At 46.2% G+C, this 288,358-nt stretch overlaps 3 protein-coding genes across 4 annotated transcripts; 2 read left to right on the top strand and 1 right to left on the bottom strand.

Annotated features, from left to right (window-relative positions):
- Positions 1–62,435: 62,435 nt before the first annotated feature.
- Positions 62,436–262,729, bottom strand: LOC135909873 (uncharacterized). The gene is made up of 4 exons (XM_065441908.1): positions 262,469–262,729; positions 260,885–261,144; positions 63,719–64,259; positions 62,436–62,623 (listed from the first exon to the last, which is right to left on the bottom strand). Exons 1-3 carry the CDS (start codon positions 262,670–262,672, stop codon positions 63,737–63,739), a joined length of 987 nt encoding a protein of 328 aa, XP_065297980.1. The 5' UTR covers positions 262,673–262,729; the 3' UTR covers positions 62,436–62,623; positions 63,719–63,736.
- LOC135909914 (uncharacterized) lies at positions 130,913–137,899 on the top strand. 2 transcript variants are annotated; one of them, XM_070529810.1, is made up of 7 exons: positions 130,913–131,052; positions 133,869–134,063; positions 134,461–134,817; positions 136,151–136,371; positions 136,441–136,600; positions 136,951–137,047; positions 137,418–137,899. In XM_070529810.1, the coding sequence occupies exons 1-7, from the start codon at positions 131,019–131,021 to the stop codon at positions 137,443–137,445; spliced, it is 1,092 nt and encodes a 363-aa protein (XP_070385911.1). In that variant the 5' UTR covers positions 130,913–131,018; the 3' UTR covers positions 137,446–137,899. The 2 variants fall into 2 exon arrangements, with proteins under 2 accessions (XP_070385911.1, XP_070385912.1); XM_070529811.1 differs by lacking the exon at positions 134,461–134,817.
- Positions 131,041–133,986, top strand: LOC139052749 (uncharacterized). The gene has a single exon (XM_070529809.1). It carries the CDS (start codon positions 131,041–131,043, stop codon positions 133,267–133,269), a length of 2,229 nt encoding a protein of 742 aa, XP_070385910.1. The 3' UTR covers positions 133,270–133,986.
- Positions 262,730–288,358: the final 25,629 nt, after the last annotated feature.

Here is a 288,358-nt window from a genome sequence, read left to right as displayed (position 1 = left end):
GACGCCAAAGACTTGAAAAATTATAGACCGATCAGCTTACTGTCCGTTGCTTACAAAGTATTTACTAAGGTAATCGCAAACAGAATCAGGAACACCTTAGACTTCTGTCAACCACAGGACCAGGCAGGATTCCGTAAAGGCTTCTCAACAATAGACCATATTCACACTATCAATCAGGTGATAGAAAAATGTGCAGAATATAACCAACCCTTATATATAGCTTTCTCTGTTTGCGAGAAAGCACTTGATTCAGTCGAAACCTCAGCAGTCATGGAGGCATTACGGAATCAGGGTGTAGGTGAGCCATATGTAAAAATACTGGAAGGTATCTATACCAGCTCGACAGCCACCGTAGTCCTCCACAAAGAAAGCAACAAAATCTCAATAAAGAAAGGCGTCAGACAGCGAGATACGATCTCTCCAATGCCATTCACCGCATGTTTACAGGAGGTATTCAGAGACCTGGAGTGGGAAGAATGAGGGATAAAAGTTGATGTAGAATACCTTAGCAACTTGCGATTCGCTGATGATATTGCCTTGCTTAGTACCTCAGGAGACCAATTGCAATGCATGCTCACTGACCTGGAGAGGCAAAGCAGAAGGGTGGGTCTGAAAATTAATCTGCAGAAAACTAAAGTAATGTTTAACAGTCTCGGAAGAGAACAGCAGTTTACGATAGGTAGCGAGGCACTGGAAGTGGTAAGGGGATACATCTACTTAGGGCAGGTAGTGACCACGGATCCGGATCATGAGACTGAAATAACCAGAAGAATAAGAATGGGCTGGGGTGCGTTTGGCAAGCATTCTCAAATCATGAACAGCAGGTTGCCACTATCCCTCAAAAGGAAAGTGTATAAGAGCTGTGCGTTACCAGTACTCACATACGGGGCAGAAACCTGGAGGCTTACGAAAAGGGTTCCGCTGAAATTGAGGACGACGCAACGAGCTATGGAAAGAAGAATGATCGGTGTAACGTTAAGGGATAAGAAAAGAGCAGATTGGGTGAGGCAACAAACGTGGGTAAATGACATCCTTATAGAAATCAAGAAAAAGAAATGGGCATTGGCTGGACATCTAATGAGGAGGGAAGATAACCGATGGTCATTAAGGGTTACGGACTGGATTCCAAGGGAAGGGAAGCGTAGCAGGGGGCGGCAGAAAGTTAGGTGGGCGCATGACATAAAAACGTTTGCAGGGACAACAAGGCCACAATTAGTACATGACCGTGGTAGTTGGAGAAGTATGGGAGAGGCCTTTGCCCTGCATTGGGCATAACTAGGCTGATGATGAATTCCTCCAAAAGCACTGCTAGACTCGCCTCCCTAGATAATCACTAGATTCCAGAATTCCTTTCAGGGGCACGACGCCGCTGAAAGGATGGGGCGCTTACCGTTGCTGTTTTTCCAGATTACGTTCCTCGGTGCCTTATCTCCGTGGGATCTCGAACCTTGGCCGCGCTGGGCTGATCAAGCATTTCTGTCAAGGTTTCCTAAAGTGCAAGGATGGCCAAGTTTGGTTCCTTCGGCTACTGGTGGCTGGCAACATGGTTCCTTCACTGACGCCCTCGCAAGCTACGAAGCGGTATATAAAGGCCAGCAAGGCACCACTTCGGTTGGGCACGACGCCGCTGAAAGGATGGGACGCTTACCGTTGCTGTTTTTCCAGGTTGGTTACTTCAAAGATGCATCCTGTATAAAATGCAGCCATGACTGCCTTGTTGCGGTGTCGTGCCCGACCGAATTGCATGCTAAGATGCGGCGTTTGCAGCTGTTCTTTTCATTCTTGCGCAAAAATTGTGCATGTCTGTTGTTGTTGCTTTCGGGTGATGTTGAATCAAATCCCGGCCCTACCGTCGAACAAACACTTGAAATTGTCCTTGAAACTGTGCGTAGGCTAGAAGTGGGTAAGAATACATTAATCGGTGAAATTAAGAGGTTGCGCGAAAAGCAAGATGCTACCAATAAAGAAATGAAAAGCTTGACAGAGAGAGTGGTCACTTTGGAGGCAAAGCTTGTTTCACATGCCACCTCACTGTCTAACAGCTCTGATCATGCTACTGCCTCATTTACCACTCAACTTCTGGCAGTGATGTCTAGGTGTGACGAAGCTTAGAACAGAATGTGATGGTGCAATCTGTTGTTCTTTGGAATCCCCGATGAGGATAAAGAGAGTTGCTCGACTACAGAAAGAAAAATTATTGCCCTATGCTCAGATAAGTTAGAAATCACAACTGCCGGTTCTCAGTTTGAACGTGTGCACCGGCTGGGAAAATTTGCTTCAAATAAATCTAGACCAGTAATTGCCAAATTTACGTTCTTTAAGGATAATCAGGAAATTCTCTCTAGTGCACATAAGCTGAAGGATACTGGGATCTCTATGAGAGAAGATGTTTCGCTAGCTACTCAACAGGCACGTAAGAAACTGCTTCAATTTGCCAGAGAAAGTAATTGTCCTTACAAACTGAATGTCGACAAACTTCGTATCGATAATACTACGTATGTTTACGACAGTTGTTCTGATTCCGTAGCACCGGCTCGATAGCTAGTTGCCGATTTGCGCAGTGCTAAAGTCCAGCGGCTATCAACTACACGTGCACCTTCACTTTCAGTATCATTTACTAACATCCTCAGTCTGTTCCCAAAACGTGTCCTGCTTGAATCATATCTTGAAGATAGCATGTCTGATGTTGTATTGCTAACCGAGACCTGGCTTAATGCAGATGTAGGTGACTCCCAGTTATTTCATACTTCTAATCAGTACTCCAATTATCGCCATGATCGTCCACAGAATGGGGGTGGCGTGTTGGTGGCCATCAATGATACTATTCCTTCTTTTCTCGTTGACACTGACACTGCTCTTGAGGTAGTTTGGGTGGCTTGTCCTACATTATACGGGAAGCTACTGATGGGCGTTTGTTATCGCCCACCTGCCACTGACTAGTTGTTCGTGTCTGATCTTCATAAAAGTATTACCAGGGCCCTTGAACAGTTTCGCACTAATAAAATCTACCTATTTGAGGATTTTAATTTCCGTGATATTAATTGGTCTCGCTTGTCTTCATCGAGCATTGAGTCAGCTGATTTTATTGAGCTGTGTTTAGAGTTCAATCTTACGCAAATCGTTTCTTTGCCTACCCGCGGTGCCAACATATTAGATCTTATTCTCGCCACAGAGCCATATAGCATAAGCCCTCTCATGCAACTTGATGGTTTTAGTGACCATAGCCTCCTGCAATGCTCAATTTATATTCCACCGAAATTTGCTGGTGCTGAACGTAAGATTATCAGGGATTATAGCAAAGCAAATTACGAACAAATGAACAATGAATTTGAGGTTTTCTTTCTGAAAACGTTTCTTCCATCATTTACGGATAATTCTGTTGAATCGAATTGGAATTCATTTAGAAATATTATGTCACTCCTAGTAGACAAATATGTGCCACTAGTCACTATATCTAATGACAAACGTAACCCATGGTTTAATAAATCATTTAGATCACTCCGAAATAAAAAGGAAAGTTTATACGCTTCTGCTAAACGGCTATCATGTCCCTCGGCATGGTCTAAATATAAGGATTGTTTAAAATCTTACTGCCTAGCAATAAGTGTAGCCAAAAAGAAGTATTTTTCCAAAGATCTGTCCTCACTTCTACACACTAACCTAGAAAGCTTTGGCAAGCTATCTCTCATGACCGTGACACTAACACAGTAACATTACATGACGCTGACAATGTTCCTGTCCCTGCATCTGAGTGTGCTTCAACTTTCAATTTGTTCTTTAGCTCTGTGTTCCCCAATGAAGACTGCTCCTCCGTTCCATGTGTCTCCGATTTTCATTATCGCGTCATGTCCCCTATAAATATTAGTGTTGGAGGAAATTCAAAACTAATACGCGATCTAAAGGTGTCTACATCATGTCACACTGACAATATTAATTCTAAAATTCCAAAGAACACGTCAGCTATGTCCAGTCAGATTTTGTACTACATCTTTCAGCAGTCTTTATCAACAGGTCTTCTTCCTGCTGACTGGAAGATAGTCAAAGTTATTCCTATATTTAAACATGGAAACAGACACTCACCTGGTAACTACCACCCCATTTCACTAACATTCATTTGTTGTAAGCTTCTCGAGCACATCATTGCCTCCCATTTATGCCGCCATCTTGAATCTAATAACTTTATATTTCAAAATCAACATGGTTTCCGTAAAGCGTTGTCTTGTGACACCCAACTACTAGGATTTTCGTCAGATTTACATTATGGCATAAATAACAGCAAAATTATTGATTGCATCTTTCTCAACTATGCAAAAGCCTTTGACAGAGTTGCTCACTCTCGTCTAATGGCTAAAATAACTGCTCTTGGGATTGACTCATTAACATTATTTTGTCTTCGCAATTTCTTATCTAATCGGCACCAGTTCGTATCTGTGAATAACTTTAGTTCCTCCACGTTTGTTGTAACGTCAGGTGTACCCCAGGGTTGTGTGCTAGGCCCTCTTCTTTTTCTAATTTTTATAAATGATTTACCTGATTACATTACATTACATTAGAAATTACATTACATTATAAATTATTTATAAATGATTTCTTCCTGCATACGACTTTTTGCAGACGACTGCGTCATTTTCAGAACGATTAACTGCCATGATGATCACCTAATTTTACAAAATTCTCATCGCGTCATCCTTCTTCATAAGATAGTTCACACCGGCTTGAGTGTTCTGGCACCGATTTCTTTTGTTGCAGCTTCTGCACGCTGTACTCGACGATCTGATCCCCTGAACATTGTGCCCTTCAGGTCGAATATTGATTCTTTTAAATTTTCCTTCTTTCCACGGACGGTGGATTTTTGGAATAAACTTGATGGGTCTCTGCGCAGACTCGGTACTGAGGATTTTGAAAAAGAATTGCGTAATTATGTATTCTGGTAATTGTTTTCTAGTATTCTGGTGATTTTTTTTAAAACTACTTGAAATTGTATTTTTTTTTATTGCTACTCTGTACTCACTCCTGCTATGTCTCAGAAACTGAGACAGCAGTATTTGTAAATAAATATAAATTAGGAATAATAAAGGACCGAGCACTCCGTCCAAAAGGCAGCGTTCCCGATCTTCTTGTGGGGTCTTTTTCGCCATAGCCCTGTTTAAGGCCATCAGTTCGTGGGGTGGGACCAATGGCTCAAGTCCAAACTTAGGGCCTTTCTGAAGAACATTTGAAATGTTGGAGGGAATGGAGGCACGTCCCATAGCTGTAAGATTTCCATTTACACGGTCCTGCGCTTTTGGTTTTCCCATGGCTCTAAGAATGAATTTCAAATTCCAATTCCACCATATCTCAGCCATACGGGCAGCTTCGCTTCTAAGGTAATAGAAACGCCTTAGAACAATCCATTCCGGATAATGGGCACAGCAGACAACATGTAGCCAATCTGTATATAAACGAACTTGCCGCCACAGTTCAGATCGCCAGATCTTGCAGACACATTTCACATGACCCCTAGAGGGTGCCACAGGGCCAAGCAGAGCACTCACTTCTACCGGTGTAACAGAATTCCTGATCCAAGGTCGTCACAACGCCCTCGGGAGCTCCCTGAGCGTCACCACAATAATCTGTTGATGGCTGTAATTATCCCTGACCCCCTGGAATTCCATAGAAGAAACTGCAGAGCTTACCGAAGAGATTGGGCTAATTGGAGTTGATGCAAGTGCTGTGACATAATTCCATAGCTTTGTTCGAGCTAGTAGTAATGTCACAGCAAGCGCAGAGCTTAGCTTTGTATTAACGTATAACAGTACCAAGGCAAGGTAAATGGAATGGTAGAGAGGAGGCATGAAAAAGAGACAGAGAATGGATAGACGCGATGCAGTCGCCAAACGAGTCTAGCCACTCTCCGCTCAGAGCTCCCATACATAAGGAGAGGGCGGAAGAAGAAAAAGAGGACGTAAGAAGGCACTACTACACAAGACAGCCGGTTGCGGACAAACTGGTTAAATTTGAGTTTAAAGTATAGTACGGTACGTCTCAATGGTAAGAACTCGAATTAGCCTAGACCTGAGGAGGGAACGGAAGAAACTGGTACATAAGAAGCCGATCAATGAGTTAGCAGTAAGAGGGAAAATAGAAGAATTCCAGATCAAGCTACAGAACAGGTATTCAGCTTTAACTCAGGAAGAGGACCTTAGTGTTGAAGCAATGAACGACAATCTTGTGGACATCATTAAGGGGTGTGCAATGGAAGTCGGTGGTAACTCCGTTAGGCAGGATACCAGCAAACTATCGCAGGAGACGAAAGATCTGATCAAGAAACGCCAATGTATGAAAGCATCTAACCCTACAGCTAGAGTAGAACTGGCAGAACTTTCGAAGTTAATCAACAAGCGTAAGACAGCTGACATAAGGAAGTATAATATGGATAGAATTGAACATGCTCTCAGGAACGGAGGAAGCCTAAAAACAGTGAAGAAGAAACTAGGAATTGGCAAGAATCAGATGTATGCGTTAAGAGACAAAGCCGGCAATATCATTACTAATATGGATGAGATAGTTGAAGTGGCTGAGGAGTTCTATAGAGATTTATACAGTACCAGTGGCACCCACGACGATAATGGAAGAGAAAATAGTCTAGAGGAATTCGAAATCCCGAAGGTAACGCCGGAAGAAGTAAAGAAAGTCTTAGGAGATATGCAAAGGGGGAAAGCAGCTGGGGAGGATCAGGTAACAGCAGATTTGTTGAAGGATGGTGGACAGATTGTTCTAGAGAAGCTTGCCACCCTGTATACGCAATGCCTCAAGACCTCGAGCGTACCGGAATCTTGGAAGAACGCCAACATAATCCTAATCCATAAGAAAGGGGACGCCAAAGACTTGAAAAATTATAGACCGATCAGCTTACTGTCCGTTGCCTACAAAGTATTTACTAAGGTAATTGCAAATAGAATCAGGAACACCTTAGACTTCTGTCAACCAAAGGACCAGGCAGGATTCCGTAAAGGCTACTCAACAATAGACCATATTCACACTATCAATCAAGTGATAGAGAAATGTGCAGAATATAACCAACCCTTATATATAGCTTTCATTGATTACGAGAAGGCGTTTGATTCAGTCGAAACCTCAGCAGTCATGGAGGCATTACGGAATCAGGGTGTAGATGAGCCATATGTAAAAATATTGGAAGATATCTATAGCGGCTCCACAGCCACCGTAATCCTCCATAAAGCAAGCAACAAAATCCCAATAAAGAAAGGCGTCAGGCAGGGAGATACGATATCTCCAATGCTATTCACAGCGTGTTTACAGGAGGTATTCAGAGACCTGGATTGGGAAGAATTGGGGATAAATGTTGATGGAGAATACCTTAGTAACTTGCGATTCGCTGATGATATTGCCTTGTTTAGTAACTCAGGGGACCAATTGCAATGCATGCTCACTGACCTGGAGAGGCAAAGCAGACGAGTGGGTCTAAAAATTAATCTGCAGAAAACTAAAGTAATGCTTAACAGTTTCGGGAGAGAACAGCAATTTACAATAGGCAGCGAGACACTGGAAGTCGTAAGGGAATACATCTACTTAGGGCAGGTATTGACGGCGGATCCGGATCATGAGACGGAAATAATCAGAAGAATAAGAATGGGCTGGGGTGCGTTTGGCAGGCATTCCCAAATCATGAACAGCAGGTTGCCATTATCCCTCAAGAGAAAAGTATATAATAGCTGTGTCTTACCAGTACTCACTTACGGGGCAGAAACCTGGAGGCTTACGAAAAGGGTACTACTCAAATTAAGGACGACACAACGAGCTATGGAAAGAAGAATGATAGGTGTAACGTTAAGGGATAAGAAAAGAGCAGATTGGGTGAGGGAACAAACGCGAGTTAATGATATCTTAGTTGAAATCAAGAAAAAGAAATGGGCATGGGCAGGACATGTAATGAGGAGGGAAGACAACCGATGGTCATTAAGGGTTACGGACTGGATCCCAAGGGAAGGGAAGCGTAGCAGGGGGCGGCAGAAAGTTAGGTGGGCGGATGAGATTAAGAAGTTTGCAGGGACGGCATGGCCACAATTAGTACATGACCGGGGTTGTTGGAGAAATATGGGAGAGGCCTTTGCCCTGCAGTGGGCGTAACCAGGCTGATGATGATGATGATGATGATGACGGTACGTCTCTGCTACTTCTGAAAAATAGGCCTCGTGCAAAATCGCCAAGAAAACGCACGCTCAGCGTGCAGACGCAAAGCCGCGTTAGAGCACCACAGGGTCTACGTGACACTACGGAAGCAGCCACACGTCAAATCAATATTTCTGTGCCCTTCGTGGCAGCTTCACGGCTATGGCATTACTCGAGGTCAAGGATTCGATCGTGACAGCGGTAGCCACATTCCTACGGAGGAAAAGACCAAAACGCTCGTGTACTCAGTGTTAGGTACACGTTAAAAATCCCCAGGGCGTGAAATTTAATCGGAAGTCCGCCACTACGGTGCCTCATAATCCTATTGTGGTTTTGACATGCGCATCCATCATCATCATCAGCCTGTTTTTTGTCCACTGCAGGCCGAAGGCCTCTCCCTGCGATCACCAATTACCCCTGTCCTGTGCCATCTGATTCCAACAGTCACCCACGAATTTCATAATTTCATCGCTCCACCTAGTCTTCTGCCGTCCTCGACTGCGTTTCCATTCTCTTGGTATTCATTCTGTAACCCTAATGGTCCAACTGTTATCTAACCGGCGCATTACATTACCTGCCCAGCTCCATTTTTTTTAAAATTTATTTATTAATTTATTTATTTATAATACCTTACAGACCCATTTAAGGGCATCGGGTAAGGGGGGACAAAGTGTTTCAACAGGAGTAAACAATATAAATATCGATACAGGCATTCACAAGATAAGTAAAGCGAAGTTCAATAAATGTTTGTATGGGCTAAGCTTTAGAGAGCGTAAACACAGTAATATACTTATGCACACAAAAATACAAAAATACAAGTATGAGAAACAGGGAAGAAAAGCAGGTCAATAACATCCTTATACAATGTTTCTACAGGAAACTTTGCAATTCTTCGCGAAAAGCGCCACGATCTGTTATGCTCGCAATGTTATCAGGAAGACTGTTCCATACGGTTATCACACGTGGCAGTGCTGATGCGTTAAATGACAGTGTATTGCCGAATATGCGCGCGCATGAAACTATGGCTATTGTTAAGGCGACGTGACGTGCGCGCTGGTGCTTCAAGCGGCAACACATAAGGTCGATTACCATGAACGTATCTATGGAAAAGGCAAAGAAGACTTATCGTGTGACGAGTTTCAAGTGGCTGGAGCGAATTATCTGCTTTAATCTTTTTTTACGCTGCAAGTTCTGTCGTAGTTACTTGTGATGAAGCGCGATGCCCTGTTCTGAATTTTTTCTAGCATATCAACTAAATAATTTTTATGTGGTGACCATACTGATGACGCGAATTCTAACTATGAGCGAACAAAAGTCTGATATGCTAATTTGCGAACTGTAGCAGGGAATTTACGCAAGTCCCGTCGAAGATAACCCAGAGTTTTGGAAGCTCTTGCGCAGATAGCTGTTATGTGTGTACTCCAGGAAAGATGAGTTGCAAGTTCAATGCCAAGGTACTTGTAGGACAATGTTGGAGGTACGGCGGTGTTATTTAGGACGTAAAAAAAGTGAGAGTTTAAATGTTTTTGCGAGATGGACATAACTTTACATCTGTCTGAGTTCAGGGTCATCTGCCACGTACTGCACCAGAAACTGACGCGGTTAAGGAGATCACGTTGTTGGGCGAGTCGGTCGTACATACTTAAAGAAGGGAATTGCGCTAAAAAAACACGGACGAGTAAGGACATGAATGGGCGCGAACTCGCGACTGATTTTATTCAGAAAGAACACAAATATATATACCTAGATTCTTATTGCCTAATCATTGCCTAAGCGCACATGCCAAGAACGTTTTCTCTTTCTTATACAAATTGATACTAGAATCACTTACGCAATCATCACCTGACGTATCAATGTAAGAAGCTTCTGCGAGTTCACGTGCTACCTGGTTACGACTGCGCCTTAAGATTTTGGTTCTAGCTAGCAAAGGCTGGCATGCTTTATCAGGCGTAGCCAAAAGGCACGCGCCGCAATGTAAGGGCAAGTTTGACCCTTTTTCGTTAACCATAGAAAGCTTATGTTCTCTTAGTCGTTCATTTATACAACGGCCCGTCTGGCCAATGTAAACTTTTCCACATGTCAGAGGAATTTCATACACAGCCCCGACCGAACACCTGACAAACTGGGTGGCGTGACGTTTCGTGCAGTCTCGCAGGCATTCCTCGCCGGAGACAATCCGGGGGCACAAAGAGGCCAACTTGCGCGGGGCAGAAAATACCACCGGCACACCGTAGTGATTGGCTACATTCTTTAGGTTGTGGGACACCCTATGAATATAGGGGAGAACCGCCGGTCTGGTCTTCGGTTGACCGCCACCATCTTGAGGTGTTCTAGGTTTCAAGCTTTGCAGAAGCTTCTCTGCCACTGCAGCCACGACTGAAACGGGAAAACCAGCCTTCTGTAACCTGCCAATCTGATTGTTAAGGCTGTCCTTTACCAGGTGAACACATGATTTCTGCAGGGCTTCGTTTAGGCACTGCATGACAATGGCGCGTTTTACCGTCTTAGAATGAGCGGACTCAAAAGGCAACAGGTCTTTCCGGGCTCGTGGTGACTACATCCAACATGTGCGATCTGGTGTTAAAGTGATGTTAATATCTAAAAACTGCAATCTATCTTGTTCAGGTAATTCATAGGTGAAGGTTAGACCCCTCCCGTGTCGTTTAAAGACAGATAAGGTCTCTTGCACGGTAACCGTGTGCGTCAAGCCGGGTTGCTTCTTAAAAATCACCAAATAATCGTCCACGTATCTAAAAACTCTTAGAACCTTCTTGTCGTCCAAATAACACACCAGATCACGAGCAATACTGGCCAAGAAAATGTTAGCCAGTACCGGTGCCACACAAGACCCGATGCAAATGCCCTGACGTTGAACATGAAAATGGTTGTCAAAAGTTACAAAAGTGGACTCAAGATAAAATTCTAGTAGCTTCATGAAATTGTCCACGGTTAGGCCGCTAGTATTCTGAAAATCTACTACACCATTTTCGTCGATGCAAGACCTAACTGCACAAAATAGGTCATCATGCGGTATAGAAAAGAACAGGTTTTCTATGTCAAAAGAGACAGCGTAACCTAAAGATGAGGAACCCTGTAGGAAAGAGACCACATCACCTGAATTCTTCACAACGAAAGGGTCTTGTATAACTACATTCCTTAAACACTTTTGAATAAAAGAGCTGATCTCTCGTTGCCACGTATCCTTTTCACTCACAATACACCGGAACGGCCTGTCATCTTTGTGCGTCTTCACGGTAAAAAACAGTTCTAGGCTATTGCGCTTACAGTTGCTAACAGCTCTTGAAAGTCTATCTAAAGATAAGTCCTTGCACAGTTCTATGGCTTGAGCCTTTACCTTGGAAGTCTTCACGTTTTTGGTGACAAAGTTCCTTCCGACGGCCTCAACGGCTTTGTCGTGAAACATCCCCTTTGGTAGCACGGCAAATCATCCCTCCTTGTCCGCCTGTAGGAGCATCAGCTGATGTTCTTTGAAGAAAGAGACGACTTCTTCGGCGTCCCTTTTCATAGTTGACTGTCTTAGGCACGCAGACCCTTGAGGCTTGGTGGCCGTACGCAGCAGGCACTCGACCCCATCAAGAAGACACCTTTCACGGTCCTCTTCACCATCCGTGTCTTTTTTTAGCGCAATTCCCTTCTTTAAGTATGACACGGTTAAGGTCGTTCTCCAATACTAAATGGTCATCAGATGTTTTTATTGTACGGTTTGAAATGCAATCGTCGGCGAAAAGCCTTATCTGCGATGATATGTTTTGTGGAAGGTCAATTATGAAAATTAAGAAAAGGAGAGGACCAAGGACACTGCCTTGCGGTACGCCAGAAGTAAAGTCAGAAGTAAGCGACGAGTGGTTATTAACAACAGTGAACTTCTGCCGCAAGGAGAGAAAGTTTCGGAGCCAAGATAAAGTTAATGAATCCAGCCGGAGCACGGATATTTTTGAGATGAGGCGACAATGAGCGACACGATCAAATGCTTTGGAAAAATCTAAGAATACACAGTCAGTCTGTTGTTTATTATTCATGCCCGAATGTAATTCTGTAGTAAATTCAAGCAACTCAGTTTCACAAGATAAGCCTTTTCTGAATCCATGCTGGTTAAAATAAAAAAACTGATTTGATTCCAAATGGCGGTAGATATGCGAAGCTATGATATGTTCCAGTAGTTTACAGCAGATGCATGTTAATGAGATGGGACGGTAATTTCGTGAGAGTACTTGTTATCCCCCTTGAATACAGGGATAACCTTTGCGATTTTCCAGTCCAGGGGTAGCTCGCCAGATGATAAGGATTTCCTTAAAATATGACACAAAATCTGGCTTGAGCTTGTAACGGTATTTTTTAGTATTTTTGAGTTTATATTGTCTATACCGGAAGATGTGGATAATTTCAGATTATTTATTAAAGACGAAATGCCATCTGCTGTAATATCTATTGGTTCCGTAAAAGGATATTCAAAGTTGGGAACTATGGGAACAGTGGAACAGTCTTCCTGCTTAAAAACAGATGTGAAAAAATTGTTAAACGCTACTGGATAATCAGCGTCAGACAGAGGGCTTTCACCATCATCATGTAGCACAATATTGCGGACAGTGTTACCTGGTGATATGACTTGCCAGAATTTTCTGGGATTGTTGATTAAAAGAGATGGCAGGTCAAGTGAGAAATATTTGTCTTTGGCTGCGCATAGCTCATTGCAGTAAAATTTTAGAAAATCACTGTATGCTGCCCAAGATGAGGCTTGATTGTCCCTTCTGGCTGCCCGACACAGACGCTTCTTCTTGTTTCTTACTGTTTGAAGGTGCTTTGTAAACCAAGGATTGGATTGGATTGGAAAAACTTTAATATGTAAACCAAGGATTATATCTGTCATTTGCTATAACGATTTTTGGCACGTCATTTTCTACAAGAGCTGTTAATTTTTGCTTAAAAAGTTCCCAGCTGTAGTTTACCGATCTTGAATTAAAGAATGGCAGAAACACTTCATTAAGAAAAATAGCCGATTCAGCATTATATTTTTATAGTGGGCCCTATTGTTCTCTAATACTTTTCGTCTGAACCTGATAGAAAGTTTGTAGAATATAAATGCCTAATTGGAGAATTTTGTGATCGCTCAAGCCATCAATGTAAGCAAGCGGCCCGGCGCTATCAGGTGCGGAAGTTAATACTAAATCTAGGATGTTGGGACCACGGGTATGTTGATCGACTGTCTGGGTTAGATTGTAATCTAGTGTTAAGCTAATAAATTCAGCAGAGGAGCGGCATGATGACGACAGATTTGGCCAATCAATAAGTGGAAAATTAGTCTCCCAGGAGATAAACAAGAGCCGTGGAACATTGTTGAGTAGCACGTGTAATGCTTTCACGCAGTACATCGAGAAACGAGTGGTCAGTGTCGGGCGGCCGATAACATGTGCCCACTAGGACACGGGCAGAGGCTGCTGCGCACGTGACCCTAACCATTTCAGCTGGGGAATTGGTGCCTACAAGAAAGGATGAAATGCAGGTTTTTATAGCAATCAGGACACCACCACCCCTCTGCCCATTGCGGTCATGCCTGTAAATGTTGTATTTGTTACTGTTGGAAAGAAGTTCTTCATTAGTGATGTCTGTGTGCGACCAAGCTTCAGTTAAAGCTACGATATCTTGATCGCCATCTTCGAAATAAGCACTAAATGCATCACGCTTGTTTAGTAAGCTGCGAATGTTCGAGTAAGATAACGACAGCGTTGACGTTAAGGAAGATTGCGATTTCTTAGCTATACCAGCAAATGTTACCTTTATTAGCTACAGGATTGACGGCACAACTGTGTCGGTAGCGCGGTCATAAACATAAGTGGTGTCATTAATACAAACCTTATCTATTGTAAGTTTGAAAGGCTCTTTTCTTGTTTTGGCAAATTCAATTAATTTTTTCCTTGCTTGCCTTGGGGACAAAGGAAAATTTTCACGTATGAAATACTCAGTACCTTTTAGCTTGTGCGCAAGTGCGAGGATATTCTGCTTGCCTTTAAAAAGGGCTCATTGTGCTATGATGGGCCGACGTTTCTCAGAAGAAAAACGCCCCAATCTATGCACGTGCTCAAACTGTGCGTTCACCATGGTAAGCCCAAGCTGTTCAGAGCAAAACAGTATTATTTTTTGTTCAGACGCAGCACAGTTTTCGCCTTGCTCATCATCAATACCGAAAAACAGTACATTACATCGTCGCATTTTGTTTTCTGTATCATCATATCTTGAAGTGAGTGAGTGAAGTTGATCACATAAACTGCGTAACTCGTTATTTGGCTTCGAGATTCTCTTGATGTCAACTAGAATATCGTCTACACCCATTTGCTCTCTGATCCAAACCGCTCTCTTTCTGTCTCTTAACGTTATGCTTAGCGATCTTCGTGCCATTGCCCTTTGCGCGGTCCTTAACTTGTTCTTAAGCTTGTGTGTCAGTCCCCAAGTCTCTTCCCCATATGTCAGCACTGGTAAAATGCACTGATTGTACACCTTCCTTTTCAATGATAATGGTAAGCTTCCAGTCACGACCTGGCAATGTCTGCCGTATGCGATCGAACCCATTTTTATTCTTCTATGAATTTCCTTCTCGTGATCAGGGTTCCCAGTGATTAACTGACCTAGGTAAACGTACTCCTTCACAGACTGTAGAGGCTGACTGGCAATCCTGAACTCTTGCTCATTTGCTCGGCTATTCATCATTATCTTTCTCTTCTGCATATTAATCTTCAATTCCACTCTTGCACTTTCTTTGTTAAGGTCCTCAGCCATTTGTTGCAACGTCCCTGGCAGGCCTGTCTACGGGGGCGTCATCGGTGTGCGCACTGCCGTACACTGGAGATGACCCTGGCTCCTGCCATCCACCGCCCGGCGGGTGCTCGTCCCTACTGGATGTGCCGCCAGAGGAGCTGCACACACCGGAAATTGCAGTACCATGGATGGCCACATCGACATCAGCAACAATGCCAACATGTATGAAAGAGCTTCACCCGCTGACAGCGCTTCATGGGCTCGGTGACTGCACCACAGCGCAGCCACCTAATCCGCGTAATCCTTTGCGATGCAGGTCAGTACATCGTATGCCCTCTTCGCTAAAAAGTCCAGTAATTATATTTTGGTGCGGTTTCCGAGCCCGCACTGCTGTGTTGCCATTGCCGTTGAGTGTGCTCACGTAATTCATTCCTTGCTCATGCTATCAGGTGACGTTGAGACTAACCCTGGTCCTGAGGGTAACGCTGCTGGGGACAGACCCTGTTGATTACGGAAATACAGGGCCTCAAAACACAGCTGAACACAACAGACTAAACCATAGCAAGCCTAGACAAACGAATGGCCAATCTCGAAACGCATTACCAAACACTTCTTCACCTCAGAAACGGTATTGAAATAATGCAGTCAACCACAATCGACCAAGCTAAAAAGTTTAAAGAACTAGAAACACGCCTGGATGACACGGAAAACCAATCACGTCGGAATAACCTTATTTTCTATGGCATCCCTGACCCTGCTAGCGCTGAAACATGGGCTGATTCAGAAAAACTAGTCATTGATGTTTGCCGCAAAAATCTTGATATAACCTTGGAACCTAACGACATTGAAAGAGCGCATCGCCTCGGAAATCATTCAGCCCACCGAATTCGTCCCGTAATCGTAAAATTCCTATCTCATAAACCAAAGACGCACTGTTATCAAATGGCCGTAAATTGAAAGACACAAACTACAGTATTGGAGAGGACTTTTCCCGCACCGTTCGACACGCGCGTAAACAGTTACTAGTGTTTGCCAAAGCCAATTCTAACAAGTACTCCTTGCGCTTCAAAACTCTGCCCATCGGCTCAAAACGCTATGTATTTGACGCATCATCCCAAGCCGTTAAGGAAATAGCATAGCAATTGCCCCGTCACAAAACTTTAACAAATCGTCGACCCGCTCCACCGCGCAATGTTCTCTCGTTTTCGATAATATTCACTAACATCCGTAGTCTTCTTCCAAAGCGCGAACTCATATCAAACATCATGCCGTCATCCGGGAGCAACATACTAATACTAACAGAAACTTGGCTAAATAGTGACGTAACGGATACGGAAATTTTGGCCGATTTACCCAACTTCGAAGTGTATCGAAACGATCGAAAAGGCAAACGGGGGGGCGGTGTTCTCGTTGCCATTCATCGAGGCATATCATGCTCTGTTGTTGACGTCGCATCCAACATTGAAGCCATATGGCTCATCTGTCGCGCTCCCCCCGTAACAGTTCTGCTTGGCGTTTGCTACAGGCCCCCCCAGACTAATCCAGACTTCCCACGTCATCTGAACAACATCCTTCATAAACTTGTTCTCACATATCCAAATGCCCGTATTCTTCTTTTTGGTGATTTTAATTACCCGGATATTGATAGGCAGAACATAGCTAGTTCCACAATAGCGTGTCATGCAGAGGCGAAGAACTTCATCAATGTCTGTTTAAATTTTAACCTCACTCAATTAATTTCCCAACCAACCCGTGTCTCACGAGAATCAGCAAACACGCTCGACCTGATACCAATAAGCAGCCCCGAGAATGTATCATCCATCAGTTACCTTCCTGAAATCAGCGATCAGAAAGTCATGCATGCTTTATTCTCATTTACCTCGACTCAAAAACAGACATCCGATAAAACGATACAACTCTACGATAAGGGTAACTATAATTCAATAACTGAAGAACTTAACACCTTTTTTCCTGAATACGTATCCGCATTTCACACTCGCTCAATTCATGAAAACTGGCTGATATTCAAGAACAAATTAAATCATCTCACTAATATGTTCGTACCAAGGACTACCTTTCATACTAATCGCAATAAACCATGGTTTACCTAGCACTTAAAACGACTCGAAAACAAAAAGAAACGATTGTTTCGTACCGCCAAACGAAACGACACGCCGGCCGCATGGGGGAAATAATTCGAGGCCGAAAAATCATACCTACTTTCTGTTCGTAACGCCAAGTACTCATTTTATCACAATGACTTACCAAACTTACTTATAAGAAACCCCAAGCAATTCTGGCAAGTTTTAAACCCAACACATCCTCCCGATATTAAACTGACGAATTATTCACATGAAGCGGTGACTGACCATGACTGCGCAGAAATATTTAACCATGCATTCACATCTGTGTTCACTACCGAACTCGACGCACCTTCACAATTACCACCCTTTAACTTAGAAACCCCCATGCCGGCGGTCACGTTCGTCGAAGAAGGCATTTCATCCATAATTCATAATATGAAACTTTCATCATCAGCTGGTATGGACCTGATTAATTCAAAGCTATTGAAAAATGTGGAATCAATTTGTGCATCATATTTATGTCTCATTTTCTCACAGTCACTCTCCTCAGGAATTTTGCCTCTTGATTGGAAAACGGGGAAGGTCGTTCCAGTCTACAAATCAGGTAACAGAGACTCGCCCTTGAACTACCGCCCCATTTCATTGACTAGTATGCCCTGTAATATCATGGAACATGTCATCTACTCACAAATCGTAAACTTCTTGGACCGAAACCATTTTTTTCACCCTTCACAACATTGGTTTCGTAAGGGCCTCTCTTGCGAAACCCAACTAGCGCTTTTCCTTCACGACTTGCACACTAATCTAGACCGTAATATGCAGACCGACACCATCTTTCTTGATTTCACTAAAGCTTTTGGCAAGGTTCCCCACCACCGGCTATTACTAAAACTCTCAAAGCTGAACCTTCCCCCTAATATTCTCAAATGGATTGAAGAATTCCTAACTAACCGCTCTCAGTCAGTCTGTCTTAACGGCCATCTGTCTACATCTCTCCCGGTTACTTCAGGCGTCCCACAAGGTTCTGTCCTCGGTCCCCTCCTATTCTTAATATATATTAATATATATTAATGACTTGCCCCTGCATGTTTCCTGTAGTATTCGAATTTTCGCAGATGATTGTGTTATTTACCGCACCATTAATAACTGTCACGAGCAATACACGCTTCAGACAGAGCTTAACAACGTACTAAATTGGTGTAATGACTGGCCCTCAATCCTAGTAAATGTAAACTCATGTCCTTCACTCGTCGTCACAATCCATATCTCTTTCATTATTTAATTTCTAACACACAGATTGAGCAAGTACAATCATATAAATATCTAGGAGTCACCCTCTCTTCTAATCTATCATGGCAGGTTCATGTCGGTAACATCATTTCAGCATCAAACAAAACACTCGGTTTTCTAAAACGTCACCTTCGTCTTGCCCCACCACATGTTAAATTGCTCGCGTATAAATCACTTATAAGACCCAAATTAGAATATGCATCCCCCATCTGGAGCCCACATCAAGCATATCTAATCACCGCATTGGAAGCTGTGCAGAATCGTGCTGCCCGATTCATTCATTCCTCATACTCATATGACGTCAGTGTTTCATCCTTGAAAGCTACATCCGGGCTGTCACCCCTCTCTTTTCGTCGTCGCATTGCTAGCCTCACCCTTTATCACAAATTCTTTTATTCTCCTCTCAATCAAGCACCGTATATCGCCGCCGCATTACGCATATCTCACCGCACCAGTCATCCCCTTCAAGTTGCCCGCCCACTATCACGTACTACTACGTTTTCAGCTTCGTTATTTCTTCGAGCAGCCATGGACTGGAACGGCCTACCCCATGACATCGTCGCCATTGCTTCAACGCCTGCTTTTCAAGAACGCGTAACAGATCACCTTCAATGTTAAATCACCATCGCTGTTTGTTTTCCTCACTACAAATGTAATCCCACCCCTTATGTAACACCCCCTGAAATTGGGGCCTTTAAGGAATAAAACTGAACTGAACTCGTCTGCATTGTTGCTGAATAGAACAATCTCATCGGCAAACCGAAGGTTGCTGAGATATTCGCCATCGATCCTTACTGCTAAGCCTTCCCTGTTTAATAGCTTGAATACTGCTTCCAAGCGCACATAATTATAATTATGTACATTGACATAATTCAAATAAAGTTCAACATTTAGGCCCCTATGCGAGGTGCCGCGTGAGACAATGGCAATGCCAACCTACCCGTAGGTTATGAATAATGGCGCAAAGCAACGCCTCAAGTAAACACGCCTCGCAATGTGTTCTGCGTACAACGCAGACAAACATCAATGATGCATGCAAGGTAACGTTTAACGTTCTGACGTGTTTTCTAAGCTTTTGATCGTTTTGATCGTGAATTTGGCGGCAGCAGTTGCGGCGGCATGTCCTCCTTCTAAGAAAATTCTTCTTGCCAACAGGTTGATCAGTGGCCTGTGTTCCTGCTCGTCCTTGGATCCTGCGTCGTCTGTGGCCACCGTGGTTTCATTTCCACGTGCGCTTGCACTCGCTGCGAGTGCTTTCAAGCGTCTGATCCCTGTACTGCCTGCTGCGTCTGCGCGGACTGCACGTGACATCAACGAGGACCATATAAGGGCGCACACAACGGCACTGATTCAATTTGGCGGCAGCAGTTGCGGCGGCATGTCCTCCTTCTAAGAAAACTCTTCTTGCCAACAAGTTGGTTTATTACTTCTGTACACTATCTAAAAATAACTCTGCCGCAACTGCTGCCAAAAGTTCTTGTTTCACTGTACGTAGTATGTATGCTTCACTATGCCTACCACAGCGGAACTGGCGAAAAAAATTGCATCTCTTGAAGCAGTGCTGAACGAGAAGTTGGATACACTGATAGATGATTTAGAATCACGAATTAACATCAAGCTACAGAATGTAGGACTAGGTGAGCACGCTTCCCTCTGTGAAAGTGTTCAGTTCATGAACAAGGAACTAGACACGATAAAGCTAAACAGGAAGAACTCGTGACCTCTAACAAGGCGCTCTTATCGCGTAACGAAGCACTCGAAAGAAAAGTGGCTGATTTAGAGCAATATTCGAGAATGAATAATGCGGAAATTAAGTGAATCCCTACATCACAGGGTGAAGACTGCGGAGTCATTCTGAAGCGAATTGGCGATGGTTTCGAGTACACTCTCTTACCCGCTGATATCGACACGGCTCACCGTGTTGCCTCTAAATCCAATGAGAAGAGCATCATTGCTCGCGTCTGCTCACGGGATAAGAACAACGAGTTCATCAGGAAGGCATGAAGAGCTAGGCTTCGCACTGACCACATTGGTTTCACAGGTGGCACTAGCACGCCTGTCTATGTAAATGACCACTTGACCATTGATAACAAGATGTTCTCGAAGGCGCTGGCACTCAAAAAAGAAAATAAGTGGAAATACTTATGGACAGAAAACTGCCAGATAAAAGCCCGCGAAACTGATGATAGCAGGGTCTATCGCATTTTCATTGAGTCCAACCTTCGGATCTTCACGTGATTCACTGTAAATATTTTTTTCCCATTTTTTTTCCATGACCTTGCTCTAACCCGTTTACGTAAAATCTTGTCTTACCGCAAATAAACGATCACTCATTCACTTCAATGCTCGTAGCCTTCGGAAGAACATAGATGGAATTAATAACTTCATTGCCTCACTTCACCATGTCTTCACTTTCATCTGCATATCGGAGACTTGGCTTTCTGATTCCGACAACAACATGAGCGGTTTTCCGTCTTATCAGCCCGAGTATTGTCATCGCCCAACTAACAGTCATGGTGGCACCGCCATTTTTGTTTCACAAGCTGTTACCTACGCTCGCAGATTGGATCTGGCAGTTAACGTGAATCATTGTGAGTCAGTGTGGATAGAAGTCGACAGATCATCCCTTAATAACATAAGAACGTGATCCTTGGTTGCATTTATCGCTCACCGTCATCTTCCCTTAACGATTTCTTGCTTTCTCTTGATGCAGTATTGTCCAAGCTAGCTTTTGAAAATAAGGATGTGGTGCTTGTAGGTGATAATAATATTAACTTACTTGACACTGAAGCTACCTCGTACACAACTTACACAGATTGTTTTGCTGGATTCGGTTTTGAATCACTCATTGACTGCCCAACTTGGGTAGCCTCTCATGGGAGCAGTACGCTTATTGATCACGTGCTATCTAACATATCACCATCGCCTTGCTCCGGGGTTATTAATACTGACATAACCGATCATTTTCCTGTTTTTCTTACATTTCACCCGCCGTGGTTGCTCAGTGGCTATGGTGTTGGGCTGCTGAGCACGAGGTCGCGGGATCGAATCCCGGCCACGGCGGCCGCATTTCGATGGGGGCGAAATGCGAAAACACCCGTGTGCTTAGATTTAGGTGCACGTTAAAGAACCCCAGGTGGTCAAAATTTCCGGAGTCCTCCACTACGGCGTGCCTCATAATCAGTAAGTGGTTTTGGCACGTAAAACCCCAAATATTATTATTATCTTACATTTCAAAATGAAGTACATGAGAACGATAATAGCTACTTTACTTCCGTATTTAGTGCAGATACCTTTATTGAAGCCCTCAGTGAAACTGATTGGTCGCCAATTAATTCTATGTCTCATCTCGAAGAAGCACTAAACAAATTCTGCACTTTATTTTTATTGGCCGTTTCGACTAACACACGCACTGTAAAATGTGGGAAAAAGTATAAATATCCGCGCAACCCATGGATGACGGACGGTCTTCAAGAAAGTTTAAGAAAGAAGGAAAACATGTACAAGAAAACTTAACGTCAGCCCTTTAATACTAGACTAGCTAGACGCTATAGTAGGTACTGTAAATTACTGAATGTTTTACTTAAACAGGCGAAAAAAAAGTACTACGAAAATAAATTTGATCAGAATAAGGATAACCCCAAAAAGCAATGGCAGTTATTGAACTCTTTTCTTTACAAATCGTCTATTAACGCCTCTATAACCAAAATAAATTACAATGGTCTCACTCTTTCTGACCCCAACGAAATCGCTAATGCTTTTTCGGACTACTTTTCTTCTGGTTAATCTAATAACAACATACATGCGCAGTTGCATAATACTTTGAGCCTTACGACACAATCATTCTTCTTGTTACCAGCTGCACCAAACGAAGTGTGCTCCACGATTGCTAACCTTAAAAATACAGGGCCTGGCTTAGACAATATTTGTGTGAGGCATTTAAAACTGGCTGCGCATTTAGTTTGCGACACGCTCTGTTCCTTATGTTCAAAGAAGGTGCATTCCCTTCATTTTTAAAAAATGTCAAGATTATTCCTGTTTTTTTAAAAAGGCGACAAACACACAGTTAATAATTACCGACCATTTGCAATTCTGTCCTGCCTTAGCAAACTCATAGAGAAATTATTTGTTAAACGTCCTAATAACTACTTAACAAAGTTTAAATTGCTAAAGAACAATAAATTCGCTTTCCGCCCAGGAAGTTCCACGAATCTAGCTGTTCTATCTCTGACTACATAAAAATATGTATTGATTCGGGAAACTTAGTCGGATCTGTATTTTTAGACTTCAGTAAAGCTTATGACACGGTTAACCATCAAGTCCTGTTTAATAAACTTGACTCTTATGGTATAACCGGTCCTGCGCTGACATTCTTAAAAAAATTATTTACTTGACCGGCCGTACACAGTACATGCAGCAAATACTTTCTCAGTAACAAAATGTATCAACCAAGGTGTACCACAGGGATCAGTTCTGGGCCCTTTGCTTTTTCTTTTATATATTAATGATCTTCCGGATTCTCTTAACTCCACGAACTGCGTTCATTGCATTTTATATGCAGATGACACAACCATATCTTCATCTGACAAATCTGTTACTACTCTTACTTCTAAATTAAATATTGCAATAAGTAACTATGTAAAATGGTGTAGCAGCAATTACTTAGTTCTTAATCCTTTAAAAACTAAATTTATGTTATTCAAAAGTGCTCAAAGGGCCTTAAATTCTATTCCTGAAGTAAAGCTTGGAATTCATTCAATTCCTGTTAGCACTGATGTCACGTTTCTTGGCATACATCTTGACCCTAACCTTACATTTCGCTCTCACTTCCAACACCTCAAGCACAAGACTGCGTTTGGTATACGTGCATTAATCAAAGCTCGCCCTTTTTTTTTCTCATGAGGCTCTGCTAGCGTTGCATTATGCGTTCATTCATAGTCACATTAATTGCGGCATTGTTTCATGGGGCAACACGTACGCTTGTCACTTATCATCAGTTCAACATATCCAAAATCAGTCAATACGCATTATCACTTCTAGCTCCATGCAAACCAATGCCTCTTTGTTACTTCGTGCGTTTAATATCTTGCCTATTAATAATTTGTTCCAGTTTAACCTACTCGTCTTACTCCACAAGTTGCTTCATAATAACCTTACGTTTGCGTTCATTTGCAACTGACCTTTTGCAGAATAAAAATATGACCAGATTTGCGGCTAACAGCAATTCCTTATTACCCATGGTTCATACCAATTACGGCAAAAAAAACATCTTCCTTCGCTGCAATTTGTCTTTGGAATGAATTACCATCAACCACAAACTCCTGTACTTCTCTTGCAATTTTTAAAAATCACCTTAAGCATCATTTCCTGCGATGACTTATCTACGATCTGGTGGTGTATTTGACTTTTATCTCACATGTCATTTCTTGTATTTCACCCATGCTTTTTTCCGGCTTTCTTTTATAACGTGCTTTCTCGTGTTTGATTGCAAATGACATGTCTAATGATGCATTGGATCTGTAGATGTTGTTTATAATACGCTAATTTGCTGACTATTGATATCACCATCAATGTTGTTATCATTAACCGAGGGTCCCACTACAGTTCTCTCACTTTGGGACCCTCGTCTGTATATTTGTCATGTAATTAATTCTGTTTTTGGAACCAATAAATCTGAATCTGAATACGAGCGACTTCCAAGGGAGGATGAGTTTTTGCTGCAGGCGTGCCTCTCCTTCGAAGAGGTGTCGAAAACTGCTTGCGGTCACTTATCAGATAAAGTGCGGTTGAGTCTGAAACCTGTTAGGGGTAGACTGATTGCGAGGACGGTATTGAACTGGGGTGCAACAGGATACGCGTCATCCATACGACCTCACCATTCTAGTTCGCCCACGCAGTTCATCATTCACAGTTAAGCTCTATAACGTGAAGCAATCTGAGTAGCCGCCGTAAAAGCGTCACTGTTGTCTTTGAACTACCATATGAATGATCGGTGTTGCATTGACTATTGACATCGTGTTTGATTGAATTGAATTGAATTCCGGGGTGTTACGTGCCAAAACCGCGATTTGATTCTGAAGCATGCCGAAGTGGGAGACTCCTCATTAAGGTTAACCACCAGGGGATTTTAATATGCCCCTAATCCACGAGACGGGGGCATTTTTGCATTTCGCCCCGACCAAAAGGCAGCTGGCAGAGCGGGGATTTGATCTCGCGAACTCGTACTTTGCAGCGCAACACCATATCCGCTAAGCTATCTCGGCGGGTGTTTGTACTATTTGGCAAGGCTTCGTTCAGAAAGCAAACTAAAGCGTCTTTTATCGACATGTGCGGTTCAGTTGTGTTAAATGCTAGTCGCAACTGTTTGGAGCAGTGAAATGTTTCAATATCTTGATAGCATTTCATTGTGAACTTCATATGGGGAGCTTAACTGCGTAAGTAATTTTTGAAGAAATGTAAAAAGAAGGACGCCGACCACTGAAAGAATACAAGAAAAGCTGTTTGGGCTACCCTGACGGGAGCCTTCTTCACAACGAAATCAAGGACGTGCGATACAATGTTTATATGGCTTTAAAATATGACGTAAGATGGATAGATAGAATAAATTTTATTGTTCAACGGATCAGGTGATCTACCCACCCCCCGACGCGCAGGTGAGGGGGCGAGTGCCGCCGCCTCAGATGCAGGCTGGGAGGTTGTTTAGATGGGGGGGGGGAGGGGAGGGTATCACAACTCCACAAAGCCGGGCTGCTGACCTACAAGAAGTACACCAAAATCTCTTGGCATGTGGCTACCCGAGGTCGTTTGGAAACTCGGTGGAACGCCATCTCTCTCAGCCCCCAAGGCCTGACTGTGTGCTCCCAAGAAAACGCGCCCCCATACCGTATGTGCCCACTCTGAGCGAGGTGTTAGCCCGCGTTCTACGCGGCAATGGCGTCCAGGTAGCTCACGTGCCATCCAAAAAATTATGCCATCTGCTGGTAAACGTAAAAGACAAGCGTCCGAAGACAAAGTTTCCTGGAATCGTCTACGGGATTCCATATGAAGACTGCGACTGCGTACATATCGGCGAGACAGGCAATTTCGGACAGCGGTTGAACCATCATGTCAACGATGCGAAAAAGAAAACAGTCGCATCAAACGCCTCGGCAGAACATGCAGGCCACCTCGTCCGCAGGATTAATTGGGATACCGCCAAGACATTAGAAAAATAATGAAATTTGGCTTCAAGACACGCAGGGGCGTCTGCGTCAGCAGGCGTTTGGTGCGTTGCGACACCACGGACCTGAGCACATGAGGGTTGGACCCTCCCGCGTGTAGCCGTGCGCGGCTTAGCCGGGTCCGGGGAAAGGGGGATCCTGGAGGTTGAGCCGATGCCGGGTGCTCGGACCGTTACGGCCCCCAGGCGGAGGCAACACACCTCTTTGGCCTCTGCTTCACGTAGACGGCACCCCCGGACTGACCCACCTGGGGGAAATCGGTAGTTGCCTTTTCCTGTCTCTCGCTCTCCCTCAAACCTTTGTCTTTCTCTTACTTTCCATCTTTCCTGTCTTCTCCTAGCTTCCGCTCACTTCCAATTTTCCAGGCAGCAAGGGTTAACCTTGTGTGAATAACCAACTTAGGTTATCTCATATTTGGTTATAGTGATAACGTACAGCTGGCGTTTGCAGGACCTGTTCTTACAGTCCCTGTAGCGTACCCTTGTAGGACTCCATGGTGGGTGGCTGGCGTTATTGCCGAAAGCTACATTATTCTACGGCAAGTTCCTTCCCTTCAATTCCTGATCGCCCTCAAAAAAGAGGGCACACCGAAGATGTATTCCAGTTCTTTGGTCGTCAAAGACCGAAGTTCCCACGGTATCATATCATCCACTCTGAAAAATCTGATAAACAAGTCCGAAATATCTCCCCTTTTCTAGTCTACAAGTCCTTAACTGATGCCCTTGGTCCAGGCTACAAGGTATCAAGGCTGGCAAGTGGTGATCTCCTGTTAGAACTGCATGATAAGAAACAATACGAAAAGTTGCCCACTCTAGTGTCATTTGGGGATGTTCCACTGACAATAACTCCACACCGCACTCTGAACACCACCCGCGGCATTGTCTCTGATGACGATTTGCTCCAGCTGATTGAGGCTGAGCTCTTGGAGGGCTTCAGTGAGCAGAACGTAGTCAATGTCAGAAGAATTAGGATGAGAAGGGATGGCAAAGAAATTCAAACGAAGCACCTAATACTCACATTCGGTTCAAGTATCCTGCCCGAGTCTGTGGAGGCCGGGTACATTAAGCTCTGTGTCAGGCCGTACGTGCCAAACCCACTCCGCTGTTTCAAGTGCCAGCGCTTCGGCCACAGTTCGCAGAGTTGCCGAGGCCGCCAAACTTCTGCTAAATGTAGTGCCCAAGAACACACCACTGAAACTTGTGAGAATGCTCCCCACTGTGTAAACTGTGATGGGGTGCACGCCGCGTACTCGCGGCCGTGCCCCTCCTGGAAGAAGGAAAAAGAAATAGTAACGATCAAAGTGAAAGAGAATATATCGTTCAAAGAGGCACGAAGGCGGGTGGCATATCTGCCAAAGACAACCTTTGCCGAAGTGGCGCGTCAGGAGGCAGCGTCACAACGGCCTCCGGCGGCTGTCCGACCCTCAATCAGTGAGTCGGCAGCTACGCCATCTGCCCCCTCGGCGGTTGCAGCTAGCGCTGCTCCGTCAACCGAGGAGATGGGAACCACCGACCCCGAAGGTGGGCGCAGCCGAGGCTGCCTCAACCTCCCAGGTCCCTTCCAGCGCTGGCAACGGCCAGCGCAGCCAAATCCCCCAGGGAGCCCCATCGATCTCCGGGCTGGTGGGCGCAGGGGTCTTGCCCTCGAAGGCGGGATCCTCGCTGGTAACTTCCCGCTCGCAAGAGAGTGTCCGGCGCCTCACAAGAGGCAATGGACACTACACCCATCCTCAAGGCGCACCAAGCGCCTAAGGAGCGGCGAGGCTCCCTCGAACCCTCCAGAAAGGGCAGGACCCCGATTACAGGGCCTGGAATGGGCTCTGTAATTTAATCTGTAATTTCCATATTCACCACTTCTGTTTCTGTACACACAGCACCTATTTACTACCAATATGGATACACAGATAACTCAATGGAACGTCAGAGGTCTCCTTAGAAACCTTGATGATGTACAAGAACTCATCCACAAACACAATCCAAAAGTGCTGTGTTTACAGGAAACACACTTAAAATCTACACACACAAACTTTCTCCGAAAGCACGTTACGTTTCGCAAAGACCGCGAGGATGCTGCCGCAGCATCTGGCGGTGTAGCCATTATTGCTGACAGAAGTGTAGCGTGTCAGCATCTAAAGCTCCAAACGGCCCTTGAGGCCGTGGTCGTTCGAACCGTACTTTTAAATAAACTCATAACAATCTGTTCTCTGTATATACCACCACATTATCAACTTCACAGACGCGAGTTAGAGTCATTAATAGATGAGCTCCCGGACCCCTATTTTATTCTTGGTGATTTTAATGCACACAGTACTTTGTGGGGCGATTCACGCTGTGATGCGCGAGGTCGCGTCATTGAACAGGTGCTTTTTTCCTCCGGAACATGTCTCTTGAACACGAAGGAGCCCACATATTTTAACCTGACCAACAAGTCATACTCTGCCATAGATCTTAGCATTTTATGGCCGACGCTTTTACCCTATTTTAAATGGAATGTGCTTAAGAACCCGTATGGAAGTGACCACTTCCCAATAATCCTAACTACCCCGAAACAAGATCAACTTCCCCCGCAGGTCCCTCGGTGGAAGGTTGAGTCAGCCGATTGGGAACAATACCGAACTTTTACACATATGACTTGGACTGAGCTGTCCGGTATAACCATAGATGACGCTGTTATATATTTTACAGCTTTTATACTTGATGCAGCAGGTAAATGTATTACTCAAGCGAGCGGCATGGGTTCCAAATGGCGTGTTCCCTGGAGGAACCATGCGTGCAGGCATGCACGGAGGAACCAGAATAAAGCGTGGCCGATATTTCGCGATTCTCCAACTGCTGCAAACCTGGAAAACATTAAACATGTCAAATCCCAGGCACGGAGAACGCGCCGACAAACAAGACGAGAGAGTTGGCCGAAGTTCATATCAAGCATCAACTCGTACACAGATGAGACAAAAGTATGGAATAGAGTGAAAAAAGTTATTGGACAGCAAACGTATTCCCTGCCTTTAGTAAATAGCCATGGAGAAAGCCTGGAAGACCAAGCCAGCTTTCTTGCCACACACTTTGAACACATATCCAGCTCCTCACACTACACCGAAACATTCCTAAAGTACAAAACACGAATAGAGAAGCAAAAGCTAGAAAGGAAATGTGCAAAAGGTGCGCCGTACAATGAACCATTCTGCATAGCAGAACTGCAGGCAGCACTGAACTGCTGTAATACATCCGCCACCAGTTCAGACCGCGTAATATGTGAGATGTTGAAACTACCCTCCGATACACAAAAAATCCTCCTTTCCCTTTACAACGTTATATGGTCTTCCGGCGAAATCCCCTCTGTTTGCAAGGAGGCTATTGTAATTCCAATCCTAAAACACGGAAAGGAGCCTTCCTCTGTATCGAGTTACAGACCTATAGCATTAACAAGTTGCCTCTGCAAAGTATTCGAAAAAATGATTAACGGTCGCCTACTACACTTCCTAGAATCAAACAAATTGCTGGACCCATACCAGTGCGGGTTTCGGGAGGTTCGATCCACCACTGACCATCTCATACGTATCGAGGCACGTATCCGTGAAGCTTTTGTCCATAAGCAGTTTTTCCTATCAGTATTCTTATATATGGATAAAGCCTATGACACGACGTGGCGGTTTGGGATTTTGAGAGACCTGTCACAGTTAGGTATACACGGAAATATGTTCAATGTTATCGAAAGTTATCTGTCGAATCGGACATTCCCTGTTCGAGTGGGCAATGTTCTGTCACAGAAATTTGTACAGGAAACTGGAGTGCCGCAGGGCGGGGTGCTCAGCTGCACGCTCTTTATAGTAAAAATGAATTCTCTTCGTCTACACATACACCATAACACCTTCTATTCAACGTATGTTGACGATGTGCAGTTAGGTTTTCAATCAAGTTCTCTTGCAATCTGTGAGCGACAGGTCCAGCTTGGTCTTAACAGGGTCTCCAAATGGGCTGATGAGAACGGGTTCAGACTGAACCCACAAAATAGCACCTGTGTCATTTTCTCTAGAAAAAGAGGCCTGCACCCTGATCCTGAAATTGTGTTGCAAGGTGAGCGTCTGCCTGTAAACAGGGAACATAAATTCTTAGGCATAATTTTAGACGCGAAACTGACCTTTGTACAGCACATAAAATATCTTAAAAATAAGTGCATGAAAACAATTAATATCTTGAAGGTGCTCTCACACACAACCTGGAGCAGTGATAGAAAATGTCTCATGAACTTGTACAAAAGCCTCATACGCACACGACTAGACTATGGAGCCATAGTTTACCAGTCGGCTACTCCAACTGCCCTAAAGATGCTAGACCCTGTTCACCACTTAGGAATTCGCCTGTCCACAGGTGCCTTTAGAACAAGCCCAGTGGAAAGCCTGTACGTTGAATCGGATGAGTGATCACTGCATCTGCAGAGAACATATTCGTCTTTCATGTATTTTCTTAGAGTGAACGGAAACAGTCAGCATCCCGCGTATTACACCATAAACGATTTGTCCAGTTGCCAACTTTTCCGCAACCGGCCCACAGTGGCACAGCCTTTCTCCATGCGTGTTAGAGACATGGCTGAAGAAACAAGCGTTCCACTGCTTGAATACCACCTTATGTCCCCTGCTATACGGCCCCCGCCGTGGCAGTGGCAACCAATAGACTGTGATACATCTTTCGTAGCTGTTACAAAGCACGCGCCTGTCGCTCATATACGAATGTACTACCGCGCTCAATATGAGTTGCAACGTCGGAGCGTCAACCGGAGTTCGCTCCTCGGCAACACTCGCTAGGAATTCTGGGAGAAAGTGCTGTTCCGGGAAGTGACCGTACCCCCCATCAGGAAGACAGCTCGCAGTGTGGCTTCAGGGTTTTGCAGGCGGTCTCTTTCAGCAGCTTTATTGCAGAATTCATCTCAATTTGATGCAAACGGTTTAAATATGCAGCGATTCGCAATTCAAGCATCATGCACATGCAGGAAACGCTTTTCGAAGCCCAGTTTCGCTATGACTAAATGATCTCACATGGACTCACTACTGATTCCTCTCACGAGACCACATTCAGGAGGTGTTTTTTTTTTTTGCTCCGAAGACACGACACATGTGAAACGACTGGGGTCTCAACGCCCTGCTTGGCTCTGAGCATGACAAGGTTATATGACCAAGTCGCTATAAATTCTAGTCACACGACCACGTTCTTACATGCTGCCTTATTTCGTACCCTGGCTTCGTGTATGTTAACCGATACAAGTTCAGTCGAGTGCACTGCTCTTGTAACCAGGGATGATGCATATCAAACGAAATGGTTTTCGAAGCCCGGCTCTGCCACCACCATGATGGGGTTACATGAGCATGTCACTAGTGGTTAGGGACGCATGACCATCGCAACGCGCGGTGGAAACTATCTCTACATACCCATGACGCATATCAAACGACGCGGATGAAGAAGCTCTCTTCGAATACGAGAGTGAGAGAGTTGACACGGACAATTCAGTAGTGATTCAGGTCACGTGACTTCTTTCGGGCATGCTGCCATATTGTGCACCCTGGCTTGATGCATATCAAACGAAATGGTTTCCGAAGCCCGGCTCAGCTACCACCATGATGAGGTCACGTGACCAAGTCACTAGTGATTAGGAACTCACGATCACCATATAGAGCGCTGGAAACTACCTCTACATACCCATGGCGCATATCAAACGACGCGGATGAAGAAGCTCTCTTCGAATACGAGAGTGAGAGAGTTGACACGGACAAATCACTAGTGATTAAGGTGACGTGACTACTTTCGGGCATGTTGCCATATTGTGCACCCTGGCTTGATGCATATCAAACGAAATAGTTTTTGAAGCCCAGTCTGGCTATGACTAAATGAGTCCACATTGCATGATCACTAGTGAGGTGGTCACGTGACCAATGTTCAGTCGAGTGCAGTGCTCTTCTACCCAGGGATGATGCATATCAAACGAAATGGTTTTCGAAGCCCGGCTCAGCTACCACCATGATGAGGTCACATGACCAAGTCACTAGTGATCAGGGACGCACGATCACCATATAGAGCGCTGGAAACTACCTCTACATAGCCATGACGCATATCAAACGACGCGGATGGAGAAGCTCTCTTCGAATACGAGAGTGGGAGAGTTGACACGGACAAGTCACTAGTGATTCAGGTCACGTGACTACTTTCGGGCATGTTGCCATATTGTGTACCCTGGCTCGATGCATATCAAACGAAATGGTTTTTGAAGCCCAGTCTGGCTATGACTAAATGAGTCCACATTGGATGATCACTAGTGACGTGGTCACGTGACCAATGTTCAGTCGAGTTGCAGTGATCTTCTACCCAGGGATGATGCATATCAAACGAAATGGTTTCCGAAGCCCGGCTCAGCTACCACCATGATGAGGTCACGTGACCAAGTTGCTAGTGATTAGGAACTCACGATCACCATATAGAGTGCTGGAAACTACCTCTACATACCCATGACGCATATCAAACGACGCGGATGAAGAAGCTCTCTTCGAATACGAGAGTGGGAGAGTTGACACGGACAAGTCACTAGTGATTCAGGTCATGTGACTACTTTCGGGCATGCTGCCATATTGTGCACCCTGGCTTGATGCATATCAAACGAAATCGTTTTTCAAGCCCAGTCTGGCTATGACTAAATGAGTCCACATTGGATGATCTCTAGTGACGTGGTCACGTGACCAATGTTCAGTCGAGTTGCAGTGCTCTTCTACCCAGGGATGATGCATATCAAACGAAATGGTTTTCGAAGCCCGGCTCAGCTACCACGATGATGAGGTCACATGACCAAGTCACTAGTGATTAGGGACGCACGATCACCATATAGAGCGCTGGAAACTACCTCTACATACCCATGACGCATATCAAACGACGCGGATGGAGAAGCTCTCTTTGAATACGAGAGTGGGAGAGTTGACACGGACAAGTCACTAGTGATTCAGGTCACGTGACTACTTTTGGGCATGTTGCCATATTGTGTACCCTGGCTCGATGCATATCAAACGAAATGGTTTTTGAAGCCCAGTCTGGCTATGACTAAATGAGTCCACATTGGATGATCACTAGTGACGTGGTCACGTGACCAATGTTCAGTCGAGTTGCAGTGCTCTTCTACCCAGGGATGATGCATATCAAACGAAATGGTTTTCGAAGCCCGGCTCAGCTACCACCATGATGAGGTCACGTGACCAAGTCACTAGTGATTAGGGACGCACGATCACCACATAGAGCGCTGGAAACTACCTCTACATACCCATGACGCATATCAAACGACGCGGATGAAGAAGCTCTCTTCGAATACGAGAGTGAGAGAGTTGACACGGACAAGTCACTAGTGATTCAGGTCACGTGACTACTTTCGGGCATGTTGCCATATTGTGTACCCTGGCTCGATGCATATCAAACGAAATGGTTTTTGAAGCCCAGTCTGGCTATGACTAAATGAGTCCACATTGGATGATCACTAGTGACGTGGTCACGTGACCAATGTTCAGTCGAGTTGCAGTGATCTTCTACCCAGGGATGATGCATATCAAACGAAATGGTTTTCGAAGCCCGGCTCAGCTACCACCATGATGAGGTCACGTGACCAAGTCGCTAGTGATTAGGGACGCACGATCACCACATAGAGCGCTGGAAACTACCTCTACATACCCATGACGCATATCAAACGACGCGGATGGAGAAGCTCTCTTCGAATACGAGAGTGAGAGAGTTGACACGGACAAATCACTAGTGATTAAGGTCACGTGACTACTTTCGGGCATGTTGCCATATTGTGCACCCTGGCTTGATGCATATCAAACGAAATGGTTTTTGAAGCCCAGTCTGGCTATCGCTACAATGTGGCTTCATGTTGTCGCTAGTGACTCTTATCACATGGCCGTATTCGAAAGCACTGCACTCGTTCGTATCCTGGCCTGATGTATATCAAACGAAATTGTGTTGGGAGTCTGGTTCGGCTATAACTCTTATGTGCTCACACTAGGTAAACACTAGTGACTGCGATAAAAGTGCCACATAGCGACCGAGTGCACCGTGCTTCTATCTCAGAGCATGATGCATGTCAACCAATATCATTTTCGAAATCCTCTTCAACTATTAAATCGATGAACGGTAACGACCGAGTCACTAATATATTTTGCCACATGACCACTTTCGGGTGTGATGCAATGGTTTTCTACATGCATGATGTATATCAAATGAAATGGCCTTTAAAGCCCAGGTCAACTATCACTATTGTAAGCTCACATGAGGCAATTACAAATGATTAGTGCTATATGACGCCGTCCGGACATGGTGGACTCCTCATCTGCTCAGTCTTAGTACACACTTATCTGTATGGCTATAAAGCCCTGTTCAGCGATCACTGGATGAGCTAACACGCTGAAGCTTAATGACTGGTGTTACATGACAGGGCATTTTAGCATAGTGCACTCTTCTATCCACACATTATAGATAGCACACAAGGCGGCGTCCGTCTCTCTTGGGCTATCTTTACATAAAGCTCACTTTGCAAATGGGCTAACGATTCGTGTAACATGACCATGTTCGATCACAGTGCGCCCTTTTAGTAACTGGGAATGACACATATTACAGGAACGAACATGTGAACCCCTGCTAAGCTATCACTCCAATTAACTGGCAAGGCTAGTTCAGTAGGGATTCTCACTGCGTCACCATGTTCTAGTAAAATGTGCTCTTTTACTGCGTTAGGTATTCCTAGCACCAGAACCTCCCCCCCCCCGCCTACGCCCTTGAGGCTCAGCGCTATTTTTACATTGAAAGCACTTTTATGCGAATATATGAAAAGATGCTATGCCCATTTTGATACTGCGAGTCACCAAATTCAAGCAATTTAATTGAGATATTATCCTATGTAGTCATACTCTTAACAATTAAAATAAAGGCGTAAACGAAAGCAAGTGAAAGGTTTAGGATTCAGCTGTAGGTGACGCCAAATTTCAGTGAATTAATTCATATGTCCTTGCACGTCACCTCAGGCCCAGTGTCGGGTTATGCCTCCTTGGAGGTCAGTGACATCCTCTATTCGAGAAGGCAGCGGTCTGTACAGTGCGTCAAAGAAGCTGGAGTCGACATTCGCACAGTCTCACTTCCTTTCTGCCGCCTCCGAGAGCGCACTTGCCGAAATGCCATGACATTCGCTCCTCAAGATGTTCGGCTTTCTTTTGCCCCATATATGCTAAATTATGTTCATATAGGCTCTTTTGGTAGCCATCGAAGCCTTCTAACGTTAAGATGGATTTGAAGTCCATCCACTTTCGTGATGCGTGCACAGAGGAGACGTCCTGTTGAAAAAATAATATCACTGTCGGGATAGCGCGGTCTAGAACATATAAAAGCATGACGAGATTGCGTATTTCGTAGCATTTCTCTGCTGTACTGCTCCCATCTATCCAATGCAGCACACAAGGTTTCCCTCTGGATACGGCGTCCCACACATTGACTGCGCATCTTCTGTGCATAGTGAAGGTGAGACCTTTAGTAATCGGAACGTCAGATGCGCCTTTGGAAATCACTCACGGTCGCAAAGGCAGATTAATCGGTGAAGACGACTGTATTCTACCTACCTGCGCCCCACGAGGCGTGTTCGTTGGCGAAAAATAGACGCTCAGTTTTGGTTTGTGCCGATATTGGTGGTATCTGCGCCGCTACGTGGCTGTGGAGGTCGCCTTCCGCTAGCTGCCGTTTCAGTGTTGATTGGCTGGCAAACACGCTGGCACCAGTTTGGCAGTGCCAAACTAGTGATTTGGCAGTTCCAAAGCGTTTCATGTGGGTGGCAGCAAGAACGGCTTCGTCTTCGAATTCTTCTGTTACCTTAGGGCTACGGTGATGAGGAGCACCCGTGATTCAGCCATCTTCTCTCTTCGCTAGTGTGATTCTATTTACGCTCTGCGTTTACTTTCCCACCATTATCCCAATTTGTCTCTCAAAATATTGCCTTGTCCAGGGATCTTTAATTCCTACCCATTCTTTGTTCAGCACCCGTGACATGACGGCCACATCGACACAACCAAGAAGCAACCGTAGATGTTTACCGAAGTGTATCATGTATTCCACGTCTGCAATAAGCAACAACTCGGAACAGACGGCAGTTACAGACTGCTGCGTTATGTACTGACACGCGGCTCACATCATATCGATTTTAAAAAGCTTTTTAGATAATATGTATTCGCTTTTTCTTCATGGTAAAAACTCACTGCGGCTCAGCTCGGATAGGCCCAGTTATGCAAGCGAAAGCTTGTTATGCTTGGTTATGCTGTGTTGCTAAGCCGAGTTAGGCTCACATTGACAACCCCATACTTTGCATCGTTGGCATCGTTTGTTCACGGTTTAGTTTTATGGCATCTAATTCTGTTCGCTTTCTGTAAAGTAGTTTGACGCCATTTTAATCTTGGCCACGCAATGTAAATCGAGCCCAACCACTCTCTCTAGAACACGAGGTCTATTCGTGACTCAACCAATCCAGCCAAAGCAAGCAATGCTAATTGGAAGTATAAGTATCAGACGCCCCTTGCCAGCCTAATAAAAAACCCTTAGTATATGGCAGGTGGAGCCAAGAAAAAAGAAAAAAAAATCAGCTGGAAACTACTTCTGCAGCGTTCTGCAGTACGTGTCAACACGGTGACAATCACTTCACAAGTTTCCTTCCTGCTGCAACAATCGGCGCCGCAGGATTTTATACATTGTGAATCTCCGCGCATGGGTATGAAAGTGACGCTTACATATGTATTTTCGTCCGTTCCGAGCAAACAATTTCGTCATTCCTGGCATCTATTATCTTTTAAGGTGTCCGATGCACGGAGCTCCTGTGGGGTAATTGTGCTCGTATTCACTTTTGTCATCAGAACGTTCACTCGCGCAAACTGCCACAGCTGTGATCATAAAGCATTTCAAACGTGCTATAAGGTTGCTCGCACTTGCTGATGACTAAAGATGCAGTCTATTACGGTCGGTTTTCTTTTTCGCCACATCTTGTCTTAACGGGCCAGCAGCACCGGTCCCACCGGTTGGACCGCGCGCATTACTGCAACAAGGAACCGTTGCGCGATGGCGATCGTCCGGCATTAACTTCATGTACTCGAGGCATGAATCCCGCATCTGTCTCGAATAGAATGCGAGGAAGTGATGACTGGCCGACATCGCAACCGTAACAGAAGTGCCTTTATTCCGGATAAGGTCCGCAAAAGGAGTGCGCCTGGGAGCAAAGTCCACACACACATAGCGGCGGGTAAGCAGACGCAAGCTGCAAAGTATGTGTAAGCAACAGACGGTACCCGCGCAAGCCCCCGATGACGACGATCGGCTTTTCCTTATGCAACTTTTTAAGCATGTATAGGAACGCACGTCGTCGGAAGGTAACGATCGTCTTGACGGGCGGAGACAACTGCTTGTTTTCTCGGTTTCCCTCTGGAGGTTAGCCCTTTGGCATTAGCATTGGCATGCGCAAACTGTCGACGCCAAGAGAGGCTACCGGCACGATCGATCACGCAAAATATTTTGTCATGCTTGCTTGGCGAAATTTCACTGTGAATTAAAACGCTCTGTCCACGCACATGGATAAATCTCCGCAAAAGCACATGCATTTTTACGTGAGCAAGTTACATATATTCACATGCCGACTTATTTGGCTTCCCCTTCTCGCTATAGACAGCTTTACATTCCCTATTGAGAACAAAAGAAGCCGTCAACTCGAAAACGTAATCTATTGCTACTGCGACGAAGAAGTTAGTGGAGCAAACGCGGCACATTATTAGAAAGATTGACAAGCGAAGGCACCCTCGGCGAGCGTGGCTGCATTGGTTGCAAGCTAATTGATGGAAAAATTGCCCACTCCCTTACTTAGAGTAATGAATGAACATGGTGCTAACGTACTCCCTTCCTTCAGTGACACCTGTGACTCAGAAGCCATTCGATTCCTCTATGTAGACTCCGCGAAATCGTTCGTCAGCCAGACCGCGATCTCGAGCGGATATGACACGCCGAAAATTCCAAAACTTCGGTGCCATTGCTTACGGTGACTTAAACACGTCAAAACTGCTCGACGTCAAGTACTGGATGTGTTTCCCAAAGTACTGGTGTTCTCCACATAACACCACGAATACCTCCACAAGCAACACAATATATTCCCCGGCAACGAGCTGTGAGTGAACCTCCATGTGACACAATGTGGTCAGATCCTCGCTGCGCCCCCTAAAGGTGAGTTAACTCACGAATAGTAGTTGGATCCTCGTAGCCCATGCCCAGTTTCCCAACCTAACTAGTCGAACGTTCCATACTGGGAGCACTCACTACCGTCGTTTCGCCAGTTTTCGAGGCCGTCGTCGAAGTCGAAGGCGAGGCGTCCATTGCCGCCTCTAAAGCTCGTCCTGTCATCCTTCTGCCGCCTTCACCCCGCGCTAAGCTCGCCGAAGTTCCCGTTCTTCACTGGTTTCAACCTGCCATTTAGCGCGCCCGTACTCACGTCTCCGCTTTATCTCATTAGCAAGCCGAGTGACATCTGCAGGATGGTCCGACTCACCTTGTCGCTTTCGCCACTGGGACCGTGCAGACAACTTCGCCACAGGTAGACCAGAGTCCACGCTCCTTTCTACCATTGCACGATGGCTCAACTGAAGCACTGGCCTGAATATAGCGAAAAACTGCGAGGCGGAAGAGAGCACGGCACCGTCTGCCTTTCAAGAGATCGGCGAGTCGCGCAGTTATTCACTTAGACGCATCTGGCGAGGCGGCGGTCGGTGCAACGGCAGCGAGTCACGTGGTATCAATTCTTAACTTCAAAGTCTTACTCTCACACACGGCAAAACTCGCTCGACTAGGCCAGTAACGCTGTCGCTTTAAAAATAACCAGTGTTTCAAACGCGCAATATGTAATAACGACGCAGACGAACTCTCTGCTAGGCGTACTGCTCTCAGTGTCGTCTGCTACCGCGTCGCAGGCACACGATATTGAACTGAACTACGCGGTGAAGCAGTGCACTGGCGGCAGTGGCGATAAAATCGCGCTTCGATCACTGTATAACTAGCGATCTGAGTGCAGTGCTCCTGGGTCCGAGTCCAAGTGCAGTGCTCCTGGTAATATGGCCAGGGTTCCCGAAAGCGAACGGGTGAAGATTGTAGAGCTTTCTTTGCGGTGTTATTCTCAGCGGAAGATCGCAGAGATGACGGGGCGGTCTACACACACAGTCAACCGAATTGTGCAAGCATACCGCGAAGAAGGTCGCATTTCAGATGCTCCACACGAACGACGCCCACGGGCAACTACAGTAGAAGAAGACGAGGTCTTGATCGCTGCAGCGTGTGCTAATCCATTCGGCGATGCTAAAGGATTTGCCGATACTGCAGGTGTTTCTGTATCACTTGCAACGGTGAGAAGAAGACTAGCGGAAGCAGGTCTCAAGAGCCGGGTTGCTGTGCAGAAGCCAAGGTTGACTGAGGGAAACAAGGCGGCCCGTCTCCAGTTCGCAATTGATCACAGTGGATGGAGCGTTGACCAATGGAAAAGAGTGCTATTTTCAGATGAGTCAACATTCACCACTGTCTGGGACCAGAAACGTCGCGTTTGGCGTCCGGACGACGCTCGCTACGACCCTGAATATATTCAGGAAGTCGCTACAAGAGGCAGGACTGCTGTAAATGTGTGGGGAGCCGTGTCAGCCGAAGGACTGGGTCCACTGGTCCGAATCGAGGGCGCCCTGACGTGGGAGAAATACTGCGACATCTTGGACTATACAATGATTCCATATGTCCTGGATGGGCCGTTTCCCGATGGAAACTTTTATTTTATGCAGGACCTATCCCCCATCCACACAGCAAACCGGGTTAAGACACTGTTAGACGACCGCGGTGTGCCCCAGCTTCAATGGGTCCCAAAGGGTGCGGACATGAATATTATTGAACATGTCTGGGGCCGAATGAAGAGCACCCTGTCCAAGCAAGGCCTCCATAGTGCATCCCATGACGGCTTGTGGATCGCTGTCCAAGAAGCTTGGAATGCAATTCGAGAGGACACTTGCTTCATTGAAGCATTGTTCGAGTCCCTTCCTTCGAGGATGCGTGAGGTGATCAGGGCGCGTGGAGGGATGACACGCTACTGAATGTCTTCCGTTTCCCCCATTTACGTTTACTCCTTCAAAACGATGGCCTTCGTTACACCACTTTTGCTTATGTTTTCCTCGGCAAATAAAAGTGCCAATGCAGGGGAATTTTGTTGCTAAATGAACTAGAATTTTTCCTTAACAGTGCTCGCTCCCGTGACGCACTTTGGTAACTCGTAGTTATGAATAAAGGGAAAATCAGACATCCACCCGTTCGTAGCAATTGCTGCAAAGGAAACCCATACGGGTTCCTCGAAAGAAAAGCCTCATAGTTGAAGAAAAATTCGTCCTGGTCCGGGACTCAAACCCGGGACCACCGTCTTTCCGGGGCAGCCGCTCTACCATCAGAGCTAACCAGGCGGCTAGCAGATGGCAGGGCGAAGTCGAATTTGTCAACAACACGAAGCAAAGGCAAGAGTTTGACGTAGTAGTTCTGCGGAAACCCGCAAAGTGGAGAGAAGTAATGAATAAAGGGAAAATCAGACATCCACCCGTTCGCAGCAATTGCTGCAAAGGAAACCCATACGGGTTCCTCGAAAGAAAAGCCTCATAGTTGAAGAAAAATTCGTCCTGGTCCGGGACTCGAACCCGGGACCGCCGTCTTTCCGGGGCAGCCGCTCTACCATCAGAGATAACCAGGCGGCTAACAGATGGCAGGGCGAAGTCGAATTTGTCGACAACACGAAGCAAAGGCAAGAGTTTGACGTAGTAGTTCTGCGGAAACCCGCAAGGTGGAGAGAAGTAATGAATAAAGGGAAAATCAGACATCCAGCCGTTCGTAGCTCCAGCTTCTCTTCGATTCGACCTTTAGTCGATTAGACCTTTATCAACATCCTACGTATTAATTGCAGGAATGCGCGGGCTAAAAAAACTATTTCGCTAAGTGGTCGCCATGCTACTCGCCTTATCGGAACGTATGTGCGGTGCGCTCGTGCGGTGTACTCACGCACAGGGTGGGCACCGCCAATTAAACAGTATGGCGATGTGGCTTTTGGGTCCCTCTTCGCTTCAGTCCACGCTATTCTAAAATATGATATCTTAAATAATTGCTTAATTAGCAATTATAGACGAAACATTGCAATTCGGGAATTGAGGACCTAAAGCCATATTATTAACTCAACAAAAACTTCTCTACGCAATATCGTCTAAGATTCCAGAGCATGCAATGCTTTGGTAATGCGGGCGGCCCAGTATTAATTAATTAATATGAAATAATGCACCAGTGAGAGCAATGTCTCTATCCTCTCGATTGCGATTGGAGACCAACTGTAGCTCATGCTTTCGCTGGCACGGGCTTCAGCGCGGCCTTCTCACTTTTTGCGTGGTGACGCCAAGAATCGACGTTGAGCGGGCTCTACTTCTTTCCCCAACATTGAGGCAGTAGCGCAGCTATAGGATAACGACGTTCGCCAATAGCAGCAAATGAAGAAAGTTTTTATGGATCAGAATGACAGACTTCGGAAGTGTCATAGCATTGACTCCCGCGCCACAGGGAAGCATGTGCCATATTCTAATAGGGTGAGGAGATCCGCGTCACTGACACGTTATTTAATTTTCGTTCGGGTTCAAGGCTGCGCACAGCCAAAACACTGCATGCGGTAGTGCCGACGACGAATTTTGTGGAGTTGCTGTTGGGCAGCTCATGACTGTTGGGCTTTAACTGTGCAAATGCGATATAGCCTCTGAAATTGCCAATGAAAGTTTTATTGAAATATTTTTGTGACTTGTCATCCATATTTTCCACGAGGCCTTACATTCTGACAGCGTATCAACGTCATCATCAACGTCAACGCGTATCAACGTCAAGTCATCAACGTCGACAGCGTATCAACGTCAAGTCATCAACGCAGCACCCTGTGTTATTTGGTGCAGAAAATAAAACAGCGTGTATACCTGCTTCATTCTTGATCTCAGGGAATAAAAGCGAAGAGGGGGGGAGGGGGGGAGGGCGTATCCAAGGCGGCTGTGCTGGTTCTGAAACATACCCCGCACACCTCACCGGAAATTTTCGATATTCTGCTCTTCCTGAATACAGCGCAGGGGGGGGGGGGGAGTGATATAAAATCTATGGGCCCCGGGTGCCAGACGACCTAGCAACGCCACTGTTAGGGGTAAATCCCTAAGGGTGGTATCAATGCGCGAGATACCCTGGCTACAATGTTCCTTGGCCGTCTCGTCGGGCGCTCGTAACGCGATCTCTCGCGCGCAGCTAGCAGGCCGTGAGTGAAGTGGCAGTGGGGCGGGGCTCCTTTAAAGTTGTGTAGAACCCACGGCATTGGCGAAAGCGACGCGCTGCCCGTGAGGCTGAGAAAGTGGTCCTCGCGGTGTGGCGCTGGCATATTCTCCTGGAGCAGAAATCAGCGCGGATGCGGTGGTGGTAGTGAAAACTTTAATCGGTCAAATTGAGAAAGTTCGGAGAACACGAAGTAGCCCGCTACATTGTGGGCGTACCTACTCCGGACACCGCATGACGAGGCCCCGTCTCGTCTCACTCCCATTCACCAGAGCCCTTTGGGACTCAAGCGAGGAGCAGTTAAAGAGGGCAGTCTCTCATGCCTCTGGGGAAGGGTTAGGTGAAGGGGAGAGGGGGGAATTTTGAGTACATGCCCACACCTTGTGTACGATATCACAGGTCTCCCCACAGTGCACGCACCAACCTGCCGTGTTAGGATCAAAATGTTTGATGTTTGCAGGAAAGAGTAGAGTACCTGTCTGCAGGCGCCCTAATCTTCACTCCTCCGCCTTACTTATCCCGTTTGTAGGAGCCGGGAAAAAGCGGTGGTTGTCTCTATAATGTGTTATGATTTCCTTGAACTGCAGCTGCGGTTATTTTGCCTCCGAGCCAGAATAGCCGGGGTGAGGAGGATCCCGGTGCGTAAGTGCACGGGCAGCCGCGTCAACGGCCTCATCACTTCGTAAGCCCTGATGGGCCAGGGGCCCGAGTGATACGATTCGGTGTTGGATAAGTGGCAGCCAGTTTCAGAATTTGACTGGCTAAGGGAGAAATGAAGGAGAAACAATGTGGTCCAGATTGCAATGTCATCTGCATATAAAGCGCGTTGAACGCCTTCCACTCGCATTTTGGAGGCACATCATAGCTATGTTGCACAGGAGCGGTGATAACACCGATCCATGAGGGGTTCCCCGCGTTCCCAAAGGTTGCAGGGGGCAGACCGCATAGTCGCGCTGTTTGCTGTGGCAGTGTCACATCACTACCGTATTTTTTTGTTTATAACTACTAAGTTGCCAATGTAGACGCATAAAGCAAGCTGACCCTTGACATGAGTCATTTAAAAGGAAATCAGTTGGTTGAATGCGCGTTTCAGATAAAACAGCGGAAACTGCCGACCTTGGCTCTTTCGAGCTTTTTCTTTGCTCTTTTTCTTTCAGTAATCTCAGTTACAATACCCCCCCCCCTACAAACACACACACGCAAATAAAAGCAGTATTACTGTGCTATGGGTCCGGAAGTGACATCGACTGTTTAGCTTTCCGATACTCGCTCAGATTAATAACAAAAGACATCGCAACTAATTTGTCTACATTCATCCTATACTTTTTTGTCTGCTATGTAGACATACAAGCGCACTGAGACTTATTTTTCATTGTGGCGATCAAAGCAAGAGGTACAATATCAGGATTTAATAAAGTTACAGAGGATCTCGTAGGTCGCGATACAAATTTATTGCAACTTGAAAAAGACGAAAACAAATTGCGTACTGAAACGTACCCCTCAAATACATCTGAAAATGTATGATTGTATATTCTCGAAAGCGTCGAAGTTTTATGACAATATACACGCATGAAATTTCTTTTGTAATGTGCTAGTATATTTTACCTACTGTTTCATAATTCGGATACGTAATCTCAAGCAGAAAAGACGCTAGACACCTATAGGGGCCGCCGCCCGTAAGTCTGGGTGCTAGGAGCTGATTAGCTGCAAATACGACGGCCACGAGCACCCTCTAAATATCTCCAATTAAAGATGATTCAGTCATCCATGCATGGGTGCCGGATAGATCACCATTTTCCGGAGTGTTGGGCATGCCTCGCAGCTGAGTTCGCTGTGAAAGCTCATTTAAGTGGCTATTGAGCCAACCCGCGCTGCCACTAGCTCTTCGAAGATATTAATTCACACTTTATAAGCTTCACGTCCCTCCAGCACCACCTCAGCGATCGACCACTGCTAGCTACCATTCAAATTTAACATAATAAAGTACCAACAGCGGAAATAAATAAACAGACTACGCATTGATAATTGTGATAAAATTGCTACCAACTTTCACTATTTACGGATCATTGCCTTTCGGTCTTCGACGCACGTTATGTCCCCATCTAGTGGAACATTTTCACTGATATGAAAGCCACCAGTTATCTTCACATATATACAGAGTAAAGCTGCCTCCTAGGCCCACCTACATTCGACTGATTTTCATCTTGGAAATCTTATCAGCGGTACCATTCCTCAAAACGGGGACTGCAGCTGCGTGTCGTTTTCACAAATTTACTCTCAAAGTGTGAGCGGCCTTACCAGAGAACTTGGGCCTGATCGAAGCACTTCTGCCAAACAACTTTGTATCAAACATTATCATAAAAATCTAAACACATTTTTTCCCGCGAACTTCGTGAAAATTTTTTCTGCAGTGCTCACCCACATTTATTTTCGTCGTTTCCCGTAATATTTCTTGCTTCTTTCTTTGCCTCTCTTCCCTTGAATTTATTGACACTTCATTTTCTTCTCACGGATTTTTTTTCGCACCTTGCTTCTATTTTTGCCTTTTCCTGTTCATTTGTTTTCCTCTTCTTTTACACCTTTTCGCTCTTGCTGAACCGTTGCCTCCTGGGTCCTTCCTGAATGGTTTTGCAGTCCTCCCTTCCACTGTTTCGTTCCTTCCGTCCTTCGTTCGCCCTCCTCGTCACTCCACTGCTACTACGCGTTCGCTGGCCTCCTGACTTGTAGTGCAATGCTTTTTCAATGGGTTTTCAATCTATACACTTCCTCAGGATGTCCCGTTGAAGCCGCGTCTTCGCGGGCGGCATGTTGTACAATGTCCACACGTGACAAGGAACCATTTTTTGTCATAATTTGTGTAGTTTTGCAATCCCCCGGGCATACTGTTTGTGCTTTTCTTAGCCTCACAACTACAGCCAGCTGAAATCGCGCCCTTTTTTTCAACGGCAGCGCTGAACCCTGCTCAATGCAGCAACGCGGCGAAGCAGACAGCCAGCATTTCTCCTCCGCTATTCGACGGGAGAGCAACGCGCGGCCCACCGCCTATTTCACACAGCGCCTCCCATCGAAGCGCCCCGCATTCTGAATAGTACCCAGCCTTCTAGAACACTGTAACTCCGTGCTCCGCTGCGGCTTGGGAGAAACCCCAGCGAAATCCGTGACTGCGGCGAGTGGAACTAGGGCACTGAAATGATGCACTACGATCGAATTTTGTCAAGATACTGCAATCACTGGCGAACCTGCACTGCCGCGGTGGCTCAGTGGTTAATGTGCTCGGCTGGTGGCATGAAAAGACGCGAGTTCGATCCGACGGCAGCGGTTCCATTTCTATGGAGGCGAAGTGCTAGAGGCCCGTTTACTGTGCGATGTCAGTGTACGTCAAAGAACCCTACGCGGTCTATACCCCCTAGAGCCCTGCTTCACAGTATCCCTGATATGCTGAGTCGGGTTTGAGACGTTAAACCACGTAAAATGAGCAGGCAAAAGATCGCGAATTTCCAAAGTGAGCATTATGTGATGATAGCACAAGAAAGTTTAAGAAATGTCTTCTTTGCTACATATAGTATGTAGATAGAAGACCGCATTATGCTAAGACATGCTTTCACATAATGCTATTCGCAAATCTTTGCCTATGTGAGCTCATTATAGTGCTCATTTGACAAGGCTTTAAAACTATCCAGATTACTGTGCATCTACACTGAATAGTAAAGGAGTGAATCATGCCCGGTCATGTTCACATAACACCAATCACTAGCAAATGCCTCACGTGAGCTCATAAAAAGGACAGCTGACAAGGGCTTTTAAAGTAATTTTGTATGACACGCATCATACCCTGGGTTAGAAAAACAGTGCACTCTGTTGCAATGCGGCAATTTTTTCGCAGTCACTACCGATGCTGGACGTCAGCTCGGGCCAACGTTCGATACGTGTTGGCAGTTCCTGGCCCAGTGATGGCCTAAGGTTGACAGCGTGGTTCCAATATTGGCTGTGCCATTCAGATTGCTTGCCCAATGATGACCTAAAGTTAACAGCGTGGTTCAAATAGTGGTTCTGCCATTCTGACTGCCTGCCAAATGACGGCCTAAGATAAATAGCTTGAATCGAATATTGGCGGTGCCACTGTGACAGAGATCCAAGATTGTTTGCACATGCAACACAGAATATTAGCCCTGCCATTCAGAAAGACGGGAAATATTGGACCGACATTCGCATTGATTTGCCAACATGGTTTACTAAGCTGGCTTTCTTGGAACAACGCAGGGCTTGAAGTAAGCAAATGTATTAAACTTAAGTGACGTTTAAAAATGCCAATACAAATTTAAAATATGGAGTTATGCATGTGATAATCACATTGTGATAAACCACAATGTGATTATGAGGCGCATCGTAGGGGCAAGGTGGGGCGGGATTTGTACTAGCCACCTGGGTTGTTCCATATCAACTGAATGCGTGGGATGGCAGCCGTTTGTGCACTTCGCCTTCACCGACATGCGCCCCTAAACAGAAAAGCCAATGCACGACGTAGCAAGCAGCAGAAGTCGCATAACGGGCAAACTAGCCGCTGCTTTATTGGTCATGCTTGGTAACATGAGCTTTGCATAAAAAACAACCGAATTGCGCATTTGTCTGCACATTGTATATTTTGCATTACGCTCCGCGGCTTCAGAGGATCATATTTCTGAGGAGAATCGAGAATTATAGTGCCACAGAGCTGATGGAACTGTTTTAAATTGCATCGAGATGGAGCGCATATGTATTAGTGAAACTTTGTTTAGCATGCATCGTAAGTTGCAGTGATATTATCATCATATTTCTATTCCAATATATTTGTTTGTTCGCACATGTGTAGTAAGCTCCTTTGTGAGTGCCCCTAACAGAATGAAAAATTACTTGGAAGCTTGTGCTCGTCCGTGTCAACACCCTCTCGTCGTTGCCTTTCTTTGGCACGGCGCCATTCCCGATTTTTTTTGCCCCTACTTGCATCTCCGTCACGCACCCGCGTGAGCCTGGTCAATACTATCAATCAAGCGCCCAGACAGCTACAAGCTGCTGTGTCGGATTGGCTGCTCTCGCAGGCAGGGGTGAACGCGGTGGGGTTACTATTGTCGTCTCTGTCTACCTCCGTCGCTGCCGCCCGAAGAACGCGGTCGGGCTAGGTTCAGCGGGGGAAAGTGTAGCGTTTAGTGCCGTTTTCTTCATTCACCCTTTCCTTTTACCCTTTCCTTCTGTGCATAGCTAGCACCGACTGGGCACAACACCACCTGAGTGCTTGCAGTCTTGTCCGTTCTTGTCAGCGCACTCCTATCGCGAAAAATGTTCGCTTGCGGTCGTCATTCCTACTGAGAAGCCTACATATTGAAATACGCAGCAAAGTGGGCACGAATGTTTGTGAGTGTTAGAATTAATTATAAGCGAAACAACAAGCAGAAAAAAAAGACGGCGCTATTGGCCACAGTCTTCTATGTGGGATGAACTCGGATACACAGAACCGTGGATCTTGCAATGGTGAGTGCATTTGTTTTGCGCATGTTATAAGTTTTATAAGGAGCCAGACGAAGTGAATTAGGAAACAACGCATTAAGTTTTGTGTTTTACAAGTAAGGTTGTTTCAAAGGCCTCAATTTTAGGACACTTTTGTCTTTAAAATTATGTCCAGCTGCTCCCCCAATGCTCTTTGTCTTCACTTTTCAATTCCACGATTTGCGTGTATATTACTGTTGGCGTTCTAACATTTCTCATGGTTTCGCTGCGTCTTTAACGTTGAATTTTTCCCTATTCATGCTCAGCACTGCATTGATTTTGGATGGATTAAAGAACAATGTGTGGTGGCGATTGCAACGTTATATTGCGTTTGCCTGCTATAAGCTTGGGCCATTCATGTGTGCACCATAACTATAGGTTGACTAGAAATTTAATAGTTTTTATGTGCAGCGGTTACATTTCAGATATGATAATACATATTTTCTCAGCAGACTTTTTTAAATGAATACATTTTCATATAACCGCCATATCGTTGTCGAGTTCCCTGAAGTGGAAGAACGCAATTATTGCAGGAACAAGCAGGCGACATAAAATGAAATGGTGGTCTTCACAGCTGGAAAATGGTGCTATCACAGTAGGTTAGCACACAGCCCAAAGAATCTCTGAAATATGCTTTCTTATTTTGTTAATTTCTTGCCTGTGGGAATTTAGGTGCTGCTAAATTGCTCATGTCGACCCATCAACTTTTACTGAGCAGAAAAACTGTGAGCCGAATCGACAATTCTTATGGGATACTTTAGAATGAATGTTATAAACTGCTGCCAAACCAAGCGAAATCACGCGGTATATACAACACTGAAACAGCCCTGCCTAATGTAGATTGCCTGCAATTACATAGTTCTTCTTACTCGTAGCGTTTGAATGGTGCCCGATGTAGAATACGTGTAAATCAGTTTGTGAATTTCACCCAAGTTTAAGGGCTTTGCTTTTATCAAACCAAGCCATTTTTATTTTATAGTGCAAGCATCTCCTCCAAGTAATGGTGAAGTCGCTATGGGAAGTGGTAGAAAATTCAACGAAACCACCGCGTTCTCGTGGTCTTCGGGGGCCTGCCCAGCCCGCCGTCCAACAAGCACTGACCAATCTGCCTGCCGATGTCAGCTCCCTGCCCAAAAAGCCTTGTCGAGAGCACTGTGCTGGGCACCTTGCCCACTTTGACTCCTGAGGGCGTGGTCTGTAAATAAACTGTTCGAACTTAACCAAGCGTCACCCATCTAGGTCACCGGAATATGCCTGCTTGTGCAAATTTATTCACCAATGAACCGTCGAAATGTGAATTTCAGTATTATTTTATTATTATTTGCAACTACATAGGACTTCTGCTTCTTGACATATCTTTTTGTCGAGCTTTCCTGGCTACTATTGAGGAAAAACATATGGCCACTAATACTATAAAAAATGCCGCTACTAAAAGGTTCGCAGTAAGAATAGCTGTGCACTCTATAGTCGGATACAACTTTAGAAAAAAGGGGGCGTTTACTCCTCCGAGGCGAATGCACACGAGCATCCACCAATGGGCGCGCACTCTGGACCGACGTCATGCGCCGGACGGCCGGTGACTTCGCCGCTTCGGCCATCCGGGCGGGGCCTCCCCTTTTTTCTAAAGTTGTATCCGACTATAGAGCCAGTGTACCGACAATATTCGTCGTCATGAACAGGGCATTGGCTCAAAGCTGGAATCACTAATGGCAACGATATGGCTCAACACTGGTCCTACGCTGGCAGCACAATGGTTCCTGCATTGTCATAACATTGTTCCAATATTGGCTTTAATCCTGGGCCGTAATTGGATTGTGTGGCACTTTGCCAATATGCCAATAATGGTTGAAGATTCGTACCAATTTCTGCGAGGATTCGGCCATGCTAGATCAATGCTGGTGTGCTATGTGGGCAGTTTACCTAGAAGGAGCTCATAAGAGTTATAGCCGAACCAGGCTCCCAACAGAATTTCGTTTGATATGCATCAGGCCAGGATACAAACGAGTGCCGTGCTTTCGAATACGGCCATGTGATAAGAGTCACTAGCGACAACATGAAGCCACATTGTAGCGATAGCCAGACTGGGCTCCAAAAACCATTTCGTTTGATATGCATCAAGCCAGGGTACACAATATGGCAACATGCCCGAAAGTAGTCACGTGACCTGAATCACTAGTGATTTGTCCGTGTCAACTCTCTCACTCTCGTATTCGAAGAGAGCTTCTTCATCCGCGTCGTTTGATATGCGTCATGGGTATGTAGAGATAGTTTCCAGCGCTCTATGTGGTGATCGTGCGTCCCTAATCACTAGTGACTTGGTCACATGACCTCATCATGGTGGTAGCTAAGCCGGGCTTCGAAAACCATTTCGTTTGATATGCATCATCCCTGGGTAGAAGAGCACTGCACTCAACTGAACATTGGTCACGTGACCACCTCACTAGTGATCATGCAATGTGGACTCATTTAGTCATAGCCAGACTGGGCTTCAAAAACCATTTCGTTTGATATGCATCAAGCCAGGGTGCACAATATGGCAACATGCCCGAAAGTAGTCACGTGACCTGAATCACTAGTGACTTGTCCGTGTCAACCCTCCCACTCTCGTATTCGAAGAGAGCTTCTCCATCCGCGTCGTTTGATATGCGCCATGGGTATGTAGAGGTAGTTTCCAGCGCTCTATATGGTGATCGTGAGTTCCTAATCACTAGTGACTTGGTCACGTGACCTCATCATGGTGGTAGCTGAGCCGGGCTTCGGAAACCATTTCGTTTGATATGCATCATCCCTGGGTAGAAGAGCACTGCACTCGACTGAACATTGGTCACGTGACCACCTCACTAGTGATCATGCAATGTGGACTCATTTAGTCATAGCCAGACTGGGCTTCAAAAACCATTTCGTTTGATATGCATCAAGCCAGGGTGCACAATATGGCAACATGCCCGAAAGTAGTCACGTGACCTGAATCACTAGTGACTTGTCCGTGTCAACCCTCCCACTCTCGTATTCGAAGAGAGCTTCTCCATCCGCGTCGTTTGATATGCGCCATGGGTATGTAGAGGTAGTTTCCAGCGCTCTATATGGTGATCGTGAGTTCCTAATCACTAGTGACTTGGTCACGTGACCTCATCATGGTGGTAGCTGAGCCGGGCTTCGGAAACCATTTCGTTTGATATGCATCATCCCTGGGTAGAAGAGCACTGCACTCGACTGAACATTGGTCACGTGACCACGTCACTAGTGATCATCCAATGTGGACTCATTTAGTCATAGCCAGACTGGGCTTGAAAAACCATTTCGTTTGATATGCATCAAGCCAGGGTGCACAATATGGCAGCATGGCCGAAAGTAGTCACGTGACCTGAATCACTAGTGATTTGTCCGTGTCAACTCTCTAACTATCGTATTCGAAGAGAGCTTCTCCATCCGCGTCGTTTGATATGCGTCATGGGTATGTAGAGGTAGTTTCCAGCGCTCTATATGGTGATCGTGCGTCCCTGATCACTAGTGACTTGGTCATGTGACCTCATCATGGTGGTAGCTGAGCCGGGCTTCGGAAACCATTTCGTTTGATATGCATCATCCCTGGGTAGAAGAGCACTGCACTCGACTGAACATTGGTCACGTGACCACCTCACTAGTGATCATGCAATGTGGACTCATTTAGTCATAGCCAGACTGGGCTTCAAAAACCATTTCGTTTGATATGCATCAAGCCAGGGTGCACAATATGGCAACATGCCCGAAAGTAGTCACGTGACCTGAATCACTAGTGACTTGTCCGTGTCAACCCTCCCACTCTCGTATTCGAAGAGAGCTTCTCCATCCGCGTCGTTTGATATGCGCCATGGGTATGTAGAGGTAGTTTCCAGCGCTCTATATGGTGATCGTGAGTTCCTAATCACTAGTGACTTGGTCACGTGACCTCATCATGGTGGTAGCTGAGCCGGGCTTCGGAAACCATTTCGTTTGATATGCATCATCCCTGGGTAGAAGATCACTGCAACTCGACTGAACATTGGTCACGTGACCACGTCACTAGTGATCATCCAATGTGGACTCATTTAGTCATAGCCAGACTGGGCTTCAAAAACCATTTCGTTTGATATGCATCGAGCCAGGGTACACAATATGGCAACATGCCCGAAAGTAGTCACGTGACCTGAATCACTAGTGACTTGTCCGTGTCAACTCTCCCACTCTCGTATTCGAAGAGAGCTTCTCCATCCGCGTCGTTTGATATGCGTCATGGGTATGTAGAGGTAGTTTCCAGCGCTCTATATGGTGATCGTGAGTTCCTAATCACTAGTGACTTGGTCATGTGACCTCATCATGGTGGTAGCTGAGCCGGGCTTCGGAAACCATTTCGTTTGATATGCATCATCCCTGGGTAGAAGAGCACTGCAACTCGACTGAACATTGGTCACGTGACCACGTCACTAGTGATAATCCAATGTGGACTCATTTAGTCATAGCCAGACTGGGCTTCAAAAACCATTTCGTTTGATATGCATCGAGCCAGGGTACACAATATGGCAACATGCCCGAAAGTAGTCACGTGACCTGAATCACTAGTGACTTGTCCGTGTCAACTCTCCCACTCTCGTATTCGAAGAGAGCTTCTTCATCCGCGTCGTTTGATATGCGCCATGGGTATGTAGAGGTAGTTTCCAGCGCTCTATATGGTGATCGTGAGTTCCTAATCACTAGTGACTTGGTCACGTGACCTCATCATGGTGGTAGCTGAGCCGGGCTTCGGAAACCATTTCGTTTGATATGCATCATCCCTGGGTAGAAGATCACTGCAACTCGACTGAACATTGGTCACGTGACCACGTCACTATTGATCATCCAATGTGGACTCATTTAGTCATAGCCAGACTGGGCTTCAAAAACCATTTCGTTTGATATGCATCGAGCCAGGGTACACAATATGGCAACATGCCGGAAAGTAGTCACGTGACCTGAATCACTAGTGACTTGTCCGTGTCAACTCTCCCACTCTCGTATTCGAAGAGAGCTTCTCCATCCGCGTCGTTTGATATGCGTCATGGGTATGTAGAGGTAGTTTCCAGCGCTCTATATGGTGATCGTGCGTCCCTGATCACTAGTGACTTGGTCATGTGACCTCATCATGGTGGTAGCTGAGCCGGGCTTCGAAAACCATTTCGTTTGATATGCATCATCCCTGGGTAGAAGAGCACTGCACTCGACTGAACATTGGTCACCTGACCACCTCACTAGTGATCATGCAATGTGGACTCATTTAGTCATAGCCAGACTGGGCTTCAAAAACCATTTCGTTTGATATGCATCAAGCCAGGGTGCACAATATGGCAACATGCCCGAAAGTAGTCACGTGACCTTAATCTCTAGTGATTTGTCCGTGTCAACTCTCTCACTCTCGTATTCGAAGAGAGCTTCTTCATCCGCGTCGTTTGATATGCGCCATGGGTATGTAGAGGTAGTTTCCAGCGCTCTATATGGTGATCGTGAGTTCCTAATCACTAGTGACTTGGTCACGTGACCTCATCATGGTTGTAGCTGAGCCGGGCTTCGGAAACCATTTCGTTTGATATGCATCATCCCTGGGTAGAAGAGCACTGCACTCGACTGAACATTGGTCACGTGACCACCTCACTAGTGATCATCCAATGTGGACTCATTTAGTCATAGCCAGACTGGGCTTCAAAAACCATTTCGTTTGATATGCATCAAGCCAGGGTGCACAATATGGCAGCATGCCCGAAAGAAGTCACGTGACCTGAATCACTACTGAATTGTCCGTGTCAACTCTCTCACTCTCGTATTCGAAGAGAGCTTCTTCATCCGCGTCGTTTGATATGCGTCATGGGTATGTAGAGATAGTTTCCACCGCGCGTTGCGATGGTCATGCGTCCCTAACCACTAGTGACATGCTCATGTAACCTCATCATGGTGGTGGCAGAGCCGGGCTTCGAAAACCATTTCGTTTGATATGCATCATCCCTGGTTACAAGAGCAGTGCACTCGACTGAACTTCTATCGGTTAACATACACGAAGCCAGGGTACGAAATAAGGCAGCATGTAAGAACGTGGTCGTGTGACTATAATCGCCATAATCACCATTTCACTCTCTCCTACACCTCCCTGCTTCCCTTTGTCCTTTCCCACGTGATTTGGACTTGACAAGGGGCATTGACCCATGCGCTCCTGCGTTTTCAGCGTGGCGGCCTCAAGGTAGGTGCCGCTCTTTCCAGCTAACCCCTAACCCCATTGCACGCATTCCACGTACTTTGCCGACACTCCGTCTCCTGTCACGTCGGAGTACTGCGTTCCATTGAAACAACCATTCTCGTTCACAATGGCGGCCCTGTTCAGCTATTCCTCGGCTGCTTCGCCTTTTTTCCACTACATTCCGTGCATCACGCTCCCTATTTAGCTTATTTTTGAGCTCTTCAACCTCTCTGACAAGCTCTTCCTGGAAAGCCTCCATTTTCTTCTGTCTAGCATCGACATCACAATGTGTGCCGATTGACTGGATTCCCTCTCCATTCTCATCCGTCCCCTCATCTGCCTTGAGGAGCCCCCCGCACATTGCCCGCTTTCCCGGCTTCCTTACCCTGTATTGTACGGCTTTCTCTTATGCAAATTCTATAATACTATAATAATGCAGAGCACGTGCCTTCTGGCAAAAACCGATACGCACAATATCTAAGTTCTTAAAATGTCGCAATGTAATTCTCACTAATGTTTTAAAAGCAATCATTGCCCTACAGACTTAAGGTATGATACGTTCTCGCACGTATTGAACCACGCGGTCATGCTCTCACTCCTACTAAAGCAATATTCTAGATACCAACACGCACACAGTAAAACCACTAATAGCTATTAGTCTTGCCACTTCCAAGCTACTATTCAAAGGCTATAACAACTCAACGTCCCACCCGGTTGCACGTGCTGAAGCACGTGGTGCGAAACGACGCTCTGACTATCCTGCAAAAACCAAATACACGAAACACAACCGCGCACACTAAAAAAAGGGAGAGTCTAAAAAAAAACACCCAATAGTCATTCAAAGGCTAAAAAAATCATCAAATCAAAAACAGAAGCAATCTCAAAGCATGCACAAAAGCTTATGATTTCGTCGTCGCTTTGAAGCCCTAAAAAGCAGGCCCATCCACCAAAAAATCTCACCACACCATCCGAACGTTCGAGATGTCATCGCCACCTATTGCTAAAACCAGGAGATAGCAGTGATGACGGCATATGGCCTCTGAAGTCCGAAGATCTCGCAGGGCAACTAAAACTGTAACAAACGTGCGCTGCTTAGCGTGCGCTACCCTATTGGGGGCGAGGACTTACGGAGTCACCACATGTCGGAAGCGCCTCCCTTGCGTAGTGTGAGGGATCACACCGAGCGCTCCTCGCAGGTTTCGGTTACGGCGCTCGATAAACACACCACGCGGCAGTCCTCCTGGACATTTATGTAAGTACTCTCAAAACGAGGGAAATGTTTTGACTGTCGATGCAATAATCTTGGCCAAATTGAAAGCACAGAATCAGTTACAGACGCTATCTCTTTAACGAATACGTAAAGTGAACGCCACTACGCACGGTCGCCGCGATGGAGTCTCCCGATAAGTATGGACAGCTGGGCTAGTTGGTTGTGATTAGCATTACGAAACAGCGTTACAACGCACAATTGAACACGGACGAGAAGAGAAAGACAACATGAACGCCGGACTTCAACTGAATTTTATTCATGGAAAACAGGGCGTTATGTACAAATTCAGTTGAAGTCTCCCGAACCGGATTCTTGCGTGAAAAGTAGGCAAACGCTGAGAGTAAACTATGTGAAATGTTCTTATAGTGGGTTGTCTGTATAACCAAATGGAGCATATTACAATGAAGCCTCAATGCAGTGATCCGCAGCGACCCGCAGCCACCGACTGCGGGTCTGCATGCATATCCGAGCACAATGTTTCGCTTTCGCTGTGAGCGCGTGTTCGCAACGTGCCGGGAGCTTTTGGCCGCAGCATATGAGCATTTTACAGTACACTGTAAAATGCTCATATGCATTTTATTAATTTGTTGCGTAGACTCTATCAGAACTCTTCAAAAACAATTTCGTTATAGAGACTTCGATGCCTACGGCGACTGGAATGTGCCGTCACGACGATTGAATCTTTTTTTGTCTTCTAAATTTTTGGACATTTTGAACATTATTTCCTAATTTGCGTCGCACATTTCAATATTATTTCTCATTTTCCCTCTGCTTCTTTTTTGTAATCCAGTGCATAATTCATAACACTAACATGACCATATGCCACGCCTTTTGTTTAATGTGGGTCTTACCGCTCCCGTTCCGTTCCAGTGAACTAGCCAGTATCTAGCATCAACAAGTTCTTAGACTAAACACGTCATGAGATAAGCCGGGCAGCGGGCGCGGGCGCGGGCGGGCGTCTGAGTGCGCGTATTCTGTTGCTCATCGAACATCCAAGGTCGATTCAAATAGGTCGCGAAGCTTCGGGCGAAATGCGGTTCAGTACAGATTGTCATCTACATCAGCATGGGGGGTTATGGGAGCAGCGATCGAAGCGCGACTGTTTGGAGGGAACAAACATTGCGAAAGAAAAACGCGTTTTTTAATTCAAACGAGACACAGTTAGATTCATTCAACGAAAATAAAATTCCTAGAAAATTTTATATATTCTTGACGAGTTAATACAAGCTTAATTTTATTATAATTAAATGCATTTCTTTTCAGCGCCCATTGCTACAGGGGCGTTGACGCCGCTATCACTCGCAATGCAATGCACGTCTTGAAATGGGCAGAAAGGCGCACTCGTAATGTTCACCTGTTGAAATACGCCCCCCTCACAGTTTGAGCTTTCTTGCTTGTCGAAGTTTGTCTGAATTTGCTGACGCGGGCAGCTTAATTGCTTCTTAATCTGTTCAGTCAAAAGTAGTGAGTTACGACCGCCAAATAATTGTGTAGTTATTTTCGTGCGACTGCGCTGGCCGAAGGGCTTGGCATCCGACAATAGGATCAGCACTCTACACCTAAAGGTTTCGTCGGCCTCCAAAAAAAAGTATGTTTTGTGCAGGGATGCAATTTCGACAACCGTACGGCTGGCCTTTTCCTGCATCGCTTTCCACGCTGAAAGCTCGAAACGCCCATCAAGTCGAATGGCGGGGCATTCGAAAATATAGCTCGAAATGAAGGACAACAAAACAAATTTCGCGCCTTCGAAAACAAAATGACGTCACTTCTGCTTTTAACAGACATGGCGTCACATTATTTTTTCTTCCGCCGGAAGTGTTCCCACCACTTACAGACGGCGCTAAGCCCCATGAACCGCCGATCGACCGCCATGTTTTGAACGTATGGGCTCCTATGGAAGCTTCGCTACCAGGTATATTTACCTTGGAACATCGCAGTGCCGGCGCCGTAGCAGAAATCTTCCTCGCATCTGTGCTTGCGTCTGTGCTTGCTACATACCCGAGTTGTAGCCGATGGCTGTCTGCCAGTTCTAAGTTCCACGAGCCAAGCTTCACGCAGCTCCTTGTCCTGCGGCTACGTGTGAATAAGGTTGACACCAGGCTCCGTTGCGTACAGTCGCCCAAATCTTTAACTGGTGTGCGGGAGCGGCGACTTTTCCGTGCGTCAGCGCCGTTTGACGGGGCGAGGCTGGAAACAGTCTGAGGCTAAGCGCATGCATACAAAGCGCGCTCAGCTGGGCCCATCGTCTACTAGGCTGTTTCCAGCCTCGCCGCGTCATACGGCGCTGACGCCTGGAAAAGTCGCCGCTCCCGCACACCAGTTAAAGATTTGGGCGACTGTACGTCCGGCACTGCGCCACCGAGCAGTAGCCTACCATGCTGCACGCCTCCAAAGGCAGCCACTACCTATTATAGCGATTTCAAATGTTGTCAAGCAGGCACCCAAGGCGGTAAAGCCTCACCACTCAATCAGAACCGCAGTGCAGCTGGGACTTTAAACTTTCGTTTTCAGCTCGCTTCGGCGCTTCCGAAGCAGCCGACGCGGCCGCTGTGTCCACGTGATCCCTCATGCCACGTCGCGCCGACGGTGGCGCCAGCTTTTCCATTGGTGGTACTCGCCCCCAATAGCGTATACAGCGTACGCTATAGTTGTGCACGCTATAATGTAACTTTCTCATGTCACAACGTGTCGTCATAAGCACTGCTGATCCCTGATATGTGCACGCCAGTACGCTGCCACATTGTTGGGGGGCAATAGCTTTGCGTGCTACGTGAAATCTGGCCGTGAGGCAGAAAGATGGGCTAGTTGGTGCTTATTCGTATAAAGGGACACAGAGGCAGGCAACCCCTCCTCCGCAACAACCCATTAGACAGATGACCCCCCCAGCGGCACGTCAACAGCCGCAAGGTGAGGATAATAAGATGGTCACAGAGGCGTCCCTCCCGCCACCAACGAAACGCAAAATTCAAGACGCCGACCCTATTCAGGCTATAGAGAAAAGGGTCGAAAATTTGGAAAGGTTAGAGGCCAAGATGAATGAATTTATGAACCATATCAACATCCAAATTCAAGCTGTCCTCGGGGCAGTTCAGAAACAGGCCGAGGAATGCCAAAGGCTAAGGAATGAGATGGTCGCCATGAACGGGTGGCAACAGAATATGGAACAGATCGTCACGCAACTGCAAAATGGCCAGGCGCGCAAATGAAAATCAAATCTGGCAGTGGAAATGTCACGGCTTCCGGCACAAGCGGTCGATTCTGCAACAGTACCTTCCGCTATTAGATGAGACACCTTTGGCGATTGCGCTCCAGGAAACTGGAGGACCCGCAAAACTGTCAGGTTATCAGGCATTTCATAGTGGCAGGGGGGAGAAATCCTCGGTGACAACACTCGTGAAAAGAAATATCGCGGCCATTGAACACGATTTAGAGTCGAGAGAGATCGAGAACGTGTTTGTCGAAATTCTAACCGCAAAACAGAAGGACCCTAGTTTATTCCTTCTAAATTTATACAGCTCACCCAGGCAAAGGAAGGCGAGGTTCAGGGCTCTGCTTCGCAAGGCCGCCAAAATTTCAAGCAACCAGCCACTGTTGATAGTGGGGGACTTTAATGCACATCACCAGGAATGGAGGTACCCGCACCAAATCCCGAAAGGCAGACAGCTGTGGGAAGATACGCATGACATAGGGCTCACTCTGCACACGGACCCTGAGAGTCCAACGAGGGTGGGCAATAGCGTTAGTAAGGATACATCTCCAGATCTAACATTCTCGAAAAACATTAAAGATCTAGAATAGCATAATTCGGATCAAAATTTTGGCAGCGACCACTACATAATTGTTTCCATATTGAAAGTGGGCCTTCAAACGCGCAGGGCTCGCGCGCCGGCCGTCGTTGAATGGGATAAGTTTAGAGATATCAGGAGAGCGCAGGAACTGGGGCCCATCTGAAACATCGAGGAATGGACGACGGCGCTCAAATCGGACGCTAGAGGGACGACAAAAACGCTCGATGGGGATAACGCCCCGGAGATAGCGGACAGCCGTTTTCTGCATATGTGGGAAGCTAAGCAAAGCATGGAACGTCGTCTCAAAAATCAGAAATGGAACCGCAACCTCAGAAGAAGGATTTCTAGGCATTATAAGGAAATCGAAGATTATACTTTTACATTACGCGAACAAAATTGGGCCAACAAGTGTGACGAAATGGAGGGGAGCATGCACCTCTCCAAGACGTGGAACATCCTCCGGCACTTGTTGGACCCCGCAAGCTCGAAAACTCAATCCGGTATAAGATTGGCAAAAGCTAGGCACGATTTCGTAGGGAACGATGATTTATTTATTTAGTAATATTTATGAATACCGCGATCTTGTACACAAGATCATAGCAGGTGGGAAACATTGTGTGAGATACAGAATTACAGACACAAAGAAAACAGAATTGCACATAGAGATTCAACAAGAGAATACAGCGCCAAGGTCAATTAACAGCAATCAATTCAAATGCTCTTGAAATGAATGTAATGATGTCTGTCTGACAACATCATCCGTGAGGTTATTCCAATCAGTGATGGTCCTTGGAAAAAAGGAATATTTAAAACAATTAACTCTCGGATTTAATGGTGTTATAGAAAGAGAATGGCGATTTCTAGTTTGGTACCCCGAGGAATAGGTAAGGATATTGGAGGTGTCAACTTTGAGATTATTATTAATGAATTGATAGAAAAACTTTAAGCGACATATGCGATTTCTGTTAGGAATAGAGGGTAAACCGCTTTTCTTGAGGAGGTCACTGACTGATGCTCGCCCGTAAGTGTTATATATAAACCTTACTGCTTTCTTTTGGATTCTTTCAAGTTTATTTATGTTTACCTTTGTAAAAGGGTCCCAGATAATTACTGCATATTCTAAGATTGGTCTAATAATAGTGTTGTAGGCAAGGAGGCGTGTACCAGGGGTTGCTAGCTTGAGCGAGCGTCGTAAGAAAAAAAGGCTTCGGAGAGCGTTTGCTGAAACATAGTCGACATGCCTGGTCCAAGAAAGGTTAGCAGAGATCCATAGACCTAGATACTTATATTCTGTGACTTCGTGAAGAAAATTATTATTAGCAGTGTAGTAATATAGAAGAGGGAGCTTTTTAAGTGTTACTCTCATAAATACGGTTTTTTCAAAGTTAATTGACATTTGCCACTTCTCACACCAAGAAACTATTTTTGCAAAATCATTATTCAGCCTAATTTGATCATCAGTCGAACTTATTTTCTCATACAACACGCAGTCGTCGGCATATAACTTAACACGTACTGTCAGGTTTTTAACAATATCATTAATAAATATTAAAAACAGTAGGGGGCTGAGGACGGATCCCTGGGGAACACCAGAATCGACAGGAACGTAATTGGAGCAAGTTTTATGCAGTTCGACAAACTGACGGCGATCAGATAGGTACGATTGTATCCATGTTAATATCTGTTTATTATTTATAATAAAACTGAGTTTATGAAGCAGTTTCTTGTGCGAAACCTTATTGAAAGCTTTTCGAAAGTCCATAAAGATAACATCAGTTTCTTTTCCTTCGTTGATTGCTGTCGCAAAATCATGGATTGTTTCGACCAGTTGAGTGCATGTGGAATACCCTCGTCTAAACCCGTGTTAAACATCTGCCAGTACATTATGCTCGTCGAGGAAATTAGTTAGATGCTTATGAATGATGTGTTCCAATAATTTGAACGTTGTTGAAGTTAATGAAATAGGGCGATAATTTTCAATACACGTCTTCTCTCCACTTTTATGCGAAGGCTTAATTCTAGCAGTTTTCCAATCACATGGTAGAACACCTTCTTTCAATGATCGAGTGAATAGGACGCACAAATACTTTGAACACCACTCTGCATACTGTTTAAGGAAGGCATTCGGAATATCATCTGGTCCAGGTGATTTCTTAACATCCAGTTTTACTAATAGATTAAAAACACCCTCTTCAGAAATTATAATATCAGGCATGGAAGGAAGGGACATGCTAAAGGGTGGGAGACGCCCGTCATCTTTAGTGAAAACTTTCTTAAAGGTGTTATTAAATGCTGATGATACCTGGACATTGTCACTTACATGTTGTCCATTTATAATAAATGCATCGGTAGAACGACAAACTGGTGCAATTGACCGCCAAAACTTTTCAGGTGCAGTTTTTATAAAATCCGGAAGTTTTTTATTGTAGTATTTTTCTTTATCTTTCAGAATGCATTGTTTTAATTTCTCTGAAACTTCATGAATTTTTGCCTCTAAAAAGGCTGAGCTTGATTTTTTTATTCTTTTCTTTAATCGCTTTAGCTTGCGCTGCAATTGCAAAGTTTCTCGCGTAATCCAAGGATTGTGATTGTCTGACTTCTTGCATATCACTGGTACAAAACGCTGAATGCAGTCACGAACAGTGTTTATTTCATGAACAATGATTATTTCATGAAGAAATTAATTGAGACGTTCGTGGGGGAAACATCGCGAACTCCACTACCCGACTATGGTGGAGCGCCTAACGAGGTGTTGGACGCCCCCATCACAAAAGCGGAAGTGCGAGGAGAGATTGTAAGACTCAGAACGAAGTCGGCTCCAGGTTCTGACGGGGTAACGAACAAAATGCTCAGAAATTTAGACGATGATTCCATTAGTTATCTAACGAAGTACATGCAGGAATGTTGCTAGTGCAATGTCCCCTTATACGTGATACGTTAGACCCAGTGCGCATGCGCGCCTTTTACCGCTGACTACTGCGGCGGTAAGCGTAACTCGCAGCCACCGCAGATTACCGTATATAACTGAGGACCGCCTAGACCAGCCCAAACCGCCCACTACGATATGAATTCGCCCTTGATGTTTTTTTTTTTCGTCGTGATAAATACTTGGTAAAGTTAGCCATCGGTTCGTCCCATCAACGGAGTCCCATCTCACCCTGGGAACAAAGTGATAGCGATATATCTTATCTTTTAAATTGATATCAGCTGTATGAGACACTGCTAGACCCAGAGAGACCTCATTAACCCGTGGAAGTGTTTTGATATTCACCGAGTAGATGGCGCAGCATTAACGCTAATGATAATCAGCGATGCGATTGCGATACGAAAGGCATCGGGCGTTCTTAAGTACACCATTTTTTTTATTGCATGCTTAGCGCATAATAACGCGCACTGATAGATGACAGTATATTGTACACCGCCGATCACTCTGCATGTCTACCATGGTTGTACTGAGGCAGCCCAACCGAAGAGAAACTCATAGACCAGGGTAACATATCGCTCAAAGATATTTGTCCCGATTTGTCACACGTACAAAGATTAGCTGTGTACGCGAAGTGAAGCACACTTAGATAACGCATAGGTGGCACTAGCTTTCGCACAGTGCTTGCTACCATTGCCGCTGAAACCCAACGCACGTTCGATAACATGCACTAAGTTAGCGCTTCATTTGCTCTGAATTTATGTGGTCAATAATGATCCCCTGCTAAGAGTTAGGGCGGGTAGCTTTATTTTTGATGGACGCTGTCCTCGTGAGGTGTCTCCGAGCAGGACTTGGCAGGCCAACGGAAAGTGCAGCCCACGTAGTGAAATCGGTCATGGTGCCACCACGGGACTCGTTCTCCGAACCGTGCCGTAGTTTGAGCACGCTGCTGCAAAGACTTTACAGCGGGCTCACTGGATGCGTAAGTAAAGGAACAACGAAAGAGAAAATCTGTCAGGAGGGCAGGCACGACAGATACATTTGAATCAGTTTACACCCGCTAATATTCACTGGTGAAGATCGATAACAGAATGTATGATGAGATCAGAGTGTCGCTTATTTGTAATACAAAGAAAACCGAAATTGGCCGTTACCGCCGCAGTTAACGCGTTTCGCTTGATGCTATTGGCCAGAAAGTTAAGTCGGTTAAAAACAGAAGGAATCATGATGCGCGTGAGACAAGAAAGATGTCAATATCCTACCCTCGCACGTTGATAGGACAGCTGCAAAATATAAGCTGCACGCTCAAAAGATGATTTATATTGGCACCCGCTCTGCAACGTGGCAGATGCAAATAGTCGCTTCGCCTCCGTGAGTCAATTACCGTCAAGGATATCCCCATTTCCACAGTTTTCAAGTTACCTTGGCGTGTAACGGTGCCGGCTACATCCCCTCCCTGCCTTTTTGTTTCTTTGTGCCACCATAGACGTCCTTTATATGGACCCCTGTTAACGGTCCTTTCATCTTCGAATCCCAGCGCTTACGGAAGCTGGACATTCCCTATGGTTCTGGCTGCATGTTTATGTTGGCATTTTATTACAATGTGCTGAGTTGTCTCCGGACTTTTGTTAATGCGGATCTAATTCCAACCCGGGTCTCGAAAAACAAGGCGTTGTCCGCTCTGTTATTGCACTAATTTTCTAGGCTGATTTCTTCATTACGGTCTGTGTGATTCATAATGATTTTTTTGCTTTCATCCTTTGCACAAAATTCGCCCTATACCTGCTATACTTTCTTTTTGATGACTCCATAATTGATTGCCATCTTTCTTGACCTTTTTTTTTCATGCCATGCCTACGCTTTTGAGGTAAAAATAATTGTTCTCTTTAGCCACCCATTTATTTTGACCGATGTTCCTTAATCTTTCTTCAACACTAACTTTGCCTGCCTCATACAGCTGTGGTAAGCGCAGCTCGAGTAAAAGTCGACGACCAGCGCGTATGATATCATAAACTGGATTTCTCTTTTGTCGAACTGCCCTAAGGAATATCCATGCGTTGACCACGTACCTGAGGCAGGTGCTGACATCATTTGTTCGCCACCTGGCTGTCCTTCTCGGCAGGTGCTTCGTGCATGACTGCCTCTATGGGAGGACCACCAGGAACGACAGCAGGAGCGTCCGGGCTCTCTAGGGTACCAGAACCCTTGCGAGAGGCCTTCTTGGACCCTTCTGCGGAGCCAGCTGCCGATGCGCTCGCGGATCCCTTTCCGGAAGCCGAGGCAGACCCTTTGGCAGAGGCCGAGACTGACTCTTTGGCGGAGCCCGAGGCGGACCCCTTTCCGGGTGATTTTCCTGAACCCTGGACGGACTTGTGGTCACTACGATGCTCGTACGATGGTGCTGAGGATACCGCGGACTTGTCACCGCCTTCCGTGGCCGCCGCGGCCACCTCGCCGCCCGTGGCATGCGTCTCGGACACAGCGCTCACCAACACCCTCTCTGCTGGCACGCCTGACGCACTCGGCGTCACATCGTCGGGGCCCGGCTTCTGCAGTTCGGTGCTCGACGGCGGCCTCCTCTTGGGCGGCACGCCATACTGGTCCAGCGGACTGCGTGCAGAAACGCCGAAGAAATAATGTAGTACGTCCATTCTCCATGTCTCATGCAGTCATCACATGTCACCTTGTATACCTTGTATATGCGGCAATGAAGGAAGTGATCTATGAAGCACACAAACAATGAAGTGACGATGAAGCACCCGCTGCGGTGGCTCAGTTGCCGTGGCGTTCTGCAGCTGCGCAATATGTCGTGGATTTGGTTCCCGGCTTCAGCGACAACTTTTGGATGGGGCCGAAATTAGAGAAAACAAGTTTCGTGAAGGTTGATTGAGGTGTCTCAAACTACGGCGTCTCAAAGTGCCAGTAATGACATTGTTAAACCGCACAAGGCCTCAATGTGGCGCATTGCACGCCCGACTTTCTCAGCGCAGTTATACCGGCGTATTTCGAGAGTGACAGTGCTTGGCAGGACCCCGGTGTAGCTCTTCTGAATCTGCGCATAACTGGAAACCACAGCCGCTAAAAACAACGTCAAGATGTGCGCCAGTGCGCTGGGAGTTACAATGACGCACAATGTAGCGCCAGGTTAAAACATGCACTGGTATTACAGGCCGGACAAGCACTCACGGATTGTCTATTTTGATGCGTAACATGTTGGCAGACATCTGTTTTCCTTTTCATCAAGAAGAATCTGCGCACACTCTTTTTGGGTGCCGTTACATAGGGCGTGCTTTTTTAAGACCCGTAGAATTTTTAGAGAAAGGCTGAGCGTATACAAGGTGACGTTCTTGCAGACAAATTGCTTGGATAATTGTTTGTACAGGAAAACCATTCATTCACAGTGGAGGAAAAGAACTACGAAGCTTACCAGCAAGTATGCGGCCTTTAGGGTGGGCCACACAGCGACAAAGAACGTCAAGCGGAAAGTTAGAGAGGCTGAAATAATCTCATGGATGGCGGCACTGGAAAAGAAACCTGCCATGAATAACTACTTAAGAGGAAAAAACGAAATCAGGAAAGAAACCATTTATGATAACTCAAAGGGAAGCTCATTACTTTTCGAAGCGATATCGGGATGCCTTAGAACACGCACTTATGAAGCGAGATATAAGAAGGAAGAAGAAGCATGTGCTTGCTGCGGTAAATTAAGCTACGGAAACTATGGAGCATCATTTATTAGAATGTGAAGACGTCTACCCCGCGGTGTATTTAGGCACCACTGGCCTCCTTGAAGTCATTGAGTTCAGCGGGACCAGTGGAAAAGTAAAAATGTCCGCAATAGGGATTAGGAAGAGGCGATTGGAGGATTGGTCGAAGAAAAGCAGGGAAACGACAAAAAACAGAGACATTCAAAAGCACAATTCGCAATAGGGATCACAAAATTTGGGTGTGGTAGGTCATCGTGTTTTTTTTTCTTTTTTTATTGTTGAACCTAGGTAGGACATCATGCAGTAAAATAGCAAGAGCTTGTTGGCGCAACCCACCGCCCCGTTCCAAAGGGGCGTAAGTAGATGTATTCCTTTACGACTTCCAGTGCCTCACTGCCTAATGTAAATTGCTGTTCTCTTCCGAGACTGTTAAACATTACTTTCGTTTTCTGCAGATTAATTTTTAGACCCACTCTTCTGCTTTGCCTCTCCAGGTCAGTGAGCATGCATTGCAATTGGTCCCCTGAGTTACTAAGCAAGGCAGTATCATCAGCGAATCGCAAGTTACTAAGGTATTCTCCATTAACTTTTATCCCCAATCCGTCCCAATCCAGGTCTCTGAATACCTCCTGTAAACACGCTGTGAACAGCATTGGAGAGATCGTACCTCCCTGCCTGACGCCTTTCTTTATTGGGATTTTGTTGCTTGCTTTATGGAGGACTACGGTGGCTGTGGAGCCGCTATTGATATCTTTCAGTATTTTTACATACGGCTCGTCTACACCCTGACTCCACAATGCCTCCATGACTAATGAGGTTTCGACAGAATCAAATCCTTTCTCGTAATCAATGAAAGCTATGTATAAGGGTTGGTTATATTATGCACATTTCTCTATCACCTATTTGATAGTGTGAATATGATCTATTGTTGAGTAGCCTTTACGAAATCCTGGCTGGTCCCTTGCTTGACAGAAGTCTAAGGTGTTCCTGATTCTATTTGCGATTACCTTAGTAAATAGTTTGTAGGCAACGGACAGTAAGCTGATGGGTCTATAATTTTTCAAGTCTTTGGCGTCTCCTTTCTTATGGATTAGGATTATGTTAGCGTTCTTCCAAGATTCCGGTACGGTCGAGGTCATGAGGCATTGCGTATGCAGGATGGCCAGTTTCTCTAAAACAATCTGTCCACCATCCTTCAACAAATCTGCTGTTACCTGATCTTCCCCAGCTGTCTTCCCCCTTTGCATATTTCCTAAGGCTTTCTTTACTTCTTCCGGCGTTACCTTTGGGATTTCGAATTCCTCTAGACTATTTTCTCTTCCATTATCGTCGTGGGTGCCACTGGTACTGTATAAATCTCTATAGAACTCCTCAGCCACTTGAACTATCTCATCCATATTAGTAATGATATTGCCGGCTTTGTCTCTTAACGCCTACATCTGATTCTTGCCAATTCCTAGTTTCGTCTTCGCTATTTTTAGGCTTCCTCCGTTCTTGAGAGCATGTTCAATTCTATCCACATTATACTTCCTTATGTCAGCTGTCTTACGCTTGTTGATTAACTTCGAAAGTTCTGTCAGTTCAATTCTAGCTGTAGGGTTAGAAGCTTTCATACATAGGCGTTTCTTGATCAGATCTTTGGGCTCCTGCGATAGTTTGCTGGTATCCTGCCTAACGGAGTTACCACCGACTTCCATTGCACACTCCTTAATGATGCCCACAAGATTGTCGTTCATTGCTTCAACACTAATCTCCTCTTCCTGAGTTAAAGCCGAATACCTGTTCTGTAGCTTGATCTGGAATTCCTCTATCTTTCCTCTTACCGCTAACTCATTATGCGGCTCCTTATGTACCAGTTTCTTCCGTTCCCTCCTCAGGTCTAGGCTAATTCGAGTTCTTACCATCCTGTGGTCACTGCAGCGCACCTTGCCGAGCACGTCCACATCTTGTATGATGCCAGGGTTAGCGCAGAGTATGAAGTCTATTTCATTTCTAGTCTCGCCGTTCGGGCTCCTCCACGTCCACTTTAGGCTATCCCGCTTGCGGAAGAAGGTATTCATTATCCTCATTTTATTCTGTTCCGCAAAGTCTACTAACTCACCCCTGCTATTGTTAGTGCCTATGCCATATTCCCTCACTGCCTTGTCTCCAGCCTGCTTCTTGCCTACCTTGGCATTAAAGTCGCCCATTAGTATAGCGTATTTAGTTTTTACTCTACCCATCGCCGATTCCACGTCTTAATAGAAGCTTTCAATTTCCTGGTCATCATGACTGGATGTAGGGGCGTAGACCTGTACAATCTTCATTTTGTACCTCTTATTAAGTTTCACAACAAGATCTGCCACCCTCTCGTTAATGCTATAGAATTCCTGTATGTTACCAGCTATATTCCTATTAATCAGGAATCCGACTCCTAGTTCTCTTCTCTCCGCTAAGCCTCGGTAGCACAGGACGTGCCCGCTTTTTAACACTGTATATGCTTCTTTTGGCCTCCTAACTTCACTGAGCCCTATTACATCCCATTTACTGCGCTCTAATTCCTCCAATAGCACTGCTAGACTCGCCTCACTAGATAATGTTCTAGCGTTAAACGTTTCCAGGTTCATATTCCAATGGCGGCCTGTACTTTGCTGGTGATAACTTGAGTATCAGAATACTAGCAAAGAATTACTAAATGCTTTAATTAAAGCCTTGGAGGCAATTCTTCATGTGAAAAATTTGAGGACAGACATATCTTAATGCTGGGATCGTTAGAGACTATGAAATCTATTTAATTTCTTGTTTCTCCATTAGCGCTTTTCCAGATCCACTTGTTATTGGCCCTTGTGAAGAAGGTATTCATTATTCGGAGTCTATTCCGAATAATTCTGGCATCATATTTCCTCTACTACTCCTAGAATTGATGCCGTAGTTCGCAAATGCTTGTTTCCCAGCCCGTTTTTTTCCCCACTTTGGCATTGAAGTCGCCTATGACTAGAGTATACTGAGTTTGCACCTTTCTCATGGTCATCCAACAGCTTCATAAAATTGGTCAATGTCATCACCATCGTGAATGGAGGTTGTAGCACAGTATTGTACTATTTTAATTTCATTTCTGCTATTCATTTTTATTCGGATGACTGCTTCTTTCTTATTAATGCTGTAGAATTCATCAAAGTTGTCCACTATGTCCTCACGAATTACAAATCCTACACTGCATTGTCTCTCTCATATGGATGTCTCTCATATCGTTCTCTCTCGCAAATAATGTAATTACATCGTTATATGCGACTTCTGCAACGTAACAAATTGGTGATAGGTGCGAGGTACCCACGTAAAACAACGGAGTTCCGCAGTGGACATCACTTCGGAGTGGACAACTTCACGGACGAAACAGGTCCCGACATGGCGTGGTCCACATCGACGTCTACACGACCGATGGTTGTGCTGACTCTGCCGCTGCATCCAGGAACGTTCTGCGGCACCGACATATTCGACGTGGAAGATTGGATCGCTACACATGAGCGTACAAGTGCCCACAACGAATGGGAACCGACGATTATTTAAGCTAACTTGGTCTTCAACCACAAGGCACGGCGAAGGTGTGGTATACCACGAGAAAAAGCTTAACGACAGTGACACGTGTAAGCAGAAGCTGAAGGAGTTGTCCGGCCTCCCACAGGGTGGAAGAAAGAAAGAACTCCGTTAAGAAAAAGCTAGCAACCCGTGCCCAGACGTCCACAGAATCATACTTCTCTTACATGCAGAACGTGCTGGCTCTTCGCCTTAAGGCCGACAGCGATGTGGCTGTCAGACAAGGCTGGCTATGCATTGAAAAGGATCGCTGGCGATGCTCTCAACCTGCTCATGTGCCAAAATTGAGACAATATAAGACATAATAAAAGAGTGTCAACGGTATGAGCAGGCCAAGAGCAACTGCATTGCAACGCCATTCGCACCTCTGCGGAAGGCAGCTGCGTCATCCTCTTGTGACGACAGGCTAGAAATGCAGTGACCATCATCATCAGATGACTTCACACGGAGAGTGCGGCGAGAACTTGAAGCCATGGCTCCTGTACCCCTCTTTTCCCGTCCCAGTGAGCCGAACAACTTTCCTGCACCACCATCTGTACAGGCAATAGTCTGCGAAAAACTCGCTACTCTTGCAGTTTATTCTGCATGTTTTTAAGAAGGGCCCGATGACGTGCAAGTTTTGCCTGCCAGTTGCGCCAACAGGCGTCATCTTTTCCTGCAGCGCCGCCGCAAATCTCTAGACACGGCGTCACCTCGTCGCCATTGTAACTAAACGGCCTCGTCGTGATTGGGACTGAATGAGTTCGACGAAGCAGGCTTTGTGCCGCAACACGACACCGCAAACCGGGTCGGCCGCGAGTGGGGGAGTTGCCGCGAGAACGTCGTCGGGGACCCCTTCCTACGCGCCGACCAAGTCGCAGGACAATGGCTACCCGGGCACGCTACCCATGTCAGCTCCGAGTTCTACGAAGCCCCTCTGACGTCGGCTCCGGACCGTGCACCTGCGTGTGGGTGCGTGTGCGCGTGTGTGTGTAAGCCGTCCCAGGGAGAGGCGGCGTGTTTACAATGACTGGACGAACGTTTCCGTCCCCTTGGAATCAAGGGGGGACCGAGTGTTTGTAAGCCGCTGTTGTGCGGATGCTTGACACACTTTCTTAAGTAGTCATGTTGGACTGAGACACTCTCTCAAGCATTCGTGTTAGACTGACGTACTTTCTCTCGAAGTCATGCTAGACTGATGAGCTGCATGTAAATACTGTAAATAAACCCTTATTCCTCGTTCTCGATGAGAAGCAGTCCTTCCCTTCATCAATGTCCTCAGCGTGGATAAGTTGGAAGACGGCATGGGCCAGCTACCTTCTAATTCATGCCCGACTCCAATCTTGACAACGGATCATGAGCGATGGGATTGTGCCCCCAATCTTGACAGTGCGCCGTTGCAGCTTCAAAGTTATCTCATGCTACGGCTCTATCAACTGGGCCGTAGTATCCTGCACGCTACCGAAATCCAGCCGAGTGGTACAGCGCTGATGGTCGGCCAATCTGTTTTACCTGCTGGCGTATTGGTCACATTGCAGTTCCTAGGTTACTAAATAAATTCATATTTGAACGTTTTTCTCTTGAAACATCTAGTACACAAACTCTAAGAAATCATTTTTTTGTAAGCCGTTGTATTCCCTTTGCATTAAATTCTGACACGAATGACATTTGCATCTCTGTTAACACCTATACATTGTGTATTGATGAGCATGTACCAAGAGTTTATACCGACTGTTCTGAATTTCTTGCATTATATTCTGTTATGTAGTGCGTGTGGATATTGTACTTCTTTGAAAAACTTTTGATCTTGCTGTACGCCATGTAAGGGGGCTCGGGCTCCCTCAAGCGAAAATCGTTAGCTTTTTTGCCTGAGCCTACCCACATCATAAGGATGTAAATAAAACTGACTTGAATTGCTCGCCATTGTAACAACCACACTGTCTCCTCTCCTCTACGGCCGCCATTCACTAGTTATTAGCTCCCCGAACACTCGAGCGTCGTTAGCAGCCTCAATTGACACCACAACAGCCAAACAATGACACTCGTGGACCTTGGAACAGTCCCTCGTCGTCATTCCAACTAGCTCGTCGACCATCGTCCCTATCACCGCAGGCTGGTCGCCCACTGTGCACAATGCAGCCCCGACGCCCGTCCCCAGGAAAATAAGCGATGCAGCTCGCCGAGGTGACGCTGCATTGACGACTCGACCGCAAAACCATCTGATCACTTTGCCGACAAACCAGAGCTTGACGAACGTTTCAAACGATGGCGTCCCAGCACTCATTGACACTGGCGTGGACGTATCCGTGATGAGTGCCCAATTACGCCGACGCCTGAACAATGTTCTCACACCCTCTGCATCACGCACCGTCCGCGTCACCGACAGAGGAACGCCTACCGCGCAATGTGGGGCGCTTAACATCTTTTGTTTGCCGCTTTGGAACAATGTCGTTACGGTGTGATACTCGGCTTAGACATTTTGTCGTCCCATTCAGCCCTCTTTGATTGCACGTCTAGTTTCATTCAGCTTGAACTGCCTCACGGCAGTCACACAGCCACGGCTATGCTCTACCAAACACGACCTACTATCACCTCAAGCCACTACGTACGTCACTCTGTCATTTCCATCTGTTCCTGACAGCATCTATGTACTACGTCAGCATCTATGTACTATGTACTGGCATACTGCTTGAAAGAAATTTGGTCGTTCCCCACACCGGTGCTCACTGGGACAGGCAATCAGACTTCGCTCCCTCTCCTTAATTTTAACTGCTCGACTCAAACTTTCCCAGATGCAGGTCCTTGGGCGACATCACGCCTGTGAACGATTGCGACATATCGGCGCTTGACGCGAACATTACATCTCCCTCTACAGGAACCTCCGATTCACCGACTCTTACAGACGATCTTAGCAAGATGATTGTACCTTATCTTCTTCCGGCACAAGGCTGCTGACCTCCGCTGCCTCTTAGAAACTTACCGCGACATTTTTTACCTATCGTATTTACACCGGAGACACCAATCCGATATGCCGCCGGTCGTACCGTGTTTCACATGCTGAACAAGTGATAGAAGGAGAAATGGATAAGATGTTGACTAAAGGCGTTATCGAGCCATCTTGCAGTTCGTGGGCGTCCCCTGTTATCCTTGTCAAGAATCAATACGGGAGTTGGCGCTTTTATGTAATCCACACAAAAGCCCATCTCAACAAAATCACACCCAAGGATGTCTAGCCTTTGCCGCGTGTTCATGACGCTTTGGACTGTTTGCACGGAGCCAAGTACTTTTCATCGATGGACCACCGATCAGGCTATTGGCAAATCTTGGTAGATGACATGAACCTGAGAAAACTGCCTCCATAGCACCGGACGGCCTGTAACAATTGAAGGTTATGCCATTCGGCTTTTGTAATTCCCCGGCAAACTTCGAAACAAAGATGGACTCCTTACTTCGCGGCTGTAAATGGTCCACATGTCTGCGTTATCTAGACGATGTCATCGTCTTTTCCCCAACTTTCACGAGTGATCTAACGCGTCTATCGGCTATTCTTGCTGTTTTCCTGCGCGCCGGCCTGCAATTGAACTCATCCAAGTGCCACTTTGGACGTCGTCAAATTACCATTCTTGGCCATCTTGTCAGTGCTGCTAACGTTCAACCCGACCCTGACAAGATTCACGCTGTGCAGAACTTTCCTGTTCCGTCTTTCACCGCAAATGTAAAAAGCTTTGTTAGGCTATTCTCATATATTTCCATCGTTTTATCAAGAATTTTGCAGAAACCGCTCGCCCACTCATCGACTTAATTAAGAAGGACGTTACTTTCACATCGGGCTTTGCTCAAACCAAATCCTTCTCAGCCATCGTACGCTACCTCACGGCTCCCCCATTGCTGGCTTCTTATGATCCATCTGCCACAACTGAACTTCGCGCGGATGCCAGTGGCCATGGAATTGGGGCTGTTCAATGGCAGCCTAACGCAGAGGGCGTAATTTCATACGCCAGCCACCTCCTGTCAACCACCGAGAGGAATTTTTCAGTTACCGAACAGGAGTGTCTGGCTTTAGTTTCGGCGGCTGCTAAACTCAGAAGGGTTTGCGTGCGAGCTAGTTGGTAAGGATCATTCATATTTAAAACAGCGCCAAAAAACACGGACAAGGGAGGACACAGGACGAGCGCTGACTGCTAACAACACCCTTCTTTGACTCTCTTTATGCCTGTTGTAAATTGTATATATTTGCGCAGGCTCCAATAAAGGTGCTGTTGGCAGTCACCGCTCGTCCTGTGTCCTCCTTTGTCCGTATTTTTTGGCGCTGTTTTAAATATGAATGACAGCTGCTAAATTCCGCCCCTATTTGTACGACCGCACATTTTGCGTGGTTACCGATCCCCATGCCTTGCACTGCATTCCCTCCCTCACTGGACGATTGGGTAGATGGGCGCTACGGCTCCAAGAATGTTCATCTGCTGTTTTATAGAAGTAAGCACTTTTCCACAAGAATGCCGACTGCTTCGCCCGCCATCCTGTCGGCTGCCCTGAATGTGATGCGCATGACACGGAGTCTTGCATTCTGGCCGTTTCTTATCTGTACGAAATCCACACTGAACAATCGCTTGTTGAAGGCTTACGTGTTCTCATCGATCGTCTCAATTCTGGACATTCGGAGCACACGCTGCGCATGCTCGCGCTTCGTGACGACGTTCTTTACCGTCGCAGCTTACGTCCTGAAGGACCAGAATTTTCTCTCGTTGTACCACGCCATCTCCGTACATCAGTTCTTTAGCAGTTTCATGACGCCCCTACAGCAGACCACCTCGGCAATTCGCGCACTTACGCCCGCGTACGGCGCCGCTTCCACTGGGCAGGCCTATACCGCTCTATGCACCGCTACGTTGCTGCCAGTGCGCTCGGTCAGTGCCAGCATGAATAAAAATCGAAAGCGGGCTGGCCACAAGGAACATGCTTACGAGGCCACATTATTAATCACAGCATCACAAAAGGCTAGGTTCCGTCATGTTGATTCTACAGGTTTGCAAGGATTGACTGAGGGGCTAGTTGGCTCATTCTCACCAAAAGAACTGCGCTTCAAGTTGCTAGCGCCGTGTGTGCTTTCTCCTTTGTGTCCCGTCTTGAAGCGCTGTTCTTTCTGTGACTTTACAGATGTTTTTCTGCGTCAGGTACGCTTTCCAAGAGCGTTTAATTGGAAATGTTTTGTTCTCGTAGCTCCTACAGAAGCATGTTTAACCAAAATTACTTCGCACGGCTAGATAATCTCGAGGATGGGCTCCAAACTGCCCATTTTCATTAGCCACCTAAGATCAATTATTTAAAGTTTTATTAATTTAGCTTAGTTAATTACATACACAACTTTATCAACCTACTCCGCATCCAGAGGTTACCAATCTGAACACTCGAATGATAGTGTCACCAATATTCGTATTGGTTTAATAGTTTTCTATGGAGCAGTTAAAAGCAGCCGGCATATCGATGGCGCTGTAGGCTTCTTATAAAGCAAGCATGCAAGCTTGAATAGGTTTTCTTGGTGCGAATCAAGTTCATGAGCTTAAACGTGTGTGCCCAACCGTGCACTTCTGCCTTTACAATGAACTATTCTACTTTATGACATCTTAGTTGAAATCAAGAAAAATAAATTGGCGTGGGCAGGAGATGTAATGAGGAGGGAAAATAACCGATGGTTATTAAGGGTTAGGGACTGGATTCCAAGGGAAGGGAAGCGTAGCATGAGGTGGCAGAAAGTTAGGTGGGCGGATGAGATTAAGACGTTTGCAGGGACAACATGGCCGCAATTAGTACATGACCGGGGTAGTTGGAGAAGTATCGGAGAGGCCTTTGCCCTGCAGTGGGCATAACCAGGCTGATGATAATGATGGTGGTAATGACGATTCTACATTATACAAGAAGCACGTCAGCGCTAACGTGCATCACACAAGATGTGCGATAACATTGTGCGCACTCCCGATTGGACTGCTGAGCGTTGGTGGCATCAGGCTCGGTTTCCTGGCATCAGCAGGAATAAAAACAGCTGCCTGGGGGAAATCATTGGATACATTTTCAGTTTTCTGTAACATCAAACCCTTGCTATGTAATTACCTTTTTTTCTTTTGTCAGTTACTGTGGGAAAATACGGCATCCAACAATCTAGAGCATATTCACTTACTACAGAAGAAATATCTCCGACATACATACAATGCTCCCTACACTCCATCGACAATACTTTCTTCCTGAACACCGGTGTAATTCCACCGTATAATCTGTACAAATATCGATTAAGTAACGTCTATAAGGCGGAAGTCTATAAGAATATTTTTCATCTGCATAAACTCGTCCAATTGCAAAATAGAGCACCAAATTATATCACAAGACACTTCGAAGACTGGACAGTACCGACTCCACGGTCAAACTATGGGAAACAGTGCCTGAGGCATACATTACCCACACTTCTAAATTATTACGATTCGGTTCGTTTCAATCTTTTCTCTTCGTCTCTCATGAGCTTGAGTGACCATTCTATGTGTATTTTTCCATTGATGCTCTTCGTGAATTTTGAGTAATGTATATGATGTGCAATATTATGTATGTACGGTATACATGTGTATATTATGAATGAATGAAAAAAATGTGATGCTGCCTCTGCCCAAATGAGGCATGGTGGACTTGTCAAGCTGTCCAATGGACAGCTTTTTTCCGCCACCCCTTATCTGTACCTTACAAGATGGAAATAAACTTTCATTTCATATGGATCAGCGCGGGCATGCACTGTCGCGGACAGAATAAAATGGAGCACGGTGAAGGTGGCCGGAGCGGCTGCGGGGCCGGTGCTGCTATCGCGCTTCGCGCGCTCGCGACGAGAGTACCCCGAGTGACGTCAAACTTATACTCCACACCCTCGCTCTCGCGCTGGCGCTTGTCGCGCTTGATAAATTTCTAGTGCCACGTTCGGCTCCTCTGCTGCTGATGGTCTGGACGAAGGGGTGCGTGAATCGCCAGTAGTTCAGCACTTAGCCATAGAGAAAGGGATTGAACAAGAGCGACACTCGGCGAAAATTGGAAACAGGAAACACGTCACGCTAGAGTATTAACATCGACAAATTGGGGTCGCGAGCACCGAAAAAAAAAAGAAAAATGTGAAATAAATTAACAGAAATTCTTTTATTTTTTATTCTTTCCCGGAAAAATTAAAGATATCTGCGTATATATTAAATTTAACTTTGCGGCTTACTTCCGTTGCCTAGCGACAGGCGAACCGGCCAATGAGGAGCCAGATGTTTGCGTCATTCGTCAGACACAAGGTTACTAGACTAGCTTCAGTTTTAAAACTCGGCGCCGTTGCGCGGAACCGCCACCCGCCCGCGCCTTCGTGGCGCTGCAGTCGCGCCCGGCTTCACTTCCTCACTAGCCGGCTACGTGGGCGGGCCGGACTAAGTACGCGGTGCAGCGTTGGTGTATTCTGTGGTTCGTTGTTGGCGGCGAATTTCAGCAAGCATGTCATCCGTGAAACTGTAGCCTTCGCCGAGTTTCTTAAGAATATCAGCAGACGATGCCGAGGTGCTGAGTACCTGGCTGCATAGGCCGCCATCAGAACGATGTCGACAGTTCGGCGCGCGACTATTTCTGGGCTCCCAGCAATGCGACGCTTCGCTCGGCGTGAAACAGAGCGATTCCTCGTGCCGACCGGGCACTCACTGCGAAATCAACGGCACGCGCTCGTGCCACTGCTCCCGCGTTCGTCGTCGTCTTCCACAGCTGGCTGTGTGCCCGTTCATCTTTCCAGCGTAGAATTTCACTTCACTTCTGTCGTCGTAATGGGGAGGCCGCGTTTACGGGGGTATGAGCCACTCATTGTCATACGTAACGGAAAGATTTATTTTGAAGAAATTTAATTTCGAAGAATCACAAGCAGCAAATCGCAGGCGAAGGCTGCTAACCACGCCGCCGAGCAAACTCGAGACATCGAACGCAAGCGACAACTGCGGACATACCGTCAGTGAAGTCGTTCTCTCTCGCAGCCGATTGTGTGTGTAACCTCATAACTGAGAAATACTTTAATGAACCCTCGGGATTCACCCAGTGATAAACACAGGGGCCGCACGTTTCAGCTTCGCTGATTAAGCATCTTCACGGAATAAAAAATCCGACTTTTTTTGTGTGTGTACAAAGACCAACCTCATCTTTCTTTCTGTAGCGCTTCTTTGTCGTGGTGAGAAGCTTCGGTGGGGATGAAGATCATCCTACAATCACGCACTTTGGCTAGATATTCAGGCTCGTGAGCCTAAACTGCGCGAAACGTTAAGACGACAGGAAGAAACAACATTTAGAAACGCAGCTTCTGCGCTTCGCTGTATGCGTTTCTTTCTTTCGTGCAGTTTACCCTTCTTTCAGTATTAACGAACTGGCGCGATCAATATTATTGCTGTAGGTGGATACGGCTTTCTCGTGGTATCGCTAATTCGGACAATGGAGAACGCCAGCGAGCGTGAAACACGCGCAAACGGCCGTCCGCACGAGCTAAAGGCTGTGACGAGAGGTCTGCAGTGGAGCACGATGGAACTGCATTGCCCTCTGGCGGTTGTCACAGAACTGGCGACAGCGGCTGTAAGCGCGCGGGCGGGGAGTAGCTAGTCTAGTAACGTTGGTCAGACACACCACCGAAGCGAGAGAGACCGGCCGCGCATCTGAGCATTGGACTGTTCGGGCACCCGTCTGCCTGTTTTTCTATTTTGATATTTAGCCTGATTTATTATTACTATTTTCAAATACTGTTGGCCGTCTTGGCCGTAACAGGCTGGGTACAGCTAGTTTGCACATAGCGTAAAAAAAAATGTAAACACTTTACAAACGTAAATTGGACATGAAGCAATGAATGTTGGAAATACAATGCGAAACAAATAATGAAATACAAAAACAATAGTTTGGCTAAGAAATACATGTTTCTAACATTGTGACAGTGATATTGGAAGCAGCATGAAAGAAAGACTATTCTATGTATTTCTAGAATAGTGTGACAATTTTTGCACGGCACCACTAAGATTAAATTTCATAAAAGGTTTTTAACGTGTTCCTCAAAGATTTCAATGCTACTCGACTGCGAAACAGACGCCGGCAAACTGTTCCATTCCTTAATCGTTCGCGGAAAAAATGAATAAGCGTACGTGTCCAGATATGCTTTTGGAATTGAGAACATGCAATGATTGCTTGATCTGACGTTTCTAGCCTGCCTGGGAGCAAGATAGGACGTGGTTTCAATATTGAAGTGGCCTTTCGACAACAAAAAAAGAAATTTAAGTCTAGCTAACTTCCGCCGTTGAGCCAGTGGAGGCAAATCAAGCAACCGAAGCATTTCGGAAACAGAGTCAGTACGATAATACCGGGAAAGAATGAACCTTGCAGATTTTCTCTCTATGTTCTCAATGCGGTTTATAATTCCGGATTGAAACGGATCCCAAATGACACTGGCATACTCTAACGTTGGTCTAATGCAAGTTAAATATGCAAGTAGTTTGACGGGTGTCGTTGCTAGCTTTATTTTCGGCGAAGGAACCCTAACTTTTTTTCTGCAGCTCCACAAATTCTGTCTATGTGTGATTTCCAACTTAAGTCTTTCGAAATTGTTAAACCTAGGTATTTTATCGTTTCAGCTTCGGTAAGAATTGTTGAGTTCATCTCATAATTACACTCAATAACATGCTTTGTTTTGTTTGTAACTCTGAGCATGACTGATTTAGATTCGTTAATTTTCATTTTACTTTTTGCGGCCCACACTTCTACAGCTTTAACGGCTTGACTAAGTGACGCCTGATCGCTTTGGTTATTCATTTCACGATATTGACACGTGTACTTATCTTTATCGGGCGACCACGTTTCGCCGCTTAACAACTGTAATCGCACAGCGAGGGACGCGCCTGAATGTATCCGATGTTTCTGGAAAGTTATCGATGCTTCTACCTGGCTGGAAGAAGAAGAAGAAGCCGACTAGTGCGGTCGTGCAAACATCGGCTCCCGCTTCGATCAATGTTCTTGCGCCGAATTGTTGTGCCACCCCTGAGAACCTGGTGGCGATCGACGCGTCGTATCACAAGGATTACGTGGATGCCCATTTTTTACCGGTGGGTCCATTTTTCGCTTCGTTGGAAACTGTTTTCTGCGTGCCACGTAGAAAAGGTGCCAGCCCCTGGCTCGCGCTGCAGGCCTAGGCCTCACGCGCACGACGGAGTGTAGGCATGGCCTCCGGCTCAGCTGTTGAAGGCATGGAGATCACCCCGGAGGAAGATATTGGATGGATGACAGCCATCACTCGCCGAAGGAGACGCGCATTAGCCGCTGGCGGGAAATCCGTGGCTATAAAGGATACCAACCATGGCGGGAAAGGTAGTCGCCGCACGGCCACCTCGCAGAACGTGCTTAAGCGCGTCGCTACCGCCTCTAGGATCCCGATGCTACCGAGGGATCACATCAAGATAATTGTCCGCCCCCGTGGCGGCCTCGACGTTAAAAAGTTCAGCCTGGTGCATCTCTCCAGAGCGCTGGCCATGGCAGCAGCCTTAGCGCCGGAAGACACGACGGAGGACACGTACTGTCCGAACGGCTGTCAGAACATCTTGGTGGTATCAACTCCGCGGGAAGAAAACGCAAGAGCTTACGCCAAGGTACGCAAGATCCATACGAGGGATGGACCCTTCGAAGTGGCGGCCTACACCGCAGCAGGAGAAGATACATGTAAGGGTGTTGTTCGCGGTATCGACCTGGACATTAGCGACGCGGAACTGAAAACCCTTTTCGTCAATCACCGAAATCCGGGCCTCGTCGAGGTACGTCGGATCAAGCAGACTACAACGGTGGTGGTACTTTTTGAAGGACAAAGAGTGCCAAACCACGTTATTTGTGGTAACGTACTCATGCCCTGTTATCTCTACCGACGACAGATAGATGTGTGCTACGGCTGTGGTGAAATCGGACATAGATCCGACGTGTGTCCCAATCCGGCAAGTGTTAGAAAGTGTAGGGGCTGTGGAATCACTTCCCCACCTGAAGATCATCATTGCGATCCCAAGTGCGCTATTTGCGGTGGCGCACACCCAACTGGGGACCGAAAATGCAGCCGAAGATTCCAGATGCCTTACATTGTGAGGCAAAGGCGTCGTAGGCGCCAACGACAGCAAGCACGCTGTACACAGGTGGCCGAAGACATTGAAGACAGCAACAATTCCCAGCGCAAAGGGGTCATGCTAGAAAACGACGCCAACTTGCGCTCTCGCACGAGAGGACGCTCCAGCTCACGAGGGCGCTCCCGCTCCAGGGGGCGTTCTCGATCCAGAGGACAACCCAGCTCTGGAGAATCTTCTGGTGTTGACCCGCAACCCCGAGGACCTGGGTCAAGATCGAGGTCCCGTTCACAGTCGACCCCAAGAGCAACCTGGGCCGATCGAGTCAAGAACGGAGGCCTTGGGAAACCAGCACAACCGACAAGGGCAAGGTCCAGGAGTACTAATGGTAGGGCACAGCCGGAACGTGAGTCAAATCCCCGAATATTGGCATTAGAATCAGAAAACCAGAAATTAAGGCAAGAACTGTCTGAGCTCAGGGAGGCTTTCGAATCCTTTAAAGAAAGGTCCGAAACACCCCGTAGTCAGATGGACACAACGGCTCCAAAACCCTTGGCCGGCAAACCTAAACGTAAAGCCCCCCACCCCGTTCCCATTAGCGAAACAGAGGAAGAAGATTTAGAAACCTCTGAGGCAGAGGAGATGGGAGAGAGTGAGGCACCCCCCAAGAACAAAAAAGTCAGAATAGCCGCAAGGTTAGCCACAATAGACAGGACTCTGGCGAAAATCATGGAGCTCATCACTAATCTAGATGCTCGAGTGGGTCAACTAGAAAGGCCCAAAGTTAAGGCAAAGGCAAGCGCAGCGGCTGCATCGGCAGTCCACGGAGGCACAAACGGCAGCCCGAGCGCGGACTCTAGGGGTTCGGGCAATCAACCAGTGGTATCATAATGGCTTCAAACGACAACAATAACATTAAAATATGGCAGTGGAATTGTGCGAGTTTCCGAAGGCGCAAGGCTCCCCTGCAGCAGCTTATTAGATCGGCCAAAGTTAAGCCGCACGTTATTCTCTTACAGGAAACACTAGCTAAGGAGGATATCTCTCTACCGGGTTACAACTCCGAAACCTTGACCATTCCAGGGGGTCGGGGAATAGCGACTTTGGTTCGAAAGGGTACCTCCTATGAAACTCACGAGCTTCCCAAGTACAAGGTTGGTCTAGAAGCACAAATGATTGAACTCATTCTGAAGAACAAAAAAGCAGCTAACGTGTATATAGCTAACGTTTATAGCTCTCCGCAAGATAGGAAAAGGGATTTTAAGACCCTCTTGGGCCGCATTTCCAGTAAGGCAGATACAGCCCCACTTGTAGTGGCTGGGGACTTCAACGCTCCTAACAAAGAATGGGGCTATGGTCATCAGAGCGTCAAGGGTACTAATTTAGCAACCACGGCAAGTGAATTAAAATTTGCTCTTATTACAGATGCTAACTTCCCCACGAGAACTGGTACCTCTACTACCAGAGATACAACCCCCGATCTTACATTCATTCGGGGAATTGAAGGCTCATGGGACAATCTGCAGGAGAATTTAGGAAGTGATCATTACATAATTGAAGTCATCTTACAGACGCAACCACCACCACTAAGGAAATATGAGTATGTGGACTGGGATGTCTTCCGTAAGTTGCGTAAGGAAACCAGCGTAGATGACGAATCTTATGAGGAGCTCTTAGATCAACTAAAGGCAACGATTAAGAAAGCTACTAAAGCAGTCTCAACAGAAATCGAAGTCCCAAAAATGGACTCCAAGCTAGCTCACATGCTGGAAGCGAAAAATTCTCTCCTAACCAGATGGAAGAGTCACAGACTCAATAGAAGACTTAGAGCCAAGGTTGCCCAAGTTAATCGTGATATCGAGACATACGCGGCTCAGCTTTCACGTCAACAATGGGACGAAACTTGCTCAGAAACAGACGGCAGATTGCGCAGAGGAGGCAAATGGAATCTATTGAAGAGCCTACTTAATGACAAGCTCTCCAGAGGTACTACAAACCTCGCCATAAACAGACTCGTCAATAAACAGATAGCTATAGGGCGGACAGCAAGAGAGGTCGCAAACGACCTCGCACACATGTACCTGCCACTTAAAGATGAATATGAAAACGAAGAAGAAGTAAGCGAACCTTACTCCGGAATATCGCAACCGGACTTGGACAGTGACTTCACTGCAGCTGAGGTAAGGCATGTACTTTTTAATTTAAATGGGAGATCTGCCCCGGGTCTGGATGGCATGACAAATAAACTTTTGCGAAACCTGGATGATGATGCCATAGACATAATCACGGTCAAAATTAATAGTCACTGGAGATCCGGCACTGTCCCACCGGAATGGAGGGAGGCCAAGGTGACGTTTATACCGAAACCCGGGAAACCACTAACAAAGGAGAACCTCAGGCCCATATCACTTACATCCTGTATTGGCAAAGTAGCCGAACATGCTATTCATAACAGGATAATAGAACACATAGAAAACCAGGAGCTTTCCAGGCACAATCTCATAGGCTTTCGGAAGGCATTATCCACACAGGACGCCATGCTCATGATCAAACGGGCTATTATTGACGACCCTAGCAGGGACGTAAAGGGCATCCTGGGTCTGGATCTTAACAAAGCATTTGATACGGTTGCACATAAACATATCCTACATGAAATCTCAACCTTGAACCTGGGAAGCAATTTTTACAATTATGTGAGGTCCTTTCTAGCTAATCGGACAGCTCGGGTCAAACTCGGGATAGTCACAGGCGGTCCATACAATTTAGGCAACAACGGCACACCACAAGGTTCAGTATTGTCCCCACTCCTCTTTAACATTGCTATGCACAGGCTCTCGGAGGAATTGTCCAAAATTCCGAGCTTGGGGCACGTCATATACGCTGACGATATCACAGTGTGGGTCCCAAGGGGGTCACTCGCAGCAGTAGAGCAGACACTACAGGCAGCGGTAGACACCACAGAATCCTTCCTTAAGGGCACCGGACTCAGGCTATCACCTAGTAAATCTGAGCTGCTGCTTTTTAGACAGGGGAGACAAGGTGTTAGAAACCTTGTGCCTTTAGAAACTCTGCCAATAAAAATCACAGACAACACAGGACGGGTCATACCCAGAGTAGAGCAAATAAAAATTCTGGGTCTTCTCATTGACGCAAGGAGCTGTAACGCTACAGCCCTGAACCGTCTCACAGGTCAGGCCAACAGTACTTTAAAGCTCCTGGGCAGGGTTTCAAACCGAAATGCAGGCCTCAAGGAGGACAATCTCATCAGAGCATATCATGCATTTTTCATCAGTCATGTGACGTACATTGCATCATACCTGAACTGGGGAAAAGGAGAGAAGGCTAAGCTAAACGCACTTATACGCTCCGGACTCAAAAGGGCTCTGGGACTCCCGCACGGAACGAGTACCGAACTCCTCAACAAGTTAGGACTACATAACACTATAGATGAGCTCATTGAGGCGCATTCGATGTCACAAATTGCAAGACTCTCCAACACTAAGTCAGGGTGTAAAATTCTAGATGAAGTCGGAATACTGCCTCGAGGAGGAGACGTCTCTAAGCTCAAAATACCCAAGGAGGTGGAGAAACAATTAGTTGTGGACCCCATACCTAGAAATATTCATCCTGTGTACAACAAAGGCAGAAGGGACGCCAGGGCCAAATGCATTCTGGGTAAACTGCACCAACAACACAGCTCAGCTCTTTTTGTCGATGCGACTCGTTATGGATCGGGCAACCGCTACGCTATTGCCGTGGTAGATGAGAGCGGTAAATTAATAAGTGCGGCGTCACTAAGAACGAGCTCCATTCATGCCGCCGAAGAAGCAAGCATAGCACTTGCAATTACAATGAGGAGAGGCTCCACAATTTTCTCCGATTCCCGTACAGCTATTAGGAATTACTCAGCCGGCTTCATCTCAGCGGAAGCACACAAGTTACTTAAACACAGTATTAATACTGATAATTACGACCAACTGGATAGCTCACACCTAGTCTGGTTTCCGGCTCATCAGGGCCACTCGGTCAGCCCCAGTGGCTGCAATCCTAACGAGCAAGATCACTCTGCTGTGCGAGATCTCACATGCCGCGCATCAGATCAGGAACTGCTCCAGGATGACTGCGGCTCCTACAAAGACCCACTTACTACTTTTCACGAGATCACCTCACATTATAGGGACGGCAGGAGATTTTTTCCTCCCCCCCATCAGAAGCTCAACCGAGCTCAGGCAGTCACATTAAGAATGATTCAAACTAAATCTTATCCCACACCTTTTGTGCTTAACAAAATTGACCGGGACTTTCCCGCGGAATGTAAAAGTTGCGGACACACTCCGTGTCTATTTGATCATATGTTCTGGCTGTGCCCCAACCAAAGGGCTTCGGATCTCAACAGCGAGGAGGACTGGAGTCGGCGCATATCCAGCGATGTCCTCCAAGATCAACTCCTGGCCGTCCGGAGAGCTCACGACATCGGGAAAGCCTTTGGCCTACCGGTGCCTACGTGGGCGGAGCCACCAACATAGCCCGGAGGCTTGTGCCCTCGGACCCTAGTTTCTCTGGACTAAAATAAAGTTCTTGCCATGCCATGCCGTCTACCTGGCTGTCTGTTGTCGCCGAACCTTGTGTTATCTGATTTCATCGCGTAACGCGAATGGTGTAGAACTTTGTGGAAGGCACACGGGTCCGAACGATTAGTCTGGAACATTCGACGACTGCTCTATAAAAGCCGACGCACTTGACCCGCTGATCAGATTTTCGACGATCGCCGACTGTGTTCGCCGCTATCGTTGTGCTTTAAGTGTAGCCTGTTTTGTGGGCACAGGTTCGCCCAATAAAAGCTAGTTTTGTCTTTCACAGTACTGCTACTGTGTTCTTTCTTCACCGTCACTACCACGTGACATCTGGTGGAGGTGCTAGTGCGTTCATGTACCGAACGCCCCCGCAAAGCCGCGATCCAAGCCCGAAGCCCGAGGAAAAAACCGACACCGCCCAAGACCAGCGTGCTAGCCGCAGACTGCAAGGACTGCCCCCAGAGCACGGACTTCTACCTGAGGCGACAAAGAAGATCGTGGTCAAGACAACCTCAATGGCTGCCCCAGCGTCCCCCGTTATCTCACAACAACCCCGGGACCCACCGACCTTCCATGGAGCAGCGACTGAAGACCCGGAATCCTGGCTGGAGACCTACGACCGAATCGCGACATTCAACAACTGGGACTCCGACGACAAGCTGCGGCATGTCTACTTCGCCTTAGAAGACGCCGCCAGAACGTGGTTTGAGAACCGGGAGTCGACCTTAACGACATGGGACCTCTTCCGTAGCGGCTTCCTGCGCACCTTTACGAGCGTAGTGCGCAAGGAAAGGGCCGAAGCCTTGCTGGACGCCCGAGTGCAGCTACCGAACGAGAACGTTGCTATCTTCACGGAAGAAATGAAACGTCTCTTCCGCCACGCCGACCCGGATATGCCCGAAGAGAAGAAAGTCCGCCTTCTCATGCGTGGTGTGAAGGAAGAACTTTTCGGCGCAATGGTACGAAGCCCACCGAAGACCGTAGAAGAGTTCCTTCGCGAGGCCACCAGCATCGAGAAGACACTCGAAATGCGGAACCGGCAATTCAACCGCCGTACAAGCTCTACCCACTACGCAGGAATTCAATCACTGGCCACGGACGATCTGCGCGAGACCATCAGGGCCATAGTGCGCGAAGAACTGCGCAAGGTCTTGCCTTCGTCGCAGCCTCAAGTGGCCTCGATCGCCGACATCGTTAAAGAAGAGGTGCACCGATCGCTTGGATTTCCTGAGGTACAACCAGAATCACCACAGCCCCAACCGGAAGCGATGACCTACGCCGCCGTCGCACGCCGTCAAGGCCCCCCTCCGCGACCGCGCCAGGGCCCTGTGACGCCGCAATTCCGTCGTCCGCCGCCACCGCCGCCAGCACGCCCACCCGTCGCCCAGCGCGCCTACGCGAGGAAGACGGACATTTGGCGGGCCCCCGACCACCGCCCGCTCTGCTATCACTGCGGAGAAGCCGGCCATGTGTACCGCCGATGCCCATAACGCGACTTGGGACTGAGAGGGTTCGCCGTGAATGCGCCGCGTCCACAGCTTGGCGAGCGCCCACGTGACATCGCCGATTACCTCGCCGCTACTCAGTGGAGCCCTCGACGGCCGTCCCGTTCGCCGTCACCAGGCCGCTACCTGTCGCCGCAGCGCCGACCATACACCGGCCCAGCCCGGGGCCGCTCTGCGAGCCCATATCCGGAAAACTAAAAGCAGCAACCGATGGAGGTGCGGTTGCTGTTCGTCGAACTGACGAAGATCCTCCGCCGCCGACGAATACGACGAAGAAACCATCTCGACGACCTAATGACGAGACGCCGCCGTTCCGACGAAGTCAGGAAGCCAAGACTGCACCGACGAAAGACGGCTTGACGACGCGACGTTCCAGCTTCAGTTCAACACGACGCAGCCGTGATCCGACGCCGAGACCTAACTGTAACGCCAGACAAAGAACCACCGACCTCGACGTGCTTCTCGACGGCCACGCTGTTACCGCCTTAGTGGACACAGGGGCTGATTACTCCGTCATGAGTGGACACATCGCCGCCCAGTTGAAGAAGGTTAAGACTGCATGGGAAGGCCCTCAAATTCGCACCGCTGGAGGACACCTGATTACGCCGACTGGAATCTGCACGGCAAGGATAACCATTCATGACCGGACTTACCCTGCCAACTTCGTTATCCTCCAACAGTGTTCTCGAGACGTCATTCTCGGTATGGACTTCCTGAACCAACACGGCGCAGTCATCGACCTGAAGTCGAAGTCAATAACGCTGTCGGAAGATAAAGCGATACCGCCGGAGAGCCCTCGTAGTCACCACGCCTTGAGTGTGCTCGAAGACCAAGTGAGCATCCCGCCCCGCTCCAGCATTGTTATTTCGGTCGGCACCGAAATACCCGCTGACGTAGAAGGTGTCATCGAAGGCGACCAACGCCTCCTGCTAGACCGTGAAATTTGCGTCGCAAGAGGGATCGCTCGACTGCATGGAGGGAAAACTGAAGTGTTGCTGACAAACTTCAGCCCGGAGTTCAAGCACATCAACAAGGGCACGACGATCGCGCACATCGAGGAAATTGTGGAAACCAGTAATGCGTTTGTCCTCTCGGATTCCGCCACATCTACCCCGACGACCACGGTTCCCGAACCAGACTACGACATTAATCCAAGTCTCCCAGTGATTAAGCAACAGCAGCTCAGAAGTCTGCTCCGACGATACAAAGACTGCTTTTCGACGACATCGAGGATTCGACAAACACCAGTCGCCAAGCGTCGCATAATCACCGAGGAGTACGCTCGACCACTCCGCCAAAGCCCTTACCGAGTTTCGCCGCGAGAACGCGAAGCTATAAGAGAACAAGTCGACGAAATGCTGCGCGACGACATCATCCAGCCGTCGAAAAGCCCGTGGGCATCCCCTGTTGTCCTGGTGAAGAAAAAGGATGGAACCCTACGTTTCTGCGTCGATTATCGTCGTCTGAACAAGATCACGAAGAAGGACGTATACCCCCTTCCACGGATAGACGACGCATTGGATCGGCTCTGCAATGCTAAATACTTCTTATCGATGGACCTCAAGTCTGGGTATTGGCAAATAGAAGTCGACGAAAGAGATCGCGAAAAGACGGCCTTCATCACCGCAGACGGCCTCTACGAGTTCAAGGTTATGCCATTCGGACTGTGCTCGGCGCCTGCAACGTTCCAGCGCGTCATGGACACCGTGTTAGCAGGATTGAAGTGGCAGACCTGTCTCGTTTACTTGGATGACGTCGTCGTCTTCACCGGAAATTTCGACGATCACCTGAGGCGGCTTGCGACAGTACTAGACGCCATCAAGTCAGCAGGGCTCACTCTGAAGCCAGAAAAATGCCGCTTCGCTTACCACGAGCTTCTGTTCCTAGGCCACGTCATCAGTAAAACCGGAGTACGCCCCGACCCGCAGAAAACAGCTGCCATCACAAAGTTCCCGCAGCCCACCGACAAGAAGGCAGTGCGTAGATTCCTTGGCATGTGTGCCTACTACAGGCGCTTTGTCAAGGACTTTTCACGCATCGCCGAGCCGTTGACACGTCTAACCAAATGTGATGTCGCGTTCAAGTGGGAAACGCCGCAGGCCGACGCATTTGAAGAACTCAAACGACGGATGCAGTCGCCGCCGGTACTTGCGCACTTCGACGAGTACGCCGATACAGAAATCCATACTGACGCCAGTAGCCTAGGCCTCGGTGCCGTTCTAGTCCAGAAGAAAAACGGAGTTGAACAGGTGATATCTTACGCTTGCCGGTCACTGTCAAAAGCGGAAGGCAACTATTCTACGACGGAAAAGGAATGCCTCGCCATCGTTTGGGCTACAGCTAAATTTCGCCCTTATCTTTATGGCAGGCCATTCAAAGTCGTCAGTGACCATCACGCTTTGTGTTGGCTAGCGAGTATAAAGGATCCCTCAGGACGGCTGGCACGGTGGAGCCTCAGACTACAAGAATACGACATCACCGTAACATACAAGTCCGGACGAAAACACTCAGACGCCGATTGCCTATCCCGCGCCCCCATTGACCCGCCGCCGCAAGATGACGAGGATGATGACGCCTTCCTTGGAATAATAAGCGCGGAAGACTTCGTCGAACAACAACGAGCGGACCCGGAACTTAAAGGCCTCGTCGATTATTTGGAAGGGCACACCGACGTTGTCCCCAGGGCATTTAAGCGCGGATTATCTTCCTTCACGCTTCAAGACAGTCTACTCGTGAAGAAGAACTTCTCGCCAGTCCGCGCCAGTTACCTCCTTGTTGTCCCGTCAGGACTTCGTCCAGAAGTATTGCATGCCCTACATGACGATCCGACCGCTGGACACCTCGGATTTTCCCGGACACTATCGAGGATACAAGAAAAGTATTATTGGCCGCGCCTGACCGCCGACGTCGCCCGTTATGTCAGAACATGCCGAGACTGTCAGCGACGTAAGACACCGCCGACTAGGCCAGCCGGATTACTACAGCCAATCGAGCCTCCTTGCCGACCATTCCAGCAGATCGGGATGGACTTGCTGGGACCCTTTCCGACGTCAACAACCGGAAATAAGTGCATCGTCGTGGCGACAGACTACCTCACCCGCTTCGCTGAAACTAAAGCACTGCCAAAAGGTAGCGCAGCCGAAGTGGCGAAATTTTTTGTCGAAAACATCCTGCTTCGACATGGCGCCCCAGAAGTCCTCATCACCGACAGAGGAACGGCCTTTACAGCGGAGCTCACCCAAGCCATTCTGAAATACAGTCAGACAAGGCACAGGAGGACCACGGCCTACCACCCGCAGACGAATGGCCTTACGGAGCGGCTGAATAAGACCCTCGCCGACATGCTAGCGATGTACGTCGACGTCGAACACAAGACCTGGGATGCCGTCCTGCCGTACGTAACATTTGCTTACAACACGGCGGTGCAAGAAACAACACAGATCACGCCGTTTAAGCTGGTTTACGGCAGGAACCCGACGACGACGCTCGACGCCATGCTGCCCCACGTCACTGACGAAGAGAATGTTGACGTCGCTAGCTATCTCCAGCGCGCCGAAGAAGCCCGACAGCTCGCCCGCCTACGGATCAAGAACCAACAGAGGACCGACAGCCGACACTACAACCTCCGACGACGCTTTGTTGAGTACCAACCCGGCGACCGTGTTTGGGTTTGGACACCGATACGCCGACGAGGACTCAGTGAGAAACTACTCCGACGCTATTGCGGACCCTATAAGGTCATCCGACGTATTGGCGCTCTGGACTATGAGGTCGTGCCAGACGGCATTTCGCATTCACAGCGGCGCCGCGCACGATCTGAAGTGGTCCACGTGGTGCGCCTTAAACCCTTTTACGGACGCTGACGAAATTTCTTATTTTTTGTTGTTGTTTTCTTTGCTACGGGTGTTTTTATTTCGCTTGTATGTAGCATCGGGTCGATGCTTTTTAAGAGGGGGGTATTGACACGTGTACTTATCTTTATCGGGCGACCACGTTTCGCCGCTTAACAACTGTAATCGCACAGCGAGGGACGCGCCTGAATGTATCCGATGTTTCTGGAAAGTTATCGATGCTTCTACCTGGCTGTCTGTTGTCGCCGAACCTTGTGTTATCTGATTTCATCGCGTAACGCGAATGGTGTAGAACTTTGTGGAAGGCACACGGGTCCGAACGATTAGTCTGGAACATTCGACGACTGCTCTATAAAAGCCGACGCACTTGACCCGCTGATCAGATTTTCGACGATCGCCGACTGTGTTCGCCGCTATCGTTGTGCTTTAAGTGTAGCCTGTTTTGTGGGCACAGGTTCGCCCAATAAAAGCTAGTTTTGTCTTTCACAGTACTGCTACTGTGTTCTTTCTTCACCGTCACTACCACGTGACAATATAATAAACAATCGTCTGCAAATAACCGGATGGTTATGTCGTTACTTATGTTATGAGCAATATCATTTATGTAAACTAGAAAAAGAAGTGGTCCTAAAACGGATCCCTGTGGAACGCCTGAGGTTATTCTTAATTGGTTAGATTTGTTACCATTTATTTCAACGTATTGTGTCCGATCTGTAAGATATGAGCGGATCCACATAACAACATCATAATTGATATTCATTTCCATCAGTTTTTTAATTAATTCATTATGTACAACCAGATCGAAAGCCTTCGAGTAATCTAAAAATATAGCGTCGACCTGCTTTTTATTGTTCAAGGAAGCTGAAAAATTGTCGATCGTTTCTATCAACTGTGTGACAGTCGAAAGGTGCTGTCTAAACCCGTGCTGGTTGGGAAAAAAAGCTTTCTTGTCTTCAAGGTAGGTGTAGATTGACTTTGAAACTATGTGTTCAAGTAGCTTGCAGCATACACACGTGAGTGAAATTGGCCGATAGTTTCCAATATGTTGCCTTTCACCAGACTTGTGAACCGGAACCACTTTTGCGACCAGCCAGTCATCTGGGACCCATTTTTGTTTCAGCGAAGAACTAAAAATGATCTCTAGATAGTGAGCTACCCATTCCGCATATCTCCGCAGAAAGGCATTTGGTATGCCGTCTGGTCCTACAGATTTCTTATCGTTAATTTTAAGCAAAAGAGCTACAATGCCTTCATGCGAAACCTGAACATTAGGCATTGGTGATGTGTACGGGGATTCTAGAGAAAGGGGAGAAAGACCATTTGCAGAAGGGTCAGTAAAGACAGATTGAAAAAAATCATTAAAACATACTGCCATACGCAAGTTGTCCGACACAAGTTCGTCATTAGCGACAATGACACTTGGACCTTCGTTATTATGCGACAAATGGTGCCAAAAACGGTGCGGATCGTGCTTCATAAAATTAGTTAATGTCACGTCATAGTACTTTGTTTTAGCAGCAGCCATATTTGTGCGCAATATAGAGCTTAGCGCCGAAATTTTATTATGATCTTTGTTTGACTTCTGTCTCTCACGGTTAATTTTCCGCTTTAAATGTGTAATTTCGCAGGTTATCCACGGGCTCCGTTTATTTATTTTCTTCTTCCGAGTTGGCACAAATCTGTTTACGCAGTAAAAAACGATATCTTTAAACGCAATCCATTTCGCATTGACGTCATCCATTGAAGTGATTTCATCAAAACACAGCGAAAGATGATCAATAATGCTTGTGGCATCGGCTCTATCGAAGCACAGAACATGCGTAGTGCTACCAGTCTTCGGGTATACAGTGGTAGACTTTATCTCCACATAAACTAGCTTATGATCCGAGAGGCCGGTTTCAACCGATACGTCGTAGTCTTCAAATCGCCCGTCTAGGAACACCAAGTCTAATAGAGATCTTGATTTCCCAACTACGCGTGTGCACTCATGAACTACCTGTTTTAAATCCTTACTGAAATCTATTTCTAGAAGTAGTTCACAATGGGCATCTTCGCGAGGCTGAGCGCTAAGCGTGGACCAATCAATATCTGGTAAGTTGAAATCACTAGCAATGATTATGCGACAGCTGCGCTTTTTAAGGCTTTCTAAGTAAAGCTGCATATCTTCAAGATAGGAAATGGGTGCTTTAGGCGGTCTATAAACAGTTCCAAGAATTATCCTTGTTTTATCTAGCCTAATTTCACACCAGATGCTCTCATGTGTTGGAATGCCAGTAATTTGCACACAGTCAATATCGGCCTTGAATACAAGAGCAACTCCGCCCCCACGAGCATCGCGGTCTCTTTGTATGATTTTGTAATTAGGTGGTACGAGCTCTTTGTCTTGTATTTCAGGCCGCAGACATGCTTCGGTTATTGCAAGCATATGGATTCTAGAAGAGTTGACAGTTGGGCTAGTTGGTCGTCCATATTTGAAGTAGTAGCTTAGCGCAAATAAAACCACAAAAACAAGGAAGACAGACAAGGACAAGCGCTTGTCCTTGTCTGTCTTCCTTGTTTTGTGGTTTTATTTGCGCTAAGCTACTACTTCAAACAAGCACATGGGGATCGTAATTAGCCAGGATATATTCTAAGTCTCCAATTTTGTTTACTAAACTTCTAGCGTTCAAATTGATCAAGCGGAAGGCATTCGAATCACATTTTGTGTTCCGTCAGTCACCCGTACCATCAATAGGGTGTCTGTTAGGATGCGGAACCTTCACACGGCTGCGCTTTGATTGATCCCACGTGAACACGTCAGAGTCCACATGTAGTTTGTCGTAATTCAAGCGCACGCAATGCCCGTCCTCCCTTTCTTGTTTCGCGGAATCCCAGAGCATTTTACGCTTCGCCAGCGTTTCTTTCGAAAAATCATCAGAAATGGAGACGCCGCTGCCCTTCAGCTTTCTGCATTGTTTGTAAATTTTAGCTTTTTCCCTAGAGTCATACAACCTGAGAATTACAGGTCGAGGCCGGGCGCTCTTTTTTCCTATCCGATGTATTCGTTCCACGGTACTCAAGTTGACGCCAAGATTTTTTTCGAATACACCTTCTAACACTTTCGTTTCAAGGTCAGTTACGGATTCCTTCACGCCTTCTGGTATTCCAAATACCACTAGGTTATTCCGCCTCCTTCTGTCCTCAAAGCTGTCCATTCTTTCCTGCTGCTGCCGAAGTGTACTCTCTAACTTTTTTACTGTTTTAGACAGTTGAGCAATTGTACTCGCCTGTTCTTTAAATATTTTAGGGCTGTTTTCAACCACCTTCAGCCGCTTGCTCAAGCTGTATAGATCCGATTGTATTGCCTTTTGGCCATCGCACAATTCCTTCAACATCACCTTCGTTTCTGGCCCAGGGTTCATTTCTACGTCGCCAGATAGCAACAGACATAAAGATGCAAAGCCGGAAAAAATCACATTTGGGCACGGCAGCACAACAGCAAAACGATTATCATTCTTGTAGCCATCAAAATTGTAATCACTAACCTGTTCAAGCAACAGAAGGCGGTTAGGCGACATTGCATACGCTGTGCCACCGTGCCCATTGAAGCAGTAGTTTGACAGTGGCCGATTTATAGTGCCAGACGTGATTCCCGTCTCTTGCCGGTGGTCTCCGTGTCCGAGGGTAAAGTTGATAGGACGGTCCAGTTGAATGCTGGTACGGTCCAAAGGTCTGATGGCGCACTGGTTCCACGTATGCAGCTGGTATGATGCGGCGATCAGCGTCACCTGTTCAAGCAACAGAAGGCGGTTAGGCGACATTGCATACGCTGTGCCGCCGTGCCCATTTAAGGCGTAGTTTGGCAGTGGCCGATTGATGGTGCCGGACGTGATTCCCGTCTATTGCCGGTGGTCTCCGTGTCCGAGGATAAAGTTGATAGGACGGTCCAGTTGAATGCCGGTACGGTCCAAAGGTCCGATGGCGCACTGGTTCCACGCATGCAGCTGGTATGATGCGGTGATCAGCATCACCTGTTCAAGCAACAGAAGGCGGTTAGGCGACATCGCATACGCTGTGCCACCGTGCCCATAGTGGCCTCCCGGCGAATAATTGCGTTCATTCGGAACTTCGACATGGCAGCACTGCACTACTGGACTCCGGCAAGGTGAGATACATTGTTCGATAGTGTGCGACGCACTTCAAGCGACGCTTAGGCTTTCTTAGGCGAATTAGGCTTACTGCCCGGCAACTACGCTAGACTTGTGATGCAGTTAACGAAAAACAGCGTGGCCGCCGTGGAGCAGGTAATTTGAATTAAAGAATCGTACTGGGAGATGTTTGCGACGCTTCCAATATTGTTTTAACTAATTTCGATAGTTTTTGTGCACGCTAGTCGCACAGGGTGCTGGGACGCAGTTTCGCGTGTCCTGAATTTTACTGCGACAAGTTTTGGCGCTTTCTCTGACTGCCAACATTCTTGAAACTAATTTCATGACTTTTTGGGCTACCTTTCGAATGCAGTGGGCGCACCTGGCGCTGTGACTCGGTTAGCGAAAATCAGCTCGGCCGTGATGTGCGGTTTCGCGCTTTAATGCACTGACAAGTTCATGGCGCTTTTCTTTCTCTGACGCCCAACATTGTTGAAAATTATTTTCGATACTTTTCTGTTACGAGGCCCGCTCGCCGCGCCTGTTTGACGCAGCGAAAAGCAGCTCGGCCGTGGTGACATTTTGTTTGGCGCGTACTGGGGCCGTATTCTGTAGCGGTTCCTTTTGGAACCGGTTCCTTTTGGCTGTTACGTCTGGATTACGTCACTCGGAGAAAGAGTGAAACGGGGCGGCGTGAGGGGAACCAATCAACGAGCGGCGGTCTGCCGGAAGATCACATCATCATTTTTGTTTGTACTTGGGGGACGGTATAGCAATTGAAGCATGTTGCTGGTTTTATAAAAAAAACATTGGTTTGTATAGAACACTTGCAAATATATTTTCATTAACAAATGTGAGCTCGCGGCGCAGACCGCTACTGGGAGTTGTAATTTTATTAGTGTTGTTTTCTTATTTAGTCGCTAGGTGGTGTGCCATACGTTATGCAAACAAGTTGCCTCGCTTTGGTTACGTTTTAGACTTGCCAGTTTGCGTGCCGAATCCGAAACGATGTCCTCGCAGCAGCTTAGGCGGCTGAGTCTTCATGTTTCAGCGAGGCAGCGCGAGATACTCGTGTCATTTGTTCAAGAGAACCCCCACCTTGCGAAGGCGTCGTGTGTGCTGGGTCAACAGCTGACGGCGGCGCGCAAGGAGGAGCTCTGGCAGCAAGTGACTGCCTTGCTGAACGCCGAGGGCCCGGCAGTGAAAACTGCAGCCCAATGGCGCGGCGTGTGGAAGAAAGACGTCTATAACGCGCGCCGTGATGCAGCCGCCTTGCACGCCGAAAGCAGGTAAGCACACTCGTTGACGGAGCTTTTGCGCAACATATTCTAACAAACGTGTTAATCACAGAGGAACCGGAGGAGGCAGCCTGCCCGGACCGCGAGGGCGGGCGAGCGCCATCGGAGTCCGCCCGCCGTTCTTTGAGCCCGACGAAGAGGTGAACATCAGGCGCATGGGTTTCAATAGGTCAACGCCAAGTCGATGCGCTGTCGCGATTCGCCCAGTCACCGCCGTTATGGCTGATGTGTGGTCGCGCGCTAGTGTTGCCGCTCAGAAGATGGCCCGAGCATGAGCGGAAATCGTCAAGCTATTTACTATCGCTTGCGTCTTTCTCTGAAACATGCACACAAATGCTTGCTCAGTGCCTGTGTTTTTATGTAAAGGCAATGTTCTCTGCTTTTTAATGAGGCATATAAGCCATGTTGGTGTAGTCCGTTTAATTATTCTGTAGTTAGCTCATGCATGTCCGCATGCAAGTGATATGTTTTGTAAATAATTGGGGTTGAGCCGATGCAGATTTATAAAAGTGACATAATAGATAACTTCTTAGTGTAGAAACACCAGTAGCATGCCACCTTTTTACTCAGTAGGTAAGCAAACACTTAGAGTGGTTTGCAACAGGAACAAAAGAGCTTCATTTATTGAGCAGACGTGCAGCAACCATTTGTCATTTATGGTCATATAAAAGGACATAGCACAGGCTTTTATTAGTGTAGCCATTTCGAAATGCAACGGTTTGGGATGCCATTGAAATATGACTACAAAATTTCCTGTACATTACAGGTATCACAACAACAAAACTGTTATCATTAATGATGCCAATTGCCTATATGCAGGAGGCAAGCGCTGCTGACGGCGGTGCTGGTGACGCGGCAAGTGCCGAGTCCCATGTGTCTGTGGGCACAGCGCCTGGGACAAGCGGCTTAAGAGGTAAGTTGGAAGGCATTTCTTTCGTTCATTTGTTGTACACATCTCTACAGTATTTTTCCAAACGTATGACATGTACTTATTTTCCTTATGCGTCGTATTCATTCTTAGCGAGCCCACTCCAGCCCGCAACAGCGGAGAGGCGTCGGGAGGATGCAGGTGGCCCTAGCAGTCAGACACGTAAGTGTACAACAGACGTCTTCACAATTTTTGACTTACTTATTGTGAACACATACTTTTCATAAACATTGTCATTACAGAACGTGCATTGTAAAATCATAGCCATAAGTAGCGTACTAAATTCACAAACTGAAGAACAAATACGCAAACACATTCAGAATTCCCTAGAACAGTAAAGAAGGAGAGATTTAGGAGTACAAACACAAGTCGTGTTGAACATGTGAATGAGCTGTATTACGCATTGACTACAAGGACTTAATTTGGATCATGCTTGCTGATGGACAGCACGCGGAAAGTAATTGTACAAGGGGAACAATGAATGTGTATGTGTATGTATTTGCTGTGTGATTAGTGAATGGGCTCACCGTCGTATGTTACGTACTTCAAGTAACTTTGGTAATAAAGAAGTTGCACAGAGGGAAAAAGTATTTCTCATCGTTACACAAGAAGGGTTGTGAGAACAAACAGAATGGCTAGGCAACAAATGGCACTGCATTTGTGGTGCTATTTAAAAAAGGAAATTATGCAATGCCGCAAGCAGTGTAGTTTTGTTTGGTGCCAAAAGGCACAATAATGCTTGGGATTGCTTTAAAGAATAGTGGCCCCATGTGAAATGCCTCGCTCATTAACACTGCATTTTCTTGATTTTCCTTAAAGAAAACATTTTGGTATATGTGATCTCTGATTACTGAAAAGATTTTGCGCCAAAAAAACACAACACACGCAAGAAAGACGACAACACCACGGGCGCTACTTCAACTGTTTAATGAGGGTGAAAGCACTCGACATATATAGCCTTCCAAAACACCGCGCATGCGTACAAGGCAACATGGAGTACATAGTTTTATCAAAGTAGGCGTGATAGAAACTTCAGCTATACATCTATAGCCTATATAAGGCTATAGATGTCGAGTGCTTTCACCCTCATTAAACAGTTGAAGTAGCGCCCGTGGTGTTGTCGTCTTTCTTGTGTGTGTTGTGTTTTTTGGCGCAAAATCTTTTCAGTATGCAAGATCACCAACTAGCCCAGCAGTTAACTCTTCTAATGATCTCTGATACAAACTAGTTGCAATGAGCAGTGGTAAACAACTCGCAATAACGCACAAAAACAAGTTTTGCGTTGCATATGAGGAAATTAGTAATGGTGCCCCTTTTGCCCTACTTTTAGAGCCACGGCAGGCAGGGAGGGGAAGAAGGCCAGAGCAGGGAGCGGACGACCTGCTGTCCTCTGTCGTTGGGAAATATGCCGAGTCTGTTGCACTCTCGCAACAGCACAACAACGTAAGCATTCCAACTACGTTATCATTCTCATGATTTCACTCTATACACGAAAGGCATTCCTGAGTGAATTAAAATGCTTAGTATTTCTTACAGCACTTAGCTGATTTATGTTACTGCACTACTTCTGGTAGTACTGTTCCATAAATATTACTCGTTAGATTACCTATGCTCACGTGATATTAGCAGGTGACATGCGTCGTAGAACCTCTACATACCTGCCAGTTTGGCCATTGTATTGTATATGGCGTTACGCAACATTGCTAAAAAATTGGGGTGCCTCTCGCACTACCTGCTTGTGGCTTTGTAAGGGGGGGGGGGTTATTACCTTTGACGAAGTTTTTCGGTGCAGTACTTGAAGCAGCCGAAAAGGGCAACTGTATGGTCCCTGTAAAAGTTCGCGCAATCTAGAGAGAATCTTTTGCTTACGAGTCTTCACTGTTCAAAGTGTGGATTTTTCTTGTGCACTACGTCTAAAAGTGCATGCATATGCCACATAAAGTGCTTCTTCGGAGGAAATTTCTTAAGGACTTGTGCCATCTTGTTCATTGTGGTTGAGTTCAAATCTTGAGTGAGTACGTGTGTTGAAGATTGAACCTCACTATTGCATAGAAGGTACACTGCACAATAAAGGGTTAAGACGTTCTTAATTGTATGCTTGTAACCTGTCCCTTTACAGCAAATACAGTACCTCCTCCAGTCAGTGCAGCAGCTGAGAACGGCAGTCGAAAATCAAGGGGCGGCGACGTTGCACCAAGCAGTAGCCACCGAGCGTCTTGCTTCTGCTGCTGAGCAACAAGTGCAGCAGAACACTCAGCTGATGCAGGAGCTGCGGAGCCTAACACGGATGGCGCCAGCACTGCTGCTTTGCATTCAGCAGGCCATGGGGATGCCACCACAAGCCCCAGCAGGTGGACCACCTTCTTAAGAGGAAGCTTTAGCTGGGGCCCAACTCCGACTTGGCCTATTCAAATACATGTAAAACGCAAAAACTTTTTTCTGAGATCACCCTTGGGCCGATTTTAATGAAATTTGTTGCATTTCAGAAAGTTAAATTGTAGTGACTGTTTGAAGCGGAATTTCGATTTATGTCCTGATTTGTCTTAAAAGAATTTTCAAATATTCGACCGTTTGAAAAAAATAGAAGCATGAAGTTTACAAGTTTATAGCTCTGCATCAAGAATAGATATCGTGGTTCTGTAAATGGCATCCATTAGATCATTCAAAGCGGAGAAATTTGATATGCCATTTTACATCTTACATGAATTTGTTACGTTGTTTACAAGGGTCCTGCAAGAGCTTTATTTCCGTACTACAATTTTTTTTTATTTTCATGTGTAACATATCAATTTTATCCGCTTTAGATGTACTGTTAGATTGAATTCACAGAATTGTATTATCATTTTTGTAGTTGAGTTAGAGAGTTATAAACTTGACAGTTTCGTTTCTTGAAGGTTTTCGAATTTTGCCAATTTTTAATAACAAATTGACGACTTCACTCAAAAATTCGAAACCAACAGTCACTAGATTTTAAGTTTTTATTTTAAATGCAACAAACCTTGTGAAATTTGCTGCAGTGGTTGCCGAGAAAAACGAAGTCTCATTTTACATGTATTTGGATAGGAGCACCCGAGTTAAATATTCCTCTAAAGAGGAAGCTTCCGGAGTCCCCCACTACGGCGAGCATTCGTAGTGGGGGACTCCGGAAATTTCGACCACCTGGGGTTCTTTAACGTGCACCTAAATCTAAGTAAACGGGTGTTCTCGCATGTCGCCCCCATCGAAATGCGGCCGCCGTAGACGGAATTCGATCCCGCGACCTCGTGCTCAGCAGCCTAACACCATAGCCACTAAGCAACCACGGCCGGTTCTTTTCAGAAAACAGATATTGCACTTCTGTAAATTTCATATGTTAGAACCTTGTATGTGGATCAATTCAGTGTGCGTAGATGGTGTACCTGTTAGGGCTCTGATTGACACTGGTGCGCACGTATCTGTGATGAATGCTCAGCTTCGGAATCGTCTCAAGAAAGTCCGCACTCCTGCCCCTTCGCCTGTGGTCCAGCTCGCCGATGGTGGAACACCAGCCGGTATTGGCATGTGTCCGGCCCGCGCGAGTGTCGCCGGCCATCATACTTCTGTTTTGTTTTAGGCACTAGAACACTGCCCTCGCGACCTCATCCTGGGCCTTGACTTTCTGCCTACACATTCCGCTTTGATAGACTGTTCTGCTGGTGTTGTGCAACTCACTCTACCTGCTGCTATTGATCCTCCCAATAGTGCTCCGATACGGCTATGTTCCACAGAGCCTATTTGCCTCCCTCACCATGCCGTTACCTACATAGGTGTCTCCCCCGTTCCACCTGTACCAGACGGTGACTGCATCGTATCTCCTCATCCGGATGTCCTGCTCTCGCATAACGTCGTTACCATTTCGGACAACACTTCATGCCTTCCGCTTGAGAACTTTGGATTCTGTACACAAGTACTCTGGCGCGGAATATCCCTGGCGCCAAAACGCCAGCCAGATACTACCACTCGTGACAGCTCCTCGTGTTCAACTCCTGCTTCGCCCCCTATCCCTTCAGACCTGAATTCCCTAACAAAAATGATTGCCCCTGACCTTCCGCCCCAGCGTGCTCAAGAACTACGTTGCCTCCTTGCCTCATGCTGGGACATATTCGACTTTGGAGAACGCCCTCTAGGACAAACATCTGTCGTAAAACATCGAATAAACACTGGTGATGCGAGCCCGATCCATCGGCGACCCTACGGCGTCTCGCCTACTGAGCGACATATCATCCAACAAGAAGTTGACAAGAAGCTTTCTCGAGACATCATCAAACCTTCTTGCAGCCCATGGGCATCCCCTGTTGTACTAGTTGAAAAGGACAACAGTTGGCGATTTTGTGTCGATTATCGGCACCTGAACAAGGTAACAAAGAAAGACGTCTATCCGCTACCACGCGTTGACGATGCCCTGGATTGCCTGCCCGGAGAACAATATTTTTCATCCATCGACCCTCGCTCCGGCTACTGGCAAATTGTCGTCTATGACACGGACTGCGAGGAGACAGCTTTTATTACTCCCGATGGCCTGTATCAGTTCAAAGTGATGCCTTTCGGTTTATGTAATGCCCCGGCCACATTTGAACGAATGATGGAAGCCCTCCTACACGGTTTCAAGTGGTCCATCTGCCTCTGTTACCTTGGCGCCATGATCGTTTTTTCTCCGACTTTTGCGACACACCTCGAGTGCCTGTTGATGATCCTATCTGTCTTTCGTGAGGCGGGGCTACAACTAAATTCGTCCAAGTGCCACTTCGGTCGTCGTGAAATTTCTGTGCTCGGGCATCTCGTCGATTGTTCTGGTGTACGCGCTGATCACAATAAAATATGGGCAGTCAAAGACTTTCCCATGCGAACATGTGCCAAGAATGTTCGCAGCTTCTTGGGCCTTTGTTCCTACTTCCGTCAGTTTGTCCGAAATTTTGCGAACGTTGCACGCCGTCTCAATCAGCTCCTCAAGAAGGACACTGCATTCCTATGGGGCCCTGAGCAAGCTGGTGCTTTCACCGAGCTGATTGGGCTGCTTACGTCCCCGCCCATTCTCGCTCACTTTGATGCATAAGCTCCAAGAGAAGTCCGTACCGATGCCAGTGGCCACGGTATTGGAGCTATCTTGGCAAAGAAACAACAAGGGCGGGAATGTGTTACTGCCTACGCCAGCCGCCTTCTCTCCTCTGCGGAGAGCAATTATTCTATCACCGAATGCGAGTGTCTGGCTCTCGTTTGGGCAGTGGGTAAATTCCGCCCCTATTTGTACGGCCGCCAATTCACAGTCATCGCTGACCATGCTCTGTGTTGGTTTTCGTCCCTCAAAGATCCTTCAGGGTGCCTTGGCCGCTGTGCTTTGAGCCTCCAAGAATACAACTATTCAGTTGTATACAAGACCGGCCGGTTACATCAAGATGCAGACTTGTCGCGCCATCCTGTCGACCTTCCTGACGTTTCTGCGGCCGGCATACCTGTCACCGTTCTCTCTCTGGCTGCGTTTCGCGACATTGGAGTCAAACAACGTTGGGACGCCTCCTCGCAACACCTTATTCAACGGCTCACTTCAACGACGCCCGATCCTTCCCTTCGCATGTTTGAACTCCAAGATGGTGTATTGTGCCGCTCTAACATGCGGCCGAACGGCCCTGCCCGACTCTTCGTTGTGCCTGAGCATCTGCGTCAGACTGTTCTCGCCCAGCTTCATGGTGTACCGACTGCAGGTCACCTTGGCGTGTCACGCACTTATGACCGCGTTCGTCGGCGCTTCTTTTGGCCTAGTCTATACCATGACGTCTGCCGTTAGGTCACTGTGTGTGATCTTTGTCAACGACGCAAAAAGCCGACCACACTCTCTGCTGGTCGCCTTCAACCGCTTGACGTACCATCAGAACCATTGTTCCGTGTAGGTGTTGATCTTGTAGGCCCTTTTCCTACGTCTGCTTTGGGAAACAAGTGGATGTCTGTAGCAACAAACTACGCCACCCGAATGCAATCACACGGGCTCCTCCGACAAGCTGTGCAACCGATGTCGCCGACTTCCTTCTAGAAAACGTCATCCTTAACCACGGCGCCCCTCGACAGCTTCTCACCGACCGAGGCCGCTACTTTTTTTCTAAAGTTGTCAATGACATTCCACACTCTTGCACGACTAAACACAAACTTGCTACTGCTTACCATCCACAAACGAACGGTCTAACCGAGCGCCTTAACCGCACCCTTACTGACATGCTGTCGATGTATGTCTCCGATGACCATCGCGACTGGCACGTTGCGCTGCCGTTCGTTACTTTGTCTATAATTCGTCTCGCCATGATACCGCAGGCTTCTCTCCATTCTTCCTCTTGCTTGGCCGTGACCCTACGTTGCCTTTCGACACCATTCTGCCTGCTAGTCTGAATTCCACACCCGAATACGCCCATGAAGCCATCCTCAAAGCACAAGAAGCACGCCATATTGTTCGACGTCGACTTGTGGAGTCGCAGGACAATCAGCGGCGCTTTTATGACGGCCGCCATCGTGACGTCCATTGCACACCGGGCGCCCTGGTTCTCCTTTGGTCCCCATCGGGACGCGTTGGCCTCTCGGATAAGTTACTTTCATGCTACTCCGGCCCTTACTGTGTCTTGCGTCAAGTAGCTGACGTCGCACACGAAATCGCCCCTCTTGAGCCAACCGTGGCCTACCATCGCTCCGACGTGGTCCACGTCGCCTGTCTTAAGTAGTATCACACTCGCCCGCCTCCTAACCAGCACCGAGCTGGTGCTTCAGCTGCCGGGGGTCATGTGACACGCTGACGAAGATGTTTTAATCATCGTCGGATTACGACTGTGTTCTGGTCTTCGTGCGCTGTCTACCATCTTGTCAGATGTTATTATCATTGTAAATATTCTGTAAATACACATGACTGTTTTTAACCCCGTAACAATTTATTTGCTGGTTTTGCATCTGTGAACAGAGCGGGCAGTCAATATACAGCTTTCCTTGAGCTTGTGCACGAAGATATGCTCCATCAGTTCGTAAGAGACCCTTTGCGTAATGATAGCACAGGTAATGTGCTTGATCTGTTGTTTTGTGATGCACCAAGCATTGTATGAAATGTACGTGTTTTTCCTGGTATAAGCGATCGTAATGTTATTGTAGCCGGCACTATCTTTCGAAACGTGTGTGTATCAAAAAGCCTCCTAGAACTGTGTATGCATATAATAAGGGTAACTACGCTGCACTAAAATCGGCACCTGAATCTTATTTTCCTACTTTTGACACATTGGCTGATGAATTAGACGTGGCAGAGTTATGGGGGGTACTTAAAAACAAGCTTTTTGGAAGTGCGAGATGACTTTGTTCCCCTTCGAACTCTGTCTTCCAAACGTGCAAAAGATAAACCATGGTGTCACTGTTGACTCCGTTCCTTATTACGAAAAATTAGAAGAATCTATCGGCAGAATAAAACTAAGAAATCGGATAGTCATCACATACAGTTGAGTTAAAACGTAGCTTTAGAGAGCTCACTGGATCTGCTAAACGCACATGTTTTGCGAACTTGGGACAAAGATTAGTGGACGATCTTAAGGAATTTTGGAAATATGTTAAGGGAAACGGTAAGGATGACACTTCTATTCCACACTTGCACTGGTCTGACAGAATTGTTAATGACGACTCAAGTAAGGTCGACATTTCTGTTAAATACTTGTCATCAGTATTTCAGTCTACTCATTCAAACATTAATAGGGTTAATAGAGTTGATTTTCCGGTAGGAGCCGGCGAAATGTCTGAGGTTGTATTTAGTGTGACAAGCATCGAGCGATTATTACAGAGTTTGAAACAAACAAAAGTGTGTGGCCCGGATAATATCCCTACATCATTCCTTATAAATTGCTCGGGCATCATTGTACTTCTGCCGCTTATTTCAAAATTCATTAAATAACAGCGTTGTTCCTGGTGATTGGAAACTAGCGCGAGTGGTGCCAATTCGTAAGAGTGGGCAGAGGGACAGAGTTGAGAATTATGGACCAGTATCCTTAACTAGCATTGTATGTATGTAAGGTTATGGCACATGTGTATATCTGCATGATGTCTCATCTTGATAACAATAACCTTCTTCATCCTAGTCAGCATGAGTTTCAGCAGGGTTTTTCGTGTACGACACAATTGGTTGCATTCACTCATGAGCTAGTCTCAGCAGTCGACAAGAAACAAATTGTTGATTGTGTATTTCTGGATTTCAAAAAAGCTTTTGAAGTCGTTACGCATAGTCCTGATCGCTAAACTTCGACTTTACAAATTGAATGAGAAGGTTATCGCATGGATTGCCGAGTATCTTCGCTCAAGACAGATGTATGTGGCTCTAAACGGATGTTCCTCTGAATACGTACCTGTGACTTCTGGGGTACCCCAGAAGTCACGTTCTTGTTGTTCATTAATGGCACCACTTCGGGCATTACATCATCATTTACACCATGGTTTCCGAAAAGGACTTTCTTGCGAAACCCAACTACTAAAATTCACGTCAGACTTGCACTTTCATATGAGCAGTAATAAACAAATTGACTGCATCTTTTTGGATTTCTCGAAAGCATTCGATCATGTAGCCCATAGTCGCCCGATATCAAAGCTCTCAGCAATTAAACTCGACTCACTAACCCTATCATGGATTCGTAATTTTCTTACTAATCGCGAACAGTTCACTCTTGTTGCTAACTTTTCCTCTGGCCTCTCTGACGTCACCTCTGGTGTACCTCAAGGCAGTGTACTTTTAATTTACATTAACGACTTGCCGAACAATATATCATCTTCTGTACGATTATTATTTCACAGATTCGTTCACACAGTTGGCCTAACCTTGTCAAACCTGAAAGAAGCATCCTCGACGTCACAACGACTGAACAATCAGTTCAGCTACACCCGAATTTATGGCAACACACACGCTTTTAATTTTTCAACTTTGCCCCGTGCGGTCCATTTATGGAACGCACTACCAGATACCATTGCATGCCAATCTAAACACACTGCATTTCGCAATCTGCTAAACGATCAGTATGCCGTTTCAACCGTCTAAACACGTCATGTCTTTTGTAATTTTCTTGCATTTCTTCAACAAGTTAAAGAATTTCAACACTCCCAATTTTGTTACACTACTTACTACTGTATAACATGTAAAAACGTTTACAATGTTATTATGCAATTATGTTGTTTACCATTTGTTGTTATTGCTCTACATATTGCATTTGCTAATGTATTAATTTTCCATGTTCTGTGTGCACTCCTTTCATTATGCTGATGTTTATTTCTTTCCCGATTCCATACTAATGTGTTACCGTATTTCCCCCTTACACTATGCCTTCTTGAAGGCCTGTAAGGTACATGTAAATAAATACATAAACATTTAGAATGCTTGCAGATAACTGTATAGTATATAGGGTCATCAACAGCGAATCTGACCAGCAAGCACTACAACATGATTTGGATTTGATTGGCACATGGTGTGAAAAATGGAAAATGTCACTGAATGAAGAAAAGAGTGCCCACGTCACCTTTACCGGGAAGCGTTCATACGACAGCAATCGTAACACTATAAATAGTGCTGCTCTTGAACAAGTGTCAGAATATAAATACTTAGGTGTATTTTTTCTGCTGATCTAAGGTGGAACAGACACGTTACTCATGTTAGGAACAAGGCTGTCGGAGCATTAGGTTTCTTGAAACGCAACTTTAGTCGCTTGCCACTGAAACTTAGAGAGCAACTGTATTTCACACATGTGCGCAGTACACTGGAGTATGCGTGTGTTTGCTGGGATCCATATACTACAGAACTTGTAGATAAACTAGAAAAAGTGCAGAACAGGGCAGTTCGGTTTGTCCTTGGCAAATATGGTGGGCTTGGCGGCTTTGCCACTGCGCAGGCCACTAATCCTTTCGTCTTCGTAATGCAGGTGCTCGGAACATTCATCGCGTGCCTTTTCCTTCCTGGACTGGCGACTACGCCACTGACCGCACCTTCATATTTACCAACCCATCTCGTCGTGGATGTATCAGGCGCCCGTCAACGAGCCACTGCCATCGCTTCACTCGTCTTTGGAAGGAAACACCCGTCCTTGGATTATCTGCCCCTCGCAGAAGAATGGGAAGCCCCATCGCATCCAACATCATTACTAGGGCCAGCTATAAAACAGGAGCAGCCACCAGTGGCACTTTGTGGGCTTGACGGCTTTGCCACTGCGCAGGCCACTAATCCTTTCGTCTTCGTAATGCAGGTGCTCGGAACATTCATCGCGTGCCTTTTCCTTCCTGGACTGGCGACTACGCCACTGACCGCACCTTCATATTTACCAACCCATCTCGTCGTGGATGTATCAGGCGCCCGTCAACGAGCCACTGCCATCGCTTCACTCGTCTTTGGAACAAAACACCCGTCCTTGGATTATCTGCCCCTCGCAGAAGAATGGGAAGCCCCATCGCATCCAACATCATTACTAGGGCCAGCTATAATACAGGAGCAGCCACCAGTGGCACTTTGTGGGCTTGGCGGCTTTGTCACTGCGCATGCCACTAATCCTTTCGTCTTCGTAATGCAGGTTGGTGAACGTTTCAGCCTCATTGCTAAAAAGTCTAACAACTACTTCTTAGTACAGCTGCCAAGCCCACAGTGCCTTAACGCTGTTCTTGCTGATTGTTTTCATGTCGTTTTTTCGCTGTTACTCCTACTTTCCGGTGATATAGAAACTAATATCTTTAAAAAGGGTGATAAAAACCAGCTCGGGAATTACAGGCCAATATCTATCTTACCCGTGTTTTCTAAGCTACTAGAAAAAGTAATACTTAGAAACTTTTTGCAGTTTGAAGAAAAACACAAAATTATAACAGCAGCTCAGTATGGCTTCCGTAAGCACCGCTCTACTGAACTTGCACTATTAGATCAACGAGAATATATATTGAACGAACTCGAACATAATAGGATAGTCATTGGTATATTTCTTGATTTTTCGAAGGCATTCGACTTATTAAACCATACAATACTTCTTCGTAAACTTGAGCGTTGTGGCTTCCGCGGCCATGCACTATCGCTTGTGCAGTCATACCTCATGGATCGCAAACAGGCAGTAGCAATAAATGGTCTCCTCTCAGATATGCAATCTGTAGGCTGTGGCGTTCCACAAGGTAGCATTTTGGGTCCATTTCTGTTTAATCTTTACATCAATGACATTGTACATGCAACTCCATTCGTTAAATTTATCATCTATGCTGACGACACCAGTATTTTTCTTGCCGGAGATAATGCAGCCGAACTCACAGATACTGCAAACAATGCACTGAAGCAAATAGAAAACTGGAGTAGCAGAAATGCGTTGCGGATTAACACAGCAAAGACTAAAGTCGTTGTTTTCAGAGGTAGAAACAAGAAGGTCCGTCTCACTAAGAATATATTCCTTCAGTCCGTACCCTTAGAAGTTGTGCCTTCATTTAAAACATTAGGTATATTATTTAATGAAAGAATGTCATGGGATGATCATGTTAGCTTTGTAACAAATAAATGTTCACGTATTATTGGTCTTCTTTACAAGAACCGTGAGATACTACCGCGAAATGTAATGCTAATGCTATATAATTCATTGATACAATCGCATTTCAGCTATTGCCATTTAACCTGGGGTGCAACAACAGCAGGCAATCTTCAGAAACTACACTTGTTACAGAAAAAATTTCTAAGAATTGTTGAAAATGTTCCGCATACCTACCATACGGCCGCACTTTTCTTAAAGTATAACTTACTACCAATTACTAAACTTTACGACTATCGTCTGAGCAAGTGTGTGAAAAACGAGGTGTTGAAGAACATATCTTTTCTATCAAAATTAGCTGGTTTAGAAAAACGAGATGCAATGTACAGCACAAGAAACATAGCACAATGGAACGTAAAAACATACAGAACTTTCTATGGTAATCAAACATTAGAAAATAAACTACCACGACTTCTTAACAAACTCGCACAAAACGATATTGATCTCCAAAACACAACACGCCACAAACTGTTCGAGTATTTTTTACACTACACCTAACCTTTTTTTTTTTTTTTCTGTGATTTGTCTACCCAATTCTTCTTTCTTTCACCATCATTGTAAGTTTTCTTTCCAGCCAGGACAATGCTGTTGATTTTATGCTGACTACTGTAACCGGATAACAACTCTGCTATATGTATTTTTTTTTTCCTTTGTTATCTGTATTTCCTGTATTTTCTTTTCTTTTTCATGTGTGTGAAAAAAAAAAGGGAAAGAAAAACAACCACTGTATTGCTGTCAAAGTGGGGGCCCGTGGCCTTGTCAAGCTGTCCAACGGCAGCTTTTACTACGGGTCCCCGCCATCATCTGTACCATGGTGGCAAAATAAAATTTGAATTTGAATTTGAACCCCGGTCCGGATAATGCAGCTATCCTCGCAGAGCTAAAGAAGATATCTACTGGCCAGTTCAAGCTTATTTCTGAGGTTCAAGATCTGAAATCTCAGATATTAGCGACAGACAGAAATGTATCTGACCTCGGCAAACGAATGGCCGTACTTGAGAGCCATTACGAAAGCCTTAAAACACTTAAAACAGACACAGAAGTTCTCCGCGCCGACGCAACTAAAGCTACTCGCTTAATTTCAAAACTAGAGCCACGTTTTCATGATGCGGAAAACCGAACGCGACGGAACAACTTGGTATTCTACGGTATCCCTGAAACTACACCTGAATCGTACGCACAATCAGAACAACTTATCATTAAACATTGCCGCGAGCATTTAGATATACACATCGACACAAAAGAGATAGAGCGCGCCCATCGTCTCGGACGTCATTCGAACGACAAACTCCGTCCAATAATAACAAAATTCACATTTTTCAAAACAAAATAAACTGTCCTGTCGAGCGCCCGGAAACTAAAAGGTACCAATTACAGTATTGGCGAAGATTTTGCTCGTGCAGTTCGAATTGCTCGCAGCCAGCTCGTTGCATTTGCCAGAAAGCAATCTGCCCCATTTAATCAGCGCTACAAAACATTGCACATCGGACCGAAGCGCTACGTGTTTGATAGCGTATCTGAAACTGTAAGAGAAGTGCTATAGCAATCGTCCACCCGGAAAAATGTGATTACCCGCCCCCAAACCATGCCAAGGAATAACCTTTCATTGTCTGTCATATTCACAAATATTCGCAGTTTCCTACCTAAGCGTGAACTCGTGTCTAACATCATGATTTCTTCAAACAGCAGCATACTTATACTAACCCAAACGTGGCTTACCCCTGATGTCACTGATACAGAAGTACTTGCCGACTTGGCAGGTTTCCAAGTTTTCAGAAATGACCGCAGATGCACTCGAGGGGGCGGTGTCTTGATTTCTGTGGGCCCCAATTTATCGTGCACACCATTAGACATCGTCTCTGATCTAGAAATGTTATGGTTAATTTTTCGTTTTTCGCTCATCGGCGCAATCCGTTTTGCTTGGTGTTTGCTACAGGGCTCCGCATACTTCACCTAACTTTGCAAGTGAGCTGAACGATATTCTGAATGATCTCGGTACTGCACATCCAAATTCACATATATTGCTGTTCGGAGATTTCAATTATCCCGGTATCGACTGGCAGAAACTAGTTCCCTCAGGTGCGAACCACAGAGAATTAAAGGATTTTATAGAAGTATGTTTGAATGCCAATCTCACTCAGTTTGTAGGGGAACCAACGCGTGTTGCTGGCATCAGTGCTAATATCTTGGATCTTATACTAACTACGAATCCAGAGAGCTTATCACATATAACTTAGCTGCAAGAAATTAGTGATCACAAAGTTATCCACGCCGAGTTTTCGTTCTGCCTTGAACAGCACGAAAAACGTAAGAAAACAATCCTTCTATATGAACAAGGTAACTATGACGCAATTAACAACGAGCTTAGAAATTTTTTCCCTTCATTTGAAGCCCAATTTTACAGCATGCCTATCCAGGAGAGCTGGGAGGTATTCAAATACAAAATGCAGGACTTGACCAACAAATTCATTCCTAAAATTACTTTCCGTGAAAATCGCCAAAAGCCATGGTACACCAAGACACTTAAAACATTAGAAGGCAGAAAAAAGCGCTTCTTTCGTGCTGCTAAGGTAAGAGCATCGGCTAATGCGTGGCAGCGGTACTATACTGCCGAGAATGCCTACCTGATTGCTGTGAAAAATGCTAAGTTCAAATTTTTCAACAACGATTTGACAAAATTGCTAAATGATAACCCGAGAAAATTTTAGGTCATCAACCCTATCGAATCGCGCGCTATCACTCTGATCAACGAATTGGGTGAAACCATCGGGGACCTCGAATGCGCTAACACCTTCAACATTGCTTTTAGCACAGTTTTCACAAAAGAACCCAGCATACCTCTGCTTACGACACCAGCTAAAACTCTGTCTGCTATGCCTGCTATCACAATAACTCGTGACGGAATTTTATCCTTGTTAGATAACATTAAGCTTTCTTCATCGACAGGCGTCGATGAAATCAATTCCAAGCTGTTAAAGAACACCAGACATACCATTACTGCGTATCTGTGCATTTTGTTTTCTCATTCACTCTCTGTAGGTCACTTGCCAAATGATTGGAAAGTGGGGAAGGTTGTTCCTGTCTACAAATCTGGTAAAAAAGATTCGCCACTAAATTACCGCCCCACATCATTAACGAGCGTCCCGTGCAAAATCATGGAGCATGTCATTTATTCTAATGTCATGGCATTTCTCGATAAAAATAACTTTTTTCATCCACATCAGCATGGCTTTCGAAAGGGCTTTTCATGCGATACCCAACTGGCCATTTTCATTCATGACTTGCATGTTAACCTCGACACCAACATACTAACTGATGCCATTTTCTTAGATTACGCAAAAGCATTTGATAAAGTGCCGCATCAACGATTACTTTTAAAACTAAACCAGTTAAACCTGGACCACAACATTCTGATTTGGATCAAAGAATTCTTGTCTAACCGGTCCCAACACGTACTTGTTAATAATCATACCTCCGACCCTGTTCCTGTAACATCTGGTGTACCCCAAGGTTCTGTTCTCGGTCCTCTCCTATTTCTAATATATATTAACGACTTGCCTCAACACTTGTCTTGCCAAATCCGAACGTTCGCTGACGACTGTGTAATTTACCGATCAATTTCTAATCATTGCGACGCAGCAAAACTTCAGCATGATCTAGACCTTGTCCAGGAATGGTGCGACCGCTGGCTAATGACCATTAATCCGACTAAATGTAAACTTCTTTCCATTACTCCCCAAAAAGCAACCCGTTACATTCCCGTACATAATTGATAACGAACCTGTACAAGCAATAACATCGTTCAAATACTTAGGCGTTACTTTGTCCAATGATCTCTCATGGCATGCATATACTACAAACATCATAACATCGGCAAATAGAACTCTCGGTTTTCTGAAACGTCACCTTCGCAACGCTCCCCAACACGTTAAATTACTAGCCTATAAGTCACTTATCCGTTCAAAACTAGAGTATGCGTCACCCATATGGTCCCCACATCAAGCATGCCTCGTAGATGACCTTGAAGCGGTACAAAATCGTGCCGCCAGATTCATTCACTCATCTTATTCTCACAACATCAGTGTTACCTCCCTCAAAGCGGAATCTGGGCTGCAAGCTTTATCCCTCCGCCGACGCATAGCAACACTTTGTCTATTTTATAAGCTTTACCATTCATCACTTAACAGTGCCCCTTACATAACACCACCCGCATACATATCTCCTCGCACTGGTCACCAACTGCAAGTTTCCCGCACACGTACAAGAACTGTTAATTTTTCAGCATCTTTTTTTCCTCGTGAAGCCAAAGACTGGAACAGCCTTCCTCGCAATATCGTCGTTCTCACCTGTCCATCATCTTTTTCTACCAATGTGACTGAGTACCTGTTGTCACAAATTAGAGTGTTATATTTTTATGTACATCCACCCCTTATGTAATACCCCCTAGTGGGGTCTTTAAGGTAAATAAATGAAATGAAATGAAATGATGCTTAGCATGACAGAAAGCAAAAAAGCATTAAATTGGCATCTTCTTGAACACCGTCGCCGAAATCTCAGATTAAAATTTCTTCACACATATACCACTCTAATACGGGGATAGCCAGGTAATTTTTCTTCAGCTGTCCACATATGTTTCTAAAAGGCGAGATCCCAAATTAAAAATATGCGAGATTCCTTTTGACCCTCCATTGGATGAATTATGAAAAGTCATTTTTCAGCTTTCATTATTGATTGAATGAACAAACACGACTGTAATAATAAAGATAAAGCTTTCTGCTAAATATGGCACACCATGAACAAGAGTCATCTCTTCTGCAGCTCTACCAGGCACGTTTTGTTGGCTACTTCCGCTACAGTGCGCCTGTACTTTCTCGGCTTAGTACAACTGCTATACGCACGCTTGAAAGTGCTCAGGCTTGCGCACTGAGAATTCGCCTAGGTCTACCACGATGTGCGTCTACTTGGGGCACTATTGCAGAGGCACGTGCGTGCCCAGCTCGAGTTTATCTGCAACATGAGCCATTGCGAGTGCATCTAAGGCTACTGACTAGACACATATATATATCAAAACGTTTATTTAAAAGAGAGAAAAAAATGCAGAAAGCGAGTGGGTGGAGCCCCTAGTCCAGGGCCCCACTGGCTTGAGCGGTCCGCCGTGCTTGGTCGAGAAGCGCTAGTGGCATCTCCCGATCCTCGCTGGCGAGCCAAGTCTCCCACTGCTCCCTTCCGGAAAGTTTGCCGGCTATTTTTGGTGTATTAATTTTGGGTGGCCTGTTCTGGCAGTCCCACGTAATGTGGGCGAGAGTTGGCCGGCCTCCGCACCAAGGACAGCGAGCGCTGTACAGCGTTGGGTGAATGGCATTTTTCAAATAAAGGTTTGGAAATGTGTGCGTCTGTATTCGGCGCCAGTCATAAGAGTCCTGCCTGGATAGGTCAGGGTGTGATGGACTGTACTTTCTTCGCTCGCGCCGCTGGTGCTCAAGGATGTCTCGTGGTAAAAAGGGGTTTTCGTCAGAGTGGTCGGCCGCTCGGTTGACAAAAGCACGAGCTGCGCCGTCCGCTCTCTCATTGCCCTCGAGTCCTGCGTGACCCGGGCACCAGATGATCATGTGTTTCTGCGTTAGGTTGGATCCTAATAGGTGAGTGGTGCTGTGTGGTAGCCTCCCGGTGAGGAATAGTCTACATGCGACTTGGGAATCTGTAAGAGTTATCGACGATTGTCCCAGAGCGTCCTTAGTTTTAATAGCTAGCGCGATGGCTGAAGCTTCTGCGGTATTCGCAGATGCAACTCTAGCCGTGGCACAAGTCACAAGCCCTTGATTTGCGGCCGCTCCTACCACTGCGAGGGCGTATTTGTCAGCACCACATCGAGCGACATCTGTGTAGACTGTATCCGGGTTTCCATCGAATTGCTGCATTAACTTTCGAGCTCGAGCATTTCTACGTCCCTGGTGGTATTTTGGACTCATGTTCTTAGGGATTGGGGCTACTATGATCCTTTCACGAAGGACTCTGGCCAGAGATTCGAGTTCTTCTCCCGCATACTGTGGATGAGTAGGGTAACCCACGCGGCAAAGTAATTTTCTGCCAGAGGTGGTTAAGCTAAGCCGCTCCCGTTGAGATATGAGCGTCGCTGCCCGTAGCTCCTCGTAGTTATTGTGAATCCGGAGGGCCAGCAGGCGTTCAGTAGAGGTTCCCTGTGGTAGGCCGAGAGCCGCTTTGTACGACGTTCTAATCAACGCATCTAGGGCCTTTAGTTCTGTTTTCGTGGGGTCCTGGAAAGGGAGGCTATATGTGAGACGACTTAGCACAAAAGCCTGAACGAGCCGGATCGTCTCTGTTTCCTTGAAACCTTTTCGGTGATAAGTTACTCTACGGATCATACGAGAGATCTGTTTCACCGTAGTCCTAAGGGTTTTAATGGTGTGGTCTACTCGTTTGTTGCTTTGCAGCCACAGTCCGAGGATTCGCATTTTTTGGACTTCCTTTATCTGGCTGTCTCCTAGAAAGAGGTTCACCGGTTCGTGAGTTTGACGGCCGCGCCCTCGTATCCTGATAAATTCTGATTTATCGGGAGCGCAGCTCATTCCACTGCTGCGAGCGAAGGTCTCAACAACGGTCGCTGCTTCTTGCAGGATTTCTTCTTTTTGTCCTAACGAGCCGCTGGTTGCCCATAGGGTTATATCGTCTGCATATATTGCGTACCCTAGCCCAGGTATGACGTCGAGTGATTTGGCTAAGCGTCTCATACCGATATTGAAAAGAAGGGGGGAGAGTATCGCCCCTTGCGGTGTACCTCTATTGGGCATGGGAAAAGGGTCTGAGCGCGTAGTGCCAATGCCTATTGTCGCGATGCGGGAGGTCAGGAAAGAGCGGGCGTAATCATAGATTCTTTGTCCACAACATCACAAGGGTACGGCCTGTGTCCGCTTACTCAGAAGCCGTGTTGTCGCAGCAAGATTTATTGCCGTCGGACTTCGAGCCGTATGACATATCCAAAGTTCCACCCTGGATGATGGCAAAGCCAACGGTGAGACTCTCAATCCCTGGAATAACGAAGAAGTCGAAAATGCCGCTTGCTGGTCTCAAGCATTTCGCGCTATCATACGTTGCTTACTGTCAGGATTGGGGGCTCAATCCCATCGTCCGTGGTCCTTTGCCAAGATTGGAGTACGGCATGAATTCGAAGGTAGCTGGCCCATGCCGTCGTCCAACTTATTTACGCTGAGATCGTTGATGAAGTGAAGAACTGCTTCTCATCGAGAACGAGGAAAAAGGGGTTTATTTACAGAAATTAACTCAGTCTAACATGACTGCTGGAGAAAAAAAAGTATCAGTCCAACATGACTGCATGAGAGAAGTGACTCAGTCTAACATGACTGCTCAAGAGAAGAGTCCTCAGCATTCGCACAACCACAGTTTTTATACACTCGATCCGCCGGTCATACGACGCGGCGACTGTTCGTTTACTCATCACCAACTCGCCGCTGCACTGCAGATCAGTTTACGTACACAAAGGCAACCGCGCTCTGTACACAGATGCAACCGCGCGGGGTGCCGTTCCGGGAACTATCGGAGCCGATCGAGGGTCGCTCGTTGTTCTGCGCCACTCCGAAGCGTGAGAAGCACAAAAATACGTAGTTCCCGCGGCAGCTTGTCCATGCGTGTCAAATCAGCTCCGCGTTGGGGAACTCCGGAATCATTGTTCACGCACCGAACTAGTTCCGTCACAATGTCGAAGGGGCAGGAGGAAGGCGGCGGATTCCAGCGCAAAGGCCGCTTCCTCGAACGCCTCCCAGCTGCAGCGACGGAGAGGGAGAGGTGCGCGTCGTGTCGTAACTGTGTGGCAATCTTGTTTCGCAAATCGCCATTCTTGACAGCGCCTCCATGGCCCGGAAAGTCTCGACTGTCTAGCGCTGACAACCGCTAGGCAGGAAGAGAACGGCTGCTGGTCAGGGGGGGGGATTGATGTCTTGGCTCGCAGCGACCACTTGTGCATTGATGTCACCGCCCCAGAACATCCAACAAGGACAGGCAACTGCAAAATGAACCCCACAACACGGCTCTGCGCCGAGATGACGTGCATTGGCTCTCACTTTAGACTCGCTAGGCTTCAAAAAAACAACAACAACATAAGTGCAGAAACAAAAAAAATGCTTCATTTCACTATGCCAATTTCTGAAGCAAATTCCTGCTGACAAATTCAGCAATCATGGACGGAATCCTGCTAAATGAGAGGGGATCTTCTTCGCTTAATAAAAGTTAACACTAGTAACCCTAAAATTTAGGCGGGACCCTCAAACGCAGAATTCAAATTAGCCTGCTCAAACCATCCGCATTGCTATGCAACTTTCCCTTCTTATATCTAACGGAGAAGTTGTACTCTTGGAGAGTGAGGCTCCATCGGAGCAAGCGGCCGTTTTTGTGTGACATTTGATTGAGCCACGTCAGAGGACAGTGGTCGGTCTCGAAGATGAACTTCGCTCCGTACAAGTAGCACGACAACTTCTGGGCGGCCCAAACCAAACAAGCGCATTCCTTCTCTGAAGCGCTGTAGGCTTCCTCTCTTACATTTAGTTTACGGCTGGCGTAGAGGATAGGATGCTCCTCGTTATCGTCGCCGACTTGAATAAGTACCACGCCCATACCTCTGTCGCTTGCGTCGCATTGAACTATGAATTCCTTTGTGTAGTCTGGCGCGCGAAGCACAGGGCGAGAAACCAATAGCGTTTTCAAACTTTGGAAAGCGTTCTCTTTGTCCTTATCCCAGAGTACGTTACTCGGTGCTCCCTTTCGGAGGGCGTCTGTCAACGGACTTGCCAATTGCGAGTAATTCGGAATGTACCGTTGATAGTACCCCACAAGTCCCAAAAATGAACGAAGGTCCGTTTTCGTGCGCGGCTGAGAAAAATCTCCAATCGTCGCTATTTTCAGCTCAGCCGGCCGTCTCATGCCCTGACCGACAACATGGCCCAGATAAGTAACCTGCGAACAACCAAACCTACACTTTTCCGCTTTCATCGTTAAGCCGACTTCCCTCAACCGTGAGAACACCTGTTTGAGGTGCGATACGTGTTGTTCCCAGCTGTCGGAAAAAATGGCCACATCATCAAGATAAGGTAAGGCGAACTCCTGCAAGTCCTTTAGGACAATATCCATTAACTTAGAGAAGCTAAACTGCGCGTTCTTCAGCCCGAAGCTGAGTGCGAGAGGGCGAAAAGTGCCTACAGGCGAGATGAATGCGGCATAGCGGCTGGCACTTTCTGAAAGGGGAACTTGCCAGTACCCCCGCACGAGATCTATAGTTGAAATGTATTTAGCAGCGCTAACTATTTCAATTCGTTCCTCAATGTTGGGTATCGGGTACAGCTGATCTCTAGTGATCGCATTTAACTTCCTGTAGTCAACACACGGACGAGGGTCCTTGTTAGGGGTTTCTACGAGTATTAGCGGTGACGTGTAGTCACTCTCAGCGGGCTCAATAACTCCCAACTCTAGCATGCGCTGTATCTCTGCCTCCATAATCTCTCTCTGTCTTGGAGACACCCTGTAAGGTTTTGATCTTACTGGTTCGGTAGAGGTCAGCTCAATTTCATGCGTTATCAGTTCGGTTCTACCCGGCCGATCGCTGAATCTGTCGAGATATTCCCCTAACACCCCTTTTAGCTCATCTAGCTGCTCGGGTCTTAGAGCATGCGAGCTTACCGAGTGTTCTACTACTTCTTCTAGGCCGATTTCAGAGTTGGAGGTTGCCCTATACTCCTTAAACTTGGTACCAATGCCATCCGGCTCTTTGACAGTATAGTTAACGACTCCGCTCCGCTCTACATACGGCTTCATCAAATTACAGTGATATATCCTCACTTCCTTCCTGCGACCGGGCATTCTCAAAGCATAGTTAGTTTCTGAAAGTTTGTGCAACACTTTAACGGGCCCGTCCCAGTGAACTTCAAGCTTGTTCTTTCTTGAAGGTTTGAGGATCATTACCTGGTCTCCGGCGTTAAACGTACGAAGCCTCGCATTCCTGTCGTAATAGAATTTGGCGTTCTTTTGAGCTAGTGCCATGTTCTTTCCGACTAGTTCTTGGGTTGCGCTTAGCCGTTCCAGTAAATTTAGCACGTATTCAACCACGGTTGGACTCTCCCCTCTTTCCTCCCACATCTCTCTTAACATTCTCAGTGGAGAACGGAGTGTCCTCCCATACACTAGCTCTGCTGGTGAGAACCCTGTCGCTTCATGTGGAACCGTTCGCAAAGCAAACAAAGTTGCCGGCAGACAGTTCTCCCAGTCCTCCTTGTGCTCGTAACAGAGCGCACGCAAAACTCGCTTAAGCACCGAATGCCACCTCTCTACACTGTTTGACTGAGGGTGATAGACAGAACTGTGTATTAACTTTACCCCGCACTTTTGCAAGAATGTGGAAGTCAGTGCGCTCGTGAATACTGACCCTTGATCTGCCTGAATTTCGGCTGGAAACCCAACTCGTGCAAACACTGTCAAAAGCGCGTCTACTACTTCGGTGGAGCTGAGCTCTTTCAAAGGGATTGCTTCTGGAAACTTGGTAGCCGGACACAGCATGGTAAACAAGTACCTGTAGCCTGATTTTGTTTTTGGAAGAGGCCCTACCGTGTCTATTACAAGTCGTCTGAAAGGCTCTGTTATTAAGGGCACTACCTTCAGTGGAGCTTTCCAAGTCTCTCCTGGTTTACCAGAACGCTGGCAGGCGTCGCATGATCTTACAAAGTTTTCTACATCTTTGAAACAGCCAGGCCAGTAGTATTCCATAAGCAATCTTTCCTTTGATTTGTTTATGCCTAGGTGGCCGGACCACCCATTTCCATGACAAAGACTCAAAAGGTCCTCCCTATACTTAGTAGGTATGACTAATTGATCTAAAATCCTACCCTTTCGATCTCTGTAATGCCGATACAACAATCCTCCTTTCTCATGTATCGTTACGTTGCGCCTAGCAATGCCTTCTTTAGCTGTGTCACGTAATTTAGCTAAGCTCTCATCATTCTTTTGCTCAACTGCCAGTGACTCTCTATCCACGCGTAAGTGTTGGTCAAAGTTCTTTGAAGCCGGTGATAATAACGACCCTGTCTCGCTTGTGAGCGCGTCTGCTTGCTCTTCCTGCAGGCTAGAACTCTGACACTCTAGTGCTACGCTCTCATTGAGCTGGTCAACTGGCAGGCTCTCCTCAAATGTTCTTTTGTCCCTCGGGCCTAGCTCGGATTCGGGTATTGAAGCTATCCCCTTTTCTGCATCAGCTGGAGGAGCTTGAGCATTTTCAGCCGAAAGCGCCGCGATCTTACGAGCTTGGCCTCTGGTCAATGCCTGTACTATGCCCTCTCCCAGTTTGAGCCCTCTGTCACGCAGTAACTGATTCGAACGATTCGAAAAGATGTAGGGATACTGCAGTGACAAAAATTTGGAAACTGCAGCCTCAGTCTCTAGCTCCCCGAATGGTCCACTGATTTTGACTTTGGCCATGGGCAGACACACGCTGTGTTCTTCTACAACCTGTTTTATCTATGCTACTTCTCCGGTGAAGTCATCTACCATCACGTAAGACGGATGGACAATGTCCAGCGTGGCGGCACTGTCTCTTAGCACTCGGCATGGTTTTCCGTTAACTTGCAGGTCGTGGAGATATGGACTTAAAAGTTCCATATTCTCATCTTTTTCCTCCACGTAGGAAAAAACTACGCTAGACTTTTCGCAGTTTACAGCTATATGTCCCAGTTTGTGGCATTTGTAACAGCGAATTGGTCTAACAGATTCGAATTTTCTTTTCTGTTCTTTTTGTGCGGTTTCTCCGTTAAGTTTCTCCTCGCTCTTTTCTGCGGGCTTTTCCGCCATGTCTACAGGCTCGGATCGTCTAGTTTGCGCACCCTTTTTGAACGGAAATGGTTTCCGCGGTCCATTTCGACCGTCCCAGTTTCCCTCCTCGGCGTTCAACTTTCTACGGGTTGCGTACTCTTCGGCTAATTCAGCCGCCCTTTCCACAGTGTTTACATTACCTCTGTCTTGCACCCACAGTTTCACAGCTTGGGGGATGGTTTTGTAAAACTGCTCTAGACACATGCATTCAATGATCATGTCTCTGCTGTCGTACGCTTCCGCGCTTTTAAGCCACTCGACTAGGTTGGCCTTTAAGCTATATGCAAACTCCGGATAGCCCTCGCTATCTTTCTTGCCTGTGCTCCTAAACCTTTGCCGAAAAGCTTCGGCTGAAAGGCGGTATTTCTTCAGGAGACTAGCCTTAACTTTTGCATAATCGTATGCATCCTGCGCACTCAATCTGGCGATTACTTCCGCCGCCTCACACGGCAACATAGACAGCAACCGCTGTGGCCATGTACTCGGACCGAACTTCATCTTCTCGCAAGTCCTTTCAAAATTGCTTAGGAACAAGCCTATGTCGGTCCCGACCTCAAATGACTTTAATAGCCTGTCCATGCGGTACGATTCTGCCTCACTTGATCGTCCCAGAGCGCCTTCACTTCCTTGAGGCAACTCCAAACGTTTGCTTTCAAGTTCAAGTTGCATTTTCCTTAACTGAAACTCGCGATCTTTATCGCGTTCCTCTCTCTCTCGCTTTTCTCTTTCTCTTTCCCGTTCTTCTCTTTCTCTTTCCCGTTTCTCTCTCTTTTTGAGAAGTTCCATTCCCATTTCAATATCTTCCTCACTGGCCTGATTGGAAATTAGCTCCAATAATTCTGATTTGAGCATTTCCTTGCGTACATCTAGGCCCAGTTCCTCACCAACAATCAACAACTCGTCTCTCAGCAGTGTCCTTAACTCCATGACTGCTGCTTTACTGCCTTGATTCAGCTCTTATAATCTAGCTAGGAAAACACAACCTAGCTAACACACAACAATCTAGCTTCCCTACTGTTCTAAACAGAACAACCCCAAAATGAAGCCTAGAGAGTCAAAGCAAAAACCAAGCACTCACCGCAGATACAGCACCATGTCGCAAAGTCCATCTCACCGCTGTCAGCCAGTTGTCAGGATTGGGGGCTCAATCCCATCGTCCGTGGTCCTTTGCCAAGATTGGAGTACGGCATGAATTCGAAGGTAGCTGGCCCATGCCGTCGTCCAACTTATTTACGCTGAGATCGTTGATGAAGTGAAGAACTGCTTCTCATCGAGAACGAGGAAAAAGGGGTTTATTTACAGAAATTAACTCAGTCTAACATGACTGCTGGAGAAAAAAAAGTATCAGTCCAACATGACTGCATGAGAGAAGTGACTCAGTCTAACATGACTGCTCAAGAGAAGAGTCCTCAGCATTCGCACAACCACAGTTTTTATACACTCGATCCGCCGGTCATACGACGCGGCGACTGTTCGTTTACTCATCACCAACTCGCCGCTGCACTGCAGATCAGTTTACGTACACAAAGGCAACCGCGCTCTGTACACAGAGGCAACCGCGCGGGGTGCCGTTCCGGGAACTATCGGAGCCGATCGAGGGTCGCTCGTTGTTCTGCGCCACTCCGAAGCGTGAGAAGCACAAAAATACGTAGTTCCCGCGGCAGCTTGTCCATGCGTGTCAAATCAGCTCCGCGTTGGGGAATTCCGGAATTATTGTTCACGCACCGAACTAGTTCCGTCACAATGTCGAAGGGGCAGGAGGAAGGCGGCGGATTCCAGCGCAAAGGCCGCTTCCTCGAACGCCTCCCAGCTGCAGCGATGGAGAGGGAGAGGTGCGCGTCGTGTCGTAACTGTGTGGCAATCTTGTTTCGCAAATCGCCATTCTTGACATTACATGTATGGACATTATGAACATGTTTTTACAGATGGTTCCGTGACACAGACCTCTTCCGCGGCTGCCTACACGGTGCCAGGAATGGGGATCGCACAACGGGTCAAGACAGGACACAGGACGTCGTCTACAGCAGCTGAGTTGACCGGAATTCGAGAAGCAGTTCGCTGCATACTGCAACAGAGTCTCGAGAAGTGGACAGTGTTCTGTGATTCAAAACCAGCACTGCAACTCATCAGCAATTATATGAATGACAGAACCGCATATAGTTCTCTCGTTTATGACATCATGTCTCTGCTTGCTGAGGCGTCTCATTCCGGGCACACCATCGTGTTGCAGTGGATTCCTGGCCATTGTGGAATAGCTGGAAATGAACAGGCTGACGCGGAAGCAAAAAAGGCGCACACTGACGGAACCATTGCAAAAATTCATTTTTCCCGGTGTGACATTAACACCTCGCTCCATACCACCATTAAAACTTCTACAGCACGACATTGGGACAACCCCGAACATCGACAAGAGCGCCTATATAAGCTTGACGCTGGATTACAATTCCGGCTTCCACTGCGGTTGCGGAGAAGCCAGGAAACACTCATTCATCGATTACGGCTGGGTGTGGTATACACCCCCCGATACCTTCACAAGATTGGACAAGCACGGGACCCTGAATGTAGCGTCTGTCACACTCTCGAGACAATAGCTCACGTACTTTGCGTGTGCCCTCAATATGCGACCGAACGAAGAAAACTCAAGTCTACTGTTGACAGCTTGGACTCCCGCCCCTTTTCAGAAGAAAAGCTTTTGGGCGTGTGGGGGAGTGTTGACTGTGCCCAACGTGCCATAAAAGCACTTTTGAACTTTTTAAGTGAGACTGGTTTAGACGATCGCCTCTAGAAGCTGTGAGACGTGTAGTCAGTGCGAAATGTGTTTGCGCAAAAACTTTTTGTGGCAAGATTACTTTTGTAAGGACAAGATTACTCTTAGTGTAGTGCGTCTCCAGTGCGCATCCGCATATTGGACAACGTGTATATAGTATCTCATTGTACCATATCATAATCATCCGCCGCCTACCTTTCCCTGTATTTCCCACTTCCCCATTCCCCAGTGAGGAGTAGCAGGCTAGAGACACGCTCTCCAGGCCGACCTCTCCTCCTTTCTCTTCATTAAAATCGACTCCTCCTCCTCCTCCTGTAAAATACCCATTCTGTTACTACCGATAAGTCTAGCATCCTGGGCACGGTGGCACCGGTGGAATGACGGTCCCTAATCCGTTTGTTTTCATCGTGCAGCTCTTCATCGGTCTTTTCGTATCCCTGGATGGCATACGCATGCTGCCGGCGGCATCGTCCAGGGAAGCAAGCGACACAAGCTTCGTCACGCTTCACGGGGTGAAGATAACGTGTTCAGCACCTTGGAACTGTTTGCCCCCATCCGCGACTAGGCCCACGTGTGACGAACTACGTCACCAGCAGCGAGCGCCGCTTCACAGCGCGCCTATAAGTAGCCTGCCTCCTCGCATCGCGTCCACTGGGCGCAGTGGCACCGGCGGAATGACGGTCCCTAATCCGTTTGTTTTGATTGTGCAGGTAAGAAGACAACACGACTACTGTATACGTTCTAGTGCGTGCCCGCAGCTTTGTTGTATGCTTGTGAACGCAGTGACATGGTTAAAAGAGCTGCTTTTGCTAGCGGGAGACATTGAGAGCAATCCAGGTCCTGATCTAGCGCAAATCGTAAAGCAGTTGAAGGAAGTTGCAGCCGATATCAAGGAAATTAAAGAAGGACGGCTTGCCAGTATCGAAAAAAAACTAGATGCTCTGTCATGCCTGGAGTCGACGATAACCTCATGTGTAAGCCAAATACAAGACATTCATGAGAGTGCAAGGAAAATGGAAAAACGAATGGACGACTTGGAAAACCAGAGTAGACGGTCAAATCTAATAGTATACGGCCTGACGGAAGCAGAAGGCGAAAACAGTGAAGAGCTAGAACAAACTGTAAATAAGGCCATTATACAGGACACGCTTGGCTTGCAACCTATTGCTATAGAGCGAATTCATCGTCTCGGTAAACCAGCGCATAACAAAATAAGACCAGTAATCTTTAGGCTTCTGGATTCTAGACAGAAATCTATGATATTAGGAAAAGGGCGCAAGCTAAAAAACACAGGTTTCTCTATCGGGGAAGACTTCTGTAAAAGAACTCGAGAAAGCAGGAAACTGCTGTGAATAGCGCCAAGGAAAACCGAGAAAACCATGCCAGGGTTTCTTTGTCATTAGACAAGCTTTATATAAATGACCAAGTTTTCGCTTGGGACGAGGACAAGGGGGAGAGAGTTTTACTTAAAAAAAACGTAGGAGCAAAGCGTCCAATCACGCGAAGCCAAGCGCAGTCAAAGAACTGACATTATTGAACGTAAACGCGAGAAGCATTTTAAATAAGACCGACGCGCTTGAAAATCTACTCTTTGAACATAATCCTGACATAGTAGCGATAACCGAAACGTGGCTACCCTCTGCTGTCTTAAATCACGAATTTGTGCCTCCCGATTACTCCGCCATTCGAAAAGACAGACAGACACGTGGTGGTGGCGTGGCACTGCTAATAAAGAAATCCCTCCCATACGAACCGTTGCCAAATGTGAAGGATGCTGAGGCCGTGTTCTGCAGAATTACCTGCAACAACACTGCCATAATTGTAGGCGGCGTTTACCGAAGTCCTGACTCAGACGAAAGCTTCATAAAGAACATGCATGAGTCTCTGCAGTGCCACGCTCACAGCCTAAGACTTATCATCATGGGGGACTTTAACCTTCCAGAAATTAACTGGAAGAAAATGCAGTACTCATCACGTACTTCAGAAGCGTAATTGATTTAATGCTCAACTTCAACCTACAACAAGTAGTTGATCAACCAACACGCTCACATGGTACTGCATGTAATATACTCGATCTAATACTACTCTCTGATCACTTCTTTGTAAACAAAATACACACTAGTATTGTTGAAGGTATATCCGACCACGATATTCCGATATCTCACCTACCTCTGTCGTTTAGCATACAAAAAAGGTCTTTAGAAAGCACCGTTATCGACTTTGCGAAGTCGGACGACGCTAGTGTTTTGACGTACATGCACATGAATTCACGGATTTTGCGGAAATGGCTTGCAATCCTTCGGCAGACCCAAATTCCCTCTGGATTAAGTTTAAGGCAGTAGTACATGACTGCATTGAACAATTTATACCGTTAAAAACAAGAAAATCGCGCAAATACAATCCATGGGTTACGCGTGAGGTAATTCATGCCAAACGAAAAGTGAAAAGGTTACGTCGGTCTTTGAAGAAGACTAAAAATCAATCACTTGAGACATCAAAATTGATTAGCGCCAAGGCAGAACTCAAAGTCAAACTAAGCCACTCCAGAAAAGAATATTTTAATACTACCCTGCCTAACCTCGTAAAAATAATCCCCACAGATTTTGGAATCATTTCCGTGCACGCAAAGTAATCACGCCAGAAGGACCCCACGATGAAAAAGTTTCTCAAGCCAATGCATACAACAAGTACTTCCAAGCGGTATTTACTGCAGATAACGGGTTTGTCCCCCCAATAATTCCTACAGGTTTCACCATCGACTCACTAAACATAACTGACTCAGGAATCTTTAACCTCCTACTCGGATTAGACACGAAAAAATCTAGTGGCCCTGACGACGTCCCGAACGAATTCTTAAAGCGATACGCAGAATGGTGCAGCAGGTATTTTGGCATTATCTTTCGCATATCACTTTCAACCGGACGTGTGCCAGATGACTGGAAAAAAGCAAAGATAATACCAATCCATAAATCAGGTGACACAATCTCTCCTTCCAACTAAAGACCGATACCACTAACTAGTACGTCGTGCAAGATACTAGAGCACATAATTTTAAAACACCTAACAACATATATTGAAGAGAATGGCATACTAACAGCCAATAAGCATGGATTTTGGCACGGAATGTCAACAGTAACACAATTGACTGAAGTTATACATGACCTAGCACAAACTATTGACAATCGTATTCAAACAGATATGATATTTCTAGATTTTAGCAAAGCATTCGACTGTGTGTGTCACAACAAGCTAATTGCAAAATTGGAGCCAGTTATTGGAAATGGAAGCATTACAGCCTGGACTAGGGAGTTTATATCACAACGTTCACAGTTCGTTTTCCATGATGAAGCATCATCTGATACAGTTCCTGTCACATCTGGCGTTCCCCAGGGCTCGGTATTGGGGCCCTTACCATTCTTAATTTACATCAATGATATCGCCAATAACATAGCATGCAGCATAAAGCTTTTTCCAGATGATTGCATTATATGTAAAGAAATAAGAAGTTATGAAGATCACCTTTCTTTGAACAGATGCCTTAACGAGATAAATGCCTGGTGTGATCAATGGCAAATGTCTATCAACATCAAGAAATCAGTGACAATGGTAGTAACAACAAAGAAGATTAAGTCAGGATTCACCTACCTTCTCAATGGTACACCCCTAACTAATGTTCAGCAACACAAGTATCTAGGACTGACTCTAACATCAGACTTGAAGTGGAATGAGCACATTGCCAACATCACTTCAGCAGCCACCCGTAAGCTTTTCTTCCTTAAAAGGTCCCTGAAATCTGCTCCCAGTCATATCAAACTGCTTTGCTATAAAACCTTTGTGTGGCCAGTACTAGAATACGCCAACACGGTTTGGTTTCCTCACACAAAGACAAACATAGCTGAAGTGGAAAAAGTTCAAAGGAAAGCAATACGGTTTATTCACAACAAGTACAAAACCACTGACTCGCCCACAGAACTCCTGGCTTCATCCGGAATGGACACACTGGTAAACAGAGCACAGCAAGCTCGGCTAAAATTCATACACAACCTGTTGCACAACCGCTTTAACATAGATTCTTCAAAATACATCATTTTCTCTACGTCCCGTATTTCACGCAATAAGCATAATAAAATGTTAGTTGAGTACCCTTGTAAAACGGACACATTTAGATACTCTTCTTCCCCTACTGCTGTTAGGGAGTGGAACCGCCTCGACTCAGTAATAGCTGATATAGACTCGCCTTCGATTTTTAGTAACATGGTAGAAAAAAATAAGGAATGACTGCTAGAAATATTTTAGTCTTATGCAAATTTGTTTTTTACATTGTTTAGATTTCTCTTATGTTATGTTATGTTAGATTGTATTAAGTTATGCACTGTTAGGTTGTAAATTGTTGTGTAGCATTTATATTTCACGAGATTGTATTGAATGACAATTTATTGTATTTATAACTTCTGTTTTATTGTTACAGCTGACTTCACTAATTATATGCATGAAACGATGTCTTTCTTTTTTTGCATTTTGTATTTTCCAGACTGTACTGTGTAGCTACATGTAGCATATCTATTTAATTGTACTTTGTATTAACATGTTCTATGAATAATGTTGTATCAACGCTTACATCGTAACAATATGCCCACCTGCTATGGTCTCGATAAAGAGACTGGCAGTATTGAAATAAATAAAAAAATAAATAGGCGTAAAAACTCGAAAGTGCCATTTCTTCGACCTCTGATATGTATGCAGTAAAGTCCAAACAGTGAGTGCAGCAGGTCAACACCACCCATGTGCCTGTTATGGACCTTTACTACGCTGGGGCAATCGATTTCGCGAAACACCTTGGCGGAGGTAAACCAGCGCTTAGTCTTTTGGACTGGATCTCTCCCAACAAAGCTCGACAGAAATGTCACGGCGCGGTTATCGTATCAACGCACACACGATAACTCCACGTCATCTATCACGCTTGTGAGTGCCTCTGAAGCACCCCGTCCTTTACATTTCAGTTCCTTCTCGCTTTTCAGGCGGCTTTTTGGTAGACAATTTGCCCTCACCGTACCGATCGTCAAAATTCCATCTTGTGATAGAGTGACCTGCAGCTTCGGGCTATTGAATAGATGGCAGCACGTTACCATATTTTGTATTTCAAGTTCATACTGCGCCAAATATGGCACACACCGATTTCGGTTTCTCTGCTGTAGTTGCAGGCAAAATTGAGAAAACTAGTAACTGCCTTGAATTGGCGAGACCAAAAAATATGCCAAAATAATTTCTCTATGTTTCTGCGGTCGAAATTTTCAGAGAAAAAAAAAACAATTGCTCGTGTTTGCCCCCACCGAGTTTCACGTCGCATCCCGAAATCTACTTCACCTCTGTTTTGCGTATCGCTGAAGAGATGGCAGCACTTGCCCATAATAAGTGCGCATAACTATGAGATTTACTCTGACGGTATCACATTCTCAACTGGGAATCTCACACACGCGAAAAAGAATGGTAACCGGTATGTGCCAAATATGGGACGCCATGCAATAGAGGGTTAAAAGCGACGCTTTCCGCTACTCTATTTTCGAACTATAAGAGATTGAAATACTCTACCACCTGACACTGTCTGTATTTGTTCAACTGATTTCTTCCATGCTTTATGAATGTAATTTTGAGTGTTCATTTATATTAGTTGTACCCTTCCTGCTGTAATGCCTGAATGGCGAAGCAGGTACCCAATGAATAAAATAGAGAAATGATTCATTGTCATGATTTTTTTATATTGTGGTATAGCGTAGTTTCACCTTGTTAAGCAGCAATTACGAGCATTATGTGAAATCATGCGTGCAGGAAATGCAATGTTGAAGCAGCTCTTGAGTTTAAACAAAGCAGTAGTAAGCATGAGTGTCTGCTATTTAAAGAAATCTTGCTCCAAAAAGTGCTTGGCATGTCTCGTTCGTTGCTATACGTTTGAATATGTGCTATACAGATTGCTCTGAACGACATTTCAGTTGCTGTGTAACTCGTGCTGTGCTTGCGTGTCACACATGAACAGACATCTTCAGCTTTGGAACAATGCATACTGCACAGTAAAATAGGTATCGCAAAGCAATATTCAACAATGCAAGATTGGTTGCCATTCACCTTGGAAATAACCTTTATTTAAAGAAAATTTCCTGGCGAGACAATATTCAAAAGCACAGTGAACAAAGCAAAGGAGTAACCTAATGACACATGGTTATTTGTCACTGCATCTGTCATGCTCAACATAGACAAATCATGTGCTTTCCACAACCGCAGTATGCAGCATTCTTTCATTCATTCATTTATTGATACTGTCAGCCTTTTTCAGGCTATTACGGGAGTGGAAAATCTAATAAAATCACATTCTAAACAAGGTACATTTCACAAATACGATATCGACACAAAAGAAAAATCAAACAGTAGATAGGAAAATGCATGCAAGTGCTGAGGCACAAATATTACATTCGTGTACTACGGTCCAGGTAAGATTTCAGGCATTCTAGAAAGGCATCGACGGAGTTGTATTTACCATGGAATCAGGCAGCATGTTCCATTCTTTAATAACACGAGGAAAAAACTGTACTTAAAACAATCGTTATAAGAACGCGGCACAGGAATGTACATGGAATGGCCATGTCTTGATGTCTCATTAGGGTGTATTGTAAAATATGGTGATGTGCTCATATTCAAGTGGCCATGAATTAAAAGGTAAAGAAACTTCAGCCTATCTACCTTAGTGCAGTATTCTAAACTTTAAGGTTTGCTAATTTACATAATTCGGTTGGTGAATCAGTTCGGCGATATTGATTGAAAATAAAACGGGAAGCAAATTTCTGAACTTCCTCAATTTTTAATTTGTTAGACGCAGTGTAAGGATCCCAAACAATTTTGCCATATTCAATTACAGGTTTTACAAGGGTGCTATATGTGAGTGAGTGCAGCGGTGGCGTAGAGGTAGAACACCCGCCTCGCGTGCAAGAGGTCCGTGGTTCGAATCCCGGTGCCGGCAATTTTCCACCGGATTCAAAAAAAAAATCCGCGGGGTTGATAAAATTGCACAAACAGGCCTGGAGTGTGGCCTGATCCCGGTGACCAGAACCGGTAACGCACTCCCTCACCAGAGCAGGATTGGCCACCCTTGTGCAGTACTTGGCCACAACCTCCTATGAACACAACAATCAAAGCCCGGCCCTCAGTCCCCAGCAGCTGCAAAGCAACTGACCACAGCGGCGGTCAGACCTGCGACGAAGCAGAGGGTGCTAAGAATCACTGGCTCCGGACAGGCCGCCATTGGAATATGAACCTGGCAACGTTTAACGCTAGAACGTTATCTAGTGAGGCGAGTCTAGCAGTGCTATTAGAGGGAAGTAAATGGGATATAATAGGGCTCAGTGAAGTTAGGAGGCCAAAAGAAGCATATACAGTGTTGAAAAGCGGGCACGTCCTGTGCTACCGGGGCTTAGCGGAGAGAAGAGAACTAGGAGTCGGATTCCTGGCTAATAAGAATATAGCTGGTAACATACAGGAATTCTATAGCATTAACGAGAGGGTGGCAGGTCTTGTTGTGAAACTTAATAAAAGGTACAAAATGAAGATTGTACAGGTCTACGCCCCTACATCCAATCATGATGACCAGGAAGTCGAAAGCTTCTATGAAGACGTGGAATCAGCGACGGGTAGAGTGAAAACTAAATACACTATACTAATGGGCGACTTTAATGCCAAGGTAGGCAAGAACCCTAGTAGCACAGTATGTTACTGCAACGTTGCAACAACATTGCCAATGTTGTATTATGTTGCGCTAACATTCTTCAACATTAGATAATGTTGCTGCAATGTTACCAAGCAACATGCTGATAACGTTGCTCTAAAGTGGTCTTTTTCACATTGCAGCAATATTGTCAAATGATGAATAAATGTTGAACCACCTACGATGACATTGCTATAACATTCATGCTATAGGCTATAATTGTCTGCCCTCTCGGGCTATTTCTGAAGCCCAAATAGAAAAGCCGGTACCAGCTAGATCACTTCTCCTCACCATTACTACATTAATTTTTTTTATTTTTTGCTTCGAGCGCAAGCTTGCATGTGGTGTGCATACAGCTGGCGAGCAGTGCAAGTGTACTTAACTATGTCACACTGATGTAAAAATATATACCTGTATCGAAAATATTTCTAAACAGCTGAAATATCTGTTTTTTTATTAAGCAGGCGGTCTAAATAAAAACTGCCGAAAAAATTGAGTTCTGGTTTCACTGACGCTCCGCAGTCTAATGGCCATGGAGATCATCACAAATCCAAATCGCGGTACAGCCGAGAGCCCATTTCCTTCTTCCATGCCTTCTTCCATGCGACAGCCAGCCCTGCGACGCGCGCTCATCTAAAAACGTGCCACTCAGCGGCAGTCGTGTCAAAGTCCGCGTTTTTTGTTGTTCTAGCATAGTTTTTTTTGCAGTCGCCGTGCCTGTGCTTTTTTTCTTGTAGCTTCTCTGCAATTCAACTGAAATGGCGCAGGCTTGCTCCGAGGATGACCTCAGTGGTAAGTGATTTCTACTCATTGTTGTGCTGTAACACGTGTTGGTTGGCACAAAGCCATGCCCTTCGTGATGGTTTTAAGTGCTACATTCGTTGCATCATGAAGAGAGTGAAGCGTTCACTAAGTGAAGTGTCCATTCGGCAACGACGCCGAAGAATAGCAGAGGCTGTTCACGGCGAACTAGAAAATGGTTTGGCCGTTGTTGATAATGGTCGTGACAGCAGATTGTGCGCATCAGGAGCAGAGCAGGATCAATACGCCTTTTTGTCGCATAATGTCGTTTTATCCTCTTTATCAGTGCCAGGCGAGGACGCAGATGAAAGCCGCAGTTCCAACTTGTCAGATTTTGGCACCTCTAGCGGCATCTCTGACATAGGAAGTGCAACGTCAGACTTGTCGCGGATTTCTGACGATGACGAGTTGGTGGAGTGTGAAGATAGGATGACACCTGAGTCTGGTGCCGCTACTCAGTGTCTAGAGTACGACTTGCGTGTATGGGCTATTAATAGTAAATTGCCTGCTTCACACCTGAATTCCCTGCTTAAAGTGCTCAAGCCATACCATCCAGAGTTACCCTCGGATGCTAGAACATTGCTAAAGACGCAGAGGCATACTGATCTGGCAGTGATGACCGGTGGTCGTTACCACTATTTTGGAATTTCTCGTTCTTTGGAAGAACATGTTGCACATGTTCCTGCAGATTGTCGGACATTGTCACTCATTGTGAACGTAGACGGCCTTCCGCTCTCCCGCAGCTCGAGAAAGCAATTCTGGCCGATTCTCGTGCTTGTAAAGGAAAGTTCACACTCCTCTCCATTTGTTGCTGCTCTCTATGAGGGTGACAGCAAGCCTGGAGATGTGACCTTGTACTTAAGTGATTTTGTCTCCGAAATAAGGAAGCTGCTTGAGGAGGGCCTTATGTACAATGGCAAGGTCTATGCTGTGAAAATCCATGCATTTGTGTGTGATGCCCCAGCAAGGGCTTACATCAAATGCATTAAGGGCCATACAGCCTATTTTGGATGTGAAAGGTGCACTCAAAAGGGTGCATACTCTGCACTTGACAGGAAAATCATTTTTGATTCCCATGACAGTCCCTTGCGCACTGATGAAGATTTCAGGAGCTTTGCCCAAGAACATCACCACCATAGCGAGTCTCCGCTGCAGTGTTTTGGTGTTGGGATGGTCACACAGTTCCCACTAGACTATATGCACCTGGTTTGTTTGGGAGTAATGAAGAAACTACTCATTTGTTATTGGGCTTCTAAAAAGCCATCAGCTTCAAAAATGTCATCACAGTCAAAGCTTCATGTATCCACGATGCTTGCTAGTTTTAACTTGTATGTTCCAAGTGACATGAAGCGCAGGCCACGATCACTGCAATTTTTGGAGCAGTGGAAAGCGGTTGAGTTTAGGAACTTTCTACTGTACTATGGACCACTTGTCCTCCAAGGAAATTTGGAAAGAAAGTTTTACGACCATTTTATGAAGCTTAGTGCTGCTATTGCTATCCTTGCATGCCCAGATTACGCAGTGCACAACGTGGACTTGGCGGAGCACCTTCTTCAAGAGTTTGTAGCTGAGGCTGGCTCCCTATATGGAAAGGGGATCTATGTCTATAACGTGCACTCATTGTTGCATCTAGCTGACGATGCCAGAAGATTTGGCCCTCTTGATGACTTTTCAGCCTTCGTTTTTGAAAACTTCCTTTATAAACTTAAGACCCTAGTAAGGACGAAGGCTCGAGCTCTTCAGCAGGTTATCAAGCGCCTCAGTGAGAAACGCTTTCTTAGTAATGTTTCCACAGGTTCTCTCAATTCATACCCAAGACTGTCAGGAGAGCACTCTAATGGACCTGTGCCACCAGGGTTTCAAGGCAGACAGTACTCTTTGCTAGAGTTTGAAGGAACTGTGCTAAAGCTTGGCAGGCTGGATAATTGTGTCCAGCTTAAAGAAGGTCACATTGTATTAGTAACTAATATGTTGCAATCGGTGTCGGGGGCCAGCATCTGTGGGCACTATTTCACAACTTTGGCTGACTTGTATTCGCAACCATTGCCGTCTTCAGAGCTCCTGGTTTTTGCTGCTAAAGACCTTTCACAAGATCTTTCTGTGTGGCCTGTTGATGAAATTAGAAATAAATGCATGTGCTTGCCAAGCGGAGGAGATAATTATGCAGTATTTCCTCTATTGCACACATGCCAAGGTTTGGTCCACTGAAATGAATGGACTAAATGAGACAAGTATAGCCTGTGCTGGTATACTTGCTAATTTAAACTGTTCATTTCATTGGACCTGCTCTTCTCAAGGTCATGAGATTGAATCCTTGCCACAGTGGCTACATTTTGATGGAGTGAAAATGTGTGTGATGTCAGTGCATGTTATAAAGAACACTGAGTGGTCAAAAATTAATTGGCAGCCTTCCGCTTTTGTGTTCTAAAAAATCCATGTGCAGCTTCGAAATGTGAAACCTCTCATTCCACCATATCATTACCTGCAGTACAAGTGTAGCAGTTGCATTGCTGAATAATAGGAAAGGCAATATTTTCGGGGATCACTGGTTGATTTCGTAAAATATAAAACTTGCCTATCAGGGTAGATAAGGCACATGAATTGATTCACAATGACGTGAGTTTAAAGGCGGGCGAGAGGCATATAGTGGAGGGCTGCTGATAAATTTTAACCACCAGTGGTTCTTTAATCTGCACTGACATCACTCGCCACATACATGTTTTTCACATTTCACCTTCATCAAACTGCACCCACCGTGGCTAGGATTCCATCGCATTAATTCAGTTTTCTTTGTTTTATAATTTCAGGGGGGAAGACATACAGCATCGTTCTTTTTGAAGATGAAGATGAAGTTTCCGTCGTGCCCACTTCGTGGATTTCAGAAAACACAGTTAGGTGGCCACCATTTAAGAGCACCGCAAAGATAACTACTGCCATCAAAGAGCAACAACCACCATCAAGCGACTGGACTAGCTACAGATGTCGAGTGTTGTGGACATGTGGTAAGCTTCTTGCCCAAGTTTCTAAAAACATGTTCAAGTTGGTAGCTTAAGTTCGTGTACTATCAGTAAGATCGGTAAATTTTTGGCAGTATTGTTAGCTAAACTTTGAGCTTGAAAGTTATCTTCGTTGAACCTTTTAATTAAGGTATCTACAATTTGTTTACTCTTAGTACCAGAACTGGTTGCTTTTGTATTGAAACTAGTGAAGGTGGCAAATTTTGAGTAGATGAATATACTAAACATATTAATTTGGACATGTCATTTTTATATTATGCTGTTATTTCTTTCACCACTCAGTGTTCAACAGTTCTATAAATTTTTTTGTTTGTCTTTTTAAAACTAGTGCTTTGCATTTCATTTCTTTTTGGGCAATAAATATTACATTCATTCTTTTTAGGCAGCTATGAAAGTGCTAGACAAAAAGAGCAGCAAGCAGAATTCACATCAGATTTGGCCTCAGATGTTGAAACAATTCAGCAAAGGCGGAAGAGGCGGCCACCAGCGCGCCTGGAGTCTTCAGATGAAGAGAGCATCGACTTTCCTGTTCCTCTACGAGGACAGTGCTTTAATTCTTCGCAACAAACTGCGAAGTTTGTTTCACGACCACCACCGCCAAAAATTGTGAAATTGTCACGGTTCAAGCCCCAGTCACTTGCTTCACAGGATCCCCAGATACAAAAGGCCCCACCTAGCCGGGAAGTGGCTTTAGATGATGGCGATTCTTTTGCTGAAAAAAGGAAGCTTGACCAAAATGGTAGGGGCTGCTGTCAGCCTTTGGAATCATTTATTATGCTTGCGACATGAGTTGCAGGTCGCAAGAATTTGTCCAACTTTATGTACAGTCTGGTCAGGTGCTTTTTAATTCTGTAAAGGTTATAGAAGGGCTATAGTTGATTATTTCATAAGTGGAGCGTATAGATAGACGACAGCAAACCTTTATTTCTGGCCGCCATACAGGGAAGGTGCAGGTTGCATGATCATGCGAATGTTTCTACATTAGGCACTTTATAGACAGTGTTGCTCTAACATTGCCTTACTGAATGTGTTTAATTTTGGTGATGCATCTGTTGGTGTCATATGCAGGTGCCTGCCGCATTTGTGAGCTTTACCGTAGTAGGATACAATTTTAAAAAGAAGTTGGTAACACTGGGCCATGGTTCACATTCTCTATATTACTCTGCTGGCCAATCAGTACAGTAAATGAGAGCAGCTTTTAGTGTTTTAATTTATCAAGCAAGCATGAGCATCAAAATTCTTGGTCTTATCATTTCGTCTGGTGATTAGCTTCTTGTTTAGGTCACAAAAGCTTTAACAGTTGACTACATTTTTTTGCAGTGGAATTCGGTGTGGGGGTCCCAAATGTGGGCGGAGCTTCACTGCACTTAGGTTGCATCCAACCATGGTGTTACAATTTAGCATGGAAAAGTTGGTCTGTTCAGTTGTAGCAGCCACATGATCACATATTGGTCATTGCCATAAGTTAATCTTATTTAATTTTATTCATTTACTTAAATATTCTACAGCTCCATGTGGAGCTATAGCAAAAGTGGGAGTGGAATGTAAATAGTAAGTCTTCAAAGTGCAATAGGTCTTTAATTTATTTCAGTGCGTTTACAAGCAAATATGTTCACTGTTATTGTAGATCCCCTAAATTTAGTCAATACTTTTTGGGAAAACGCACTTATGTTAACAGTAGAATATTTGCATATGTTTAATTCACCATTTTTAAGTCTGACTGTTGAATAATTTGTTTTATATCTGCATTTCTTATACCTTTCATTGCAGCACGAGTACTCTGGCTGTGTTAAGGATCCTGTGAAGTTACGTGTGCATGTTTCTGCATGGTGTTCTTGTATTGGAAATGCAAAGTGTTATTCATGCAACTTAAGTTAGGCCCTTTGCAGATTATTGGTTAAAGAAAGAAATGGCAGGAATCCTTTATTTAACTGTTACTACTATTTCTTAGGTGGATTGCTTTGCTTGTAGAAAGAATGAAGACATACTTAGGTTACTGCTTACATAAGATTAAAACCATTACAGTGAAATGTTTTAGCTTGGTCAAGTTACTTTTCTCTTCTTTGTTTTAGCCATGCTTGGAAAGTTGCTCAAGGAGGTGAAGGGAATAAGAGCTCAGGTAGATGGCCTGGAAAAATCCATCCAAAGGATAGAGCAAGCCATCACAGAAAATAAACAACCGTGTGCACAACCTGTCAGCAGTGCCATTCTTGAACTGCTTCCCCTGGCAACTCATCAGAGGCTGGAAGAATTGGAGTGGCAGCTTCATGATGAAAAGAACAGGACAGACCTCGTAAGTTAAATTTTTGCTCTGCAAGTACACATGCATGAAATTTTATGTGGATGTCTTTTTTTTTTCTAGATGGCCCATTTATCGCGAATCGGTGGCACATCAGTGCAAGATTCTGTACGCAAAATTATGCGGAGATGCATGTGTGACACGTTGGCCCAGGACTTTTCTCTGACTGGGAGAAAAGGAAAAAGGCCATTTATTGGGCTATACCTGCTCCAAGTCCTCACAGGTGCTATATTTATATATCTCTCATGTGTAGCATGCATACGCACATTCGCATTTCAGCATGCCATGATTTTTAGCTGTCAGTTAACAATGCATAGGCTTGAAGCACTGAATGCATTTCCTGTGTAAGGAACATAAGCAGTATATTTTTTTATACTGATAGCATGGGCTTTTCCTGGCATGCCATCACCCTGCTGGTTTTCTGCTTTGCCTATTATAGCGAAGGGTGATGAGGCCGTTGTTCAGCACAAGCCATGAGGCTTTCTCTTATCTTACTTTAACCCTCTTCTCCAAGCCAACCAATGTAGCCTTGTCTTTGATGATTCATTCTCTTTTTTTTCATTTGTTTTTCAGAAACGCTGAAAAGCAATTTCGCACAGGCCACGGAGTCACAAATACATCTTTCGATTGCCGAATGGCTCCGTTATGCACCATCAAGACAGAAGAAACGGTAAGAGACAGTTCAGTACTTTAATGATTGGCAGTTATAGATCAGCAATTTAGAGGCGCCAACACTAAATATTTCCTAATAAATATGTGCATTTTATTGCATGCATTACTGGAGTTTAAATAACCTCTGGTTTTAAGTTGGGGGCAGACAAAATAGGAAGTGTTTTGTTAATTTGGAAGATATCTTAGTGCAAGTATATATGTTATTTTACTTTTCCTCATCCTTGATCCATATTTTTGAGCAGTGTCAGCAACCTGCACTTAATGTTGCACTTTTTGTTGTTAGAGGTTTTGCTATTGGAAGTGTGTCCACCAAGATGCTTATGATAGAAAATTTTTGGTTCTTTACATATTTATTTATTTTTTTGCAGGGATGCAGCTTCGCCTTTGATGTCATGAATCAGACCATCATCATGAGCAGCTGGAGGCCACCAGGGGACAAGGGGACAAGAAGTTTCTAGATGTGCTGAATTTTTGAGGCAAATGTTGACAGTACTTTAAATTTGTAGTTTTCCAGTGCAACGGCACATGGCCAAACAAGGGATGAAGGAGACTTGGAAGAAAACAGTGCAGCAACAGGGACAAGACAGAAGACTGTACAGGTGCTGACTAGCAACTGAAGGTTTATTGAAAAGGAAAACATAAAATATACTCCCTTTACAACCTAGAGCACGCATGGTCTACACCAACAACTCTGATAAGCTGTCAGCTTCAGTTTTGGTGGTCAGCTACAACAGTTCGCAGTGATGAACGAGGACGGATGGGGTCCGCAACACATGCAACACATGCTATTCTTGTTGTGTAAATAGTTTACTGAAGTGTTTGATATTTGTAACATGCAAGTTCAGAGGTGTGTGTGTTTTCATGCTATGATAATGCGCCTAGTAACTGTTCAAAACATTAGCTATGGTTTTTGTTCCTGAGTAGCCAAAATAGGCTGCATGTGTGCTGTTTTGTAGATTGTTGCAAGTTTCTTTGTAAAGTAATTAAATAATATAATCATATTTATAAAGTAATTAAATAATATAAATCATATTAGTGAAATGTAAGCTCACATGGCACATTTTTCAAGCTGTGCTAATGTGTTCATGTAATATTAAGTGTATTATATGTCTGCTTCCTTTTTCTAAGTTATATTTGTGAAACTAGCTGTATGCCAAGCTAAAGTGCAGTTATACAGCAGTCTGAAGCTTGATGCTAGTGTAGTTGATTCAGTTCTTGACAAATAAAATAGCGTTATCAGAAACAAATGATGGCTACTTGTGATGTGCACCCATATATATAAATCATTCTAATTGTCAGAATAACCACGTGCAGTGGTATCTTCAGGTTACGGCAGCTTGTAGCATCTAGATGATCAAGAGCACTAGTAGAGAGCTGATGAATATTACATAAAGAACTTGTTTAGAGTAAGCGGTCTGAAAAGTATGGAAAAACAATGTGTTGTGCTGTGCAGCCTTGTAAGTATTTGTATTCTATAGCACAGCACCGCATCACTGTGTAGCAAGGAGTAATGGTCAGTTGCTCATTCTTGCGACCTTAAACTGCCGTAACCGTTGTGGTATGAGGATACCATTGCAGACTGTTTAGCCTTTCACGAGATTATTTTATTGACCAGCAACCATTGATAGCTGAAATATTTCAGTGATTTAGAATGCGGTCTCAAAGTTTCTGAAATGTTATGACAGCATTGCGGCAATATTGCAGTGACATTGTCAACGTTGCATGTGTGCAAATAAAAAGGTGTAGCAATGTTGCATTTATATTGTCTCCAGAAGTTGCTTTAACATTGACTGAAAGTTGATGTAACATTGGAGCAATATTGTCTCAACGTTGTCTTATGTATGTTGCGTTAACGTTGCAAAAAGAGGACGCTAGCCACGTTAAGGCAATGTTAGAAGCTAACGTTGTGGCCACACTGAGGCAACAAAGCGTGCTACTAGGGAAGCAGGCTGGAGAGAAGGCAGTGGGCGAATATGGCATAGGCACTAGGAATAGCAGGGGAGAGTTATTAGTAGAGTTTGCGGAACAGAATAATATGAGGATAATGAATACCTTCTTCCGCAAGCGGGATAGCCGAAAGTGGACGTGGAGGAGCCCGAACGGCGAGACTAGAAGTGAAATAAACTTCGTACTCTGCGCTAACCCTGGCATCATACAAGATGTGGACGTGCTCGGCAAGCTGCGCTGCAGTGACCACAGGATGGTAAGAACTCGAATTAGCCTAGACCTGAGGAGGGAACGGAAGAAACTGGTACATAAGAAGCCGATTAATGAGTTAGCGGTAAGAGGGAAAATACAGGAATTCCAGATCAAGCTACAGAACAGATATTCAGCTTTAACTAAGGAAGAGGACCTTAGTGTTGAAGCAATGAACGACAATCTTGTGGGCATCATTAAGGAGTGTGCAATGGAAGTCGGTGGTAACTCCGTTAGGCAGGATACCAGCAAACTATCGCAGGAGACGAAAGATCTGATCAAGAAACGCCAATGTATGAAAGCATCTAACCCTACATCTAGAATAGAACTGGCAGAACTTTCGAAGTTAATCAACAAGCGTAAGACAGCTGACATAAGGAAGTATAATATGGATAGAATTGAACATGCTCTCAGGAATGCAGGAAGCCTAAAAACAGTGGAGAAGAAACTAGGAATTGGCAAGAATCAGATGTATGCGTTAAGAGACAAAGCCGGCAATATCATTACGAATATGGATGAGATAGTTTAAGTGGCTGAGGAGATATATAGAGATTTATACAGTACCAGTGGCACCCACGACGATAATGGAAGAGAAAATAGTCTAGAGGAATTCGAAATACCGAAGGTAACGCCGGAAGAAGTAAAGAAAGCCTTAGGAGATATGCAAAGGGGGAAGACAGCTGGGGAGGATCAGGTAACAGCAGATTTGTTGAAGGATGGTGGACAGATTGTTCTAGAGAAACTGGCCACCCTGTATACGCAATGCCTCATGACCTCGAGCGTACCGGAATCATGGAAGAACGCTAACATAATCCTAATCCATAAGAAAGGGGACGCCAAAGACTTGAAAAATTATAGACCGATCAGCTTACTGTCCGTTGCCTACAAAGTATTTACTAAGGTAATTGCAAATAGAATCAGGAACGCCTTAGATTTCTGTCAACCAAAGGACCAGGCAGGATCCCGTAAAGGCTACTCAACAATAAACCATATTCACACTATCAATCAAGTGATAGAGAAATGTGCAGAATCTAACCAACCCTTATATATAGCTTTCATTGATTACGAGAAAGCGTTTGATTCAGTCGAAACCTCAGCAGTCATTGAGGCATTAAGGAATCAGGGTGTAGATGAGCCATATTTAAAAATACTGGAAGATATCTATAGCGGCTCCACAGCCACCGTAGTCCTCCATAAAGCAAGCAACAAAATCCCAATAAAGAAAGGCGTCAGGCAGGGAGATACGATATCTCCAATGCTATTCACAGCGTGTTTACAGGAGGTATTCAGAGACCTGGATTGGGAAGAATTGGGGGTAAAAGTTAATGGAGAATACCTTAGTAACTTGCGATTCGCTGATGATATTGCCTTGCTTAGTAACTCAGGGGACCAATTGCAATGCATGCTCACTGACCTGGAGAGGCAAAGCAGAAGAGTGGGTCTAAAAATTAATCTGCAGAAAACTAAAGTAATGCTTAACAGTCTCGGGAGAGAACAGCAATTTACAATAGGCAGCGAGGCACTGGAAGTCGTAAGGGAATACACCTACTTAGGGCAGGTAGTGACGGCGGATCCGGATCGTGAGACGGAAATAAACAGAAGAATAAGAATGGGCTGGGGTGCGTTTGGCAGGCATTCCCAAATCATGAACAGCAGGTTGCCATTATCCCTCAAGAGAAAAGTATATAATAGCTGTGTCGTACCAGTACTCACCTACGAGGCAGAAACCTGGAGGCTTACGAAAAGGGTTCTACTCAAATTGAGGACGACACAACGAGCTATGGAAAGAAGAATGATAGGTGTAACGTTAAGGGATAAGAAAAGAGCAGATTGAGTGAGGGAACAAACGCGAGTTAATGACATCCTAGATGAAATCAAGAAAAAGAAATGGGCATGGGCAGGACATGTAATGAGGAGGGAAGGTAACCGATGGTCATTAAGGGTTACGGACTGGATCCCGAGGGAAGGGAAGCGTAGCAGGGGGCGGCAGAAAGTTAGCTGGGCGGATGAGATTAAGAAGTTTGTAGGCACGGCATGGCCACAATTAGTACATGACCGTGGTTGTTGGAGAAGCATGGGAGAGGCCTTTGCCCTGCAGTGGGCGCAACCAGGCTGATGATGATGATGATGATGATGATGATAAGTGAGTGTTTTTACATCGGGAGTTGCATTACAGATTTTGCGTTTTAGTGCCCAAATTGGTTTGCGTGCCTTGGAGCATACATTATCTAAGTGTGTATTCCAGTATAGGTCAGAAGTGAAGGTTAAGCCGAGATACTTATGCTGATGTACTATATTAACTGGTTTACCGGCAATCGAATAAGGGTATATCATTATATTTTTCTTTCTAGTAACAGACATAATTACGGATTTGTCAGAGTTAAGCACCATCTGCCACTTAGCGCACCAATGTTCTATTGCATGCAGATTAGCGTTCAGTTCTTCTTGATCAGTTGGGGTCCTAATTGTTTTGTATACGACACAATCGTCAGCGAAAAGTCTGATTGGGACCGTGATAGCTTTTGGGAGGTCATTTATGAAAAAAAAGGGGGGGGCCTAAGACACTTCCCTGTGGAACACCCGAAACCACAGGGGAAGAAGACGATTGAAAACCTTCGAGGTGTGCAAACTGTTCACGGGAGGAGAGATAGGAAGAAAACCAGTGTGTTATTTTGGAGCAACTTTGGATGGGATACCTTATCGAATGCTTTTGAAAAGTCCAAGAATAATATGTCAGTTTTGCCACGGCTATTTATTCCCTCAGAAAGATCGTGAATAATTTCTATGAGCTGGGTAATTGTAGAAAGGCCTTTTCGGAACCCATGTTGAGAAGGATGAAGTATGTTATTGTCTTCAAGATATTCCATAAGGTGTTTAAATACAATATGCTCAAGCAACTTAGAACGTGTACGAAGGAGAGAAATTGGTCTGAAGCTATTGACAACCGATGTAGAACCACTCTTATGGACCGGAATAACTTTGGCATATTTCCAAACGGAAGGGAAAGAACTCGAGGTAATGGATATTTGAAAAACTTTTGTGAGGTATTTGGCAACCCACTCTGCATATCTAAGCAGGAATTCATTGGAGATTCCATCAGGGCCTGGGCTTTTCTTTACAGAGAATTGAAGCAGCAAGTAAGCACTCCTTGCTCTGTGAATTCTAAGTCTTGAACTGGAGGGCAGCCAGGCGCGTCTGCGACTTTTGGTGACAAGCTGTCGTCAGAAGCGAAGATGGATGAAAAAAAAACGAGTTAAGGTTTTCAGCTCTTTCTGCATTATTTTTGTCTCCATTTTTTCGAGGCTTCGATGGAGTAACATAGCGCCAAAATTTGGTAGGTACCTCTATTAAACATTTTTTTAGTGTTACATTGTAGAACTTGTCTTTAGCCACCTTGACAAGATGCTTGAGTTGCTTACTCATTTGGCTAATGGCACTGCTATTGCCAGGAACAGACTTAATCCTGTTTGCCCTCCGTTTTCTTTTTAATTTCCGCTTCATGTGAATGATTTCTCTTGTTATCCAGGGATTCTTCTTCCTTGTACATTTGGAAAGCTTGGGAATAAAGTGCGTAACACAAGGTTCCACCATGTTTGAAAAGTAGGCCCATAATTTGTCTACGGTAGCACCATTATCGGCAAGATGCATAAAATCATCAAATGAACCCTCGAGGCATTCCAACACGCCAACGTCGTCAGCGGCTGCAAAGTTTAGAAACATCTTACGTTTACTATATGAACAATCTGGCACCATATCTAAAACCATTATTACAATTTTGTGACCTGATATACCTTCGCAGGGTTCGCAATCACAAAGATGTAGTAGCAGTTCTGAGGATATAAAGACTAGGTCTAGAAGTGGTGATGTTGTTTCGCATACTCTGGTATAACCTTCTACAACTTGAGTTAGGTTATAACAAAATGCATGCTCAATTAGTTCTTCACAGCTAGGCATATCCGTTGCACTAAAGGAGAGTGTATTCCAGTCAATTCTGGGGAAGGTAAAATCACCTAAAAGTAGGATTGAGTCGTCCTGTTTTAAATTCCTGTCCATGAAATTTCTTAAGCTAACAAGCATGTCTACAGGGGAGTTTGGGGCTCTGTACACACCACCTACTATCACCGAGTGGTTATTGAACCTCCATACTGATTCCATACTGATTCAATGTTACTGGACCATCTAAAACAGAAAATACTATACCGCTTTTGACCATTACTGCCACTCCACCCCCTCTTTCGATCCGATACTACGATGCTATCCCTCTTTCTATCCGGCATACTACGATTAGCCACATGTGACCACACGCAATGTGTTATGTTGAAGTGCACGGCCTATTTACTTCATGAAAAGAAAAATAAAACATGTTACACCAGCACATGTCTCCACCTCATTTGCCAGCGAATGCGCCGGCGCACACTTTTCAGGTAGGCAACGCACAAATTTCTGGGCAGCCGAAACACACCAACTATGGATTCGCGCACCACACGGCCTCTTTGAAACAAAGCTCGAGAAGGCTGTACAGGGAGCGCCTGCGGTGGCACCTGCACCTGTAGCCGCACTTGTGCCTGGGCTGGCGCCTGTGCGCTGTCTTCATGTGCACCGTCGTCATCTGGGTCGTCTGGCAGAGACATGCCTGCTGCAAGGCAGAAGTTATGCAGCGCTACACAAGCTGCAACAATAGTGGCTGCTTTCTGAGGCGAGTAGTGGAGCACCCGATACCTCTGCAGGCATCGGAAGCAGCTCTTGACGACTCCTATGCACCGCTCAACGACATTTCGCATTGATACGTGTGCCTCATTACAGCGCCCCTCTGCCGTGAGGCTATTTGGGCGACAAGGCACACGAGTCATGATCCATGGCTCTAGCGGGTACCCAGAGTCCCCTGTAAAGTGTTGCATGTCAGTGAACGAAATGGATACATTAAGGCACAATGCAAGAACACAGTCTACGCCAGGGCCCTTTTACAGCAGGAGCTGGTCTTGGATTTATTGTTGCAATATCTATCAAACATTTACCTTCCCGGAAAGTTGTAAAGAAAGTTCGACTCATATTAAAGAAAAGCCCAATTTCACCTGTTGTCTTCGCTGCAAATCTCATTCTCAGGTTAAATTGGACGTGTAATATTTATTTCATACTCGTGGTTTTCTGCTCCGTTCATCCCATTTGCCCCTCCCTAAATGTACATCCTCCACTAAAACTTATTAGCTCTTCTCTCTTCAGAAGTGTTATTTTATAAAACACTTCTAAGGTCTACTCTCGAATATGCTGCCAGTATCTGGGATCCTTGCTCTACCTTTCGTACCTCTTCTCATGAAGGTACCCAAAATCGAGCTACCCGTTTGATCCTTCCTAATCACCCCAGCACCACATGTCGCTGCACGAAAAAAAATCGCACACATTGCCACACAAAGAAAAATAGCGCCACTTGCACCATTCTACAATATATACTACACCGATCACTAACGTCGATGCCGAAAGTTTCACGCACACGCTTATTCCTTTGTTCCAAGGACAGTGACCAGGGACCAGGTCCCCGAGTCCATTGTCACCAACCCTTTTCCACCATACTTGAAAACTGCCATTTCGACGTGTTCTGTAGAATTCCACCCCTGCCTATAACGCTCCACGTGGCATTCAGTGTATTGAAATTAATAAATAAACAGCATAACATGTCAGCTGTTGTATACATGCTGGTGCAAATATCTGCCTTTTAAGAGAGACTTGTTTCTCTCGATAGTCACTGCAGCTTCATTAGGTACTGCTGCATTCACAACACATTTCTAGCAAATCACGCTTTCTTAAAGCTTGCTAGGATGCTAAGCTATCTGACTGTGTATGTTTTACATGTGGAAGAAGCACTGCTACTTTAGGTGCACTTACCAAGCAAGACTTCTCCATTAAGTAACAGGCCACGAGTGAGGCGGCGGCGAAATGCAGAGTGCCTCCAGACGAAAGACTCGTGGCACGATCCCGGAAACCGTGGGTCAATTGCCAGGATATTCAGCTTCGCGTCGCACACCTCATAAGGGAAAGCAAAGAGAAGGTGTCAGTGCCACTGCAACAAATATCTGGCACAACCTTTTGCTTACAACACTACTTGCCAATCAGTTACTGTTCAGTCAGCGAACACAATTACAGAAAAGTAGATATCAACATACGCAGTAGGCAGTTGAACTAAGGATCAGCATGATAACAATGTCATCTTGCTGATCTACAAATGCAATGTTGGGATGTGTACACATGCTCATGTATGGCGTGCGGTCACAACACAATGTGCAAAATAATTCCTTTGGTTTCTTCCGTCCATATTGTATAAGATTCTGCTAAAGAGTGCCACGTGTGTTTTTTTTTTCAGACAAAGTGCCTATTACAAGCGAAAGGACGCGGAAACAGCATGTGCCATATTAACAGCTAGAGCAAATGGGTGTCCACGCATTCTCATTCTCCCTCACACCATTTTCATTGATGGGATGCTCCTTTTCACGTTTACAGTCTGTTGACCACAATGCTTTAGTTTTACGTCGAATGAGAATCACAAGGGCTCGTCTTCTTTTAGGATCGCTCGCAGAAGAAGACTCCCTTCACTGCTACGGCGTCTATTCCGGTTTAAGTCGCGCGTAATGTGTTTACATTGTAGCATCGAAAAGGCTATTCAACTGTGATTGGAGAGCACTGAAAAAGTGCGGCCGTGTTTTATGCAAAGATCAAAGTCGTCATTACACATACAACACAAACGCTACCTTCTCTAATAGCAACGCAAGTATTACCGGCAATTGATGAAAAATAACGAAACGAAATTTTTTACATTGTGCACTCGCGCAAACACATATCGAAAATATTTGTCAATGAACAATACTCACGACCATGCAGTTGAGGGCGTAATACCCTTTACGGCTCCAGTACGATTCCGTTTCGCCGGGGCCGAGCTTCTTAGGGCGAACGATGGCTATCAGACTCCCGTCCACACATCCTAGAACTCCTGGAATTTTTCCACGGCTAAGAAAGCCTTCCTTGACGGCGGCTTTCTGTTGCGCCGTGGATGGGAATCTAACCCATCCTTTTTCCTTGCCCACAACCGCAATGGCCTTGGCGACGGCTGTAATGATCCGGCTGACTGAAGGCTACGACAGTGCAATCGCTTCTTCATTCCCGACGCACTGTTGAAAGCTCCCGGTGGCAAAAAAACCGCAGCGCGCACATCACTTTCATCGTAGTGTCGACACCACGAAATCTTTGAGGTCCGAGATGTCCTTCCAGCTCATCGCAAAGACGTCGCACTATGTCTTTGAAGAGCCTAAAATGCTTTCGAAACTCTTCTGCGGCCATGCCGAACGCGTCGCGTCGTTGCCTCTCGTCGCGTCGTTGTTTTTCGGCACTCGCCAGCAGCACATCGAAAGGAGCCGCCGTTGCCGTCTTTTTCTCGTCTCGTCTAGGTGCCGGCTCGTCAGCTGGCGCGAGATTAGCCGGCAGCCACGGTTGCCCTAGCAACCCTCGACATCATGCTCGCCCCCGCGCGCGACCCTCGAGCGAACCACTTCTCCGCGGTTCTTCTCCTAGCAGGGAACCGGTTCCTTTCCAGATGATTGGCAACCTGTGTGACGTCATCAAAATTTGTCGTCCCGCCCACCAGGGATGACGACAACGAAGCGCCGACTAATGGCAACAGCCAAAAGGAACCGGTTCCAAAAGGAACCGCTACAGAATACGGCCCCTGAATCTTACTGCGACAAATTTGTCGCAATTTAAGCCTTCTTTCGGTACCCACGCTTGTCGAAAACGTGACGAGCAATCGTCAAGAGTGATAACACGGGAGTGCGTTGCTTGCGCCTGGAGAACGCACAAGTGATAAGCCAAGGAGCTCAAACGCCAGGAACTAGTAACTCGAAAATTCTGTCTTATGAACGGCACCCACGCATTTTGCCTTGAGTGCGAGTAGAAGGAATTCTGCGAGCGTCCAGCATGCTCTGGTTGAGAGCCTGCGTTGTGGCCACCTCTGTGTATTCGTAGCGTACTATCGCGTCGGTTGTAGCCAAGTTCGCGAAACGCGCCGTTGCCCGCGCATTCGCGCTATTAAAGTGCAGGAAATAAGTATTTGGAAGAGGGGAATGCTTGGGATGCTTGGGATGAGTCGGGTGTTTTCTATGCCATGTGTGTAAATACGAACTCCTTTTGTTTGTAATGCCGCCCACTCACCACTTTCGCCTTCGCCTCTACAGGCATTATTCTTAGATGTTAATACCAAAATAACGCTTGTAATTTTTTCAGCTCACGTCGTCTGGTGGAGCTTCCTGCGGAAACTACTGCTGCTTACCGGGTGCCACAACGCTGGATGAATGCACAAAAAACCCGTGACGAGCATTTACAAAGAATAAAATAAACGTAAATTTTTCCACATTTCACAAGGTGTCTTGCGTCTTAATGAAATTGCACGTGGCACATATTCAGTGGAGGCTTGTGAAGATCGTTCGCAATCAATTTTACTTAATAAATTAATTTGCAAATATGTAATAAATAAAAAATAAATATGTAAATAAATATTTGCTGCAAAAGCAAAAAAAACGGAGCCGGCGTGACGCGCACTAGCTAGAATTCAAAACGCGCGCGCACAAAACCGAAACTGGAAGTGTGCTTCAGGTTTTAACATCCACGGCTTGGTACGCAGCAGTCAATTCGGCCGTATTTGGCCGCTGGTCTCTCGTATTCCTTTCTCTATGACTTAGCGCTGTCGCGCAGTAGCGGACGGCCGTAGCCCATCAAAGCGCCGCGCTGCGAAGGAACCAAAATCGACTTTTAGAGCGCAGCTCTTTGGCGTCCGTTCCTGGGTTTCGCATCGTCGTCGGCGTTGTCGTCGGCCTCGTAACCAGCTCGCCGACGAATCTGCTCCGCCGCCGCGCATGCGCGCTGTCGGCTCTCCGGGCGAGGGAGGATGATGGAAGGGAGGAGGAGAGACTGTGGAGGAGGGCTGGCTACACAAATGGCTCTTTGGCGTCCGTTCCTGGGTTTCGCGTCGGCGTTGTCGTCGGCCTCGTAACCAGCTCCGCCCCCTTTCATCCCCCCAGCGCTAGCAGCGACCGACTGATACCGCTTTCGTGAGTCCGCTACCGCACTCACGAAAGACGTCGTGCACTTCCTGCAACTCGCATTAACCGTCCATCGATCCACACCGATGTTAGTAGTGGGGGACTTTAATGTTGACATAAAGACAAACAGCAATTTCCTAACACTTATGCGGGAGAACATCCCGTTCCTCTCGCTCGTAACGCGTCCCACGGCTGTGACAACCTCGCGAGGCACTTGTATAGATCTCGTCTTTGAGAATCAAGCATTGGTGTACCAAGTCGAACATATATCAGTCTATTTCTCCGACCACAAAGCTTCCTTCATGACTGTCAAGAACTGTTAGTGGAGTCTTTGTTAAAGGAATACGTGTGAAAAATAAAAAAAAAATTCTGTGATAGCGCATACATGTGTTGCTCGATTTTTTTGCCTCAATCTATCGAAAAGGTGAAACAGCTTATTTGCTGCGCTCAAATTTCGCATTAGGAAGTAACGTAATCGTCGGTAATTTTTTTATTTTGTCGGCGATTTACAGTCGCGGACGCAATGAAATGAGCCATGGCTTCGGGCAAAAAACGCGGACCAGTGCCAACAAGTGAAAAAGGCGCCTGATACGTGTTGAGACGTCTGCTCTTGCATGCGCGTCCCTTTTAGTTCGCAGCCTCTTCAGACCTCTAACATCCGCTTAGCGCTCTTTAATCGTAGGGAGCAGCGCGAGGTGACGCCGCTACAGCGCCGCAACCTCCGGTGCGCTGCCGGAATGGGTTGTCGTGGGTGCACGGTTCTCTGCGCCCTAGCTCCCGCTGCTGCTGACGTCTGCCACCTCAAAGCCGCAGTCCATATACATTTCTTTTTTCTGTCGCGTGACCATGATACCGCGTAGTCAAAGGATAACTGCGGCGTCCCGTCCACTAGACTCGGAATTATCCGTGCGTGATAGGTTGTTGGTATAACGGTGCGCGACCCACTCTTTATATTTGTCCATGCTATCTCGCACTGCTAGGGTTTATTCGCAGTAGATGAAGCGACAGCGCTGAACTACTGGCGATTCACGCCCCTTCGTCCCGACCATCAGCAGCAGAGGAGCCGAACGCGGCACTAGAAATTTACCAAGCGCGACAAGCGCCAGCGCGAGAGCGGGGGTGCGGAGTATAAGTTTGACGACACTCGGGGTACTCTCGTCGCGAGCGCGCGAAGCGCGATAGCAGCTCCGGCCCCGCAGCCGCTCCGGCCGCCTTCGCCGTGCTCCATTTTATTCTGTCCGCGACTGTACATTAGAATGGAAGAAGTTGAGAGTATGACGGAAGCCCGTCTGGTCGGGATGATACATACTTAAAAGGAAGAGGTCTGGACACCGACCAAAAATGGTTTAAAAGAGTTATTTACGTTTCGGCTCCCCCACGGGAGCCTTGTTCACAATGAAAGAAGCGGCAGAGCTGGCGCCCCTTTTTATGTGCGTCTCAAAACATGATTAAGGCACCTGGCATACATGGGCGGCAGATTGCCTTCGTTGCGATTAAGAGTGTGCGCCGTGGTTTGGATGATTAAGGACTCAAGATAAAGACGCGAAGAATGATTTCGCTCCTTCGCAATCACACGAGATTTCTCCCAGTTAATCTTATGTGATGTGGCTGCGCAGTGTTCGGCCAAGGCATTTGATGCAACGTGTCGTTTCTGGACGTCATTCATGTGTTGCTTAAGTCTTGTTTTGAAGTTGCCGGTTTCACCGACGTACACATATCGACAGTCCGCACACGGAATGACATACACCACGCCTGGGAACTTGTCCTTTTCCAATGGGTCTTTCACATGCACGAGCTCGTGTTTAAGTTTCCGGGAGGGCACATGCGCATGCACAGCACATTAGAATGGAAAATACTGAGATATTAAAATGAGGCAGGTTGGCCTGGCAGACTTGGCAGCAGCGGCAGCGACACGACTGCATCGCTAAAGAGCTACTGCTGTCTTCGCAGATCCCTGGATGCACCTGTGACTGGGTCCAAGGAACACCACCCCTGCTGAAGTGAATCTGCGTACTACTGCGAAAGGTCCCCGCTGCTGTGAACTTGCGCCCAACCTGAGGCCACCGTCATCCAACTGCGTCATCGGACCGATCGGACACTTGGCGCTGTATTCGCAACATCTGCGCAGACGTACACTGGACCATCTACTAGATAAAAGAGCGAACATCGGAGCAGCCGTCACTTGGCAGCAGCGGCAGCGACACGACTGCATCGCTAAAGAGCTACTGCTGTCTTCGCAGGTTAGTGCAATATTACGCAAAACTTGTATGCAGTTTATTCCTGCCGCTGCTGCCACCTTAGTTGAAACTTACTCATCGTAACGGTATGCTTTGTGTTGCGTTGAACGGCCAGACCTTGTGAAAAAAAAATGTCCAGCACATGTTCTTCTTGTGCATCAACTATTCAAGAAAGTGTCCCGCGTGCGATCTGTACGGAATGTAACTGTGCATACCATTTTGGCCAGTGTGCTGGGGTAAAAGAGAAATCGTTTCAAGCTAAGCCCCCTGATTTGAAAAAGACGTGGCGCTGTTGTAAATGCCGCGCAGGAAAGGCTCCTGTAACAGGCAAGGAGGATAATGGCTCTGATTCTGAATCTGATATTCGGAAGACTCTTGCCGCTATCCTAGGAAAACTGGAAAGTTTGCAGGAACTAACAAAAAAAGTGGATCAAATTGAACAATCTGTCCAACACATGTCCAAGAAATTTGATGACTTCGAAAGACAGGTTTCTCGTCAAGAGAATGAAATCAAGGCTCTGAAAAAAAGAGTAGCTGAATTAGAAGAAAAAGACGACATGGCGCAGGTAGTGCAAGCACAACTGCAGCAAGATGTTAGTGACCTCGAGCACCGCAGTAGAAAACTTAACCTAGAAATACACGGTATCCCGTTTCAACCAGATGAAAATCTGCTTTCTGTATTAAACAGTCTTGCCCCCAAGCTTGAGGTACCGCTTCTAACAGCAACAGATATTCAGGCGATACACAGATTGCCTGCCCGGAAAGATAAGAAGCCAGGTATAATCGCTCGTTTTACCCGACAAGCGACAAGAGACACGTGGCTTTCAGCCAAGAACAAAGTAAAAAAGAACGATCTGCCTATCGTCATCCAGGAAAACCTTACTCGGTACAACAGAGAACTGCTTCGTCGGGTGAAGGACTGGGCAAAAGGCAATGGTTATCTTTATGTATGGCATGTAAATGGAAAAGTTCTTCTCCGCAAAAGTGTAGGGATGAATGCCATCCATATAAAAGGAGAAGACGACCTAGAACAGTTGAAATGAGTACTGTGCTTGCCGAATCGATAAAAGAAAATACAGTAAAGAGACATAAAGATGCAAAACCAATATCATCTTCCTGCTGACTTAAACCGTATCATTTCCGGTTTTTCGCCCGCATCGCTAAAAGCTGTGCACATCAACGCACGATCAGTGAAGAATAAAACACAATCCCTAGAAGAATTTTTCAGTGAATTCAAGCTCACTGCGATAATGTTAAGTGAAACGTGGAGCACCAGTGAAGATAATGTTTTCAGAATGACTAACTATAAAACGTATTACCTGAATAGATCTGTTGGCCGTGGTGGGGGAGTGGCAGTTCTACTGGATATGAACGAAAATGGTGAAATGCTTGACTCATACAGTATGATCACACCACACTACGAGGTCATATCACAGTCTGTGGGGAAAGTTATTTATTCCGTTTGTTATCGCCCACCCAATGGGGACATAGCCGTTTTCTTGAAGTTTTATGATCACTTTTTATCGTTTGTAGCAGACGGAGGATACCTGCTTATTGCTGGAGGGGACTTTAACATTGACATGTACAGTGATAATTATCATACTAGAGAATTTAGCACTATGTTGGCTTCAAACGGATTCACCAATGTAATTGAAATCCCAACGAGAATAACTATTGAAAGTCAATCCACCTTAGACTTGTTCATCACCAATTTATGCCACCCGAAACTTAAGGCAGGTGTATTATCGTGCCCCGTCAGCGACCATCTGCCTGTGTATTTCTGTATGGAAGTGCCAGCACGAACTTCAAAGGAACCGGAAGCTTTCACTTACCAGTGTATAACAGAAGTTGCACTGGAGGACTTCAGAAATGCCCTTAACAAAGTTGACTGGACGCAAATTGCTGAGCTGGATAATGCAAATGATGCTTATAACGAATTCCTTGATATATTCAAACAAATCTACCAGTTTCACTTTCCCAATAAGACATATCAGCGGTCCCGTAAGAGTCGTAAACCTTGGGTCACTCATGCCTTGCGCCAAGAAATAAAAATGAAAGATAAGTTATATAGAACGTTTTTGGCGACAGGCACGGCTGATAATCTGAAGGCGTTCAAGCAGTTCCGAGATAAATTAACAAAGAAATTACGATCCGCTCGAAAGGACTATTGCTCTGCATTTTTGGACATTAAAAGAGGTCGTCATGACTTACTTTGGTCCCGTCTAAACTCTTTGTTGCAACGCAACCAATCCCATGCCAGCGTACAAAGGTTGAAGATTAATGACAATGATTTAACTGGAATTGAGTTGGCTAATGCTTTTAATGATTTTTTTACGCAAATGCTAACTTATGGATCGCTTCCAGATGCATGTGAGTACATAAACTGTCGTAACGATAAAACAATGTTTCTAGAACCTGTTACAAGAGAGGAAGTTGTGTCAGTATTATTAAGCCAAAAGAATAGCAGATGCCGAGACATTGACGACCTTCAGATAGGACCAGTAAAATATGTTGCTGATATTGTAGCCCCCGCAGTTACACACATATTCAACCTCTGCTTATCTACATCTTCCTTTCCAGAAAAAATGCAGACCGCCAAAGTAACCGTTTTATTTAAAAAGGGCGACCAAAATGACTTAGGTAATTATAGACCTGTATCCATACTTCCTGTTTTTTCTAAAGCATTAGAAAAAGTTATGCACTCCAGGTTCACTAAATTTATTGACCAATGTAATTTGCTCACTCCATGTCAGTTCGGTTTTCGCAAAAATAAATCAACTGAGCTAGCACTTCTACATCAAAAAGAATATATTCTGTCCCAATTTGATAACAGAGCTTTCGTAATAGGTATATTTGTAGATTTTTCAAAGGCATTTGACTTGGTGAATCATGAATTACTCCTAAAGAAGTTATGGTACTATGGTATCCGAGGCCAGGCTGCAATGTTAATAAAATCATATCTTTCGCAAAGAAAACAAGCAGTTAGCTTACATAATGTACTATCAGAGGTAAAACCTATTATTTCTGGCGTCCCTCAAGGCAGCGTGTTAGGCCCACTTCTTTTCAATATATTCCTGAATGACATTGTTAACATTAACAAAAATGCCAAATTCATCATATACGCTGACGACACGAGTATTTTTTTTGCTGGGAAAAACATTCAGGATCTAATAGTTTCTTGCAATACAACAATGGTCACGCTGGAAAAATGGTCGAAATCTAATGATATGCGCGTGAATGAAAAGAAGACAAAAGCCGTAATATTTCGCCCGAAAAATAAGCCGGTTTCTATTCACAGTCATATTCTATATAATTCTCGACCTATAGAAATAGTTAATCATTTTAAATGCCTTGGAGTTATATTTTCTTCAACCATGTCATGGGAACACCATGTAACTCACGTTGTCAAACAACTGGCTAGAGTAGTGGGCATGATTGGTTGCACACGGCACATTCTTCCGACGTCACTCAAACTAACTCTTTATCACGCACTTTTTTATTCTCACGTAAACTATTGTCATCTTGTATGGGGAACTGCAACACATTCTTGTCTTCGCAAAATACACATGCTGCAGAAAAGGGTCCTTCGCTACGCCTTCAATGTTAGCTATGGGTCACCCTGCAAAGGTCTCTTTCTTACAGCCGGTGTGGTCCAAATCTATGAATTGTACCGATACCGGTTGAGCATTTCTTACAAAACAGAAATAAAAAATGGTACAAACCATATTCGACGATTGGCAAACTTGCAAGAGAAAACCACTAATTACCCTTTCAGACAACCCGAACAATGGATGGTGCCAACAGCACGCCTAAACTCCGGGCAAGAACGTTTGCAATTCACACTCCCTTCCCTTCTGAACGCTTATACATCTGCACATTTTGACTTATTCACCTGTACTCATAAGGTATTGCGTAGGATGTATATAGAAGGTAGCTCCGAACAATTTTCATCTTCAATTGTGCCAAAATAAGTATTTGCTTCTGTATCTAATATTTCATGTATGAGAGTGTGATAAGTAGCAACAATCTTTTTATCCCTGTGCTTACTCAGTACGCTTGAAGTGCTCTTGCGATGTATAGCATTACATTTTTGTTCTTTTGTTTCGTTTATACGACACCTGAAGTTGAGTCGTTGTTTGTCTTCTGCTGCTGCCTGTAAAATGGGGGCTGCGGCTTTGTCAAGCTGTATTTTTTACAGCTTTTTCTGCAGCTCCTCTGTCCATGTATCTTTGAGGCAGAAATAAACTTTATTATTATTATTATAACAGCAGCGCCAGAAAAACACAAAAGAAAGAAACAGTGACAGACGCGGACAATCGGCGCACTCACAACTGATTTTTTTTACTTGTGAGCGCAGTGATTATCAGTGTCTGTCTGTGTTCCTTTCTTTTGTGTGTTTTTTGGCGCTGCTGCTATGCCTGCAATAATGGCCAACTCACCCAAGAACTCGTTTTAAATAAGATTAGGGTTTTTCTGTGTATATTTTGGCTGTCTCATGTTCAGATATAAAGAAAAAATATTGTGATTTCGTGACAAATAATGCTTACGTACGTACAGCCCCGTGAAATATGAGCTCCAACACAGTACCCGTGGTTGAACTCGCCCCTGGACTACAGGGCTACATTGACCCACGAAATGCTGGTTTGATAAATACCGGTAATTGGAAAGTGTTTAGCTCTTGAATTTTTTGTTTGTCGGCACTGCAGTGCAGTCTTGGGGGCCCTTTTTACCACGAGCACTATGTTTCAGCTAACATTCAAAGCAAATGTCCACTATTTTTTGTTTGAGGAGTGGGGTGACCTTTCTTTAGCGTCTAGCCACTCTTCCAAAGTTATCGGTTAGCTCAAGAAGCGCCCGCATGTTTTTCTAATACCAAGTATGTTGTCATAGATTCAATAGTGAAACAGCGCTATCTTATCAGATTGCGCACGTGAAGCGAATACTGACGTACATTCTCCATAACATTTGAGGACCCGATATTGCGCTGCAATGTACGAGCATTCCAATTTGATCAACCGATGCTTTGATCCGTAGATCAGATTCAGAGAAAGCACTACTTTGCGCGCAGCCATCGTTCTGCTTTGAGTGTTATTTTCTTTTCCTGCGCAAGCTTGCCTTTATAATGAGTTACATTCGTGACTCACTCTTTTGGAATTGCCCTATTCTTTACATAACTACAACGTGACAGTATAGACGTGCTACGTACATATTCATTGATTGCATTCTGGCAAATGGACTAGGACTTTTGTTGCATGTGCGTTTACACATTTAATGCAACAATTCATTTTTCATAACTCACTTTTTAATTTAGCAGGCTGTAAGAGACAGCAACGTTATATTAACAGGCGGTCATAATGATGCAGAAAATATAAATGCTTAGTAGCCGGATTTCACCTTATGCTTAGGAATTTCTCCAAAAAATCCTTATGATAATTTAAAGCCTGTCCGCTCGACAACGTTGTATCTGAGTTCACCCTTTGCAAGCTGATACTGAGTTGAAGTTGGTTCGTATCGTGAGCCCTTGACATAAGTCAAACCGTCAAACAAAGGGTTATTCCGAATGTTACATTTCAGGAAGGCGTGTTACCCTCCTGCCCTTCACTCCGTTCGCGAACACGCATATGACGAAAGTGCTGCGTGAAGAGCGTTCTTAGTCTGAACGCACGAGCTACTCTAACTCATCTTGCCTATATCGCTGCCATTCAGGCTAGATAAGACGTATATTTTAAATCAACGCATTGCGAATCCGAAAGTAGCTGCCCGCGACCAGCCCAGCTAGGTTTCTTTCATTCCGTACTTTGTCATATAGCGGCTAGTAGTAACTCATCGAGCAGAGCGCTGAGTGTGAAAGTGGCAGAGAAGGTGCTCTATACTGTATCGTCACCCACTAAAATTGCATGCCGCACTGCTGGATATTCCTAGAAATCTGTATATGCGACGCCCAGCCATTTGCAAAACAGCCACTTTGTTTTGCGACGGGAGAGTCCAGGTGAGAGACAGGGTGCTTATGGAGATGAAGTCACGCTATCTCGTGGAGCAGTTTAGGAATGACTGAATGAATCACTTAATTTATTGGCAAATAGGAGGAGCAAATATCGGTGGAAGCACGTCTCAGCACATTGGGAAAGGAGCGGGGGACAAAAAGAGGAAAAACTAGAGTCCGGGTGGCAGGCGAAGTCGCAGTTTAGGGTCGAGAGAATATAAGAGAAAGTTGGAGAAACCGATTGAATGCTAGTGTAGATGCGTGATGTGGCGAGTAAATGATTGGAGTAACCACCCAACATCCGTCTATTGCGGTAGTATAATCACCCGCCGTTCTTGGTAACAAACGTTTCCGAAAACCAATCTTGGCAATTACTTATTCATCAGCCATACCTATAGCCGCGTATTCCTTAGTAGCAGGGTCTGTGAATGACAACTGCGCTGTCGCGACTAGTTACGATCGTACCGTGACGCTTGCGTTTACGGTTGCGATACTCGTGGCTGTTGCTAGTGCGGGAATACTATAATCAGGGCTTTATTACAAAAAACATTGGGGGACGTGGTAGCGTAATGATTAGTGTGTCCAGCTTCCAAATGCAGGATGCTGCGAATACATATGCTCGAATCCCGGTGGTTTGTTTGTGAAGACAGCTATCTGTGGTCTCTGGTGAAGGCTAAGCTCAGAATAAGGCGGCACCCTGACGACAGCCGTCGCCGTCAGCGTAACAGAATAAGCGGGCGGGCAAGGTCACACCTAAAGCAAAAACGCCCGCCAGTGTGATGCAAATAAAAGTAACGAACTCATTTTCTCACAAATAAACGCTGAATAAAACGCTAACGTCACCCTGAGCAATATCAACAACCTGGTGGTAACAGCGCAAAATGTTGACGGGACACGAGACGAGAAGACGATACCACAAGCGGTGACTTTCAACAACGTTTATTTGAAAGAAACACGGCTTCTTATACCATTGCCCACACGTGTCACAGTCACGTGATTGCACATCATGTGAAACACGCACTTTTTTGCGCTAAAGATAGTGGTTCTACGTGCAAAAGCTCAAGTTACTTTTTTGTTTGTAGCAAAGACGGCGTACTAATGCATTGGGCATGAAGCCTGGCAATCTCAGCTGCCTCAATTATCTCCCGTACCAGCTGGTCATTGTGTTTTTTCAGCACTTCGCAGCGTCTGAATTCTGTGGCACAACCTTTAGAGGGGCATTGCCTGACATGGTTACCTAGATTCCTGTTAGCCTGCTCGACACTAAGTCTATGTTTTTTTTTTAGTCTTTCATTTGTGCATGTTGAAGTTTGCCCTATATCCTTTTTCCACATTTCAAAGTTATTGAATATACCACGGCTTCTGTGCAATCTACAAAACGGCTCTGGTGATTTATGTGACGTTTGCGCTGTTAACACCAGGATGGAAAAACAACAAGCGCAAGCTGCTATTCTAGTGAAGATCAACAAGCGCCGTAGTACTCGATCTTCTGATCCCCCTATTCACAAGTTTATTATTAATTTTTTTTTTGGGGGGGGGTGATTTTGTATCCTACAAACGTCCCTCGGACAGCTCTGATGTCCACCGACGTTTGCTCCTCCTTTTTCTCAATAAATGGAGGCATTCATTCCTTCATACCTAAATTCCTGCAGAAAATAGCCTGTCTTCACCTGGACTCTCCCACAGCAAATCAATGTTGCTGTTTTGAAAATGGCTGGGCGTCACATATAAAAGTTTCCAGGAAATACAGTATACTCCTGTCGACAAAAAAAAGTGATGAGTAACGAGCACCGTTGTTGAGCGAGGCTGTAGACCAACAATGCCACCAAGCACAGAACCACGCTCCCATCCCGGTGATCAGTGGAAATGTACAGTCGGCCAAAAAAGCAAACGCACCACGCCTTCGGTGAGTGCGGGGCCACACGCTCCTATCTCGCTCCGCGCGCCCTGACAGCGAGAGTGCGCCGAGTGATGGCAGGCTTCGCCCTCACGCGGGGCCTCATCACGCTTGATAAATTTCTAGTGCACCGTTCGGTTGCTCTGCTGCTGACAGTCACGACGAAGGGTACAGTGCATCGCCAGTAGACTAGCACATGGCGCTGTCGCGCAGTTGCGGACGGCAACGGGGCAGCAGACCGCGGCACTGAGAAGGAACAAAGACCCGTTCTGATTGTTGTTTTGCTTATATTCACCTTACGTTTCATACCAGTGCATGTCACCGGCGTCCACCGCTGCTCGATTTTAGGCAACCTCGCGCAAGTAGCCGCAACGGCGGTTACGGTGGCGCCCACTCTTTACGCCGCCGCGATAAGTTACAGTCGTCAAGCTTTACTGAGGGCACGGATTTTCTGACGAGATTACTTTTTTGGCTTTGTCTCCAGCAGTGGGGTTAATATTTGTATCAGTAACGCCTCTGAAAACTGCTTTAATTGTCTACTACAATGCGTAGGCCGTTAGGAAACCTTACAAAAGTACGGCCAGGAAGAGATAATTGGGAAGACGAATCGGAATAACTATTCAATCGTGAAAATTTATTTACGGAAGCATTCCATGGCTTGAAGGGGTCTTCAGTGCGATGAAAAGTTGCCGTCGACCGCGATGACTTGGCTTAGTCGCCTTAGCATCGAGTCTTAGAGAGCCGCTGCTATAGACCAGAACACGATAGCCTCGCACCCAGACTAACCGAACGCATACTCTCGCACCCGGGTCGCCCGGTCGACCGGCACCATCTTGTACTGGGCTGCCAAAGCGTGTTCGCCGTCGACCGGTAGACATGGCAAGCGTTAGCTCTAGGACTCCAAAGTGCGAAAATGTGCCCGTTCACGCGGATGCAAAGTAAAAGAAGTTATCTTGGCATCATTGCGTCGTGTTTGGATGCCAAAACAACCAGCGCAAAAGGAGCAGGTTGCTTAGCGCTGTTTGCGAAGAGCACAACACACGTAGGGAATCGTGCGGGTGCGGTGTTTTCAGCCTGCACCGGTTTCCATCCGCAACGAAGAATGCCAAGCTGTGCCACCGGTGGATAGCTGCAGTGAATAGGAAGAACTACCAACCCAGTGAAAATACACGAGTGCGTATTCGATCTGTGTATATTTTGGTGCCACGTTCAACTTTACGCCCTACGAACGTAATATGTGCAACACGCAGGTTTGCTCCGAGCAGTTTCTGAATAACAAGCCTACAGAGAAGAATCCCATGCCGGTGCTTCGCCTTGGCTATTACAAAAAGACAAGCCTTTTCGTGTTTTTAGTAATGCAGAGCCCTCGACAGTTAAGCGGAACAGTTGAGTTTGCGGTTAGCGATACTTGAGTTAGCGATACAAGTTGTAGGCAATAGAATGTTGCCCTGCTGGTGAGCGTTAATGCTATGAAAGTAAACTGAAGTCTGCTCGTCACGTAGTACGCGTCCACAAAAACGTAAACGACGACTGTTCGTCGCAGAAGGTGTTCTTGCAGCGCGTCTGTCTTTACGAGCTGGTGTTGCAGGTGTCATTCGCAACGAATTCATTTCAGCCTCCTGAGCTCTAAACTGCGTACGGGCTGTTATGCGGGGCAAAGCGCAAGATTTTTACGTTCTTATAGCGAGGAAAATAAGGTGGTTAATTATTGTTGTATTTTGTAACAAAATTTTGCTTGTTCTCGCCAGTTTTTTTTTTACTGTTTTTTTTTCTAAGGAAGCGCCAACAATCCAATATGGCCTCGCACAAGCGACACAGGTTTGATACCAGGTAGCTGCAGTTGGTGGGGCTAATTTCTTGGAATTCAGGTGCGGTTGTTGTCTTGTACCAAAGGGGTCCCTGATGATGCAGCTTTAAGTAGGTATGGTAATTTTATGCGCCCTGTCATGGTTTCAGCAACAACTGTACAACACCTGCAGCTGTCATGCTCACCCTGTTATAGGGGCTTTGACTGCACACGTAGTTTAACGTTATAACTACTGTAGTTCCTCATTTTCCGATGAGTGCACGTTTAGCATCATATATGCTGCTTGTTCGAGTGCTGTAGGCTTGTGTTCTGAATGTTGTACGATACATTGCACGATACAGTTGGCCTGGTGTATTTTCTATTTCATTTTGAGAGGACTTTATATCTTCGCAGCAGTGATGGCATGGGAAAGAACTACAGTCTTTTTTACTATAACATATATTTTGTTTTCAATGTGCAGGTGGGGAAGGGCAGGCGTCTGCTAATCAGGCACGCTATAAGCCCAGTCAAACTACCTCGCCAGTTGGTTGCCAAACGCGGCCAACCCAGTAGTGACCATGACAAACAAGACCAAATTGAAAGTGCAGAGGACAATGTTCTGCGTGCATTAATATTATATGGCACCAACACAGTGCTGTATATTCTTTCACAGCTTACGTGCCACAAATGCGGAGATATTACAGCTCACACGTGTACTTGCATATAGCGCGCGGTTTGTACAAACGTAATAGCGTACTTGCCCGATGTATTCGCTTCTGCAGTCTGCACAGCACTCAGTGTGGCCATTGCGGTCTTGCATGAGGCCTTGAAGTTTGATTGGATCGAGAGAGCGAAAATGACAGGTTAGAAAAAACGCGAAACACGCCTTCCGCCCAGCTAAAAGGCCCAAGTTTCACTTTTGCGTTGGGTCGCATCTCCCGGCGTGGCAGCCCAGACCTGCTATTCAGCGGCGCTTAGGAAAGATGGCGCGACCAGCGCTCATCAATATGGCGGCGCGCTTTGAATTCACGGTGTTCTGGTGTATAGCTCCTTCCATACGCACAGCGCTTCCCTCTCTCTAACTTATCGCGCCGACGTGAAAGAGCGCGCGTCACCGTAACCGCCGTTGCGGTAACTTGCGCGATATGGACGACCGCACGCCAAGTTTCATCCTAAAGTTTCATCCTAGTCGCCAGCACTCGTTTCTCCCCTGGCGGAACGATTTCACCTCCAACGGGTGTAGGTTTCCGCCGCCGCCTCCCCAGGGGTAGCACACTCTCAAGTTCAACAAATGGCCACAGAGGGTGAAAAAATCGACCGCGCGCCGCTGCTAACAAAGCCAGCGTAGTAGCATCACTTCGGGATGCTTACGTTAGTTCCAACACTTCCCGGTAGAGGCGTCGTAATAAGCGCAATTTTATTTTACAAACTTTCTCTTACAATTACCGAAGCATTTTTGTTACATAAAAACAGGGCAAATTTATAATTGCTAATTAAATATTGTACTTTTTGTTTGTAAGTTTATTGTTGCTTATTTATTTATTCTTTATTTATTTATAGATACTGCGATATGAAATGAGATCATAGCAGGGTGGGTATACATAGAAATATACAAGCATGTAAACACATACAAATCCATCACATATGCAGGCATTTTCAGACATTGGTGAAGAATACATAACATACAAGAAAAAAACATACAAGCAGATAACGCACACGAATGCATAACATTTGCAAGCATTTTTCAAACATTGATAAGGAATTCTGGGTAACAATATGAGAATTAAGATTATTCTAGTCTGTTATTGTCCTAGGAAAAAAGAATATTTGAAACAGTTATTCCGCGCGTTCATGGGGGTTATCGGTAAAGCATGCCTTCGTCTCGTGTTATAACCTGATAAGTAAGTAAAGAACTTGGGAAGTGTTAACCTTATAATGGCCGTTTACAAGTTGAAAGAGGAACTTTAATCGACAGATACGGTTGCGCACAGACTCCGGGGGTAATCCACTGCGCCTTACGAGCTCACCAACAGACGCGCGGCCATATGAACTAAAAACAAACCTAACTAGCTTGTGCTGTACACGTTCCAGTTTTTAAATATTGGTTAATGTGAATGAGTCCCAAATAATTACGGCATATTCCAATAACGGCCGAATGTAGGAATTGTACGCCAGTAAACGAACATCAGACGTAGATGATTTCAATGAGCGCCTTAAGAAAAACAGTTTAGGCAAAGAATTCGCAACAACAGTATCTATGTGCTTCGTCCAGGAAAGCTCATGGGTTATCCATAGGCCCAAATATTTGTACTCTCTTACCTCTGATAGAGACACGTTGTCAACATTATATGCAAATTGAAGAGGTTATTTCTTATGTGTGATTCTCATAAAAACAGTTTTTTTTTTCAAAATTAATAGACATTTGCCATTGTTCGCACCAAGCAGTGACCTTTGCCAGGTCATTATTTAGACGCACCTGTTCATCAACAAAAGATATCTTTTCATACAAAATACAGTCATCTGCGTAATGTTTCACGGAAACTGAAAGTTCTACGACTATGTAATTTATAAATAATAGAAATAAAAGTGGTCCCAAAACTGATCCCTGGGGGACTCCAGACGCAACCTCTGTATTGTTAAAAGAAGTATTGTATAAGGTGACAAATTGGTGTCTGTTAGTAAGATAGGCTCTGATCCATGTATCTGCTCATTTTTTATATAATACCCTAATCTATGGATTAATTTGTTATGTGATACCTTGTCAAATGCTTTACGAAAATCCATGAACACAATATCTGTTTGCTTTCCTTCATTAATTGCCTGTGCGAGATCGTGAACAGTCTCAACTAATTGTGTACATGTAGAAAACCTATGCCTGAAACCATGTTGGACATATGTAAGTACCTTGTGCTCTTTTAAGAAACCTAATATATGTTTATGAATTATATGTTCTAAAATTTTGCATGATGTAGATGTAAGAGATACTGGTCGGTAATGGACCATTTCGGAAACCGCAGCGCCGCGAGAAAACCTAGCGGGCGCGGGAAGCATTATGGGAAAAGTGAGCGAGCGCCGACCAAACGCCCGTCTTGGCTGCCTCCTGCGTTCGCGTAGCTGCGGTGTGTGTGTGTGCGCGTGCTTTGTTTAGTTTGAGATTTCGTGTACTTCTTGGTGGTGGGCGGTTGCAGGTGCTTTATATTAACTGGCACGTTCCTGTGGGTTACTTAGTAACCTCAGTCACTACTGCGCGCGATGTCGTCGAAGTGCCGAGGCGGCGGTCAGACTTGCTGTGTCCCTGATTGCGACAACACGCTGAGAGACAAGAACGTTTCATTTCACGCGTTCCCTGCAAATGAAAAAGAAAAAAAGGAGTGGGTGAGAAGAATCAACCGCCAAGGAAGTGCTGGTCGCTTCTCTTTGTGGCAACCTTCTAAGCGCCACCGGATATGCGGAGCTCACTTCAACGCAAGTGGACACTGTGGTTATCTGGACCGGCTGCCAACAATTTTCCCCCATAAGGTCATCAATCAACTATCTCCTTCCTTTAATACCGGTAAGTATATATATTCAGACGGTTATTGCATGTTATCATAACTTCCAAATCTTTTCCAGTCGCGAAACGCAAGAAGACGAGCTCCCAAACTGCCTCTGCCAGCCCGGTGCTCCTTCTTAACGATTTGGATATCGGCTGCGTAGTTGACGTGCCCCAATGCAAACAACGTAAGAGACGCTTTAACTGTGCCATCTTTTTTCTGAGGCTTCGGCTTTGTGTGTACGCATTTTCACGAAAGCGTATTATACGCAGAAAGCGACGTTGTTTCCCAGGAGCCCACCCAGCTGACCTTCGGTGCACCGGCTTCACCTCGCATGGAAACGGAAGGTTAGTGAGAATTCTAAATTCTCGCTTTCTGCATTCCACTATGAAAACTTATTTTTCGCATTTAACGGACCCCTATCGCGCCCACGGATGCCGGGGTCCACGGGTGCTGTGGCAACCGGTACATTAATAGCGAGCGACTTCCTTATCCAGTGAAAACTGACGAAACTTCTTCCTGCGAAGCCAGTTTTTCGCAAGCTTTTGCAGCTAGACATGGGAAGTCTGCATGTTAGGAGTGGCAGAACCTGATGTGTTCTGTGACATAAATGTCATCAGTGATTTGTACCGTCCATGTGTTATTACTTCAGCAAGTTTTCTGATAAACGTGGTACCTCTTCCACCAGTGCACGCATTGTGAAACTTACCCTTTTCATTTCTTTCACCTCGATATTATTCCCTTTACCCCAGCTTGGAAAAATGACTCAAAAGTCAGGCTATCCAAATGTAGTGCAAATTTGGCGGAACAATACACTGGTAGCACAAGCTGCAATGTCGTCGAACTGCATGCTCAGGAGGGGCACAGACAGCTCATGAGGTTTACGAGTATAACTGGATAGCATTAATCTGGGCTTGCTGGTTGGTAAGCTGCTTGCACAGGTGGATCAGTGGAGTGAAAGAGAGCTGGGCTCTATGGCTTTGGCATCCTGGTTCTTCGTTGTCTGTATATCAATGTAAGCCGAGAGCAAAGGTTCAGAACACACATTGTGGGCTGAAGTGACTATTTAAAACCCTGAAATCTGCATTAAAGCAGGGCCTAACCGTTCGCAAATCAATAAGCAGTTCATTTTTTTTAGGTGCCGACCACTCGTACTCCATGGGGCCTCCAGACGCAGCATCTGCTGCCACGCTTAGAAAAGTCAACCACCTTCTCGAAGTCTGCGGAAAACTCGAGCATGAAAACAGCTTGCTCCGCAAAGACAAATCTGTGCTCCAGAAGGAGGTTGAAGATCTAAAGGCTCAGTTGCACGATGTGAAAGTTGAAGCGCTCAAAGAGAAACTGAAACTAAAAGATCCTGTCTGCAAAGTTCACGATTTCCTTTCAGATGAGAAACGACTCGTGTTTTATACGGGATTTAACTCCTTCAAAAAATTTGATGCGTTTGTGGAACATGTTGAAGGCATGACGTAGTAGTTCTGCGGAAACCCGCAAGGTGGAAAGAAGTAATGAATAAAGGGAAAATGAGAAATCCACCTGTTCGTAGCAATTGCTACAAAGGAAACCCATACGGGTTCCTCGAAAGAAAAGCCTCATAGTTGAAGAAAAATTCGTCCTGGTCCGGGACTCGAACCCGGGACCACCGCCTTTCCGTCTACTACGTCTACGTCAAACTCTTGCCTTCGCTTCGTGTTGTCGACAAATTCGACTTCGCTCTGCCATCTGCTAGCCGCCTGGTTAGCTCAGATGGTAGAGCGGCTGCCCCGGAAAGGCGGTGGTCCCGGGTTTGAGTCCCGGACCAGGACGAATTTTTCTTCAACTATGAGACTTTTCTTTCGAGGAACCCATATGGGTTTCCTTTGTAGCAATTGCTGCGAACAGGTAGATGTCTCATTTTCCCTTTATTCATGTTGAAGCTTGCATGTACGAGGCACTGAAAACGGGTGCTGGCAGGCCACCAGCACTGACAATGAAAGAACAGCTCATTGCGGTGCTTTGCAGGCTCAGGGTTGTGTTACTGGAACAGGATTTGGCATATCGCCTGAAAGTGTCTGTGTCGACCGTGAGTGCCATGTACACATTTTGGGTTAATTTTTTGTTTAAAATGCTAACCCAGATACCAATGTGGCTATCCCGTAACACAGTGGACCTGTTCATGCCAGACAATTTTAAAGAATTGTACCCATCTACACGCATTGTACTGGACTGCAAAGAACTTTTTATCGAGAACCCCTCTGACTACAATACACAAAGCGACACTTTCAGCTCGTATAAAGGACACAACACCGAAAAAGGGCTCATTGGCATCACTCCGAACGGCTTCGTTTCTTTCGTGTCTAATCTTGCTCCTGGAAGACTCTGATCGAGAACTCACAAGACACAGTGGCCTGTATGAGTTGCTCGAGAAAGGGGACAGTGTAATGGCAGATAGAGGATTTCTCATTGAAGATGACCTCCGTCAGCTTGGAGTCGAATTAAACATGCCACCTATGTTGAATGGCCTCTCGCAGTTGTCACTGGCAGAGGAGTTAGCAACACGGCAGATAGCCAGTTTGCGAATCCATGTTGAGCGTGTCATCAGGGAAGTTAAAAACTTCAGAATACTCCGTGCTGTTTTTCCTAATGTTATGGCAGAGAAGCTGAACAAGATATGGAAAATGTATTGTTATCTCAATAATTTCGTGCATGAGCCCATTCTAAACAGATGAGCGATGGTGGTGTTTTTAATGTTTTTTACGTTGTGCATGATTTGCTGTAAAGCAGGGGTGCTCAAACTTTTTAGCCTTTTCAGTTGAAGAAAGACCAACCTCATTTGGCTGAAATGGAGTCGGCTCCTACCATGTTTCATTTCTGTTTTGGCCAGCTTCGGTCACGGAGCCTGTATTGAAAATATTTGCTTTATGGGGGTTTAACGTCCCAAAGCGACTTACGCTATGAGGGACGCCGTAGTGAAGGGCCCCGGAGATTTCGACCACCTGGGTTTCTTTAACGGGCAGTGACATCACACAGTACACGGGCCTCTAGAATTTTTCCTCCATCGAAATTCGACCGCTGCGACCGAGACTTGAAAAGGTGTTCGCCGGCTTATGTAAAAGGGGTACGCAAGCTGCACAGCACCTGAGCAAATACTTAAATTCAGTTATGACTGGCTGTATAGTGAGATAGCAGTAAGCAACTAGAGCATTAGTCCCAATATAACTGGCTAAGGCGGATGAAGACATGCATGAACATAGGTGCTTGGCGATTCTAGGAAGTGTTCCAAGAAACCGAAGAGTTCCACAAAACGCAGTTTGAGAATCCCTGCTGCAGTGCAAGGCATTGAACTTGCGGTAAAGTACACTACTTCATGTACAGCAGACTAGAGCAGCATTTCTTGCTCTGCTGAAGTAAGCCTGAAGTCACTGTACAGGCTATATAGCGCTGTAATGCCTTATTTCTGTGTCGGTGTTGTGCAAATGATTCGAGCATAGAATGTGGCAGTACTATATCTGAGTCATGACTAAAAACCAAATCACCAGTCTCATTGCTAAGCTACACAGACAAGATGGAAAGTTGGTGTTTGCAGCAATTGTCTTTTCTACCACAGATTTTTTTTCCTAACTTTTTGGAGTGAAATCTGTAAAGTGAATTTCACTTTGTCATTTTTACATGTGTTAGTGACGCGCTCATTTTGCAAAAAATTGTGATATGTACATGTATTGTATATTTGTGTACTGTATATGTAAAAAAAATTGCATATGTATGCCAGTATTTTATGGCAATAAAATTTGACACCTTTATTACAAACTCTCATGTAATGTCCTGCATGGAATCCTTGAGGAAGAACTTATGAAATAACTGCTATCGCACTCAGTATCAGTATGCAATACTCGAGATGCGGTAGTTTCGAGCTTGGTCGTCAAAGCAGTGCGAGCCTAGTGCAGCTCTAAACTTGTGCATTAGCACCTCAGAGCAGAGATGAAGTATGCTCAATGTACACCTTGGGCACCCTTTATGGCGGCACATTTATTTACTGTAAAGCATAAACCTTCGTTGGTTCACTCCACGTATGTTACAAGTCGTACCGAGTGCAAGAGTACCTACACTAAGGAGAACACACTTGTCACTTCGCAAAGATTTTGGTTGCAACTTTCAATGCGGATTCCTTACAGAGACCAATGTGAAGTGAATATCACCATCAAGTATAGAAAATCTTGAAGTGTTTAGCTGCCCAGATTCCTGTGTCTAAGAGTGCATTATGTATGTGTTCAATGAAAAGGCAGCAAGACGTGTGGTGCTTGAGATTTACTTTTTACACACCGATTAGTTGCACACACATTTAAATAGGTGGTGGCAACGCATACGCGTGGCCATAAGGATATTACACAGAAAAACACTTTCATTTCTTCATGGATTCAATTCTTCATGGAGACTAATGCAATACAACTTATTTAAAAACCAAATATATGTAAGTATGAACACATGCCAAAGCATGTTATGAGTCCGAGCATCTTTGTCCTGCAGACCATCATCATCATCAGCCTGGTCACGCCCCCTGCAGGGCAAAGGCCTCTCCCATACTTCAACAACCCCGGTCATGTACTAATTGTGGCCATGCCGTGCCTCCAAACTTCTTAATCCCATCCGCCCACCTAACTTTCTGCCACCCCCTGCTACGCTTCCCTTCCCTTGGGATCCAGTCCCTAACCCTTAATGACCATCGGTTATCTTCTCTCCTCATTACATGTCCTGCCCATGCACATTTCTTTTTTTTTTTGACTTCAACTAAGATGTCATTAACTCGCGTTTGTTCCCTCACCCAATCTGCTCTTTTCTTATGCCTTAACGTTACACCTATCATTCTTCTTTCCATAGCTCGTTGCGTCGTCGTCAATTTGAGCAGAACCCTTTTCGTAAGCCTCCAGGTTTCTGCCCCGTAGGTGAGTACTGGTAAGACACAGCTATTCTATATTTTTCTCTTGAGGGATAACGGCAACCTGCTGTTCATGATCACAGAATGCCTGCCAAATGCCCCCCAGCCCATTCTTATTCTTCTCATTATTTCCGTCTCATTATCCGGATCCGCCGTCACTACCTGCCCTAAGTAGATGTATTCCCTGACGACTTCCAGCGCCTCGCTGCCTATTGTAAATTGCTGTTCTCTTCCGAGACTTTTAAGCATTACTTTAGTTTTCTGCAGATTAATTTTTAGGCCCACTCTTCTGCTTTGCCTCTCCAGGTCAGTGAGCATGCATTGCAATTGGTCCCCTGAGTTACTAAGCAAGGCAATATCATCAGCGAATCGCAAGTTACTAAGGTATTATCAATTTCCTTTTATCCCCAATTCTTCCCAATCCAGGTCTCTGAATACCTCCTGTAAACACGCTGTGAATAGCATTGGAGATATCCTATCTCCCTGTCTGACGCCTTTCTTTATTGGGATTTTGTTGCTTGCTTTATGGAGAACTACGGTGGCTGTGGAGCCGCTACAGATATCTTTCAGTATTTTTACATACGGCTCGTGTACACCCTGATTCCGTAATACCTCCATGACTGCTGAAGCTTCGACAGAATCAAACGCTTTCTCGTAATCAATGAAAGCTATATATAAGGGTTGGTTATATTCCGCACATTTCTCTATCACCTGATTGATAGTGTGAATAGGATCTATTGTTGAGTAGCCTTTACGGAATCCTGCCTGGTCCTTTGCTTGACAGAAGTCGAAGGTGCTCCTGATTCTATTTGCGATTACCTTAGTAAATCGTTTGTAGGCAACGGACAGTAAGCTGATCGGTCTATAATTTTTCAGGTATCTGGCGTCCCCTTTCTTATGAATTAGGATTATGTTAGCGTTCTTCCAAGATTCCGGTACGCTCGAGGTCATGAGGCATTGCGTATACAGGGTGGCCAGTTTCTCTAGAACAATCTGTCCACCATCCTTCAACAAATCTGCTGTTACCTGATCCTCCCCAGCTGCCTTCCCCCTTTGCATATCTCCCAATGCTTTCTTTACTTCTTCCGGCGTTACCTTTGGGATTTCGAATTCCTCTAGACTATTTTCTCTTCCATTATCGTCGTGGGTGCCACTGGTACTGTATAAATCTCTATAGAACTCCTCAGCCACTTGAACTATCACATCCATATTAGTAATATTAGTCACATTGGTCCTGCAGACCAATGTGACTTAACTAAGTCATTGAAATTCACACACAAGCACAGTGCTCTTGGTAGTTCTTGAAACATTCCAGAAGCCGTGGCAGCATTTGTGAAATCCAAAGCGAGCTGTCAAAAGTGATCCTCTGAAGAGTGCAGTTTGTGCCATTATCAACCACAAAGTCACACCAGGAGAGTCCACTCAATGCCATTTGCCCCTGGACCTGGTAAAAGTACTTGTGGGCCGGTTTAAGAACTCCATTGTTCAGGTAGGATGCCGTATTCACAGCATTTTCTAATTCATCCCCCCGTTCCTTGGCAGCTGAGAGGGTCTTAACTTCAAGGAGACCAAAATCTCCTCCCTCCTCTACGACACGGTCTGGCGTTGCACCAACAACAGGGACACCAGGTTTGACGCACAACCCACAACAGTAAATTCTAACTGGTACCTCTCTCTTCTCTATGTAACGCTGCACGGCTGCAGCTTCATTCCCTAAATCATCAGCCATGTATTTGGTCTGCATCTGGCTAGACCCAAACAGCCTCTTGAAAAACTTCTCGTCAGCTGGCTTCTTCCGTGACACCACATCTCCGAAGTGTGAAGCAGTCAGGCGCTTGGATCTCTCGAAGCTCCCTGTTGTAGAGCCGCTCTGCATCCTAGTCGCTTGCTCAAGGGCCCATGAGTCTTCTAAAGTAAGCTCACAGGAGCCAAACTTGTATCCAGCTGGCACATGCTCAACCCACAGGGCTTGCACCGGTAACCTGATTGGCATCTGGCTAAGAGCATCCTCGTGAAGTGCTTTTTTCACTGGTACGGGCAGAAAGTGGTTGTCCTCCAGCGTCTTGCATAGCATAGCGTTTAGAATATTTTTCTGTGTCTGATACATTCTATTAATATGGTCTTCTGTCACTATCAGAGAAACTGTGGTTTCTTGAGTCAGATGCCTGCCAGCTTTCATTGGCATATGTTTCACAAAACGTAGTTGTGAGAACTCGTGTGAGTGCATGTTGGCCTCCTTAGCCCCAGTACCACATGCTCCGGGTTTGTTTGTACACGACTGTGTGTCTCACACGTAGGCTGCCCCAGAGCGCTTCAGGTCTAGTACAAACCATAGTAAGGCAGCTACATGTTTACAAACACCTGCAGATCCAGCCGGGCAGTTGCAGGTTCCTTCAACCACAGTTACATTTGACGAAAGCACAGCAGCAGTGTTATATAATTTTGACAAAGAGAACGATGCCTCCACGGTTGCTTTAAGAAAAGTGGAACTGGCAGCCTTTCAAATAAGAACATTGAGAACCTTATCTGCTTTAAACATCCTGTATCCGCTTACAGTATGCTTCTGAGCACCTTGTGCATTCTGATGTGCCAAGATTTTTCGCTCTGAGAAACCATCCGGCACGTCTTTTAACTCCTTTGTCCATGGTCCTTTCGGTAACCTTGCTTGAAGAAGATGAGTATTTTCAATGGCTCGTAGTGGTTCCTGCAACATGGGTATAAGCAAGCGTCAAAATGTTTTCCTTGGCACTCCACATATAAACAGAGTATGGAAGCATACACAGCTGATCATGTGATCATCAATGCGATCTTGAAATAAAAGAGTATTCATTCATTGTGTCTTGGTCACTTGTGGCAAGCGTGCTTGAAAAGCAACGCTGAACTCGTTTCGTTCACTATGCGCGGTCGTGAAGAATGTTGCACAAGGACGGGCTCCGTAAGCCACTAGCTAGCTTAAAACTCTGAGGCCGCCCTAGTACAAGGTACTGGCGCGTTCAATACTTTTGAGGTTAGCCAAAACATCCGCCGCAGTTTTTTAGACCACGTTCGCGTTACTTGTAGCCACCGAGGCACGTTCATATTTTGGGTGCGTCTGTCTGCACTCCACGGTAGTAAGTAATGTACACCCCGACCGAGATAGTCATGATCATCATCAGCCTGGTTACGCCCACTTCAGGGCAAAGGCCTCTCCCATACTTCTCCCACAACCCCGGTCATGTACTAATTGTGGCCATGCCGTGCCTGCAAACTTCTTAATCTCATCCGCCCACCTAACTTTCTGCCACCCCCTGCTACGCTTCCCTTCCCTTGGGATCCAGTCCGTAACCCTTAATGACCATCGGTTATCTACCCTCCTCATTACATGTCCTGCCCATGCCCATTTCTTTTTCTTGATTTCAACAAAGATGTCATTAACTCACGTTTGTTCCCTCGCCCAATCTGCTCTTTTCTTATCCCTTAACGTTACGCCCATCATTCTCCTTTCCATAGCCCGTTGCGTCGTCCTCAATTTGAGTAGAACACTTTTCGTAAGCCTCCAGGTTTCTGCCCCGTAGGTGAGTAATGGTAAGACACAGCTATTATATACTTTTCTCTTGAGGGATAATGGCAACCTGCTATTCATTATCTCAGAATGCCTGCCAAATGCACCCCAGCCCATTCTTATTCTTCGGGAGGCTTACAGCGCGTTAAAAAGACAAGGACGAAGGTGAGACGTGACACACACAGGCGCTAACTTGCAACAATCTTTATTTCGAGCAAGGGACCCATACATATATACAACTTTTGCGCGTACATCATACATGCGCTGTTTACAAAATACCTTTACACACTATTGCGCAGGTACGATAACTCTTTGTGGGAAAGGGCAATGGATGGTTTGGACACACAGTTATCACCAAGCCTACCAATTATTTCTGCTTCTATAATTTCGCGAGTAATCCTACCTCGGGCTTTTCCCACAATGGAGCAGTCTTTGTATGCTGGAGTACACGTCGAATGGTCGCCATCATCCACCCCGGCAACAGTGTAGCTGCAATGCCTGCAGTGGGCGTCAAGAAACCCGCCCCGCTTTTCTGCTACATTGTACCGGTGTTCCTTTAAACGCTCGTTGAGGCACCTTCCACTTTGCCCGACGTAGTTTTTCCCACACTTTAAAGGAAGGTTATAAACAACTTCTTCTACACATTCAACAAACGGTTCCTGGTGTTTCTTTTTGCACGTGCGTTTATCAGACAGGCCTGGTCTGGTCAGTCTGCACAGGCATTGCAATTTTGTAGCAGCTGAAAACACAACCTTGACATTCGCACGTTGGCCTATTTTCTTTAAACGATGCGATAAGCCGTGGATATATGGGATGACAGCAACGCTCCTCTTATCTACACAAGGCACGCTAGCGGAATTATTTGATAGCTTCGACTTCAGCAGACCCTCAGCAACGCTAATAAGTACGTGTGTAGGGAAACCTGCCAATTGAAGACGGAGGATCTGATCCTTGATGCTTTCGGTCATCAGCACCGGGCATGACTTACACAATGCGTTTGACAAGCATGTCTTTGCTATTCCCCTCTTAACCAACTTAGAGTGCGCCGACTGATATGGGAGCAGTGGCTTGTTCGCGCGAGGCTCGTACTTCCAGCGTACGTGGTCAGTGAAAAATAAAAACTTAATGTCAAGAAATCGGATACTTCTGTCAATCGGCAGTTCATGCGTTATTTTTAGAGGAGATAAACCCTCGCGTATAAAAGAAAGTGCATTAGTAGTTAAAAAATCGAAACAGTTAGAGCTGCAGTCAAGTAGAACTAAAAAGTCATCGACGTATCTAAAAACTTTGAGAATCTTAAAATCTGGAAGCCGACCGCTTATGTTCTTGTCTAGTTCAGCTAAGAATATATCGCTAAGAATGGGAGCTATACACGATCCGATGCAAATTCCCTCCTTCTGTATAAAAGGCTGCCCTTCCCACTGAATGAAAGTAGACTGAAGATAAAAGCTAAGGAGTCCTAAGAAATCGTCATTCGACATCCCGGTGGTGTTCGCGAAGGCAACGTTTCCAAAGGCGTCAATAGAACTCTGAACACTGGAGAGCAGACCTGAATGAGGTAAAGAATAAAACAGGTCTGTTATGTCTACAGAGAAGGCCTTAATATTCTTACGGGTTGACGACCTGAAATAATCGAGTACCACATCAGAGTTCCTTACAAGAAATGGATCCTGAATTGGCAACATGTTTAGCATTTTTTGAAGATACAATGCTATACATTTTTGCCAGGTGCCGTTTTCAGACACAATGGCTCGAAAAGGTGCATCCATCTTGTGTGTCTTTACACTGAAGAATACATCAAGACAATCAAGCTTGCTCGCAGCTATCCCTTTTATAACACCATCTAAACGTAGGCGTTTACAAAGCTTCTTGGCCTTCGCTTTCACTTTTGACGCGCACAGATCCCTACATGGGATAAACACTTTCTTTACCGCATCTAAGGCTTTTTTGTTGAAGGCCTCATGAGACAACACTGCGAAACCGCCCTCCTTGTCTGCAGGTAGTACACACAACTTGTTGTCCTTTAAGACAGAGGCTACGCGTTTTACAGATACCTTTGGAACCGTTGGCTTGCTATGGATCAAGGCATCGACACCGTCCGACACACACCGCGCAGCGTCCTTTCCGGCGGTGCGCTGGGAAACCTGTCTGACGAGAGACAGGAGCTCTGGAGCGGTCCTCCGTTTTTCGAAGGCGAACTTTGGTCCTAGGGCGAGCACGCGTTGCACGTCTGGAGGAACACTTTCCCGTTGTAGGAAATGAACTTTCCCTTTTGGCGCAGGTAACTTGTCGGGGAGAAGCCGACGCAATTCCTTGAGTTGAATCTGCCACAAGGATTCCGTCGTTTGGTCGATCAGCCGTGAACACTCCCGGATGCCCCTGGTTACCACGGATGGATTCCCGGAGGCGCTTACTTGTGCAACCAGTAGTCTTCTGTGCAGACGAGCCAGGCGAAGCCATTCTGACCTCTGAATCTTGCAGATCCGAATGCCATGGTTAGCTGAAGGTAGAAAGCCTCCAAATAAAGCTCGAACGTCTTGCGGCAACATCTTGTTTCGAAGACAAAATGAAAGGGACCTAGATTTGCAAACAGCGCTGGCAACAGCGCTGTCACGTCTCACCTTCGTCCTTGTCTTTTTAACGCGCTATATGCCTCACGATGTCTTACCAACAAGCCCAAATCACTGCTTTACAGCTTATTCTTCGGATTATTTCCGTCTCATGATCCGGATCCGCCGTCACTACCTGCCCTTAGTAGATGTATTCCCATACGACTTCCAGTGCCTCGCCGCCTATTGTAAATTGCTGTTCTCTTCCGAGACTGTTAAGCATTACTTTAGTTTTCTGCAGAAAAATTTTTAGACCCACTCTTCTGCTTTGCCTCTCCATGTCAGTGAGCATGCATTGCAATTGGTCCCCTGAGTTACTAAGCAAGGCAATATCATCAGCGAATCGCAAGTTACTAAGGTATTCTCCATTAACTTTTATCCCCATTTCTTCCCAATCCAGGTCTCTGAATACCTCCTGTAAACACGCTGTGAATAGCATGGGAGAGATCGTATCTCCCTGTCTGACGCTTTTCTTTATTGGGATTTTATTGCCTTTTTATGGAGGACTACGGTGGCTGTGGAGCTGCTATAGATATCTTTCAGTATTTTTACATAAGGCTCGTCTACACCCTGATTCCGTAATGCCTCCACGACTGCTGAGGATTCGACAGAATCAAACGCTTTCTCGTAATCAATGAAAGCTATATATAAGGGTTGGTTATATTCCGCACATTTCTCTATCACCTGATTGATAGTGTGAATATGATCTATTGTTGTGTAGCCTTTACGGAATCCTGCCTGGCCCTTTGCTTGACAGAAGTCTAAGGTGCTCCTGATTCTATTTGCGATTACCTTAGTAAATAGTTTGTAGGCAACGGACAGTAAGCTGATCGGTACATAATTTTTCAAGTCTTTGGTGTCCCCTTTCTTATGGATTAGGATTATGTTAGCGTTCTTCCAAGATTCCGGTACGCTCGAGGTTATGAGGCATTGTGTATACAGGGTGGCCAGTTTCTCTAGAACAATCTGACCACCATCCTTCAACAAATCTGCTGTTACCTGATCCTCCCCAGCTGCCTTCCCCCTTTGCATATCTCCCAAGGCTTTCTTTACTTCTTCCGGCGTTACCTTTGGGATTTCGAATTCGTCTAGACTATTTTCTCTTCCTGTAGTGTTTTCATGGGGTGAAAACCGCAGCCGAAGGAAGAGGCGTGAGCAGAACCAAACGTGGTTTATTCCATGACGGCTCGTAGTGGAATGCGCCGCGGTGGCCGCATGACTGGGCTAATATAGCAAGCTGTCGCGATAGTCGCGCCGCCACTATCGCTCAAGCGGCGATGATAACACAACACTCCTCCCTCTTTATTTTAGAGGGTACACTGGTATCCTTATACAATAGTTAAAGAACGGCTTGGTATCTGTCGGGTGGACGGCGTTGTCTTGACGGGTAGCGCCTGTGCGGAGCCGATGTCTCTGATGGAGGACCGGGAGCTGGAGGGATGGACTCCCCGGGTGTCGGCTCTTCTGGTGTTGGCTGGTCACCAGTCTGACCTTCAGGGAAGACCAGGAACCCCTCCGAGAAATCGGAGTCGGATGCCCTTGGTGTCACCATAGGGCCGGCGTCAGCCAGCAGCTGGTCGAGATGTCGACGCCAGATGAACTTGCCTCGGGGGGTGGCTACCATGACTTTGTACGAGATTGGTCCCGTCTTCTTCAGAACGGTTCCACGAACCCACTTCGTTGGGCCTCTGTAATTGCGAACTAGAACACTGTCATTAACACAAAAACAGTCCCTGTTGCTCCTGCGCTGCTGCATTTGGGTGAACTGACTGTGCATCACCTTCCCCTCCACTGCAGGCTTCATTGCATCCAGCCTGGTGCGCAATCGTCTACCCATCAATAGGTTAGCTGGAGCTTCTCCAGTCGTAGGGTGAGGCGTATTTCTGTACGCCAATAAGAAGTTGTGAAGTGTTTCTTCGATAGACTCACCGGGAGATGACTTGCGTAGAGCAGACTTCAACGTTTGCACGAAACGCTCCGCCAGACCGTTTGTGCTTGGGTGATAGGGAGCGCTCACGACGTGCCTCGCCGCGACGCTCCGCATAAACGCCTTGAACTCTTCGGACACCAGTTGTGGTCCATTGTCGGACACCACTGTCTCCGGCACTCCGAATCTGCAGAAAAGTTCACGCAAGCAGGCAACAGTACGCTCGGATGTTGTGCTTCGCATAACGAACACTTCCGGCCACTTCGAGTGAGCATCTACAACGACTAAAAACATAGTTCCTCGGAAAGGTCCCGCGAAGTCCAAGTGAATTCGCCTCCATGGTGCGGTCGGCCATGACCAGGGATGCAGAGGTGCCTTAACTGGATCATTCCGTTGTTCCTGGCAGGCTTGGCAACTTCGTACCTTTGTCTCTAAGTCTGCATCAATTGACGGCCACCACACATAGCTGCGAGCCAGCTCCTTGCTCCGCACAATGCCGGGATGACCGAGGTGCAGTTCGTCGAGCACGGCTTCTCTAAGAGGGGACGGAATAACAACCCTGAAGCCATACATGAGGCACCCTTGATGCACGCTGATCTGCAAACGTCTGGCAAAGAATGGTTTTAAGCTCGCATCGTGCAAATGCAATGGCCAGCCTATGCTTGTAAGCTGGAGCACTTTACCGAGCACAGGATCACGTACTGTAGCGAGCGCAATCTGTTTAGCGGACACCGGCATAGAGTCCAGACGCAAAGCATAAAATGATTCCTCGCCTTCAGACGTACCGTCTTCAGGACCCTGGAGCGGGAACCTTGAAAAAAAAATCTGCTTCTGCGTTGTCACTGGACTTTTTGTACACGAGCGAGTACTTGTAAGCGGACAACGTGACAGCCCATCGCTGTAAGCGTGCCGCTGCAATTGGCGGAATGCCCGTTTTTTGCCCAAGAATTGTTTGCAATGGCTTGTGATCCGTAATCAGTGTGAAATATCTTCCATAGATGTAGAAATGAAACTTTTTTACGGCAAAGATAATGGCCAGCGCTTCTTTTTCTAGCTGACTGTACTTCTTTTCGGCCTCGGTTAATGTCCGCGACGCGTAAAACACAGGCCGAGAGCTTCCATCTTCAGCTACATGAGAAAGTACTGCGCCCACGCCGTATTGGGAAGCGTCACATGCCACTTGCAAAGGTTTATCTGGGTCGTAATGCGCCAGGATCGAGGATGACGCCAACGCATTCTTGATTTTCTCGAATGCCCTTTGACACGATTCATCCCAGAGCCATGGCTGGTCGGGCCGCAGCAGTTTGTAAAGTGGATTCGCCAGAGTAGACAATCGAGGAACAAACTTCCCGTAGTAATTTACAACGCCCAGAAACGATTGCAGTTGCTGCTTGCCTGTGGGTGCGGACGCTTTCATCAGTGCGTCTATCTTGTCTGGCGTTGTGCTGACACCTGCTGCACTGATAACATGACCCAGATACCGTAATTCCGTTTGGAAAAATGAACACTTTTCTTTCTTTACTCGAACGCCGCGGTCAGTTAAACGCTTCAGAACCGCCTCTAGATTTGCGAAGTGCTCATCTGACGTCTTGCCGGTGATGAGAACGTCATCCAAATAGCAGCTGACGCCTTTCAGGCCTTTCAACATTGTGTCCATAATTCTTTGGAAAATAGAGGGTGCCGACGAAACACCGAAGGGCAGCCTGTTTACGGAAAAAAGTCCTTTATGAGTATTTAGTGTCAAATACTTTCTTGACGATTCTGCCATTACTACCTGCTGATAGGCTCGATTTAGGTCAATTTTAGAAAATTGTTGGCCCCCTGCGAGCGCTGTGAACAACTCGTCGATTCTCGGGAGTGGATAGCGATCAGTTTCAAGACAAGGGTTTAGGGTGGTCTTATAATCGCCGCATAGTCTTATGCCACCGTCCTTCTTTACTACTGGCACCACCGGCGTCGCGTAGTCACTTGTCTCGACTGGCGAAATGACTCCCATGTCTTCCAACTTTTTAAGTTCAGCCTCGACTGCTGGTTGCAATGCAAAAGGCACACTTCTTGCCTTCATAAATTTTGGCACGCTACCTTCTTTCAGGGACAATGTCGCTCTTTCTTCTGTAATTGTCCCCAGTTCGTCCCGAAACAAACTCTGGTACTTGTCTAGAAGAGCGCGCAGTCTGGAACAGGCAGAATCGTCCCACCTGGGAATAGCATTGAGCTTGAAAATACGGCTCCAGTCGAGTCGGATGGCTTGCAACCATTGTCGACCTAGCAGAGGGGGTCCCTTGTCTCTCGTGATGTAAAAAGGCAGCTGGGCCTTCTGCTCTCCGTACTGCACGGCAACGTGAGCCACTCCGACAGGCTGGATGATGGCTCCGTCGAACGTCCGCAGCTTCAGCGTCGTTGGCACGACCTTGATGGAGGGAAACATTTCACGAAACTGATTCAAAGACATTACGGACACAGTAGCCCCCGTATCCAGCTCCATTTGCAAAGGTACGCCTTGTACTTGCACTGAAATTTTTATCGGCTCCGTACCAGGCGAAACAATTCCCTTCACGCTAACAGAAGCTTGAACGGGACTCAACCCCTTCATCGCGTTTCGACGGGCTCCCTTCGTCGTTCTCTTGTTAGCTTGGCACATTCTTTGAATGTGCCCTTTCTTATCACATTTGAAACAAATGGCCGCAACGTGCGGGCACAGTCTGCTTGCATGTTTCGCAGATCCGCAGCGGTAGCAATTTCCCTGCGTCATATCAGTTTTCCCAACCGCTCCGACTTTGTGAACGCCTGATACGCTTGATTCCGAAGCGTGCACTTCTGCAACGCTCTTTTTCGCCACTTCCATGGCTAGCGCTCGTTCTACGGCCTTCTGGAAGGTTAGCTTGTTATCCTCCGTGAATAACACGCGCTGTATATCTTCTCGGCACAGACCGCAGACAAAACGGTCCCGCAATGACTGGTCAAGGGCGGATTCAAATTCGCATGTCCGTGCCAATTTCCGCAACTGCGCAACATATTCCGAAATTGACTCAGTCTCAAGTTGTGCTCTTCTGTGAAATTTTGCGCGCTCACTTATTACTGACGGCTTCGGTGACAAATGGTCACCAAGAAGTCTCTTTAAAAACTCGAAACCTTTAGCTGACGGCAATTCCGGCGCGGTCAACGACTTGAGAAGACTGTACGTCTTTGGGCCTATGAGACTCAAAAAAGCATGTACCTTGTCGTGCTCGGGGATACGGTTGACCTGAAGAAACGACGACAAGCGTTCCTCGTACGACGGCCAGTCGCTTGTGGACTCGTCAAAGGGCTCGATGTGTCCCAGTCGACCCACGATTTGCGCCACTGCACCCGCCGCTGCCGGTCCTTCCGTTGCCATGTCAGCTTGCCGCAGAATTGCTCAGCGTCCCACCCTCGCCGCCAATGTAGTGTTTTCACGGGGTGAAAACCGCAGCCGAAGGAAGAGGCGTGAGCAGAACCAAACGTGGTTTATTCCATGACGGCTCGTAGTGGAATGCGCCGCGGTGGCCGCATGACTGGGCTAATATAGCAAGCTGTCGCGATAGTCGCGCCGCCACTATCGCTCAAGCGGCGATGATAACACAACACTTCCATTATCGTCGTGTGTGTCACTGGTACTGTAAAAATCTCTATAGAACTCCACAGCCACTTGAACTATCTCATTCATATTAGTAATGATATTGCCGGCTTTGTCTCTTAACGCATACATCTGATTCTTGCCAATTCCTAGTTTCTTTTTCACTGTTTTTAGGCTTCCTCCATTCCTGAGAGCATGTTCAATTCTATCCATATTATACTTCCTTATGTCAGCTGTCTTACGCTTGATGATTAACTTCGAAAGTTCTGCCAGTTCTATTCTAGCTGTAGGGTTAGATGCTTTCATACATTGGCGTTTCTTGATCAGATCTTTCGTCTCCTGCGATAGTTTGCTGGTATCCTGCCTAACGGAGTTACCACCGACTTCCATTGCACACTCCTTAATGACGCCCACAAGATTGTCGTTCATTGCTTCAACACTAAAGTGCTCTTCCTGAGTTAAAGCCGAATACCTGTTCTGTAGCTTGATCTGGAATTCCTCTACTTTCCCTCTTACCGCTAACTCATTAATCGGCTTCTTATGTACTAGTTTCTTCCGTTCCCTCCTCAGGTCTAGGCTAATTCGAGTTCTTACCATCCTGTGGTCACTGCAGCGCACCTTGCCGAGCACGTCCACATCTTGTATGATGCCAGGGTTAGCGCAGAGTATGAAGTCTATTTCATTTCTAGTCTCGCCGTTCGGGCTCCTCCACGTCCACTTTCGGCTATCCCGCTTGCGGAAGAAGGTATTCATTATCCTCATATTATTCTGTTCCGCAAACTCTACTAATAACTCTCCCCTGCTATTCCTAGTGCCTATGCCATATTCGCCCACTGCCTTCTCTCCAGCCTGCTTCTTGCCCAACTTGGCATTAAAGTCGCCCATTAGTATAGTGTATTTAGTTTTCACTCTACCCATCGCCGATTCCACGTCTTCATAGAAGCTTTCAACTTCCTGGTCATCATGACTGGATGTAGGGGCGTAGACCTGTACAATCTTCATTTTGTACCTCTTATTAAGTTTCACAACAATACCTACCACCCTCTCGTTAATGCTATAGAATTCCTGTATGTTACCAGCTATATTGTTATTAATCAGGAATCCGACTCCTCGTTGTCTTCTCTCCGCTAAGCCCCGGTAGCACAGGACGTGCCCGTTTTTTAGCACTGTATATGCTTCTTTTGGCCTCTTAACTTCACTGAGCCCTATTATATCCCATTTACTGCCCTCTAATTCCTCCAATAGCACTGCTAGACTCGCCTCACTAGATGACGTTCTAGCGTTAAACGTTGCCAGATTCATATTGCAATGGCGGCCTGTCCGGAGCCAGTGATTCTTACCACCCTCTGCTGCGTCGCAGGTCCGACCGCCGCCGTGGTCCGTTGCTTCACAGCTGCTGGGGACTGAGGGCTTGGGTTTGATTGTTGTGTTCATACAGGAGGTTGTGGCCAATGACTGCACCAGGGTGGCCAATCCTGCTCTGGTGAGGGAGTGCGTTACCGGCTCTGGTCACCGGGATCAGGCCACACTCCAGGCCTGTTTGTGCAATTTTATCAACATGCGGATTTTTTTTAAAATCCGGTGTAAAATTGCCGGCACCGGGATTCGAACCACTGACCTCTTGCACGCGAGGCGGGTGTTCTACCTCTACGCCACCGCTGCCTGACCGAGATAGTACGAGCTGTCAAACAAACAGCAACTGCCATCTGTACCGCAATGCTATGCTCAGATAAATACACTGAATGTAACAGTGCTAATACAAGAGCTTGTTGGTTCTACTTCGTACTTGCTGCGTGCTGTTCAAACAACGCTATAGGCAAGAAAATGCGCTGGCACAAGCTAAGCGCCAACTCAGCTACTAATTTCTTGCAAGATGTACATTATTGAACGTATGCGCTGTCCGTTCCTTTCGACGATATGCTTGTTTCAGACTCGTCCATAGCTTAAATAGCCCGCTGTAACCAAAAGACTGAATGGGCAGTGCTCGATAACGAGGTATTTTGCTGAAATACAGCGCATACATTCTCACAAGAGGGTGTCGCACTGTTGCAACAAACATGAACGTACTGTACGCTACGTATTACGCCTGCCACCACAACAGCCGCACAAACTTCGAAGGTTTGCGACGGGCGACTAGTAAATAAATGCACTGTTAGCGTGTGCTCACCAGCAAAACACGCCTGCTAGCCGTAGGATCGCGCTCGTGCCTTCAGTAGCATAGCTATAAAACGCTGACAAAGGTGTTGCTATGCAACGCAAGCTCCGAGCGCGAGACACTGGCACATGTGCGCGCTTCACGTGCGAAAATACTCGCTTCGCCCTCGTAGCGTCGGCTGTACAATCACACGAATGCTGTACGGCAATGTAAAGATCACTTGCGCGGCGCAAACATGCAGTAAAAGTATTACTAGCACTCCAAAAAACGTTTTTTTTTTTTACCTGCTGTTGCGCGACGTCCATGTCGTATCACTCCTGCGCCGGATACTGCCCGCCAAGATCGCTCACAACTCCCAGCCTGCTTTGCGGCGGTCGCGTAGGGGGCACGCGCAGATTTCCGAAATGGTCCATTGTCTATGTGTGTTTTTTTTTGCCGGATTTATGTAAAGGTTTGATTTCGGCCGTCCTCCAGTCATCCGGTAGGGAACCATCGCGTAAAGATCTGGTGAATACGACATACAGGTACTTAGCACACCATTCCGCATAACGCTTTAAAAATGCGTTTGGTATTTTATCTGGTCCTGGTGACTTTTTAGTATTAACGTTCAATAGCAAATTAGAAACGCCGCTCTCAGAAATGACAACGTGAGATATAACAGGAAGCGATATAGAAAAGTTGGGAAGAGAACCATTATCTTTTGTAAATACCGACTGGAAGAATTTGTTAAAAGCAGAACAAACGACAGTCTCTTCACTTACACATTTGCCGTCTATCATGAACCCACTGGTAGAAGAAGAGTTAGGTGTGATTTGGCGCCAGATTCTCTCGGGAGACGTTTTAATAAACGAAGGCAGGATCGTTCCGTAATATTTTTCTTTGTCGCAAATTATTTTCTGTTTTCGTAGTTCTGAAGTGCCTTCTACAATAGATTTTAAGGTTACATTTGTTCTTGCTTTCACTTTTAACCTTTTAAGCCTTCGCTGTAAGTGTAACGTCTCGCGAGAAATCCATGGGTTACGGTGCACAGAAGATTTTGCAATTGTGGGAACGAATCGTTGGATGCATTCAGAGACAATTCCCCTAAAAGAAAGCCACAAGTCATTTACATTGCAAGTGCTGTTTCTGAAGTCATCAAAGTAGAATGCAAGCATATCCAGAATAGATTCATCATCAGCACGAGAAAAATTGGGAAACAAATGAACACCGTTTTTGTGGTCAGGGTGGACATTTGACAAGCTCAACAAGACAGCTTTGTGATCAGAAATCCCGTTTGTGACTTCACAGGTTATCGCATTTCGGATGGCGCCACTTACAAAAAATAAGTCCAGAATTGAGCCTACGGCTCCCTGTACTCTCGTCAAATTATTTACCACTTGCAGTAAGTCAAACGTGAATACAATATCAAAGATTGTGTTATCAATACTGTGAGCAGAATGCAATGAAAAGGTGTGCCAATCAATGTTTGGTAAATTAAAGTCCCCTGCCAGTAGTATTCTGTCATCTGATTTTACATGTCAGTGCATATATTCCCTTAAGTTTTCAAGTACCACAGCACAAGAGTTTGGAGGCCTATAAGAACACTAAGGATGAAGCGCCTCCTTGTTGATGTATGCTTTGCAAAAGACAGCTTCAATATCTTGCGCATCGGGCATACTAAAAAGTTGCATTGATGATTTGTACAAAATGGCCACTCCTCCACCTCTTCTGTCGCGGTCACCCCGAAATACCTTATAGCCCTTAGGAACAAACTCACTGTCAAATATTTCACTGCTCAACCACGTCTTTGTAAGCATGGCAACGTCTGCATCATGCGAGAACAGCATGCCCTCAAGTTCTGCAGCTTTATTGACGACGCTACCACAGTTTATGCCGTAGCTTCACCATTATAAACGCAAATAGCGTTCAGCATCATCGATCTTTCACGTGACCTGTGGCCTGGATTTAAAATTTTTACCGGTATTTTCGAGTGCACGGCGGCACGGATTCACTCGTTCGTACATTCAGACTGGTGGCTTCTTTGTTTCTAAAACTAGTTTCTTGCGCTTCAATGCCTCGCGTTATTTAACTTGGGGTGAAGTTACGTGTTTGCAAGCAGACATGTAAGCCCGGAAGATGTGTTTCGGCCGTGAGCCATTCCGGACACGTCTGCATCGAAATGGGAGCTGGATTTTGCTGCGGCTGGCAACGGCAATAACGGTGAGTCGTTTAACACCGCTGCTTGAATCGTTATATAACATCCGTCTCATTACCTTCCAGACGGGCACAAGTTAAAGAATTAGATCCTGCATTACATATAGGCAGTCAGGATCTCAGTTGCTGTTTCCTAAATAAACCTTTACTTGCGAGGCTGTCGTTATACATACACAACCAGGAAAGAAAGAGCCATATCGGAACGCGCGTCTCATTTTTCATCTTATTGTAGCCGTGGTCGTAGGTGACTGAGTAGCCTTATGAATATACATATTAAACTTTTTTTTTCGAGTCCGCCGGCAACTTCTTTCGTCCACAAAACCAAATAATCCTTTGGTAAAATGAAGTGAAAGTACAGAATTTAATGTATTAAACAGTTGCAAGCATGATAATTCACCCATATTTCATGCTTGTTGGTTCCAGATGTTCTTGCTGTTCAGTTTGGTTTACCGTAGGCCATTTATTTTTGCAGTAGTGAAACGGTGCATCACGTTCATGCAGAAAAATAATGCATGAGTTCTAACAGCTTCATGACTTTCATGCATTTGCTTGTGGAACCAGCAGTGTGATCTCTTCTAGCGTATAAATGAACGCACAAATGTTATCATTTGTGATCTTAATAATACTTAAGCTGTTCACATGCATTGTAGTTAGGCATACGTCAATTTTCTGGACAAAAGCAATATTTATTTAGCATGCTGCTTAAGAACCCTAGAACACAGTGTACACTGATTTGCATGTGTTCTGTAGTCGCAAACCATTACAATATATATGTCACACCTTTTTGCATTTCATATTGCAAAATTTTGCTTTTTCAATTCATGATTTAGTGAAAATTTCTGTTCCAGACACGCAGTAATGAGGACGGCACCAGTATAAAGCAACACACTCCACGCACTAAATAGAAGCTGCTGCCTGCTACAACAAGGTGGCTGTGGCTGAGCGCCTAAAGAAGTCGGTTTCGAGAGGGACGGATGTGATTACAGAAAGCAGTAGTAGCAAAAAAAGAGTAGTGGCTATTCCGTATATCCATTCAGTGTCGCACACGCTTAAAAAAGTTGCTAGTAGATATGATGTTAATGTTGCTTTCACTGCTCCCAATAGGCTAGGTAAGATATGCGCTGCCGTACAGAATAAAAAGGAGCGGGTAAAAGGCAAGAAACGAACAGATACTTGTCCAGTGAAGCCCAATAAGAACTACAGTTTTACTGAATGGCGTATGGGTGTGGTTTATAAAATTCCCTTAGCTGTGGCCAGTTCTACGTAGGGCAAACGCGACGGTGTATCAATCACAGGCTAATGGAGCATAAAAGTCGTTAGCCGGTGGACCGCCTTCTGATCTTTCGCTACATTGCCGAGATTGTAACTGCACGCCAGAGTTAGATGAATGCGCGATATTGTACAGGCATAAGAATGAAGATACACGTCTTATGGTAGAGGCATGGCATATCTATAATGGTGGAAGTGCGTGCGTGAGTCAGCTTTCGATTACTTTACATAAGGAAGAGATTAAGTGTCTTAACAGTTATCTCTCACATAGACAAGCACATGTACCCGATTGACACGTGGTGTTACCATTCCTGAGCATGCCTAGACGAGTTTTGTGTCTTTTCATTTTTCGCCTCAGTGCTCCTTTCAGTTGATAGTTCGTGTTACAATGTTCGTGTTGTCCATTTCTCTACTCTTGTGTCCTGTCTGCACGCATCACTTCTATTTTGCATAATGAATCCTTACCAACTAGCTCAGCTTTCTGTCGTTCTGAACAACAACGTCGTTGTGTGGTCAGTGAGCAATGCATGCTCACTGACCTGGAGAGGCAAAGCAGAAGAGTGGGTCTAAAAATTAACCTGCAGAAAACTAAAGTAATGTTTAACAGTCTCGGAAGAGAACAGCGATTTACAATAGGCAGCGAGGCACTGGAAGTCGTAAGGGAATACAAATACTTAGGGCAGGTAGTGACTGCGGATCCGGATCATGAGACGGAAATAATCAGAAGAATAATAATGGGCTGGGGTGCGTTTGGCAGGCATTCTCAGATCATGAACAGCAGGTTGCCATCATCCCTCAAGAGAAAAGTCTATAATAGCTGTGTCTTACCAGTACTCACCTACGGAGCAGAAACCTGGAGGCTTACGAAAAGGGTTCTACTTAAATTAAGGACGACGCAACGAGCTATGGAAAGAAGAATGATAGGTGTAACGTTAAGGGATAAGAAAAGAGCAGATTGGGTGAGGGAACAAACGCGAGTTAATGATATCTTAGTTGAAATCAAGAAAAAAAATGGGCATGGGCAGGACACGTAATGAGGAGGGAAGATAACCGATGGTCATTAAGAGTTACAGAATGGATTCCAAGGAAAGGGAAGCGTAGCAGAGGGCGGCAGAAAGTTAGGTGGGCGCATGAGATTAAGAAGTTTGCAGGGACGGCATGGCCACAATTAGTACATGACCGGGGTGGTTGGAGAAATATGGGAGAGGCCTTTGCCCTGCAGTGGGCGTAACCAGGCTGATGATGATGATGATGATGATGGTGATGGCTACTACTACAAGGTAAACAACACATGGTTCAGAAATAAATATGTTTGATATATGCTGTATTGGCTTGCTGTTTGCAGCAGACACGAATGTTTATTCATATTTATGGTTCAGTATAATTGGTTCGAACATAAAAGAAAACACACATGAGTTTGGCTAATCTGTGCTGTATCTCATGTGTCCCCGTTCTGCCCCAACAGAGTCTATGCCAAGCACATCTTCACAAGGTCATCACAGGAGCTCCTATCTGCACCAACAGGAAGGGGCTGGAGCCGAATTTGCAAGGCTTTTACACCAAGAACAAATAAGCGCATGCAGAAGAATATGGATGAGATATCAAGTCTTCAGAGGACTGTGTTAAAACTGAAAAGAGCTTCAGCCACCATTCCACCAGCATGGACATTTGCCTGAGTCATCCAGGTAACTCAAAAAGGACTTTCTAGAAATTCTTTGTCTTCAGATGCACCTGCAACATCCGACCAAGCACAGAGGATGCTGGCCAAAAGATCGAATTCCGTCAGTTTGCCCTTAATCAGCTTCATGGCCATGTCAATTCCGTTTGTGCCAAGTGTAATTTTTCATCTATAAATGCAAGCTTTTTCATTGCCCATTTTTCTTAGATATCATTCATCATCATCCAAACATAAAGGTCAACCGATTCTTCGCTGATACTTAATACCAGTCACTGTCTAGTAGCCTAACATATCTGTAGCAGTATCTTCTAGTGTATGTTGTCATGCACAATTACTCCCCTGAAATAGCTGATGCAGCATCGGCATGCGCCTTGCATTAACCTATGCACCATGTGCTACGCACCATTTTACTCTTGATGTTTTTAGCCTTCAATGTCTGCAGAGCAGAGTGGCTTCTCTCTTCAATGCAAGCTTTCTCATTTTCCATATTCCTAGTCTCGTTCATGATTGCTCTTCTTCCTCGGTAGCCTGGGTCTTTGCGCAAGCTACACTGAAGTGATTGATTGTAGAATCTGGTTTTGCTGCCCCACTTGGTTGTGGTAACTGTGTTACGTTTCTCGGATGTGGGTGCCTGGTCAGTTGCATTGGTAAGCAGTCTCTCGAGGTAAGCATTTGCTCCTGCAGTCCGCAAAGCGACATAGACTCCCAATTTACACACAACGTGATTTGTGCTCCCCGTTCACCCTTTCCTGCTGCAGCCATGGGCAAATTGTGCCTCTGGCCTTTCTTGGCTGCGATTAAGCACGAACGGAGACCAGAATACGTGCTTGCATGGTCGGACGTGCATGAAATTGGGTGGAAAGGCCCGCAAAAGTGGCTGATGAAGCTGATGCCCACGAAAGCGACTTGCCCATGTTGAGACAACGTGGAACACCTAGTGTGAGCCACAAGCGGCCTCCGAAAGAAAAGAAACATGTAGGTTGGAAAGGAGTCAATGCTAAAATGATGGGTAGCCCATGTCGCTGCTGTTGCAATCTGGGTCGCAAGCCCCAAGAGTAGCGTTGGCCTGGTGGCGTGGGGCACAACTGGAAGCATCGGAAGGTGCTGGCAAAGGATGAGTCGACTGCTAACAGAACAACTTGTTTATTCTAGCATCTCAAAAGAGCGGCCGGTCAGGTCGACCGAAGTGGAGAAACGGGAGAGTACGCTGCTCGACGGAAGAAATCGGAGCCTCTCTCTTGGAGTCCGGGAGTAGCTGCTTTTATGCTCTCGGAGTATAAGCGCAGCGCACTTGAGCGCAGCGCACAGAGAAGGCCTCGTTCTCACGTTCAGGTTCACACAAGACACTGCAAGGGACTTCGGGAGAGTTGCCATTTTTCTGTCGTTCCCAGCAAGCGTTAGAACTACGCCGAAACTCAACCGCTCAGTCAGCAAGCACGACACAACCTTCACTAAGCCATGCCAGGCTCTTGCCCCTTTTATACTACTGCCTAATTCCTTACAGTAGTCTAGCAGCACCCAGAACACGTCCACAAATTGGAAAATTGCATTAGAAAGCACATAATGACTTTGAAACACTAAACAAAAGCAATATTTTAAAAATCCTGCCTCAGGAAGAGAAACATCACTAACAAACACCTTTGAGGCTGATTCCTACGTTAGGGGCCTCGACTTAAGCCATTGGCGTTACCGTTGAGACTCCCCTTTTTGTAGCGCACCTCAAAGGAATATTGTTGCAAAGCGAGGCTCCAGCGAGGAGGCGGCCATTTGTGGAAGAGATGGTCTTCAGCCATTGGAGAGGGCAGTGATTCGTCTCGAAGCATGCGAAGCGGAGATCGCAGCGAGCGACCGTACACCAGCTCAGCTGGTGAAAACCGCGTAGCCGCATGCGGCGCGGTCCTTAATGCAAACATCACCCCAGGAAGACACAGCTCCCAGTCAGTTTGTTGTTCAAACCACAATGCTCTCAACGCAAGCTTCATGATGGAGTGGAGCTTCTCAGCGAGATTTGACTGTGGGTGGTACACTGAGCTGTGTAACAGCTTTACCCCACACCTTTCGAGAAAGGCTGTCGTCAAAGCGCTAGTAAACACTGTGCCCTGATCTGAGTGGATTTCCGCAGGAAAACCCACTCGCGCAAATATGGACAGTAGTGCATTGAGTATCTCAACTGAGCTGAGTTCTTTAAGCGGCACTGCTTCAGGGAACTTTGTCGCTGGGCAGATCACAGTCAAAATGTGTCTGTACCCCGTGGCTGTTACCGGCAGAGATCCCACTGTATCGATAAGGAGCCGTCTAAAAGGCTCCGTAATGATAGGTACCAACTTCAACGGCGCCCTCGATTTGTCCCCTGGTTTGCCCAACCCCTGACAGGTGTCGCATGTCCTCACAAAGTGGTCTGCGTCACGAAAACAGCCTAGCCAATAGAACTCTTGCAAGAGACAGTCCTTAGTCTTCTTAACTCCTAGGTGTCCGGAACACGAACCTCCATGCGACAAGCGCAACAGATCCTGACGGTAGCACTGAGGCACAATCAGCTGATCGAACTCTACTCCCCTGCTGTCTAGATACTTCCGGTACAGGACCCCACCTCTTTCCACAAAACGAGCATTTTTCTTGGCGATACCTTCCTGGACATTGCAGTGTATGTTTTCTAGGCTGCCATCCTTTTTTTGCTCGGCTATCAAAGCCGACCGGCTGACCTTTAGCAAACCTAATAAGTTCGTCTGACGTAGGCGCGATGAGCAAATCTGCAGATAGCTCTTCTAACTTTCTCGTGTCGGGCATTTTCTCTCCAGTATCTGGTGCCTTCAATGCTACAGGCTTTATTTTATTCAGTTCGGGCATGCTCTGAATATCAGCTTGCTGCGCCTCTGACCCTTTCTCATTGTTCGACAACGTCGGCCCCGCAACTACCGCCTTTTCAGCGAGCTCTCGAACTTTCGATCTGGTTGAGGCCTGAACGCTAGCCTCACCAAACAAAAGCCCCTTCTCGCGCAGGAGGTGATCGGACCTGTTCGAAAATAGGTACGGGTACTGTGGGGGCAGCATAGATGACACTGCGGCCTCCATCTCAAGTGCTCCGAAAGGTCCTTCAATGAGCACTTTTGCTACGCGCAGACACACGCTATGACCTTCCACGGCTTCCTTGATCCATGCGCACAAGCCCGTGAACATATCGGGTTCTACGTAAGAGGGGTGAACTACATCCATTGTAGCTGCGGAATCACGAAGCACTCGGCACTCTTTCCCGTTCACGAGGAGGTCTCGCATGTAAGGCTCGAGAAGCTTCATGTTCTCGTCAGTGCTGCATAATGACAAAAACACGACTTTTGTTTTCGTTTCTGGACACTGCGCCGAAAAGTGACCCGGCTTCTGGCACGTATAACACACATGCACTTGCCTCGTCTCGAACCGCTTTCTGCGTTCGGCTTCGGCTGCCGCCATCTCCTTACGTTCGGTCGGACTGCTTTCACTCGCATCCGCACTACGTGTATCCCTCCTTGCTCTCATGAGCGTGAACTTCGGCCTCTCAAACTTGGAGCCAAATTCACCCTTTTGACCGTCCTTAGCTCCGCGAGCCCAAAGCGTCACAAACTCATTGGCTAGCTCGGCGGCTTTAGCCACCGTACTAGCGTCTGGCCTATCCAAGACCCAGTACCGCACGTTCTCAGGTAACCGACTATAAAACTGTTCCAGCCCGAAACACTGCAGAACTTTCTCGTGGTCACCAAACGATTTCTCTTCTTTGAGCCACTCCTGCATGTTTGACATTAGCCTGTAGGCAAACTCTGTATATGACTCACTTCTGTCTTTCTGATTTTTCCGAAACTTCCGACGGAACGCCTGCGCTGACCGTCTGTACTTTTTTATAAGACTAGATTTCACTTGGTCGAAATCCTCTGCTTCCTCTCTATTCAAGCGAGCGACTACGTCGGCCGCCTCGCCGGGTAACAAAGTGAGCAAGCGCTGTGGCCACGTTTCCCGACAGAACCCCTGCTTCTCGCACGTTCGCGAAAAGTTAACCAAGAACAAACCAATGTCCTCTCCAAGCTTAAACGACCGCATCAGGTCAGTCATTTTGAACAATACTCGTTCTCCTGCACCGTGTGCCTGACTTCCATTACGAGCGCGTTCCATCTCTACCTCAAGACGCTTCATTTCCAAAGCGTGTTGACGGTCGCGCTCCTCTTTTTCTTTCTTTTAGCTCTTTTCGTTCGCGCTCGTCTTTCTCTTTTTGCTCTTCTGGCGTCTTTTTCTCCTCAATGGTCTCAAGGCATTCCGACAGCTCGTCATCCTCAGCTTCTAACTCAAGAAATGCCCTTAGTAGTTCTGGTTTTCTGAGTTTGTCTGAGACATCCAGACCCACCTCTCTTGCAAGCTCCAGCAATTTTGGTCTGCGCAACGACTTCCAATCCATGGCTGCTCTGAATGCTGCTTTCTCTACTGCCTACTATTGTCTTGCCGCAAACTAACCCGGCAGCAATGACAACCGCAATTACCAGCTCTGTTTCTGACATTAACAAAAGCCTGGCAAAACTCAGAAGAAAGGCCCGCACTCGCCAAACTCGCAGCCAAGAATTCAGCGCAGTCGTTCCACTGTAGGCAACCAGTCATCACACAGGGCTCGTTGCACTGTTCCCGGAAGGTCGTTGTGCTGCTCAGCATACAGTCAACCGCATATCTTCGCTGCTGGCCTCTGTTGTCGCGATCTCGCTGCTGGCATACAGTTGTTGCAATCTCACCGCTTGCACCAGTTGTTGCAATCTGGGTCGCAAGCCCGAAGGGTAGCGTGTGCCTGGCGGCCTGGGGCACAACTGGAAGCATCCGAAGGTGCTGGCAAAGGATGAGTCGACTGCGAACAGAACAAGTTGTTTATTCTAGCATCGCAAAAGAGCGGCCGGTCAGGTCGACCGAAGTGGAGAAACGGGAGAGTACGTTACTCGGCGGAAGAAATCGGAGCCTCTCTCTTGGCGTCCGGGGGCAGCTGCTTTTATACTCTCGGAGTCGAGGGCAAGAAGGAACGCCTCGTCAGAGGCGCACGTGATGGCGGGGCACGGACACGCTGAGAGACACGTTAAGACGAGTGTAGTGACGCATCCGCAGGGCCGGTGCCGGTCAGACCTCCTCGCTTCACACTTGCGGAGCTCCTTTCCCCGGCTGCCGCACTTCGACAAACATGCACACACACACACACACGCACACACGAATAAACGTGGCATTGAAACATGCCTGGACGCGCTTGGCGGGGAGCCGTTGCTGCAGCGCTGAACGGGCCAAAATGTCCGCCGCTTTCAATGAAGCTTCGGCGTCCGTTGCATCCGCGCCGGCTATACCGCGCGTCGTAGGCCAAACGTAACACTGCGTAGGCTGCGGCAGCAGATGCCTGCGTCACCCGATTGCTTCGCACTGCAAGTTGCTCATCATTTACAGTGACTGTCGCTGCAAACAGGTGGGACACTCTGTCCAATCTGTTTCTGCTGCTGGTTGTCACTCGTCACTAGACCACCACGTGCGACGAAGGCAGGCACTACGCCTGTAGGTAGGCGGCTGAATGTACCTTAAGAGACCCATACTTAATGAAGGGAATTGCGCTAAAAAAAGACACGGACGAGTAAGGACATGGACGGCCGCAAAACATGGACGTGCGCCCGTCCATGTCCTTACTCGTCCGTGTCTTTTTTTAGCGCAATTCCCTTCATTAAGTATGTACGACCGACTCGCCCAACAACGTGCTCTCCTGAATTAAGAGACCCATGTATGTGAATGCTCACTGTTGCCATATGGTTCGTAGCCAATGTATAATGTATTGTTTGAACCTCATGCGGTGACTGACTGCTGTTTAATTTTGCTGTTATCTCACTTGGTTATGGTTGCCGTGTTATGCTTCTCGAATGTGGCGGCCTAGTCAGTTGCATTGGGAAACAGTCTCTCGAATAAGCATTCGCTCCTGCAGCCTGCACAGCGACATAGACTCCCAATTTTCATGCACCGTGATTCATGCTCCCCGGTCGCCCTTTGCTGCTGCAGCCATGGACAAATTGTGCCTCTGGCTTTTCTCGGTCGTGATTAGGCATGAACGGAGACCAGCATACGTGCTTACATAGTCCGATGCGTATGAAGTTGATAGCCACATGGTTGGAAAGGCCCGCAAAAGTAGCTGATGAAGGCGATGCCCACGAAAGCGATTTGTCCATATTGAGACAATGTGAGACACCAAGTGTGAGCCACATTAGCAGCCCCCGAAAGAAAAGAAACGTGCAGGTTGGAAAGGAGTGAACGGCTAAAATCCGGAGTAGTCATGTCGCTGTGTAGGCTGCGGCAGCAGATGCCTGCGTCACCCGATTGCTTCGCAATGCAATTTGGGCATTTTTAACGGCGACTGTCGCTGCAAACATGTGGCACACTGTCCAATCTGTTTGCGCTGCTGGTTGTTGCTCGTTAACCTGACCACCATGTGCGACGACGACGGTGAGCGGTTTACGAGTTCGCGTCAATTATTCCAGCGTATCTCGACATGCAAATTTTATTTCTGCTATTGCACGAGAATGTACACTGCTTGTCTTCTGCCAATAAAGTCGCACGTTCTGTTCACTCACTTGTGGCTTGTTTGTATGGGCGTCAGTAGAAGCTCTTGGCAATTAGAGCGCACCAGCTACGCGGCAGTGAAGGCATTGAGGCATGCCGCATAGCCGGCAGGACAAGCACGGCACGTACCAGCGTACGCGACCGGCGAAGAACGGCCATATTGAATTTTGTTCTAAAAAAAAGTGTACTTCCGCTTCCTTATTGAGCAGCGTCATCTGGCGTCCACCTAAGTAAGTTCCATGCGCTGCCTCTGCTTATTTTCGAACCACTGCGAAAGGTACAGTTTCCATTCTCTAAGTTGGTTCTTTATTCAGTGGCGTAGCTAGGTCGTCTGGCACCCGGGGCCCATAGGTCTTTTGTCACCCCCCCCCCCCCTGATGTAGTCGAGGAAGGCGAGGATATCGACAATTTCCGGGTCTCAGCTCCAGTACAGCCACCTTGGATACCGCGCACGTACCCCGGGTCCCCCTCTCCTTCGCTTTCTTTCCCAGAGATCGCGAATGCAGCAAATATACACGCTGTTTTTCCTGCGCCAAATAACACAGGGCGCTGGACTGATAACGTGTGATAAGCCCATGTGCCCATCTTCTGTCAGACTGTAAGGCTTGGCAGCCAATACAAATGCGGCATCGTGGAAAATATGGCTCACGTGACAAGTAAAAATAATATTTTTATAATAAAGTTTTAATTACCAATTTTAGCGGCAATATTGCTTTTGCAAGATTGAAGCCCGACATTCCTATCTTTCGCAACAACTTCACAAAAATCGTATTAGGTACTATGGCACGCAGTATTTTGTCTGTGGGCAGCCCTGAACGAAAACGAAAATTAAATTTCTTGTCAGGGACGCTGATCTCCCCACCCTATATGAAAACGCTACCTGCCTCCCCACTGCGCGGGCGCCAATGCTATGACAATTACGAGTTCTCTTCATTCTGATCAATAAAGCCTCGTTTTCATTTACTGCTATACGGACAAACGTGACTATCCGAGCTGCGGTACCACCGCAAGATTGGGAACAGAATAGAGCACGCTTCGCGTCGATTTCTGGCGTCACCATAAAAAAAGAAAGAAAAAGCCGCGATGAAGCCCGTGCCAGCGAAAGTTTGCACTACTGTTGGTCTGCACTCGCAATGGAGAGGACTAAGGGAACAACGTCACTGTTCCACTATTTCATATTTCTTTCGCTGCTGCCATATACTGGGCGCCGTGCGCAGTGCCAAAGTACTGTAGGTTGTAGCACCCAAAACGATATTGTTTCAGAAGTTTTGGTTGAGTTAATATTATGACTTTGAGTCCTCAATTCTCCAATTGAAGTGCTTCCTCTATAAGTACTAATTACGGGATTATTAAGGATATGGTTATTACTTATCTGCCATATTTTTCGCGCTACCGAGTTCCTAGTAATCACAAAAAGACATAACTTCATAGAATTTCGATCGGGAAATATCCTTAGAAAATTCGCCTTTTTTGTAAAATTCCGTGCAGCTGATACAGACACTGTACTTGTGACATGAAGTCACACAACAACAGTTTTCTGAAACTTTCGAGAGTAAGGAGGCAAGCGTGAAACATAACGGCAGGTTTCGCAGCGGCTTCTCGGAGTGAGCGGAAGAGGGGAAGTAAAAGCGAGCCGGACATCGCGGCGGGCCCGTGACTACAGCCTGTCGAGTCATTCGCCGCCAAACTCTGCAGCCGAACCGAGTCTGAAGACGACCCAGAGAATCCCATTCGCGACTTTTGACGGCCCCACTTATGCAACGTCGCTCTCAACGAACGCTTCGCCGTAAACGCGAGCGCCGGGCGCGCTGGTTGAACGCCCTCTTGCTGCTGTCTTTGTTCGTCTTCGCTGCGCGTTCTGAATGGAAGAGGGACCCAAGAGCCCCAACGCCTTACAACGCCTCACTGTATGTTTAGCGACTCCTGCTCCCAGCATAAACGCACAGCGCGAGCGCACCCCACATGAAACGTTCCGCTAAGGCGAGTAGTTTAGCGACCATTTCACGAATAAAATTTTTCAACCCGCACATTCATGCAATTATTTCGGGGGGTGTTGATGGACCTGCAGCCGACAATTCTGCGGCGCAACGCATCGGGTGCATGAGCTCGCGCTACTGGATGCCGGAGCGTTCTTTGCAATTTGCGCTCAGTCAAGCCGGCGGAAAGAGGGCTGTCTTCTGGCGTATAGGCAGGTTGCGAACATGGTTCCCGCGCCTACTAGGGCGCCCCTCGCGGCGGCGAGCGCGGAACCGGCAGGATACGACCGGCCCGCTTGCGTTTGGGAAGCCTTTCTGTGCACTGTTTCGCGCGTAGCTGTTGCCTTTTCTGAGCAATGCTGAAGTGCAACCCGAGCTGTTGAGTAGTGGGCTGCAACAGCACGTACACCAACTCACGAGGAACAAAGTTTTGCAGGTTTCCAAACCGACCGTATGAAGCAGATCGGCGTCAACCATGGATAGCGCTCGTCCGACGGCATAAGCTGTTTTATGTTCCGGCGTTATGCCAAGTGCGTTAACACTGAATTCTTTGCTTTTACGGCAATGATGGGAGCAACGGGGCACCTGCAGTCAGTGGCGTAGCTAGGTCGTCTGGCACGCGGGGCCCGTAAGTCTTCTGTCAACCCCCCCCCCTCACGTGTTTAGTCGAGGAAGGCGAAGATATCAACAATTTCCGTGTGTCTTCAGACGTATATGACAACCCCCCCCCCCCCCACTGGCCCCTTGCATCCGGGACCCCCCCCCCCCCCCGTTGCTACGCCACTGCCTGCAGTGCGTACCAGGATATGCAGCAAACGAAGTAGTTTGTTCCCACACTGTACCACAGTAAAGCTGTGGAATTCTTTCCCAATCCTCTCCCATTTAAACAGCGCTGGGGCTTGCTGAGAGATTTGGGCAGGGGTTGCAGCTGGCTGAGCTGGCATAGACACTTCTGCGCCCAGCATATCAATTGAGGGGCAGTTGAGATCACCAAAATTTTTGACAACGTAGATTATTGGAACTTCCTTTGCACGCACTAATAATCGCAACATAAAAGTATCGCACTTCCAGTAACTTGGGCGAAAATATTTTCCCAGCGTAGTCTAACACAACTGGTAAGTTCATCCCCTTTTTTGTGTTTGGGGAGAGCAACGTTAGAATACCTCTGGTAGGTCTGACGAGTCGTTCGTACGCCCCACGTTCTTGAATGAGATGTTTTAGATTCGTATTTGTCGTCCTGTATGTACAGGGAAACTACCGCGGCTTCCTTGCACTTCCCTGCGATGCCAGCACGGCAATCACAACTCCGCGCGAGGATTTGTCTGCTGTCGCCGATCTTCAAGAATCAATGTCGCCTATAATTTCATGCATCCACACCGTAGATAATGAAGTAACTTACGCTGAGCTTCACGCATCTCGCTGGTGCATTATTTTTCGTTTGCGGAATAAACCTAGCAGTCACTTCCAATCAGTGCGAGTTCAACAGTTCCCTCAGGTCGTAGAAGTGCCCCACTTCAAATAGACGACTTCCGCGCTCTAAATTTTTTTCACGAAAAAAGCTACGAAGATCTTGTAATTCCCGAAAGCCGGTTAAAATTAATATCGGCACGCTGTTTCGCGCCATCGCTACCGTTTGACAGGGCGCCAAACACGCAGCGCGAGCTGCTGACCCCGTGAGTAATCCTACCGCTTTCGCGCAACTATCCGTCAGATGGCGCTAGGGGTCGGAAAGATAGGGCGCCGCCTAGCACTTGCAACGTGCCTTGCAGCCAGGGCCCACGGCCCCCCCGGCCCCCCCCTGTTGCTACCATGGTCGCGCCCGCGTTCAGTTCGCGTTGCGCGCGAAACGTCTCTTGTTTGCGACGGCGCCGCTTCGAATGACCGGAAAGTATTATTGTGTTGTTAACTGTCACGCCAGCAATATAAACACGAAACGGTTGATGCCACCAGTGAAATTCTGCCGATTCACAAGAAAATGGTATGAAAAAAGCAGACGGCAGACAAGGATTACTGCCGTGCGCTGAGCGAAGTAAACAACTGGCAAACGAAGCGAGCTCGTTTGTTGATTACTCCTGAGTGAATGACGGCTTTTATATGTTACCCACATGAATTTAGTAATTACTCGGTACATAATTCTTTTATTCACATAAGAACTTTCAGTTGTTCGACGGGTGCTTGTCCTGTCTTCTTTCTCGTGTTTCGTTTGTGTGTGCTCTGCCCAAGAATGGAAACCACTTCTGTTGTATGCGCTAGCAGTGGCCGAAGTTCCCGCGTGCCGAGAAATTTAATATGTGCACGATGCATTGAACATGACCGGAGTTCATTCCCGCATCACCACTGCACCGATCGATCGAGTTACTGGACGATACACGCCCGCGTCTTGGTCGTGCCGGCGTTGCTGAAGCAGGAATGATTACTAATACTTTCAATTTCCGTCTTTTGAGCACTGTTAAAGAATGGCCAAGCTGGCTACATTGCTTCCTCTATTCCATATTATAAGGACGTACTAGTTAAAGTTGTGTGCGCATGTCGTATTTGTGCTATGCAGCGATATATTTTGATTATTTCCGCACAGTGTCGATGGAAGTCCGTTGTCGCCATCAGAGACAACACGGATTTGTAGAAAACATATTGTGAGAAACTGCAAAAATGACTTTAGCTTGTATGTGCCGCATGTATTTGCCGCATCGCATGTGCTGACGATTTATTCGGCGGCACACACGATGTCGTTTCCAAATACCTGCTCAGCGTCACGTACATGGTTAAGCAGACGCTGCCCTTTCGCCGCATTGCAGCCATAAAAATAATCGCGAAGCGTACCGATCTTCTTAAAGGCAAATAGAAGCGTGTACACTCTGTTTCACACTTAGGGGAAAACTCGGAACGTATTGCATCGCGATGCGGCAAGCAATGGATTCGTGCGGCGGCAGCAGCTGTGGCAGGCTCGGACGCTCGAGGGGTGGAGTCGTGATCTGCGTCGTCTGCTACGGCGGCGCACGTTGGCCGCTTTGTCGGGAAGCGTGCTACTGTCAGGGGCAGCGCACCGATTTCATCGGTACTGCGGGAACTGAGCTGATATTCTTTACTAAACGTTGTGCGTCGCCAAAATCTGAGCCTTCATTGGCGATAATGGAGTTCCACAAAATTCTTTTGACAGCATGCTTCGTTTGTTCTCTCGAAAGGCCGGGGTACTGAGCGCGTGCACGTATATTTCTTCACTGTGTGCGCTACCGCAATAAGCAGTGACAAAACGCACCAAGATGTGCGCGCAACGTGCTCAGTCTTTGTTTGACTCTAAAGGAAAAAAATGCACTCAACAATAACTATGGGGGTCGAACACGATGAAACAAATGGATACGATTAAAGGAATGTTTTAGGTTAAGAGAATGAGCTGGGAGTGGTTTTTCTCCACAATCATTCACTACACCAGACAGACCCTGACCGCCGGCGGGGAACTAAACACGCCACGCTAGGAACTTCAGGTAGTATCTCGTCATGCCCCAGCGGCAGCGATGACAGCGCTCATCCTGGAAGGCAGTGAAGTGTAGAATGACTTGATCAGGGAGGTGTTCATTCGCAGCACGTCTCAGTCGCTGACGATGGTGGATCGAAGCCTATCCTCGGGCGACTGATAGAGAGGATGGTGCGGCAGCGATACTATCAACGAGCCCCAGACATTTTAAATGATATTGGCGCCCAGGGATTGGGGCGGCCACGCCAAGAGAGTGACTTCGCGCTCTTCCAGCAGTTCTTGCACAACACGAGCAGTGTGGATCGGCCACCTACCGCGTTAGAATATATAGTCGCCTTCCAGAAACGTACCCTCAAGAATGTATGGAATCAGTACGTCGTCTTTGACGGCCCTGCAGAGATGAACTTACCTTCGAGGCGTATCAGTGGGCGTTGCACAACGCTTAATAAAGAATATCGGCTCATTTCACGCAGTAACTATCAGATCGGCGCCCTGCAACTGACAATAGAACATTGCCCGACAATGCGGCCAGCGCGCGCCACCGTAGCAGACGACGCCGTTCAAGATCCCGCCCCTCGAGCACCTGCGCGAGCCGCGGCCACCGCCTGAATGAAGCGCTCGCCGCATCGCGATGCAATGCGCTCCGAGTTTTCCCCTCAATGTGAAACAGACTGTACATCGCCCTTCGAATTAAATGTCCACTCGCACACACTAGGCACACGCCGCGCGCGGCACAAAACGTGCCCAAACACGCGCAGTGCAGGAGGCAATCAAGGCGGTGCGAACGAGAAGTGGGTGAGGGGTAATAAACCTCAGACTCTGCCCAGGCGGCACTGCGGAAAAACTAAAACCCCTTGATGTTTGAAAGTAGTGACACTCTCCTCCTCACGGCGCTTTCCTCCTCGCTTCTCCTCGCCCGCCGGCTGCGCACGGCACGCTATTCCTCCTGGGCTCCCGCGGACGGGCCGCAGGATTCTATGGAGGCGTGTTATTTTGGGCCAGTTGCGCGCCCCAGTGGGGTTTAAAATTTTGAGAAATGCTAATAACAGCGTCGATAATGCTAGAGGCAACATTTATGACGAGGTTCGTTTTTTCCTAAAGCCGTATGAACGGGGTATACCGATGTAAAGGGAGCTTTTGAGGAGAGTTCTATACTCCAGACAATTTTTCTGCCGCATGATGAGATGCTTTACTTTCTGCGTCTGATCTAGTATTGCTTGTGACACATCCCTTTGTGTGTGGCTTATTAAGCAAAAGCCTTAGACCTCTGTTTCAAGGTCGTGTTGTGAGCTACAGAAAATATCGCGTGACCGAAAGAAGGCGGGAAGCGAACCAAAGCATGTGCACCCGTGTATAAGGCATGATTATTGATTAGCAAAGTTATGATTGATTAGTGATTTAATTAAGATGAATTCGGGTGCATTTATTTATTTTTTTTTATTTAACAATACTGTAGGCCTTTGCACAGGCCCAAACAGGAAGTGGATTGTACAATATACACACACGAGCATGGGAAAAACAGGAAAAAAGAAAAACAAAAAACATATAAAGCAAAAAAAATGCCATACAACAGCACTGGTATACAACGCAAGACACCCTTTTTTGTTTCACATGAATCAGGGAAAAGGTACTCAAAACAATTGCAATATTTGTCGTATAATATTCTTGTAGTTATTGTGGATCTGTATAACACCACTACTCAGCACATTGCAATATTTACTTCTGAAATGCAATCACACGTGCACTAGTGTCCAGTAAATCAACCAACGCATTACCTTTAAACTATGCGCTCAACTACTTTCATGAACAGCCAAAATGTGACTCCAATTTTGCGACAAAGCCATCCACAGAATCTGAGTCTACAATTTCCTTTGGTAACGAATTCCAGATTTCAATTGCTCATGGGAAATATGAATAGCTGAACGTGTCGCACTGTGTCGGATATTGCCTGATGTGTTTATTATGACAGGTTCTATTGGAGTGTCGGTGTGGTGGCTGCACGTAATCTCGCTTATCTATATTAATTTTGTCATTACATAGCATAAAAAGAAATTTCATGGCAGCCACACGACGCCGACAAACAAGGGTAGGCAGTGCTGCCTAGTGTCTAAGAGCACTTACGCTTTCGTGTCGAGAATACTTATGGTAAATAAATCGCAACGCTTTATTTTGAATGCTCTCTAATTTCTGTGAGAGTCCTTTCTGGTGCGGGTTCCACACTATGCTACCATACTCAAGAATTGGCCTTACTAAAGTTCTATATGCTGTTAGTTTCACGTAGGATGGTGCTGCAGTTAATTTTCTTCGCAAGAAACCGAGTGTTCGGAAGGCCTTCGTGCATGTGTTATCGATATGGGTATTCCATTTTAACGCGCTTGTAAAGGTTATGCCTAAATATTTTACTGTGTCAGATTGTATTAAATCGTTGCCGTTTAATGTATAATTGAACCTAAAGATCGACTTTCTATGAGTTATGGTCATATACTGTGTTTTCTTAAGATTAATTTCCATTCCCCACATGTCACACCAGCGGGCTATATTGCTTAGTGTAGTATTTAGTCTAAGCTGGTCCTCGATTCCTTGCACGCTTGTATAAATTACCAAGTCATCGGCGAAGAGCCGCAATTTTACTCCATTTTCTGTACAATCAGCGATGTCGTTAACATATATGAGAAATAATAATGGCCCCAATACGGACCCCTGTGGTACCCCTGAATAAACTTCGAGTTGGTCCGAGTCAAAATTATTTATAGTAACATACTGAGTTCGGTTTGACAGATAGGCTGCTATCCATTCTGCTACATTGTGGTCAATTCCGATAGACTTTATTTTCTCGATTAGTTTACAGTGCACGACGCGATCATAAGCCTTCGAAAAATCAATAAAAATAGCATCAGCTTGGAATTTGGAATTAATTATTGATGCGAAGTCACGTGTTATTTCTAATAACTGTGTTATAGTTGACAAGCCTCTTCTAAAACCGTTCTTTAATCCTCTAAAGGAGGATTAAAGTGTATTAAGGTGGCTTAAAGTCGATGAAAGTGGATTAGGGTGAATGAAGGTGAATTAAGGTGCATTAGTAAATATAAAGGTGTATAAAGGAGGACTAGGTTGGATTATGGTGGATTAGGGTTAATTAGAAGGGATTAAGGTACATTAGAAGGGACTAAGGCCGATTAAGTTGGATGAAGGATTAGTCTTAACGCAGTAGGCTTTAGAATGCTTTCACGCTCGCGTCTCTTGGGCGATAAATAAGAATACCTGACACCATTTTTTCTTGCCTGTGCGCGTATGTGCACCGCAGTTATTATATTGAGCATGCCTTAATTAGTCGCGAGTGCATCGACTGTCCATGCCTTTGTCTTCACAATGTGAAAGCTATAGCTTTTTTGCTGTGGTCTGTAAACTGAATAGGACGATTGCGGAATTTCAGTGTGAAAAAGCGGTGCCGGCAACCACTAATCGACTACAGTAGTAGAAGCCGAGGAAAAGCATCTACAGAATATTCTTTAGGAGTCGCCGGCAAGGAAGCGTTAAGAAATACTCGGTATATTTATAGGAGAAGACATTCTATATCTTTAGGCAAGAGAAACGCCTTTGGATAACGTATTTTAATAGTTCACAACGAAATTTTGTTACATTATGTAGTAGCATATATAAATTTATGATTTGAATTAGGCATCACAAAACACTTATAGCAACGAAAATCAAGCAGCATTGTCAGCAGAATGTTTTATTTTTATGTACACGCACTAAGGTTGGTTGACAAGATACACGTAACCGAGAACATAAAATAGAATATTCGACAACAATAATAATAGTATTGAATATAACATTCAACATCAGAATCAATGCTTGTGTAGAATTATGAGAAAAAGAGACGCTCAAGAGAACACAGCAGTGGTAACGTATCATCAGAAGCCAACAAACAAAGACGCGAAAGGCAACATAGGGGAAATTACTAGTACTTACCGATTGAATTAAACAAATGATAAATTAATGGCAATGAAAGTGCATGAAAAAAGAACTTGCCGCAGGTGGGGAATGATCCCTCGTCTTCGCATTACGCGTGCGTGTTGGCGTTTTTGTGCCCTACGTCTTCGCGTAATGCGAAGACATGGGATCGTTGGCACCTGCGGCAAGTTGCTTCTTCATCCACTTTCGTTGTCATTACTTTTCATTTCTTTAATTCAATTGGTAAGTACAAGTAATTTCCCCTATGTAGTCCTTGGCGTCTTTGTGTGTTGGCTTTTATTAAAAAAATTATTTAATATTTATAGATTTTATTAAAAAGACGGCGATTATTAAAAATCGGGCCCCTTGGTTAACCCCCTTTCTTCTCGTTCGGCAGTGGTAACAGTATGTCATGACACAAACGTATGCACAAACGCAAGTTGATAGACAATGTGATCTTGCGCTAAGAGCTTGTCCTTTCCAAATAGCGGCTCTGTTGCAATGAAAACGACACTGCAGGTGAAGGAGACAGCATGTTTTGTTTTGAGCAGAGCCGCTATTTGCAAAGAAAATGCAATGCGCGGATGCTCCGAAGGTTCGTGTCACATGGGACGCGCATACACAATAAAGTCTGCATAGCCGGATAAATAAATAAAGCTCCATAGCCGGATACAGCTAGGACGAAGCGGTTAACACTCCTCAAAGCACGCCTTCCAACCAACGGTATCGACCGCTTGTCATGACGTCGTGGTTAATCCCCTAGCGTGACATCGCAGGTTGGGTAGGGCTTCTGCGGTAGGGGCTTCTGCGAAATGGTATGAACAGCCACATCATTGCAATTGGTCGTTGCCATTTACTGAATTGAAGGAGGACCTCTGGCTTCGTTTTTGAGTTTTATCTGACTGCAGTGAATGAAAAGCGCAAGTTGTATTTAGAAAACAACAGCATATGCGCCGTGAACAATGGTGAGCCACGGCCGGTCTCGAGGGGTGCGTGCGAAGGAAAGCGCTACCCTAGAGACCGGCCTTGGGTGAGCTTGGCTTTCCATGCCACACGAAAGGCTACCTTAACTCGTACCAGTGGCGTAGCGTCTATGACATTTATCTGCCAAGGCTTCTACGAATGCCTAGGTAAAGTATTATTTATTATTTATTTATTTAGCAATACTGTAAGCATTTTACAGGCTCATACAGGAGTAGGTCACAATCAAAACAACGAAACATTGTTGGTCAAAATAGAAGGCAATGAAACACGCCAATTATTACAATTCAAAGATATAACACGCAAACAAAACGACAGACCAAAGCAGGGAAGTGGTAAGAGCTACGAACAATTCAGATGTGGCGAGAAACGGCCAAAACACAGTTGCGCAACAACGTTGTAGTGAAGCAGTACATAATCGGAAACAGACCTAATCATAAAAAAGTGCACGTATCTTGGTTGCAAACACTTCGATGGAGTCAACATGTGCAATTGGTTCCGGCAGACGGTTCCAAGCTTCAATTGCAGATGGAAAAAATGAATATTTAAATGTGTTGCAACGCGCAGAAAACTGCCTGATGCACTTACGGTGATTTTTTCTTTCTGAATGTTGGAAGGGTGGCCTAATGTACTTTGTTTTATCAATATTTATGTGCCCGTGATAAAGAAGGAAAAGAAACTTCAAGGCAGCGATACGCCGTCCTTATATTAGAGTCGGGATATGTGCTTGTTCACGTAAAGCAGTGACGCTGTCGTATGGACAGTATCTGGAATAAATGAAACGAAGTGCCACGCGCTGTATTCTATCAAGTTTACCAATGAGGTAAGACTGCTGCGGGGACCATACAATGCTGGCATACTCAAGTATTGGCTGAACGAGGGTGTTATACGCAGTTAATTTGACATCGGATGGTGCTGTTGCCAATTTCCGACGTAAGAAATTGAGCTGCTTAAATGCCTTTGCACATGTGATGTCAATATGAGTGTCCCATTTGAGCGAGCTTGAGAATGTCACACCCAAATGTTTTACACTATCTGATCTTATTATAGCCGTGCCTCTTATGTTGTAAGTGAACTTGTTAGGTACCTTTTTGTGTGTAAAAGTGATGCATGCTGTTTTACTGATGCTTAACTTCATTCCCCACCTATCACACCAATTGGCAATGCTGTTTAGTGAGGTGTTTAGTTTAATTTGATCATCCACACACCGAACAGTTGCGTAGACAACACAATCATCTGCAAAAAGACGTACGGTTACGTTAGGCTCAACACATGATGGGATGTCGTTGACATACACAAGAAAGAGCAATGGCCCCAGCACAGACCCCTGTGGCACACCAGAAAAGACTTCAAGGCTCTCTGACTCATTATTGTTTACTGATACATATTGGGATCTGAGTGCGAGGTAAGATGCTATCCACGCAACAGTGTTAGATGCAATTCCAATAAGTTTTTCGATCAGTTCACAGTGAGGCACGCGATCGAAGGCTTTGGAGAAATCGACGAATATGGCGTCTCCTTGTAGTCCGGAATTAATTATCTCTGCAAAGTCATGAGAAATTTCCAATAGCTCTGTCACTATAGAAAGGCCCTTCCTGAAGCCATGCTGTTTAGGGTATATCAGGTTATTGTTTTCTAAGTAACTAGTAATGGATTTGTGAATAATGTGCTCCATTAATTTGCAACAACAGCTTGTTAAAGAAATTGGTTGGTATGTGTTTATGTACAACCTATTGCCACCTTTGGGAATCCTTAATAGAACTTAATAACTTAATAGAAGCAGCAGCAGTCCCTTTACAATTCCATAGGTGCTCACCACCACCTTACTTGATGGTGGACACTGCGGCACGCATGCCAATACTTTTACTGGCACATTTTGAGCTTTCAGCCAAAGAAAATCTTTTTGAAGCTTCGGCTTTCACAAGAATCTCCATACTAACTCGGCAAAACATTTGAACAATATTAGGAATCACGTTGTGACATGAAGGAAAGCATGCTTGCGCGCCAATGCTACGAGTAACGCTTTCCTGCACCTCTGCCACATTTACTGAATTCAGCATTAGCGCTTCTTTGTTATTGCGAAAGTAGCTCTCAGCTATTTTGATTACCTCAATCACTCCTTGTGATGGAGTAGTCAGAGACTGGCGGTTTTGAGAAAAATGATTGAATTGTATCAATTTCACAGGCGTGCCATCTTCAACCAGCGAACTGTGACAGCCTTTACACTGTATTCGCTTTATCACCCTAGAAACTACGTAGCCTGCGAGGTCTGCTATCGACTCCTCTACTTCAGGACTTAAATCTAGAAGGTCTTCTGGAGCTTGAATGTTGCCTGCCTTGAGTTTTGCCTCACTTGTGTCCCGCAAATGTATTAACTAATAGCCTTCCTCCTCAGAATAGCTGCCATGCTTGCTGGGCTTGAGGACAGCGTTGCACTTCTCAAGCTGCACTTAAATTCACAGAGTCGCGGTACAGGGTTTTTCGCCCGCAGAGTGGAGAATAAATTTTCGAGGCCACCTTGGCTTAATCTGCTTAGCATTACGTATTGGAAGTTATACTTGCTCAGAAGTACATGTTGGACTTCTAGGGCTGTTCTTGTAGCTAGAATGACGCCTGTTTGTACAGGCTTCCAAACAGCTTTGTTTCCACTGCCAATAAGAATTTTCGAGAACAATTCAGATGCCGCATTCAAAAATTCAACACTGTCTTGATGAGCTTTCTCAAACGCATAGCTGAAAGCGAGGTTCATTGTTCGTGACGTCATAAGGCGAAACCACCTAAATACGGTTTCAACGAACTATGCAGTAGTGCGGGCATTTCTTGAAATTTTTTTCTTCTGCTCAAGCAGACGCAAACCAGAAGCCGTGTCGTTATGAAAAAGCGAAAAAGCGGGACCTTCTTTCATTTTATCATAATGATTTGGATCAAGAACAGAAGCGTTCAAGTGCGGCGCAAGCTTTATGTCATCCTTCTCGTCATGCCTCACAAGGGCCTTTATATGATCGATGTTCACGCAGTTTGTCGGCAAATCATGTTTCTTTACAATTTCTTCGGGAAGGTAGATGAGCTGACCTTTAGTCAAATGATTTCTTAGATTTTTGAGCAAGTGAGGTACGTCGGCCATGAACCAAAGCTTTCTCTGCGGGTCAGAGGGGTGAGGGCAACTGGTTCGTGGCCTGCTGTGCTTTCCAACGGTAATTCCGAAGAGCTTCCAAAGTGCCTGATTTGCACTGCCCATGTCAGATACAACAACATGAATATTGAGGCCAATAGACTCGCATGAGGTAATTAGGTCGACTACTTGAGCTTTCAAGCTGGCAGCGTGAATCGAGTTGCCGGTCAGGTGATACTCGATGGTTTGCTTCCATCTAGTGGAAAGACCTCCGAGCATGAGTACCAAACTGTGTGTTTCCAAGCAATCGTCAGGCAGTGAACCATCGCATAAAGGCAATGTGGGTGCGCCCAAGACTTCACGGCACGAATGGTCATATACGAGACCCGACGTGATTTACATCTCGTCTAACAGCAGAACTGCATGGCATTCCTCTGGCTTCATGAGACTGACCTGCAGAATGCATATCAATATAAGGAATGACTCAACGTAAACTCACAATAGTGTTAATGGACCGCGTAGCATACAAATCGAAAAGGCGTAGGATTGATCATTCAACTAAATAAAGCAGAAGCACAGCAAAAGATGTGGATATACATACTTCACATATTAGCTGCGTACTGGCGAAAAGAAAGGTAAAGAGTGCCGCGCATCTTAGCTTTATAGGTTAGCCAGGCAAAGAGATCTGATAATAGGCAAGCTCACAATGTAGCAGGCGTGGGAAATATTAACTATATACCTTTATCTTGAGGGGCTCCAAAATATCAGTAAGCAGTCCGGGTTGAAACTTTGCATGCTCGATGTGCCTTTGCAGGGTGCGTTCTGAGGGCAATGGGTAACCATATTCCCTGAGGAGATTGTAGCCCTGCGTCCCGCATGCCAGCCTCAGCCTCAGTGACATGACAAGTGTGTTAGCTTCCCACTGCGATCCCTGAGCTGACAACCGCTCTAGTGATGACATCTGATCATCACTGAAAAGATGTCTGCTTTTTTTCTTCAGATGGGCCTTTTCTGCTTCGCTGTTCAAGTATCTTTTATTTTGCGGCTTGTAATTTCCTCTTAGAATCCTCTTGATCACGCTCCAATGCAGCTATGCGCTCCAAGAGTGCCTGGCAGGATGCTGAAAAAAGAGTTTTTAGTACCTGCAGTGTATGTGCACTTTAAGCACGCACTGAAGCATTAAACGCATTGCGTGCAGGGCTTGCAGAGAGGAACGGAAAGCCCTCTCTCTGCGACGTAGTATGCAAGAAAGTTGGGGTGTGCGAACAATGCCGTTTCGAAATCCAATCGGATACAAATAGTGTAGCTATAGACCGCATGGAATACACAGAGAATATTTGTGTGATTATTCGCTACTTGTGCAAATATTCATACAGAACGAATATTCATGCGAAAGAGGGAAGCGCTAGAGGCGAGTCTTTGAATTACCGCTGTAGCTGTCGAACGACGCAATACGGATGTCCGCATAGGGGACGCCCAACTCGAAATATGTATACTAACTCTGTTACCTTCATGTAATACTCATAGGAAAATTGCAATTCGCTACTGGTGATGACAACCTACAAACTAAGGCCAAATTCCATTTGGTGAGAGGCACGAGAATTTGAGTCATGGCTTCCGTATTAAGTATACCAGCAGGGTTTGCTGAACGTGGCTGACTCTTTAGCTGAAACCTGACGCGTCACACTATCTTGAAGGCCATAAATGAACATTGTGAATGCGAGCACACAAAAGGACAGCGTTGCGGCATTTAACACGCCTTTCTGCCCGATCGTGGCAGTATGCTGTGCGGCGCCGAAGTGGGCTTCTTCATTTTTTTTTTACAGTACTCGGGAAAACTGGACAACGCACTATTCTCACTTCGTGGTATTCATTCGAACACTATTCGAACACTTGAGAACGAATCAGATTCGTTTCGAATAATTTCATTCACTATTTAATTCGCTTACCCAATCGAATACGAGCATATTCAATTCGACATTCGAAAATTTCGAATGTTCGCACACCCCTAGGTCTGGTGGCAGCAGGGACTGTTTTGAAGATCACAGTGCCATTGGCTACCACAACATAATGAATAAAAGGTGTCATTTACCATTGGCAAAAACCGGCTCATGGCACGCACCAGGTAGGTCCGGCAGTCTTGAGATGGTGCTGATGGAGGAATTAGAATTACTGCATGAGCGCACGGCCGCTCACTGACTTCGTGTGTACCTAAAGAAACAATAGCTTACAGCAAGGTTCACTTGGTGAAGCGGCTGGCCCTATTAACGGAGCATTGTTGTTTTCGGGCAAGCACGCAGTGGCCGCAGGCGCTGTGTAAAAGATCGTAAAGCCGTAGGATGCAACAAAATGAATAAAAGGTGCCATTTGCCATTGATAACATTTGGGTCGTCGCCGCACGCACTAGGTGTGTCACGGCAGTCTTGAGATGGTGCTGATAGAATAAGGTAATTATTGCATGAGTGTACGGCCGAATGCTAAATTCGTGTGGGAAAAAAGAAAATGGCTTACAGCAGGGTTAACTCGGAGAAGTGGCGGGCCTTATTGCAGGCACATTGTAGTTTGCGGCAAAACCTGCCGTGGCGACACGCCCTGCATAAACGGTCATAGTGTCCTTGGCTGGGTTGTTAAACCACCGAAAACATTTTTGCTGAAATTATAAGTAGTCGGACAAGCAGCAAGCAGCAGCAATCACTTACTGCTGTTAGTTCGAGGTTCGTGCCTCTCTCGAGGGGGCTTCCTGTGCTTCACGACAGGTCGGTGGGAGAAAATTGTTGGAACTGTGTTGGGCTTCAGCTTTTTTTCCCGAGTCCTTGTAATATGCGCGGCTCAAATTGGTCTTCAGTGAAATGTAGCTAGAACAATTAGCGAAGAGTTAGTCACTCAGGCAGGATTAGCAAAACGTCTTCATACATTTATAATTATACGTTGCACTGCTAAACATTATGGCCTGCAGAATATTATCTGCATTACTACATAATTTCCACAATCACGATTGATTTCTCAACCTTCATAATCAAAACGCATTGATGGAATGATTTCGGCTCGTGTTAAATCGATGAAAAGAATTTAACCATTGAACAAAACCGCAGAAAGGTGGTTTTAAAACATTCGCTTTTGAAGCCAAGATTCCCGGCCTCCGCCTAGATGTCGATATCAATAGCAAGCGTGCGCGATCACGTGAACACCCGCTGCAAATTGCCTGTATCCGTGACAAAACCAAATAATTGTCGCCCACCCATGCGTGCGTGGAAGCGCAGTTTAATGCAAATGCCAAAAATCAGAGTTGTCGCTAGCTGTCGCCCAAGAGACGCGAAAGCGTTGTAAAGCCTACTGTAATCGCCTTTAATCCCCTTCCATCAACCCTAATCCACGCTAATCGGTCTTAATCCTCCATAAATGCGAATTCATTTAATCCACCCTAATCACCCTTACTCCTCCGTAATCCGCACAATCCTAGTTAATCCTAGTACATGTCATTTATTCCACACTAATCCCCTTAATCCATCCTATTCTGCTTTATTCCTCCCCAAATACCAATTCACCCTATCCGCCCTAGTTGGCCTTAATCCTCCTTAATCTGCATAATCCTCCCTAATCCTAGTTCATGTTTCTTAATCCACCCTAGTCCCCCTTAATCCATCCTAATTGGTCATGATACTCTATAAACCCTACATAAGTCACCTTAATCCACCTTAATCCACTTTAATGCTGCTTCATCCACCCAAATCCAACCTAATACTCACAATCTACTTTTATACACCCTAATCCACTTGAACCTACCCTAATCTGTCTTAATCCTCCTTTATCAACACTAATTTACCGTATGCCACCCTAATCTACCTTAAACCTCCTTCATCTACCTTAAAACTCCCTAATCCTTGTTCATGCACCCTAATCCACCCTAATCGTTCTTAAAACCGTTTCATCAACCCTTTACGTTAATCCAACATATTCGGTCCTAATCCTCCTAATCAACCTTAATCCCTGTTATTCACCTTAATCCATTCTAATCGGTCTTAATACTCAATGAACCCTAATTCACCTTAGTCCACCCTAATCCACCTTAATGCTCCTTCATCCAGCTTAATACTCCCAATCCACCTTAATATGCCCTAATCCACCTACATCGCCCACCTTAGGCTACCTTAGCCACCTTAAGCTACCCTATACAGTGTTAATCCACTTTATCAACCCTAATCCGCCACAGTCCGCCTTAATCCTCCTTCATCAATCTTTACCCTTATTCATGCACCTTATTCCAACTTAATCCTGCTTAATAGTCCCAATCTACCTGAATACACTATAATCCACCTCCATCAAACCTAATCCAGCTCCATGGCCCCTAATCCACCTTAATCTACACTAATCCACCCTTAATGGTCTTAATCCTCCATTATCAACCCCAATACGCCTTAATCCACCTTAACCATCCTGTTAATGTTAGGATTAACATCCTGTTAATCCTAACAAGGATTAACAAGGATGTTAATCCTTGTTCGTGCACACTAATTGGTAATAATACGCTTTCATCAACCCTTCACCTTAATCCACCATATTCCGCCTTAGTCCTCCTCCACCTACCTTAATCATTATTCATGCATCTTAATCCTTCTTAATGCACCGGAATCAACCTTAATATCCTTTAATACACTCTAATCAACCTTAATCTCCCTAATCCACGTTATTTCAATCACTAATGATTCATTAATTAACTTGGGTAACCATTCTCTTACACAGGGGTGGACATGCTTTGGGCCACCTCTGGCCTTCCTTGGGCCACGTGATACTTCCAGTTTACAACGTGACCTTAAAACAGATCTAAAGGCTTTCGCCTTAAAGCTTACAAAAAACGCAATGTGGACTAGCCAACGCTCATCACCTGCAATACCACGGGTATACTTGCCACTAATTTTTTCATGGTGCAAAGCAGAATCTATAAGGGTGCACTTCCGACTTAATAACAACAGTAGGCGACGTGCGAGGTGATGCAGCCGCCCCAGAATATTGAGCATACTGAGGGCAACCGCATCTTTATGCAACGTACAAATTGCCGCAACAAAAAAATTACCGACGATTACGTTACTTCCTAATGCGAAATTTGAGCGCAGCAAATAAGCTGTTTCACCTTTTCGATAGATTGAGGCAAAGAAATCGAGCAACACATGTATGCGCTATCACAGAATTTTTTTTTATTTTTCACACGTATTCCTTTAACAAAGACTCCACTAACAGTTCTTGACAGTCATGAAGGAAGCTTTGTGGTCGGAGAAATAGTGGCGAATGGCAGCGGCAATTTCGGCTCGGGCGGTGCACATATACAGATCCGCCGCCACCGATGTGGCTCTCTGATTGCCACCGCACAGGGCGAACGGCAGCGGCAATTTCGGCTCGGGCGGTGCACATATACAGATCCGCCGCCACCGATCTGGCTCTCTGATTGCCACCGCACAGGGGTTGCATTGGAGGAGGAACGAAGAAAGGAATTAAGTTCGAGCCGGCACTTTGACAACCGGAGACTCGCAGGAAGAGGGGGGAAGGGGGCGGCGTGTACACCCAGAGGCATACGATGGGGGCAGAAGCGCGCGCAGCAAGCGGACAACACGATAAAGGGAGGAGGGAAGAGATAGCAGCGACTGACTGATGCCGCTGACGCCGATAGTGAGTCAACCCCAGCTGCGGAGTTGGTTTCAGGGACAACGCCGCCGATGCCGACACAAACAATATGATACCCTCGCTTCCGCAGCGCTAAGAACCAGGTCTAGCCGTGGGAAGGTGGTCACGTATTCGTCGACGTGCCGGGGCCTACGTGAAATAACCGGCGCGTCGGCAACTGAAGAGCACCCTATCCGCCACACAAGAACAGGGGGGGGACCCTTTCCTCCTCTTTCTGCATGGCGGCGACGGTGTTCTATGCAGTCACGTTATCTTGACTCTCTAGCGGCGTCAGCGGCATCCAGCGGTATCAGTCGGTCGCTGCTAGCGCTGGGGGGATGAAAGGGGGGCGGAGCTGGTTACGAGGCCGACGACGACGCCGACGACGACGCGAAACCCAGGAACGGACGCCAAAGAGCTGCGCTCTAAAACGCTGGTGAGCAGGCCGGAAGAATTACTAGATGCATTACGAGATGCTTTCCTTCGAGCTATGAGAGACGCCTCACCTCGCAAACAACGCTGTTCTTTGTCGGAACACAGTTCTTTCGGCCAATGTTATGCAGCCACTGCTTCTTGCGCAAGCCGTCACGCTTTCCTTGCGGTATCACAAAAACGGCATAACCATCTTCAGGCTTCTTGGTGCAGTTATATGCGCAACAGCAAGGCATAGCGCTAGCACATACAGCAGGAAACACAGCTTTCAACGTTCGCCACGCCGAGCTAATGCGCCGAGCCAGCCACGCTCAGGAGGAAAATGGCGTGAACGAAAAAGAAAAACACAAGCAAAACTCAACATCCGCGCGTTTCCAAGGGCAATGGCAGGGAGACCAATCGTCGTGTAGGAAAACGGGGCCAAAGCTGGTGGCCGCGGGGTGGACGCGCAAGGGGCGAGGAGGAGGCGGGGAGGTCGCGCGGAGGCGGCAGAGTTCACAGATTGTAGTTACTTTCAAATTATCAAGGGATTTCAGGAAAAACCCGTCACCAGCGCCCCCATCGCAGCCTTGGCATGAACTGAGTAGTGCAAGAAGAGCTGTCCGCAAGCGAAGGTGCATAGGCCACAATGGACCCTTCTCTTTCGTTTGTGTTGAGGCACACTTTCCTCAAAATCAAGGACCTGGAAAGCTTCTTCCGGCCATCCACGCTACGGGAAGGAAGCGCAGCAGGGCTAAGTACGAGTATAATTTAAAATAAAGCCTCAAGTGTTAGTCCAAGGACTTCGAGCCGTCACCTGAGGCCACCACAGCAAGAACTGCCGGACTATTCTTTATTAAAGTTTCTTGTTCTTCTTCTTCAAGTGTTATTTCGGCGTGCTGCAACTCGCAAGTACAGAGAGCATCAGGTTTGTCTATAGGCATATCAGCATAAAAATCTAAGCATTTCATATTGGTTCACATTGAATATGTCCTGAACACAAGACTTGAGTATCTCCTATATTTTTATCTATTTTATAGTAATGTTTTGTCTCGCAATTATTTACAGAGCAATTCCTTTCATAGCCTTTTCCAGGGTAGCAAACAGAAAACGTTTTCCAAGGCAGCAAACAGCGTGCGATCATAACGAAAGTAAGCTTCGTACAGTGCCTGCGCGCTGCATCTTTCTTTCTCGCAGGAGCTACAGCATCGCTCAGTACCTTAATTTGAACTTTTCGCACGCCCTTCGAGCAACAAGCGCGCACAAATAAATGTAAATAAACGCGAAATATTTTCTTTACACACGTGCGTTACTTCGCAATTACACCTCCAGTGCTGCTACAGCAACTTTATTGCTCACATTTGAAAAACGTAGTCGAACAGGCTCAGCAGATTGCGAAGCGTGCTTGTTGTATCGGCGCAGAACATACAAAATACCGAAAGTAGAAATGAGCTCGCGATACAACGATGCTCTAGAACAGGATTTTAAATTCATAAACGAAACATAGTGTTTGGTTGAGCTGACCTGCCAAATCTCTCCATTCCACTTGTTGAGATATCGATAGCACATAAGCAGGATGGTTCGCAACGTTGTTTTTTCTGTTACCAGTGAAGTGGCGGCTGCAGATTCTTGAGTTTTCGCTTGGTTACCACCGTCCTCCTTCAGGGCTACGCAAGACAATTACAGAAGAACAAAATTGTCGCTCTTTCTCATGCGAGCCGCTTTGTTGTGGGGGATGCAAGTAATCCGATTACCCAACAGGTTGAACGGCCCGTAACCAGCGCTCTCACCTTTCCCCTTCATACGATAGCGATGGAAATCGGCAAAACTGAACGTTGTTATCCCGTCCTTCACGTTTATGGCAATTTACAACACAACAGTAGCGTCGATTGGGGCGTTTCTTTGTAGCGCGCGGAGCTATCCCGGTTGCCGTCGTTTCCGCCATCAGTCTGAAGAGTGAGCCAGCAAGCGCGGCCCGTCCGACTATTGCAGAAATCCGTAGCTCTCTGTCTGGGTGTTAAATGTGCAAAACACTCGTAATATGGACCACAATCTAGTTAAATCGCTGTTTCGCAGTCTCTAGCTGCATAGGCAACTTAGCAACAGAGTCGGGCTTCGCACTACTCAATTACTGCCTCTTCGCACCGGCAGGTGGCGCTACGCGTCTCGCAAAACTCTAGAGTCTGACGTCCATAGAATTTTGCTTCGCATGCGGCGCTCTCAACGCCGGCGCAGCAGTGCCGCTCTCGGTGCCGTTCTTATCCATTGCCTAAAATCGAGCAGCGGTACATGCCGGCGACATGCACTAATATGAAAGACAAGGTGAATATAAGCAAAACGACAATCAGAACGGGTCTTCGCTGCTTCTCAGTGCCGCGGTTTGATGCCCTGCGGCCGCCCGCTACTGCACGACAGTGCCATGTGCTGGACTACCGGCCATGCGTGGTCCCCTTCGTCGCGACCATCAGCAGCAGCGCAACCGAACGGTGCAGTACGAGTTTATCAAGTGTGATGAGGCCCCGCGGAAAGTGAGGGCGAAGTATGGCGTCACTCGGGGAACTCTCGTCGTCAGCACGCGGAGCGAGATAGCAGCGCCCCGGTGTGGCCCCGCAGCCGCTCCGACCACCTAAGCCGTGATCCGTTTACTTTTTTTGGCCGACTGTACATGGGCATTATGTCAGCTAGCGTGTAATTGATACTTCATTAAGGTGGTTGTGTGTTTGTGTTGTGTCTAGCACGAGCGCGTAGTGCAAGAGATGGAACTGGAGAGAAAGCGGTGAGCGAGGTCCGATAAGAGTATTTGAGGATAGCCATATTGAACGCCAACGCCGTGTCGAAGAAAGCCTGCGATTTCAATAACTCAGGTCGCCAGACAGGCTTGAGTGGCAGCATACCATTGGGCATATTTGGCAAGCAGATACATACTTTGCGGAAATAAACAGAAGAAAGGGGCCCATGTGAGTTATGTAAGAACGGGGGCTTTTCGAGCTCTGGCATAGTTTGAAAAAATAATGTCGCGGAGTATGAAGCACAAAATAGTATATGCCGACCTAAATGAATCAGTGTGGTCATACTTGCGCGACACGCCATGGTGGCCTGCCACCTGGACATCATGCAGTTGCGGCGATGACATTTTACATTGGGTGCTTGAGAATAAAAACAAGCACATCAGAGATATGTCCGAGGGACATTTCTACGGTACAAGATCATCGCCCCCCCCCCGAAAAAAATAAAGCTTGCTAATAGGGGCATCAGAAGATCTAGTACTGCGGCGCTTGTTGATCTTGTTCAGACTGACGTCAGCGTTTAATCCAGCGTTTGTTTCTGAGAAAATGAGTACAAGGTACTTTTATTTGCGTCACAATTGCGGGCCTAATCAGACAAAAATTGAAAGCATTTCATTAGAGGGTGCCTGAGTCATCTGTGTACTCACCTACGGGGCAGAAACCTGGAGGCTTACGAAAAGGGTTCTACTCAAATTGAGGACGACGCAACGAGCTATGGAAAGAAGAATGATAGGTGTAACCTTAAGGGATAAGAAAAGAGCAGATTGGGTGAGGGAACAAACGCGAGTTAATGACATCTTAGTTGAAATAAAGAAAAAGAAATGGGCATGGGCAGGACATGTAATGAGGAGGGAAGATAACCGATGGTCATTAAGGGTTACGGACTCGATTCCAAGGGAAGGGCAGCGTAGCAGGGGGCGGCAGAAAGTTAGATGCACATGGGCGGATGAGATAAAAAAGTTTGCAGGGACGGCATGGCCACAAATAATACATGACCGAGGTTGTTGGAGAAGTATGGGAGAGGCCTTTGCCCTGCAGTGGGCGTAACCAGGCTGATGATGATGATGAGTAATCTGTGTAGATTACGTACAACAATGAGAGCAAGAATACAACATAATCAGAGAATATAATTTGAAAACAAGTTCACTTATTATTGAAGTGTAGTAAAAACGAAGTACCTCTGCCGTATAGCTGTGGAGGGCGCAAATAATGAACAGGCTGAAAAGAAACACAATCCTCTAGGTCTGTAGTAAACTGGATAGACCATTCGCGTCTTGGCAAAATGATGAGGTTGTTCCTGAAGGCGGAAAGTCAAGTGGGCAAGTCGGGCACTTGGCTTTCGCAGCTTAGAAATCCCGCAGAGGACGCGATGACGCCATGATGACTGTACGCCAACAAATAAAGACAAATTTTTTAAAGTGAAGCTTTCTTTGCTTCTTCCTTCGATTTTTCCACTGGTGCTGTTGCTGTCTTGCACGCCATGTCGGAGGAGGGTTCAGAGAGTGCATAGACGTGGAAGGAGCGTGGAAAATAATAAAGGCGGTGCAAGAAACTTGTTTGGATTTTTACATTGCGTCACATGTGCATAGTGCCCTCTGGAGCATCCTGGGCGGCGTCCCATTAGCCTCTTTATAGGTGTAAATATCCGTGACCCCACAAAAAAGCATTACAGAAACTGCAGCGCTTATCCTTATCCTAACATGCAAGTGCTGAAGAGAGTTAGATAGATTATTCATCAGACTTGTTTAGTGACCGTAATTCCCTTCAGGTAGATAGAATGGTAGCGGGGGCGGGCCGGGTGAAGAGGCGGAGAACGGGTAGAACCGGGGTATTCGTGAAACGAGTGAATAACAGCTTTGCCATTCTTCGCTCGCAGTTTTCATACAGGAGGGAAGGATGGGACACGGAAAAGGCGACTTGAAAAGATAACGTAACTCAACTATAGACACGACAGTGGTTGCGGGCAAACTGAAGACACAGTACTGTACGTTTCTGCTATTTCTAAAAAAAAACACCATGTAAATTTGTCGAGTAGACAACTGAGAGAGAGAGAGAGAGAAACAACTTTATTTGCCACTGCAGGTTAGGAAGTTAGGGCAGGTAGGCCTAGTGTGGCTCCCAGGTGGGGGCGACGTCCTGGGCCCACGAGACGAGTGCGAGTTGCGTTTTCTTGTCTGCTCTTGTCAGCAGCTGGTTCCAACCCTCCTCGGAGGGAGCTGGCAGTAATGATTGTGGGGGAGGGTTACCCTCGCATCCCCAGAGAATGTGTGTTCGAGTGGCAAACACTTCATGGTCGCGCTTAGTACAGATGGGGTCGTAATCACCTCCAGTGAATAAATAAAGCCTAGAATGACTGAGAATTGAATCGGTCTGCAGTCTGGGAAGCATGGTGGCTTGCGCTCGTTCGAAGTCAGGGTGGGGAGGCGGGTACACGCGTCTTGTCTCCTTGTAGAAGTTGGTCATGTCAGCATAGGATTTGGGGGCCTCTCCGAGCGCATCTGGGATCGAGGGGCCGGCCTCCCGGTTAGTTAGGCCTCGGGCTAAACGGTCGACCCCTTCGTTCCCAGAGTTCCCCGCGTGTACAGGTACCCACACTAAGCTTACAGTTCTGTCGAGAGCGCAACCGCGGAGGATGTGTGCGGCGGAGACAAAGAGTGAGTTCTTTGAGAAATTTTGGATGGTTTGTTTAGAGTCACTGAGAACCGTGCGTGTGCGGGAATCCGCGATGTCTAGCGCGATCGCGACCTCTTCGGCAGCGGTGGAGGAGTGTGTGCGCACTGTAGCGGCACCGATGAGAGTGGTGGTTGGCGTCGCTACGCAGGCTACGTATATGTTAGAGTCGCATTTCGCCACGTCCACGTACATGGCATGTTCGTCGGTGGAGTAGGTGACGTCTTAGGCTTGTGCCTTCAGTTGGCGGCACCTATCATGACGGCCGGGTAGCATATTCTGGCCATGGGTTTGATGACCAGCCGACTGAAGACTGCAGTTGGGAGGGGAGCAGTGGGGTGGATGTCACCTGCAGGGTTGACGTTAAGATGATTAGAGTGTTTTAGTTGAGCGCGTTTACGGTCCGCTACGCAGTTAAGCGGAGCGGAAGCGCGAACGCGCATGCGCCGTCCGATCAGCCGTAAGCGGGATAGCGGAGCGAGGAATACGGCCCGCTTAGAAGCTGCCTGAGCGGAGCGTGCCGCGCAGCACTTTGGCTGGCGTTGGCGTCAGAACGGATTGGATTGGATGCAGAAAGCAAGCGCGCTGGCTAACACGTGGCGTTCCCCAAGACGGCGCTTTATTTTCCATTGGATAAAATGAACCGGTAACGCATTACAAGTGCACGTTTGGATACTTCATGGAGAAATAAGTTATATATATACATATATACGTTGTACTGTGTAAGAGTGATCATAAAGTGTTTTTATTTTCTTTCATTATCCTGAATTTAGTCAGGGGGCGCTGCAACTACGAAAGGTCCGCTCCGTTACGCTAAACGTATAACTAAAACGTGAAAATCGCCTGCCGCTCCGCTGTGGCTTAGCGGGGCAGCTCGGAGCGGAGCGTACCGTAAAGACGCTCAACTAAAACACTCTATTAAAGAATGTAACAACCGTGTTCGGTGCGAGAAAGACGGTGTATCTGTGCAGTCTTGCGTGCCTCTATCAGCTCTGTGAGGGTGTTGTATACTCCAAGCTGGCGGAGACGCCGTGTGCTGGCGGACTGGGGCAGTTCCATTGCCGCCTTGTACGCCGAGCGGATGATGCTATTTACCACCTCTTCGTCTTTGCGGCGGAGGTGGTAATAAGGGTGTGTGTAGACAATCCTACTAATGAGGTAGGCTTGTGTGAGGTGGCAGAGGTCGGTCTCCCGCATTCCCCTGCGGCGAGTGGCAATGCGGCGGATTAGGCCCTTGATTTGGTGGGCTGTGGTTCGGAGGCGTTGGATGGCTTCCGAGTTCTGCGTGTTGTTCTGCACCAGCATGCCTAACACGCGGATTGTCTGTACGGGGGCTATGGGGTGGGTGGCAATGTGGACCGTGATCGGCTCTTGAGGGTCGGGAATGGGTCGGCGAACACGTCTGTCTCGTATAACTAACAGTTCAGACTTGGCGGGCGAACAAACGAGACCGTTTGCCTGCATGTAAGTGTGGACGGTGTCGATTGTTTATTGAAGTGAATCTTGTATCTCTCCGTCCGAGCCAGAGTTTCTCCAGAGGGTAATATCGTCGGCGTATATTGAGTGCTTAATGTGGGGTATGGTGTGGAGAAGTGTGGGAAGGCCTCGCATGGTAATGTTGAATAGGAAAGGGAACAAAACAGCTCCCTGTGGTGTTCCCCGGGTGCCCATGGTGATTTCGTCACTACAGAGGTCTGCAATGTGGAGTTCAGCAGTGCGGTTGTGAAGAAAGTTGGCAATATAGTTGTAGGTGCGAGCGCCTACATTCATCTGCGAGAGGTTGGTCAGTATAGAAGCATGCGGCACTTTGTCGAACGCTTTACTGACGTCGAGGCCGAGAATGGTGCGTGTCGCCCGGATGGGACCCGGGTCGAGTATGTCGTGTTGTATCTGCCACATGATGTCTTGGGTAGAGAGTCCAGCCCGGAACTCAAACATGGTGGGGGGGGAGGAGATCCTCCTTGTCTGCGTGAGTGTGGAGTCTGTTCAGAACTACGTGCTCCATAACCTTCCCCAGGCAAGACGTGAGCGAGATGGGCCGGAGGTTGCCCAGATCGAGTCGTTTGCCTGGTTTGGGTATGAAGATTAGATTGGCATGCTTCCAGGAGTCTGGAAGGCGACCTTCATGCCATTGGTGGTTGAAAAGATCCGCAAGTGCTGCGACCGACTGGTCGTCGAGGTTGCGGAGCATTTTTTTTTGGTGATATGGTCATCGCCGGCGGCCGCGATAGTCTTGATGTGGTGGAGAGCGGCGCGGACTTCCGACGCCATGATGTCTCTGTCCATGTCTGGGTTCTGGGAGCCTTTGTATTTTAAGGGGGTGGGAATGTCGGTGGAGGTGTTTATGTATTTGTCTTTCAAGGTAGCGAGGAGTTCCTGGTTCGTGTCTGGAAACGCGTGTATGACGCGGTTGAGATTCTTGTGTGATGCAGACTTGGTGTGGGTCGGATCAAGCAAATGCTTGAGCAGAAACCATGTGTTCTTGCATCCCAACTGGCCGTCGAGTCGGTCGCAAGTCTGATGCCATTCTTCCTGACTAAGTTTGGTGGAGTAGGCTTCGATCTCTCGTTCGAGGCGAGTGAGGCGAAGCTTGAGAGGGCGGTTGTGTTTGCGTCGGAGCCAGCGAGCGTGGAGGCTGCGCTGGGCCTCCCACATATGCATGAGTTTAGCATCTGGGGTGGGGCCACCCTCCTCCTGCGTGACTGTGGAGGTGGCGTTGGCTGCGTCGCGGAGCAGAGTATCTGTCCATGTGTAGAGGTCGTCTATGGGGCTTTGCGGACGCTTAGCTCGTACGTACCGGAACGCGTCCCAGTTGGTGTGTTTGAATGTGCGGCCGAGGCCCTTGCTGTGTGGGGCTGTGAAGGTATTGCTGAGAACATAGTGATCGCTACCTATGTTCATACCGAGATTTTCCCAGCGCGCATCTGGGATATTGCGGGCGAAAGTGAGGTCAGGGCAGCTGTCTTTCGTGATGCTGTTACCGAAACTGGTGGGCTGTTCGGGATCGAGGAGCAGTGTCAGAGCCAGTGTCTGGGCAGTGTCCCAAACCTTGGCTCCTTTACGACCGCAGGCTTTGCTGGGGTAACCCCACTCGGCGTGTGGTGCGTTAAAGTCATCCACTACAAGTAGCCTCTCGTTCCGCGCGGTCGCACACGCCTTGCGGAGGAGAGTGGCTGCATTAGTGCTCTTGTCGCTTGGGGGGCTGAACACGTTTAGGATGTTGAGTGAGGATTTGGTTCGGCTGCACGAAAGTGTGTGGGACTTCGGAGTAGCCAAGATCGAGTTGATTGGCTGTGAGGTTGCTGTGTACAAGGATGGCGGTGCTCGGGCGGAGATCCGGCGCCACCGATTGGTTGTAAGCGGTATAGCTGGCGAGTTTGGTGTCGGTGTATGTTTCCTGGAGCGCTATAATGTGGGATGTAAATGGCTGGGCCTCCAGGGTATACTCCAAGACTCTCCGCTTTGCCTTGAAGCCCCTGCAGTAACACTGCCATACTCTGATGGGCGCGCTAGCCATCGCGTTTCCTGTAGGGTTCGGGACGCTGCGGAAACACTACGTCGGTTTTGATAATACCACCAGCAGACGCGCACGCGGCTGCACTCTCGGTAGAGGGAGGCGCACCAGGTGACTGAGTGGGCTTTGGTGTAGGGAGGGCGTCAGTTTGCGGAGGGCCCGTGAGGCGGTCGAGGCGTGTGGTTAGGGTGTGAATATTGGCTGCCATTTTCGTGCAGCCTTCAATGAGCTGGTCGATAGTGGGGGTCAGCCGTTTTAGGACATCCTCTATTTTGGATAAGCGGGCGTCAAAGGTTTCGAATTTTGCATTAATGTCAGAGGTAGAGGAGGGGGGAGGTTCCTTGCGCTTATTGCACTTGGGCTGGTCGGTATCCATGTTGGGGTCATTAGTGGGGCCGGAGGTGGGAGCGCGAGCCACCTGCTGCGGCCGCGGTTGTGGGTGCGCCTGTGCAGACTCAAGGCTGTGAATATCAGCATTTGCCTGTGCTAGCTGTAGCTGTAGTTGTTTAACCATGTCTGCCAGTTTCCTTACCTGGGGGTTGGGCAGTCGGCTTGTGGCTGGTGGAGGGGTCGTCCACGCGACCTATTTGGTGGACTTGGTATCAGGCCCGTCCTGGGAGGTTGCCCGGGAGTCCAGAGAGCGCGATGGGGAGCGGCTAGGGCTGTTGTGACTGGAGCCGCTGCTTCGCAGTGGTGGAAAAGCGTCATCTCCTGGCGGTGGAGGGCGGCCGCGTTGCCGTGCATTCGGGGCAGACAGCGTCGTGGCCGGCGTCTGGGCTCCGGCAGGTTGTTGTTCAGGCGGTGATGGGCGTCGGTAGCGGCGTTGCATCTCGAACGCCGTACATGTACCGTCGGATAACTCCTCGGCGGTAATATCGGAGCCTTCTACGGTGTAAGGCATCTTCGATGCGGCGTTGGGCGCGGGAGGGTGCGGCGTTGCCCCCGCAGCTGTGCGCGAACGCGTCGAGGTCGTGGCAGCTCTTAGGCTTAGCTGCCGCAGCAGGTTTGGCCAAAAGAAAAAGGTCGAAAAACCATAATAACTTGCTTGCCTTGGTATAGAAAGCGCAACACCGGGTCCGAAGCGGTGGTAGCAAGTCTACGGCAAGAAAAGTAAGAGTAGGTGGCCGGTAAAAAGGGAAATTGCCCGAAAAACACGGAGAGCATATGAAATGCGTCCGTCCACTCCGATCGCTGCAGCGCCACCTCAGTAGACAACTGACGCAGTGCGTGCAGACGCAATGCCGCAATTAATTACCGTAGAGTAAAGGTGAACCTACTGAAGTGGTCGCACGTCAAATCAACACTTCTGTGCCCGCCGCGGTAGCTTGACGGAAATGGCATCGCTCGACGTTGCTGGTTCGATCGCCGCCGTGGGCGACGGATTTTGACGAGACCGAAATACAAAAATGGTCATGCAATTCGATTTAGAAGCCCCGTAAAGGGCACCACGGTATCAAAGTTAATCCGGAGTACGCCACTACGGCGTGCCATATGGTCCGATAGTGGTTTTGCTTGCAGAGCACCATAATTCTACCAACACGTCTGCCATGATGCGATGCGCCATGTGAAGCACTGACCATTAATGCTCCGCCCTCTCACAGGTTACAAATAATGGTGCGCAACAACGCCTCAAGCAAACACAGCTCCCTGTATGTTGTGTATACGCAGCCAAAGAGCAGTAGTGCATGCAAGGGATCATTTGGGCTACCAACTCACTACTCTCGTATTGCACTATGCGCTGAAGAAATCATACGTGAGAAAATGTTCCAAAAGCCAGGGGAACTCATGCTTCAAAGTGTTTTCACTGGCTTTACTTAACAAAAAATAACAAAAACATAGACGTTTCACCACCTATGCGGGTGGCGTCGTCAGAACACAATGGCAACAAATTAGAAATACATCCTATTTATCTATGAAACTGCCGTAAACATCCGGCAGGGGGCCACGGTTAGAGTTGCATGAAGATTGAATACGACGGATGAACCATGATTCTACGAACTTTCTTGGGCCCCATCGGTGTTCCCGTGCTAGTGTGGTTACATTGTCAAATTGACATGTGTCATAACATTGGCGAGACGGGGCGGCGACAGCACACTCGAATCAAGGAACATTTAAGAGATGCCACGAAAGCTACCCATGCTACACGTGCCAAGACGGAATTGGTTGATCGTTGTTTATCAAAGGGACACATGTTCGATTTTGACATTGTAACCACACTAGCACGGGAACACCGATGGGGCCCAAGAAAGTTCGTAGAATCATGGTTCATCCGTCGTAATCAATCTTCATGCAACTCTAACCATGGCCCCCTGCCGGATGTTTAAGGCAGTTTCATAGATAAATAGGATGTATTTCTCATTTGTTGCCATTGTGTACTGACGATGCCACCCGCATAGGTGGCGAAAGGTCTATGTTTTTGTTATTTCTTGTTAAGTAAAGCCAGTCAAAACAACACTTTCAAGAAAGAAATCATACGTTCGCAGTGAACATTACCGCTAATAAACGTCAGTAAAAGCAACACAGAAAGCTTCGCTTATATCGATTCGCACAGTGAGTGGGATCGAGATAATGTTTGAGACTATGAATTTGTATGCTTAAAAATGGCGCTGATTAATGCAATACTTTCAATCGCAGTGAGGAAAAGCAGCTGTCGTGTCCATGGAGAAATCGATTGAACGGCTTCAAGCCCATGACGATAACATTATTCCCAACTTCCGTGGGATCGTTGTCGTCAAAACGGGATACAAATGATAGGGAAATCAGGAGGTTGATGAACGGTAAGAAGGCAGAAGCTTGCATAAGACCTCAGGAAAATAAAATTACTTTTTAGCAGCGTGGTCAGGGGGCCGTGCTATGGTTTCAACGTCTATTAAAAATCCCCCAAAATATGAACAGGGGCCGACAAAAATGTGGGCATTTTGGGAAAGCTGAAACCGCTGGAAATCTCAAGACCGCATTACCTTAAATATAGAAGATGACCTAAAAATAAAAAAAAATACCATAACGTTGGAAGGGTGCCCATATTTTGGAACAAATAAATTGGCTGTTGAAGCAACTCAACTGAAACCCGGTGGTGAGAAATAAGGCGAGAATGCCGGCAAGTACTGAAAAGAGGTCAAGGAGGTCGACTGGCGCTGGTGTCGACTGCGGCCGACACCAGCGCCTGGCAGCTGTCAGACGACTGCACGTGTAATCGAGATGCCTGGTCGTCAGTCGTTACAGGGTGATTCGGGTCTGAAATTTTGGACGCGGACTATATCACATTGAATACAGTGCACTCTACCGTGTCCTTCTACGACAGCTGGTATCGATTCGCGCGCAATAAGGATGGGAACAAATTGTCGCTAGTGCCGACTGTCACTTTCCTCGAAGTGCCAACATTCCTCATCCGCCGTAGTTACTTATTGGCTATGGGGTTTGGCTGCTAAGCATGGGGTCACGGGATCGAATCCCAGCCACGGGAGCCGTATTTCGATGGGTTCATCAGCCTGGTTACGCCCACTGCAGGGCAAAGGCCTCTCCCATATTTCTCCAACAACCCCGGTCATGTACTAATTGTGGCCATGCCGTCCCTGCAAATTTCTTAATCTCATCCGCCCACTTAACATTCTGCCGTCCCCTGCTACGCTTCCCTTCCCTTGGAATCCAGTCCGTAACCCTTAATGACCATCGGTTATCTTCCCTCCTCATTACATGTCCTGCCCATGCCCATTTCTTTTTCTTGATTTCAACTAAGATGTCATTAACTCGCGTTTGTTTCCTCACCCAATCTGCTCTTTTCTTATCCCTTAACGTTACACCTATCATTCTTCTTTCCATAGCTCGTTGCGTCGTCCTCAATTTGAGTAGAACCCTTTTCGTAAGCCTCCAGGTTTCTGCCCCGTAGGTGAGTACTGGTGAGACACAGCTATTATACACTTTTCTCCTGAGGGATAATGGCAACCTGCTGTTCATGATCTGAGAATGCCTGCCAAACGCACCCCAGCCCATTCTTATTCTTCTGATTATTTCTGTCTCATGATCCGGATCCGCAGTCACTACCTGCCCTAAGTAGATGTATTCCCGCACGACTTCCAGTGCCTCGCTGCCTATTGTAAACTGCTGTTCTCTTCCGAGACTGTTAAACATTACTTTTGTTTTCTGCAGATTAATTTTTAGACCCACTCTTCTGCTTTGCCTCTCCAGGTCAGTGAGCATGCATTGCAGTTGGTCCCCTGAGTTACTAAGCAAGGCAATATCATCAGCGAATCGCAAGTTACTAAGGTATTCTCCATTAACTTTTATCCCCATTTCTTCCCAATCCAGGTCTCTGAATACCTCCTGTAAACACGCTGTGAATAGCATTGGAGAGATCGTATCTCCCTGCCTGACGCCTTTCTTTATTGGGATTTTGTTGCTTTCTTTATGGAGGACTACGGTGGCTGTGCAGCCGCTATAGATATTTTTCAGTATTTTTACATATGGCTCGTCTACACCCCGATTCCGTAATGCCTCCATGACTGCTGAGGTTTCGACAGAATCAAATGCTTTCTCGTAATCAATGAAAGCTATATATAAGGGTTGGTTATATTCCGCACATTTCTCTATCACCTGATTGATAGTGTGAATATGATCTATTGTTGAGTAGCCTTTACGGAATCCTGCCTGGTCCTTTGCTTGACAGAAGTCTAACGTGTTCCTGATTCTATTTGCGATTACCTTAGTAAATAGTTTGTAGGCAACGGACAGTAAGCTGATCGGTCTATAATTTTTCAAGTCGTTGGCGTCCCCTTTCTTATGGATTAGGATTATTTTAGCGTTTTTCCAAGATTCCGGTACGCTCGACGTTATGAGGCATTGCGTAAACAGGGTGGACAGTTTCTCTAGAACAATCTGCCCACCATCCTTCAGTAAATCTGCTGTTACCTGATCCTCCCCAGCTGCCTTCCCCCTTTGCATATCTCCCAAGGCTTTCTTTACTTCTTCCGGCGTTACCTGTGGGATTTCGAATTCCTCTAGACTATTTTCTGTTTCATTATCGTCATGGGTGGCACTGGCACTGTATAAATCTCTGTAGAACTCCTCAGCCACTTGTACTATCTCATCCATATTAGTAATGATATTGCCGGCTTTGTCTCTTAACGCATACATCTGATTCTTGCCAATTCCTAGTTTCTTCTTCACTGTTTTTAGGCTTCCTCCGTTCCTGAGAGCATGTTCAATTCTATCCATATTATACTTCCTTATGTCAGCTGTCTTACGCTTGTTGATTAACTTCTAAAGTTCTGCCAGTTCTATTCTAGCGGTAGGGTTAGAGGCTTTCATACATTGGCGTTTCTTGATGAGATCTTTCGTCTCCTGCGATAGGTTACTGGTATCCTGCCTAACGGAGTTAACACCCACTTCCATTGCACACTCCTTAATGACATCCACAAGATTGTCGTTCATTGCTTCAACACTAAGGTCCTCTTCCTGAGTTAAAGCCGAATACCTGTTCTGAAGCTTGATCTGGAATTCCTCGATTTTCCCTCTTACCGCTAACTCATTGATCGGCTTCTTATGTACCAGTTTCTTCCGTTCCCTTCTCAGGTCTAGGCTAATTCGAGTTCTTACCATCCTGTGGTCACTGCACCGCACCTTGCCGAGCACGTCCACATCTTGTATGATGCCAGGGTTAGCGCAGAGTATGAAGTCTATTTCATTTCTAGTCTCATTCTATTCTATTTCATTTCTACTTAGGTTTAGGGCACGTTAAGGAAATCCAAGTGGTCAAAATTATTCGGGAATCCCCCACTACGGGACACCTCAGAATGAGATCGTGGTTTTGGCACGTAAAACCACATAATTTGTTATGTAACATACGTTAAGGATGCCCTTGACAGTCGCAGAACTCTTGAATACAAGTAAGTGTCAGGAGATGTGCGCGAGGTCTTTGAGTATGTGGGTAGCCTTTATGGCGTTCGATACGTGCTAGCCTACATTGCAGCTATATTATAAAGGTGAAATGGCAACATGGTAGACAATATGAAAAACATACAAATCCGGCATGTATTACAGCGCTAAAAATTCAAATAGCGGTCTTCCTTCACGCACGTGGAAAACCGTGACAGAAAACTAATTTCGGAACTAACTGAAAGTATATATGCAATAGTATGAAGTATGAAGAATATAGGCTATAGCATATATGCAATACCCAAGGTGTAACAGGCACGGTGGCCAGTAAATGTGACGTAATATTGCGAGCAGCTTCTGCCATAGCACGCAAACGGACAATGACAGAGAGACACATTGCTGAATTATGGTGTCGTGCCTTTTGCATCAAGGTGCAAAGCCATCATAACCATGTATATCTTAACCTTAATACTTAAGTACATCTCGATAGGTGCAGTGCTGGCGTATGGTAGAACACACGCCGCGCGTGCAAGAGGTCCGTGGCTCGAATCCCGGTGCCGCGCAATTTTCCACCGGATTAAAAAAAAAATCCGCGTGTTGATAAAGTTGCATAAACTGGCCTGGAGTGTGGCCTGATCCCGGTTACCAGAACCAGTAACGCGCTCCCTCACCAGAGCAGGATATGGGCCACCCTGTTGCAGTACCTGGCCAAAACCTCCTCCAACACAACACTCCAACACAACCTCCAACACAACAATCAAATCTCGGCACTGAGTCCCCATAAGTTGCGAAGCAACTGACCACGGCGGCGGTTAGGCCTGCGACGCAGCAGAGGGTACTAAGAATCCCTGGCTCCGGACAGGCTGCCATTGGAATATGAACCTGGCAACGTTTAACGCTAGAACGTTACCTAATGAGGCGAGTCTAGCAGTGCTATTGGAGGAATTGGAGGGCAGTAAATGGGATATAATAGGGCTCAGTGAAGTTAGGAGGCTAGAAGATGCATATACAGCACGAAAAAGCGGGCACGTCCTATGCTACCGGGGCTTAGCGGAGAGACGAGAACTAGGAGTCGGATTCCTGATTATTAAGAATATAGCTGGTAACATACAGGAATTCTATAGCATTACCGAGTGGGTGGCAGGTATTGTTGTGAAACTTAATAAGATGTACAAAATGAAGTTTGTAGAGGTCTACGCCCCTACATCCAGTCATGATGACCAGGAAGTCGAAAGCTTCTATGAAGACGTGGAACCGGCGATGGGTAGAGTGAGTACAAAATACACTATACTGATGGGCGAGTTAATCATTATAATTATGGGGTTTTACGTGCGAAAACCACTTTCTGATTATGAGGCACGCCGCAGTGGAGGACTCCGGAAATTTCGACCATCTGGGGTTCTTTAACGTGCAACTAAATCTACGCACACGGGTGTTTTCGCATTTCGCCCCCATCGAAATGCGGCCGCCGTGGCCGGGATTCAGATCTTGAGCTTCATTTTTTGGAAGCGGCTGCTTTCTGATTTCATTGTATCTTAATATCCCTCGTCTTTTTTGTTAGTGTTTGTCTAGTTTTATCGTTTTCTTGTTTCTTCGCGCCTGAATGCGTTGACTGCTGGCACGTTCGTTTATCGATGCGCATCATCATTTTCCCCGATTGTATCACTCCCTTCCCCTTTCGCTTATGCCTTTCCCCTTATATAAGGCACCCGTCTTCCGTTAATAAACGTTAGTTGACAGTCAGCGCTTGTGTCCTGTCCCTTACTTTGTGGTTGCATGTGTTTGCGCTGTAAACGTTTTTATGTCAATCCCACGACCTCGTGCTCAGCAGCCCAACGCCATAACCACTGAGCAACCACGGCGGGTTTGATGGGCGACTTCAATGCCAAGGTAGGCAAGAAGCAGGCTGGAGACAAGTCAGTGGGGGAACTAGGCACTAAGAATAGGCACTAGGAATAGCAGGGGAGAGTTATTAGTAGAGTTTGTGGAACAAAATAATATGCGGATAATGAATAACTTGTTCCGCAAGCGGGATAGCCGAAAGTGGACGTGGAGGAGCCCGAACGGCGAGAATAGAATAATAGACTTCATATTCTGCGCTGATCCTGGCATCATACAAGCTGTGGACGTGGTCAGCAAGGTGCGCTGCGGTGACCAAATGATGGTAACAACTCGAATTAGCCTAGACCTGAGGAGGGAACGGAAGAAACTGGTACATTCAAGCCGATCAATGAGTTAGCGGTAAAAGGGAAAATAGAGGAATTTGAGATCAAGCTACAGAACAGGCATTCCGCTTTAACTAAGGAAGAGGACCTTAGTGTCGAAGCAACGAACGACAATCTTGTGAGCATCATTAAGGAGTGTGCAATAGAAGTCGGTGGTGACTCCGTTAGACAGGATACCAGTAAGCTATCGCAGGAGACGAAAGATCTGATCAAGAAACGCCAATGTATGAAAGCCTCTAACTCTACAGCTAGCATAGAACTGGCAGAGCTTTCGAAGTTAATCAACAAGAGTAAGACGGCTGACATAAGGAAGTATAATATGGATAGAATTGAACATGCTCGCAGGGACGGAGGAAGTGTAAAAGCAGAGAAGGAGAAACTAGGGATTGGCAAGAATCAGATGTATGCGTTGAGAGACAAAGCCGGCAATATTGCTACTAATATGGATGAGATAGTTCAAGTAGCTGAAGAGTTCTATAAAGATGTATAGAGTGCCAGTGGCACTCACAACGATAATGGAAGAGAGAATAGTCTAGAGGAATTCGAAATTCCACAGGTAACACCGCAAGAAGTAAAGGAAGCCTTGGAAGCTATTCAAAGGGGGAAGGCAGCAAGGGAGGATCAGGTAACAGCGGATGTGTTGAAGGACGGTGGGCAGACTGTTCGAGAGAAACTGGCCACCCTGTATACGCGATGCCTCATGACCTCGAGCATACCGGAATCTTCGAAGAACGCTAACATAATCCTAACCCATAAAAAGGGGGACGCCAAAGACTTGAAAAATTATAGACCGATCAGCTTACTGTCAGTTGCCTACAAACTATTTACTAAGGTAATCGCAAGTAGAATCAGGAACACGTTAGACTTCTGTCAAGCAAAGTACCAGGCAGGATACCGTAAAGGCTACTCAACAATAGACCATATTCACACTTAGTCAGTTGATAGAGAAATGTAGGGAATATAACCAACCCTTATATATAGCTTTCATTGATTACGAGAAAGCGTTTGATTCTGTCAAAACCTCAGCAGTCATGGAGGCATTGCGGAATCAGGGTGTAGACGAGCCGTATGTAAAACTACTGAAAGATATCTATAGTGGCTCCACAGCGACCGTAGTCCTCCATAAAGCAAGCAACAAATCCCGATAAAGAATGGCGTCGGGCAGGGAGAGATACGATATATCCAATGCTATTCACAGCGTGTTTACAGGAGGTATTCAGAGACCTGGATTGGGAAGAATTGGGGATAAATGTTAATGGAGAATACCTTAGTAACTTGCGATTCGCTGATGATATTGCCATGCTTAGTAATTCAGGGGACCAATTGCAATATATCTTGCATTTCCGCAAGACATATTCATGTGAAACACAACTAGTTTTATTTAAGCATAAGCTAAACGTCATTCTTGTCTTCAACTGCCGATTGTATATTTTTAGACTTTTCGAAAGCTTTTGACAAAGTGTGCCATAACCTTCTAATGTTCAAGCTGCATCGAATTAACATTGATCCCAGACTGCTTGCATGGCTTGAGTGCTCTCTTTCTAACCGTTCACAGTTTGTCTCTGCTGATGACTCAAACTCTCAACCGAGCAGAGTACAGTCCGGCGTACCCCAAGGGTCGGTACTTGGTCCCCTCCTTTTTTTTAATTTACACAAATGATCTACCGTCTTGTGTTTGCTCTAACATTCACTTATTCGCCGATCATTGCGTAATCTTCAGGGAATAATATGTGACACTGATATATCCTCTCTTCAATCCGACCTTAACGCTATTTCTACTTGGTGCCAATCATGGTCAATGGAATTAAATATTACAAAATGTAAATTTATACGCGTGTCCAGAACTTCTGACCAGCTTCCTTCTTACGTTAATAATCTCCCCTTAAACCCTGTTTCTTCCTACAATTTCTTGGTGTCCATACTACGAGAAACCTCTCGTGGTCCATCGCACGCTTCTTACGTAATTAAAAATGCTAACCACATGCTGGGATACCTAAAACGCAATTTCAATAAGGCACCCGTCTTCCCTAAAATAATGTTATACAGGTCACTAGTCCGCTCAAAACTAGAGTACGCCGGAGCAGTTTGGGATCCCTTTCAGAAAAACCTTATTCACTCTTTAGAAATGGTACAAAATAACTCTGCTTGCTTCGTTTTTTCATAATATAACCGAACTGCCAGCACTTCTGTAATGAAATTAAACCTTGATTAGCCATCTTTAGCCTCTCGCCGTAAAGGCCTCAGACTTTCACTTTTTCATAAGATATTTCATCATCCTTCACTTCGCGACAAGCTTGTCACCCGTCCTTAATACATTTCATCAAGGTTAGATCACAATAACAAAGTTGGAATTTCATTATGCCAAACCAATGTCATGTCTCATTCATTCCTCCCGCGTACATCTGCCGAGTGGAATCGCCTACCAGCCTCAACCGCTACTATTGTTGACCATCAGCACTTCACGGCAGTATTAGATAACATTGTATAAACAGGAGCATTTCATTCGTGTTTTTGTACTACCAATTGTATCACTGTTTTTTGTTTTGTATTACCGGAATACTGTATTACTGCACTGCATCCACCGTATTTATTGTTATTGACCAGCACTCCAGGAACACTCAAATAACATTGTATAACCGAGAACCATTATTTCTGTACTATTAACCATTTTGCTGCACTGTACTTCTTTCTTTTTTGTATTTGATGTAACCACTCCCCTCTTTAATGCCTCTGGCCCTGAGGGTACACGAAATAAATAAATAAATAAATGCATGCTGACTTACAAGGAAGAGGCAAAGCAGAAGAGTTGGTTCAAAAATTAATCTGGAGAAAACTGAAGTAATGTTTAACAGTCTCGGAAGAGAACATGAATTTACAATAGGTAGTGAGGCACTGGAAGTGGCAAGGGAATACATCTACTTAGGGCAGGCAGTGACGGCGGATCCGGATCATGAGACGGAAATAATCAGAAGAATAAGAATGGGCTGGGGTGCGTTTTGGCAGGCATTCTCAAATCAAGAAACAGCAGGTTGCAATCATCCGTCAAGAGAAAAGTGTATAATAGCTTTGTCTTACCAGTATTCACCTACGGGGCAGAAACCTGGAGGCTTACGAAAAAGGGTTCTACTTAAATTGAGGACGATGCAACGAGCTATGCAAAGAAGACTGATGGGTGTAACGTTAAGGGATAAGAAAAGAGCAGATTGGGTGACGGAACAAACACGAGTTAATGACATCTTAGTTGAAATCAAGAAAAAGAAATGGGCATGGGCAGGACATGTAATGAGGAGGGAAGATAACCGATGGTCATTAAGGGTTACGACTGGATCCCAAGGGAAGGGAAGCGTAGCAGGGGGCGGCAGAAAGTTAGGTGGGCGGATGAGATATAGAAGTTTGCAGGCACGGCATGGCCACAATTAGTACATGACGGGGGTTGTTGGGAGAAGTATGGGAGAGGCCTTTGCCCTGCAGTGGGCGTAACCAGGCTGATGATGATGATGACTATCTCGGTCGGGGTGTACATTACTTACTACCGTGGAGTGCAGATAGACGCACCCAAAATATGAACGTGCCTCGGTGGCTACAAGTAACGCGAACGCGGTCTAAAAAACTGCGGCGGATGTTTTGGCTAACCTCAAAAGTATTGAACGCGCCACTACCTTGTACTAGGGCGGCCTCAGAGTTTTAAGTTAGCTTTTAAGTTAGCTGGGCATCATGCAGTTGCGGCGATGACATTTTACATTGGGTGCTTGAGAATAAAAACAAGCACATCAGAGATATGTCCGAGGGACATTTCTACGGTACAAGATCATCGCTCCCGCCCCCCCCCCCAAAAAAAAAATATAAAGCTTGCAAATAGGGGCATCAGAAGATCTAGTACTGCGGCGCTTGTTGATCTTGTTCAGACTGACGTCAGCGTTTTATCCAGCGTTTGTTTCTGAGAAAATGAGTACAAGGTACTTTTATTTACGTCACAATTGCGGGCCTAATCAGGCAAAAATTGAAAGCATTTCATTAGAGGGTCCCTGAGTCATCTGTGTACTCACCTACGGGGCAGAAACCTGGAGGCTTACGAAAAGGGTTCTACTCAAATTGAGGACGACGCAACGAGCTATGGAAAGAAGAATGATAGGTGTAACGTTAAGGGATAAGAAAAGAGCAGATTGGGTGAGGGAACAAACATGAGTTAATGTCCTCTTAGTTGAAATCAATAAAAAGAAATGGGCATGGGAAGGACATGTAACGAGCAGGGAAGATAACCGATGGTCATTAAGGATTACGGACTGGATTTCAAGGGAAAGGAAGGCTAGCAGGGGTGGCAGGATGTTAGGTGGGCGGATGACATTAAGACGTTTGCAGGGACGACATGGCCACGAATCCCCCATCACCCGCTTCGAGTTAGCATCGCGCGGCCGTACAGAATAAGCATGACAACGATTACTCTGTGCTGTTTACTAACATCCGCATCATTATGAATAAGCGCGATGCTCTGTCGGCACTGATCGACACGTGCAATGCAGATATTGTTGTTTTAGTCGAGACCTGACTTTCAGATAAAATTGAACATTCGGAGTTTCTCGCGTGCAGTAAGGCTTACAATATTTATAGAAATGACAGAATAGGACGATGTGGCGGTGGCACCTTAGTCGCTGTTTCATCTGATATCACCTCTTTTGATATACACGTGCCTTCGCAAATTGAGTTCTTGTGCTGTTGTATTCACATAAATATTCATTTCATTTCTTTTAAGTTGCACGTGCACATTCTTTACTGTTTAACTTCCTTTTCATTATTGCTTTTAATAATGTTCATTTTTTAAAGTGTAACAGTATATATTTCCGTGGCGCTAACATTATCCACCCGAATTTCAATGCGCTCTTAATGATTATGTATGTATAAAGATCTATTCATGCCCAGGGAAGTGGATATGTACCACGTGTTGTAGGATAGGATAGGAATAAACTTTATTTGTCCAGCAGTTGTTGATGTTGGTGCCCGGGGCTAGGCTGCCAGGGGTCCATCGCCCGAGGAAGATCTTTCGAGATCCTCGGCAACAGCCCTCGCCCGCTGGACGGCCCACTCCTGGTCTTCGGGTGCCTCGCTGAGGAGGGCGGCTTGCCATCTCTCAGCGAGGCGCCCCGCTTCAGAGGGTTCCGCTGTTGTATTCCCCCTTCCTCTTTGTCCTTGTTCCACGTGGCGTTGGCATTCCCAAAGCACATGGGCCATATCGGCCCGTTCGTGCTCACACCAGGGCAGCCGGGCGACGGGTGCAGCGCGGGCCACAGGCGGTGCAGGTGGTAGGGGTTGGTGAAAGTGCCCGTCTGCAACCGTCTCAGGTCGACCGCCTGGGACCTGTCTAGACGCCCGTGGGGTTGTGGATATTTTCTTCTTTCTTTTCGATAGTGACCAATCACCTCTCTCTTGTATTACTGCAGCTACTTACGAAAGCTTATTGTTTGCACTGCGGATGTGTGCGATGCTGATGTTGCCTAGTGGTGGCCCCCTGGCCTCGTCAAGCTGTATGTTTACAGCTTTCTTGCCAGGGTGGCCTTCAACACGGTACCTTGTACATGTCGTAAATAAACTTGACTTGACTTGACTTGAAAAAAAAAGGACGTGATATTTGCCGCTTGCTATCGACCACCCGATAGTACATCCACATTTTGCAATGAGCTATTTGACTGTCTGAACCAAATCGTTGTTAAATATCCAGCAGCACCAATATTCTTGCTTGGTGATTTCAATTTCCCTGGCATTGACTGGGCTGTTGACTTCCCATCAGTGACTTCATCCTCATCCCAATGTTCAACCTTTCTTGATATATGTTCGACGTTTGGCCTCACCCAGTTTGTTAAAGAGCCTACCCGTGTCACTGCAATTTCTGCCAACATCATTGACCTCGTCTTCACCACATCCCCTGATTCAATTTCATCATTATCAATTATGCCTGGTTTAAGTGATCATTGCGTGATTCATTTTGCAATCCCCTTACGCTCGCCACAGCGTCTAAAACACCGTAAGAAAATTCGTGACTACAGTCAAGCAGATTTTTCCTCGATCAATAACGAATTACAAAGTTTTGCCGATTTCTTCTTTCGTCAGTTCTGGGAAAGAACTATTGCAGAAAACAGGCTCCTTTTCAAGGACAAGGTTCAAACGCTAAGTGAAAAATATGTTCCGACTCACCTATTATCTCCATGCAATCGGGCTCCTTGGTTTACCTGGAGTTTAAAACAGCTTCTTAACAAGAGAAAACGCATTTTTCGACGCTTCAAGCTATCTGGGAATATCTGGGGGTTTAGCCGAGCCCGACTATAACAATGCGCTCAAGAAAATGCGATAGTCCCTCGCTCCCTCGTTGTGACCAATCATGGTTGTACTCGTTTGTGAACAGTGAACGTTTCAACTCAATCCATAACATTGCCGCTAGGACTTAAACTCGCAAGTTTTGATGAACAAGCCATTGTCAGCGTTGGAACCGTTGAAATGTCAACTGCCGAAAAGAAATTCAACCCCAATTCTAACCATGATAATTCTGCTGACTTTAAGCGCATGATTACCAAGTCGCTGTCTTCTAGTGAGCAGTGTCTGTTGGAAACTGTGCTCGCTCGTTACGCCACAGTGTTTGATTTTGCTCAAGGCCAACGAGCGTCCCATACACCACCGGCGTCTCGTATGCAACACCGCATCCATACAGGGCAAGCAACGCCAATTCGTCAGAAGCCCTACCGTGATTCACCTTCAGAGAGAAAAGTCATCGCCGAGCAGGTCGAAGAAATGTTACAGAAAGGAGTGATCCAGGAATCATGTAGCCCTTGGGCTGCTCCTGTGATCCTAGTGAAGAAAAAAGACAACTCATGGAGATTCTGTGTGGACTATCGCCGCCTAAACACCGTCACAAAGAAAGACGTGTACCCCCTACCACGAATAGATGACGCCGTCGACTGCCTCCACTCCGCGTCGTATTTCTCTTCTGTTGATTTACGGTCAGGATATTGGCCAATCCCCATGCACCCCTCAGACAAGGAGAAGACGGCCTTCGTGACACCTGACGGTCTCTTTGTTCAACGTTATGCCCTTTGGCTTATCCAACGCTCCAGCGACATTCGAGCGATTTATGGATACCGTGATCCACGGACTCAAATGGGAAATTTGCATGTGCTATTTAGACGACGTCATTATCTACGGCTGGACATTTCACGAGCACAATCAGCGCCTGTCGGTCGTTCTTGACTGTATCCAGCAAGCTGGCCTTATTTTAGGCTCGAAGAAATGTCATTTCGGTGTGCGTCAAGGCCTCGTACAAGGCTTTCTGGTCGGCAAAGACGGCATACGACCAGACCCTGAAAAGATAGCAGCGGTTCTCGACTTCCAACAGCCACAAACGATGAAAGATCTGCGAAGCTTTTTGGGCCTTTGCTCATATTTCCGGTGCTTTATCAAAAATTTCACTCAGTTTGCCTCTCCCCTCACGTCTCTCTTTCACAAAGACACCCCATACTTGTGGACTGCTGACCGCGAGTCGGCATTTTAACAGCTGAAATTTTTGTTGACTTCTGGACCGGTACTGCGGCATTTTGATCTGGAGGCGTCAACTGAGCTGCACACTGACGCCAGCGGTGCGGGTGTTGGCGCTGTGCTTGTTCAACTCTGCGATGGCCGTGAACATGTAATTGCCTACGCTAGTCGGACCCTTACAAAAGCGGAGACAAACTACACCGTTACTGAACTCGAGTGCCTAGCAGTCGTATTCGCCATTCAGAAGTTCCGTCCGTATCTACATGGCCGCGCATTCACGATAGTGACTGACCATCATTCACTCTGTTGGCTGGTTGGGCTGCGTGACCCGTCTGGTCGGTTGGCCCACTGGGCTTTGTGCCTTCAAGAGTACAGCTCTTCCGTTAACTACAAGAGCGGGCGCTGCCACACGGATGCTGATTGCCTATCCCGTCTCCCTGCGCCTCACACTAAAGCTGAGGATGATGACTTCGATGACTACCTAGTTTCCATCTCTTCCGACTTTCCAGACCTGCGTACCTTCGAGAGCGAGCAACGTTGCGAGCCTACCTTGAAATATCTACGGGCAGCTGCGCGTGAGCCAGCAGGAACAACACCGTTGACTTTTCGTAATGGTTTGCTGTACAAAAAAAATTACTCGGCGGATGGTCCCCCATTGCTTCTAGTTGTGCCCGAAAATCTGCGCCCTGCTGTCCTTCGTTCCATGCATGACGATCTCACGTCCGGGCACCTTGGCTTTGCACGCACACTACACCGACTTAGACAGAGATTTTTCTGGCCCAAGCTCTGGAAAACAACGAAACAGTATGTCGCCAGCTGTACTGTTTGCCAGCGCCACAAGCAAACGACGACGGCCCCAGCAGGCTATTCACAACCAGTTAGGCCACCGGCGCAACCCTTTGAAAAAGTAGGCATCGACTTGCTTGGCCCGCTCCCAAAGACGTCAGCTGGCTAACGCTGGAATATAGTATGCGTAGATTATCTTACTCGCTACACGGAAACGGCGGCACTTCCATCCGCCACTGCAGCAGATGTCTCTTCATTTTTGTTGCATCACGTCATAATCTGCCACGGCGCTCCCCGGGTTGTCATCAGTGGCCGTGGATGGCAATTCACCGCCGACGTCGTTGAAGAACTTTTTACGGCTTTGTGGTTCTGCATATCGTTATTCCACTCCTTACCACCCACAAACCAATGACCTGACGGAGTGGACGAATCGAACCCTTACCAACATGTTATCAATGTATGTCGCTGCTGATCACAAAAATCGGGACGCCGTCTTACCTCTTGTAACGTACGCGTACAATAGTGCCAAACACGAAGTAACTGGATATGCGCCGTTCTTTTTGCTGTACGCACGCGCTCCCCAGAGCTGGACAATATTGTACCTTTATCGTGCCAAGAAGATCCTTCCATCGCCCAAACTCTGTGTCGTGCTGAGAAAGCACGTCGACTTGCGCATCTTAGGACGGTGCCCTCACAAGGCAACAGCAAGATTCGCTATGATGCGCGGCATATCCCCGTCAGCTTTACTCCCGGTGATTATGTTTGGTTGTGGACACCTGTTCGCAAAAATGGATTGTACCGCAAGTTTCTCGCCACACACCGGACCATTTGTTATACTCAGCCGCTTGAGTGATGTGAACTATGTCGTCGCCAAAGTGACGGCAAGTAATCGGCGTTCACGTGCGACGCAAGTTGTTCACGTGGCCAGACTCAAGCAGTACAACCACAGGTCCCTTTTACTCGCTCAGCGAGCTTCGTCTGCCCCCGGGGAAAATGTCGCAAGCACTGCGCGACTGAAGGAGAGAAAGAAGAAGTAGAGTGTGCGCACGTGATCTCGGGATACTCTGCGCCGGCTGGGCCTGGCCTGTAGCTTCCATCTCGGACCTCGTTTCACCTTGTAAATAAACATCACTCGTAACAGTCTCGGATTTATGAGGCGCCACTTGCGTCATGCGCCTCAGGATGTCGGACTTGCGGCGTACAAATCACTTATCAGGCCTAAAGTCAAATATGCGTGACCAATCTGGAACCCATATCAAAAATATCTTGTTAACGCACTTGAGCGCTTCCAGAATCGTGCGGTAAGATATTCATTCATCCTACTCATATGACGTAAGCATATCATTTTTAAAAGAGAAATCTGAGTTAGAGTCTCTCTCGCACCGCCGTAAGATAGCCAGCGTTGGTATCTTTCATAAGTTTTTCTACAGTTCCCTCAATCGTGTGCATTCCAATCATTCCACCCGCAAGAATATCGCAACGCGCTCGTCATCCACTCCAAGTTTTAAAACCACGCTCACACACAACTACCTTCTCTGCTTCTTTTCTTTCGCGAACAGCAGCTGATTGGAATGCCCTTCCCCACCATGTTGTATATACAAATAATCACAATGCGTTCATTGCTGAGGTTGCTTCTATTTTGTCAAATTAATTACATTTTTGTACAAATTCATTATCTACCGTATGTTTTTGATTGTATGCAATCTATCTACCTTTTTTTCAAACGTTCCACTAGTTACTGAAATGATTTGGCCATTGCCACTGTTTCTTCTCTTCGACCAAATTACCTGTTACCTTTTTCTTCTAATTGACAATTTGACACGAGTATGCACTTGTTTATACAAAATATCTACCACTTTTCAAATGTTTCGTTTGTTATCATGTTGAATTTTTGTTAGAAGGTGTACCCCACCCCTTATGTAACACCCCTGATAAAGGGACCTTTAAGGAAATAAACTAACCTGACCTGACCTTACCTGACCGTTCTGGTCACCATGCGACAGTCGCAAATGGCCGCATTGGTCGAAAAGTGATGGTCGCAGGCGAATCGCACGCTGCTCGATTTTCCAGCCTTGCGACTGCGAGTCGCAAACCCCTAAACCAATCGGCGATGCCCCGCAAGTAGCGTGCGAGACTAGAGCACACCGAAGTGGAATGCAGGAGGCGCAATCACAGCAGACGAAGCACTGGCAAGCGCGCGAACGGCATTCTCTCCGAGACTTCTCGTTTCGAACGAGACGGCGACCCGCAGGTTGCCTTCTCGTGGCCCTTGCAAGTGAGCACGAGAAGGTGGCCCTTGCAAGTGTGAACGTAGGTGTTGTCGAGCCACTGCCTAGTGCGAGTGACCGTCGCACGACCTCTGCGACTCGCAAGTGTGAATGCGCTCTGAGAGCTGCGCTCTAAAATTGCTCGAGATGGTTGGCTAGCATTCGAGTGCAGTACGTGTGGGTGTCGTCCACTCTTTCAGAGGTGCGCCGTTCTGACAAGAAATAAAGACGCTCTAACTAGACTGATAGTTGAATTCGCAAAAATTCATAATCGCGGATCTATTTGTGTAAGCTTCCATGTCATATCTCTGTCAGAAAAAAAAATAGTTATCCTTTTTAAATATTCACTAGTCGGCACATGGCATCTGAGTCAGTTGAGTGTCACGTGCGTTTATACCGGGTGTTTCAGTCAACACTTCCGACATTTTTTTTTTCAATAGCCTGTGGCAGATAGCACAGCTCTAGTCCATCAGCTGGTGTACTCGAAGAGGAGGACATGCATAAAAGATTGAAACGGATAATCGACTTATTACCAGAAGTCACTTATGATATTTTACCTAATTATTTTGGGCAACGTATTGAAATTTACAGTTCGTAGCCTAGGAATTCGCAAGGAGGATTCACTTGAAAGGAATCCTCAGGATGACAGTTTCGAGATGTTAATTCCAGAACTTGAGGAAGAAATGCATAAACGTTCTAGTTACTTTTGTGTTTCAGTGCATAAAGCAACGTTTTGTTAACGGAGTAAGTGGAGCGACAGTGCATTTTTACCGCAAGTTTGACGGCGCATATCTCGTAAATGGTGTGATCCACAGAATTATTTTAAGCGCATATTCCTTGCAGTCTGACCCGCTAGAATTTGTAAATTACAATGTGTGCCATCAAGTAATCAATTAAAATGTAATTAGCGAAATTTTGATAAGTTAGTCGATTATACATTTCAATTTTTGGTACAACAAATGGCCGCCTCGTCGAGTTGACCATCTCATATACTAGAATTGCGTTATCCGCTACAGGAAGTTTTCTAAAATTTTGAAAGTGTTCACTAGAACACCCTACATGTACTCGTGCCATATTTCTAATAGATAGTTTGTTAAAGTTAGGGCGTGTGTCTGACCCTGTCTTTCACGCTTCATTCGCAGTATTTTGCGAAGTGGCTAATTGAGTGCTGTAAACTTCAGTATTTCATTGCTCTGTCTCTGGTGTTAAAGAAATTGGCACGCGCCAGCGTGCATGGGTTTGCGCGCAACCGTGGTAAGCAATGTGACACATGCGGCGATCATCTCAAAGGGCTAGTTGGCCATTGGCACGCCAGACGTATAGGCACGATTGCAGCTTAATGTTCAGAGCATGGGGCTGCTTTGCTGGGGGACCAAGGCACAGCTTTTCGGCAAGACAGCGGCCAGCAGAATCGCGCTAAGTCAGGAAGGGTTCGCGAAAGAAGCTTCACTGTATTATCGCGGGAGCTTCGACCACAGAGCAACGTCAGCATGTGAGAAAAGGCGAGACCAGCCATTGGAAGCGCACTAAGCACTCAAGCGTCGTGGGCTACACCGTTCTCTTGAGTAGTGCCCGCACCATGCATTTGCTATGTCTCTCATCCCATCATTTACGAATAAAATAGCTCGTATGTGCTGTTAAATTCCCTTATTATTACTGTTTTTTCTCATTGTCATGGCACATGGGCGGGTCCAGTAATATGAAAGAAACTGCGGGAAGGCGGTTTAACAGCTAGCTAAATTTCATTAACGATTTGAGTGGGAGAATAGCGTGTAAGACCCATATAATTTTTTTTCCCGAGAGGCCCGTAGTATCCCAAATCACGGTGTTTGCATCATCGACGACAGCGCATCCACACAGTTGTCACAAGGGAAGAATGCGAAAATGCACCCCACTACCGATGCCACAGCACGGCAGCGCCGACACCGCGCGGTGGTAACGTACGGTTGTACTACCAGTACCGATACAGCTGGTACTACGCCGGCACCACCAGACCAACCAGTACTATATCCCTCTTCGGCATCGACGTATATGCTTAGAGGGAACTACCCACGGGACCGGTCCATGAAGGAAGCTTTAGCCGATACGGCAAAGTAGGGTAACTCACCAAGAAAGTATTCGTCTTCAAAAATTCAAAACGCCTCTCAGGTGATACATCTACGGCGGTGGACGTGTCTTATGTTACATAATTTTTGTTTTAAAGAAAATCCTCCTCAGCGAGCTACCACCTCTTTTCTGCATAGGGTATGTTTCCAGCCCCTATTTGTGGGCCGGTCCCTGAGGTTGCGCAGCTTAAAAGTGAGCCGAACAACGGACCCCCCTACGCACAGCAGTCTTATGCTGAAACCGTTAGACTACGGGTGCAGCAACCGGAATAGAACATTCTTAATCATTTTCTGCGTGCACGCCAGGGCGCTCAGGCGCTTGGCACATTTCACTGCAATATCAATTGTGTAAACAAAACATACGGTCGACATACGGTCAATTATTACACATGGAAATACCAATTTTTCTTAGTTGTAATGTGCCTTCGGAAGAACATTTTCACATCAACTGCACGTTTTAACTTTGCGTCAGAGTTTGAAGGCCAGATAGCAAAATTTGTTCAGGCATCTTCGCGTTCCAATAACACAGACTGGTACACAGAAGCAGCTGTATTCGAATACATCATGTTAAATAGCTCCCTTTGCTGGAATGAACTGCAACATAGCGATGCAGACCCTGTCAGTTGGTGTCATCGTTTTCCCACACGTAGAGTAGCCATGGCAGTGCGTGTCAGTGTGGGCTTTCTGCTGCATGCGAAGCACCACCTCTCTCACATCGCGCGAACGCCCCTCGGCGCGTTATTGTCAGAACGACACCCGAGAAACTCTTGTGAAACGTTGGTCGCACTAAAACAAGGCGGGCCCCCATACGCGCCAATTGAATTACGTGATCCAGAGGCAAGAACAACGTGCTACGGTGTGTGTGGCGCACCCTGCAGCTTACTACCCGGGGGCGCCCAGACGCGGCTCTGCGGCCGAGGCTAAGTGACAACCCCGAAATTTATTTATTTATTTATTTATTTGTACATACTGCAGTCAATAGTGACCAAGCAGGTGGGCGTATTTCTGCAAACACACATGTAGGACAAGAATAATATGTGCTCTTTTGCTAGACATATGGAAAAGTTTATTGATTTATTTTATTTGATTTATTTTATTTTATTTTATTTTATTTTATTTATTTTATTTTATTTTATTTTATTTGAATATTTGAAGTTTATTTGATTAACGCTATCGAAGCAGTGCAAAATCGTGCTGCTCGCTTCATTCATTCTTCTTATTCATATGATATCAGCGTGTCATCCCTTAAGAATGACTCTGGTCTGCTCACTCTTTCGTCTCGCCGTAGGATCGCCACACTATCACTTTACCACAAGTTTTATCACAGTTCTTTCAGCCATCCACCTTACATCGCTCCCGCCGCTCGCACATCCCCCTGCACGGGCCATCCACTTCAAGTCACCCGACCCAGTTCCGGCACCACTACTTTTTCTGCATCATTTTTTTGCCGCGCAGCTTCAGAATGGAATGGCCTTCCCCACGACATTGTTTCAATCACCTGTCCATCACGTTTTATTCAAAGTGTATCCATATACCTGTCTCGTTAACAACCTGTGGCATTTGTAGCATCTCTGTACACACCACCCCTTATGTAGCACCCCCTTGTGGGGTCTTTAAGGAAATAAAGTGAAGTGAAAGTGAAGAAAAAGGAAGAGAGCGACAAGAAAAAAAAGTAACAAGTTGGCATTTTTGTATTGCAACGGACGATATGCACACTTTCAGAAAAATGCACTGGGATAGTCAATATCACATCAAGATAACAAGTTCTTATCAGAACAAAATGCACTTGCATAGGCGATGGCATGAATAAAAGAGGGGGAAAAAATAACATTCTGTATTATTGTGCAAAACACATGAGTAGTGCCTGCTCAAAATTATCAGCATAGGAAATTTCTGAGGGTAGATCATTCCACTGAACAACAGTACGAGGAAAGAATGAATTTTTGAAGAGGTTAGTGCGTGCACGGAAAGGGAGCAAGTTGTGATCGTGACGGTGTCGAGACGCGCGTGACAGGTAAGGTTGAATGTATGTTCGTCCATTAAATTCAAGCGACTTGTCATACATCGTGAAAAGAAATTTTAGTCGTGCCACAGTTCTTCGTGCTTCTAAGGTAGGGATATGGTTTTCGGTCATTAGTTGCGACGGCGAATCAGTGGACCTAAACTTGTTGAAAATGAACCGTACTGCTTGCCTCTGAACCATTTCAAGCTTATGCTTATCCTTCATGTAATACGGGTCCCATACTATTGAGGCGTATTCTAGTTTTGGCAATATATAAGTTTTGCATGATAGAAGTCTTAAATTTGAAGGTGCTGTTTTCAGTTTATGACGCAGAAAGCCAAGCTTTCGAGAGGCAGATGCACAAACGTTCGCAATGTGTTTCGACCACGATAGAGTGTTGGTAATCGTCATACCTAGATATTGACGCGTGTACTTATCTTTATTGGGCGACCATGTTTCGCCGCCTAACAAATGTAATCGCACAGCGCGGGATGCGCCTGCATGTATCCGAAGTTTCTGGAAAGTTATCGATGCTTCTATCCGGCTGTCTGTTGTCGCCGAACCCTGTCTTATCTGATTTCATCGTGTGACGCGAATGGTGTAGAACTTTGTGGAAGGCACGTGGGTCCGAACGATTAGTCTGGAACATTCGACGGCTGCAGTAAAAAGCCCACGCGCTTGACCCACTGATCAGATTTTCGACGATCGCCGACTGTGTTCGCCGCTACCGTTGTGCTTTAAGTGTACCCTGTTTTGTGGGCACAGGGTCGCCCAATAAAAGTTAGTTTTGTCTTTTACAGTACTGCTACTGTGTTCTTTAACGTCACTACCACGTGACATCTGGTGGATGTGCTTTTGGTCCATGTACCGGACGCCCCCGACAAGCCGTGATCCAAGCCCGGACCGTAAAGAGAGCACCAACGTAATCACGGACCATCGAGTAAGCCGTCGTCTACAACAGCTGCCCCCGGAGCACGGACTTCTACCTGAGAAGACCAAGAAGATTGTGGCCAAGACAACCACAATGGCTGCCCCAGTCTCACCCATCGTACTTCAACGGCCCAGAGAGCCCCCTACCTTCCGTGGAGCTACGTTGGAGAATCCTGAAACCTGGCTCGAAACCTTCGAAAGGATCTCGACCTTCAATAACTGGACCTCTGAAGATAAGCTACGACACGTGTACTTCTCCTTGGAAGATGCCGCGAGGACTTGGTTCGAGAACCGGGAGTCCACCCTAGCAACATGGGACCTGTTCCGCAGTAACTTCCTGAGGACGTTCACGAGCGTTGTCCGAAAAGAAAGGGCCGAAGTTCTGCTGGAAACCCGAGCCCAACTACCTAATGAGACCATCGCTATCTTCACAGAAGAGATGACCCGTCTTTTCCGGCACGCCGACCCGGAAATGTCCGAAGAGAAAAAAGTGCGTTTCTTGATGCGAGGCGTAAAGCAAGAACATTTTGCCGGACTAATCCGAAACCCACCGAAGACCGTAGCCGAGTTCCTGACAGAGGCTACGACGATTGAGAAAACGTTAGAAATGCGCACTAGGCAATATAACCGCGAAGTGCTCACGCCTCAGTGCGCCATCCAAGCGCTGGGCTCCCTTGATCTCCAAGAGACCATAAGGGCCATTGTGCGCGAAGAACTCCGCAAGGTCTTGAAATCGTCGCAACCTCAAGTAGCCTCGATTGCTGACATCGTGAATGATGAGGTTCAGCGATCACTGGGAGTTCCTGAGGTGCAACCTGAATTACCGCAGCCCCAGCCAGAAGCGATGACCTACGCCGCCGTCGTACGCCGTCAAGGGCCCCCGCCGCGACCGCGCCAGGGCCCTGTCACGCCGCAGTTCCGTCGTCCGCCGCCGCCGCCAGCACGACCACCCATCGGCCAGCGCACCTACGTGAGGAAGACAAACATTTGGCGCACCCTCGACCACCGCCCGCTCTGCTACCACTGCGGCGAAGCCGGCCACGTCTACCGACGATGCCCATACCGGGAGATGGAACTGCGAGGTTTCGCCGTCAACGCTCCGCGCCCGCAGCAAGGTGAACGCCCTCGCGATATCGCCGACTACCTTGCCGCTACGCAGTGGAGCTCTCGACGACCGTCACGTTCACCATCACCAGGCCGCTACCTGTCGCCGAAGCGCCGAGCCCGAGCCCAGCCCGGCCGATCGGCCCAGCCCGGGGCCGATCCGTGAGTCCATATCCGGAAAACTAAAAGCAGCAACCGATGGAGGTGCGGTTGCTGTTCGTCCAACTGACGAAGATCCTCCGCCGCCAACAAAGACGCCGAAGACGCCGAAGAAACTACCTCGACGACATACCGACACGCCGCCGTCCCGACGAAGTGTGAAAGCAAAGAATACGACGACAAAAGACGACCTGACGACGTCCCACACCAGCCACAGGTCAACGCGACACAGCCGTGATCCGACGCCACGACCTAACTGTAACGCAAGACAACAAACCACCGAGCTCAACGTGCTTTTCGACGGCCACGCAGTTACCGCCTTAGTGGACACAGGGGCTGATTACTCCGTCATGAGTGGACACATCACCGCCCAGTTGAAGAAGTTTAAGACTGCATGGGAAGGCCCTCAAATTCGGGCCGCTGGAGGACACCTGATTACGCCGACTGGAATCTGCACGCCAAGAATTGCCGTTCATGACCGGACTTACCCTGCCACCTTCGTTATCCTCCAACAGTGTTCACGCGACGTCATTCTCAGCATGGACTTCCTAAACCAACAACGGCGCAGTCATCGACCTGAAGTCGAAGTCGATAACCCTGTCTGAAGATCAAGCGATACCACCGGAGAGCTCTCGTAGTCATCATGCCTTATGCGTGCTCGAAAGTCAAGTCAGCATCCCGCCTCGCTACAGTATTGTCATTTCCGTCGGCACAAAAACACCTGCCGACGTAGAAGGCGTCATCGAGGGTGACCAACGTCTACTGCTAGACCGTGAAATTTGCGTCGCAAGAGGGATCGCTCGACTCCACGGAGGGAAAACGGAAGTGATGCTAACCAACTTCAGCCAAGAGTTCAAGCACATCAGCAAGGGCATGACAATCGCGTACGTCGAGGAAATTGTGGAAACGAGCAATGCCTTAGTCCTCACAGATTCTGCCGCATCTACCCCGCCGACCATAGTCCCTGAACCAGACTTCGACGTAAATCCGACTCCCCATAAGCAAGCAGCAAGAGCTCAGAAGTCTTCTCCGACGATACAAGGACTGCTTTTCGACTTCATCAAAGATTCGACAAACACCAGTTGCAAAGCATCGCATAATAACCGAAGAGTGCGCTCAACCACTCCGCCAGAGCCCTTACCGTGTTTCGACGCGAGAACGTGAAGCTATTAGGCAACAAGTCGACGAAATGCTCCGCGACGACATCATCCAGCCGTCGAAAAGCCCGTGGGCATCCCCTGTGGTCCTGGTAAAGAAAAAGGACGGAACCCTGCGTTTCTGCGTCGATTACCGTCGTCTGAACAAGATAACGAAGGAGGACGTATACCCCCTCCCACGAATAGACGACGCATTGGATCGGCTCTGCAACGCTAAATGCTTCTCGTCGATGGATCTCAAGTGTGGCTACTGGCAAATAGAAGTCGACGAAAGAGATCGCGAAAAGACCGCCTTCATCACCCCAGACGGCCTCTACGAGTTCAAGGTTATTCCATTCGGACTGGGCTCGGCGCCTGCAACGTTCCAGCGCGTCATGGACACGATTTTAGCAGGATTGAAGTGGCAGACCTGTCTCGTTTACTTGGATGACGTCGTCGTCATCGCCGGAAATTTCGACGATCACCTTAGACGGCTTGCAACAGTACTAGGGGCCATCAAATCATCAGGGCTCACTCTGAAGCCAGAAAAGTGCCCCTTCGCTTACGACGAGCTTCTGTTCCTAGGCCACGTCATCAGCAAATCCGGAGTACGCCCCGACCCACAGAAAACAGCTGCCATCGCAAAGTTCCCGCAGCCCATTGACAAGAAGGCAGTGCGTATAGATTCCTTGGCATGTGTGCCTACTACAGGCGCTTTGTCAAGGACATTTCACGCATCGCTGAGCCGCTAACGCATCTACCCAAATCAGAGGTCGAGTTCAAATGGCAAACGGTGCAGGTCGACGCATTTCAAGAACTAAAACGACGCATGCAGTCACCGCCGGTACTCGCACATTTCGACGAAGACGCCGATACCGAAATCCACACTGACGCCAGTAGCCTAGGCCTCGGTGCCGTCCTAGTCCAGAAGAAAGACGGACATGAGCGGGTGATATCTTATGCTAGCCGGTCGCTGTCAAAAGTGGAAGGCAATTATTCTACGACTGAAAAGGAATGCCTCGCCATCATTTGGGCTACAGCAAAATTCCGCCCATACGTATATGGCAGGCCATTCAAAGTCGTCAGCGACCATCACGTGTTGTGTTGGCTAGCTAACTTAAGGGACCCTTCAGGACGGCTGGCGAGGTGGAGCCTCAGACTGCAAGAATATGGCGTCACGGTGATCTACAAGTCCGGTCGAAAACCCTCAGACGCCGACTGCCTATCACGCGCCCCCATCGATCCCCCGCCGGAAGACGACGAGGATGACGACGCCTTCCTCGGAATAATAAGCGCAGAAGATTTCACTAAACAGCAACGCGCAGATCCGGAGCTAAAAGGCCTCGTCGAGTATTTGGAAGGGAACACCGACGTAGTACCTAGGGCATTTAAGCGCGGATTATCTTCATTTACATTACAAAACAACCTGCTCGTAAAGAACTTCTCACCAGTCCGCGCCAGCTTCCTTCTTGTTGTTCCGTCAGCGCTGCGTCCAGAAGTACTGTACGCTCTACATGATGATCCAACCGCTGGGCACCTCGGATTCTCCCGAACGCTGTCGAGGATACAGGAATGGTATGACTGGCCGCGTCTGACCACCGACGTCGCTCGTTACGTCAAGACATGTCAGGACTGTCAGCGACGCAAGACACCACCGACAAGGCTAGCAGGATTACTACAGCCGATCAAACCACCTTACCGACCATTTCAGCAGATCGGAATGGATTTGTTGGGACCGTTTCCGGCGTCATCATCCGGAAATAAGTGGATCATCGTGGCGACGGACTATCTCACCCGCTTTGCTGAAACTAAAGCTCTACCGAAGGGCAGAGCAGCCGAAGTGGCGAAATTTTTCGCCGAGAACATTCTGCGACATGGTGCCCCAGAAGTCCTCATCACCGACAAAGGAACAGCGTTTACAGCAGAGCTCACCCAAGCAATTCTGCAGTACATCCATACAAGCCCCAGGAGGACAACTGCCTATCACCCGCAGACGAATGGTCTCACGGGGCGCCTGAACAAGACCCTAGCCGACATGCTAGCAATGTACGTCGACGTCGAGCACAAGACGTGGGACGCGGTCCTGCCGCACGTAACCTTTGCTTACAACATGGCGGTGCAAGAAACAACACAGATCACGCCGTTTAAACTGGTTTACGGCAGGAACCCGACGCCAACGCTCGACGCCATGCTGCCGCACGTCACGGACGAAGAGAATCTTGACGTCGCGACCTTGCTCCAGCGCGCCGAAGAAGCCCGACAACTCGCCCGCCTACGGATCAAGAACCAGCAGCGTACCGACAGCCGACACTACAACCTCCGACGACGCTTCGTCGAATACCAGCCCGGTGACCGTGTTTGGTTTTGGACCCCTATACGTCGACGAGGACTGAGCGAGAAGCTTTTGCGTCGCCATTTCGTACCGTACAAGATCGTCCGACGTGTTGGGGCACTGGACTATGAGGTCGTGCGAGATGGCATTTCGCTATCACAGCGGCGCCGCTCACGACCTGAAATAGTCCACGTTGTGCGACTCAAGCCGTACTACCAGCGATAATGAACTTTGGGACTTCGCGTAACTGACCTTTGGACTTTGTTTCTTTTCGTTGTTTTGTTACTTATGTTTAATAAGTGTCCTTTTGTGTTTCGCTCTCTTATATTTGTAGCATCGCGACGATGCTATTTAAGAAGGGGTATTGACGCGTGTACAGTCGCCCAAATCTTTAGCTGGTGTGCGGGAGCGACGACTTTTCCGTGCGTCAGCGCCGTTTGACGGGGCGAGGCTGGAAACAGTCTGAGGCTAAGCGCATGCGGACAAAGCGCGCTCAGCTGGGCCAATCGTCTACTAGGCTGTTTCCAGCCTCGCCGCGTCATACGGCGCTGACGCCCGGAAAAGTCGCCGCTCCCGCACACCAGCTAAAGATTTGGGCGACTGTACTTATCTTTATCGGGCGACCACGTTTCGCCGCCTAACAAATGTAATCGCACAGCGCGGGATGCGCCTGCATGTATCCGAAGTTTCTGGAAAGTTATCGATGCTTCTATCCAGCTGTCTGTTGTCGCCGAACCCTGTCTTATTTGATTTCATCGCGTGACGCGAATGGTGTAGAACTTTGTGGAAGGCACGCGGGTCCGAACGACCATTCGACGACTGCAGTATAAAAGCCGACGCGCGTGACCCTCTGATCAGATTTTCGACGATCGCCGACTGTGTTCGCCGCTATCGTTGTGCTTTAAGTGTACCCTGTTTTGTGGGCACAGGTTCGCCCAATAAAAGCTAGTTTTGTCTTTCACAGTACTGCTACTGTGTTCTTTAACGTCACTACCACGTGACAATATTTATATTCCGAGACTTCCTTTATTTGTGTGCTATTGATGCAATCTGGAAATGCCATAGGTTACTTTTTGTTCGTGACACGAAGTAAGACAGTTTTGTCAGCATTTAGGGTCATAGACCAGGTGGTGCACCATTCATTAAGTCTGGCTAAGCTAGTGCTTAGGTGAACTTGATCATCACGGCAAGTAATCTCTTTAAAGACAAGACAATCATCTGCGAACAATCTGATGTTAACGTTTGGTTGAATTCTGCTAGTTATATCATTAACATAGATTAGGAAAAGGATCGGGCCGAGTACGCTAGCTTGAGGTACTCCGGACGGAACTGGTAATGCAGTAGAAGCATGGCCGTTAACGTCTACGAACTGCCTACCGTTTGAAAAGTAGGCTCTTATCCAATTGATGATAAAGGTAGGAAATAACCCTGCAGTTGATGAAGTGCGAAGCGGACCCACATCGTTCCCGCCTTGAGCATGGCGCAGAAGGAAAGCGATGCCGACTCTAGGCGACAACGTCGACAGGCCTATGTAGTTCTAGCCAGTGCTGCTCGCGAGGTCGTCGAGTTGTTTCTCTCTGTCTGCGCACGGCACACCATGCGCATTCATGTAGTCAGTTTACGTTTACTACAATTCCTAATGTTACTAAAGCTGCGAGCTTCACTTCTTGTATATAGTATGCTAAGATCTTCCCATCGCGTTCATTGTTTCGCCGCGAAACTGTGATATTGGCGTAAGTAATTACTTAACTGATTAATTATTTAAATTATTAATTAATTAATAATTTGTCCGATGACCGGATCTGAACAGGAACAATCTAGCACCGAAGCATTATACTGTAACCATACGTTATACTTTTGGCTGTCTTGGGCGGCGATTCAGTATCAGTTGCACCTCGTTAGGAATAACTTCTCCGATGTGTGAGGCAGGCAGCCGAGACCGTGAGTTGTTTGTTGTACCGCCTTGAACACGCTACCAGTGAATTCCCGGTAAGCGCTGAAAGTTTGTATTTATTCTCATTTTCATTCTTTTTCCACAGTACATTTAAGTATTGTTCATGTTCGCCGAGAATGTATCGTATATCTAGCCGCGCTCATGGCCGCATGCGTACGGGAGACCCCGAAACCACAATGTTTGAATCATTGAGCAATACTACGCCCTGTCACCTGCGCACGTGCGACTCCTGAACTACGAGGCCGGAGCCGTTTAGAAATCGTTCTATATTGAGTTACCTATCGCGATCAGGAAAACACTTCTATCGCTGACAAATCAAAGAACTAGATAATGTGCAAGCTTGGGCGAGTTGGTGATTCAATATTGATATGTTTGCACAGCGCTAAAGATCAGGACTGAAGGAAGAACGCAACACAGGCGCGGACTTCAACTGATCTTTATTTGCGAAATCGCCAGAACTATATACATGAGCAAAAGTAGTGAAAAAAAAAACAACTTTTGCATTAAGTCACACGTGAACCCCTATTGCATCACAACCCGATACTTCCTTTCATTTTTTGTGAGGGCAATAGCCGGCATGCTGATGCACAGGGGATCCACCCAAACCCTCTCGAGCGAGGATAACTTAGCAGGCCTCTTTGAGGAATTATCAGACATTGTTTGGGGTATCATCGGCCTTAGTGAGATTTGAAGAAGTGGTGAGGTTTATACCTTGCTGAATAACGGATATGTCCTCTGCTATAGAGGTCTTCTAGATAAGAAGCAATACGGGGTAGGATTCCTAATCCACAAGGACATAGCGGGCAACATTGAGGAGTTCTACAGCATTCATGAGAGGGTAGCTGTAGACGTAATCAAACTTAATAGAGGTATAGATTAACGGTAGTACTAGCCTACGCTCCAACATCCAGTCACGATGATGAGGAAGCAGATCAGTTTTATGAAGTTGTTGAATAAGCGATGAGAAAAGTGCAAACTCAATATACTGTAGTAATGGGCAACTTCAGTGCAAAAGCGGGGGAAAAGCAGGCTGGTGAAGAAGCAATTGGCAACTACGGCGTCGATTCTAGGAACGCTAGAGGAGAGATGCTGGTAGAATTCGCAGAAAGGAATAAGCTTCGGATAATGAACACCTTCTTCAGGGAGCGTAGCAACAGAAAGTAGATCTGGAAAAGCTCTAATGGTAAAACAAGAAATAAAATTGACTTCATACTTTCTACTGATCCCAGCATAGTGCAGGATGTGGAAGTGATAGGGCGGGTAAAGTATATTGTTCATAGGTTGGTGAGGGCTAGGATTCCCTCCAATTTGAAGAGAGGAAGAGCTAAATTGGTCAAGAAGAAACAGGTCAACCTAGAGGTAGTAAGGTTAAATGCACACAAATTGAGGCTCATACTTGCAAACAAATATGCAGCCTTAGAACAGAGAGATGATGATGACATAGAGCTAGTGAATGAAACCGTAACAAGCTTGGCTTCAGAGGCTGCAATTGAAGTGGGAGGCAAGGCAACAAGGCAACCAGTAGGCAAGCTCTCCCAAGTAACAAAGGACCTAATAAAGAAACGACAAAAAATGGTAGTGTCCAACTCAAGAGATAGAATGGAACTCGCGGAATTGTCAAACCTGGTCAACAAGGCGAAAAGAAGGGATATTCGAAACTATTACGTGAGAAAGACTGAAGAAGCCGCAAAAAAAAGGACGCAGCCTGAAATCGGAGAGAGAGAAAGTTGGCATAGAACAAACCAAGATGTATGCAATGAAAGATAAGCAGGGTAATATCATAAGCAATCTCGAAGATATAGTAAAGGCAGCGGAAGAATTCTATACCGACCTGTACAGTACCCAGAGGAGTCAGGATACCTCAATTAGAAACAGTAATGAACAGGATACAGGAACTGCTCCTATAACTAGCGATTCGGACCTTCCAAGACATGAAACGACGAAGAGTGGCAGGAGAAGATGGAATAATAGTCGATTTAATCAAAGATGGAGGAGACATAATGCTTGAAAAACTGGCGGCACTTTATACGAAGTGTCCATTGACTACAAAGGTCCCAGAAAACTGGAAGAATGCAAACATTACACCAATCCACAAAAAGGGAGACGTTAAAGAATTGAAAAATTATAGGCTCATCGGCTTACTCGCAGTATTATATAAAATATTTACCAAAATAATCTCCAAAAGAATCAGGGCAACGCTGCACTTTATTCAACCAAAGGAGCAGGCTGGCTTCAGGAAGGGATACCCTACAATGGATCACATCCATGTCACCAATTAAGTTATCGAGAAATCCGCAGAGTACTATAAGCCTCTCTATATGGCTTTCATTGAAGCGTTTGATTCAATCGAATCCTCAGCAGTCATGGAAGCTTTACAGAATCAGGGTGTAGACGAGCCGTAGGTAAAAATACTGAAGGATATCTATAATGGCTCCACAGCCACCGTAGTCCTCCACAAGGAAAGCAAAAAAAAATAAAATTATGGGGTTTTACACTCCAAAACCACTTTCTGATTATGAGGCACGCCGTAGTGGAGGACTTCGGAAATTTCGACCACCTGGGGTTCATTAACATGCACCTAAATCTAAGTACATGGGTGCTTTCGCATTTCGCCCCCATCGAAATGTGGCCGCCGTGGCCAGGATTCGATCCCGTGACCTCGTGCTCAGCAGCTCATGCCGAAAGCAACAAAATCCCAATAAAGAAAGGCGTCAGGCAGGGAGATACGATCTCTCCAACGGTATTCGCAGCGTGTTTACAGGAGGTATTCAGATACCTGGACTGGGAAGAATTGGGGATAAGAGTTAGTGTAGAATACCTTACTAACTTGCAATTCGCTCATGATATTGCCTTGCTTAGTAACTCAGGGGACCAACTGGAATGCATGCTCACTGACCTGGAGAGGCAAAGCAGAAGGGTGGGTTTAAAAACTATTCAGCAGAAAATTAAAGTAATGCTTAACAGTCTGTGAAGAGAACAGCAGTTTATGATAGGTAGTGAGGCACTGGAAGTGGTAAGGAAATACATCTACTTAGGACAGGTAGTGACCGCGGATCCGGATCATGAGACTGAAATAATCAGAAGAATAAGAATGGGCTGGGGTGCGTTTGGCAGGCATTCTCAGATCATGAGCAGCAAGTTGCCATTATCCCTCAAGAGAAAAGTGTATAACAGCTGCGTTTTACCAGTGCTCACGTACGGGACAGCAACCTGGAGGCTTACGAAAAGAGTTCCTACTTAAATTGAGGATGACGCAACGAGCCATGGAAAGAAGAATGATAGGTGTAACGTTAAGGGATAAGAAAAGAGCAGATTGCGTGAGGGAACAAACGCGAATTAATGACATCTTAGTTGAAATCAAGAAAAAGAAATGGACTTGGGCAGGACATGTAATGAGGTGGGAAGATAACCGATTGTCATTAAGGATTACGGACTGGATTCCAAGGGAAGGGAAGCGTAGCAGGGGGCGCCAGAAAGTTAGCTGGATGTATGAGATTAAGAAGTTCGCAGGGACAACATGGCCACAATTGCTACATGACCGGGGTAGTTAGATAAGTATGGGGGAGGCCTTTGCCCTGCAGTGGGCGTAACCAGGCTGATGATCATGATGATGATGGTATTGCTTGCTTTCCTAGATTACAAAAAGGCATTTGATTCAGTAGAGATATGAGCAGTCAAAGAGGCATTGCGTAATCAAGAAGTACAGAACGCTTACGTTAATACCGGGAAAAATATCTACAGCGGCTCTACAGCTACCTTAATTCTACACAAGACGAGTAGGAAGATACCTATAAAGAAAGGAGTCTGACAGGGAAACACAATCTCTCGAATGCTATTCACTGTGTGCATAGAAGTAGTATTCAAGCAATTAAACTGGGAAGTTTAGGTTAAGGATCCATGGCGAATATCTCAGCAAACTTCGATTTGCGGATGGCATTGTTCTATTCAGCTACAATGCCGAGGAGTTACAACAAATGATTGAGGACCTAAACAGAGAGAGTCTAAGAGTGGTGTTGAAGATTAATACGCAGAAGACAAAGATAATAATAAATAGACGTGCAAAGTAACAAGAGTTCAGGATCACCAGTCGGCCTCTAGACAAAAAGGCGTCTAGACAAAACAGAAAGAAAAATGTATCAGCCATCCTTCTGTTTCATTGTTCGATAAAGAAAATTCACTTCTATCATCACATCTTTAGCGCATTTTATTGTAGGTGGTTGTCTTATGCACCTTGCTGTTTTTATGTTGACTGGGTGGCTTTTGTCCATGTCTTTTTATCACAAGTGTTATATGTACTATTGACGCGCTCTCTTGACTTTATCGCGCAGATCTGCGGGTATCATATGCGCTATAGGCGTGCTCTGTTGATTAGATCGCGCAGGTCTGTGGGTATTTAAGCAGGTGGGTCTTCAAAAATAAAACCAGTTGTTCGAAAGCGCCTGTCCTTGTGTTGCCCCTATTCTTCGTCCCTGTTTGTTTGCGCAATAAAAGAAATTTTAAGATTAATCTGTTCCAACTAGGCCGACTCGCAGTTATGCTTCGGCCTGTAGAGTCGTGAAGGAGTACGCTTACCTGGGTAAATTAATTTCAGGGAATCATGATCATGAGAAGGAAATCCACAGAAGAATGAAATTCGGCTGGATCGTATACGGCAGAGATTGCCAGCTCCTGACTGGTAGCGAACATTGTTTAACTGCGCGAGCAAATGAACCACAAAGACAGCGAGGGACAAGGACGGGCGCAGACTTGCAACTAAAGTTTATTCCACAAGGTACACATATAAATACACACCCGACATACACCACTGCGCGTGCGCGAAAAAAAAGGAAAGGTAAAAGAAAAGTAAAACCTTGTATATGCGAAACGCGACCTACCTACGCTCGTCAATAAACCTAATCTCACTGGTATGTAAATAAACTGAGGTGTCACTGACACATTGTAGTCCCTTCTTTTTAATATGTTACGCCTCGAGTAGCTCTCTGGCTCGGCTATCTCTGCAGCGGCACAAAATCTTTGTTTCCTTCATGATCGGCTTGCACGTGCACGCCAGGCAGTGGACAGGCAGGTGCCCATTCGTTTTATTTCTAATAGACAATTCGTGCTCACGCAAGCGTTCATTCACACACCTTCCTGTTTGGCCAATGTAAACTTTGCCGCATGATAGAGGTATCTGGTATACTACTCCAACACTGCAAGCTACGTGGGAAATGGAGTGCTTAGTTCCGCACCCTTGGAAGTTATTTTTACTTCTTTCTATGCGCGAGCATAGCCCAGCGAGCTTGCCGGGAGCCGAGAACACTATCTCAACTCCATACCGTTTCACAACCTTCTTTAAGTTGTGGGAAGTCTTGTGAACATAAGGTACAACTGTCCGTTTCTTATTTTTGCGCTCCCTTGTGTCTTCAGCAACATTGCCTTCCGTCTTTGTCTTCTTAAGCACTGCCTCCACTACTGCTGAAATGACTGATTGCGGGAAACCGGCTTCTTCCAGCCTTACAATCTGCTTGTCAAAGCTTTCCTGTATTTTGTGCGTGCAGGACTTCCTTAAGGCTGATAAGATGCACTGGGTGGCTATTGCCCGCTTTACCGTTTTTGAATGAGCCGAATCGTAGGGCAACAATTTCTTTTGGGATCTTGGGTTATATTTCCAGCACACATGGTCGTCACAGAAGCTTATAGCGTTGTCTAAAAACTGAATATTATTATCCTTTGTTAGCTCATGGGTGAATGTTAAACCTTTGCCAAGGCGCTGAAAAATGTGTAGTACACCTGCGATGGCGTCGTCATATGTGTAGCTGGCTTGCTTTTTTAAAAGTACAAGAAAATCGTCAACATAACGGAACACGGTAACAACCAGGTCACGATCGATCCCTTCGTTTACCGCTCTGTCAAATTCCGATAAGTAAATATTGCACAAAATTGGAGCAACGCAAGATCCTATACATATACCTTGTTTCTGTACGTAATAGTCTCCTTTAAACTGGATGAAGGTAGATTTGAGGTAAAGCTCAAGCAACGCTAAAAACCTATTAACAGTCAAGCCGGTAGAATTCTGAAAAGACACTTCGCCATTAACTTCAATACATTTCTGAACAGCCTGAAACAATGCAGCGTGAGGGATAGAATAAAACAAATCTTCTATGTCAATGGAAAAAGCATGGCCAATATCGTCATTCGACTCTATAAAGCTAGTAACAGCTTCCGAGTTCCTTGTTTCAAATGGGTCGTGCAATTTCAGGTGCGATAAACATTTCTGCAAAAACTTCCTTACTTCGTTCTGCCAAGTTCCTCTTTCACTCACGATAGACCGGAAAGGGATATCTTCTTTGTGCGTCTTGGCCGTAAAAAACACGAACAAGCCACTCTTCCCTCGCTGTCTTTGTGGTTCGTTTGCTCGCGCAGTTAAACAATGTTCGCTAATACTTACCAACTCGCCCAACAACAAGTTCTACTAAATCCTGACTGGTAGCTTACCATGATCATGGAAAAAGGAAGGTGTACAATCAGTGCATTTTGCCAGTGCTGACATATGGGGCAGAGATTTGGAGACTGACAAAGAAGCTTGAGGACAAGTTAAGGACCGCGCAAAGAGCGATGGAACGAATATTGCTAGGCATAACGTTAAAAAGCAGAAAGCGAGCGGTTTGGATCATTGAGCAAACGGCTATAGACGATATTCTGATTGACATCAAGAGGAAAAAATGGAGCTCGGCAGGTCATGTAATGCACCGGTTAGATAACCGCTGGACCATTAGGGTTACAGAATGGGTACCAAGAGAAGGCAAACGCAATCGAGGACGACAGAAGACTGGGTTAAGCGATGAAATTAGGAAACTCGTGGGCGCTAGTTGGAATCGGTTGGCGCAGGACAGGGGTAATTGGAGAACACAGGGAGAGGCCTTCGTCCTGCAGCGGACATAAAACAGGCTGCTCCTGCTGATGATTATGTAAACATTAGGCCACAGACACTCTTCCCTCATAACGACCTACCTCATAATCGGATATTAGTTTTGACAGCTTAAATTCTGATAAAGACTTAAAATAATTCAATGGATGATCTCAATGATAGCGCACCAAAGAAAACAAATCTGAATCCAACACTCATTGTAGTCCCCTCACGCGAGGAGTACAGCAATAAAGAGGTGGTACGCAGTGACTCCGCTGCCTATCTCATTACCAACTCACCCAAGAAGTCTGTCTTTCGTCGACTGCAAGTGGGGATTGAATCACCTTCAAACTATTTTTTCTTGTTTTGCAAATGGCAACGCCCAGATAACTCCCGGCCGTGGCGTCTGTCCTCCTGAACAGTACGGTGCATCAGGCGATGCTCAAGCTCAAGTGGACTTTGGTTGCGCGCGCGCAGCATAGCCGATCTTGCTGCTTCTCGGCGTTTTAAGGCGGTGACATGGCGTGCAGTTTAATGACATCAGGGTGGTTGACGCTCGCACAATATTGATAAATGCGGAAGCCTGTACATCGCGGTCCACTTTTAAAGGGAACACATGTCTGTAGATCACCTGCGCGAGATGGTTTTTTCCCCTTTGACAAATGACCGGGGCTTCTGAGCAGATAACTTGTAGTTAATGCACCTTCCTGGACATCTGCGTAGAGCATGGACGTGGCTTCAGTCGGAACTAGCAGCTAGATTGTCAGCGAAGCCAGAGCGACACGTTTGAGTTCTTTGCTTATTAATTTGACCGCGCCATGTAGATGTAAGGATAGGGACAATAACGTACACTGGCGTGGAGATCATCTTGATAAACTCCTCGTAGTTCACATGGCCAGCGTTGGTGGGGTCCGCCTCCCGGGTGAGCTCGTCGGCCTCCTCGTCCGTCATGCGCTCGCCCAGTGTGGTAACCACGTGACGGAGCTCGGCCGTCGTGATGAATCCATGGCCATCGCGGTCGAATACGCGGAATGCGTCGCGCAGGTCTGTCTGAGGGCTGAACGCGCGTGTGCACTTCTGCACCATTTCCACAAACTCTGGAAACTGCACCTGCGGTGGGCACGGCACACGGCTAGTCTTGCAGTAACAGCAAGAAGAGACACTCTTCAGAAGGGGGGAACAGCGCACAGACCAATACCAAGATAGCACAAGCGCTGGTGCCGTTTCTATCGAAGTTATCGCGAGAATTAACTGTGATGTTCAATCGGCTGTCTGCCAAATATTTTAGTACATTGCAAAATTTCCTGCTCTTGATTTAGTTGCAGCTCTCATGCCTCTTTTTTTATCGTTAACCCGTTGGTATAAGAACGCTAGTGAAAATCAGATTTTTACTGTGTGACACTGGGGTGCTTCTGAAAGCGGGGTCACAAAATAACGCGCGCTATGGCGTGCAAGCGTATCAAAGGAGCGCAAAAAGGCGTATAAAGAAGCTGGCGTTTGCGGATGCGCAAATCGGCTAGACGACGCTATTTCTAAAAACCCTATAAAGAAAAAAATATTCTGCCAAAAGGATTGATCTGCGCATGCGTGACATTTTCACTAAGCGAGGCTTTCTCTCTGTACCTTTAGTGGAAAGGATAGCGTTTGTGTACTTCCATCTCGCTGTCTCTTCTGTATATTGCTTTAGGTCATCCTTGATATGACCGGACTAGTTTGCGTCCATCAGCAAACAAGCGGGGCAAAACTCGCAGCGGGGCAGGACACAATTTGACGCTGCATAATGCAATGTATGGGCAATTTCATTTCGTACATTGGCGCCATATATCTTAAATAACTCACAATCCTACGTAACAGATTACAAGGCAGCGATGTATTAGGGGCGACACTCCCGTTGCAGTGCACTGATGATGAATTCATCAAGCGTGGCCTCTTACCGACTCGAATGTCCCGGTTCGCGCCCGTGCAAAGGATGACACTATATAAAGCGACGCCTGTGCCGGGAGGTTACCGATGAGGCTGTTCATAAGCGCAGTTTGCTATCATTTACTAAGCGAGTCCTGTTTCTGCACCATTACATGAAGAATTGAAGACATTCATTTAGTAAGTGCGTGAAAGTTTGTTTTACCAAAAAAGCGAAAGGCGAGACAAACAACAGCTCGGGCATTGTGTGGACAGGTCGTCCAGAGAGAGTTCATTTATCGGGTCCCTCACCAGGCCTGTAGCGATGCAATGCAACCACACAATGCAACCACACATGGCAATGCAACCACACACGCGAGGAGCGTAGGTCAGTTTGTGACAATAGTGCGTACTAAAAGTGTTACATCCATGTAGGCCACGAAGACGACTCAGAAATATGATCGTTCGCCTACTCGCAGTGATGACATAAATCTAGGTATATAGTTAAATTGTATGAGCAAAATCGAGCGCTCACCTTCTTCCCAAGGTCATCGGGCACGGTGCTCTTCACGCGCTTCTTGAACTCGGGGTCGGTGATGACTCGGGCGGCGGTTCGGAGGATCTCGTCGACGTGCTCGAATGCCACCGTGCCCGTGCGCTCCGTGTCGAACTTGAAAAACAAGTCCCGCAGCTCGGACACTTGCGCGTCATTCAGTTCGTCTTTCTTGGTGAAGGACATGGCAGACCCGGCCTCCGCGGGTGCTGCCGTCGATCGTGGGCGACAGGCTTCCTTTTTTTCTGTACTGCACGCGCGCAGCTGCTCGTGATTATAATGATGATGATGTCCTCCAGTGTAGGCTCGAGCACGCTATGGAAGATAGCGCGAAAGTAGAATAGTATTTTACAAAAATAAAAGTATAACTGAAAATAGAAAGTGACCCACACATGTGAACGGAGCAGGGTGCTTTATTGGTCTAAAGGGACGCGTAACTATGCAAAGTACGAAGAGAACAGGAAAGAAGCAAGAAGGAAGCCGCTTTTATTCGGCGCTGTTCTTACTTCACATTGTTTCGCTGCCAATTACATACCCGCCAATTCCCCCATCTTTTCCGCGAGATTCCCAAATTCCGATCGATACGGCCAATTTTACGGACACGTCCATATATCTCCGCAAAACATGCCCTAAAGCAACCACAAAAAAAGAAAAACCATGACCACCTCGCGCCCTCCTCTCGGCCACCTTGCGTGTGCCTTGAATGAGACGGTGCGTAGGTGTCTAGTACACGTTCCTTAATTGTACACGCTGTAGGATTTGGAGTGGTCGTACTTGTAGGACGATCAGAGGAACTTGGGCCGACAGGACTAGGTGAGCAGGGATTTATTTGAAGGATTTGCATTTAAAACATGAGGTACATTGGCTCTCGCAGGTACTACTCTCGTAGGTACTACTACTTCTGTCGGCTTTTTGTCGGCTTCTGTCGGCTTTCGGCGAAAATCTGTAATCTGATATCTGATCCTCGTGATCTACTTCCTCACACTTACGCTGCGTCCAGCCTACAGATTTCTCAAGCCGCTGTTGACTTCCTGCGTTTAGCTGCTGCAAATCCTGTATCCGTTTCTTTACTGCTGCAATTTCTTTTTCAACCTCCTGCCGTTTTTGCTCACACTCTTGGCGTTTTCGCTCGCGCTCTTGGCATTCTTGCTTAATTGATTCTTGTTCCTGTCTTTTTCTTAGAATTTGGTTACCTAGGCTTTCGATTAGTTTCAAATCATTGCTACTTGCGAGAATGGTTTTCCGAAGGTCTGCTTCCGTCAAGTCCTTCTCTACGTCTACCTGGAGCTCTTCACACAACCACAACAGGTCATCTCTCGTCAATCACATTAGGACCATGGTCGCTACTTTAAGCTTTGGCTCTGCTGTCACACAATACTTGTTGCGATACCCACGCAAATCAAAATACAAGTAAAAGATCCCCAGCGAATGAAATCCAAAAACACAGTGAAATTGAAGCCTGTTAAATCTTACAGCCAAAACCAAACGCTTACCCACTGAAGCCCCACCATATCACCACTCCTTCCCCGCCGTATCCAGTCAGTTGCAAGAGGTGGTCAATCTCAAGTCGCCTCCAACTTGATCAGGATGCCGGTCGGTCACCATGTGCCAACGTCCGTCAGCTGCCGTTGCTGTCTCCGGGTCGTAGGCCGATTTACGAGCCGTAGGCCGATCTAGGAGCCGTAGGCCGATCTAGGAGCCGTAGGCTGATCTCACCGCTGCCATTCAGTTGTCAGATTTGGAGCGGTCGTAGTTGTCTGGAAGGACCTTGGCAAGAACTAGGCGAGCAGGCTTTACTTACATATTAAGCATTTTAAGCGTGAGGTACATTGGCAGTCTAGCGCGACTCCCATACGGAGCCCGCAAAATGACGCATACAGCAAACAGTTTACGAGCACACAGCTCACTACTACATTTCGAGCATGACAACGAGCACTCAGCTCCCGACGACGAGCACGACACGAGCACACTCTAGCAGCCGGCAAACGCCTCCGCTTCACGTCATAGTTCGACGTCATCGTTCGGTGTCACTCTTCGAGGACCACGTGGACGGAGTCCGAGTGGACGGAAACGTTCGTCCAGTCATTGTAAACTTGCTGCCCCCCCGCAGGACGGCCCACACACACAAAGGCTCACACGTTCGAGCCCACACACACAAAGGCTCACACGTGCGAGTGTCCGGAGCCGACGTCAGAGGGCTTCGTGGAACTCTGCTCTGTCCCCGGTGGCGCTGCCGAGTACCGCATTCCTGAGCTGACCGCGCGCCACGTGGCTGCCGGTCATCCGCAGTTCTCCGAAGGGCGCCCCGTCTGGTGGGCTTGGAACACGTGCAGCGGGCTGAAAGCTGGCACGTTGCCACCCCGTAGAGCCATTCCTAACAACGCGAGCATGTGCCGTATCCGGTCACACTACGAGCACCGAGACGCCTAATAACTGTACTAACATCCATTCAGAGCTGTCTGAGGTTATTATGGCCCATATAAAAAGGGAAAAAAAACGAGGGAATTTTTTTTCTGCATTCGGAGCGTTAGCGGTTTGCTCGCTGTCCCTTGGGGTGACTCAACATCGACGCTGCCAGCATATTCTGACTGACGCCCTCATCGTAAGCCGAATTCCGGACCCTCAGTGCTCCTACGCAGGCTATGTTGAGATTCGGTGCAGCCATGGCCTTCCGTTTCTACCGCCGTAACCATAGAAGATGCAGACTACACAAAAAATATTATTATTTTGATTCATACAGACATATATGTAACCAAATGGCCCAACCATTACATGATAAAGGCTACGAGTAATGTACAAGCAATGTGAAATATGAATTTTAAAGTGCAGCACTTTTGTCTTTACTTCCTATTTTCACTGCAATCACAATCTGTTATCAAACAAAGCACCAATTATGTCGATGTATCTTTGGTGACATGTTTCCACCACTCTTGATTTGACTGAGTCAACTACAGTGCAAGCCAGTCCCTCCCACATCTAACTACTTTCATATGCAAAACAAACCTACCCAATGGCCACTAATTTTCTCATATCACAATCTCATAACATCATTCTGTGCGATGCCATCGCCTTTCACTGCATTCCCGTCTTCTTTGGCACCAAACTATGTAACTATAGTAGACTGCAAGTTGTCTGCCATACACACCACGTGACATTACTATTCCCAATACAGCAATATATATATAGGTCCTCAATTATTTTTCCTATGCGTTGAATGAAGTAATTTGCCGTCAACCTAATTCCGAAGGGCAGCACTTTCGCAAAACTGCTCTTATGGGAGGTGAACTGCCTACTCAAAGGGCCACTTGGAAACTTGATAGTCAAGACTCTCAATCTACACACCCCTAGTGATGAGAAGAAAGGGGGTTAATGGAGGGGCCCGATTTTTGTTAATCATATCATGAGAAGCCAACAAACAAAGACGCCGAGGACCACATGGGGGAAAAACTTCTACTTACTAATTGTATTAAAGAAATGATAAATTAATGGCAATTAAAGTGGATGAAAACTTGCCGTAGGTGAGGGAACGATCCCACACCTTTGAATTACGCGTGCAACGCTCTAACCAATTGAGCTACCACAGCACCCCGTCCACTTTCTTGGGTATTTATGTGTTACTACTAGAACTAACCTTGGGAGTGTTAGCCAGTGCCACCACTCACAAACCTTAGCGGCGGGTGTGGAGCATCGCACACGTAATGCGAAGACGTAACATAATCCCCACCTGCAGCAAGTTATTTTTTTTAATCCACTTTCATTGACATTAATTTATCAGAATCAGAATCATAACGAGTTTATTCATGAATAAAAAGGAAATAATTACTGCAAATGTATATACAGAAGGAGCTCCCGTAGTTAGAAACTGAAATGGCACCACCTGTGCATGATGACTACAAATAATAATGCAAACAACAATGGCAACATGTAAAATTTACGAATAAAGGTTTTAGACGAAAACGCATAAATGAACAGAAAAGCAGCATATGAATGTATTAAACAGTAACAAGGCTTCGGATTAGTCTACACAAGGAGAAACTACAAAAATAGCTTAAGAAAAAAGTATAAAAATGCGGGAGAGAAATGGAGAAACAAAGTGAAAGTTAATAATACAAATCATAATTTACTCAAGTGGGAAAGTCAGGGGGAAGCTAAAAGAAAGTACTTAAGTTCTGTATGAAATCTATGAGCTTTTCTCATTTCTTTAATTCAGTTAGTAAGTACAAGTAATTTCCCCCATGTTGTCTTTGGTGTCTGTTGACTTGTCATGACACCCTTAGTGAATGACAATTGAAGGAAAATTTTGTCATCATTGAATGGTGCACGAGTTGTAAAGATTGCATGATGGTGCATTTGTTCAAAGGCTACTTTTCAATGTTAAATGCGACCTGAAGGTTGAGCCTTTGTAGAGATGTACCTATGCTATGTTAAGCTTCTGTAGCAGAAATTGTGGTATTGATGTTGTAGCTTACATTTCATTACAATTAGGCAAGATGTTTCACAAGGAATAAGTAGTCTTATCGCCGTAAAGCTATCATGATGAAAACACCAATAAAGCAAAATTAAACGCCTGTTACACTACTTCAGTAATTGGTGGCCGGTAAACTGTTTTTATTATTTTCCATAACTCAAAACAGGGGATGCATAACACTGATAACAGTCCAGCTACTCAAACACAAAGGCAAGGGACAACACAAGTGGTGTACCATACCTTTTCTTACGCGGCCTATACAAAATATGTACAAAAGCAGGCCTATGAACTACAAAGCCCAACATAGTCTTGAAACATCCTGCAATGATATACACAGTGATGTAAATGGCCACAGTATCTTCAAGAAAATTTTGTAGCAGGTAAAATTGCAATTTGTAGCATCACTTTTTATGGAAGGTTCTGAAAAAAACAAGAATATATCCGAAATATACTGTGTAAATAAAATATTGTTGCACAAAAAGTGTTGTTTTCGTGGAGGTGCGCAACTTTCGCAACATTGCGCAACTTGCACTGCGTACGACCGAGCGGCAGATCATTCGCCACGAAAACAATGCCAGTACTGCAAGTAGTGTGAACCACGGTTCGGAGAGATAAAGATTCTTGGCAGAAGCAGGGAACCAAAGGCACGTGAGGTTTTGGAAGCATTCCATGTAAAGAAAAGAGGAAAAAACAGTGTTAGTGATACTTCCGTGACCCTCTTCAAAAGCGAAATGTCCTATCTAGAACGGTTTGGCAAATGATGCATTATGGTCATTGTGCGCATGTCTGTGATTTTCCTTATATTTGCTGATTTCTCGGTGAATAAAGATGGATGAAGTTGGCGCTTGTCCTGTGTCGTTCTCCCCACTTGTGATCGTTTTACTTGGCGCTGTTCCTTCCTAATTCAAGTATGCACCATCTAGCCCTAATGAATGTTGTCCTGAACTTCACCATTTCCTTGGTCTATTTCCAATAAACCATAGAGATGGGAGGCAAAAAAATTATAGGGTATTACTTGCCAAAATCACTTTCCGATTATAAGGCACGCCATAGTAGAAGACTCTGTAAATTGGACTACAGGGGCTCTTTAACGTGCACCTACATCTAAGTACATTGGATGTTTTTGCATTTCGCCCCCACAGAAATGCAGAATACTTCCCATCTCCCTGGTCATTAGCGCAGGCATGTGGAGTACAATATTGCTTCTCCAATGCTTTAAGACAGTGTTTGTGCACCGACTTTGTCTCCTTGGCAGCACCCGGTAGACAATGTCTACTTTAGCAGCTACAGAGACAGCCTGTATAATGATTTAGCCCAACGATCCTACAATGACCCTTTTGATCGACGTTTTGATCATTACACACGCGACCTTCATTCACATAGGCCCGTTACAGCCGATGATTTCCGTAGAGGTTTCCCTTACTCTCAACACATGGCTGTGGCTGAACAGTTTCATCAGCATTTCGAATTTTGCCCTTTGCTTGTGCTAAGGCAGCACACCAGGGCGCTATAACGTATAACTATTCCAAACTACAGAAGAACTTCAGTTTGGCCTAGTTGGTATTTACTGCAAATCATATTGACCGCAAAAAAGACGGGGACATAGGAAGAAAACACATAAACAGCACAGGCGGTAGCTGTACCGTATGTGCTGTTTATGTGTTTTCTTCCTATGTCCCCGTCTTTTTTGCGGTCAATATGAATTCCAAACTAATCTATTCCAATTCTGCCATCAGCCCTCCACGATTGGTCAAAAACTTTTTTCGACCACCCCCACTTCACGTGTCTCTCACGCGACGTCACGAAAACCGCGATACTTCCCCATCTGATATGATGTGTACACACTGATTATGCATGATTTGACAGAAAAAAGAAAAACAGTTATTCCTGATTCGACCCGTTTTCGTCATTAGCCCTCGGCTTTTGGTAAAAAGTTTTCGGGCTGCACCCACTTCACCTGCCTGTCACGCGACGTCACAAAACCGCACAAACTCACCGCGTCAAACTGACGTGCATGCGATAAAGGTGCATTAATATGCCAAGCAAAACTAAATTTTCTTCGGAATAGCCGCAGACTGCCCCGTTCCGAAAGGAATAAAAGATGGCTGCCGCCGATCGCTGAGACGTTGCCTACTCGCACCTGCCGGACAGCATGGGTGTATTTGCGTATAATAAAACTTCTTGCGTGGCCGTGTAACGTTTTCGAGCACTTTCGGCACGTTTACCACCTCATTCTGCCAACTCTTATTTGCTGAGGGTCAGCTTTAGCGCCATTCTTAAGCTTCGTTGCATGCCGCCGCGATTTTCGACCAGCCACCGCAAGCTAAGTAAGGGAAAGCCGACCAAACGCAGACGCCGGCACCACCCTCTTCATTCAATTATCGATTTGCAGTGCACTGGCTCTGCCCCAGCGAATCCCTCTCCACTTGAGCGTTATCCTTGCCTCTTGTCAACCAATTAGATACGTCAAGCCGCTCAGTGTAAGCAATGTTATTCGTTTTTCAAGCAAGCAAAAGTGACCTCCTATGAACGAGCAGAGCGTTTGATTCGTCTGTTCAGACAACAGTGCGGGTGACCGCCCGGTGCTTGCGTCGGTGGTTACACAAATTTGACGTCAGGAGATTGGAATAGAAACATGTTGGAATAGTTTTACATTATAGGGCCCCAGATCACACAGCTAGGTACTATGACCGACATCGACCATCGAGCTATGGGCAAACGGGTATATCTATGTCGCCAAGTGGGCGCATCCTGGACACTCAGTGCCCAAAGACTCCAGTCTAGGAAGCCACTGTAACAATTCGCCTCTTCAGATTACAATGACATTATCACCAGCTTTCTGGGCACACTGAATGCCCTCTCCCCAGTGGTGCATCACCAAATTTGAAAGTGGCTAGTGTGGGTTATGAAAATAACGGCACTGGAAAATACTTCAACAGAACTTGCACTTCGGGAAGTTGGTGCTTAGGTTTACTAAACATATATTTCTTGGTGCGAAGTGGAACATGAAGCAGGGGCACAGAAATATGCAGAGAGACGTAGAAGTCAAGAACACTGTTTAGTAATTACCACGAAATGTTCACAGCCAACTCAGACACCCCCAACTATGTGTATGGCGAAGAGTTGGGTTCATGTGCTTATTGAATGTCTATACTATGACTTCAATTGACACAGATGCAACTCCTTCCGTCATGAGCATGGTGTTTAAAGGTATTCTGACATTCAAGAACATTAAGGACCAACGCATATGCTTTTGTGGATAGAGTGGTGGGTCATTATACCAGGTTGGTATTTGTAAAGGAGACGTCTTTTTGGTTGATGAAGTTTTTAACAAGTTTGCTGTTTTTCCTTTCACACACGATGCGGTTCGCGGGATGAACTTTTTACAGTTGTGCGGTGCCACTGTTGATTGCTGAATGGTAGAACTCAGTGCGAGTAGAAGTGTTTCTTCTGGGCTCTTGAAAGACTTGCCCTGTCCTGCAAGTACGCTTTGTATGTCCGTAAATACAGTAGGGCGTGCTTTATTTATTTATTTATTTATCGGTACCTCAAATACCCCTTTTGGGGTTTTACATGAGAGGTGGGCATATTTAGATCATATTTTCAATGAATGCCTTGAACGACGAATGACTGGAGTGGTGCACCGCTTCAGCAGGTACATGATTCCAGTCTTTCGCTGTTTGAACGAAGAAAGGGTTAAGATGAGCTGAGGTGCCAGCGGGAGGGGGATAAACAGTCTTTGAATGACTATGCCTGGTGAAGTGCGATGCGCAGGCATGATGTCGGTCTGATGAAGTAGTGAGTGATAAAATTTCTAAAAGAGGCACAGTCTTGCTGTTTTGCGGCGCTGCTTGAGGGTTGGAAGGTTCAGAGATGACTTAAGTTTAATAACGCTTGTGTGGTAAGAGTAGTCAGAATGAATGAGCCTTGCTGCACGATTCTGTATGGATTCTAGTGCTCTTGCCAGGTTAGATTAGTGTGGGTCCCACACTGAGCATGCGTATTCTAGTTTGGGTCGAACGATTGTTAAAGATGCGAGTAGTTTTACTGAGGGCGGAACAAGACGTAGATTACGCACAGGTAGCATAGTACACGATTGGCATCATTGGTAATGTTGCAAATGTGCGAGGACCAACTAAGGTTATTGGACAAGTTAATGCCTAGGTACTTATATGAAGTCACAGCACATATTTCCGAACCGGCAATAATGTAATTAGCTGAAATAAATAATTGGCGATGATGGAAAGTAAGTAGCGACATTTGTTTGACGTTGAGGAACATTAGCCAATTATTACACCAAGTTTCAATGACGTTAAGGTCGGACTGGAGAGCGCTAGAATCAGCGTCGCTAATAATAAAACGATAGGGTACACTATCATCAGCAAATAAACGAATTTTGGAAGAACAACCTATCGGGAAGTCGTTAATATATGCTAAGAAGAGTAGTGCCTTGTGGCACGCCGGAGATAACGGGTGATAAGGTAGACGAGCAATGGTTAGCGTAAACGAACTGTTGACGGTTAGTCAGAAAGTTGCGTATCCATTGGAGAACACAAGGGTTAAGATTAAGACATGATAGTTTTAGAAAGAGTCGTTCATGAGGAACCTTGTCGAAAGCCTTTTGGAAATCTAGGAAGAGGGCGTCTAAGGGTATGTTTTGATCAAGATGCGAGCTGATGTAATTAACGAATAGAGCTAGTTGAGTCTCGCAAAGACATGCCTTTCTAAAAACAATGTTGATTAGGATTAAAGAAATTAGCGCATGTTAGGAAGTTTGCAATATGAGAATAAATTATATGCTCCATTAGTTTAGAACAAACACTGCTGAGGGAAATTAGACTGTAACTGTGGCGCGATGACGGTGATCCTTTTTTTTTGGTACTGGAATTCTCTTACCTATTTTCCAGTCTTGCGGCACCACTCCAGATGACAATGATTGCTGAAAGATGTGGCATAAAAATACACTAGAGATGTGCGCAGTGTTCTTAAGCATGTTGGAATTGATTCCATTGATGCTGGCTGAGGATGTGAATTTGAGGGATTCAATTAGCTTGGTGATACCATGTGCTTCGATTGTTATGTCTGGCATCATTGGGTTGTTGAGGTAAGGATAGTCTGGGAGGTCAGTGTTAAGTTCAGTATTGAACACGGAAGAGACGACAGAGTTTAGTACTTCAGATACTTTATGGTCTGGAGCACGGTTATTGCCGTTATCATATAGTAACAATGGTTTACGGTTATTTGGGGTAATGTATTTCCAGAATTGTTTGGAATTGTTTTGCAGCATGTTAGGGAGTGTAGTTGAGTAGAAGGTTTGTTTAGCTGTTGCGGCCAAAGAATCAAACTCCTTTTCAGTGACGTTATATTTTCCCCAGGCCAGAGCGGTATTAGAACGCTTGGCTTTACGAAACAATCTTTTCTTTTTATTGTTTAGTCGTTTTAATGTGTCGTTGAACCATGGGGACGCAGGTCGCTCTGTTAAAATGATAGTTGGTACGTAAGTCTTAGTGAGTTCGATCACTTTATTTTGGAAAAGCGTCCAGTTGGTATCTACTGTGCGCTTCGGGAAATCTATAATGTACCAGTTGTAAAATTCGGTTAGTGCATTGTTGATGCTGATATAATCACCTTTATCGTAGAGTGTTATTTTGTTTTTTTTATTTTGTTGCACTGAGATAGCTGCCAGGATAATTCTGCATGTAGTACCGAGTGATCACTTCGTTCTGGTAGATGTGTTACAGAAGTAAGACTGTCGGGATGGGATGTTAAGATGAGGTCGAGTATGCTAGAGCACTGTTCGTTTTTCCGCGTTGGGGTAGATACTAGCTACGTCAAACGAAAGGTGAGGCATGTGTTAAGAAAATTACATTCAAGCTTATTTTTAGACAGTGTTATGACTGGTTCGGACCATGTTATATCAGGAAAGTTAAAGTCACCTAAGAGGAGTAGTTGCGCATGATTAAATGACTTCGTAACAGTTTACAGTGCCTCGTGGAAGTGAATAGTGAAGGAAGCATCTGCGTCAGGGGGTCGATAGCATACACCGATAATATTTTGTAGGTAAGAAGAACTGCACAATGCGAATAAAATTTCTGGAGGTGAAGTGATGTTGATAATGGAGCAACAAAGGCTGCGATGGGTAGCTATCAGAACACCTCCTCCGCGTTTGCCTACACGATCCCGCCTAAAAATGTCACAATCAGGAAGGAAAGAATTAAGCTCTGTGTTATCGACGGTAGAATTCAGCCACGTTTGTTTTAGTACAAGAAGCTTACAATCAGAAGAATCGATAAGGCTACAGAGTGCTTCACATTTCGGCAACAAGCTTCTAATGTTACTATAAACGAATGATACAGGGATGCTATCTGGTTTTGCGATAGTGCGTGATGGTAGCTATGAAGTTGATATGACTCTATTTGTAGTGTTATCATACTTCTAAGTTCTGTTATCCACGATTAGTTTATCGTACCGGAGTTTGAAAGGTTTCTGCTGCGACTTGCCGAACTCGATTAGTTTTTTACGTTCATGCCGAGTGTTAGCTGAGTAGTCTTCCGATATGCTGTAGTTGGACCCTCTAAGTTGTTTAGAATTTGAAAGAATACGTTGTTTTACTTTGAAATGAGCTAATTTGATAATTATGGGTCTGTTTCTATTAGAGCTATATCTGCCAATTCTATGAGCGCGCTGAATATCTAAGGGGTCCAACTTGATATTAAGGTTAGAAGCACAAAGTCCCACAATCTTCTTCTCCGATTCTTGCCACGTTTCACGCTCAGTATCAGATGCCCCAAAAAACACGAGGTTAGAACGACGAGCCCTATCTCCTGAATCGTTTAGTCTTGATGAAATGTCGGAAATGGCTTTAGTGTTTGTATTGACCACTGTCCTGATGCAATTTACTTCGGTTTTTAGTGCAGTTATGGAGGAAACATCATCAATTTTTGTTAGTCGCCTTTTCACGACGCCAAAAATTTTATTGTTCTCCGATAGGTTATTTCGAATTGATTCGATATCACTTAGAAGAGATGCCTGACCTGAGTTTATTTCTTCCAATGCTGTCATTATGTCACAGGATGCCTGCGTAGAACTGGAACGGGTGTTAGGGCCGGGATTCGATTCTGTTACCAGAGAGAGCAAGTTGTATGATGACAGACGTGCAGTCGCGAACAATGGTAATGCAGCAGCCTGGGCTTGTCAGCACTAGCAAAGCGGCATAGCGGGAACGACGCGCATAAATAGCGTAATTGGTTGTTACCTGTAATGCGAAAAGGCGTCGGGCGTCAGTCAACCGCATTGTCGGAGTGCTGCCAAGCCTACTTATGAGAGCGAAGGGGTGAGAGCGATGTAGTGTCGATGCGTCGGCTGAGGCAAGGTTGTATAAAGACGATAAATGCGATAAATTTCCGTTCAGGGGTGGTGCGGCGGAGTAGTCAACGGCGCTTGCGTCGTTTTCGGAGCACTAGAGGGTAGACGAGGTTGGCCCACCTGTAGCACCAGCGCGCTGAGAGTAGGGAGAGCCTACACCACGCAGGCAGGCATACAGCAGACTGTAGACGTGAGGCAGCGCTGAGCGTCGTTCAGCATTGGCATTCCCGGGCAGACGATAGAGGATGTTCCGCCAGGTAAGTGTATCCTGCCAGCCAACACACCGTAAGCCGGGCGTGCGCGCAGGCTTCGTGGCGACTCCGGTAGAACAGCAAGCGCCAACGGGAAGCAGAAGCCTGTGAGCACCTTTAATGCGAAAAGGTGTCGGGCGTCAGTGAACCGCATTGTCGGAGTGCAGCCAAGCCCACTGCATGCATCAATATGCATGCATCACATATCTGTGATATGTGATGCATATGTGATGATGCAGTGGACACTTTACATGTGAACCGCCTAAGTATAATTGCGTTGGTTATGCATTGCATGGTTTTGGTATTGAATGGATGCATATGGCTGTGGGCAATAAAGTGTTCACTCAAGCGGTGGTGCTGCCTCAAGGGTTAAGCATTGTCCAATTTCGAGAAGACTGGCCGATACCCATTGCAGTCCTTACACAACTTCTAAATACAGATGAAGCTAATAACCTGCTCTATGTGTACTCAAAGATATTTTCCATGGTCACTAATTCACTCAATGACCACAAGCGTTGTGCACTGGTGCCCTCCTTTTGAGGAACTGCTTGATACTCGACTCCAGAGCACAATGGCCCACCATTGATTGAATTCGGCACCTGCCGTTGCCTCAACAACGGATCTGCCTAAAAAGTCTGACAAAACCACGAATGTGTGTTGCCCATGGAGCATGATATAATCAGCAATCAAGCCAAAGAAATGTTAGGCAATGGAGTCGTTTAGCAATCATATTAGGCAAGCTCTTAGGCAGGCTCTTGGGCAGCTCCTACGAGGTTGGTGGAAAATAAAGATAGTACATGTTGAATTCGTGTCACTGCCATCTAAATACCAATATACTAAGTTAGCAAATGATAATGAATCGATTGTTTCTTGCAGCCTCTTACTTCTCTGTTAATCTTTGGTCCGGTTACTGCCTAATTTCATTGCACATGGATGACAAGTAAAAACAGGATTTCTAATGCCGACAGACTATTTCAACCTTACTTCACGCCTTTTGGCTGTAATATACAATGTTCAAAAAGTTCATAGAAACTATACTGTGCGGCTTGAAATGGAAAGATTGCACGCGTTACCTAGACGTCATAATATTCAAACAAACATTTAGTGAGCAAACAAGCGTCTGGACTTGGTTGAAAACATCTTAGACAAAGACGGCCTTGTGCTCATTTCAAAGTGCCAATTTTATGAACAACAAGCTGTTCTTGTGCGAGGTCATCTGATCGATAAAAAATCATAAAATCAGATCTACAAAAGACTGTGGTGGTACAGGCATTTAGGAAACCTCACTATGTCAAGCAGCCATTAAGTTTTCTAGGCTTATGCTCGAACTTTCATGATTCGTTGCCACATCTAATTTCTCCAATTAACGCATATGTTTTCATTTCGCCACCTAACCTTCACCACTTCGATCCCTCACTACTAATAGGAGCTTGCATTAATGCAAGTCGTGCTGGTATCAGTGCAGTACCTGTTCAGCACATTGGCAAAAGCATGTACGTGATCTTTTATGCTAGCAGCTCCCTGGGTTGTTCTGAGCACACTTATACAGTGGCCGAGTAAGAGTGCCTGGCAGTCATCTCGCCTAGTGCAACGCTTTCTTCTGTACCTCTATGGGCACCTCTTCACGATAGTCTTGCATCACCATTCACTATGCTCGCTCATCAATCTTAAGATCTTTCTGGTCGACTTCCGCATTGGGCTCCGAGTCTACAGAAATATTATTTCATAGTTTATTATTAGAACAGTAGACCACACAGTGACTCTGACTGTTTTTTGTGATTGCCATTTCTGAAGGATGAATGCGACACTGCTGACTTCCATCATTACATCACTTTGGTGTCTCCAGTATATCCAGATATAGGTACATTCCTATCCAAGCAGCAGAAGGACAAGAGCTTAAGCCATTCTTCGCGGCTGCACATGAATCTTTAGAACGTAACCATTTTCACATTCTTCACGGCATCCATTATAAGAGCCGTCACAATGAAGTACTATGCATCATCATGAACGACAATCAAACTTCAGGCCACCTTGGTATCCCACGAAAGTGCTTCTGTGCACAAGAACACTCTTTCTGATCCTGGATACATCACAAACCAAAGATGTCACCAGCTGCATGGATGCCAGCATTATAAGCGAGCTCCACACAAACAGCATGGTCAGCTTCACCCAGTTCCCCTCTAGCACGCCCTTTGGACAACCTATATTTTTTAACTCCTGAAGAAAGGGCCAGTGTAGTAAAAATGTAGGAAAAAAAACAGAAATGGCGGGAACTATCTCATTTGAGTTGTAACATTTAAATATATTCACACTGCTATTTCAATAGCAATACCCTAGTGCAAAAAAATATATTACAAAAAAGAAACTAGTTAGTCTACCAGTGCTCTGCTGTCATGTTATAGCAGGTGGTCATGATATACCACAAGAATGTGCAATGCTGCAAAGTATAGAAAGCAAGATACAATATGACTTAGAAGTACAAATACTGCTTTCTAAATTGGGGGCTTACTGAACAAAGGCATGTTCCCCTTCCACACAAGAAGTTAAATAGAGCGCAGGTATTGACCCTCAGATTATTGCAAACAGGCTCGTATCCCAGCCCGGCTTTATTCCACAAGCTTTATCCCGACACTTATGCCACGAGTTCTTGCAGGCACTGCAATGACTTCGCTAGCCTAGACCATATGCTCTGGCGTTTCCCGTCGTTAATAGGCACAGAACAAATAAATGAGGACAAGTGGTTCTCCTCTATCAAGAGCCCCGATGCCGGGACGCAACTGTGGGCTGAACAGAGGGCCCACGATGTGGCGGTCGGGCATGGCCTGACTGTCTCAGCGTGGGGGCGGCTCGCAGCGCGCTGAGTCACGCACCTACGGACCTTCATTAGAGTTTTGCATCCATCCATTCTGGAGCAGGATGTGGGCCTTGAAAGGACCAGCTGATGAAAAAATCTATGTCTGTTCTGCACAGTAAGGCTTCTGGCAGACCTGAAAGCATCTATAGATATGGTGCATACCTGTTGGAATTGCATGAGTTCGCTTCCCTGAAAGAACCTAGGTGCTGAAGAAGTACATGGCTAACCTACCCGGTAAGTAGTCTGTGCTCATTTTCATAAACTTTGTAAAAATATTCATGTGATGTGTCCCCACATTCACAAAATGGCGAAATGGACACCGTGTTATTTCGAACCACAAACATGAAATAGCCATGCGATTGTGAAATCAAATTAACATTTTATTCCTTATTCAGCTGTAATATAATTTTTGTTTTAAATAGCATGAATAGAATGGGCGAAGTTATCAGTTGCCCGTGGTACGTTGCAGTTGCGACGGGAGCTTTTTGCTGCCCACAATTTGTGATGCTAACTTTCGTAGCATTTGTAGCCAGCACTTCAGTATTTAGTGGCATGCTGTAGCTCCTTTAGCATGAGCAAGTGCAGAATAAAATATATGTCATAGTTTTGATGGCTGATATCAGCTTTTCTAAAATAACAGTAGTAATGCACTCCATACTGTATTTTTTCGCATTGTCATTGTGACAGTCTGCATAATCATTTGCCTATTTTGGGATCCCACAAGGTAAGCTGCTACCCTGAGTTTTGTACCTCGGTCAATTGCTGAAGTTCTGCAAGCCCCTTGGAAGCCAACTGTCATCCGCATCCAGTGGAAGAAATTCATTGTTCTGGCCCTCATAATTCGTCTTAAGCTGAAGCTAGAACCAGGGTAGAAACAGAATATATTCTACAAGGATTTACCACTGCATGCCATCGGGTGGCTACACCCGACAGGCTACTGTCTCGAACAGAGATGATGTTCTATTCTAGAATACGTTTGTTAGGAGTACTGCTGCTTCGGTTTATATCCTGAGAAGCAAACAGACACCAAAGACAACATAGGAGAAATTACTTGTACTTAATAATTGAATTAAAGAAATGACATATTGAAGCAGTGAAACTGGATGAAAAAACAACTTGCCAGAGGTGGGGAACGATCCCACGTCTTCGCATTATACGTGCGATGCTCTAACCAATTGAGCTATCGCGGCGCCGTTTTCCCATGCACTTTCTTGTGTATTTATATTTTACTACTAGAACTAACTACTACTATTACTACTACTACTACTACTACTACTACTACTACTACTACTACTACTACTACTACTACTAGAAGTAGATCATTCCCCACCTGCGGCAAGTTGTTTTTCATCCACTTTCATTGCCATTAATTTATCATTTCTTTATTTCAATTAGTAAATACAACCAATTTCCCCTATTTTCTCTTTGGCGACTTTCCTTGTTGGCTTCTCATGATATGATTATTAAAAATCGCGCCCCTTGGTTAACCCCCTTTCTTGTCCTTCATTACTACTTTTGTTTACAGGTTAAGAGTTCACGCTCTATTTACATGATATCAGTATACAAAAAGCCAAGAATAATGTTAATTTTTTGTTTCAGAAAAAAATTGGCACTTGCATTGACCAGAAATTAATAAGGGGTACACACTGTCTTAATAAATATGACTGAAGTAAAGACATCTCGAAGGAAAATACAATGACTTCATCTACAACGTATCTATGAAGGCAAATCCATGCAGTCAAACTGCTTTTAGTGGTGATGTTTGAGCTGGTAGGATGTCAAAAACGTGATAGATGTCTTAAGCAGAATATTTCCACGGCTATTATAGTGCAGCAGGACATTAACGGGAGCTTTCCTCCACTTGCACATCAATGAAAGCGCAGCACACACATCACATTTATAAAGGCAGTTGCTCTTCATGCGTGTGTTGGCAGCCTGGTTCCTGCATAAGAGACGGGGTTGGTAATAAACATACAATGATGTTAAAAAAGCTCCATGCAAACTAGCTTAGGTACTGTACTTGTTTTCTTTAGTTTACATTTCGTACTAATACATTCGTTTAAGACTTTTGTGTTGTAGAGCGCGATATTTTTATAATAATGAGCTCATACAGTATTTATTTATTTTATTTGCAAAGAAACATTTTTCAGCTGGTCTACCGCTTGCGCAGCAAGACCGACATACAGCGATCTAACACTTTCACAATGAACCCTACAGAGGGCTGGGATGTTCGCAATACAGATGTGCGAGATATATCTGCAACCAATTGCTAGCAATGTCTGTATTAGGAGCTGTCACTACACTGCTACACCTTTCTTTATCGGAATAAAAAATAATGTGATGTACAATAACTCTACTCTGTTGTATTGTTATTCTGTCTCTTTTATTCGAACAAAACAATACATTCACCTGTGTATACATGCAGGTACAATTCTGAATGCCATTTCATGGTTGGTGACTTCTTCGTAGAGCTCGGATCTTCATAGGGATTATAAGCTATATATAAATAAACTGGATGGTTTGAAGCACGGATTACGGAATTATTGCTTATGACTTTAAATTGCACCAACTGCAGACGGTCCGCCCGAAATTACAGTACATTTCTTATTTTCCTTAGCTCAACTAGCTGCAACAAATTAAAGAAAATTGCAAAAATTAAAGTGAGCGCACCTGCCAGTTTATAGAGGTGCTCGCTTTGCTGCGGTGTGCTTCGCCGTCCTTGGACTAGCGTAGGCAGTGAAGATCTACCCGAGTGCGAACAGCGCCGACGAGGCGACTGCCGGCGCTCGCGCAAGCAATACACGCACACAGGCAATACACGCACTAATGACAGGAATCTTCATAGTTGTTTTCTTTTTATAAGTTCGAAGTCAGCCGCAGTCAAGTATCGCGCCGTGTTTGAACTGATGCGGCTGTGTACGAACAGCGGCAAGAAACACGTGTATGCAGTGACGCCGATAGTAGTTTTGAAGCACTGGCACGAAGAATACCCGTAAGCAGATCATCACCTGGCTCATGTACGGAGTAAGACGACAGTTACTGCACTAGCTCGCAGCCTTCTTAACAGAATGGCCGACCTGTCTCCGCGCCGCAGTGGAATATGGTGCCGAAGCGCTCTAGAGGATTGCATCGGTCCCCAAAACGAAGCCTTTGAAGATGCGGAGCATCGTTAACTAAAGAAAAGCTATGGAGGCAACTGCCGTCCATCCGAAAAAGCTGACGAGGCGAGCGACAGATAACAAGGCCGCCATGATTACAGACTAACTTCACTCAAGGAGCGATTCAAGGTAGCTGCAAGGTTACCTTGACACTCCTTCACTCAAGGCGCGTTTCAAGCGGAGGGCCATTTGTGAAACGAAAAACCGTGGTCAAGAAGCGTTTCGAGCAGAGGGTCGAATCGAGGTGCGTTTGTGAATACGGGGTTATGCGGGAGACACATGGTGCGATTTTCCGTGCGAACGGTCGTACGACCATTCGCATCGGCTGCCGCACTCAACGGTTTCCCAACAGAATCCGCCGCATGCGGCGTCGGATCGCACGCCGCGCATGCGACCGACCGGCTGAATATTGCCGTGCGGCTGCCGCGTCAGTCGGACGGCCGCAGCTAATGACAGCGCGGCATGGACATGACGTAGCCCCCGACCTCCGACAGCCCTGCTGCTCAAGGGACGCCATTCTTTAATTTCTTTGACAGAAGCGGCACTAGTCGGTCGAAAAAGAAATATGAACGCCGCCGAAGTTCATGCCAACGAAAATGAAGTGTTAATGTCATTGGTTCGCGGGCACCGCGCGCTCTGCGACCAAGCAAGCGTGGACTATAGGAATGAGTCACTTCGCACCGCAAGCTGGATTGCCGTCGCCAAGAGCTTAGGGCTAGCAGGGACGAACGGTGAGTGCTCAGTGTTTAACTACCAAACATCTATTCTGTAGCCCAGCAACGAGGTTAATTTATGTGCGTGCGCGCGCGCGTGTGGCGTAACCGCGCAGATAATTGTCATTTCATCGCCATGTGTCGTGAAAGTTGGCTGCCTGTTTCCGGCGTTTTGCAAACCCGTCCGTTCGTTTTGAAGGACCATTCTGTAGCTTAGACCGTTCATTTGGTTGATGTTGCAGATAAGGCTATTAATAAGCCGGTTATTATTATTATTATTATTCCGCGTGAATGTATCGTACTCTTTTCACGGCCTATGGTTCCGGTGGAGCTCCGCTCCGACTACTGGCGAAGCGCTAAAAGGAACGGCATAACGGCATGGGAGTGGAATTGTTAAATTATTCCGGCCAAATACTGAAAAAGGTAGCGGTCACATACACTCACTGAAAGAATGTTCACATAGCAAAGTAATATCAAATGCAGAGCTGGCCACAAGCTTATGCAGAACATGCAGCTCGCAAACAAGCTACGTTCTCTAATGGTTTTGCCAGAAACCATATAATTATGTTCATTGGAGCTTTAGTACAGGGTAGATGCAATAGTTGTAATTTTGTGTTCATTCTGTGCTCAGGAAAACTTCAGTAGCAGGTCAAATAGACAACTTATTGAATAGCATGTCAACATTTAGGTGCTGCTAATACTATGGCACTACTATGTGATTTGATTTAGAGAAAATGTGTCAACTGTGCCTTTTCTCTGCAGATGAAATAGTAAAAATCAGCAGATTGCGCAACCTGAGGGACACATTGGCAAAGAAGCTAAGGGACGCAAAAAAGAAGAGTGGTGCAGCCGCTGGAGAGCCCACATCCACGTGGAAACATTTCAATGATATGCTTTTTCTGCGAGACACTCTGCAGCCGCGGCCGTGAGTAAACAAATCTTCACTGAACGCAAGATCTTTAATGCATTATGGCTCTAAACAGGACGGGTGGTCACATGAACATTGAAAAGAATTGGAGCAGTCAACATAGGCAAACCTGCAAGTGTTTGCGTTTTAACCTACGGACATGAAAAAAAAAGGGAGGGGGAGGTTGCCCTGAGCACAACTTTTCTTCTTTTTTTTGGGGGGGGGGGTGAAGTGGGGGTGGATGAATGCGCTTTATTTACTCATATACTGATATTTATATACTTAGAGGAGCAGCAAGCTCGGCTGCCCTCGTATTATGAAATGCATCTTAACTTTAAGCCCATGCTTGACATGATATGCCCAGCATGAATGCCTAAAGTCATCGCATTTTGTTCATCATGCCAGGCACCATTTAGAGCAAGGTTCAAGGTTTCAAGTTGTATTTGTTGTCAGGGATTGCTTGCTTGGTGCAAGCGATCCCCAAGCATCAACATAATCTGCCATTATCTTTACTTCAGGACGAAGGCTGATCTTACCCGTGCTGCACTAGGCGGTTACAACTTGCAGCTGCAAACTGCCTAATTTCACCTCATTACCTCATTTTCTGCTTTCCTTGACTGCGCCTTTCTCTCGCCACCCATTCTGTAAGTCTATGCCATACGCATTGCATGGCCTGTTTAACTGCACTTTTTATCTTAAACTAGAATATTGGCTATTCAGTTTACTCTCCGATTTACACCACGCTCTTCCTGTCTTTTTATGTTACACCCACTAACATTTTTCATTCCATCGCTCTTTGCACAGCCCTTAACTTCAGCTTCATTGTTAACCTCAACATTCTTACCCCATATGTTTGCACCAGTAGAATGCAATGACTGTACATTTTTTTAACTATCCCAGTCAGGATTTCATATTGTCTGTCGTATGCATTCCAACTCATGCTTACATGCTGTAAATTTCCTTCTCATGATCGGGGATCCCATTGAGTAATTGACCTAGATTTACATTTTCTCGGTTTAAAGTCCTAACTCATTTGTTGCAATTCATCCCCAGTGTTGTGGAATGTCATCTACAAACCGAAAGTTGAGATATTTGCCATTGATCTTTTAAGCCTTCCCAGTGTAAAGCTTGAATACTTACTCTATGCATGCAGTGAATGGCATGGCACTGTCTCCTTGTCTGACCTTCTGGATTGGCAATTTTGTACTTGTGCAAGAATAAGGTAGCTGTATAATATTTATGTTTCCCAAGAATTTCACGTATGTCTCCAGTACTCCTTGATTATGCAATGCTTCCGTCTAGTGCCTTGCATTGCCATAAAAGGGCAGTACAGGTACCATCACAATTTCTTTATTTGCATTTTTACAATTTCAGCAGAATTGGCAGGCATGAGTTAGGGAAACAAGTCAGTCAACATGAGAACATGTTCAGCTGTTGCCCTGGCGAAAACAAGTCTATATGGCAAAAAGGCATTATGCATCAAACAGTTGTTCACTCAACGCACAAATTGCAAAGCAACAAAGTGAAATTTAAAGTGTGTTCTTTTGCAGAACGACAACCAACTTTGACTATGATGAAGATTCTGCTCAAGAAATTCTCAGCCAATGTTCGGAAAGCCCTTCGCAAATACTTCTGCCCATGGTTCACGGAAATCACACCGACACAGACACCACACAAACAAACACTAATAATTATGCCCCTTCTACCTCTACTTATCTTTCAGGCTCCGTAGCTCATTCTTCTTCTTCACAATCTTTTCCTTCTTTGCCTTCTCCACAAGATGTTTTGACTGCCTTTTTACACAATTCACCAACCTCTTCTCTTGAAAAAACACCAAAAACTAAGATCAAGAAAGATGACACAGACAGAGTTCTTGATGACATAAACAAAGAGCTACACACAAAGATATCGAACAATGAACACTTTTTATTATCCCTTAATGGTGAGATGAGCAAGGTGCCTGACCATCTTTTGGGTTTGTGCAAAATACACATGATTGACATCCTGAACCATTATAAGGCAGGAATTGTACCAACCAGCTTCATCATCATCATCATCAGCCTGGTTACGCCCACTGCAGGACAAAGGCCTCTCCCATATTTCTCCAACAACCCCGGTCATGTACTAATTGTGGCCATGCCGTCCCTGCAAATTTCTTAATCTCATCCGCCCACCTAACTTTCTGCCATCCCCTGCTACGCTTCCCTTCCCTTGGGATCCAGTCCGTAACCCTTAATGACCATCGGTTATCTTCCCTCCTCATTACATGTCCTGCCCATGCCCATTTCTTTTTCTTGATTTCAAACGCGAGTTAATGACAAATAACTCGCGTTTGTTCCCTCACCCAATCTGCTCTTTTCTTATCCCTTAACGTTACACCTATCATTCTTCTTTCCATAGCTCGTTGCGTCGTCCTCAATTTTCTCGGTTTGGTGCCACCAGCTTGGTGCCACTTGGTGCCAGCTTGGTGCCACTCAAGCCACCTCAAGGAGAAGAGGCTATGTAGCCCGTTGAAAGAACTTTTAAAGCCTTTGTATTTGTAATTGAAATAAAGAGCATGTATGTGAAATAAAGAGCCTTTGTATTTGTATGTGACATAAAGATAAATTACGCCGAAATTCATCTCACGTTGACTCTCAATAATTACTGCAGCCACACAGCAGCGATAACAATTCACAATTTCTACAGATGGTTGTGGCACTTCGGGATCAACGTAGTGATTGGCCTCTGTAGAATGGCGACTTGCATTTTCCCACAGAAAGCATGAGCAACTTTCCTATCAATGCCTTTCCAAAGTAGAAGTGTGGGATAAACAGCTTTGGGAGCTAAATCATCAGAAAAAGGACACTAAAAAAAATGGACTGCGACAGAAAGCTGCACATGGCTGGTACGTACGCAGAGAGCAATTTGGCCATTTAATATGTTTGATGCGACTGGAAAGTGCCTTTCTACAACTGCAACCTTCAGACCCACCTTACTTTTGTTTTTGCATTTCTCAATGGTGCAATAGAACTGAGCAGAGGCATCATTTGAAAACTTTCCACTGGTTCAGGTCGCTGCTGGCAAAGTTGTTGCGAGATCATTTCACACTTTGTCAGATTTCATTGCATGCTTTCGTTTGCCAGCAAAGCATGACAGGCTGCTGTGCTTGCAGTATTTACAATTTTATGCATTTCAGTATTCACAGCCCTAGTCCTTTCCATTCATCAATGCATTTATTTCAACTATTTGACAGACGGAAGCAGTGAATAAAAGCTGCCATTTGGCAGCTTGACGAGCCCGCTGCCCGTTACAAGGGTTCACGGAAACACAGCTTTATTATAAATTTCATCAGATTACATCATTAAAGAAGGTAGCAAATACAATGGAGACATCAAGTATATGAAATTATGCTCCCTCGTTAACTTTCACATGAAACTTGCTTGAAGCACAAAAACAAATTGAAATTGATAGAATCCGTGATATAGAAGACTTGACAACATATAGCACAAGTGTTGCATTCCAGAGTTGTAAACTTGTAGTTGGTACCAATTATAGTTTGCCTCTCCATGTCTCAAAACACTGTTATTTTCTTCTCTAAAGAAAGCGCTGTCAAATTTAAATTGCACACTTAACCTATAGTGTGGCGAAGAACGCTGTAGTGGGCCATCCTCTCCAGCACTTTCTAGTGTGTCAACCTCCAGTGCTGTGCTCGAGGAACACCGTCCATGCCGAGTGCGTGCCCTACTATGACGGTCGACCCAAACACTGGTGATAAACACCTTTACAAGAGATGGCGAGTGCTTTCGCTTACAAAATCAATCCTGGAACTTTGATCCCGTACCGTACGCTCAGCCATGCCTGAAGACGCATCCCAGAAAGCGCCTCCTCAGTCGGTCGTGAGCTGGTGTGCCTCACCACATGGACTTTGCCATTTTCAGTGGCATGGAAGACACGCTGGCGTGGAGGACTGGCCGATGTCATATGAGACGGTCAGTGCCCCCAGCAAATGGGGCAATCCCACCAAACTGAGCAACGTGCTCTTCTATCTTGCGGTTGTGGCCAGTCTTTGACACAACCATGAGACCGATTTTTTAATGTGGTCCTTGTCCAACACCTGTGTAGTGGCTGTGTTTGGCCGCCTTGCTGTGCGCAATCTGCATTGAAGGTCGCGTTTGGAAGAATGTGCACAGCAGCCGGGTGAATCATTTATCAGCTGCATTGCAGATGTCCTGGACTTCCGCAAGAGAGTCGCTGCAGCAATGGTGGAGTCCAACAAAACCTGAAGTGTCATGAAAGAAATAGAAGATGATACTTTCAACGCTACTTGCAAAGAATCCTTAGTCCGTGACTAACACCATCACTCTAAGCCAAAGAGCTCCACAGGCAGCGCTTATTGACACGTTGCCCTTCATTGTGCAATGAACACATTGCTGGTTTGGCTACCACCTCCGATCAATCAGCTCTGCTAGCAGAAATGAAAGCGTTTGTCAGGAAGTTCCACGCCAGCTCTCTTTGATGACTATCGCTCAGCCGCTGCACATAAAACAGCCTACCTCAAATCTTATGCTTCCGCTCCATCACGCAATCGAGCAAGAAATTGCCGAGATCTTGCCAGACCAGCGCCAACATCTTCCTGCGGCTGCACCACTAAGCTGCGCTGCAGTTGTTCCGACGCCCCAACAGGTCGCGGTAAATGCACCACTCGGCTATGCTGAAGTCGTTGCAAGGACCCAACCTCTATCTGCAGCTATGCCTCTCCATTATACCAACGTCGTGGCTAGGTCTCGATTGCAGCCTGCCATGCAGTCATAAGCAGCTGCCTCGTACTATGCATCCACTGGCATGGATGGGACCTGCCCCAGCAAAAACCGGTGGTGTACGCCCGACAACTGACCAATATGCTTTGCGTGCGGCTACGCCAGTCATTTTCCACACTTTTGTAACCATGTACAGCAGTAGACAGCAGCGTAGCGCCCCACCACCAGTGACAAGCCAGCCAATCATCTATGTTACGACTCCCCGTCGGCTATGTCGCCGACACTGTGCCCAATGCCAACTACCTGCCATTCACTGTCACCAATAACTAATAGTAAAACTAATTGTCACAGTCGTAGAGGTAAGGGCTGAAGCACCGTTGAAATGTGAAAGTCCTCAATGCAGACCCTCAAACATTTTTGTTTTCTTGACGTTCGCAACTCGCACATATGCACTTGTGGAAACAGAAGCCACCGTATGTGCTATGGACACTAAGCTTTGTAGCTTACTTCAGAAAGTTACGGTGCCCCTTTCTCCGCTGTTCCTCTGCAAAGTTAGTACTAAGCACAAACTACTTCGCGGCTTGCACTGCTTGTTATCGACAACATTCTATACAACATAGAATTCATCCTTCCCCCGTGCTCTCATGACATCCTTGGCTAGGATTTGCTCTCAGGCCACAATGCCATTAGCCAACGGCATTGTGCACAGGCCGAAACAGAACTCTCGCCACTGTTAGATTTACTGCTCACTGAGAAATCTTCACTTTCGAGGAAACTACTCGTCCAAGACGCCACCACCTACGTTCCTCCTAATGCATCAATGGTCATGTCCTTGTACAGCAGCACAATTTCAGATGCTCTTGCACTACCGTCTCCACTTATCCACTTGACAACTCGGAAAGGTCTGCTGCTACGTTTTACGGCGGTGGCCATCACACAGGGCTGCAGTACCATTTTAATTTGCAAGCCATTCCCATACCATGTTATGGGGCTCCGCAGGGAATGTTTTATACCAATGTAGAAGTACTCAACGACGTACAAGTTATGGACATGCCCGACGACAATTACTCTGCTAGTTACACTGCGCTCAGTGCAGTTTTACATCTGACATGGCCCAGTGGTATGTTTGGTCACTGTATTGTCGATGGCCTTACACTGGTCCAGCATTTGTAGCTTTTGTGCCTCTTAAAAGAATTTTGTTCTTTCGATGTTGGGCACTGTTCCCTGAGCCGGACGTGAAGTGTTACACACTGTACCGACACTGGCTCAAAAATTTACCACTGCGGCAACGTGTGTATTGTGCATCTCCTGCAGAACCTCGTGTAATCAATGAACAAGTTAGTGACATGCTTTGCCGCGAGGTAATTTGATCTAGGAGTCCATGGCCATCCTCTATCATCCATGTTATGAAGATGGT

Source organism: Dermacentor albipictus, unplaced genomic scaffold (assembly GCF_038994185.2).
Source record: "Dermacentor albipictus isolate Rhodes 1998 colony unplaced genomic scaffold, USDA_Dalb.pri_finalv2 scaffold_31, whole genome shotgun sequence".
Lineage (NCBI taxonomy): Eukaryota > Metazoa > Arthropoda > Arachnida > Ixodida > Ixodidae > Dermacentor > Dermacentor albipictus.
The sequence above is the reverse complement of the archived record's forward strand: the minus strand, read 5'-3'. Positions and strand labels throughout refer to the sequence as shown.

Coding starts and splice junctions, on each gene's coding strand:
- LOC135909914 (XM_070529810.1), top strand. CDS start 131,019: ATGGCGCAGGCTTGCTCCGAGGATGACCTCAGTG. Junction 134,064..134,460: donor TCGAGTGTTGTGGACATGTG/GTAAGCTTCTTG, acceptor CATTCTTTTTAG/GCAGCTATGAAAGTGCTAGA. Junction 136,601..136,950: donor CCTGCTCCAAGTCCTCACAG/GTGCTATATTTA, acceptor TTTGTTTTTCAG/AAACGCTGAAAAGCAATTTC.
- LOC135909873 (XM_065441908.1), bottom strand. CDS start 262,672: ATGTCCTTCACCAAGAAAGACGAACTGAATGACGCGCAAGTGTCCGAG. Junction 261,145..262,468: donor CCGATGACCTTGGGAAGAAG/GTGAGCGCTCGA, acceptor TGCCCACCGCAG/GTGCAGTTTCCAGAGTTTGT. Junction 64,260..260,884: donor AAGATGATCTCCACGCCAGT/GTACGTTATTGT, acceptor TTCTGCACGCAG/TCCGCTGGACCAGTATGGCG.
- LOC139052749 (XM_070529809.1), top strand. CDS start 131,041: ATGACCTCAGTGGTAAGTGATTTCTACTCATTGTTGTGCTGTAACACG.